Raw genomic sequence first — 271920 nt, forward strand, 5'->3', positions numbered from 1 at the left:
GCTTGTGTTGCCTCCGCACCAAAGATTTTGCCCTTCATTTAAGAATTTCGATATTGAATCGAAAGGCGTGTCATAGACACAGTTTGTTTAAAAATATATATATGTCGAGGGAGTTGTCATAAGAACGTCTAACGAATATTTTAGGACTTTACAGGGCCACAGAAAAACGAAAATCGTGAACATTCCGTTTAGATTTTTCGTGAACGTTTCCGTTTCATTTTGTTACCTCCATTCATAATTTTTTCAAATCAAACTCGTTTTTCTGATTTCACAAATACGTTAATACTTAATGTATTAAATGTCATAAATCCAAAATTACTTTTGAATCTAGGATTATTTTTATAGCTCTTTAATACGAAAATTTAAAATCTTTTTATATCTAAATCTTCCAGGAATGTTTTGCTTAATATTAGTGACAATTTGCTTTACTTCAATTGTTTCACTTTAAGTAAGTTTTGTTTTCATTTGACTGAAGTCATTCATTTTCTCCATCCTGTAACAGTTACGCTTTGAAAAATTTAATGCTAAACTAATTTTAATAGCTTTACCGTTAATTTTTCTGACATATGTACTTAACTGAAATTGGTTATTGTTACATTTTAATCTGGCGATTAATTGACGATTTTATTTATTGCAAATAAAAAAATATATAAAAAAATAATAACATCTTAAATATCTAAGGTTTTGGATCAATAATTTGTCAAATAAACTGATTTCTTATTCAAACAACATACATGCAATGGAAATGTGTTAAAAACACGCCTATTATTGTTGAGAATTTTGATACTGCTGTCATCCAAATATGAGAGTGATGAGAGAATAGCCACCGTTAGTTTAAGGGATGGAAAATTAACATACATTACGAGTGGACGGACATTCGTGCACACTCGTGGCTTTCCAATGTATGCACTTGGCATTATGCCTACTAACCCTATTTTCCAGTAGCGAGTCCTATTTTTATGTGATGTTGTTATTGTTGTTGCTGTTTTGCTTTTTACTCAAACAAAAAAGAAAATAAAATAAAGCAAAAACGAAAAACAACGCATAAAGTACTGGGACATGGGGGCACACACACACATATGTAATATGTACACAAGCCCACAGTGCTTTTGGGGGAACTAATCTAAGTTGGCTTGGCTCTGTTTGCAACATATCACTCCTTAGGGCTGTAATGAGGACAAATTGAGAGGAAGAGCGAGAGACAGAGAAGAGAGAGAGAGTGAGAGCGTAGGAAGAAGTCCGCATTCAGGGGAAAGTGAAAACACCATGAATACAAGGGGGTGAGTGCATGGCCATAAAATTACAATCCTTCTATTGGGAGGTGGATGGCCCACAACATCACCGGCCAGCCTGTGATGCATTGCCATTGACACAATGTGAGTGTTGGGTACGCAGAAATCCTGGAACTACGGAAAACTGGAAGAGCGCTTGTCGAGTCCATTGCTGCGAGTGCACAGCAAACATGCAGCATTCCGTTGTTTGTTTCCTTGCCAAAGAGTTGTAGTAAGCGCTACCTGTACGACAAAAAAATCAAAACAAAAACATAAACTCATTGCCACCACTGGGCCAATTCGTCGTCCTAGTCCTATCACACAAAGCGAACAAATCTAAGGGTCATTAATTGAAAGTGATAGCAGGCGTATGGTGCTATGAGCGAACACCTCTGAAATGTCAAACATACGGATGCCAATCGATTCGCTATTATCATCGTGTATTCGTTACAAAAAATGTGGCAACACTTAAGGCGAAAAATATCGATTTTCCCGTTTCTTCGTTTCCTTCGAGTATCTGCAGCATAAGACCAACGAACGATTGGACGACGATTACAATACGTGCGCGGTTCGTGAGTACGGCGGTAAAAAAGACAAATTGTGCAAAGTGTAGCAGGAGACAGAGATGTGGCACAAATCATTTCCAATTACTTTGACACTATTTATCCAGCAGCCTCCTTCGCTCCCACCACCTTCGCTCAACAAAAGAGACCACAAATGATTCCCGTTTCTCCCTTTGCCCGCAAACGAAAAGAGTGCGCACACGCTGTGTCTCTGAATGTGGCTGCAACAATGCCACTTGCAGCAGGATACACATCTACATCCAAAAATACCAACCATCCATCCATCCAACCATCCAGTCTGTTTTAGTGTTTGTGCAATACAGAAAAGTGAAGATTGCATTTAAAAAAGTCACACCAAAAAATAGAACAGAAACTCCAATTAGAAAAAGTCTAACAAAACAAAATCAATCAGAAATCCAAAACAAAAAAAAAAAACGCACACACATCCATAACAAAAAAAAATTTAAAAAAAAACCTAAAATAATGAAAATCCATCATTTTGGTTTAATCATTATGTGAAATATAAATCCGAAACTTGGCTTGTGTTGGCTATACAGGAAAATTCTCGCCCGAAAAAAGTGTATCTCTATCTCGTAGAAGGCCTCCAAGCGCACACTAACGGACAAACACACTCTCACTTTCCATTGTTGGTGGAGGTCCTGCAAGTGAAACGAAAACGACGAAGAAGAAGGAGAATAACAACAACTTAAAGCAATTCCTCTAATTTAAAGCAATCTCCCAATTTCCCCGCATTCGGCAAACGAAAATCCTATGCATTTTCTTCCCCCTCCCCCCCTCCGCAAAACTTTCTGTCAAACTTAATTGTTGTAAACATTTTTGTTTTGTATAAGTGCACTTAAAAGGCTGATTTTTTAAATAAAAAACAACAAATAAAAAAAATTATGGTTAATTATTAAGTTTTACTAAAACGAAATCCCAAAATAAACCCAACAAAAACAACAATCAAAATTATATATTTCGTAAATAAATAAACAAAACCAAAATTGAATTTGAAGTGAAGTGAAATTATAGCGATTTTATGCGCAATTCGAATTTCGATAAAAACTAAAAATATATTTTTTTTAATGTTGTGACCCTGTGTGTATATTTTTTGTACGTAATCTTACGTTCGTATCTCCTGTTCGAATAACGGAACACATTCAGCAACATCGTGTGCCCTCTTGCAACACAATCATCAACAACAAACGCCATTGCAGATGCATGTATGCGAATGTAGTAAGTGTTTCTGTTCCAGTGCATCCCTCCTTGAGAGTGTGTGTGTGTGTACACGAGAGTCAGATTGCAGAAATTTGGGTTAAACCCAGCAAACGAAATAAGTGAGCAAACACATGTTAAGTGTTACTCGTTTGTTTCATGTCTTTGAGAACCCACATTCTAGAATTCAATATCAAATGCAATAGTAAAGTACCTCTCAAAAGAAGAAGAGGGCAAGAAAGAGATACTTATCTGGTATCAACTTTTCCAATTTCTGAACAAAAATAAAAAACTATTATATTTCATGTTAGCCTGATACCGAAACAGGTAGTTGACGTCCAAATGCATTATATCTAATTATACAATTATTTTTCGAGCTTTATGGACAGATATAGATTAAGGAACATGGTTAATAGAGCCATTGAAAAGAAAACGCCAGATACAAATCTATACACGCCTGGACTGTACATGTTTCGGTTCGGGCGAATGAACCTTTCCACAGCCTTTAGTATAGATCTGGCTGGGAGAGATAACTCAATTTTGGGCCCTTTATGCTAACTCCTTGTGGAGAAAATTGTATAATTAAAAAATAAAAAACTTTATGTTATACAGGAGACCGTTATATCGTCTTATGGTAGTGGTATACAAATTGATGTGAAAATATATTTTCTGGAAATATAGGATCAAAATCCCACAATGCTATATATGTATGTATATATGTATACTAGACCGAATTATCTCGAGAGTTGATATAAATAAGCATATGACTGTCCGTCCGTACGTCCATATCATAAGAAACGTATCACTAAGATTGCTCTCTTTCGAAAGGTGTCTGCTAGGGATCTATAAATAAAAAAATCGATCAATTATTAAACTAAAAATAATCGCAAAATCGATTTTAGATTTCGACTATCAAAAATCGATTTTAACATTTTCTTTTTGAAAATTCGAATTTTGATTGGCAAAAATAGTCGAATATCGATTATTGATTAAAAGTCGATAATCGAAAAATCGATTATTTGTTTCCTAATGTCCGCTTTTCAAAGCGCCCAATCTTTATTCCATTTTTTTGTTGAATTTAGTGTGGGATGAAATTTGGTACCAACCCCAGATAGGATTCCTTTTTATACGTATCCCAGATATTTAGAAATATGACAATATTTTTGAATCAATTTTTCATTTACCGCCTCCCAAAATATCAGTGATTTATATATACCTAGCTCCCATTTGTACCATATATCTTATACCCGTAAACAAGTGAATAGAGGTGACGTAAACATTTCATCACACTTTAGAAAAAAGCCGGTCTTAACTTTTGATAGTAGAATAAAATCAGTGGTTACTAAGAGCCGTTTCCGGACAGTTACTTGTTGAATGAAATGTCCTTTTTGTACCGAACATAGAAATTTTGTTCGGTAATTCATTTAATTTATAAAATTAAAAGCAGGTTTTCAAACAAAAACAATTATTATTTTTAAATCGAAAATTTCTAATTTATTTTTGTTTAATTTGAGGCTAGACAAGATCGTCTAAAAGTAGGAGCATATGGATAAGTTAGATATATTTAGGTGGAAGTCCGATATTTCAGGCTCAGTCCATTGTGATATCACAGTGGTGAACTTCTCTCTTATCAATGAGTGGCCGATTCCAAGTTAAGCCCAATGACAAGGGACTTCGTGTACATACACATACACCTACACCTACACACATCTACAGAAGTAAAGATATCCTCTACATTTCCCTAGGATACAAAAGACAAACCATAGTGAGTTACATCTTCTCCTGAATATTATATATTCCTTTTGCATATCGGATAAACGAAATTAAACAAACAGGCTGAAATCATCGAACACTGAGTATGCTTGCGTATGCATACAACAGCCAAACAATTAATATTAACGTAAATAGCAAGAATAGACTAAATACGAAAAAAATATAATATAAACACGAACCCGCTAGACTAATTAACAACTCCCCAAGGGACTTAAACGATAACTTAACGCACAAATTTTCAAAAGACTTGATGTTTTGAAACAACAAAGTGGAGTCGACCACGGAAAGTGAAATTTCATCGCCCTCATCATCATCACCATCACCGGTATCATCACCGTCAACATCGACGGTCACGGCAACAGCTTCGCCTTTGTCCTCGGATCATTCGAACGCTGTAGCTGTCATATTGGAGAGAGCTCTTCAGGACAAAACATCGGACTCTTCAGACATTGGGAATATTTTGGAGAACGAAGCGACGAAGCAACTCACCGTCACAGGGTTGCCCAACAGAAACACGACGGAGAAAACAAATCTGGTACTGATACAGCAGCCTTTAGGGCCGCTAAAATCGGTGACGGCAGCATCTGGTCATGGGGGAGGAGATGAGAGCAACGTAACTACGACCATAACGAGTGCCGCCAACAGCGAGCTACTATCAGCGGCAGCAGCAGCCAGTGGAGGCCTGATTAGTACCAAAGTTCCCACGATTTCCATATTTCCCTTGCCTGCCACCACAACGGTGCGCACCATTTCAACGGCTAATAAGGCCACTTCACCTCCACTGGCATTCATTACATCCACTGCTGGGACAAAGACAACCACCCTTGTGAGGACTGTTCCCAGTTTGGTGTTACAGTCACATAGGCCGCAACAACAGCACCAGTATCAGCAGACAGACAAATGCACAATACTGAAATTTGATGTTGTCCGTAAGCCAACGAATCTCTCCTCCACGGCGTCAACATCTTCCTCATCGGTGACATCGCATGCGGTTGCGGTGACTGCCTCCACATCGTCATCTTCCACGTCCTCGTTGGGCTCGGGTGAAGCAACACTTGTTTTACCAAGCTCTGCTGTCCACATCGCCAGTCAACAAGATCTCGATGAACTCGAAGACCTTTCTCAGCGTCAACAATTGCAACAACAACAAGCGCAACAACAACAACAATCACACATAATCTCCAATCAGCCTATTATAGTAAAAATCGAACCAACGCAGGCATTTCATATTGTCGATGAGAATGATACCAGGGTCCTAAGTCTGCCACTAACCGACAGCGATAAGGTCGGGGCAAGTTGGATTGATTTAAAGGACATTGCTGGACTACAGACATCGTCTGGTACGACACTTCTGGATGTTTGCTTTGAACCGGTACCAGCACTTACAGCTACCACCAACAACAACACGGCAACAACTGTCTCTCCAATGACCGTAGATATTCCAACGGAAATCGTAATCAAACGTCAAACTGTTTCCAAGGCCATACAGTCTTCAGTGTCGGCGAGTTCTTCGCCGGTGCCAGTCTCAACGCCAACATCATCGGTAGTGGGTTTGGTCACAAAATCCGTATCGACTGTAACATCAGTTGCCTCCACCTCCCGGGAATCCTACAACACAGGCCACAGCACGAGTGGAGCAATGACAGGTTAGTACGGAAATATGTTTTTCAAATTGAGAATAAATCATACACGCAAAAAGTTTTCGCCTTTCCTGTACTCAACAAAAGAAATTTTGGGTAATTTCAGAATTCCCTGTTATCGGGAATTTCGGAATTTCCTGTTATCAATGTTTTCCTTAATGGTAAATGGGGACAATCCAAGGACCAACTTTACTATTGTTTAAAATTTCTTATAAAATGATTGTGTGAATACTAAGTTGAGAATGAACTTTTCTGAGTTATAACGAACGTTTCAGGTAAGTCGAGGTTTCGAAAGGAGCTTGCCTATGTTTTAGTAAACAAATGGTCGATATGTTTAAAATGAATGTTAACTTTTGAATGTGGTACACCCAGCTTTAAAGCGTGGTATTTCCAGTTTCTCTGGAGAGTCTAGTAGAACCCTTACCGCACATGTAATAAATACTTCAATAAGAAGAATCAAGGATATTGGGAGGCCATTGGACATTGAGGAGGATGAAGATGCTCAGAGAAAGTTAATTGCTTCCTGCCATCCAAAATGGAGTAAACAGACAGAATCACTTCGGACTCGGGCTTAAAATTAGCATTAAAGTAACCGTCTTAGAGAACTTTGGTTAGGTTAGGTATTGTCCTGACAAATAATGAACCTCTCTCTTATCCTTGTGTGAGGGACCTCCTTTTTATAGTCGACTCCGAACTGCGTTTCACATTACGGTAAAACCACGTAGATTAGCTGTGAAACGACCAGAAAAGTCACCAGCTGTGCTGAGAGGGGATAATATGCCGCTGAACAACTTTTTGGTGTTTGCTCCATGCTGAGATTGAACCCACGATCCTTTGTATCCAAGGCGGACATGCTAACCATTACACCACGGTGACTTATTAAAGCATTAGAAGAGTCTCAAGCACTGCTTGAGACTCTTCTAATTCCATGGTGGACGCCATGTTCTACCCAGATACTGGAGAGGGGTTTGGATTAATTATGACCATACCTTCTGTACGGAAGCGAAATATGTATGTATATTGAAAAGTGTATGGTTCCACGTTCCTACACCAAAGTAGCTAAGAAACGGAATCGGGATGAACTGTATTAGGCAGTGATCCACCAAACTAGCGCATATGAACATTTGATCAATACCACACCCCTGATCTATTTTGGACTGGGAAGGCAAGCCAACAATTTAGACCATGGTTCACGAATTCAAATGGAACTTGTCATTGTGTGAAAGAAATACCCTCCCACAGCAGAGTAAGAAGGATATACCACAACTGGCGAAGACTAAAGTCAACTTAAAACGATGGAGCGCCAAGTTCGCGAAATTCGATCATTTTGGATTGACATAAAGGGTGATACGGTCAAAATTTGGTCAAGGTTAGGTTAGGTTAAAGTGGCAGCCCGATTAAGATTCAGGCTCACTTAGACTATTCAGTCCATTGTGATACCACATTAACTAAAAGTACCTATTACATATGGGCACTTCTAGTTTTAACCGCTGAACCTTCTTGATTATTTTTCTTTGTTGAACCAACCAGATTGTTCCAAAAACATTAGCAGACTGCTTAAGTTAACGTTTTCCAGATCCGCCAGTAATCTGAAGCTATATGCTCCTAAAAGTTGCTTGCGCTTTACACAAAATGCAGGACACTCACACAAGAGGTGTTTAATTGATTCTTTTTCCTCCGCATCATGACAGCTCATACAATAGTCATTATACTTCGCGCCAATAGTTTTTGCAAAATCTCCTATCAGGCAGCGACCCGTTATAGCAGATATCAGGAGTGATATCTGACGTCTCGAGAACATTAGCATATCTAGTGTGCGGTTTAAGTTGAAATGGGGCCATATTTGCTTGGTGTCGTTACAACCCTTGCAATTCTCCCATCGAACATTTGCCATCATAACAGCCTTCTCACGCAGCATGAGCTTGCAGGTAGCTAGGGGCATACCAACAAATTCTAGTTCCCCTGGAATATGTAAGGTAGTCCCTAGCCTTGCCAACTCATCGGCTTCGCAGTTCCCCGGTATGTTCCTATGGCCAGGCACCCATATTAGGTGAATATTGTACTGCTCAGCCATCTCATTGAGAGATTTGCGGCAATCGATGGCCGTTTTCGAGTTGAGGAACACAGAGTCCAAGGATTTTATTGCAGGTTGACTGTCTGAGTATATATTAATGCCAATATTTGTTGGAACATTACTTCTCAGCCAATTCGCCACCTCTCTTATTGCTAATATTTCAGCCTGAAAAACACTACAGTGATTAGGTAATATTTTCGCTATTTGAAGTTCCAAATCATTAGAATATACTCCGAAACCCACTTGTCCATCCAATTTGGAGCCATCAGTGTAGAAATCTATATATTCTTTATTCCCCGGGGTCTGTGTGCACCACGCCTCACTGTTGGGGATTAGAGTCGCAAACTTTTTGTCGAAAAGTGGACTCGCCAAAGTGTAATCCACTACGTTAGGCACATCTGACATTGTTTTGAGGACAGAACTGTGACCGTAACCTATTTCCGACCACAGCGATAGTTCGCGCAACCGCACAGCCGTTGTTGCAGCTGACTGTTTGGCCAAAATGTCTAAAGGCAATAGATGCAGCATGACATTAAGGGAATTTGTTCCTGTCTTGCTGAATGCGCCTGAAATACACAAACACGCCATACGCTGAACTTTATCTAAACCAGTCGGTTTCTGAAGTGCCGGCCACCAGACTACAACACCATATAGCATTATAGGTCTAACCACTGCCGTGTATAGCCAATGCACAATTTTTGATTTTAGTCCCCACTTTTTTCCTATTGCCTTTTTGCACGAGTACAAAGCTACAGTTGCCTTCCTCGCCCTTTCTTCAATATTAAGCTTAAAGTTCAGCTTCCTGTCCAAAATAACGCCAAGGTATTTTGCACAATCACCAAAGGGAATTTCAATACCCCTTAAGGAAATAGGCCTAACCGTGGGAGTTTTGCGATCTTTGCAGTACATGACTAATTCTGTCTTTGCGGGATTTACCCCAAGACCATTGTCTTTCGCCCATTTTTCAGTCATCCGGAGGGCCCTCTGAATAATATCTCTGATTGTGGATGGGAATTTTCCCCTGACTGCCAGAGCTACATCATCTGCGTATGCCACCACTTTTATCCTTTCTTTTTCTAGAGTAACCAGAAGGCTATTTATAGCAACATTCCAAAGAAGAGGTGATAGAACTCCTCCTTGGGGAGTGCCTCTGTTCACATACTTTTGTATGTTTGCTTGTCCTAGCGTTGGTCAAGGGAAAACGCGTGTAAATCGGTGAAATCGTTTATTTAAAAAATCAAATTAAATTTTTTTCAAGTTCATTTAGTATAAAATTCAGGAAAAATATTCAGTTAGGCTTTCGCTTTTCCAAATCCGAATTGCCGGGCCTCACGCTTGACACCTGCCATCAGATTTTGAACAGCCACCTTAGGTTAGGTTAGGTTATGTGGCAGCCCGATGTATCAGGCTCACTTAGACTATTCAGTCCATTGTGATACCACATTGGTGAACTTCTCTCTTATCACTGAGTGCTGCCCGATTCCATGTTAAGCTCAATGATAAGGGACCTCCTTTTTATAGCCGAGTCCGAACGGCGTTCCACATTGGAGTGAAACCACTTAGAGAAGCTTTGAAACCCTCAGAAATGTCACCAGCATTACTGAGGTGGGATAATCCACCGCTGAAAAACTTTTTGGTGTTCGGTCGTAGCAGGAATCGATCCCACGACCTTGTGTATGCAAGGCGGGCATGCTAACCATTGCACCACGGTGGCAGCCACCTTGTCCACCTTCTTCGCCGCAGAAAGCCAGTTTTCCTTGAACTGCTGCTCGTCCTTAGCAGTTTTTTTCGTCTTCTTTAGGTTCCGCTTGACAATAGCCCAGTATTTCTCAATTGGGCGGAGGTCTGGTGTGTTGGGAGGGTTCTTGTCCTTGGGAACCACCTGCACGTTGTTGGCGGCGTACCACTCCATGGCCTTTTTACCGTAATGGCAAGATCCCAAATCCGGCTTGCCAAACCAGATATTTCTTTGCGAACTTTGACAGTTTTATGTGCTTGGAAATATCTGCTACCTTTCCCCTTCCTTTTGCCGTATAAAACTCCTGTCCCGGAAGCTGCTTGTAGTCGGCTTTGACGTAGGTTTCGTCGTCCATTACCACGCAGTCAAACTTCGTCAGCATCGTCGTGTACAGCCTCCGGGATCGTGCTTTGGCCGTCGTATTTGGTTTATCATCGCGATTTGGAGTCACTACCTTCTTGTAAGTCGATAGTCCGGCTCGTTTTTCGGCTCGATGCACGGTTGTAGACGGTACACCCAGCTTATTTGCGGCATCTCGGAGAGAGAGGTTAGGATTTCGCTTGAAACTACCGGCAACTCTCTTTGTCGTCTCAGCGGCTTCCGGTTTTCGATTTCCCCCCGATCCAGAATTCCTGGCTGTCGACGAACGTTCCCCAAACACTTTAATTACATTTGTAACAGTTGATTTGGCAACTTTTAGCGATTTTGCCAGCTTTGCGTGCGAGTAGCTCGGATTTTCGCGATGCGCGAGCAAAATTTTGATACACTGCTCTTCTTGCTTGGACGGCATTTTGACAACTGAAGAGTGAATTCCAAAATCAAAATAGGAGCAACATTCTACACACACACACACACCTTCAAAATGAGGGGTGTTCAGGTTTTTTAAATGCAAAATTGAAAGAAATACGTCAAGTTTATATTGACCAAATTTTGACCGTATCACGCTTTAATAAACAATTGAAGGAGGATATGGGAATCCAAGGGGATAGGATAAGGTCCGGTGATACTGATTTCTCCCGCAATGTAACAGACCAGAAATAAGAGAAGATAGTTGCGTGAAAAATAATCCATTAGCTTGTCTACTTTTAACGACATAATTTCTACAAGTTATCGTTAACTATCCATAATGGGAAAATTCATGGGAAATTACGAAACAATCTGCTAAACTCCAATTGCAAAGTTTTTCTTGTACGAGCTACTGTTATGAGTTCTGTTTGGGCCAAACTCTTAAACAGCGATTTGTTTCTTTGGTAATTCTACATCAAAAGTTTCAGCACACCTCAATACGACAAAGTGATACAAAGAATTCTGTCAATCTTCTGGTGAGGATGTGTGATGTGCGTACTGATGGATGAGTGGTTAAATTTGTATAAACGGTAAATCTGTGTGTGTGTATGTGTGAATTTTGTTGGTCTCTCAACTATGTTGCTGTTGGTTGGGGGCTTTCGTCACTGGTTTTACTGTTTGTTATTGCTGCTGCTAGCTGATGTTGTTTGGATTCGTGAGGGTCTTGCACAACAATCTTGTTCTTGAAGTAAGTATGAGTGACTATCTTTCCTCCATCCACCCATCCATCCGTCTAAGAATCCACCTATCTACTTACTGGCAATTTAATTCTTTTTGTCTGTAGTTTCATAAGCCACTCGATTGACAGTCGGTTTGCCTCTTCGTCTGTCGGCATTTTATAACTGTATAATTTGTAGTTGACGTTTTTACCGCTAAGGTTCGTAATACGGTAAAAATCATATAAGCACACCGCTCAAATATGTATAGATGTATGTATGTAGCAATAAGTCCGTAATACGTATTACATACAAACATGTATGGTGTATGCGTGTGTGTGTCTAAAGTGGATACGTTGACAAGAATGGTAAGAACAAGAATACTTAAGAACAGCAAAACCAGCAACAGCTGCTACCGTTCATACTCTCTTTTACACACAAACATACTATACTATATATTTGTTATTTGTACAAATGTATGTGTGTAAATTTTACATGAGCGTTGTATGTAACATAAGTACACAAAAAATGCGCTAACAAAACCAACAAGTCTTTAAGTTTTTTTTATGATCTTTCTTGTGGAATGGAGGTATGACAAGCCTGGCTTACTCCCCACCCATTGGGCCTAACACACTTGATGATTTTTACATTTAAATTTGCATATGAATATCAAAGTACACCATTTATCGATTAATCGTTATTCGAATTTTCTTGAGTAACGATTCACCGAACCAGGTTCTAGTAGTTAGGTGGGTTAATCAAATAAAAAAATGCAATGGAATCGCATTAATATGAAGCTACTACCGCGATGATAAATTGGAAAGTTTTAATGATGCTAAATTAATTCGAAAATCTTGAAGGGGAAGCCAAAATCCAAGTAAACGTTTGTTTTTGATAATAATTACATTGAGAAAGAGGAAAAAAATTAAATTTATATCAAACAGGGAAGAAGTTGCCATTGATCAGAGTTGCATAATAATTTTTAAATGATGGGAATCCTGTTTCCAGTCGTTAAGTCCCGTTCATCACTTTTCAATAATCGCAAGTGCCGAATTTTCCAAATTTTCTTTTATAAATATTTCAAGTTAATAAAGTTTATAACATATTTGATTCAGTTCGCAATCTGATCAACAAAAAATTTTGGAGAACGTTCATTTTCTTACAGCGTCCTTTTCATTTTGGAGCATTGTTGTTAAAATTTGACTCTTTGGACTTTTTTATATTATTTGAATATAAAAAGTACCGTAGTACTCCTGCGACATATTTGATGCCTTTTTCAACCATCATTAAGTTCATAAATTAAAATATGAACGTCAGATTATTGGAACTTCTCTCAAATCAAACAAAAATTTTTATTTTTGGACGCCTAAAGCCTTTGAAATTGTCTATGCAGAGAATTTAAAATATAATGGTGATAAATATGCCTGAATTCGAATGTCCTAACCCATCAAAAACTGGGTAAGCACTAGTGATTCTTCCAGTAATACCGGTAATCAAAAACTTACTACTTGTAATATTACCTGGGATTTAAAAATAATAAAAAAAATACATATAATATTTCGAAATATTGTTTAATTTACGTTAAATAAAGGGTGATTCTTTTGAGGTTAGGATTTTCATGCATTAGTATTTGACAGATCACGTGGGATTTCAGACATGGTGTCAAAGAGAAAGATGCTCAGTATGCTTTGACATTTCATCATGAATAGACTTACTAACGAGCCACAACGTCGAATTTTCAGTGAATGGGCCCTAGAAAAGTTGGCAGAAAATCCGCTTTTTTATCGACAAATTTTGTTCAGCGATGAGGCTCATTTCTGGTTGAATGGCTACGTAAATAAGCAAAATTGCCGCATTTGGAGTGAAGAGCAACCAGAAGCCGTTCAAGAACTGTCCATGCATCCCGAAAAATGCACTGTTTGGTGTGGTTTGTACGCTGGTGGAATCATTGGACCGTATTTTTTCAAAGATGCTGTTGGACGCAACGTTACGGTGAATGGCGATCGCTATCGTTCGATGATAACAAACTTTTTGTTGCCAAAAATGGAAGAACTGAACTTGGTTGACATGTGGTTTCAACAAGATGGCGCTACATGCCACACAGCTCGCGATTCTATGGCCATTTTGAGGGAAAACTTCGGAGAACAATTCATCTCAAGAAATGGACCGGTAAGTTGGCCACCAAGATCATGCGATTTGACGCCTTTAGACTATTTTTTGTGGGGCTACGTCAAGTCTAAAGTCTACAGAAATAAGCCAGCAACTATTCCAGCTTTGGAAGACAACATTTCCGAAGAAATTCGGGCTATTCCGGCCGAAATGCTCGAAAAAGTTGCCCAAAATTGGACTTTCCGAATGGACCACCTAAGACGCAGCCGCGGTCAACATTTAAATGAAATTATCTTCAAAAAGTAAATGTCATGGACCAATCTAACGTTTCAAATAAAGAACCGATGAGATTTTGCAAATTTTATGCGTTTTTTTTAAAAAAAAGTTATCAAGCTCTTAACAAATCACCCTTTACAATGTGTTCTATTCTAATAAATATAATAATGATACAAAAAATAATTTATAGCGAAAATTACATTTCAGAAAAAATTGCAACATATTAATTGATAATGCCAATAAAATATACCCTTGTTTTCTTAAGTTGTATAGTACATAATTTATATTGCAAAATTGAATAAATTGAATAAATCCATGCATCCAGGAGTAGGGTATAGTGTGTTGGATTACAAAACAACAGGCCTGAGTTCGATTCCTCTTGGCGTCATAGAGATTTTCAAAGTACAAATTGTACCATAAATATATTGTTACGTTTTTATATTTAGGCGTTTTTAATTACCCGACAATTAAAACACAGTTCTTTTAAATAACGACAATCTACAATTTATTTACTATGACTTCACACTTTACAATTCGTTCACACTGAAGTTATTCGTTTGACGCTTTAATTAAGACTGCCTCGTTAGCAGCATGCGAGCGCTTTTATATATGACGGTGTGGCAATACGAGAACATTCTGGTAGCACTACAATATTCTGGCAACGCCAGAACATTCTTAGACAATGCTAGAAGGATCTACGATCATTAAGTTATTCGTCTGGTGGCTGCCAAACACATACACACTCACATAGATATATGCTCGCATTACTACAACAACAATGACAATAGACAATGAGATGAAATGAGAATGCAGAATAACAAAGCAAAGGGGTTGCTATTCTATGAGAGAGTAAGAACTAACATTTCGGTAAGCAAACAAAAGAACATAAAAGAAATTCAGGAAAATACTAGAAAATGAATAGATGATTCCAACAAGTGATAGCGAAATTTTATCGTTACAATTTGAAATTTTAAATTAACGGAAACTAATTTAAATAAACTTATATCTATAATTATCAAATTCGTAACACTGCCTCCCGCTTAAGCCTGTTCGTCCCGAACAGGCACAGAACCTGTTCCGTAAGGAGCCAATCGTTCCAGATGTACAACTTTCATCTTCGATCTAGGGCTGTCGTCCTTCTGAATCCGGTATACAACATCATTAATCTTCTTGATGACTTTGTATGGGCCTTCCCACTGTGTTTGCAGTTTAGGACACAATCCTTTCTTTCGTTGCGGGTTAAATAGCAGAACCAATTCTTCTTCTTGGAAGCCCTCAGTATTTACAGCACGATCGTATCTCGCCTTCATTCTGTTGCTGACCATTTTTATTTTGTTGCGCACTGATTCGTGAACTTCACCGAAAGTGTTTGGGATGTCGTTTCTGTTTTCTTCCATGGCGAGCTCATTAGGTTTAGCGCCGAATATCAGATCTCCAGGCAACTTCAACTCAGTTCCGAATAGAACATTGGCCGGTGTTCGAGAGGTGGAATCATGAATGGCAGATCTATACGACAGCAAAAACTTTGGTATATGCTCGTCCCAGTCCCTCTGGCCGTTGTCCACCACTTTTCGAAGATGTTCCTCCAGGGTGCGATTAAACCTTTCTACCATGCCGTCGGATTGTGGATGTAATGGCGTAGTCCTCGTTTTCTTGATACCAAGGGATTCACACATCTCTTTGAATATGGCCGATTCAAAATTTCTTCCCTGGTCTGAGTGAATCTCGGACGGCACACCGTAGCGACATATCCAGTTTTTGTTGACCACATCCACAATCGTTTTTGCCTCTTGGTTTGGAATTGCATACACCTCCGGCCATTTGCTGAAGTAATCCATGACCACAAGGACATAACGGTTTCCAGAATCACTTACTGGGAAAGGGCCTGCCACGTCCATTGCTATTCTTTCAAACGGGGCTCCTGGTCTATATTCTTGCATAGGACCTCGAATTTTCCTTGTTGGACCTTTCGCCTTCATGCACTTCTCGCAATTGGCTACCCATTCAGCAATTGATTTCTGGCATCCAACCCAGTAGAATCGTTGCTTCACTTTCTCGGCGGTTTTGGTTATTCCCAGATGACCTCCACTGGGACCATTATGGAACTCCGCCAAAACGTCTCTTATTTTGGAATCTGGAACGATGATCAAATTTCGGCTGCTCTTGCCATCTTCGCTTTCCCATTTACGTTGCAGGGATCCATTGACTAGAACTAAACTATCCCATTGAGCCCAGTATGATTTCATAAGTGGACTTTCGGCTGCTATGTCTTTCTTACTGGGCTTCTTGTTCTCTTCCTTTGCTGAAATAATTTTGTTCAAAATGGGATCTTTACGCTGTTCTGTTGGCCAGTCCACTCCAGATTCGATGTGTAACAGCCGAATATCAACAATCTCCTCCTTATGTTCAGCTTTCGAGCAGTGCTTGCATTCTATACTGCAAGGTCGACGTGACAAAGCGTCAGCGTTACCGTGTTTTCCACCTTTTCTATGCTCGATACTGAAATCATAGCTTTGGAGCCTCTCGATCCAACGTGCCAGTTGAGCTTCCGGATTCTTGAATTGGAGCAACCATCGTAGAGCTGAGTGATCAGTCCTGAGCAAGAAGTGTTGTCCATACAAATATTTATGATAATGTTTTACACCCTCTATGACGGCTAGCAGCTCTCGTCGCGTTACACAGTAGTTCTTTTCGGGCTTGGACAACGTTCGGCTGAAATATCCGATGACCTTCTCCTTGCCGTCTATCTGTTGGGATAGCACACCTCCAATACCATGCGCGCTAGCATCTGTATCCAAAACAAATTTTTCGCCCGGAATAGGATACGCTAGAACAGGAGCTGAACATAAAAGTTCTTTTAAATGTTGGAATGAATCCTCCTGTTCGTCGCTCCACTGGAACTTCTGACCTTTTTGCGTCAATGTATGGAGACTAGCGGCGATGCTGGCGAAGTTTGGGACGAATCGTCGGTAATATGTACATAACCCAAGGAAACTTCTTAATTCGTGGAGATTTCGGGGTCGTGGCCAATCTCTGACAGCTTGGATTTTGTCTTCATCGGTGGATATGCCCTCTGCAGTCACATGATGACCCAGGTATTTAACTTCCCGCTGGAAAAGGGAGCATTTCTTTGCGTTAAGGCGTAGACCAGCGGCTGACAATTGCTGGATAACGTCTTTCAAGTTCTTAAGGTGCTCGTCAAATGTTTTGCCCATCACTATGATGTCGTCCAAGTATATCAAGCACGATTTCCAGTGCAACCCCTTCAGTACCCGCTCCATCAATCTTTCGAAGGTAGCCGGAGCGTTGCAGAGCCCGAACGGCATTACATTGAATTGCCAGAGACCGCCATTAACGCCAAAAGCCGTCTTTTCCTTGTCTTTCTCGGCGATCTCTACTTGCCAATATCCACTCTGCAAATCAAGCGTAGAAAACCATGTTGTTCCGGCTAGTGTGTCCAACGTGTCATCAATGCGTGGAAGCGGATAACTGTCCTTTTCGGTTACATCATTCAGTTTTCTGTAGTCCACGCAGAATCGGGTACTTCCATCTTTCTTTTTGACCAGCACAACTGGGGAACACCAAGGACTTGATGATGGCTCGATCACTCCACTCTCCGCCATTTCCTTTATGAGCTTTTGAACCTCGCCTCTTTTTGCCAGGGGAACACTTCGTGGTGCCTGTTTTATGGGCCTTTCTTCTGCGGTTTTAATTTCATGTTTCACTACAGATGTTCTTCCTTGATTTCCCTTTTCAGAAGCAAAAGCAGAGGCGTTTTTCCACAACAATTGCTTGGCTTTATTTCTCTCTGATGGCGATAGATGACGTGTCCAAGCCTCGAAATACCCTTCTAGGTGTTTTCTCACTGCTCCATGTGTCTTTGATGAGTTGCCTTCCAAATTGACTATTGCCTCGGCTGGTGTACATTTTCCAATATCAGAAAATTTTACAATTTGCTCATGATTGTCAGACAAGTTCAAGACACGAACTGGTATTAGTCTCTCTTCGTTCGTTGTTACCAGGGCATTTGCTATCAAGATGTTGTTGCTTTTGTTTTCTGCTGGTTCAACAACCCACAATTGGCCGACTTCACAATCTCCATTCATAGAAACCCATATAATTGCTTCGGCATTCGGTGGTATAGACTCTGACTGGCTCGTTGTCAAACGTCTGACAGGTGTATTCTCGTCGTATCCCACGTTTACCGTTATTTCGGCATCGCACCATGTCATTACACGACGCTTCATATCCAGATTGAGGCCAAAAGCAATCATGAAATCCGCTCCAATTATAACTTCGTCTACTATATCGGCCACAATGAAATCATAAGTAACGGATTTGTTAGCAATAGTTAATTTTACGGCGACCTTTCCATATACGGTTGCGGGTTCCCCTGTAGCCGTGCGTAGCTTGACTCCAATCAGTGGTGTAACTTTTCCTTTTACTAAATCAGATCTAATGATAGACTTTGATGCACCAGTATCCAACGTCAAAGTACGCTTGTCGCCATTAATAACACCCGCAATAGTTAAATTGTTATTTTTCTGTTGAACTATTGCTATGGAGATGGTGGGGCCATCGTCTGTGGGAGCCAGCTCTTGCCCCGCTGAACTAGCTCGATTTAGTTTAAAGGTGACTCACTTGACTGTGGGGTCGCCTTCTTATGGCTATTGTTTAATGGAGATGGTGATGTGGACCTTGACCGTTTGCGTCGTGCTTTGCAATCTCGAGCTAGATGTCCCGGCTTATCACAGTTATAGCATTTGATCCGAGATTTATTTGCCTCTTGCTTCATTTCTTGCATTGCCTGCTTCATAGCCTCTTTCATCGACTCAATAACGGACTTTGGTTCGTCACACTCCGTCTCTACTTTACGTACCTTGTGAATTTGAGGCCGCGCTAGCAATCTCGCAGTCTCCTGTGCAAGTGCGAATGTTACTGTTTCAGCGAATGTAGCCTTTTGTGACGCATATGTTGCACATTTTATATCTGGGTCTCGAATTCCATTGACGAAGGTCTCAATCTTGATGCGGTCCACAAGAGGATGACTCTCACCTGGGTATGTCAAAAGCACTAGCCGCTCAACTTCTGTTGCGAAATCTTGTAGGGTTTCGTTCGATTTCTGGATTCTTCCTCTCAATTCCATTCTGAAGATGTCCTGCTTATGCTCTCCGCCATACTTGCGTTGGAGTGCCGCTATTACTTCATTATAGTTATTTCTAGAAGCAGCGGGAATGCTTTGTATCACATCAGCAGCATTGCCCTTTAATGCCAATAGAAGTTCAATTGCTTTATCATTGTCATTCCACAAATTTCTACAAGCAACCATTTCGAATTGGAATTTGAAGACATCAAATGACGTTGAGCCATCGAAAACAGGAGTTTTGATTTTTGAGCCCTCGATGACGCGCACTGGACCTCCTTTAATTTCCAGCTCTGACATTTTTTTCTCGATGTGCAGAAACTTCTCATCATGAACCATAATTTTCTCATCCACAGAAAGAACTTTCTTATCCAATTCCACAATTTGATTTTCTATATGGTCCACACGTTTTTCCATGCCTTCAGAAATTTGTTGTAGTTTTTCATTGAGAATTCTAGAATTTTCGTCCATCTTTTTTTGAATTTTCGTCGAATTTTTCTTCCAATTTTCTAGAATTCTCATCCATGATTTTTCTAGAATTTTCGTCGAATTTTTCTTCCATTTTTCTAGAATTTGCTTCCATCATTTTGCTCAAAACATTGAGCATTGATGTGTAATCCACAACACTCGAAGCCACAGATGGAGTTTCTACACTGCTTGTATTGACGAGTATTGATTCATCAATGTCTTCCTTATAATCAAACTCATGCGTCGCAATGTCCATATTACGCCGTTCAAACTCTTCCAGTAGACGCTTTTGAAGCTGGGCCTTATTGCCTGTTGTCGGCAGCTCCAGTTTGCTCAATTCCTTTTTTAAGTCTTCCACACGAAGCTCATTAAACTTCATTGTAGATTTTTTCCCGTTATTTCACTTCCGACACCAATTGTTACGTTTTTATATTTAGGCGTTTTTAATTACCCGACAATTAAAACACAGTTCTTTTAAATAACGACAATCTACAATTTATTTACTATGACTTCACACTTTACAATTCGTTCACACTGAAGTTATTCGTTTGACGCTTTAATTAAGACTGCCTCGTTAGCAGCATGCGAGCGCTTTTATATATGACGGTGTGGCAATACGAGAACATTCTGGTAGCACTACAATATTCTGGCAACGCCAGAACATTCTTAGACAATGCTAGAAGGATCTACGATCATTAAGTTATTCGTCTGGTGGCTGCCAAACACATACACACTCACATAGATATATGCTCGCATTACTACAACAACAATGACAATAGACAATGAGATGAAATGAGAATGCAGAATAACAAAGCAAAGGGGTTGCTATTCTATGAGAGAGTAAGAACTAACATTTCGGTAAGCAAACAAAAGAACATAAAAGAAATTCAGGAAAATACTAGAAAATGAATAGATGATTCCAACAAGTGATAGCGAAATTTTATCGTTACAATTTGAAATTTTAAATTAACGGAAACTAATTTAAATAAACTTATATCTATAATTATCAAATTCGTAACAATATACAGAGGGAGAGAAAAATACAGGAAATAAGAGAGAATAAAATCTATAAATAGATATGAGAGCAGCAAACTAACTCGCACTTTTTTATGGTAAAGCTATTATTTTTGAAGAGCTGGTATGCTTGCGATGAAGTACTTATTTTTCGACTGCTGGTATGCTTGCACCGAAGTACTTTCCTCCAATGTCATGCCAGTGTAAAAGTATTAATACTGATACTACTGATGTACGAAGAAGTTGTTACCAACAACTACATACTTGTACTTATACCTGGTAATAGGAGTTTTTGTTGGGTACCACAATAAAAGCCTTACAATCGGTATGGCAAGCTTTTTATCCTGGCGGATTTCTTTCATAAGCAAAAGAAAAAGGCCTTTACCAAAATTAAAACAAGTAAGGAAAGTCTAAAGTCGGGCGGGGTCGACTATATTAAACCCTGAACCACTTTGTAGATCTCAATTTTCGATATCACATCCGTGTTGGGGGCTATATATAAAGGTTTGTCCCAAATACATTCATTTAAATATCACTCGATCTGGACAGAATCTGATAGACTTCTACAAAATCTATAGACTCAAAATTTAAGTCGGCTAATGCACTAGGGTGGAACACAATGTTAGTAAAAAACAAGTAAGGAAAGTCTAAAGTCGGGCGGGGCCGACTATATTATACCCTGCACCACTTTGTAGATCTAAATTTTCGATACCATATCACATCCGTCAAATGTGTTGGGGCTATATATAAAGGTTTGTCCCAAATACATACATTTAAATATCACTCGATCTGGACAGAATTTGATAGACTTCTACAAAATCTATAGACTCAAAATTTAAGTCGGCTAATGCACTAGGGTGGAACACAATGTTAGTAAAAAATATGGGAAACATTTAAATCTGAAGCAGTTTTAAGGAAACCTTGCAAAAGTTTATTTATGATTTATCGCTCGATATATATGTATTAGAAGTTTAGGAAAATTAGAGTCATTTTTACAACTTTTCGACTAAGCAGTGGCGATTTTACAAGGAAAATATTGGTATTTTGACCATTTTTGTCGAAATCAAAAAAAAAAACATATATATGGGAGCTATATCTAAATCTGAACCGATTTCAACCAAATTTGGCACGCATAGCTACAATGCTAATTCTACTCATTGTGCAAAATTTCAACTAAATCGGTATTAAAAATTGGCCGCTGTGGTCATATGAGTGTAAATCGGGCGAAAGCTATATATGGGAGATATATCTAAATCTGAACCGATTTCAACCAAATTTGGCACGCATAGCTACAATCCTAACTCTACTCCCTGTGCAAAATTTCAACTAAATCGGAGCAAAAAATTGGCCTCTGTGGTCATATGCGTATAAATCGGGCGAAAGCTATATCTAAATCTGATCCGATTTCAATAAAATTTGGCACACTTCACTACACTACTAATTGTACTCCTAGTGCAAAATTTCAACCAAATTGGGGTAAAACTCTGGCTTTTGGGACCGTATTAGTCCATATCGGGCGCAAGATATATATGGGAGCTATATCTAAATCTGAACCGATTTCAATAAAATTTGGCACACTTGACTGCACTACTAATTGTACTCCTTGTGCAAAATTTCAACCAAATTGGGGTAAAACTCTGGCTTTTGGGGCCGTATTAGTCCATTTCGGGCGAAAGATATATATGGGAGCTATATCTAAATCTGAACCGAATTCAATAAAATTTGGCATACTTGACTATAGTAGTAATTGTTCTTCTTGTGCAAAATTTTAAGCTAATTAGGGCAAAACTCTGGCTTCTAGACAAAAATGTGTTCACGGACAGACGGACATGGCTATATCGACTCAGGAGCCCACCCTGAGCATTTTTTCCAAAAACACCATGTGTCTATCTCGTCTCCTTCTGGGTGTTGCAAAAATATGCACTAACTTATAATACTCTGTTCCACATTGTGGCGCAGGGTATAAAAAGTGCCTTTTAACTTAAAAAAGTGTATTTTAGAAACTGATTCAGTACAATTTCAAGAATGTTATTCCTGTTTTAGAGGCAATTGTTTCTATGTTTGCCATGTATTTAATTTGTTTTCCTCTAAAATTCCGTTGCGGAGATGAGATCAGCTGATGTTCTTTCCAATAGAAAATTAAGTTGGCCACTTTCACACAAATTCTCTCAATGCAACTAAGCAAACATCACAATAATAATAAAACATACCATAAGACCCTCTTTCATCAATTGTCTCAATACCTGTCAAATACCTGGAAAATAATATATAAGGCTCAAAACTAACAAATACACTCTCATCACACGTACGTACACACATCAAGTCTTAATGGCTCAGATGGTTCGCTTAAGAATCATGGCTTACATCGATTACACTCTCCGACAATGGGGTTCTCTTTGCTTTGCTGATGGATTCTTTGCACAGATGTAGACGAGAGAACACTGGCCACAAGACAAGCAACGATTACGAAATTCGAAACATAAGCCCATTCGGTTGCTTAGGCTGGTGTGTATCAGTGTTTCTCCAGTTAAGTTGAGAATCTCTTGGTTGCTTTATTCTACACCCCCGGTGTCCCTTCTCAAATGCCATGCCATTTACTTTATGTTCACAGTTGTCCATTGCTATTCTAGTTCTTAGCTGCTTGGTGAGATTTTAACTGGCAGAAAGTGGGACGCCTGAGAGTTGCCGCTACATCGCACATCATCTGCTAGAAAGGTGAATAGCCGGCAAATAGATGTAGCCAAAGCGGTTTATTGCGATTTTTTTGTTTGTATTCTTTCAAGTTTTCTACCGTTGGACTTTTTTCGTTTCTTCATAAAGTTGAGCACTACTAACACAGAACTGGAGACGAGGACGGTTATTATCAGAATTACCGCTATCTTGGCACACAACAACACTCACTATATTCTGTTGCTGTTGGGTTGGGGGAGGGGTGCTGTTGGCCAAGGCATTAGCGGTATAGTGGAGTATACGGTGTTGTCGTCACTTGTAAAGCTGCTTTATCTTCTTTACCTCAATTTGCAACTTCACTTGTGTGGAAGTGTGGATGATAGGTAAGCCAGAGCCAACATCGAACCATCCATTTAAGTTGCCATCCGCAGTTATGCGATAATGAAGGTGTCTATCATTAATTGAAATATTTTTTTCGGAGGCAGAGTACCGTTTGACTAATGACTCGAGACATTTCACCGATATTTTTCCCCCAACTAAGAAGGCGTACATCAGCGTCATTATTTCACTCAAAACTCGGCCAAATATGGAAACAGTTAGAGTTGGCTAAAAAATTAGAAACAGAATACGATTGTTCAATATTTGGAGATTTTGTTAACATACACACACACAGAAAAAATATTTTTTGTCTTCAAACACGAAATTAATTGTTCCAAATAACTTTTAATTGAAATATCGTCAATCACAGAGATGATAGTATCAATCACCAAAGTCAATTGAAAAAGTAATTACTCCAATTAAAAAATTAATTGATGTAATTAATTTTTGTGATTGATTTTTGTTTCAATTAAAAAATTTGTTCAATCAAATAAATTTTTAATTGGATATCTTTTAAAATTCAATTTAAAATTTTAATTGGAAAATTTTTGGTGATATTTTTTTTCTGTGCAGAGATAAAAATGTCTTTTAAATGAAATTATGTCTGACTGTATGTCGTCATATTAAGTAGTCATCAGAGATGGTCGGTATCAAACTTTTTTAGGTTTGCGACTGTCGCAAAGTTGTAAACGTCTTAAACGTCACATACGCGTCGTAAATGTATAAAAAATAACAAACGTCACAAACTCAAAATACTACAATCGCGTCAGGTGGACAGGAAATTAGATGATATCCAAAATGACGATATGTTCGAAGAATTTTTATTTCTCAGTAATGTTCATAAAACTATTAATGGATTTAGGAAAAATAGACTATAGAATAGATTTATTTTAATGGGAGACATCAAGCCAAAATTACTATATCCTACTCGATGATGTAGTAAGCGTTAAATTTGTACCCGCTCATAATTAACCTTCCACAAATTTCTGCAGAAACTGGCAGCGAAGAAGAACCACTACTTAATTCTTGTATAAGTGAACTGACGTTTAGAGAGAATATTATAAATTCACTTTTTGACATATTAGTGCCAATTTCCACACTAATTAAAAATTTCAAAACTCTAGCAATTCATTCGCTGATGCAGCAAAAGCTTGTTTGAACATTATGGACCACGCAAAACCCGAAAAAATTGAAGTTGCGAATGTGAGATGTAAAACTAGTTGAATTTTTCAATAAATACAATGTAACAGCATAGTTTTTGCATCCCTTTTATCGGGGAGCCAAACTTAATTACATTAAAAAATGTTAAATATTTCTTTGGCCAAAAGGTTTACGACTTTTGCGACATACGTATTATACCGTCGAAAATGTATGTCGCAAAAGTCACAGTTTGCGACAGGCCAACCCTGGTAGTCATCTAAGTAGTGAAACATTTTATTCTGTTGCCGAAAAAGTTAATTATCCCAATGAAATATTTTGTTATATTAATGAAGGTTGTTATGTGTTAAGATAGCTGAAGAGAGCAATCTTTCGAATCTGAACTGAATTGATCCAGCTCCATTCGACCCATGAAACAAATGTCATTCAAGTGTAATGTAATATTCTCAAGGGATATTTCATTAAATTTGACTCATCAAAATTGTTTAATAATAATAATGAAATTTTTTCTTTAAGGCAAAGAAAACATTCCTTAATGCTATGAAATGTTTCGTTATTGAGTAAACAATCATCAGAGTAAATAAGATTTTCGTTGTATTTATGTATTTATTTGTTGGCTCTATTTTAATGACAAATTTCGTAGATATTACGAAGATTTCTCTGTCATTGATCTCTAGTGGGTGTTCCAATATTTTAAAACTTAACTATAGCAAGAGTATAACAGCCCTATAAAACTTAAGATCCATTATCCTCTTCCCTTGCCTGCCATTGTTCTAGATGGGACAAACGGAATCCTTTCGATTTTCTCGTTTCTGTTGCATCCTGACGGCACGTCACACTGTATGACGCTCACATGGTGGTTTCACAATTCTATGTTAAGCTCAATGGCAAGGGACCCCCTTTTTTATATGTGCAGATTCCTTTCATCTTTAACTATTCCAAGATCTTGAGTAATCAGCTAATTTTTATGCAAGAGTTTCTGCAATTAAGGGCTAATTATTTGAAGTTGGTGGTCATTTTCATTTTGAGGATTTTGAAATGGGACAGTTGTAGCCATTAGCAATGGATCAGTGCGTGTGGATGTGTTTGTGACATGTATGTCAAAATTCGAATCGTAGATTCCATGGAAAAGGAAATTGAACTGTGAGCAATGACCAGGGGCCTCGTGTATATGCATCGTCTGGCCATATAAACATCCGCCAGACCATAGGATCGCACTAAAGTTGACTAAATGTGCCAACTAGTGAATGGCCAGACATGAATATGTGCTCATTTGTAATATTTTGTATTCACAAAATTAGTTTATTGCCACCGACATCAACACCACCGCTGCCACAGCCACAGCCACATCCCCCTCCCTAATGACCCATAGAAGTGAACACCACCGACAAAAAACAACAACAACAAGCAGTCATTACAACAATGGACCTTTGTAACGTGAAAAAAAAAAAAACGAAAGAAATCCCCCGAAATCTTTATCTAAAAACATTCAGCATTTCCACCAAGAGATTGAAATACTACTCCGTTTTGGAATGGAGTTGGATTGACTGGAGCTGAGTCAAGTCGAGTGGATGATTTGATGGTAGTTTTGGCCATTGGCAGTTTGCTGGATATTTGGCGTTTACTACTAAGTTTTGTTCAAAGAATTGTTGCTGTTGCATTTGTTGTCGTTGTTGTTGTTGTTGTTGTATTTATTGTATGCCGTAGAGATGTTGGTCTATTGGTCGGTCATTATTATTTCACTGCTTGGTATTTGCTCATATGGCCCTGAACGTGGTCGTTGGACTTGGCGAATTTTCGCTGTTGTTGTAGTTTCATTCACTCCGACGTCAACGTTGCTGCTGTATTTTTTCGCTTTTTTCTCGAAGGAAATAAAGAAAAAACACAACAACAACAACAATTCACAGCATTTCACAATTTTTGGATGGATGGATTATTACAGAAATATGTGTTGTTTGTTGTTTTTTGCTCTTGCTGGTGAGCTAGCTCAAATAAGCAAACAACAAAAATGTCAATGTTTTTGTTGTTGGTCTTTTTTTTGCACTATCACCTTTATTATGGTCATAACGAGTTGAGCATTGTTGCTGTTGCTGTTGTTTGTTGTTGTTGTAGTTTCGCTATTTTCGCTGAGATACACACATCTGAAAGTTTCCAATGAACTGTGTTAATGTGTTTCTTGTTGCCTTTGTTGTTGTTGTTAACCCCAACGGGAGAGATTTCGTAACATTAAAAATATGCAAAATTAATTCAGAAAAAAAACAAACGAAATAAAATTAAAATTTATGAAGAAGAAGAAAGGAAAGAAACACAACTTTGCAAACTCCAAACAAAACACCACACACATAATTCGATTTTAGCAAAAGTCCATCCATAGAGATAATTGCTCCTATGATTTCATAAAGACACCTCCCCCCGCCCCTTCATCCGGTGGTACATACGAACATGTGCACACATACACGCATGCGAAATTAGATAATATCCCATAGATTGGATTGATTGAATGGAAACCAAATGGCATGGCTTGGCATGGATGATGTTATAGACCAAGATGGAAGATGATGTTGCTGTTGCTGTTGCTGTAGTGCCATGGTCTATGCTGCTATCGCCCGTTTCTTTATGTTGTCCATTTGTCTTCTTGCAATGCAGCATATTTATGATGATGGTGGTGACTTGGTTGTCTGTCCCCCTAACAAGAGTTTAACGCCGTGTGAATATGGCCCCAACATGCCATTGATTGCCAAAATTAAAAACAAAATATCCGAATATTGGTCAATAGTGCAAAAAATTGTGTCTATAATTTTTTGCCTTCGTCGTTGTTGTTAGTGCCATTGACTTAATTTAGTCTGACCAACTGATATCCATAGAAATCGCAACAATATCGACGTGGAAATTATTTCGGCGCTTATTACTAATGATCTTTCACTTTAGTCATCGGTCAAGAAACTGCGATTTGTCAATCGACCTCTCCAAGGTCTCTGCGTCCAACTGCATGCATGATTAGAGCAATCACTTGTTGTGTTGAGAGTATGCAAAATTTATTGCCAAAATTTGGCCAATATTGAAGGCAGTCGTCAACAAAATCCCTAGCTATTCGTTGAAGGTAAATGGAGGGCAGCATCTCTTTCTTTCAATTAGAAAGTGAATCGATTAAGAGGTTAACAAGTGTATGTAGTGCTGGTTTTTGGTTGAATTAATAATTTTTATGGATCCAAAGCAATGTTCATATTGGATAAATTCGGTCTTCTGTATAATGAAATGCAAAATCTATAAACTTTTTTAATTCATTTTTTTTTCATATGAAAAATGTGTAATGGCGTTTTCGATTGGAATAAAAAGTGCAACATGCAACTCGAAATTGATTGCAAAATATTAGGAACAAAAAAGTCAGTTGTTAAATTGATGCTAAAATTAACTTATATATTGCCATAACATTTTTGTATCCTTCACCACTACTGTGGTACAGGGTATAATAAGTTTGTGCATTTGTACACTGAAAAAACAGTGAACCCACCAGGAAGAAAATTTTGATTAATTTTAGAAAATTTTGAATAGTTTTAGAAATTTTTAACTAAACAGTATTACAAGCGCTGTCATCACGCCGATATCACAAAAATAAGTAAATATTTTTCGACAAATTCAAGAAAATTTATTAGACATAAATAATTTTTTTCACTTTTTAAAGAAAATTTTGCAGTTTGAAGGAAAAAATTGGAGTTCAAAATTGCAAAAATGTCTTTAGTGACATACGAAGTTCATGATGGACGCGGTTGTAGTAAAATTTACAAATTTAAAGAAATAATGAACTATTTTGTGAGAAGTACGAATTTAGTAAAATTTTTTACTTCATTTGTGTATAATTTTTCCCCGTCTTTTAGTTCATTTAACTAACGTACGAAAAAAATTATTAGAGTAAATGAAACTTTCTCCAAATATAATAAATTCATGAACAAAAATATAGTTAAATTGGCTTTAGTGAAATAGTGAGTTCACTTTTTTTTGAGTGTATGTAACGCCAAGAAACGCCAAGTATGTAACGCTTAGAATTAAATTCTGAGTCGATTTAGCGATGTCCGTCGGTCTGTCTGTCTGTCCGTCCGTCCGTCCGTCTGTCTGTATATGTAATTTTGTGCACAAAGTACAGCTCGCAATTTAAGTCCGATCGTCCTCAAATTTGGCATAGGGCCGTTTCTTGGGACAGAGACAATCGCTATTGGTTTTGGAAAAAAATCGGTTCAGATTTAGATATAGCTGCCATCAGCGTTGCCAGAATTGTTTCACAAAAAACCGCTAGATTTGTCCAAAAAACTAGCCAAAAAAAGCTAAAAATTTTAAAAAATAGCTAGAAAAAAAAGCTAAAATTTTTTGTATCAAAAGTCACATTTTTGATTGAAATTTAACAAACTTAAAGGCTTTATTTCACTTATAATGCATATCATTTTAATTGTATTCATTTTAATTCAATTTCTGTGAGACTGTAAGAAAATCTAAGTCATATTAGCTCTGTTTGCGTATTCGATTACTATCACAAGTTTTTACTGGAAGTCCTTCGTTTATATTTCCTAGTAAAAACATTTTTCCCAGTAAACTTGCAATTGTCAGCTGGTTAATCATCAACAAGTCCAATGTGCGATATATTGCAGAATGTCACATAGAACTGCATTAGAAAATATCAATATATTTCGTTTTAACTGAATTAATGATAAGTTCGTGAACGTGTACACTTCTCCTAATATTACCCAAGAGAATAAAACCCATTCTTACTGTCTTGCAAGTTTATATTGAATAATTTTTATTCGTAAATGTAAATCCATTCCATTAATATATAGCAGATTTGTTTTGATCCTATCACTACCAATTTTTTATTGAGTTGTTTTGATGTTAAAAAAAATAATTCCACATTCAAAACTTTATTTCCTTAATTATTTCTATGTTCGGTTCCAAAGATTTTGTACACTAATGATTTTGGTATTGATTCCGAGTCAAATTTGAATTTATTCGTTTTTTCACTTTTTTCTTCATGAGCTATCACAGTGCTTTAAAAACGTGCTAACGACAACTTAAATTTCCAAATTCAGACTCGACTTTAAGTAGAAATTATTCTATGTATACGTTTTTAAAATAAAATGTTGAAAAACCTCCTCTATTTTTGAACGCTATTTTGGTTTGTGGTCATGATACAAAAACTCCACAAATTTAAAGACTATTTCATTAATTTTAAGAATTTTTAGAATTGACCCTAGCCTTCTTTCATGAAAAGATACCCATTTTTAAGTTGAATCACTTAACTATAAGGACAAAACGACTTTATCGGCTTTTGGACAAGGAAAACAGTTTATATAAGAGAAATTCACAAATGCTATTATAACCAAAATTCGCGTTCGTATTTTAAGGACATGAAATCTTTGGCCTCACCACAATATTTTGTCAGTGTACAAAGCAATTCACATTCCTAATAATTTACTGACAGTTTATATAAGGAATTTGGATGGTAATAGTAGATTTAAAGTTTACGATAACTTTTATGAATACGAGGAAAAAAACTTTACAACAAGGTGTATTTGGTTCAAAAATGCCCGGAATAATTATTAATGTTTCAATTGAGCTTTGAAATATGTGGAAAAGTTTATTCTGGCAGCAAGGCTTAGATAAAAACGAAGTTTTATCCATATTTCAATAGGAACATGTCGAAAATAAAAAAAGCCAAAAATAGCTAAAAGGGTCATGAAAAAAAGCCAGAAAAAAAGCTAAAAGCTAAATGCATTTTTTTCCCGCTAAACGTCTTCAAAAAAAGCCAAATCTAGCGGGAAAAAAGCTAAATTGGCAACGCTGGCTGCCATATATATTTATCCCCGATTTGGTCATAGTGAGGGTGTTTATCAACCGATTTTCTTGAAATACCGTACATCCAAATATTTTATGAATTTCGAAAATACTGCAAAATATCATCCAAATCGGTTCAGATTTAGATATAGCTCCCATATATATCTTTCGTCCGATTTAGACTCAAATGACCACAGAAGCCAAAGTTTACTACCGATCTTCGTGAAATTTTGCACAGAGGGTAGAATTGACATTCTACCAATGCTTGGTAAATTTGATTGAAATCGGTTCAAATTTAGATATAGCTCCCATATATATCTTTCGTCCGATTTGAACTTATATGGCCACAAAAGCCAGAGTTTTGCCGTGATTTGCTTCAAATTTTGCACAAGGGGTATATTTAACAGTATCGTTAAGTGTGTCAAATTTTGTTTAAATCGGTTGAGATTTAGATATAGCTCACATATATATCTTTCGCCCGATTTGGACTTATATGGTCTCAAAAGCCCGAGTTTTGCCCTGACTTAATTCAAATTTTGCACAAGCGGTACTTTTAACGATACTATTGTATGTGCCAAATATGGTCAAAATAGATTCAGATTTAGATATAACTCCCATATATATCTTTCGTCCGATTTGAACTTATATGGCCTCAAAATCCAGGGTTTTGCCGTGATTTGCTTCAAATTTCGCACAAGGAGTACGTTTAGTAATATCGGTAATTATGCCAAATTTGGTTGAAATCGGTTCAGATTTAGATTTGGCTCCCATATATATATGGCTCGCATAGATAGCAGAGTTATTATTCTAACTATACATGTCAAATTTAGTCAAAATCGGTTCAGATTATATATAGCTCCCATATATACGTACACCAGAGTTGGGGAAATATGGTAGACTGTTACACATTTTAGACCCATTTTCAATGGAAGTTTCCTCCAATTAACTGGATAGTGTCAGCCGATTTAAATTTTAATTGTAGAGATTGTGTAGAAGTAAAAAAATTGTCACCTTGATATAGCTTCCAGCAAATGTGAAGTAGTTGAGATGGTAACACAAATTTTGGCCTACATAGGGGTGAAGGGTATAATATAGTCGGCCCAGCCCGACTTTAGACTTTACTTACTTGTTTTGATTAAGGTTATTTCTAAAATTTTGTAAGAAATTTTCCCCATGTCAACAAATGTTTCGTCTCAAAAATTTTTTGAACTAAATGCCAGTAAAATTTCAATGACATACAAATAAGTTCAATGCTAACAAAAGCAGAAGAAGTTTTCGGTACACTTTTCAAAAGTAGTAAGAGTGAACTACTACCGAGTGGTTAAAATGGTAATGGTCTGCGCCTAAGATTTTTTCTTAATTTTTAGTTCGTGTTAGCTTTTCGGGAAGAATGCATTTCGTAAATGGTTCTTAAAAGTTCAAAAATGTCAGAAAATATTCATTAACTTAATTAATCTCAAAATTTGGAATACAATTTGGTTCAATTTACGCAGTTTTGGTTTCATTTTCCCCATAACATAGTTTATTTTTTTTGTAGGAAATGCCACTAATCATTGAAATTTGTTAATTGAAGTTTTGGCAGATATTTTCATACGACCAAATTCACTGTTCATTATTATACCCACCACCATAGAATGGTTATGGGGGTATAATATGTTTGTCATTCCGTTTGTAACCCATCGATATATCCGACTGCCTATTAAAATAACGCTACAATGTACAATAATGAAGCTATCTTGCTGAAATTTTGCATAAACTCATATTTTGTATGAAGGCAGGACATGTTCAAAGATGGGCTATATCGATATAGATATTGACATAGCCCCCATATAAAGCGACCCCCCGATCTGGGTTCTTGAGCATCTAGATATCCCAATTTTCATCCGATTTACCTGAAATTGCAAATCTAGAGGTACTTTTGGTCCATAAACAAGTGTGCCGAAAATGGTGTGAATCAGTCAATGTTTGGTATAGCCCCCATAGAGCCCGATCTCTTTATTTGACTTCTCGGGCTTCTGAAAACGGCAATTTTTATCCGATTTGCCTGAAATTGGAAATCTAGAGGTATTTTAAGTCCGAATATGGTGTGCATCGGTCCATGGTTTTGGTATTTCACCCATATAGACCTATCGCGTGATTTAACCTCTCAAGCGTCTAGATATCCCAACTTTTATCCAATTTGCCTGGTATTTGCAATTTTTATCCGATTTATCTGAAATTCATAATTTAAAGATATTTTAGGTCCGTAAATAGGTGTAGCAAACATGGTGAGGCATAGCCCCATGTGTTAAGTCCCCGATTTTCATGTCTTGGTATATATGTTTGATTGGCAGAGAGCTTAGCAAATCCTCCAGAAATTGTATATATTTTCAAGTAACCCGACGAAGAGTTTTCAAAGGAAACAATTATATTATTTGATTCATGGTGGTGCGTATAAAAACTGGTTTTTAAATAAATTAAAATTGGATCAAAAATAATTTTCTTAAGTTATGTTGATTTCTACACTGACGGGAAGTTTAGCCTTTTTGACACACTCATATGAAATTTCATTCGAAGTGAGCCAATGACATTTGAAGAATATTTCCAATGCAAATGTTCATTAATAGTATGAAATATTTCGTTACCAAGTTTTTTTTTTCTTTGTTACTCTTTATTAATTCGATCTATCTTATCGATATTTAACATTATTCTGAATATATATAAGTATTATATAAAATGGCAAAACCCAGTGGTGTTGCCATATTTACATAAGCTTATTTCTTTTTTTATATCAGACTTGTGAAGCTATGTGAGTAAAGTCTTGTGGAGCCTTTCTATTCAATCTTTTGAAGGTTTCATGATTTATCGGTAAGTTTGATGTCAGTGGATTAGGGTGATTCCTGATTCTACTCTTGTAAGATGTTATGTGGCATGTGATCGTTATTAAGTACAGAACTCATTGTAGCAACGCAAAATTGTTAAATGCTCGTTATCTCAGTAGTTCAAATTCGTATTACTTGTACCGTGATTAAAAACATAGTGTGCCACAATGAGCATTGGTGCAGATTCTGCGATAGGAAACAATGAAAAACATTTCAATGAAAAATGTGACTCCAAATATTTCAATTTCTTTTATATCTCCCTAATATTTACTCTTCCCAAACTAACAAAGTATTCGCGATTTTATTCAATGTCCTCCCTAATTTCTTCGTATTCGTTTACTCTACACACTGGTGTTTGGCCAACATTGATCCTTTCATCCCGCAACCATTCTTCTCATCCATTATTATTGAACATTCCGATTATATTTGGAGCTATCCCTTACTAGGCCAAGAGTGTGATTATTACAATGTTTGTAAATTGTATGTACGATGTAGGTGTGTGTGTGTGTGAGAATGTATGCCTTTGAATGCCCTGTTTACCGAAATTAAAATCAACCATAGTAGGAGAACAACAACATTGGCGAACATGCATGTGCTATTTTTGGGAATCAAACACAAACAAGTGCATTCAACGGCAACTGATGGCTGAAGGCAAACCGCGCATATAAGCATTGCATATATTTAAGAGATGTAAAATGATGCTAGAGCAGAGAGAGGGAGAGAGAGAGCGAGTGAGTGTTACATTGATATATATGCAATTGTTTCTCTTACTAGTAACAGAGAATGCAATCAAAAACAGCTGTTTTCCTGCAATGACATCGCACAATGCGGCAAAGAGCCAATACAGGAGGATGACGAGACAAAAGGGAAACAAAAACACACAATTCACAAAAACTGTGAACGAACTCCGTTGGCAGAGAGAAGACATACCCGAGCATATGACACAACAATTTATGGATACACACACACTCACTGACATGTAATAGTCCAGTGGCACAAAGAGGGTGTAAGAGGACAAGATATTACACTCAAAAAAGGGAGACCCTAATGAAATTCAATTTATGACAACACGTGTGAAAAAAATTTACATTAATTAGATGAATGTAAAAGTCTACGTAAGAAATACAATATAGTTGTACACGATATTGGTAACAAGTAAATGCAGATTATGTTTAAATATTTCTCATGATATTATCGGAATCGCAATAATGTATTTTTCTTATAACGAAAACATCTACTACTTAAATTTGAACTTAGCATTAAACTCTTAGGTTAGGTTAGGTTATGTGGCAGCCCGATGTATCAGGCTCACTAAGACTATTCAGTCCATTGTGATACCACAGTGGTGAACTTCTCTCTTATCACTGAGTGCTGCCCGATTCCATGTTAAGCTCAATGACAAGGGACCTCCTTTTTATAGCCGAGTCCGAACGGCGTTCCACACTCCAGTGAAACCACTTAGATAAGCTTTTAAACCCTCAGAAATGTCACCAGCATTACTGAGGTGGGATAATCCACCGCTGAAAAACTTTTTGGTGTTCGGTCGTAGCAGGAATCGAACCCACGACCTTGTGTATGCAAGGCGCGCATGCTAACCATTGCACCACGGTGGCTCCGGTGGCTAGCATTAAACTCTTGGGTGAAAAATAAATTTAATGTTACATATAATGTATGTATCTCAAAACGTTAATTAAGAATCCGAGAGGCGCAACTCAGGATGTGTGGAATTGCATAGAATTGTTTTAAATTTTTACCACAAGTCCTCAAAATGGGTCATTTTCTTTCATAAAAGTACAGTGCTTTCATGTAACAAAATAATTTGTTGATAACATAAATTTGTGAATAATAAAAGTGTGCGATACTCGTTGTCTAAAAATTTTTGTTTTTTTTTTTATATTCGATGTGGGAAACAACAATGAAAATTAAAACAGAAGTTTTATACAAACATAACGGAAGCTACACCCAAAAAGTATCTTGTTTTCAAAATCATAAATACTTTTATAAATAATCATTGTTCGCTTATCGAGCCTACTTTAAGAAGGTTTAACGGAGTTTTTCTCCACTGGGAGATTGAAAAGAAATAACGAAAAGACGCAACGATGAAACATCGGCACAGAGACACATATACCCAGTCAGCAGTTTTTTGAACCATTGAGTAAAGCACACACAAAAGGAAACAAAACAAATAGCAACAACATCGTAACAGCACATACGAACCCAGCCGTATATGAACGGCACACAGTTCAATGATAATCATAGAGTCTGTAGTACTTGCATGCATTTACTCAGTCTACTGGGGCTAGAGATACCATAGAAACATACACAAGCTGGTTACACACCTCCTCACAATCATAGTAGACTGCGCTGTAGCAGCGTTGGGGAATCTCTCTTATTCATGGCTATTCACAACTCGGTCAGAGATTCTGCCGAAACTAAAAAGAAGAGAATAATTCGTTTTACAAACATTTAAGAGAATATGCTGGGGCTAGTTTACATAGAGTAAGAGAGCCAAATAGAGCGGTGCTATGTCTTTGTCCCGTAAAGTATGTGGAAAAGGCTCGTCCATAACAACAATTTGGCACACATTTACCCAACCAAGATACGAACTCTATCGCTCTTCTTAACTCTCTTAGTGCTCCACGTACTCTCTAGAGATGGGGAAGAGTATGTAATGAGTTTCATGCGGGATCCCTCTGTAAGCAGAGAACGTCGCTGCCTACAATGATTCCATGTTTGTTTGTCTGTCTGTCATCCACCGAGCAGGCAGCAGCGACTCTCTGGCAGTCAGCAACGAAAGCTACGAGCCAACCAACAAAGCAACCCAAACTAATAGCCAACAATGTTGAGGATGGATGAATGGGCTGGCTGAGGCTCGCTGGCTAGATGGATGGAATACAACGAACTCGATAACATTTTGAGGCAGTCTTTGGCTACACTTCGTATTGAGCGTATCGCGGTTATGTTGTTTTGTGTTACACTAGACCGCGTTTCTTCTTCTTCTACTTGTCGGGCCACCACCGCCGCCAACAATCGCCGCCGCCGCCGCACCACCACCACACCAAAAAAGCCACTATCTTTGTCACCATCATTATCATCGTCATCACAAACATCATCGTTCGCAACATCACTACTCGAGCGGCACCATAACAACCATCACTAATTCTCTCCATGCAGTATGTGTCTATGGGATGCATGCCCGCTCGCAAAGCATCATAAAACGGAAAATCTAACGGTTTTAATTAATTCATCACTAATGTCGCCTTAAAACGGACTGTTTCTAATTTACAACAACACCAAAAGTGCACACGGTACAAACTTGATTTGCAACACAAAGTCATCAACGGTTCGTTGTTATTCGAATTGGTTTCTTCGGTATTTTTTTTTATATTTTTTTGTTTTTGGAAAATCTGAAATTTCCCAATGAAGTGTATGGAAAATATTTCTTATTTTGGTGTATCGTATTGGGGGAAAGGGTCTACCAAGAATTTGCCACAGCAACAAAAACAACAAACAACATAGTGGTGCATGACGGAAGTGACGTAATTCCTTCCCCCAATAGTGGACGGATGATTAGAAGAAGAGTGGAAAAAAGAAAGAAACATGTGAAAATAGAAAATGGAAGAAATTTTATCAGAAAATAAATCACAAGAAAAAAAAAACAACAAAAAAGAATTTCAACTTCCTTTTTGTGCTTTCATTGGGGAAAATTAGAAAACAAAACAAAATTCAAAGCGCACGGAAACGGAAATGAAAATTGCAGCAAATCTGCAATGATCAATAGAAACGTCAGCTTTGAAAACAACAATTTACCAAATGTGACAAAATACAAATAAAAGTGCAATAGATTTTGGATAAAGATAAAAATTCGATTTTTCCACCAAATAAAAATAAAAGAAATTAGTGAAAAAATACTTGGAAATTAATTTCAACTAACCAATCACCTAAATGGAATAAAGTGAAATATTTTGATAATTATCAAACTCCACAAATCGTATATTGGATATTTATGGAAAACTTAAAGTTGAAAGCTTAATTAAATAAAATAATGCGAAACTAGTACTAATTGTTACAAATTCCTATCAGAGACTATTAAATATTTTCTCTATTTGGTTTCTTGTGGATAAAATCCTTTGGATCATAATATTGTTTTCTTTTTTTTTTGTCCCAAAATCTCTTTAAAACTGCAGTTTGCCCCATGGATCATGTAAATTGGACTTACTGACTTCTCGCATACATGCATATGCACACATACATAGATAGCTATTTATACCTAAATAGAATTATAAATAAAGCTCTAAGTGCATTTTTAATGTTTGTTAAAGTTTATTCTAAACGATGGTGGTTGGCGATGTATTTTCAGGCATACACTTTGGAAATTTCGTTCATAGCCCCATACATCCACGCACACACACACACCTATTTTGATATGCATGTATGATTACATACAAGATATGGACATACATACATATCTGATAGCGGCTCTTTCTCTGTGTGCTTTAGCTTATATGAAAATTAGAAACAAAAATGAAATGAAACAAAACTATTAGAAAATAATACTCCCCACACTCCTTAGGCTCCCCAAAAACCCCAGAGCTCTCGTTGCCACCCCCTTACCCCACTTGGCTAGTGCTCTTCGTCACACGAGTGGCAAAAAAGCATGTGAGCACACACAATCATTTGAATGAGAAGAGTACCAGCCTTCCTGCCACATGCCACCGAACGACAAAGTGACCGACCGACCGACCGAAAGACCGACTAACGGACGAACAACACCGTCGTCGTAGAGTTGGAGACAAAAACAAATAGACAAACAGTGTTATTATTATTATGATTTGTGTTCTATGATGTATTCGCTTGGTATCTGTGCCTGTGTAAAAGTGAGTCTACGGGGATGTGTGTGTGCGAGTAGTTGTGTTCTACTGTTAGTAGAACAAGTACCTTAACTCAGCATAGGTCATTGGTCTTTTTCGGCGTCAACGAACGACTATCGGTTCTGACTACACAATCGTACACACACTCACTTACAAACAAATGGGTAGGCAAACCATCTCTCACTGTGCCAGCCAAACATACAGCTACTCGGCTAGTCTCAGTTAGTCGGTCGGTCCCCCTAGAAGATGGGGAGCTTAGTTCTGCTAGCGTAACGGTGTCGGAGACCAGCGATGTGCTATGTCTTCCCTGATTCTCTGCCAATGTAGACGTGGGCGCTCATTGCTAGTTGTTTTGAAAAACAAAAAATAACAGTTCTTTTTTTGCCGTTGTTGCTGATGTTCGTCTTCATGCTGTTGGTGATGGGGTTCTGTTCTACAACTACATTGCTGATGTTCATTACATGCAAACCTACTGCTCTTCTCAAAGCCAAAGCGCAAGCGCATTTCTCACCGTAATTTTTTTTCGTTGTTTTTTTCCTGATTTTCCATCTAACGGAAAATTATTACAGTTTCTTTTTAGTTCGTGCTTTGTGTGTTCTTTCCATGCTTAAGACACAAACATACACACAGTCAAAAGAAGACACTCTAACTTCTTGAATGGCTCACAAAGTTCACTGGAGCAAATTTTTTTTGTTGTCGTTAATGTTTATGTGCGGAATATTCACACGCAGGCCGCACACCATAGACATCAGATAATTTTTTTTTACCGTTTTGCGATGTGCAATGAGCCAAACTTCTTTGCCGCCGCACAATCAGCCAAGCATTACTGAAGTAAATGCTGTTATCCCCATGCCCCAAATAATTGGAAAACTCTAATGAACCTCACCTCACGCAAATTGGCTAATGCCTTGTGAATGAAAAATTCCTAGTCTTATTGCCATTATTTGATAGATGGTTTTTTTTTTTGTTTTGGATATTTACAAGGAATGGATTAGGAATCTTTTTGGAGGTTGAATGTCTCTCGAGGATTTACGAAATATTTTATTTGTAATAAACCTCAAATTGAGATCAAATATATAAATTTGGGAATAGAAGATTTTAGACTGAAATCCTTTTATACCAACTGAGAATTCTTGGAAGATTAATTTTCGTTATTGGATGTTTGGACAATAAACAACAACAATAATAAAATGAACAAAAAATTCTTTTTAAATATTATGGGGGCATAAATTCCCCCCATATAGATGTAGTCAGAATAAAGTGATCTTGCTGTGAATGAAAATATAGGCTTATTTTAGAAACATGTAACTAAAATATTTTGCTTATGGCAACAATGATACAATTAATTTATGTTAATACGTTTTGTCAAATTGAAGAGAATTTATTTAAAAATATTAAATTTATTCTGTTGTTGAGGAAAATTTCATATTTTGAAAGCAAAACTGGAATCAAAAATTCTAAAATTGTTCAATTCATCTGTATAGAACATTTTTATCATATTCAGTTGATGTTATTAAAGTAAGCAAAAACTAAATAATAATGTAATGCCAATTTTTTTACTTGACAAAATTTAAGCAAAATCAACTAATTTTCATGAACTAAGTTACATTGGCTACAGATAGTTTCGTTGACTTTTCTCTGAGAGAAGGCTGTAGCTCATAGGAAACCAACAGAGATTATAGATAAAATACCCCAATTTAGATTAAAATTCCTCACAAAACTCCCCAATAAACTTTTGACCAGTTTTCCTGGAAAAAAAAATAAGAAATACGCTCTTCAGTAGAAAATCAGTAATAATTTACAAATTTAAAATAATATACAAGTTTTATTACATCAGCTTGCGAGCTGCAATAAGATCAAGATTTCGAGTAGGAGTTTTGTCATCACCATGAAAGAAAACATTTACTTCTAAACACTCAAATAATAATATCTTCATCGTTTCTATATATGACGTATTATGTTCAAATCAGTGATGAGGGGGCAACAGTTAGATTCGAGTCCTAGCGAAATGATTTCACAATTTTTAAAAAATGCCTTAACCAAGTTGAGTAAAATTATAAATTAGCGCTTGGGTCCCAAAATAAAATCCTTTTCTATTGAAAATGCTCCATTTGATCCGTAAAAATAGAGGAGAAAAGTTTTCGTTTTCAAAGTTTGACGATTCGATGTGCTTCCTTTTTGGTAATGTAGAGAAAACATCCTGTAAACTTGACTTACCATGCTGAACCGAAAAGACTCCCAAATTTTTTAAATTCCGCACCAAGTCCCTAACTCCAAAATTGCGTCCCCAACCAATTTGGACGAAATATACCCAATACTCACAACACTGTTCCCCAGCAATATCGAATGCTTGGAAATAATGACTTATGTTACCATACATAAGATTTTCATGAGTACTGCCACTAAGCGAATACATTTGTTGTTTATTTCTCGCAAACTTTATTGATTGTTCATATCTCGTCCATGCGTTCATTTAACTCCTGGTAACTGCAGAGAAGTACTTTCCTTATAGGACATGCCCTAAACAAACCTGATTTCGATGTAATAGTAAATATTTCGTTTCGCAAAAATATGTTACCTTGGTATTTCACAACCTTTTTTTACCTCATTGTATTTTCGCCAAAATGTTAGCGTCATTCCAAAATTATTGTTAATTCATAATATTGTACAGGATACAGCACCGAAAAGCTATGACAGTGTCCTTGATAGTTTGCAATAAATTTCGAAAATGTTGCACCTTTTTCCCTACCATATCGCCATTAGTTACCTCCAAGATTATTTTTTTTATTTATTTTCTTGGGGAATCCAAGCCGCAAAGCCATATACGGATTCCAAAACTACACAAACATAGCAATAATTACAAATTATAAAAATTATGCGTTTAAAAACTAGAAATTAATAACAAAAATAGTATCAATAAGTGACTAAACAGAATTTGAAACAAACAAATACACATTAATTAAAACAATTAACAAAAAAATTATGAAAATTAGGAAAAAAACTATTAAAAAATATAAATTAAATTATCAATTTAATAAATTAAAAAATAAGAACAATAAAAAAAAAATAAAAAAGTAAGAAAAAACATGAATATATGAGTAAGACAGCAATACTACCATAAAAAGCTAGTAAAGAGACTCAATAAAATAAATAAAAAACATGATATAACATAATACAAACTAAATAAAAACTAAATAAAAAAATATATATATAAATAAATAAATAAAAATTAAACAAATTAATTAAAGAATTTACAGCTACTCAGTAACTAGTCAACATCTGCTAACACAACGTTAGGGATGAGACAATACATGCAGCAAAAAATTAAATTAACATTTAACATAACAAAAAAAAAAACATTACCTGGTAATGAGAGTTTTTGCTGGGAAAATGCTAACTGAACGAGTAATTTGAATTGAAAAATTATTGACTATATTATTTTATGAGTTAATACATTAATATTTGTGAAGAACATCCCATGAGAAATAAAGAGGAAAGTTTTCCTTACCAATGAGTGTAACCTTATTCCATTTTGCATCTCAAAAATAATGGACTGCCCTTTTATTGCCGATTTCATTCTTATACTCGAAATTATTGTCAGCATTTAATCGCCGTTGAGATTTTTAGCTCTTTAGCCATGCCCAGGGCCAAGTTGAATGTCTAATTATAAATCCATAAGAATAAAAATTTGTAACCAGTTTTGATAGAGATTCCAAATTCGACTTTTCTTGATCTTCGATATAGTCTGCTTGTGATTTTCAAATAGAATTTGTAAAATACAAAGTCCCATCAGCTTTCAGTGGCTATTGAAGTCATGAACAAGCGTATGACAGGTATATCTTCTTTCAAAATCGATTTATCTAGTATGAAAACACTTCTCTATATCGATAGGCAGGAATCCATTAAAATGCATCTATAAATTAAAAAGAAACATAAACAAATAAACATATCAAATAAACATAACAAAATCAAATCTAATATTATATGTACACTGAGAAAAGGGAGTATTGAGGCTTTCGAACTCGGCAGACTTTAAGAATTTGCATTAGTTTTTAAGCAATTGCATCTCCATTACTGTCTGTCTCCCTTACGAGGAGGAAATCTTTACGATAAAGCTTAGGCCCATTGTAGCCATTTATCTTTCTCTCTACTTCCTCATTTACTCTTACTTTGAGAAGATTTTCTCTGTAATTTTTCAGTTGCTTGAATTTTCGAATTACTCTTAGCTCAATGTAAGGACGAAATACGATGGGTGTCTCCTATTGAAAATGTTGTTTTTGCCACCACTGCATTAACACGAAGAGAGGGATGAACTAATAGACTAAACCAAAGAGGGAAAAAATCAATGATGACGTATGCAGGCTTTTGTAGCGGGGCGCATAACCAAAACTTGTGTATAACAGTTTTCCATGCCGACAACACTGCCACCAATTTTCAGCAACCCCCCCCCCCCCCCCACCACAACGCCCCATTACCGTTGTCATGCCGCACTAAACCATGCTGTAGTTATTTATATTTCATAATGTAAGTCAGTCGGTACATGGGAATGAATGAATGGCCGCGTAGCCGAGGTATGTATCCAATCCAACCAACCAACCATCCGTGTGTGTTTGGATGTAGGAATCGGTTATTGGATGGATACCGGTATGCAGCAGTGGCAGCTTCAATGTGGTATGCAAAACATCACAGTGTTTTGGGTGTTGTATGAAGGCATCGATACAGGAAGTTGTGTATATTATGACCACTTTTTCCTCACAAAAAAAAGAGAAAAATAAAAAAAAATAATGGAACATGTGTTGCTATTTCATCAAATTTCATCTGGAAAATTAAATCGATGAAATATACATATAAAAACATTTCTTTGAGATGGACAATGGCTTCTTTGACATGCACAGTGACTATAGGGAATGAAAATTGCATAGCAATCATTAACTGTTTTCATTGGGTTAGTGGAAAAAAGCCATATTGACATTTGGAATTGTAATGACAATCAAAAATGAGAATTTTCAAAATAATTTTTATCAAAATAGACTTTTGACAACGGCTTCTTTGACATACACAGCGGCAGTGGGCAAATTCCATAGCAATCATTAACTGTCTTCATTGGGTTAGTGAAAAAAGTGCATTATTATGAAAAGCAAAACGTTTTCAACGTTTGGAAAAAACAATTTTTATAAGAATCGACTTTTTCCACTATTATTGAAAAGCCGACATTTTCATCCGCGACTTTTGACTTTTTTATGTGTTGTTGGGACCAAAAGATCTAAATCACATTACTCTCCCAATATCGTCATTTCGATTTTCGATTTCAAAAGTCGATTAATCGATTTGCTCATTATAAAAAGTCGACTTGTTTCTTTTGACAAACGATCAAGTTCGATTAATCAATTTGACTTGGTTCCCAAAAAATAAAAAGTTGAATTTGTTGATTAGGGGAATCTTGACCAAAATTCGATTAAATAGACCTAGGGTTCTTTGCTACACATGGAGTCTTCATTAAGTACAAAGTTGAAAGTCTTCGTCTTTATTGAACTTGGTGTACACATCATTAAAAGTGGTGTCCTTCGTCAAAGACGAATTTTGTCGAAGCAAAGCCATTCGTTTTTAATGCAAGGAAAATATGATATTTATGGATTAAATAAAGAGTATGCAGAGGGTCGTCGTTTCTCACATTTATGTGAGAGATTTTTTCCAACAGTGGTCAGGTTCGGTCAGTTTCGAGAAGTTCGCACACACAGAGAAAGAGTATGATGAGCCCCTAAAGCAAAATTTTATTTTTGAATGGGAAAAATGGAACTTTTTTGCTAAAACAATGTTTTCTCGCCAAACGAAATGGTTGTCGAAATGCGATACATAATGCCCGAGCAAATAACATGGTTGCGACAAACTTATTTCGTGTTCACTTCCAAAAATAACATTTTGCTTTTGATAACCTCATATTCCTTCTCTGGGTGCAGAATGGGAAGATATAAGGATTTTTGTTGCGCCCATGTCTTCTTGCAATAGGGCTTAAACCCAATCGTCAAATCTAAATGTGATTATGCTAAAGAGGAATAATATTTTACGTTTGTTCATGGAATCCTTGCAAATGGGAGATGGGATGGTGGTAGGTAATTGGTTTCGATGTTGATCTATTTTTAATGTGTACATCTTCCGAAGTCTACTCTTTTTCCATAGTATTTTTACCACAAGAACGTTCATTGTTTGTCCATGAGTCATAGCACTGTGCAAAAGTTTTCCCATTTAGCAGGACCAGCAATAACGACAACAACCATAGAACAGAGGCCGAAGCAGCACAAGAAACATAAGTGTTGTTAAGCTCAATGGGTCATAGAACTTTTCCATTCTCCACCCTTGGTGAAAAGGAAAAAACAAATTAAACAAAAAGGAAATACGGGAAAGCACAGCAGGCTTTTTCTCTTGATTATCGACTATGGTCACGACGATGGCAGAAGGGAGTGGAGGGCATATGCATCCCCAGTGGGGGAGGGATAAAGCAACCACCCACCCCGGGTTGCGAAGTAATGACTACGATGCCTTTATTGATTTCACTGCATAGGGATCATCCCCATTGCAACCACTTGGAAAGCATGAAGAGATTTTCTTTACTGGTTTGAGAATTTAAATCTGGCAAATTTTAAAGAGATTTTGGGTTAAATAGAAAACTCGTTTCACAAATTTCTAATTTTATTGTTTTCGTCTCTCCTTTTTATGAATTTAGTGCTGAAACAAATCAATTCACATTTTTCTAAAAAAATATTTTGTGAATTAGTTTTCATTTCTTTTGTTGGAAAAGAAATTACTTGTGAATACAATGGGATCTTTTGTGAATGTTGCGAATCATAATGCGATGTCAAAGACTAAAAATCATGCAGCAAAATATTGGCACTTAAGGCCTTTGAATTGGGCCTAAGATTTTGGATGCAAACAAAAAACAATAACAACAACATCTGTCCATCATCACAAGTGAATAGAGGAGGGTGTGTGGGAATTTCGTTTGTCTTCTTTAAGCTACTGAACACATATGATGAAATGAAAAAGCCAGACGCTAATAAATGAGAAAGTGAAAGACATAAAACGAGAGAAAGAAAAATAAGAAGAAAAAAACACATACACACACACACAAAGAAATTTTTAGTTTATTACGTTACGAATTCCACCAAATGTCTTCCGGAATAAATTGTCGTGAAATTTTCGTGTTTTTGGATATTTTGATTTGGAATCAAACAAAGCGGAGAAATCGACAAAACAATAATGATAATAATAACAACAACAACAATAACAGCATTACAAATAACACCAACAACAGTAGCGGCAATACAAAAACAACTAGCAGCAACAGTATCGCGACCACTACAACAACCATCAACCTACAACCCAACAAACAAAATTTTTTGAATACCAGCAAGAGCGATGGTAGTAGTGGTACAACTGAGGCCGCAGTGAAAGTGATCAAGTGCAAAAATACGACAACACACAATCAAAACAATAAAACAACTATTACAACATACCATAGCAACAGCAAAAACAACAACACCAGCAGCAGCAACAACAACAATAGAATAACAAAAAATAACGATCAAAGCAATAACGAAAAAGTAAAACTCAATAATAGCCAACAACAAAAGCATTTCGATTTAATGAAAAATCAAATTGAAATCCTCCAAAAATTCAGCTGAAACTTTCTAAATCGCCGGATCTATAAAAACAACACAGAAAAAAAATCACGCTTACCAAATAACAACAAAATACAATTAAAAAAAATCTGAAAAATAGCGTCGTCATTCACTCGTCTCCTTCTAAAGATCTATATTTTAATTCCTCTCGGTTAAAGTTTGGTGAAGAAAAGTGATTATTGTGACAGTTATCTAATTTGTTTTTATTATTCTTTCTCATCTCATGTTTCTGTTGGATGAAAACAAAAGGCAAAAAATAAAGAAAAAGAAAAATTAAACCACAAAAGGCTTTAAAATTTAGAAAAATTATTAAAGGAATATCTATTAAGAAAATTAAAAAAAAAGTAATAATAAATTTATATATATAAATCAGAACAAGTGTCTTAATTACAAAAAATAATAATTATTATAATAGTTATTATAAAAAATTTATAATTAGCCCTAAAGGAAACAAAGAATATTAATTACAACAAAATTAGCATTTTTTAAATAACAAAAAAAAGTATACATACACCATAGTATATCTAAACAAAATTTAACCAAAATTGTACCTATAACTAAAGAATATATATATATATATATATATATATATATATATACGAAAATTAATTAAACCGGAAAAGTAGCTAAATTTTATATACAACAAATATAATAATAATAATAATAACAACAACAACAAAATAGTGGACTGTGATATTAAAAAATTCACATCAGTTATAAAACGAAACTCCTCCTTTCCCATTGAAAACAAAAACTCGATTTGATAAAATTACGCGCTAAATTGGCATCATTTGTTCATCGGTAACAATACACACATAACCTGAGCCTTCTGCCTCCCCCTTCCTCTCTTTCTCTTTCACTACTCTATCAATCATTCACTCTCCCCATCAATTGATCTTCATACAAAGCAACCAAGCAACACAAGTGCAATGTTTAAAGGGCCCCCAAAAAGGCTGCAAATAAAATAAAATTCAACTAAAACAACAACAAACCTAGAAAAAAATTAACCAACAAACATCAAATGTTTCATTTAAACCAACAACAACAATAATAATAGTAATAACAAAATTTAATTATAACAACAAGATTACGTAGAATTTAGCATTTATTTATAAAAAAAACATCAACAATTATAATAAATAATATTATATTACAATACAACAAATACAATTTGTTGTATTTTTTCTACAACATCGCCGTTAATCAAGAAGAAGTAAAACAAAAAACACAAACACTAAAAACATAAAATAAATTTATAGAAAAAACATGCCTTACATATATCCAACAACAACAAAACTTAAAAAGAAAAATTTAAATTAAGTAAAACAAAATAAAACTAATAACGCCGAGCGCATAAAACGCATTTATCAAAGAAAGAAAAACAATTTTCTTACGTTTTACACAACAAAAATTTAAAAAATATACAACAAATACAACAATAACAAAAAGTTAAAAACTCAACTCTTTTGTTTTTTTGGTTCGTTCAACACCCCCTCCACTTGAACACACACAAACAAACAAATAAAAAAAAACAAATATAATGTATACGCAACGTATGTTTGATATGTGGAACAGTGTCACATCCAAACTGGAAGCACACGCAAACACCTTGGGACAAAGTAATGTACAATCACCAGGACAAAACAACTCAAGTGGATCGATAAAAGGTAAACGACTGACTACTTAGACTCTTTCTCACTGCTTAAGGGTGGTGGGATGGTGGTGAGGGTATGGTAACATGGAAGTTTGAGTGCCTCCAAGCCCATCATTACCACCCATCAATCTATCCGTATATTTTTCAATGCGCCCATTTATATGTACACGTACACTTCAATATATGTACTGATGTGCATTTGTATGGGGCATTCATGGCTTCGAAATCTAAGAAAAATACATTTTCTAAATATCCTTCAGAAAAATTTTTAAATATCCTTCAGAATTTTTATTTGTTCATTAACAAATAGTTTTTACAAATGTCCCTGAATATACTGTTATTTTTTATCACAAAAAGTTATTTCCGTTTGTTCCTAGGGTTTGAGGGGAAAACAATATTTAGTTGGATAATTATTCTTTTGTTTAAGATTTTTGTCATTCTTTGCAAAAATAGATAAACATTTTTTAGCTAACCTTAAGTTGCATTAGAACAATATTTCCTTTAAAAGTTAATCAAACATTTATCCACCACTTTGTCCACTTTGTTACTTGATCGTATGATTATGACAAAGAGGAGAGGAGATTTTAACAAATTAGGCTTAGAATAAGTTACTGTATATAAAATTAATAAATTCGTTTAATATTAACTCCAACATTTTATTTTAATTAAACGAAATCAAATTTTTATCATGAAATGGAGCATTTGCTGCGTATCTTTATTCTTGGGTCTTTGGCCCAAGTATTTTCAAGTAATTTTCCTCTTCGTATAAAACAACAAACACAATTCCTCTTCTTAACAATACGTAGTGGCTGTTGGCAGCGGCTTTTCTGGTTTCGTTGTCAACATTACCGAATCAACGTTGAGATCGAACATCGCTAACACCACGCATCGATACCATGTACCGGTCATCAAAACAACACCAACGACATGTTAATTTTTTTTTTTATTTTGCCAAGTTGCCAAATCACAAAACTTACACTAAGCCCTCTTTCACTTGAGCCCGATTGCCCTCTTGCATCAGAGTAATTCATTCTCTCCTACATGTACACGCGACCAAGTACTACTTCATATAAACAAAGCCAAGAGTTGTTGAGTACGTGCGTGAGTCCACGAGCATATGTGTGAGTGTATGTCGTTTAGGGAGAAACGCTTAAAAGTTACCTCAGCAAAAAGTATTGTCAATACATATACGCACACATGGACGCTAACACACGTTACGAAGTAGTGAAAGTCATCATAATTTCCCTAAACAACAACAGTAAGCCCTCCAATAAGAGCTTTACTTGTTTTGGAAAGAGTTTTTTGTTTTGTGAATGTTGCCAATTTAGTGTTTTGCGATGGGGTATAGCGCTTCCTAATTGCCTAGATTGACTGGCTTTTGAAATGGAATTGCTATAAATAAGTTTGTGTGTTGAGTAAATCATCAATTAGAACAAATGCAATTGCACCTTTATGTTATTAAAAATAATATTCTAGAATCCTTTTTTGTTTATACCTTGCCGACATTAGTAAGAAGTTTCTTTATACACGCAGAGAAGGAATAGGAACATCAACATTTTTGCCGCAAAAATGTTGTTTTCTCGCCAACCATAAAATTCTTACCGAAACGATATACAAATTTTCGAGAAAATAACAAGGTTCCGACAAACATATTTCCCATACAAAATTAACACCTTGAAACTTGTTTGTGGTGATCCTATTCTTTCTCTGGATGTACACACTGAAAAAACTATGATTATCTAATGACAGTCTAACTTAATCCTTCCCAGCAAAAACTAGGTAACCACATCTCATTACAATTGACATTACCAGGAGTAAAGCTGTCATTACACGTTGCATTACATTGCGGCGAGTTATAATGACTAACTTGTAATGACAAAAATAAATACTTCTCGGTAATTTTCGAATTGTTATTCTCAAATTTTTAGGCAGTTGTAGTTAATATAATTATTCACATAATCGAGCACTTACATAAAAAATCAAAAAGAATATGTAATGTAACGGTAATTCTGAAGATTTTTCCGTTAGGAATTTTTTATCACAAATATTTCATAATAATTGTGTTTAATGACATTATCATATTATGCTTTAAATAAATGCTTTCTTATACCTCATTCACATTACACTTCCAAAATGCGTTTAAACTAAATTTCAAATGTCATTTGCCTTATAAAAAAGAGACTTAAAATCCACTTTTAGTAGATTTCGAACCTTATGTGAATTGGCTATTGGATATATTGTATCGTAATTCACGAATCCAACTACCTTAAACAACCTACATTTATTTCTATTTTAAGTGTGAAATTAATTTGAGTGTAATCTTATTTAGATTATTTATTAGAATTTTTGTTTATTTATACAATATTCGTTTCTATTCAAGTAGTTCTCCTATTACAGCACCACTCGCCATATTTTGATCCATTGTAATCGGCGATAGAAATCAATATTTTCGAGATTTGGTTGCCTGAGACAATAAGTGGCTATTTTGCAAGTTTTGGTGTATCTACGAATAAGTCATTACATATTAGGTGATTATATGCTTTAAATGCACTACTTATTTTATGGCCGATAGTATGCCTGGGAAGAAGTACTTCCCTCCTAGGACATGCGTATGTAAATGTAATCCGAAGCGATGCCAATTAATAAGTGGTTATTAATTTTTAAATAGGCTTACCTACAAGATTACCGGGTAATGAGAGTTTTTGCTGGGTTAATACACAGATTACAAATTTCATTTAATTAATTAATTTATTTATTTATTACTTATTTGTAGGCTATCGGCCTACTTCTAATTAAAAGGATATTGAATTACAATTAAATATGATATAACTAATACATTTAATTTAGAGATTATCGCCCATGTTCCGATATTCAGAATTGCAAATCGTAAAAATTTACTTTTCTTACATCGAAAAAATAGAGATACTCGTATGTACTTGCGGGCTTAAATCTAACTTTAATTTGATCTTTCCATTGAAGAGAACTCTATTGCCAAATTTTAAGTTTATAAGTTTTAGGATTAAGAAAATATCGCCAAACGAAAATTTTACGATTTGCTATTCCGAATATCGGAACATGGGGGTATATCTTTAAACCCTACATACGTTTCTTTATATTAAAGACAATCCAGCTTACTTCAAAGATATACAATATTATATAAAAATATTTATTAGTATGATTTGGGCCACGATTTTTTTGATTTGTATTAAATACACAGAAAAAATATCTCCAATATATTTTCAACAGAAGCTGAAAAGCTTTTCAATTAACATTAATACAATTACTTTTTAATCGAACTAGAGCATACTTAACATTTTAATCCCACTTGGAAGATAAAGTGAGTTTTAACAAATTATGGACATTTTTTTTTATTCAATTAAAAATTTATTTGAAACAATCAATTCTTTTATTAATCAATGTTTTAAAAGTCAGTTAAGAACACACAAAAAATAATTTTTGGATACAATCACGAAATTAATTGATCCAATTAATTTTTAATTGAAATGTCTTCAATCACAGAAGTGATAGTAGATATCAATCACTGAAGTCAATAAAAAAATTGATTGATCCAATTAGAAAACTAATTGATACCATTAATTTTTGTGATCGGTTTTTGTTCTAATTAAAAAATTAGATGAATCAATTAAATGTTTAATTGAATATATTTGAAAATTAAATTAAAATTTTAATTCTTAAATATTTTGGTGAAATTTTTTCTGTGAAAGTGTCTGAAAGTAGTTAGATTTTTAATTAAAAATGAATTGAGTTTTTCAACCAACATCAATTAAATTTTTAATTGAATCAATTAACAACATTAATTGATTTTTGCTAATGAACTAAGTTTTTAATCAAATATTTGTTTGGTGCCCAATTAAAGCTGTGATTGATACTTTTTTCAGTATATGAAATATACAGAGATTTTTGATTTGTTAAATCATTCATTTGGACATTCCTACAATATTAGAGAAGTTAGTGTGGGCGTAAAATCATGTTTTTGTTTTTTTTTTTTTTATAAATTTGAAAGTTTTCTTAATTCATGGCACGTAGATTTTGGCGATCTTCTCTCTTTCAAGTTAATTCATGATTTACAGTTATTGCCGCTTCACGCATTTCTTGTCATCCGGGCAAAGTTGACGAGGTCTATGTCTGAAGCTCAAAAGACAGCCAGAGTGGCAGCGATAGTAAAATGTGAATAAAAATTCAAGTGAAGTAATACTGAAATGAAAAGAAAGCAAGAAATGCGAGACAAAAGAAAGGCTGTCACTCGCGTCAGGCAAGAAACCAATAACCAACACACATCAGCAAAGCGAACAAGACAAAGAGGGAGAAAACAAGAACACAAAATGTAATGAAAAATTAAACAAAACAGCACACTCACCCACAAACGTAATTTAAAGGGGGAATGATGGATATCCGTGGGGGGAGTAATATTCCAAAAAAAAAAACTAAAACCGAAATAATTTGTGCGCTCCGTAGAAAATGTTGATTGTGAATCTGGGCAACAAATACACATACATACATACATGCGTTGTGCGTATGTACGAGCATACATACTTATGTATGGTTCCCGATTATGACAAAATGCCAACATTGTGTAGTGGGGAATAAATTCGTTTGTTTATTCGTACAATGGACACAGTTGGTTTCTCCTGAGTGGGGAATAGGTAGTGAAAGAGCATGGTGGGAGAGTTGTATTGAATGTGCGTAAGAAAAGTGAAAGAAATTTTATGTGTGTGTGTGTATTGTTTTTTCATTTGTATGGAACCTTTCGTTTAACAATCGTTGAATTTTTCGGAGCTTTTGTTTAGATACCGCTCATTGTCGTTCTTCTCCATATGGAGCTGGTAAGAGACAAGCATGAAGGTGGCTTCTCGGGCGGTTGATTTTTTGCTTGAGTTAAGCTAATAAGCAAAGTAGGAATACCGACTAACCAAAGTAACGACAATATATATCTCTCTGTCTATTATGTGTATGCGCCTGCATGTGTTTGAATGACGGATTGAGTTTGGCGATAAACAGCACTATTACATCAATCATATACCAATGAGCAGTCGTAGCAGCAGTAGCAACAGAAACAATGATCAAAATAATAACAAGCACATCATCATCAGCAACTACAACGACAACACAAAAAACACAACGACAATGCGATGATGACAACGACAACGTAGCGCAGCAACCACTATCCCACTATCATAAAGAACGCTATTATGTAGTTGGTTTGATTGTTTTAATCATACATACATATCATTCCCTTACACACAGTGGCGCACACACATCCAAGCAAACACTTGCACATAGATTATGCGTAGTGTCACACAAACGCATGCACACACTTACCCCCGTTCCCCGCAAACACACATACACACGCACTCATGCAGACCAATAATTAAATATGGATTTATGTTTGTAAAAACGATTGTGTATCTGAATGCGAATGTTTTGTGTGTTGCTGCCACAGTGCAAAGCATTTTCCAAAAAACAACGAACAGACGGACCGATGACAACCGTACAAACAAAGACTGAAAGCGGAAAACAAATAAAACCGTTGGTAAGGGGGGTGGCAAAGTGAAAAATACGGCAGGGTGAAAGCGCTAGCAAACAAACAATCTTTCATAGACGACAGCAGCAACAAAAGCCACAACTATGATTACGACAAGTAGGAACGGAACGAAATCAAACTAGGGGATAGCGATAAACACAAAAGACGATGAAGAAGAACAAAACACAAATTAACGCACTATGTTACTGTGTCTACATTTCTATGAGCACATAGAGTACACACATACTCACTCGTGTTTTTTTTTTTTGTTTTTTGATGCGTTGTTCTCAGTACTCTTCTCACCAGCCTAAAATCAACCGGGAGACCCAGAGTAAAAGTCTAAAATCAACAACAAAAATACTATTTTCGGCGGTCATTCAACCCAAAAAGCAGAAGAAAAAAAATCCCACACACATTCTCATTCATACACAAAGGCACTGGTTAAGAGTGTGCCGATACCACTCAAACAAATGCAGGCGCATCCCAATCCCGCTATTACGGGCGACAATAAATCGCTAAAGATACCCGTCTGTTTGTATGAAAAGAACCTCATCAATATTCATACATACGCATGTATGAATGGACTGCCGAAAGGGTATTTGTTGTTGGCAAAGAGGGGGAGAGAGACGTCAATGTTGGGGTGGTTGGTTGGACACCAAAAGATCGTAGCTGAAAAAATCAAACAAAATAGAATTGTGTGTTTCATTCAAGCTTGACTGTTCCTCCCTCACCATTCCTGAACAAAATGATCAGCGGTATACTAAAATATGGGAGAGGCATGCGATAGGATTGCCAGAAATAGTTTTAGATTAGAAGAGACCCATAAATAAGTTTTGTCTATAGTCATCTCTTCATAGATGGAGAGAATAAACGATATTGTTTCTCAATGATTCGCACACACACATAGTTTTCTACCAGTGGTGAGAATTGAGATTGATATTAAATACTCACTATTGCATAGTGAGAATCTGTTTGTAACACAATTAAATATATAAATACACTCGAATACATTTAGCGAAAATCCAATTCGTTAAGAACGTCCAAACTCTTCATATTCACTATTCCTAATAATGAATGGTTGAAAACATTTATTTTCTTTTTTGGATGACGTTTCTTTACCTAATAGAGCCTAGCGCATTGATGTAAATAAAACAATTTTTAATTACATGTCTCCCAACGTTTCGTCGATGTATGTCGACATTATCAAGGGATTTTTTATTGTAACGAAAAATATATTTTTACATTAAATTTATATTATTGTTATTATTACATATAAACTTTTCCGAAACACAACATATCCAACTATCACTTTTTTTGTTTATTTTATATAACAAACGCCAAACACATTTTCACAGATTTGAGTTGCAATTAAGCCGTGACGTTTCTGTAGAAACAAATTTCTTTAGAAAAAAATCTGTAATAAGAGGCGATTGTAAAGACGTTTTCAAATTTCAAAAATACTGAATTCCTAAATATTCAATTGAAACAACTAGAAAAACTTACCAAATAGAGGTAGAACGCAAATACCAAGGGCTGATACCAGAGAATGAGATAAAAAAAAACTCAGGGTACCGGCAATATTACAAAAGCATTGTTTCAGTTAGAGTTCTCCCAAAAAGGCCAAAAGAAAATTCCTTTTTTACTACACAGGAATTTTCTACGGCTATATATTTTAGCCCTTTCAAAAGTACATTTTGATGAATCAAATTTAACCCTTTTTTGCATGGCATTGCATATATGCAATGAAGAGACGTATTTCAGCCACACTAGGGCAAGCAAACATACAAAGGTATGTGAACAGAGACACTCCCCAAGGAGGAGTTCTATCATCTCTTCTTTGGAATGTTGCTATAAACAACCTTCTGGTTTCTCTAGAAAAAGAAAGGATAAAAGTGGTGGCATACGCAGATGATGTGGCGCTAGCAGTCAGGGGAAAATTCCCATCCACAATCAGAGATATTATACAGAGAGCTCTCCGGATGACTGAGAAATGGGCGAAAGATAATGGTCTTGGTATAAATCCAGCAAAGACAGAAATAGTCATGTACTGCAAAGATCGCAAAACTCCCACGGTTAGGCCCATTTCCTTAGGAGGTACTGAAATTCCCTTTGGTGAGTGTGCAAAATACCTTGGCGTTATTTTGGACAGGAAGCTGAATTTTAGGCTTAATATTGAAGAGAGGGCGAGAAAAGCCACGGTAGCTTTGTACTCGTGCAAAAAGGCAATAGGGAAAAAGTGGGGACTAAGACCAAAACTTATGCATTGGCTATACACGGCAGTGGTTAGACCTATAATGCTATATGGTGTTGTAGTCTGGTGGCCGGCACTTCAGAAACCGACTTGTTTAGATAAAGTTCAGCGTATGGCGAGCTTATGTATCTCAGGCGCATTTAGTAAGGCAGGAACAGACTCCCTTAATGTCATGCTACATCTATTGCCTTTAGACATTTTGGCCAAACAGTCAGCTGCAACAACGGCTGTGCGGTTGCGCGAGCTATCGCTGTGGTCGGAAAAAATGTACGGTCATAGTTCGGTCCTCAAAGTAATGCCAGATGTGCCTAACGTAGTGGATTACACCCTGGCAAAACCACTTTTCGACAAAAAGTTTGAAACTCTAATTCCCAACAGAGGGCGTGGTGTACACAGACCCCGGGGAATAAAAGATATATAGATTTCTATACTGATGGCTCCAAATTGAATGGACAAGTGGGGTTCGGAGTATATTCTAAAGATCTGGAAATTCGAATAGCGAAAAGATTACCTAATCACTGTAGTGTTTTTCAGGCTGAAATATTGGCAATAAGAGAGGTGGTGAATTGTCTGAGAAGTAATGTTCCAACAAATATTGGCATTAATATATACTCAGACAGTCAACCTGCAATAAAATCCTTGGACTCTGTGTTCCTTAACTCAAAAACGGCCATAGACTGCCGCAAATCTCTCAACGAGATGGCTGAGCAGTACAATATTCACCTAATATGGGTGCCTGGTCATAGGAACATACCGGGGAACTGTGAAGCAGATGTGTTAGCAAGGCTAGGAACTACCTTACATATTCCAGGGGAACTAGAATCTGTTGGTATGCCTCTGGCCACCTGCAAGCTCTTACTGCGTGAGAAGGCTGTTATGATGGCCAATATTCGATGGGAAAATTGCAAGGGTTGTAACGACACCAAGAAAATATGGCCCCATTTAAACTTAAACCGCACACTACATATGCTAGAGTTCTCAAGGCGTCAGATAGCACTCCTAATATCTGCTATAACGGGTCGCTGCCTGATAGGCGAATTTGCAAAAACTATAGGTGCGAAGTATAATGACTATTGTATAAGCTGTCATGACGTGGAGGAAAAGGAATCAATTAAACACCTCTTGTGTGAGTGTCCTGCTTTTTGTGTAAGGCGTAAGCGAATTTTAGGAGCATATAGCTTTAGATTACTGGCTGACCTGGAAAACGTTAACTTAAGCAGTTTGTTAATGTTTTTGGAGCAATCTGGTTGGTTCCACAAAAGTAAATAATAGAGAAGGTTCAGTGGTTAAGACTAGAAGTGCCCATATGTAATAGGTACTTTTAGTTAAATGTGGTATCACAATGGACTGAATAGTCTAAGTGAGCCTGAAATTTAATCGGGCTGCCACTTTAACCTAACCTAACCTATGCGAAGTTAGTTTTTTGTCCTTTAAATATTTGACCGTTCTTGACCCTTTTTCTTTCCCGCTCTTGTGAAGTTAGAAATTCTTTTTGATAAGCATCTTATGGGGTACTGACGTGTGGAACGAAATGGAAAAAGGAAGTGAGGAACAAGTTTTTCAAGATTTTAGAAGCTTTTCCGAATATGTATAACTGCTTCCAAAACCCCTTGCGAATTGTAATCAATAGAACTACTTGCTTTTTTAGCATAAAATAATTCGTTCTGCAAGTCTCACCCCTTAATAAAAAGAATCGATTGGAGAATCATAATGGGAAGCAGCGCTACAAAATTTAATTATTTCCTCATTACATTTCCATTTTGTGTGTGTGTTTTTTTTTAATTTTGCACCGATAGCCGAATCAATTTGATTTAAATTACATTACTCCAATTCTATTTTTAGTTGAAAGTATAAAAACCTGTTATTCCAAATGTATCAAAAAACATTTTAAATGGGAAATTAGGACAACTTCTACTCGCCGTAAAAAAAGGGATTCGAATGAATGCATAAAAATGTGAACCCACGAATATGAAAATACGCAGTTGATCTGCTGTAATATTTTCACGTCTGGGCGAAATGTGTGTTAAAGAGTGCGTGGTTTTCAAATGCACAACAGCTACAACAACGGCAACAAGAATTACGATTTGTGGCCCCGAACGAGTGAGTACGTACGAGTGCGAATATATGCATTATGTTTTTGCTAAGTTTTCTTCGGAACGTCTGTGATAGAGTGAGTGACTGACTAAGTGAGTTAGATTGTATTGTTGTGTGTGTGTGTGTGGATAAGTTCGTGTTGATTGCAATGCATGCCAACAGAATGAATTGCATGTGTATGTGGGGTTGACTGTGTGCATGGCGTTGTTGTAAATTTTGTTAGAGCCAACTAATGCAAAAGTAGGACAAAGTTGAACAGACGAGCCAAGGACGGATATTAGATAGAAAACAGCAAAAATATGTGCTGATGTACATACACACACATACTTACAAATTCATATACGTTCGACATGCATCCAAGTGGGTATACCTATGTGCATTAGCGAGTTTCTGTATGGCGAGTGTGTGTGTGTGGGTTGGTGTGCATTTACAATGGAAAATATTGTACTTTGTTGCTGGTAATGTTGTTGTTGTTGCTGTAGCTGCTGTTGATATGTTGTTGTTTTGTGGCGGCTATTTGTGGATGTTACTATTTTTTGCAGTTTTTCTATTTATTTTTGTTTTTGTTTTTCTTGTTTGTGTATTTAATAGAGGTTGTCTATCCGTCCGTCTGTCCGTTTATTTTTCGAGTTTTCGTGTGGATTTTCTAAAACCGAATTAAAATCTGGTTTTCGTTACAAATTTTGTATTCAGGGGTTCTATTGCCGTTGAAGTTTAGAAACGAGCCAGTGTATGTGTATAAATAAATGCAGAATTGAACTTCGTTTTCTTAGAATTTCCAAAGTTTATTCAAGTGGTGTATATTGCAGTTTTTACTGCAATTGATGTTTTTGTTTTTTTTTTTTTCTGCTATCCAGTGTCTGTGGCAAAGACATACATACAACCCTGAAAGATTTTGGTGTGTTGTTTTTCAGCGTTTTTGTTATTTTTTTTTTTTTGATGGAGCAAAAAAATGAACTCCAAACAAATTTAAAACAAGTTTCAAGCGGAGTGATTTGTGTGTGTGTGGGGTTTTAAGTGATTTCCATTAATGTTGGTTTAGTTCTGTTTCAGATATACTTGGTTGCAACATCAAGCATAGGTTAGGTTGTATGTTGGCGCCTTTGTTGATGCAGATCCCAGATTCATTAATCACATCATACCTCGAACTTGCTTATTTTTTGCTTTTTTTTGCACATACTCCTTTTTGGGGGGTTTTGGTATAAACGATGAATGCTTCTATTTTGTTAGAGATCGATGCCTAAGCTGATAAGATATTTATGGTTTATACAGACTCACACAGAGACATACGTACACATGCCAGTATGTACAATTAATTGCATGCATTCCTATATACTTCTATGGTTGAATAAGCTTTGGAGTCGTTGTCTTTGAACCATTTGTCATTGACGGCCATAGCTTGATTGTTGGTAGTCTGTCTGTCTTTCTAAGTAACTGACTGACTGACTGACCGTCTTTGCGAAATGTTCATATTTGCGTGTTTATTTAAGCACAAATACATTAAACATTCACACATACATTTTTCTATCATTCTCCATATTATTGTGTGAAACGGCATATCTGAGTACATATTAAAATTTTCATTATTACGAAATTTTGGTATTCTTGCGAAATCTCTTAACCAACAAACCTTGTATTAGTTGGCGGAATGTAATTCTCACGTACTTCTACACACACACACACACACACACACCTCAACTTGCAATCTGCTCTTAGACATACGTTAAACTTACTTGTCCTATCAATGATAAACTTCAAACAAATCATTTAGGTGGCTCCACTCATTGGGCAAATGCATTGTTGCATGCAATCGTTTACTCAGGCTGTGTATCGAATGCCTTTTTGTTTGAACTTGGGTCAAGGATCCGCGAAAGCCCAAATGACAAAATATTGCTACAAGTCATAGAACATAAACTTCCGTTAAATGAAATTTAGATACATGTATGTCCATTTTAGATCGATGTTATTTTCACAGAGAGAGAGAAAGAGAGAAATAAGGTTAATTTTTGGAGTAATTATTCACGAATTCGTGAACAATTTTCGTAAACGATTACTGTGAACCTAAGGCCATAGTCTATCCTCTTTAATTCGATTCACGATAACCTTTTCTTATGTTTACTTTGTTCAAGAAATATACGCAAAACTAAATATTTATTCATATATAAGTAATTTATGCATTCACTTAATTATTTTAGTATTGAATCCGTGCTAAGGATTCGGCTGTGTTGAAATACATTTATGTTCTATAAAATTGAAATTAGAATACAGGTCTCATTTTGACTATTCAGTTCATTGTGAAGCCACAGGTGTTGAAGTTTTCTTTTATCAATGAATGCACTCAAAAAAAAAAAGTGAACTCTCTATTTCACTAAAGCCAATTTAACTTTATTTTAGTTCATGGAATTATTATGTTTAGAGAAAGTTTCCTTTACTCTAATAATTTTTTGTTTACCATAGTTAAATTAACTAAAATGGAGGAAAAAAATAAACTGAAATGAAGCATAATGATTAACTAAATTCGTACCTTCCACAAAATAGTTCAGAATTTCTTTAAATTTGTAAATTTTACCAAAAATGCGTCCATCATGAACTTCGTATATCACTAAAGACATTCTTGCAATTTTTAACTTAAAGTTTTTCTTTCAAACTACAAAATTTTCTTTAACAAGTGAAAAAACTTAGTTATGTCTAATAAATTTTCTTGAATTTGTCGAAAAATCTTTACTTATTTTTATGACATTGGCGTGATGCCAGCGTTTGTAATACTGTTTAGTTAAAATTTTCTACAAATATTCAAAATTTTCTAAAATTAACCGAAACTTTTCTTCCTGGTGGGTTCACTGTTTTTTCAGTGTGATGTCCGATTTTAAGTTTAGCTCAATTTTACAATTCAAAGTGAACGATGTTTTATTAATTGGATACTTTTAAGACGCAATTTCCCCTTTAACATTTTAGGGTTGCGCTCTTGATACTAAGAAACAAATTTATCACCTTTTTCATTATATGGTATCCAAGTCCTTCAGTGAAGTTCTAACCATAACTTAACCATTAAAAACTCGGGGTGACAAAATGCTTACCAATGGAATTATTGTCATACCCTCAGCAATACCATATGATTGTGAATAATGACTTACCATTAGCGGTCTCTTATGATTACCATATGTCATATTTTCATGAGTATTACCATGTATCTAATTTCATTTGTTGTTTTATTTTAAAAATTTTCATTCTCTTCAATTTAGCTGCTATTGGTAACGCTGAACCCTTGCGAATGTAAACAACATTTCCGTTTAATTGAAAAGGTTACAAATTTTGACCTAAGTTACTTCCAAGATTATTTGGTAATGAGAGGTTTTGCTGATAAATTTCAAAATTTCATTTCGACTTCGAAGAATTTTTTTCATTAAATTTAGGACACAAATTTTGTAAATTTGCGTCCCTCCGTGTCAATGTCTTTGGACTAAAACAAATTTTCCTTAAAGTAAAGAAACACATTTTTGATTTAAAGAAATCGTCCTTAAATTAACCGAAATATTGAACCTTTAGATTTAAGGTAAAAACGATTTAAATATAGGCTAAGACTTATTTTGAGGATTTAGCATTTTTGCTTTATTTTTTTTTTTTTTGGGAATTAAGAAAACGTTTTGTACTTTGAAGTATCCGTTATAAATTGGATTTTTATACCCTGCGCCACACTGTGGAACAGGGTATTATAAGTTAGTGCATATGTTTGCAACACGAGGTAGACACATGGTGTCTTTGGCAAAAATGCTCAGGGTGGGCTCCTGAGTCGATATAGCCATGTCCGTCTGTCCGTGAACACATTTTTATAATCAAAGTCTAGGTCGCAGTTTTAGTCCAATCGACTTCCAATTTGGCACAAGTATGTGTTTTGGCTCAGAATAGAACCCTATTTATTTTGGAAGAAATCGGTTCAGATTTAGATATAGCTCCCATATATATAATTCGCCCGATATGAACGTATATGGCCCCAGAAGCCAGAGTTTTATCCTAATTTGCACAAGAAGAACAATTAGTACTATTGTCAAGTGTGCCAAATTTGATTGAAATCGGTTCAGATTTAGATATAGCTCCCATATATATCTTTCGCCCGATATGGACTAATACGGTCCCAGAAGCCAGAGTTGTATCCCCATTTGGTTGAAATTTTGCACTAGGAGTACAATTAGTAGTGTAGTCAAGTGTGCCAAAATTTTATTGAAATCGTTTCAGATTTAGATATAGCTCCCATATATATCGTTCGCCCGATTTACACTCATAGGACCACAGTGGCCAATCTTTTACTTCGCTTTAATTGAAATTTTGCACAGGGAGTAGAATTAGCATTGTAGCTATGCGTGCCAAATTTGGTTGAAATCGGTTCAAATTTAGATATAGCTCCCATATATAGCTTTCGCCCGATTTACACTCATATGATCACAGAGGCCAATTTTTAACTCCGATTTAGTTGAACTTTTGCACAGGGAGTAGAATGAAATCGGTTCAGATTTAGATATAGCTCCCATATATATGTTTTTCTGATTTCGACAAAAAAGATCAAAATACCAACAACGTCGAAAAGTTGTAAAAATGACTCCAAACTTCTAATACATATATATCGAGCGATAAATCACAAATAAACTTTTGCGAAGTTTCCTTAAAATTGCTTCAGATTTAAATGTTTCCCATATTTTTTTTACCAACATTGTGTTCCACCCTAGTGCATTAGCCGACTTAAATTTTGAGTCCATAGATTTTGTAGAAGTCTATCAAATTCTGTCCAGATCGAGTGATATTTAATGTATTTGGGACAAACCTTTATATATAGCCCCCAACACATTTGACGGATGTGATATGGTATCAAAAATTTAGATCTACAAAGTGATGTATAATATAGTCGGCCCCTCCCGACTTTAGACTTTCCTTGCTTGTTAAACTAGTATTTGTTTGTACGTGAATAGCTTTATTAATATACCGCGAAAAGAAAATGGAAATTAGATAAATGAGACCTCTTATTCTTATTTTAATTTGATTGATCCTAGATTTAAGGCCACATAGGTCGTTAAAAAATGTCCTTATTGTAAAGAAGCCGCATCTTTGGCTCGGAATTAATATCAAAATCATTAAGGAAAGTTCAAAATCTTTGGATCTAAGTAAACTTTTTTTAAATGTAAAGCCAATATACAATAATCCATCGAATTTTTGGACGATTTCAATAAAATAGTAAATTTGTTAAAGAATCTTATATAGATACCAAATTTAAAGTCAAGTTACCTGAGATTAAGGTCAAAACGCCTTCAATGAAAGGTTTATTGTCTTTTGCAAAAAAAAAAAAATCCACAGTAATGCTACGCAAAAATCAATTTTCGTCATAGTATAAAGTCGTCCTAGTATAAACATCAATTTTAAAGTGAATTGCGTCTTAAATATAAGTACATCGTTAGTGCAATTCTAAGCTTCTTTGGCTCGGATTTTTTTTTTTCAATGCGGCATCTGTAATGGGCGACATAATTCTGTTATTAAAAGTAAGCTATTGAATTTTTTGGGCTATAGAGAAGAATGTACGGAGTCCAGACGCATATGTCTGTCTGCTTTGATAATTCGATAACTCGCAAACAATCATCTATCCCCTTGGTTCATATTCTCTAGTTGACAGCTCAATTACGATTCGAACAGCATTGATTGACGGTGCCGAAGAAGAATTTCTATCTACCATTCTATGTCCCGCTAAGAATAACTGGCATAACCTGTTTGTTGGTTTGTTTGCAGAACTAAACCGTTAATTGAGTGGCACAAACAGTTAATCTGACCGATGATAACACAACATTGCCAACTGACTGGTGTGTGGTTTAACACAGTTTGCAACAAGGCATCGTTAAACGTGACGACATGTCGACCAACAACAGCAACCATTTGTCTGGAAGACGGGGAGTGGGAGGCTTGGCTGTGTAGATGGAATGCAAATTTGCTCTTTTGCAAAGAGCACCAGTATACACCAATTGTTTTATTCTCTCTCCCTTTCTCTCCCAATACAATTAAGAGATTCGATATGAAGGAAAAAAAATAATTAACTTAAGAGTGCTACTAGATAAGAGAGAACCAATTCCTCATGAGAATCGAGCAACAGTAAATTGAAGAGTTTAGGCAATGCAAAAAAACTGCAGAACAACAATCAGAGATGCAACAATGATGTTGCTGGGGGGAGGCGGGTGATAGGCTGTGTTGCATTTCTGTTGGCTGCCAGCAGTCATTGTAGAGCTTCAATGATGTTGCTGCTGCGGCTTGGTGTCTGTAATGCTGCCAGTATTTTGTTGCTCATTTGTTCGGTGAGTTGTGTTTTGCCGTTTTGTTTTCTTCTTTTGCCAAGTGCTATACACACTGTGTGGGGATAGCGATGGGGCTGTGTGTTCGTTCTATGGCTGCGACTCCGCTGTTGGCTGACTGGTTGGTTGGTGCAATGACCCTACTTCGCGTTGACCCACTTACGATGTTGATTTTGCGAGTATTACCGAAGTGGGTATGTGTGGCGGAATCGAGCTCACAGCAAGAATCGTTGGTTTGCTTGGTTGTGTTGTTAATTTTTCTGCTGCCCAGTTGCTGGCTTGTGCAATCATCGTCAGAGTCAACTGAGTGATGTTGATAGTGGTGGCTCTGGTGGAGGATAATATCGGTGGTGGTGACGTGGAGTGTTGTAAAATGGTGATGAAGATGGTTGCTTGGTTGTTTTTTTTTCTTTTTGTTGCTCTTGCCATAATCGTTGTTTTTCGTGGCAATAGGCCCACAAATGATGGTATTCGTATCCATGAATGCGGTGTATTCATGTTAGTTGGAGATACACAGCCAGAGTAGATGAATATGTTTGGATAGTTGGATGTATTGCAAGTACAAAATGTGTTGCAATGCACCATTTATTAGACGTGTTTTTTGCTGTCTCACAATGATGAACTTAAATATATTTTTATCATAGATATGCCGATATAAGGCAATAGCTACGGAATTTAATTGACCAAAGTGAACTTCTCAAAATGTATTTCTTATGTATCTCTGAAGTTGGCCTTCAGCTAACTTCTTGATGTCTAAGACGTTCAAACCACGGAACCAATTAGGTGTTAATTTTCATAGACGAAAATTGTTTTTTTTTATTAAAATGTCGTTATTTCAAAACCCCAAATATGTATATAGGTTACAATACAATCCTTATCAACCCGCTATTATTACACTACAAAAAAGTGAACCCTCTAAAGCCAATTCAACTTTATTTTAGTCCATGGAATAAATATGTTTGGAGAAAGTTTCCTTTTCTCTAATAATTTTTTGCGGACGTCTTTTAAATGAACTAAAAAACGGGGGAAAAATTATACACAAATGAAGCATAAAGATTTACTAAATTCGTACTTCTCACAAAATAGTTCTTTAAATATTTCTTTAAATTTGTAAATTTTACTACAAATACGCCCATCTTGAACTTCGTATGGCACTAACGACATTCTTGCAATTTTAAACTCTATTTTTTTCCTTCAAACTACAAAATTTTCTTTATCAAGTAAAAAAAAAAAATAATTATGTCCAATAAATTTTCTTGAGTTTATCGAAAAACATATACTCCCATGTCCTGGTTTACGAATTCGCAAAATTGTTAACTATCAATAAATTCTGAACGATTTCACATTTTGCTAAGGTATTTCTTCCATATAATTTCCTTATCCATAAGAACAATATGTAAACATTTTGTATTATATATCATTGTGGTTCGTAAACTAGCGACTGAGGAAAATTTTGCGTTTTGCGAATTCGTAAACCAGAACAAGGGGGTTTCTTATTTTTGTGATATCGGCGTGATTTCAGCGTTAGTAATACTGTTAATTAGAAATTTCTAAAAATAATTTTAATGTTCTAAATTTTACCAAAATTTTTCTTCCTGGTGGGTTCACTGTTTTTTCAGTGTATGGAGTTCCGTTGGACTAACCAAGTGCTAAAAATCTGCTGTTTAAAATTAAATCGCAATGAAAATGCCTTTGACTGTCTTAGCAGTTCTACACACCTGTATAAAAAGAAAATTTTTCGAAAAAAATTGTGTAAAAATTATGCTCAGTGTTTCTGTTCTGTCGATGGTTTCTTGATATTAGAGTCAATTTTAATGAAGGAATTTTTCGAAATATTTTAAGGTCATTGCCGACAAAAAATAATTGTTTGTCATGGTTGGAACCATCAGTGGATCGATCGGGTTGTTTTTAAATCGGGGTATTTATCAAGTTCTTCCAATGTGTAATTGGAGTTGTACTTTACTCACCCACGAATTATTACTAGCCAACAGCTTTTGGTACTAACGAAGAGTCTTCCCAAAAAAAAATAGTTGTGAAAACATGGCTATTATTTTTTTATGTTTATTCGATTCTGTCGTTTGTCATCTATTGTTGATGTTGGTTAAATTGTCCGTCTGGCCGTTGGCGCGCTTTGCAATTTTCACCCGAATGCGTTTTGAAAATTGTTGTTGTTGCACTGCTTCTTTTATTCATTTTGTTTTTATTTCATATTCGTTGCCGATATAACGAGAGTCGTGTTTGAATAACAAGCCCCATAGAAATACAAACACGCACACATACACATACAGATATGCACACCGATGCAAAAACCAGCCCCAGTCAGTTGTGCCCGGTGCCAGAGTCAGTTTAGTTGATTTGAGTTGGATTGGATTGGAATGCATTGTGCACCAACATCCTCATCGTTATGCACAGTCGAACAGTGGCAGTTATGGTCGGTCGGTGGCAAAGTCTCTGGCATAGAAAGAAGATGCAACGGTACATGGATACCAAAGAGAAAGAGAGACCTGTATGCATTGGCATAAAAAATGTACACAAATACACACTCTTACAAATGATATCACAGGCTTTGGACATGTATGTGTTAGAGTTGGTATGTTTATGCATGGGAGTGATGTGCGTGGTTGGTCGGTTAGCTTGAATGGATAAATGAATGCATTAGACTTGCTGTGGCTTCATTCCCAACACCAGAAAAAAAAACAACAACAAAACAGAGTAAAGTTCTTAGACAATTTGACCCATATTTTAGCACAGGCCATTGTTGCTGTTGATCCGTTGTTGTTGTCTTCCTAGTCGTCACCGTTGTACTATGGCTAACCGACAACATCGATTTTACATGGTCCCCTCTTATCAATGTTTGTGTGCGCAACTGCATCCATGTCGACTATTGCATGTGTGGGCTATATGTAAGGCAAATAGGCTTTGTAAATGCATTTTTGGTATTGCTTTTTTCTTCCATTTTTTTCTTATTTCCAAAATGGGAACATTTGATGGCTTATTTGACATTAGGTTGTAAAACGAAATTGCACCGATTTCACTTTATGCAAGTAAGTTGCATATTCCCCTGCACACGCTCACATACGCACACGTGTAGGAATTCCCTTCGGAAATGGAATTTCAATTTTGTTTTTGTGTATGGAATTTTATTTATTTTTTTTTTTTTTTCAAAAAATTGTTGCAGATTTTTATTGCAACATTTTTCCATGCATACTCCCTCTGCTTATTTTATAAATTTTGTCCACATTTGGGAGGTGTCCAGTTATGAGAGGTTTATTTTAATGAGTTAATATAGCAAACGTCTCCAATCAACTGTCCACATTTGAAGGTGTCCGGTTTTCAGAGCGTCAAGTTTGAGAGGTTTCACTGTATTTTGAAAAATAATTAGAATGAAATTTAATTACGTTTTTCCACGTACGAGTGTTGTCCGAAAAGAACGCTTGTAAAAAATGCTCGTCAACGGCTACTGCCGACATTAAGTGTCCAATGATTCTTGAAAAATGGATTCCTTTGTTTTTGGAAAAGTAAATCGCTCAGAGTTGCACGATGTATGCACTCAAAAAATAGTGAACACTAGGAAGGAAAATATTGGTGAATTTCAGAAAATTTAGGTTAGTTTTAGAAAATTTAGAAACCATAATCTGCAACACACAAAGAAAAATTTCATTAAAATTGAGCCAACGAAAAATTTTCGTTGATATAACGAAACATTTTCATTAATACAATCGTTAATGGTACCAAATGTTACGTTGATTAATAGAAAATTCGTCATAACGAAAAATTTCGTTGCATTAACGAATTTGTTTCATTGGCTTACTTTTAATGACACATCGCATTAATTTAATGAAACCTTTTCTGTTAGTGTACGAACGCAAATGTCACGCCGATTTCACAAAAATAAGTAAATATTTTTCGACAAATGCACGAAAAATTTATTAGGCGTAATTAATTTTTTTACTTGTTAAAGAAAGTTTCGTAGTTTGAAGTAAAAAATTGCAAAAATGTCTTTAGTGCCATGCGAAGTTCAAGATGGGCGCATTATTGGTAAAATGCACAAATTTTAAGAAATTCTGAACTATTTGATGGAAGACATGTATTTAGTAAATCTGAATGCTTCCTCATTTTTAGTTAATTTAAATAACGGGCGCAAAAAATTATAAAAGTCATGAAAACCGTCTTCAAACATAATAATTGCATTAACTAAAATATAATATAATTAAATTGACTTTAGTGCGATATAGGGTTCTCTTGTGTGGTTAATACTGCATCATGAAATATGAATCCACAGGTTCACACCAAAGACCAAGACATATTCGAAACGGCGTCTTCCGAAATTCACAAGGTGTTATTCCCATCGACTACCAAAGGGCTGCACTATGCCGAGTTATTGCATTTGCAAATCGAGTTCGAAAATATACTCGATCGTGTTGTTTGGCGACATCTAATGTCATCACTAAAATCATTTAAAATTGAAGCGGAAGATATAAAAATGAGATCATATAATGAAAATTCTCATTACAACTTTTTCTCAACATTATTTCAAACTTAATTTCAACATTACTTTAAGCCAATAGGGCTCATCTTTGTCGTATTGTCATGCTTGATTGCGAAAAGCAAAGTTTGTGGCCCAAATCAAATCGGTAACAAATATACTGTGTAAATGAACACGAATTCTTTTTAATCTAAGCTCTACGAGTTCTTATTGCCCATGGAATTTCTAATAATTGTCTTCTAATACATTTAAAAATTTTAAGTAACGCCAAGTCATTACAAAGCCGAACTCACAATAGTATAAAATCAAAATATTAATTCGACAAGGGAGTAAATATCAAAGATTTGTCAAATGATTGAGTTAATGAGGTATTTTAAAAATTCATAATGAAGGCATCGTCTCCATTGGACATTTCTACGTTTTCCGCTTACGGTGCATTAAAACAATACAGTGAACAACAACAACAAGTCCGATAATCATGAAGAAAGACAAGGAAAATCGTCTATCAGAAACAACAGAAAACACATGAATCTACAACGTAATCAGTCAATCATATAAACATGAGCAACTTCCATCTATCCATCCATCCAAGCGCACTAACATCATTCTATCCATTCAAATGTTCATTCTACCCAAAAGTTGTTATGCGATAATAATTTCATTTGTTGTTGTAACCGGCTATATTATGGCTGGGGGTGGGGGGCTGCAACAATAACCGGCAATCTCATGTGTACTAAGAATTCTCACACATTTCTCTGACTCACCCTCTATTTGTCTCTTTTTTCTTTGGGTCAACATAAATTCTACATAGCCAATGTAAGAGTAAATAGTGTTTTGGGGTCAATAACTAAGAGAACATGATATTTTTTGGCGGAAGAGTATCTTTCATTTTCAAAAGAGAAATTTCTCCATTCGCTGAAAAAAGAACCGTTGATTTCGTGTTATGAAATATCATGTAATAGTGTAAATTCTTGTTGTTGTTTTTTTTTTCTTTTCTGCTGTGTGAAATTGTTGTTGCTGTTGATTTGTTCAGGTTTTTCCTCATCGTTGTTGCCGACGTCGCTGTCAGCGTCGTCAACAACAAGAATAAAATTTATATGGGGGCTTGTTGTAGTTGTTGCTGGTGTCGTTGTTGTTTGTTCATTTAGCGATGATATGGATATTATTCCGAGTAAAAGTTCATCGACACTTGGACACACATATTCATGTGTACGACGTGCACACACAGAGGGTGCACACATTCGTTCACACTCATCATCTGTCACGTTTACACCAACGAAACGGAATTTCTTCTTTTACAAAATGCTGTTTTTATTTTTGGTTTTTTTTTTCTTATTCTTCAGGATTTTTTGCTGAGATTGTAAATATATGTGTGTATGTAGGTATGTACTTTCAAGTATTTCATTCTTTCTCTTCAATATGAGAAACACACATTGTCTTACTCTGCAGGTGTGAGCGTACAAGAATGTTTGTTTGTGTTTTTGCTTTTTTACAGATTTCCCATTTCATCTTGCAAATATTTATGAAATTTTGTAAATAATGAAATTATCCCTATCATAATCGGGATTCGAGCTAAAGGGAATCAGGAATCAAAGGCATCAGTCGACGATCTTAAAAGCAGAGTTGATGTCAAGATAGATTGCACAAAGGGATGGTGTTAAACATCAAAACGTTAATTTTTTTCTAAACGTGGGTATCGCCAATTTCTAAAGATTGAGCTGTCGATATTTTGTTTTTATATTTTCGAAAATTTGTCTTTTGACTTTAACAAATATTGAGTTTTCAAATGTTATATAAAACAGTATTTCAGATGTCGATATTGATTTGATCACATTTTGGAATAATGGGCTTTTGAAATTTCCGGAGAATCAAATTACGACTTTTTCAAAAGTCCACTGTATGAACGCAAAAGCAGAATATTACTTTTTCACGGGGGACATGTAACATATTTGCCGCAACCATATTATTTTCTCTGAAATTAAAGTTTAAGCTATCCGTCGTTTCGGCTAACTACACACAAACAACATATTCTGATTCAATCACGAAAGTAATTGATCCAATTAATTTTTTAATTGAAATGTTTTCAATCACGAAAGTGATAGTATAAATCACAGTTTTAATTGATGTTGATTGCAAAACTCAATTATTTTTTATTATAAACTTAACTATTTTGAATTACTTTTTCAACTGTGTTTTTATTTTGTTCAAAAAATTATTGTTTGAAATAAATTAAGCAAAAAATTTTCCATCTTTTTGTAATTGACTTAGTCTTCCAAGTTTGATTAAAAAGTTAATTGTATCTATCCATTTGTTTTAATTAAAAATTTAAAAATGTTCAGTCATTGGTGGTATTTTTTCTGTGTATTAATTGCTTACACACAGAAAAATCTGTATCCTAATTTTAATTTTATAGTGTCTAGATTTAAAGCTAGATAGCTCACTAACAAATATCCGTTTTTTAAAGAAGCCGCATTTTTGCCTCGAAATCAATACCAAAATCTTTAAGGGAATATCAAAATCTTTGTATCCAAGTAAAAAATAAAATTAGAAAGAGTTTTTCAAAGCAGGCGGGTTTGTTATTGAACAAAAAAAATATTTTATTACAACTTGGATCAGTGATGCCATGCGTAGGGAAAAATCCTTTTTTGTAGGGATTTTTTTCCTAAAACTACATCTGTAGGGAAAAAAGGACAGATTTTTCATTTTTTCTACAAATGTAGGGAATTTTTCCAATTTCCAGAGTTTTCTACATTTTGCAACAAGAAGAGTACTTTTCCTTAATATTCCAGGTATTTGAAGATCCAACATATATGGTAGTCCTTTGACTTCAACTAATGGAATACGCAATTCACCGCTAACGATGTTATTGATTTTATTTAGAAAAGTTCAGCGGTACCGTTAAAAGATGTTTTTGCATTGGTATTTAATTACAAATGCGTAAATAGATTTCATTTGCAGGAATTAACGCTTCCATTAAGGTTCATAAAAAGGTGATGGCTTCCTCAACTTGGTGCCTCTCAATATTTTCTAATACAAAGGTCACTTGCAGTGCATACGCGGATTCGTGTTCATAAATTTAAATATTATTACAATAATTATTCGAGCATATTGGGCAAGAAGATCAAGGGAATTAGTACTATTACTGAAAAGAACTTGTCCAATAAGCTCGAATAAGTATTGTAATAATATGTAGTTTAAATGACTTGGACATTAAACCGGCCTGCATTGGTGTCAGGCTAACATAAAAATAGTAAATGTAGGATTTTTATTCCGGAATATCTTCAAAAACTGTTTTACAACTCTTACATTCACAACAGTTTTTAATGTTTTAGAAAAATGTCGTCTAATGAAGAAAATAAAACCATTCCAACAAAATTTAGAAAATAGCCTTTTTGACCAAATTGGCTCATTGTTGAATTAAAGCGTTGCCTAGAGGCGGTCGAAAATTACGATTTTAAATACCAATACATTGCTTGTGGAAAGTTGTAGAAATCTGACCTGAAGAAACACGCGGCCATTAAAGTCCACAAGAAAAATGTTGGTAGTGTTAAAAATGAGCAATGATGTTGCAATGTTCGAAATCCGAATAAAAATGGCAATATTCATATTATTGAACATTTGGTCCCTTTATGAAAAGAAATTGAATCCAATATATAATATACTAGCGTAACCCGGCCCGCTTCGCTGCGCCTTCCGAAGCGTATTTGGAGGAACATTTTGCGTTAACTTAGTCAACTATATCCTTCGTGCTGAAAACAAATTCGAAAAGATTTGAATTCTTTTAAACAAATCGGACTACTTGATTTTTCGTTTATAGGTACAAACACGGCGGGAGAGGGTGTACCTTCTTCTATATTTCTTGTGAATTTTAAGTGTGGTTGGTCAAGGAAAGGTATCCTTCTCCTCAACATATCTGAAAATTAAGCGTTATATTATAATAACATACAAAGAATTACTGTTTCCCATCCAATAAATCGGAAAAAGCAAAAATATTAAAAAATTTTACCACATTAACATTTGCTAAAATGTTGGAAAATAATGCACCCTCTACGTTGGCTGCCAATTTCATGTAAATTTAAGTTCTTTACTAAAAAGAAGTCTGGCAGAAGCCTGTGTAAAAATCATAAAATTATGTACCGAGTTCCCATTTACGGACAACCCTCTACTTTCAACTTAAGAAAAAAAAAACGGACAAAAGGGAACCCTCTCTTTACTAATAAGAAGTCTGGAAGAAAGAAGCCTGTGCAAAAATCATAAAATTATATACCGAGTTCCCATTTACGGACAACCCTCCACTTTCAATTTAAGAGAAAAAACCGACAAAAGGGAACTCTCTCCCCACCTTCGCTCCACTCTGACCTGATATCGGACTATCACGTACCCTATATTAATTTCGCAACTACTCAATGGTCCCTATAAATTCTATAGAAGTAAATCGACAAAGTTTATTTCAATTTTCCCCTTCCCCAACCAGATATCGAAAAATCATATATTAATTTAAAAATCATGTATAAATTTCATCACCTCCTCCCACGTTCCCTGTAAATTTCAAGTAGATCGGAGATGTTTAATTTTTGCTCTATTGTTTTAAAGGGACGTCACTTTCCCCGATACAATATCGACAAACACCGTAGTGAATAGCACCCCTAACCTTCCCTGAAAATTCTTGAAACTTTCCTTCAAGTGTGGGGCAATGAAGGTTGCCTCTTCATTTATAACCTTTTCCCCCGCTTCTTTTGTAAATTTCAAGAAAACTTAAATTTTTTTATATTTCATGTTAGCCTGATACCGAAACAGGCAATTGACGTCCAAATGCATTATATTTAATTATACAATTATTTTTCGAGCTTTATGGACAGATATAGATTAAGGAACATGGTTAATAGAGCCTTTTTTGCAGTTTTAGAGGAGGACCTCCTCCCCGACCAAATGTCGAAAAGTGTATCTTTTGTAAACGTCCCAGAAAATGTCAAGCAAATTATAAGCGTAAAGGGGCGGCCTCTCTTCCGTCCAAAAATCACAAAATCGGGTATCAACTATTACGGTTGACAGAGGTTACGATCTCTCCCCAGTCCTCTGTAAATTTCAAGTAACTCGGTAAAGTTTAATTGTTTCTCTGTATGTACTTAAGAGAAGCGGATGTCTCCCTATGCCCTTTTATTTTTATTAAAAAATCAGGAACCTGATATAAATTTCATAACCTCACCCATTTTTCCGTAAAATTTCAGTCGGGGGAGTTTAGTTTTGTTTTCACTGTACTTTAAAAAAAGTCGGGCAAAGGGGTGGCCCCCCTCCCCGACCAAATATCGAAAAATAATGTAGCGGATTTTTGTCTAGATGCCAACCCCAACATTCAATGACAATTTCATGCAAATCGCATAATTTTGTTCCAAGTTTTAAAAAGTAAGGCAAGGGGGAGGTCCCCCTCCCCGTCCGCATATGAAATCATCAGGTACCCCATATTAATTCCATAACCTCACCGCATGTTCTCTTTAAATCTCAGATAATTTAGAGAATTTTAGTTTTTTCACTGTACTTTAAAAAAAGTCGAACAAAGGGGAGGTCCCCCTCCGCCACCAAATATCGAAATATAAAGTAGCGGATCTTTGTCTAGTTGCCAACCCCAACCTTCAATGAAAATTTCAAGCAAATCGGTCAACTTTGGTCCAATTTTCAAAAAGTCCGACAAAGGGGAGGTCCCCCTCCGCGACCAGGTGTCAAAAAATGAGGTACCCTATTTTCAACACATGAACGTCCCCTATGATCTCTGAAAGTTTCAAGTAAATCGGTTCAGCCATTTCGGACCCAACTCGGTTCATACAAACAAACAAACAAACAAATAAACAAACATAGATTGCATTTTATATATATAGATTCTTTCCAAATTTGTTTGAATATAGTACCGTAGGGAAAAATGTAGGGAAAGAAATTTTGGGCGTAGGGAAAAAAGGGAATTTTTAGGAGCCGCGTAGGGAATTTTCAAAAAACTTAATGGCATCACTGACTTGGATTCAAATCAGGATCCTTTGTATGATGCAGCTCCGCATATCCTGAATGAGGATACAAAAGTCAAATATCGATTAATCAACAAATCGATTGTAATCTCCAAATTCGATTAATCGAATATTTGAGGTTTGATGTTGGCCAAATTGGCTAATAGAAATTAAAAAGTCTGTGACTAAATTTAAATCGAATTTTCAATTATTCTACTTTTTAAAGTTTCGACAAAAAAGACGATTTTCGACCTTGTGATGAAATCGGAGCGGCAAAGTCGATTAGACAATGTTGAAGCTGACTTCGACTTCGATTAATCGAAAAGTCGATTATTTGATGTTTGTATTCCAAATTAATAAATTTTCGTTTATATCCAAATTTAAAAAAAGAGCATATATGCAACGACTGAATATCAATTAAAATCGACAATTTGCGTATGTATTCTAAAACAGAGTCTAATCAATCGCCTTTGCGTTTCTGTTTTCTAATTTCAGCTCAAATTGAAATAATCCCCTGCAAAGTGTGTGGAGACAAGTCATCGGGTGTTCATTACGGAGTTATAACATGTGAGGGCTGCAAAGGTTTCTTTCGACGATCGCAAAGTTCTGTTGTGAATTATCAGTGTCCCCGTAACAAGCAATGCGTTGTCGATCGTGTTAACCGCAATCGGTGTCAATATTGTAGACTGCAAAAGTGCCTCAAATTGGGAATGAGCAGAGATGGTAAGTCCTCGAAGATATTTGAGATTGGAGTCCATTTGTAATCATGCGATGTCTTTGCAGCTGTAAAATTCGGTAGAATGTCTAAGAAACAAAGAGAAAAGGTCGAAGATGAGGTGAGATTTCATCGGGCACAGATGAGAGCACAGAGTGATGCTGCGCCCGATAGTTCGGTATTTGATACACAAACACCATCGAGTAGCGATCAATTACATCACAGTTACAATGGGTAAGTTAGTCACCACTACTATCTGAATTGCATGTGAGGAGTGATTACAATCGCGATCTCTTTCTCTCTTTTTCAGATATGGCTATTCGAGTAATGAAGTTAGTTATGGTAGTCCGTATGGTTATTCAGCGTCTGTGACGCCTCAACAGACAATGGCCTATGATATTTCAGCCGACTATGTGGACAGTACCACATATGAGCCTCGAAGTACAATGATGGATCCCGAATTTATCAGTCATGGTAGTATAAAACCTAAAACAATATCAGTGCATTTCATTCTCATACATGTAAAGAGGAGTTCTCTCTGAGATCTCGATTCCATCACAGCCCCCATTCATCTCATTGGAATTCGATTAATTTTACACACTAAAAGAAATTTGTCTGTGAAAGTCCTTAGAGTTGTGGCAGCGACCTTTGTGACCCAACACACATTCATATACCCCCCCACGCACACACAGTTAATCTAATGAAATATTTGCTCTCTCCTTTTTCCCCTTTCTCTCTCTCTATATATATTTTTGCGATTCCCCTCCTCTACACTCTCGCTCTCTCATGTTTTTGTTGCTTCCACAGCAGATGGTGACATTAATGACGTTCTCATAAAGACCTTGGCGGAAGCCCATGCAAATACCAACACCAAACTGGAGGTGGTGCATGAAATGTTTAGAAAACCCCAGGTAAGTTGAAGACATGATCCCCTTATTTCTTAAGGGAATTTTTATAATATTAGCGATAGAAATAGTTCAATATAATTCAAAAAAAGAAATGAGGGAGAAATTGGAAGATGTTTGTGGTACTGAAATAGGGTTCCTGTATAGACCATGTCCTATATTAAAATCATTTTTGGTTAGTGTATTGTCTGTCTTTCAAAAATTTGAAATATTAGGTATTTAGATCTCCAAAACTATGACTTAAAGATTAGCTGTATCAATACGATTTCAGCAAATGGTGTATCAGCTCAGCAATACACCCTTAATACCATAATCCATCCATTATTGTTAGGTTATGATCACCAGCGTTGCCAATTTAGCTTTTTTCCCGCTAGATTTGGTTTTTTTTGAAGACGTTTAGCGGGAAAAAATGCATTTAGCTTTTAGCCTTTTTTCTGGCTTTTTTTCATGACCCTTTTAGCTATTTTTGGCTTTTTTATTTTCGACATGTTCCTATTGAAATATGGAAAAAACTTCGTTTTTACCTAAGTCTTGCTGCCAGATTAAGGTTTTCCGCATATTTCAAACCTCAATTGAAGCCTTAATAATTATTCCAGCCATTATGCGGGCATTTTTGCAGCAAATACACCTTGTTGTAAAGTTTTTTCCTCGTATTCATAAAAGTTATCGTAAACTTTAAATCTACTATTACCCTACAAATTCCTTATATAAACTGTCAGTAAATTATTAGGAATAATAGCATTTGACTCGTTTATCCGTTTTATGTTATTTTAATACGTATTCTAAAGTTATTATGATATTACTAAATTAAAATAGTAGATGTGAATTGCTTTGTACACTGAAAAAATATTGTCATGAGGCCAAAGATTTCATGTCTTTAAGATACGAACGCGAATTTTGGTTATAATAGCATTTGTGAATTTCTCTTATATGTTATAAACTCTTTTCCTTGTCCAAAAGCCGATAAAATCGTTTTGTCCTTATAGTTAAGTGATTCAACTTAAAAATGGGTATCTTTTCATGAAAGAAGGCTAGGGTCAATTCTAAAAAATTCTTAAAATTAATTAAATAGTCTTTAAATTTGTGGAGTTTTTCTATCTTGACCACAAACCAAAATAGCGTTCAAAAATAGAAGAGGTTTTTCAACATTTTATTTTAAAAACATATACACAGAATAGTTTCTACTTACAGTCGAGTCTGAATTTGGAAATTTAAGTTGTCGTTAGCACGTTTTTAAAGCACTGTGATAGCTCATGAAGAAAAAGCTGAAAAAAACGAATAAATTCAAATTTGACTCTGAATCAATACCAATACCAATCTGAATGGAACCGAACATAGAAATAATTAAGGAAATAAAGTTTTGAATGTGGTATTATTTCTTTTTAACATCAAAAAAAATGCAATAAAAAATTCGTAGTGATAGGATCAAAACAAATCTGCTATTTATTAATGGAATGGATTTACATTTACGAAAATTGGATAATAGGTTTGTATGGGAAATTTTCGAATAAAAGTTATTCAGTATAAACTTGCAAGACAGTTAGAATGGGTTTTATTCTCTTGGGTAATATTAGGAGAAGTGTACACGTTCACAAATTTATAATTTATTCAGTTATATTGATATTTTCTAATGCAGTTCTATGTGACATTGGACTTGTTGATGATTAACCAGTTGATAATTGCAATTTACCGGGAAAAAAGTTTTTACTAGGAAATATAAATGAAGGACTTCCAGTAAAAATTTGTGATAGTAATTAAAATGTATCGAGTACGCAAACTGAGTTAATATGACATAGATTTTCTTACAGTCTCACCGAAATGGAAATAAAATGAATACAATTAAAATAATATGCATTTTAAGTGAAATAAAGCCTTTAAGTTTGTTAAATTTCAATCAAAAATGTGACTTTTGATACAAAAAAATTTAGCTTTTTTTCTAGCTATTTTTAATTTTTTTAGCTTTTTTGGCTAGTTTTTTTGGACAAATCTAGCGGTTTTTGGTGAAACAATTCTGGCAACGCTGATGATCACACAAAGCAAATATTTGACCAAAATGAGTGCCAAGCTTTTTTAGAAGACAATATTCTGCATATCAATTTTTGGAAAATGCTCCAATCGTTATGTCATATATTCAATATGAGCTAAAACTATTTGGTGGATTTACTGTGGCGACTTCCTGTTTGATTTCTGTCAAATATTTGCGTAGTGTGACCATACCCTTAGATATTTTGACAAATTAATTAATCTTACAGTGAACAGAGACAACTTGGAGAAAACTTCCTAACTGAAATACCTAAATGCTGATTCAATTCTTGCTTTTGGATGGCAAAGCAAAAGAAGACAGCGTGAAGATATACAGTGACCGTCCTCTTCCGAGGGATATCATAAAAAATTGATTTTAACGATCTTCAACGAAGTTTTATAATTTCCATAATAAAAATTTACCTATGTGACCCCATCCGCCGTTAGATTTCTGTTTGTTTCCAAATTTAACTGGTTAAATGTTGAAGCAATACCGGTTCAAGAGGATCAAGTAAAAAGAAGACTATCCTGAAAGAAGAGATTTCTTTTCTCATGAACGAAATTTTAGACAAACAAAGTTTTTTTTCTTCATAAACAATTTTCTTTAAAAGTAAAGTAAACAGATTAGAAGCAAAATCGTTAAATAATTTGTCACAACGTTTATTTGCTGTAAAAGAAATCACTTTTGAATAAAGGAAAATTTCGCTTGTCTAAAATTTCGTTCCGGAAGAAAATATTTTTTCTTTGTGCGTGTGTTCAAAATTTATCTCCACCTTCCCAGCATGTATTTTTAGACCAAGTTCTTCTTGGACCATTCATGTAAGTGTAAGAACGATATCACGGTATTATTCCTATAGGATATACATATGGATTTTTTTTATCCTATTTGATGTGGCTGGGATATTCGCCGGTACTTCTAAATTTTCTAGAATATGCAAATAAACGTAGTATTACAGTTACGTAAAATGTAAACGTAACTTCAACGTATAATTTCATTCCGACAAAAAACTATAGTATTTGAATATAGCCTCATATTCGTAATATTTATCATATTAATATTTATTTAATAATTATTCTCGCTATTGTATTATGCTTTAAACATTTATACAATTTTGTGTGTGTTCTCTTCACTTTAGGACATCTCAAGAATACTTTACTATAAGAATCTGGGCCAACAGGAACTGTGGCTGGACTGTGCGGAAAAGCTAACTCAAATGATACAAAATATCATCGAATTTGCCAAATTGATACCAGGCTTCATGCGTCTAAGTCAAGATGATCAGGTGAAAATTGAAACACTCTCAAACCCTTTGCAATTTTTAAATACTTTTTTTCCCCGCAACTTTTGTTTTTGTTTCATTAGATCCTTTTGCTGAAGACGGGATCATTTGAGTTGGCGATTGTGCGGATGTCACGCCTATTGGATCTCTCGCAGAATGCGGTCCTTTATGGAGATGTTATGCTGCCGCAGGAAGCCTTTTACACATCCGACTCGGAAGAAATGCGTCTGGTGTCACGCATTTTCCAAACGGCTAAGTCCATAGCCGAATTAAAATTGACTGAAACTGAATTGGCTCTGTATCAAAGTTTGGTCCTGCTGTGGCCAGGTAAGAGTTGCCAGCAATAAAAGCTCAAGAATCTCTTTTCCTAGTGACATTTTTGAAAGAAAAAGATACCTCTTAAATGGTATCATTTCCCATTGCACAGAAAGAAGGTTTTTCTTTTTTGACGAACGAAATGCTAAACAAACGTCCTTTGGCTCTAAATTATTTTCTTTCAAAGCAAACAATAATGGTTGAATCACTTGTCATTAATTCGAAATTATTTGCACTTAAAGAAAATACATAGGAGTATTTCCTTTGTCTAAAATTTCGTTCCGAAGTAAAGAAAATTTTCTTTGTGTGCGTGACCATGAAAAAGCCGGCTGCCACTATTAACTAACTTATCGTGGTTATATTTTTTTTGGTTATTTTGGTTTTCCAAAATTTCATATCGGAGAAGAGACAAATTTTATTTCATATGTGCGAACTAAGTCCTTTGAGAGAGGTGGATAGAGAGAGAGAGAGAGAAGACATTTCTAACGAATTATTTTTTTTGTAGAGCGTAATGGTGTGCGTGGCAATACCGAAATCCAGAGGCTTTTCAACTTAAGTATGAATGCAATAAGGCAGGAACTTGAGGCCAACCATGCACCTCTCAAGGGCGATGTGACGGTACTCGATACATTACTCAATAATATTCCCAATTTCCGGTAGGAAGGCTGATTTTAACTAAACTAAAAAAAAGGGATATTTAAATTTTCCATTGTTCTATTTCAGTGACATCTCCATACTCCATATGGAAGCCCTGAGTAAATTCAAGCAACAACATCCGAGTGTTGTGTTCCCTGCCCTATACAAGGAACTCTTTTCCATAGACTCACCCCAGGATCTCACATAACAGCAACCGGTGTATGAGCATACTACCACAGCAGCAACAACAACAACATCAGCAAGCAACAGCAGCAGCCTAGCAGGAGGAACAGCTTCAACAGCTCTGATAGATGTCCCACAGACATCATTGACGGATCACCATGCTTCATCAGCCGCAATAGCGCCAACAACAACCACAACACAACAACAACAGCAACAATCTTAACATCATCATAGGTCTTAGAAAGCATTCGATGAGAAGCAGCAGCAACATCGACGTCAACAACAATTCCGTACAGAATAACTGCTCACATTAAGAATGGTAGCCCGTCTCCAAGGATATACTTACAAACAGACAAGCACACATACGTACAGCAACAAACACCGTCACACACACACACACACACACAGACACTCATACGCACTACACTTAAACATTCTTTTAGACCACGTCCACATTCACTGCTTCAAGAAGGCATGTAGGATGCATGTTTTCTAGGATCAGTACTCTCAGCCACTTCACCCCTCAAGTCAACCTCCTATGACCTCTGACTAGATTGTCTCGAATAATTAACTCTCTTTTATTGTAAAGGTTAGAGGTCATTTCGTTAAAACTTTCGAACCCAAAATTATTTTAATACCCACTTAACTATTGGATGAGTGGCCCAGTTCTAGCCTTGCCTTTTCCTAAATTCCACACAGACTGATGAGATACATTCCTTCCGATACATTTGGAAGCCTAGAAGGGACGGCTTGCGCTTCGTATACTCTGAAGTTCCTCAATCGTAAAAATTCGACCTGGCGCAAACTCCACCAAATTCCCAATAGTTGAGATCATTCCGTTGATAAATTGAAATGCCCTAGAAAAGATATGCGCGACATAGTGGACCATTAGAATTAAAATAAACACACAAAAAAAAAATCAAAGAAATGTACTTAAATTTTTATTTCATTTGCTAGAGAAGTTTTCTTAACAAAAGCTAGATAATAACAAAAAAAGGAAAAAGGGGGGTCAGCTCTACATTGTCTCCTTTGGGAGGCAATGTTAAAATGCCACCTTAGATGTTTTTGTCGTAGCATATTTCTTCTTGAGCTAAGGCTGAATGTATAGGATTCCCCGTAATGCTGATGTGGACAGCTTCGAGTTGATATTTTGGAGTTTTTGTTTTTTTTTTTTTAATTTTCTTCATAGGCATTTAATGCATCCACTAAGATACTATAAACACCCACACACACACACACAAGCAACCGTACATATACAAATACCCATACCCATACGCAACCATACACATACACATACATTTATTTACCAATATAAGCAAAAAAACAACAACAATTGTGAAAGGGATACAACATCAAGATAAAATATTATTAAAGTTTAGAATTTTAGAAGTAAAAACGAAAAATGTTTTTGTTTTTTTTAATAATCAATTTTGTATTTCAAAGAGACTTTTTGTGTTCTAGTTTTCTTTCTTTATTTCGATTTATTTTTTCTTTTTCATTTATTAATTACATTTTTGGCCTTAAAAACATCAACAACAACAAAAACAGATTAGTTTAAATCAAATTTATTAATAGAAAAATAAATTTAAAAAAAAAATAAAAATAAAAATAAAAAACAAATGGAATAAAATATATACATATTTAAATTAACATTATATATACATACATTACATCTATATATACATACACTTATATATATATTTACATTTACAATGTATATGTAACAAATCAATAACAACCACAACAAAAGCAACAGGCAAGCAACCTAAAAACACAACAACATTTGCATCATAATGTTATCGTTTAATGATATTAATCAACGATTGAACGATGATTGTTTGTTTGATGATAGACAAAAAAAAAACAAACAAACAAACAATCACAGCATTAATAACACATACACACATCCACACAGACAAATACAGAATCACAAAAACATCCTGAAATCAAATCATATCCACTATCAACACAGATCGATCATTCTCAGATATGATCCGACAAAAGCAGTGGGAGTCTAGTATACTTCGAGGCCCTTGGATTTCTTTTTTGTTCCATGCATAGAAAACTGGTTTGTCCAAATAGAGTCAAGAGTATCAGACTTCGATTGGGCCCCTCCAAAACGGAATTTCGTGTAGGTCCAATTAAAATCTTAATTGAGTTTAAAAAACATTCAATAAAATTTAATTGATTGAACAAAATTTTTAAGTGAACAAAAATCAATCAAAAAACGTATGTATCAATTAATTTTTAATCGCCTTTCAATTATTTTTTAAATTGAAGATTGAAGACATTTCAATTAAAAATTAATTGGATCAATTGAAGGCAAAAAATATTTTTTTTTGTGTGTAGACGATACATTCCAGTAAAACTGCTTAATTAGAAATCATTCGAAACGATAGGAAATAGTGGTGTTATTTTAACTTCTAACAGTTAAGAGAGCAATGTTAAAATGATGCTCTCTTTTACTTTTTTAATCGAGTTTTCTTGTCATTATTTTCAAGGAAAAGTAGTAATCCTCTGTTCTTGTATATCGAACGAAAACGAATCCTAAATAATACTTGTCACTCGAATTCGAATGAATTTCGGGTTTTCTTTTTTTGAAAGTTCGTTTCGTTTGTATGAGAATACATTGATTATCAAAAGTGAGTATTTTCAAATGTTTGGCATGAAAACTCATTTCAAACTTAGCAAAATTTAACGCATGGCATACATGTTTTCTTTGATTTGATATTTACTTCATCCAAACTTTTTTTTTAAACCCTTTAATTTACAATATTTCGCATATCGCATTTCCCGTACTTTTTACCAAAATGTTATACTCTGAGAGATTTCTCGACATTCTCTCTCTCACTCTCACCACTTTTATTAGAAGTGCATATATGTAATAGGTGTTTTTTTGTTAATGTTGTATCACAATGGACCATATAGTCTAAATGAGTCTGAAATAAAGAGGGCTGCCACTTAAACCTAACCTATTACTTTTACTACGAACGCTGCTAATATTTAAAATTTTCAGTATACAATAACGAGTTCTATTGTGGAGCTTAATGTTATCTAACAGAAATATTAGAATACTTAAAATATGATTGGTATGATACAAGTGCGATATACTGAAACAAATGTGTGCTAAACACAGGATATTTCTTGTTCTTCAATCATGGATTCCCTTTTTTGATGTTATTTGGAAATAATCATTTCTTTGGAGACATTTTGTGCAAATATGTATTGGCTTTATAATAGACATATTTTCACATTAGAATATTCTATTGAATTAGACTTCAATAATATTGCAAAACAAAAAATTATTGTTCCAAAACTCATGTATAGAATATTTTGAGACTTGATTTCGAAGGTTGAAAGTTATCGAATGTAGAACATGTATTTGAATTTTGAAATAGAAATGGAAATTTCTATCGTTTTTAAATGTTAAACGATTTTAAATAAAAAATAATTTTTGGACTCAGTTAAAATTTTGATTTTTTGTTTTTACATAAATTCTCATTGCAATTATTTATATTTTATTGTGATTGATTATTATTATTATTCTAAATAGTTTAGATTACGAAAGAAGATACAAATTTAACATTTTTGAAGACCTCCATAAATTGTTGAAATTCCCTGCTTGCGATTGAAATAAGATGCGAATAATTTTTCTTTAGAGAAATGTCAATAATAATAATAATAATATTAAAAAAAAATGTCACTGTAATAATAATATTTCATTCAAATTATTTCAAAGAGACAGATTCAATTGAAACGTTTTTAACACAATTAAATTCCGAAACAAACCAAAATCAATTAAGGCCTTAAACCTTTTTAATTATTAATTGGATCAATTAACTTTATAATTGATTTGGGATATTAAAGTTTTGTAATTGAAATAGTTTAGTGAAAAGTTATTGGGATCTATGAATTTTTTAATACAAAAATTAATAAAATAAATTTTAATATCTTTTTTATGTTAGTCTAACATCAATACAGGCTTGATTTACGTCTAAATAAGGGAAATAATATATTTTTACAATTTATATAATTGACCTTTTGTACAAGAAGATGAAGGAATTGGTATTATTAATTAATGTCTGATACCAATCTATACCAGCCTAGCTTTCGAGCAAATTAAAAATATTTTAATGCTTGTGGTTAGTTGGAAAATTTTAAGCCCCCAAGGTGTACCATCAACAATAGCCCAGATTATATCAGGAACTAGGGAAAATATTCAACTATAAATGCAAATGTCGTTTAAATGTAGAAAATTACAATCTGAATATATGGGAAACATTAAAATATTTTTTTTTGTTGATTACTTTCCAAAAGAAAAGAAAATATTAACTGCTTACTAATTTCAATTCAATGAAAAACGGTTGTTGTTCTAACGAAGTTGTTCGTTGCTTCTGATGGAGAAACCATGCTCGAATACTGTGGCTACCCACTGCATTCTCCAGTACATATACATACATACATCCAATACACAAACGCATATACCTACATTCACACACACACACATATACACGTACACACATATGTTATTATTAAAGAGAATGGAAGATGAAAAGTAAATGAAGAATTATTACGATTTATATATATAAATATATTTATATATACATAATCATATATATGTATATATACATATATTATTGTTAAACAAATCTATATTTAAGTTTTTAGTAAAAATTAATGCGAGAGAAAAAATAAAACAAAAATGGTTAATACTTTTTTAATTAGCATTATTATTATTATTATTAATATAATTATTATTATCACTATTATTATCATCTTTATTATTATTATATTATTATTATTATTATTATTATTAAAAGTAAAACGATTATACATACAAACAAAACAAAAAACCAAGCAAGAAACCAGAAATGAGAGATGAGTAAATTTATTAAAAGTATAAATGAAAAACAAAAAAAAAACACAAAAGCAGAAAATGGAATATTATGTTACATATGTAAGAAACAAACGGTAGTAGCAGTAGGATTGTAGAGGAGTTGAAGGTATAATGCACGCTGAAATATATTCAGAACCCCATTTAAGAAAACAATGAAACATTTTTCAATAATAATTAAAAAGAATGAAAAAAAAAACATAAAAAATAAAAGAAAACAATATTTTGCCTTTTATTATTAATGATGACAAATGAGAAAGAGAAAAACAAAAAAGAAATCCCATTATATATATATAAAAAGAAAAACGAAAAAAAAAAAACAACAAACACACACACAAACTCACATCCAGCAATAATATAAAATCGCCCAAAATCAAAGAAACGTAATAGTAAAACAATTTTTCAGATGTCATTCATACAGAAAATCCCAAAACAGATTCCAGGAAACTCGTTAACAACAAAAGCGCGAAAAACAAAAATCCTCAGAACACCCATTTATGCATGAACTCATTATCACTAAATTGCAGACATTGACAAGTAGACTGATTGACAGACATCCGGACAAAAGGACCATTATAGGACTGGTAGCTTGGACATAGACAATGAGAAGAGCACTATGTTGTTACACATTGAGTATTTATAGTCACAATCCAATCTAAAAAAACTGAATATTTTTAAATAATTGAATTCCTTCCAGAATCCACTGTAATTAGTTAGTAAATAACTCCCAGCAGGGTGTACCAATGTCAATAAAATCTAAGGAACAGATTCGTATACAACAGAAACGGACAAGAATTTCAAATTCAGTAGCTTACAAAATTATTGGGGCAAGTTGCTGTTTGCAGCATGCGAAACTCTTGTACAAGTGAAGATTAGATGATAGGTATTTTTATTTTAGTACATCATTCGGATGGAAACTCTTTCTATGGTAAAAAAATCTTTAACGAGGGGAAATTATAAAAGAAATTTGAAAAGAGTAACTCAAACTAGAGGTGTGCGCGTGACACGAAATTGTCGTGACACGCGTGAATCACGTGAGTCGTGAATAAAATCTGAAACAACTCTCGTGAATGTGCGTGAATGGGACTAAAATAAATATGTCGTGCGTGAGTAATAAAATCGGTTCGTGAATAAAATTTCTGCAAAATCACGCTCACGAAAAAAATCAAGATTTAATTCTTACTCGTATGTTAACTGAAATTGATTTAGCTGTCGAACTATATTTTATTTATGAATTTTGTTACCTTTGCTCATTCCCGGTTGGAAAATGTCGTGAGTCTCGTGAATTTATCGTGAGTCATGTGAATTGTCGTAAATCGTGAGTGAACGTTAGTCTTTAAAAGTAGTTCGTGCGTGAGTACTGGTTTTCATTTCGTGAATGTGCGTGAGTGGGATTGACTACCACAGGTATCGTGCTTGAATAAATATTTGACTTCGTGAATGTGCGTGAGTGTGAGTGAAGTTTCACTCACGCGCACACCTCTAACTCAAACGTTCAGATAGATTCTATATAAAAGCCTACAAGTAACACTTAGATACACTTATACACTGAAAAATAAATCCGTAGTTAAACTAACGCTTTTAATTATTTAATTAAAATTTAATTAAAAAGTTAACTTATTTTTATTGCATACAAATATTAGTTTGTAGTTAAATGCTATTAATATTATTTTTTTTTCTAATTTTCAAGAACCCAATGAAATTTTCCTTTTGTTAAGTATGTCCCAAATATTTTATGAGCTAATCGTGGGTATAAAGTTCAATGACCATATACACGCAAAAAAATAATTCTTTCCTCCCAAACGAAATTTTAGACAAACAAAGTTCGTTTCTCATTTGCTTTTCGCTGTAAGGAAGTGTTTTTGGAACAAAAGTATATACTTTTTGCGATAAACGTTTATTCTTTTCCAGGATGTAAAAACAATTTCATAAAGACAAACTCAAAAAAAAAAAAAAAAAAAAAACATTGTTTTCTTGCTAATTGCATTTTCTCTCACAAATCTCTCACATCCCCGAGATTTTTTAGTTCTTAACACCTTTTCCTGTAATACCAACAATGTAGAAGAAATTATACGATTTTATAAATTTTTAAATTTTTTTTACCTTTCGCCTGGACGGAGAATCGAACCACGGACTATGCACTTTGTAAGCCAACACACTAACCACTGAGTTATGTACCTGTTATGGTCATCAATAGATAAATATCCATATAAGTTTTATTTATGTAGCATAGCTTGCGGCGCCCACGAACCGAATAAACAAAGTTTATTTAACAGAAACAAACATTTAGTTTGGCACCGTGGAGCAGTGGTTGCTACGTCCGACTTGCATGCCAAAGGTCGTGGGTTCGATTCCTGCTTTGACCAAAGTTTTTTTTAGTTTTTTTTTACATATATTCCAGATATGTTCGGAAGATTCCGAAAAAATGTTCAACATTACATTGTAGTGTATTAAATTTTGAACTGTAAAATGTGTCTTATTAAAGACCTAAAGTCAGAAAAGAACAGCGTTTGATATAAACGAATTGGACTGTGTTGTTGTTTCAAAAATAACTTTTTTTATTGAAAAAAATAAAAATTTGTAACAAACGAATTTTTTTGGTGATAAAAGTTTAAAATTTTCGAAGCAATTCAAAAAACTCTAAACAAAAGAAAAACGTTTTCGGTACACGTTTTCCAAACGTTTTTTTTTCTTTGCGTGTACACATAAGTTCAATATGAACTAACGCAAAAGAAAATTTTCGTACGATTCCCAAGAATAGTAAGAATGAACTACAGTATGTTTAAAATGGTGATGATTTGGCCTCAATGATCTTATACTTTACTTTTACTTCATTTTTTTCTCTGTGAGGGTGTAATTTCATGAGTTGTAGTTAAAAAGTACACAAGGACATTAATAACGCTGGAGAAAGTAGGATTCCATATTTTGAGATGGTGTCCAAATTTAAGAGGTTTCTCTGTATATGTAAAAATGAATAATCCTAAAAATATGTAGGATTATTCATTCATTGCACGTAAAAATCAAACTGCATTGATATCCGGCAATAATGGGATTGAAATTATTTTCCTCAAACTTCTTTGAATTAAGCTATTGTCCTGAAGGGTGACTGGCACTCTCGCTTTACTTATGGTCGTGGCTTCGGGTGATCATAATAAAAATGGTGTAGCGAAATATATAAAACATTTTTGAAAGGATATCTTAGTCAGTATAAAAAATAGAAGTATCGACTTTTTGAAAAATCACACTAAGAAAAAATACTTTGTAGAAAAACGAAATTCTCAATTGTTATAAAGTATTTTCTCCAAGAGCAAATAAACCCGAATTTATGATAATCTATGCAACGATAAATTCGAATCTTTTTTATTTGCTTTTAAAGAATTTTAGTCAAAGGAAAAGTTTATTTGTTTAAAATTTCTTTCCTCAGAAATGCAAACTCCTCCTTCAGTGTACAAAATATTGAAAAATCGACAAAACAAAAAGTGTTTATTGGAATTATTGGGACAACGGCTATTGATGTATTCGATTCTTCGATGTTTCGACTATTAAGCTCCTCAGGTTTGGAGTATGCCATCCTTATAAAACTTCCCTAGAGTGTTTTCTGGGGAATATATAAGAACTGAAAGTAGAGACAACATTCAGGAAAAAGGATTGTAGTAACGATCAACAAGTAAAATATTCAGTTTCTTTTTTGAACAGTTCGATATTGATTTTCAAACCTAAATATCCCATTTTAGCAATATTTCAAAATTGGAAAAAACTGTATTTTATAAAATATTGAAAAATGGGTAGGGATTATGTTTTGATAAGTTATGTGAACATGATTTTTAGGGTTTATGCTGAAATAAGAGATGTCATAAGGCTGCCCGCATTTATCTTTCAGAAATCCATCCTTGCCTCTCTCTCTCTCTGGACATACGCGGTAGTTATATGTTATTGTTCACTTAGGATTTGTGATTGATTGGTTCAACTTAAAGGAATGCGATTTCTGATGTTTATGATATTATGAATTCCTGTTTTATGCTATGACCAGCATATGCAATTTGAAAATCCTCTATTGGATAAATATCTCCTATAGTCATAATTAAGAAAATCCCAATACAACATAGTGAGACTCTCGAAATACAATTCCTTCTTCGTCGGTTCCAATGGGTGTTCTGTGCCACTACATACATACATACATACAAACTTACTTACCTATATAGTAGAAATCAAGAAATTTAGTTTTCTAAATCTCATATAGGATCTTATTGTTTGATATTGACATAATCACTACTATTTGTTATTATCATCATAATTACATATTATTATTATTATTATTATCATTATTACTATTATTATTGTCGTCGTATTAAAGATAGATTTATGATTGACCATCTCATCATTAATTTGATTATCTTTTTTACTACTCTATGAAATGCGAATATCATCGTAGATAAAACAAAAAACAGAAACAGAGAAGGAGAAGACATTGTTTTTTAGGTAAATCAATTCTATTTGCATTAAAACTTCATCTAATAGACAACCATAAAACGAGAAAAGAAATAAACAATAAAATCAACAAACAACAACAACAACAACAAATGCATATTTAACATAACAAAAATAATAAATTCAATTTATTCTTAAAAAACCAAAACCAACAACAACAACAAAAAATAATAATAACAAAAAAATGTATCTGAAATAATAAAAGAAGAACAAAAATATTAATTTACTGAAGAGTTGTTTTATTTTCTTTAACTTTCGTGAGCTTTCTTAATAATCTAGATAATTAGAGGAGAGTGGCACAAGTACAGTATTTTTAAGCGGGGAAGTAAACAAGTGTAGTGTAAGCCTATTCACCGAAGAGTCACTTCACTTATAATAGGTTGGCTGATAAGTCCCCGGTGTGACACATAGATGGCGTCGCTAGTATTAAATGCATATTAGTTTTATATAGTACCAACCATCAAATGATACGTGTCAAAATTTGACATCTGTAAGTTAATTAGTTTGTGAGATAGAGCGTCTTTTGTGAAGCAACTTTTGTTATTGTGAAAAAAAAAATATAAGAAAAGGAATTTCTTGTTTTGATAAAATACTGTTTTCTGAAGGGAAGAAATACGGTGGAAGCAAACACTTGGCTTGATAATGAGTTTCCGGACTCTGTCCCAGGGAAATCAACAATAATTGATTGGTATGCAAAATTCAAGCCTGGTGAAATGAGGACGGTGAACGCAGTGAACGCCCGAAAGAGGTGGTTACCGACGAAAACATCAAAAAAATCCACAAAATAATTTTGAATGACCGTAAAATGAAGTTGATCGAGATAGCAGAGGCCTTAAAGATATCAAAGGAACGTGTTGGTCTATCATTCATCCATATTTGGATATGCGGAAGCTCTGTGCAAAATGGGTGCCGCGCGAGCTCACATTTGATCAAAAACAACAACGGGTTGATGATTCTGAGCGGTGTTTGCAGCTGTTAACTCGTAATACACCCGAGTTTTTCCGTCGATATGTGACAATGGATGAAACATGGCTCCATCACTACACTCCTGAGTCCAACCGACAGTCGGCTGAGTGGACAGCGACCGGTGAACCGTATCCGAAGCGTGGAAAGACTCAAAAGTCCGCTGGCAAAGTAATGGCCTCTGTTTTTTGGGATGCGCATGGAATAATTTTTATCGATTATCTTGAGAAGGGAAAAACCATCAACAGTGACTATTATATAGCGTTTTTGGAGCGTTTGAAGGTCGAAATCGAGGCAAAACGGCCCCATATTAAGAATAAAAAAGTGTTGTTCCACCACACTGAAAGGAAAAAGTACGTCATGAGGATGAATTTTTACATCACGGTGACGAATTTTTCGTCAAAAATGAGCTAACGTAACATTTCATCCCATTGACAATTTTTTCGTCATAGCGATGAATTGAATTCATCCCTGTGATGAACTTATTTACATCCCATATACAACTATGTTACGCCCAGATGATGAATGTATTTCATCTATGTGATGATATTTTTCGTATCTGCGATTATTCACTTTCATCCATGCGATGATGCATTTCTTCAAAAGTACGATTCTCGTTCGTCATCGATACAAACGCCATCGTCATAGCGATGAACTCTTTCCCTAAATTTGACGTAATCCATTCATCAATATGATGTAATAGATTCATCAATTTAATTTAATCGATTCATCAATACTATGTAAACATCAAATTGATAAATTAATTATTAGAAATATTTTCAACGACACTTTTAATAAAGAACCATATTGTTTTTTATCTTAATTAAATTTAAATTTTATTTTTTTGAAATATGTACAACTAACGAAGTAAAAACGTATACAAAATTGTTCATACACATCTACCAAAGCTGTTGATTTTGATAAATTGACCATCTAGACACACAAACATTCTGTTACCTTAATTAGTGTTTAGATCACTAAGGATGAAAAGTTTTATGGGTTCATCCTGTGGAGTAAAAAAATTATAAAGAAGAATTTAAAAATATATTTGATTTTTTTAGAACAAAATTTAACTCACCCTTTTTGTGCCCAACTGTTCCTTTTCGTTTTGAATTGTTTGCTCATCCAATTCATCTTTATTCTTTAATTTCTTTATCCGTATTCGGTTTTCACAGAACGAAAATGTTGCGCCATTTATCTGTAAATTTAGAAATACTTCCATAAACATTATGTTATATATAAATGTTAAAAAAAATAAATTGACAAAAAAATAAAAAAATCGTCATTTTGGTTAATTTTTTTTCCATACATAACACTTCATGTTTTTTTTTTTATTTTTACTCACATTTTTGTTTTTCTTTTCACTTTCACATCTTTAAGCATTAGCCCTTTATTTTCGGCACGCGCGACCACCTTTACACTTTGGACTAAACTCAACAACTGAGAGGGACCATTTGAAATGTTCTTACCGCACAGAAAAAAAAAAAACAATATTTCTACCACACAACTACGTATGGATGTGTTATTGCATTAGTATTTGAATACATGTCAACGGAGTAGATGAAACTTTTCGTCTATTTGATTACTATTTTCGTCAATTTGACGACTTTTATTGTTCTCATATGTCTTGGAAGACAATTTAAAAACAAACATGTGAACAAATGTTTGCTCAAATACTCGTTTGAGTTAAGTTAAATGTGGAGAGAGCATGAAATACCCAACAAACATAACTTAGCTCTCATTAATAAAAGCTGTGTACAGTTATTTTAAAAACAAAACGTAGCAAGCGCATTTGGTTGTGTGTTGTTTTTAGGTAGAGAAATAAACACACATCTACAGAACGTATGAATTTTATCATCACATTGAACATTGTTTCGTCACATTGACTATTGATTCGACTTTTAGGTGTTTCAGATTAGTACTAATGGAAAAATTTAAATTACAAACATCTATTGAGATTTTTTGATACACATTTCAGAGAAAAGTGTGTTTCATCAATTTGAAGATTCTTTCATCGCATTGACGAAAACCAGCATCCTTGATACATCATGAAAATAAAACACTTAAAACTTTTGTCCAACTTCTATTAATATGTGTAATTCATATATTGGGACTTCATATAAACGAAATTAATTTAAATCAAATGTTAATTTTGGTTAACTTTCGCTGAATCGGGAAAAAATAATTTCGTCTCATAGACGAAACTAGATCATCAATGTGACGAACTATGAAAAAAACAAAAATTGTCTTTGATGATTGATTTCGTCTCGTGGACTACCGAAATACTCCCATGGACGAAACTTTTCATCGCATAGACGAAAACGCATTGATGAAACTCAATCGTCAATGTGACGAACGCTTTTTCTTTCGGTGCCAAGACAACGCACCGTGCCACAACCATTGAGAACGATGGGAAATGGGATGGGATGAATTGGGCTTCGAATTGCTTCCCCACCCACCGTATTCTCCCGATCTGGCCCCCAGCGACTTTTTCTTGTTCTCAGACCTCAAAAGGATGCTCGCAGGGAAAAAATTTGATCGCCGAAACTGAGGCCTATTTTGAGGCAAAACCGAAGGAGTACTACCAAAATGGTATCAAAAAATTGGAAGGTCGTTATAATCGTTGTATCGCTCTTGAAGTGAACTATGTTGAATAATAAAAACGAATTTTGACAAAAAAAATGTGTTTTTCTTTGTTAGATCGGGGACTTATCAGCCAACCTGTTAACTTAGTGTTATTCGAATATTAATGCAATATGAGTATAAATTAATTACCTTGATGGGAAATCGATTTAAATACCCTTTACATTCTACACTTCATCTGGGTATTTTAAACATATAGTTGCACTTTATTTAAAATTTTAAAATTTTTTTCTTTTGTCGATAACGTGATGACAACAATTTTCTAGAATTCATAGGGTGTGACGATATCTAATACGTGGAGAAGGGTAAAACAATACGAATGCTATGCGATGAGTAATTATTGGGCCAATTCTAAGCTGAATTGAAGAAAATGGGGTAGGTAGCTGCTGGCAGAGAAAGATTGTGATCTAGCAGGTGATCAAAATGATATTTTTGGATGAGAAGAAAACAACATTGTTGCCCCAAAGATGTTGTCGAAACTAGTCCGAGAAAATAACATGATTGCGATAAACATGTAAAATGTTCACAGTCCAAAAACAACATGTTGCTGTAGGGGGTGATAATATTTAAACAAATTTTAAATTGATCTATTATTGTATTCCTCCTTTCTGAAATTTTTTGATCTTGTCATTCTGTATATGGGCGCCTAAAAGTATGCAAATATTTCAATTCTAAATTTTTAGAAGTATTATAACTGGTATCCTCTGAAAGCGAAAGAAGTTAATTGTTAGATAATTTCATATTTCATTCTCAACAAAACTCAGATTAGGCCAGAACCCTTAGTTAAGTAAAATATAATTCGTTCTTCTACTTTTTGAACGATTATGTTCATCCGTTTTTCGAAATGACAACATTTTTGATGTTTTTTTATTCAGTGTTAATATTAGCCTAAGATACCATAAAGTACACTGACAAAAAGTAAATACTTTTATATTAAAAATTAATGACTTTGTACAAAATACAGAGTACCACTGATTGTATACCATTTTGCAGATTTCCATGGAGAATATTCTTTGATCATATCTTCTATTAAACTACCAATTATGAAATTTGTCGTTATCATAAAAAAAAATAACAAAAAACAAAGAAAATAATCATTGAAGCCCACTTACGGCCATATTACCAAATCTCTAGTAAATTTTGTATTATTCCTCGAATTTTAATTTATACAATTTTATGATTATGAAAATTTAGAAAAAAATTTTAATCGAACTGAAGAAAATTTGGAGAAAAAATTAACTCATAATAAAAGGCTGCTGACCTCTTTTTTAAGATAAGTATGACTATGTTTTGAAAATTATTTGTTCGTTGATTGCGTAACATTGCGACCCATAAACCACTGTGCAATATTTCTGTGGCACCATAAATGGGAAATAAAATGTTTCGGCAGCTAATCAGGTAGTTTATTCCAATTAAATGCACTCACCATGAAGTAGGCCCATTAAAGCTGCCACGGTAACACCAATATCATTCCAAAACAAAACCACTGACGCTATTGCCACAATGCACTACTGCCGCCATGCCACCGAGGCGATGTGTTGGTGGTGGTGTCACAATCTGTTGGATGAAATCCTCATAAAACCAGTTACACAAAGTCGTAAATCTGTTTAAGGACAAATCTTTCACCCATATTTTAGCCACATAAAACTACCCAATTGAAATGGCAATATGTTACCACATTTAAAAATAAAAAATAATTCACGAACCATTCGAACCAAGATCAACCATAAGAAAAAAATCTCTTCACTGACTTATGCCTGAAGCATTTTGGTGTTTGCAACTTGCGCCAAAATCTGGTTATGGTATTTCCCAAGAAGCGATGCGATAAAGCACTCCAACAGAGGCACAAAAAAGGCCTGCGCCAAACAAATGGAAATGAAAATGAAAATATCCATAAAATGTAGTGTCGTCCATTACAAGATACTACGTCGAATGAATGTTACGATCAATGTTACCACCGATCTCAGTCTTACATAATTCCACATAATACACTCGAAGAAAAAACAACAAAAAAACTGAATGAATGCAGGCACTTCCTCAAAGCTGGTCTGCAGAGCTGACGGCGAGTACATGCAAATAGTAAACTAGCAGGATATTCCAAACGCACATACACTATTATCGACTTTTATTCTATGGTATCCTAGTAGTGGCGTCCATGACCTTAAATATCACCTACACACAGATACATTTGCATCTGTGTGGTAGTGGTGGTGATTTCGTGGGGCTGGTTAGTTGGCTTTAGTCTTTCGTTGCCTCGGTTGGCTGCTTATAATTGCCACTATTTGTGGTCGTTTATGCATCCAAAAGTAGCATTGGCGGCAGCCAAGTAAATCTTAACGTTGCGCAACAATCAATCGTTGGCTACCGTAGACGGATCGAATTGCTGTCCATGGCATTGTTCGACATTTCAAATTGGTGCATGAAAGACAACCTGTAATTAAATGATAGTCGCATTTACTGAATAAATGGATTCTTCAGACGGTCTGTTGTTACAAACCGGATGTGAAGGAAGGCGTGTTAAGTTAATGAAAGAATTGCAACGAACTTTGACCAAAAAAAGGAAAGTTGCAGATGCATGCCACTCTGTGGTACGTAGGGTGTTTAGAACTGGTATTGTTTGTTAGCTTTGGGGCAACTTACTGGCAATTGCAGTTGATCCAGTGCCATGAAGCGGAAGCAATGCTCAATGGTTTTTCGTAACTTGTGACAGTTTTCTTTATGGCTACCTACACCAGCCCCATGAAGAAACAAGGAAGTCACTGGGGTTGTTTAATCGGGAGGCTGGCTGGAGGTTTTTCATCCCTCACTCCTCCCAACAAGCAAAACAAAAAAAGAAAAACTAACCAAAATCATGCAATGCAATGCACCGCGCTGTATAATGGGTCCATAACAATGAATGAGACAATAGTCAAATTGACGATTATGGTTAATGGAGAATTAAGCCAAGTCGCTCCCTCCAATTCCCCCTTATGGGGTTTTATAGACAAATGGAGCGGCATAGTTGAAAATTCGAAGTAGTCTCGAGGTGCATGTCATTTGAAAGGAGAATGACATAAACTCAACAAGAGTGATAAAAATGATTGGAGTCAAGACAATTGCTTTTGCCCCACCCCCCCCCACCCTAATGTAAATTCCTCTCTTCGATCAAAATGGCATATTGTGGCAGTTGCTATAGGTATTTTAATGTTTTGTGCTTTAAATTTCGGTGAACCGTTTCATGCTGAGATGTAGCCACTTGATATTTGGTATGATTATCTTCCAGCGGATGAATTTGTAACCCAGCGAAAAGAAAATAAACAAGTATATACGACAGTAATTTCGGCCAGCCCGAAGCTTATGTACCCTCCACCATGGATTGCGTAGAAACTTCTACGCATTTTCGGCTCGAGTGGCAACCATGATTATGAACCGATATGGACCAATTTTTGTGTGATTGGGGATCGGCTATATATAACTATAGACCGATATGGACCAATTTTTGCATGGTTATTAGCGGCCATATACTAACACCACGTTCCAAATTTCAACCGGATCGGATGAATTTTGCTTCTCCAACACGCTGAAAAAAATATTGTCGTGAGGTCAAAGATTTCATGTCTTTAAAATACGAATGCAAATTTTGCTTAGCATAGAAGACGCATTTCTCTAGTATAAAGTTTTTTTCCTTGACCAAAGGTCGATAAATTTTTCAATGAAGTCGTATTGCCCTTATAATTAAGTGATTTGATTTAAAAATGGATATCATAACATGAAAGAAAAATTGTTTGGGCTAAGGTCAACTTGACTTTAATAATTTAGAAAAAATCTTTAAATTTAATGAAATTGTATTTAAATTTGTTGTCTTTTGGCATCTTGACTACAAAGCAAAAAATCGTTCAAATATAGGACATGTTTTTCAACACTTTATTTTAAAGACGTTTTGTACTTGAAACACAGCATAATTTCTACTAGAAGTCGAGTCTTAATTTGGAAAATAAAGTCGTCGTTAACTTGTTTTAAAGGACTTTGATAGCATATGAAGAAAAAAAGCTGAAAAAGCGAAAAATTAAAATTTGCTTCCTAGAAGCAAGTACACAAAACCCGATTTTAAAAAAGAATTGTGTCTTAAAAGTATCCTTACTTGTATTCTCCGCTTCTTTGGCTCGGAATCAATACCAATTTTTTTAAAGTAAAGACAAAATCTTTGGAACCGGTTATGCTTTATTTTCAGTGCAGGCTCCGGAGATCAAATCTGGGGAATAGTTTATATGGGAGCTATATATAATTATGGACGGATTTGGACCAATTTTTTCGTGTTTGTTAGAGACCACATACTAACACCACGTTCCAAATCTCAACCGGATCGGATGAATTTTGCTCCTACAAGAGGCTCCGGAGGACAAATCTGGAGATCGGTTTATATGGGGGCTATATATAATTATGGACCGATATGGACCAATTCTTTCATGGTTGTTAGCGACCATATACTAACACCACGTACCAAATTTCAACCGAATCGGATGAATTTTGTTCCTGCAAGAGGCTCCGGAGGTCAAATCTGGGTATAGGTTTATATGGGGGCTATATATAATTATGGACCGATATGGACCAATTTTTGCATGGTTGTTAGAGACCATATACTAACACCACGTACCAAATTTCAACCGGATCGGACGAATTTAGCTCCTCTAAGAGGCTCCGGAGGTCAAATCTGGGGATCGGTTTATATGGGGGCTATATATAATTATGGAACGATATGGACCAATTTTTGCATGGTTGTTAGAGACCATATACCAAAACCATGTACCAAATTTTCGCCGGATCGGATGAAATTTGCTTCTCTTAGAGGATCCGCAAACCACATCTGGGATCGCTTTATATGGCGGCTATATATAATTTGCATGGTTGCTAGAGACCATATACTTACACCATGTACCAAATTTCAGCCAGATCGGATGAAATATGTAACTCTTAGAGGCTCCGCAAGCCAAATCTGGGGGTCCGTTTATATGGGGGCTATACGTAAAAGTGGACCGATATGGCCCATTTGCAATACCATCCGACCTACATCAATAAGAACTACTTGTGCCAAGTTTGAAGTCGATAGCTTGTTTCGTTCGGAAGTTGGCGTGATTTCAACAGATGGACGGACGGACGGACGGACATGCTTAGATCGACTCAGAATTTCACCACAACCCAGAATATATATGTATTTTATGGGGTCTTAGAGCAATATTTCGATGTGTGACAAATGGAATGACAACGTTTTGGTGGAGGGTATAAAAAGTATCAATCAGTCTGGTAAAGTCATTTCATTATGATCGCCTCAAGAAGGGTTTTCTTTATTTTTTCACATCTTCAATAAAATTTAGTTGTGCATAGTTTTTAGAATTTAATTTAACTTTCGTTATATAGTTTTTCTTTTAAAAATACTAAATTTAGCAAATATTTAGGAATGTATAAGATATAAAAATGTTTTGGCCGAAACTTTTCAAAACTAACGCATTGGTTATGATAGTAGCAGCCCAACAAAAAACCAGCTGAGCTTTCAGCAGCTGTGTAATGGAAGTCAAAGTCAATCAACTCTTAACTTTGCGAGAAATTCAAATGATGATTTTATAAGGAAATGTCCCACTTGAATGCGCTTCCTCTTTGTATGAATTTCAGCACTTTCAGAAGCAGTATATTTACATGATTCTTAAGAATGCACATAATAATTTCGAATATTGGAACCATAATAGCGCCACATAGCGGTCAAATACTGCCTTTAAAATTTTTGAAATGAATTTATACTAGCTGTGCTCGGTCTGTATAGCTGGCCCTAAGGGTTATTCTTTGCTTGAATATACAAAATATACAAAAACAGAGAATACAAAATGAGTTGAATCGTCAGCAAAATACGTCTTAATCCTTCAAACACAAGAATTGGACTAATTTATTTTTACTTATATATCTTCGCACAAAATCATTCGTTCTTAATTCATGATAAAAATAAAGACAAATAGCTCTTGCTTACAGAAGTGCAACTTGGTAAGCAAAGGAAGAAGCACCTGCTTACTCTAGTGTTACGAAATTGCGCTAATTTCAATACTTCCATTTTTAAACTAATTTTTGTCTGGCGTTCAATAAAAAACTATTAAGTGCGCTCCCGCTATAAACGAAGAACTTAATTACACGTTTAGCGCTGTGCCTACGGTATGGACACTATAATTTAGGTACTTCCAATTTTATAATTATTTTTTTTTTATTTTTTTATTTATTTATTCATTCAGAGCATGTAATTTGAGACCTGATGAAGGCTTTGAAATCCAAACTTTATTACTATTATTTTGATTTCAAGACATTGCGGAAGCCACCGTGGTGCAATAGTTAGTATGACCGCCTTGCTCGACTCGACTTCCAGTAGAAATTATGCTATGTTTGAAGTAAAAAACTTCTTTAAAATAATGTTTTGAAAAACATGTCCTATATTTGATCGATTTTTTGCTTTGTAGTCAAGATGCAAAAAGACAACAAATTTAAAGACAATTTCATTTAATTTAAATAATTTTTCTGAATTATTAAAGTCAAGTTGACCTTAGCCCAAACATTTTTTCTTTCATGTTATGATACCCATTTTTAAGTCAAATCACTTAATTATAAGGACAATACGACTTCATTGAAAAGTTTATCGACTTTGGGACAAGGAAACTAAACTTATTTTAGAGAAATTCTATGCTAAGCAAAATTTGTATTCGTATTTTAAAGACATGAAATCTTTGACCTCACGACAATATTTTTTTCAGTGCACTTTTAGGGAAAACTACTGTGCCTAATTTCAAATTTGTTCTTCTCTCAGTAATGTTGGTGATATTTCTGAGTGTCTCAAGGCTTATCCAATTGGTTTCACCTCTATATGAAACGACGTTCGGATTCGGCTGCCTGAAAATATGTTCCGATTTTTTATTCATGTGAATTTACTGTTTTTAATCCCATCCAAATGAAGATTTAAACATCATTGTTGTAGACCAAATACACAATGTGCCATAAACATCTGAAATCTATTGGGCTTCAAATGTAATCGGCTCACAGTAAAGTTCGTTGGGTTATTCACATTGCCATATCAGCCCCATACACCATGGTAAAGAAAACTCACAAAGAAAACTTTTTCGGACTGTCTTTTGTTTTGGAAAATCTATTAAATTATGTTCGTTTCCCCTGGCCCATTACTTGCCTCCACTATTTCCATCCATTCGTCGGGGAACGCGTTTGTTTGTTGTTGCAAACAAACATCTCGCAGCAGTTAAAAGCAAGAGGGGTTGGAGTAGCTACATCAGCTGTGAGTAGACAAGAAACTTGCCTCAAACTCGTTTCAAACGATTTGGGGCTGCTTTGATTCATATTTAAACGCAAGTGATTTCAAAATTTTGCTGGTAATAGTAACGGGTCTCTGTCGCGGAAAGGTTGTATTTGCCACGGCCACGGTCGTTGAATTACAGAAATTAAAAAAAAAAAAAAAAACTATTTAACCAAGTAGCGTATTATCTGTTTTGACATTTTAAATAAAAACTGCCTGGATATGTATTCACCCAAAGGAGTAAGTGCATTTGCGTTTATATGTGTGTTTGTGTTAGTGAATTAATTCATGTTCATTGTTGAAAAATGCACAAAACTATTCAAATAGAAAAGATGAAAAGCAAAGAAAATTTAAAATAATATTTATTTGCAAATACTGACTGATCTTCGAATGATATTGGATCTTGGCGGAAAATTTTATTGAAGAGTGCAAATGTGAAAAACACAAAACAAGAGTTAATTTTGAGGAGTACGGAAATAATCGAAACCGGAAAACTTTTGACTGGCATTATGTGTGGTAGACTGGTTTCATACTTCTTTCACATTGGTATTGACCATGAAGTTAGTGATTTTCTGGAAAGTTCGTAAATCGAATGTGCCAAGCTTACAAACTGGTGGTTCATACAGACAAAAACAAAACAAAATCTCTCCCCCAGTGCAAAGTTTAGACTAACGATGTTTTGTTTTATTATTAAATTTAACTCCTTAAAGAACATAAATTTTTATTTATGATACCCGTTGCCAAACAACGACCCTTATTTGCCAAGAAAGAATACATCGTTGGTCTAAAATTTCATTTCCCATAAAAGAAATTAATTTTTTGCGTGTAGAACAATGGAGAAATTTAAATGATTAAATTGCACGTTAAAATTATAAATTTTTGTGTTATTGTGTCCAAATAAAAGACAAAAAGTTTTCAAGGACATAATAGCGAATTCCAAAGGCCAATACTTGGCCCAAAAAAATATTTTTTTTGAACCAGTGGTGTTGCATTATATTCAAAAAATAATTCTCTATAAGAAGTAATAGTTATCTGCTAACACACTAGAAAATTTTAGGCTCGAAATCTGCTAAAAGTGGATTTGAAATCCTCTTTTTTTTATAAAACAAATGACAGTTGAAATCTATTTAATGAGGATTTTGGAAGTTTAATGTAAATGGGGTATTAATTTCTAAGTTAATAACAAAAAATCTAAAAAATTTTGAATTATGTAGGACGTAAGAAAAAATGTGTTTGAAAGACATGCCTTTCTTCGATACAATCTTCGAAAATTTGATCAAAAATGATGAGTTTTGGAAGATTTTCCTAGTATTTTTTTTGGTAGATTATTATTATCTGATGTGGCAACCTTGGCGTCAATTCGTAAGCAATATTCCCGCAGTCAACATCAACCGATCGAAATTACATTATTCTCTAAAGTAGTCAGCTAGAGAAAATCGAATTTGGTAGTTCCAAATTTTAAGCCATTGAAAATTGGTTAATATATTTTGGATAAAAAGTGCTCTTCTCTGATCATTAAAAATAGGAAGGCAGCACTAGTGTTTTTTTTTTATTTTCACTGTATTAAAGGCGTACAAATTAATCTCACATAAAATCCATAGTGGCGTATGATTTCCAATTGATTTTGTGATATTGCGTATACGTCATGTAGTAATAAATGCTCTTCTCTTTTACCTTTCAGGTATTCATGTTATTATTTGTCACTATTGTGATGATGATGATGATCGCATTCACTTCTGCTCATCCCTCGAAAGACAATCTCAAGTAAGTTTTACGATATATTGCCTTGAAATTCCTAGTACTATAAGATATTGGAAAAATATCGAAAATAATTAAAATATTTTCCAATTTTCAGAATACGAATACATGTTCCGGTAAAACATCACACACATATCCATACGAAAACAGTGGTAAAGAAAGTCCCATTGCCCATACCAGTACCGGTTAAAGAACATAAGGAGCACAAAGAACACAAAAAACATCATATCGAAGAGATTGAAGATGATTTTGAAGGATACGATTATCCCAAGATAAAACGACGAACCCGACATCCCTTCGTATAAATTTTTAGAATATTTCAACAACACAAGCATCGGTGCAATCCCATGTGCAATATTTTTTTTATTTTAACTCAAATCAAAGATGAAAAATAGAATATAGCTTCGGTCCATATTAATGGCAAATAGAATTGTAAGAATTTAAACATGCACACAAATAAAAATAATGCATAAAATATCAAGGGATATTCGTTTAATTAATTAATTTGTCATTTTTGTTCGCCAAACGACATAATTGTGCGTAATACTATTTTTTGTTTGTTTTTTCCTTATAACACACCATTCTGAGTCCAATTAAAACTGTTGCTTCTTGAGTGCTCTCTTCATTAAGTGAGTATTCCATTATCCGCCACTTGAGTGTTGTTATTGTTTACTTCTCTTTCTCTTACGCTCAACCACTCGGCTCACATTAAAATTGCTAATTCGCACACGCTCTCTAGTATGACGAAAACAAAAACAAGCACCACCTACCAGTGATGGTAAAACTGAAGGGCTACTAAATAAAGTTCTGAAAAGTACTTATTCGACCTAAATTGTACCTATGGGATAGCAATACATTAGAAAGTAAGAAAAATTATTCTAAATGCTAAACATCAATGAAGGGGCAAATATATTTCTTTGGTGCACAAGGAGAATAATCATATTTATATTTCATAACTTTTGAACTGTGAAATTGTCAATATAACCCAGACATTTTCAATAGAATCAATTCCGTTTCGGGAATACAACAATCTTTGCTTGTATATTGAAAAGGAAACATTTCTTCGGGGCTTCTGTACTACTTTTGCGAGAGTAGTTTTCACGAATGAGACATTTATATTTTGAGCTAATTGTAAGAGAAGGGTCGTACGTTTGGTTAAATCAACTAAAAAACAGGAAAAAAGTAGATTAAAAAAATAAAGATTTACTAAATTCGTATATCTCATAAAATAGTTCATTTTTTTTTATTAAATTTATAAATTTTACTACAAATGCGTCCATCATGACCTTCGTATATCACTATAGATATTCTTGCAATTTTGAGCATCAATTTTTTCCTTCAAACTACAAAATTTTCTTTAACAAGTGAAAAAATTATTTTTGTCTAATAAATTTTCTTGAATTTGTCGAAAAATATTTACATGTTTGTTTGATATCGGTGTGATGCCAGCGTTTGTAATATTGTTTAGTTACAAGTTTCGACAAATATTCAAAATTTTCTAAAATTAACCAAAAGTTTTCTTCCTGGTGGGATCACTGTTTTTTTAAGTGTTACGAAAAAAGGATTTTTACGACAAATTTGGCCAACAACAAAGTAAGTTTCCCTTATTAATTTATATTAATTATTACTTTGACTGTTTTGAAATGGCGTGCATTCCTATGCTACACTCGCAAACAGAGGTGCCGAATTTTTCAAAATAGTGCTGAGGTACTTTTTTAAATCAATCGAAAGTATAAAATATATCATCACAGACATCTAACATATATGACTTGAATTTATAGCATATTACCCAGTAGGAAATTTCTTCGAATATTTTTAAAGAAATTCGATTTTTCACTCTTGATTTAAAAAATAACACGTGGCCTAAATAGTTATCTAAATAGTTCAAGTTCTTCGTGTAAATATTTTATTAGTAAATCAAGCAATATAACTCAATTAAGGTACTTGACATTTCAATACAAAGAGACATACCAGTAAAGCTGTTTTATGGATAGAAGATTTGAAACAATCTTTTGTGATAAATTGGGGTTTGAACCAAACACCAACATGTTTTTCAACGGTGGGTCTTACCCTCTCTGTGCGCTCATTGATAAAAAAAGATGTTTACCTCTTGTGGTATCGTATAGTCTGAGTCTAAAATAAAGGGATGCCATTATACCTAACATAAAAATTAAATTGATCATATGGCAACGAATTTGGAGTGAAAATATTTTAGATATACACTCTTGAAAATTTATCGAATATCAAGTAACAATCGTTAGTTATATATTCGGCCAAGTGGGCAACTTTTCATTAATTGTCAGCTAACATTTCAAGTGTGCTCGACCAAGGAATGAGTTGCCAGAGTTGTATGGGGTACCATTGAGTGGCATTTTAGTTGCCTCAGTAACTTAGTATATATGTTGGCGTGCACTGAACTGCAAAATCTGGGTATACATGTGGTCGTAGTGGAATACAAAACAATGATGTTCCTTCATATGCCATATTACACAATCAGGTGAATTCTCTTGTGAATGCCCACAAAACAGTTAACCGTTGCCTCAGTAACTCATGTGCTTCTTCTACATAACTCTCGTTTCGCTCTCTTACTCTCACTTACTTTACTATATTCACCATAGGCATAGACAAATTTGCATTTTACCTCATAATCTAGTCGTGCACGTTCCCATGTTTGTTTACACAGACGTATGTGTAATTGCGTGCAAATAACCCCAAGTATGAGAGCTATGGGCTGGTAGGACACGAAACGGATTGTATCGACTACGATTTGTTTACATTTCTGAAGGCGTTATTACTTCTCTGTTTGTGTTGTCAGTGGGTTTTGTGTTTGTAATACAATTATCTCAGTAAGCCGATGCTGTTGGAATTTCAATGATGTCGTCGGATGCGGGAATTATGCATGCAGTCAGCCAACCAGCCCCCTAAATAAATGAGTCGCCACATTTTTATTGGGACAAAATTATGGCCATTTGCATGAAATTCATGGTAGTGCCTGCAACATTTATTCATTCACTCATGCACACTCTCTTTCTTTCCATCCAATTCATGCTGGCTTTAATACTCCACGCACCAGGTGTGTACGGGCGTGTTAGAATTCCCTCGAACATTACTGTAATTATCCAGCCATAAGCTGAATGACATCCATGGGCATAAACAAGGAGTGCCTAGACTAAGAGATTTACCACATCCTATTTACTGGGGAGCAAGCACCATTCTTGTATTTATTGCCAAAGAGGAACATTTCCGGGCAATGAGCATTAAATTTATTTCAGAGAATTTTTATTTGCGGAAGGAAAGTTTTATGATAGACAACAAGGATAACAACATTTTGTTTTTGTATTTTAAATTGTTAGTCTTAGATAGATCATTTATAAATATTAATTGACAATTAACTTTTAATTAAATTGGTTTATTCATGAAAATGATATTATCAAATCTTGTCACGTATTTAAAGATTAATTCATTTAATTCAATGCTTCGTAATTTAGTAAAGTGAATTAATTAACATATTAATTTATTATTTATTGATGCAATAGTATCTATAGTATAAGAAGACAATATCTTATTAATTATAGTACTAGAGTAGAGATCGTTAATCATTGTGGTACTTCAGGTGATGAACTTCTCTCTTATCATTGCGTGCCACCCGTTGCTATGTTTAGCTCGATGACAAGGACCTTCATTTTATAGCCGCGTAGAGAAGCTTTGAAAAACTTAAAAAAAGTCACCAGCACTGCCGAAACGGTAGCTGTCTTTTCTTGCCTTCCTAATATCATTGGTAATTTCTCGAATGTTTAAACCAAAATCGTTTAGTTCCATTTTTTTGAAATACGTCATTAAAATTGTAACACAAACATTCATAAACACCAATCTTGTTTACTTGCAACTATCTAAACACACACGAACATATCGACAAACGAGTGTATGTATGTATGTATCAGGGTATTAGGGTATTAAGCTCTACACTCACATATATGCCTTTGGTTGATTGGGTCTCGTAAAATGCATGTAGATATTATACCAAAACTACATCGTGAATGGTCGAGGGTACATGTGGGGTATGTTGGGCCAGGTATGGATATGGTTGGGAGTGGATATCCACAATGACTTTGGTTTTCCATAATTAAAATATCATTTCACACAAACATCGATGAAAACGGATACTGTGGTGAGCAGAGCACAGTACATCCGCACGAGACTCAACAATGCTCGGTACCCACACAACTCATGGGAGATATCCCACCCAACAGCATTTGCTGCCATTCAGTAAATAAAGTGACGAAAGCTATACTATGTTGTACTGGAATAATGCCAACATTTACTCTCACCCACCCGAAATTAAGGATTGTCACAACCATGGATACTCTTCTGGCGAAGAGCATGGGGGGAATGTTTATTTCGTTTAAATGATCTGTTTTGGCAATACCATCGAAATGATTTGATGACCTGAAAGCCGGATGGTAAAACCTTTTATCATTGACTGACTGACTGAATGACTTATCGACTGACTGACGGACTGCTTGGGGCTTTTGTGGGCAATGTATGGACATAAAATAAAACCACCAAATTCATCTCCGTTTGTGTTCAATGTCAGGGGGACAACATTTCTCATTTGCATAGCTTTTTATATTTGCTCTATGGTCAATTTCTTTATAAGTTTATGTGTAAGACACATGTGGATACCGTAAATCGATAATGAAGTTGAGGAGAATTAGGGATTTTGTTTGACTTAATCAAAAGAGTTTAGAATACTCAAAGATATTTTAAATTTGGATTTGTTTCCTAAAAAAATGTGTAGCTTCTTTAGTGTAATGCTGGTCTTATGCATGTGTTCGATTCTAGGATTTCAATCTATCTATCCACTAAAAGTTTTTAATGGACATCTGTGTTAATTTAAAGATACAACTTCAAGACCTACGAATGGGTTATTTTACGAAATTTGTCCAATATGCGGTAATCTAACTGATAATACCATTATCCTAGTAAAGAGAGGTAGGATATTTTCGGAAGATGGACGGATATCCGATTAACTGGGAATGAAACTTCAGACTAATATTTGAGAAATATATAGTGATATTCCTACACACATTCATTTCACCTTCAATTTGATATATTCTGTTTACGATGCACAATCGATCTCTCTGATATGAGATTCCATTTTGATTGTGGATGGAATGAATAAATGTAACTGACTTATACTCATCGATTGCTGCATCACAGAACACAAATGAATACTCGAAGAAATGCTCAATGTACCATGGAGGTATTAGAGGTGGCATAGTGGCAATCGCAATGCAAACATAGAACCCTCCACCATCGCCCCCCTCTAAATGGGAAAATAAAACAAACAAAATGTTGTTTATTTAAAATTTTACAAAAAGACGCCGCCACTGTAGCCGATCTTGGGGATGAACGGCAAACCACTGCTCCATCATCAACAACAATAGCGAAAAAACACAACACCATCAACTGGGAGGAACACATGTTTCTGTTTGTTTGCAATGTTTTTCATTTTTATTTATTTTTCTGTTTTTGGCATTGCGATGTAAAAACAAAATTGGATACAATTCTAATCAAACAATGCACTTAACGGACATCTTGATTTGATTTAACCCTAATAGGACCGAATGATGTTTCAAATTAGCCATCAATTCAATTAAAATAAATGCTACGGAATATGGGAACTAAGAGATGGAAATATAATTGGAAATTAATTCCATGCTAGAATCAAAAAGGGGCTGGTGTTTGAAGTGCTTAGTAACAGAATGTGCGTTACAGGCCAACTATCGGGACCCAGGTACTCGATACTCAGTACTAATGAGCTTGAAGAACTCAAGAAATACTGAGAGGATATCCTGCAATGGTAATACTTCTCCTATCAGAGGTACATCGAGAAAAAAATAAAACATTCCATAAACATGAAGATATTTTCATAAAAATGTCATAACATATGCCTAAACCATGCTTTTAGTGGGCTCCAACGTATCCTTTATCCTTTTATTTACCACATTTTCACATACTATATGTTTGATGAAATCGAATACGTGCTACGACTTTTACTCCTACCACCGTGGTGCGAAGGATCATAGGTTCAATTCCAGTTTTGCATAAACACCAAAGTGGTTTCACCAATCGGATAGCACTCAGTGATAAGAGAAAAAAATCACCACTGTGTTATCAGAATAGTCTAAGTGGGCTTGAAATAAAGAGCTACAACTTTACCTAACTCTACAATTCTCGCGGGAATAAGATACACCCATATGATGCACATCATAGTGTGTTCTAATATTTATTGTATTTTAGTTTGCATTCTTAACTGCTATCATCGAATTTTGTATATATTATATGGAATTATGTATATATATTATATGAAATTCTGTATATATATATTATATGTTATTTTATAATGATTTTCCGCGGTATATATGACCAGGTAAAATATATGATTTCGTTTCCCATAAAAATTAATTAAATCACTATTTGATCTCTGTGAACCAGTGTCATCTATGGCCATGGAATCTATTCTCCTGGGATCTAATTCGTTCGGGTAACTCCTTTCACATGTACTACATTCAAGATAAAGAGTGTTTATCGATGGTTTATCAACATGGCTTAAGAAGGCCGATAACCCACATTTATGTACACTTACAGGCGAACAACACAAGCACACACACACACTCACATCCATGCTTACACACGCACACAAATATCCCATGAAGGCTCTCTTTTATGCTTCAATTAAGGTCCTAATGTGGTCCAAATGCCTGTAAAAGAATAATTTACGTTTAGAGAGCAGAGCATGGTATCCAGTGGCTGGATGTACTCCATGTACATTTCGTGTTGTTGATTTGTTTATATTGGATACATGGGAGCAGAGAGTGTTGCCACACTTATCTCAATTGGTGGTGTTATTTTGCAAATGCCCAAATTCTCTCTTCGCATTTGAAATATTCACAAATATGTTAATGAGAGAAACTTAAACTGAAAAATTATTAAAATTTGGTCAATGCAACTCTAGGAAATAAATATAATATTAATTAAACATAAAAAATAAAAAAATAAAAAATTTTAAATGCTCGAAATAAAATTGCTTAAATGGGATTTACGAACTTTATGCAAATACTACATTTTTTATTTTGTTTATTACTGTGTACCATGATGTCCTATTTTAGATCATGTCTCTGAAAAATTATGACCGACAGTAATATGATATTGAACAGTATCTGTTTTTAAAGAAAATGTTTCAAATAAAACTGCTAGATTTTTTTTTATTTTAATATAATTATAATTTATTTTTATCGGATAGGAAAAAAATCAATCACTGGAAATCTAAATAAAACTTATGAAATTTGAATTAAAATAATCAATCAATATTTAACTGTCCATTTACACAAAGTAAAATGCGTTTAATTTTTATTGGATTTTTTGTATTGAGGTTCTTAACACGAATTATAACATCAATACAGAAAGAAATATTACGAAAATTTTTCCAATTAAAACTTTAGTTGAGTTTTCAAAAATATTCAACTAAAAATTTAATCGATTCAAATTTTTTAATTGAAACAAACATCAATCACAAAAAATTAGGATCAATTAATATGTTAATTGACTTTGATACTTTGATAATTGAAGACATTTCAATCAAAAATTAATTGAATCAATTAATTTCATGATTGAAGACAAACAATGAATGTACAAAATTTAACGATGAGTGTCGTCCATGAATAAAGAAATCAAAGTTTAGCTACATAATTTTGACCAGAGGAATACGCGGTGAGGTTATAATAAAATTAATCTAGTCACCTGATACGAGATTACTATTTTTATAATGATTATTTTTCGAAGGCTAATAAAGTCTAAAACTATATTCAACCTAATCGTCTTATTATGGTATAATCCTATACGTCATTCTATATCTACTATATGAATGTTACATCTTTTATTTTCACACAAAATATTTTTTTCGCCCTTGTCTATAAACACAAATTCCCTAATTGCTGAAGACCCATCTGGCATTGACAATAGCGAGTATTTGTGCAGATATTTACTGCTGTCGCTTGCAGAGACGTTTCAGTGGCGAGCCAACCGGTGTTGTGGCGAGACGAGTGTTTTCATATGAAGAGAGTGTTTCAGTCGGTGTTCGCATTTCGGCCGCTATACAAACGATTTTCGTATGCAAACACAATAGACGCGCCGCCGAACGGAAGGAATATTTTCCTCTTGTACGCTTTTCATTTTAGATTTTCATTCATTGGGAACAGTTTACGCTGCCAAGTGGTGAATTTCAGCTCAAGCTAGCAAAAGAGCCATCGCAAAACAATAGTACAAAGGTGCAAAGGAGGGAAACACAACAACTGCACAACAGAAGAGAGTTAGAGGACCAATTTAATGTAGACGAGCAAGAACAGTAAGTAAGGGAAAAAGACTTGTGCAAATGCACAAATGAAAGTTTGAGCACAACAACAGCAGGAGCAGTAATACAGAAGAAATATTTGTGCACACACGCACGCACAGGAACTCTGGGAATGGGAAAATGCCAAAGCATTAACGGAAAAACCATAACAAAAGGGGGAAAATCAGCAAAACATTCTCAACGACAGCAACAACCACCGTGCAAACCACGAGAAGGCAGAGCGTCCAACAGGCGGACAAGCAACTAGCTTCAGTATACCCCCAAAACTAAATACTTACAGAGCACAATAGAGCTCTGAGAGTAAGAACACAAGAACAAACGTTAACGTTCCTCGACACTGAAAAGTAACCACGGCACATTCCATATCGGAATACACCACACCAAACCTTACCACAGACATCAAAAGGCGGCAGTGGCAGAGCTAGTGACAGCGAACGACGAAATCTATCCATCCGTCCATTGCCATTGCCATCATCAACCACAACAGCTACGTCTTCAGCGCAGTCATCATCGGTACGCGAAACGAAGAAGGAACAGTAAAAGAAGAGTGTCGCTCATCACCTTAGTTGTAGTGGGATAGACTGACTTGACTGACTATTTCATGTAGGACGCGCAACGACGCTCCATCACACGGGAAAACGGAAACCTCATTAACAAACGGAACGGGCCACAAACGGAAAACGGCAGTGGTCGTCAGTGTATATTGGTTTGGGATACATATCGGGCCGCGTTTAGTGCTTGCTCTCCTGAGCTGGCACTTAGTAGGTTACACTCTTCACCCGTATTAGCCCTCGCCTGTGACCAAACAAAAAAAAACAAAACCAAAACAACAACAAAAAATTCAATTTGAAATTTTCGTCGCGTTGCCTTCATTAAAGAAAAAGCAACAACAAGCAATTTGCAATAAACGCGTTTTTTATTATCCGCCATCATCCACCCCCACCCGTCCCGTATCGCTAGAGTATGTTCGTTATTTGACGGGTGTGTGTGTGTAAGTGTGTGTTCGTTGTTTTTATTTTGGCCTATTATTTGAAATTGCAAGGATCGAATCCTATTGAATTGTTTAGTCGTCATTGGTTTGTTTGTGTGATTAGTGTCATCAGAATCCAATCAACTTAAAAACATCCTGGAAACAAACTCGCTCCTCATAATAAAATAATAAAAAAAAAACAAAAGTTCATCATAGACCATTGAGTTCAGAGGATAGAGGAGCTTGGTTAAAACGCACACACGCAAGCACGCATTACAGAGACTAGGCCACAAAGTGTGTAATTTAATGAATACGTGTGTTCGTGTGTTTGTGTGTCAGTGAGCCAAGTTAGTAGTGGATGGGCAATACTCATAAAAACCACTTGCAAAAGCATCTCAAACGGTCAACTCGTACCGCACGGACAACGGTCATTGTGACATTAAAGTGAACAACTGTCGACGGAGGGAGGACGAATTTCTTCCAACACGTCCTACAGACACGCAAGCGGAAATAGGTGCTTAACGGTGCTGTGACGGCGGAAATGCTGGCGCCAACCGTTGTCACTGTAGCAGTTGCGGGAGGCGTCAGGTCTAATATGCACACATATCTGATACAAATTAGAAGAGTAACATCAGCAGCAGCACTAGCAGTAGCAACAACAACAAAAACCCCATTACTTACAGCCATATCAAAAGCAACAACTCCAACAAAATCATTAGCACCACCAGCATCAACAACAAATACAACTGTAACAGCACCATTAACATTAACATCAACACAACCATCACCACCACCATCATCGTCATCAACAAGACGACAACTTAAAGCGATATTTGTTGTAGCAGCAACAAAAGAGGCAATATCAGCAAATTCCCCAGTACCACTAGCAAAAACGACATCAACCTTCTCATACCTAGCATCCCTCCTAGCACAAGGAGTAAAAGTTGAGATAGCAGCGGCAACAGAAGTCGACGCACTAACGTCATTGGTAGTGCCATCAAGAGTTCCCTTAACTACAACGAATCAATTGTGATAAATTTCATTTATTTGTAATTTCCTATTTTTAACTCTAAGGGTAAGTGTACACTGCAATACCAATTAGAAAACTCACTATCATCGACAACAACAACAACACCATGAGTCCATATTTATTATAGGCAACAACATAAAATAAAAGCCTTTACATACCAATCGCATAAACAAACAAACAAACATAGAGTGATACGCATTCAACGCTCAGCAATGCCAGCGATGTAATTTGGCGAGGCCCTCTCGAAGATGTCTAAGATGTCTTCATTGCACACTGTTCTGCATCGATTTTATAGGCCAAGTTTAGGATAAGAATACAAATAAGGTTTGTCTTTGCCGAATGACTCCAAGCATAAATTCAATTGGTTTTCGTACTAGAAAATTGTATGGTTTTCAACTGCGCAACGATAGTTCATTGAAATATGTTCACTGAGGCAATGCAAACGTTCGTCAATAGTACGAAATGATTCGAATGAAATAAAACAAGGAATTATGACAAATGGGTTGTAATACATTTTTTTGCATGTGAAATTTATTTACTGTACATTTTTAATAAAAGAAAGATAAGAACTTTTTTATGTACATATACCCACTTTCGAATCTCCTAACAGTGAGAAGGTTAAAGTAGCAGCCCGATTAAGATTCAGGCTCACTTAGACTATTCAGTCCATTGTGATAAATTCCCAGTGAGAATAAAGAGCCTTCTTTGTAGGCAAAACTCGCATTCGTATTTTAAGGGCACAAATTCAGTGTAAAGTTTTATTGTCGTCTTATTGGCGTTTGGGCTTTTTTCATTTGTTTTGTTTTATTTCTGGCACTTCATGTTCAATATAAAAAAATCTAGATTTTATGATATTTGAAATGTGAAGACACTTGTGAACGAATTGAGTATTTGCTGAACTGTTTTCTTAACAAAAAATATATGTTGCATATTTTACACCTTACCCCCATAAATCGAAAATTTTTGTTCGATTGGAAAATGTGCACGTTCGATTGACCGGGTGTTACGCATCGCAAGACCAAAATTAGATTATTACACTCTCAAACAGCTATTGAAGACGCTTCTAATCTTCGACCTAAATAACAGCGTTATTGAAAATACAAAAGACATACATGATGCGAGTATTGTGGTTGCTTTTCAAATTCTTCACCACAGCTGATTAATTTACCAAGAGGAAGCATTTCAATTGTTTAGTGCCGCGATAATAAAGTCGATATTAAATATTTATAAAATAAAATCAAAATGCAAAAAGCAAATGTTTTATATTTTTCGTGAATTTCCTTTTGTTTACAAGGCACTTGTTTTTTAGTTTTATTTTGTATCAGTGTAGCACAACATAAGTGCAAAATATCGAAGAATAAAGAAACTAATACATACAAAAAACGATGTCAAGCTTGAATAATTATTTTCTATTTAATAAAAAAGAAAAACCGAATAAAATCAAAATTTCTAAGTTGCACATTTACGTTCGTTTTCAATCGCAAACGGTGTAGTTTTTACAGGGGGGTTTCGGCAACATTGTGCAATACTTTTTTCCCAAACGAAATCACCAATAGAAAAATCTCCAAATAATTACTTCTGAAGCTATGAAAAGAATGCGACAATTTCGACTCGAGCGTCTTCTGTTATTTTTATAGAATTTTTTTCTTAGCTGAGGCAACCTTGTACGAGTTTGTAGTTCATACCACACATATACGCCAACACAGAATAAAATATCACCACAATATTTCACAATAATTACAAAGATAATTAAATTTAAATTTAATACTTAATCAATTAACTGATACAATTAACTTTTTAATCAAATTAAAATATAAAGCCAGTTAAGAAAATGATTGATTGAAAATGATCTTTTTACGTTTTGAATTAAAATATGAATTGTCACAATTATTATTTTAAATAAATTTACAAATAATTCTAAATAAAAAAAAACTTAGTTAATAGGATAATTAAACGTTGGCTCAAATCCAACGAAAACTCCAACTATAATTATAAACTGGAAATTCACAAACAAAAACAAAAAATATCTATAAATAAATAAATCAACAACAAATAATTGATAGCCTGCAATTTGCAATTAAAAAATTAATTGATTTTTAATTTTCAATTCAATTTGTGAATGAAGTAATTTCAATTAGAAAAGTAATTGTGTCAAATAAATTCGTGATTGAATCTGAAAAAATTCATTTCTGTGAATGCAAACTGGCACATAGTCTCTAGATTTTATCACCACTTTAATCGATCTCCATTATTGATTGGTTTGTCTGTTGGTTCTTACATAACTCCCTCCTCCTTCAGAGGACAAGACGAGGAAAATGCACGTGATGCAAAATTGCCATGTCCCTTAATCATGCATGAGTCACGTTAAAAATAATTTTGGGAATAATGTGTATAACTTCGAGTATGTGCTTAAAAGTTAACAACTATTACAACTAAAGAAGGCCTTCTGTAAGGCATATTTTCTATTTCCTTCGTCAGCTGTTCTATGTACACACGCACACATTTACATAAATCTGTTAATATGTTTACACAGATATATTGGCAACCTCTATCAATTTGCTTACATTTAAACTATTTAAGAGAAGGAGAAGTTTCTAAGATTAGGTCTATGCTGATGCCTACGGCATTTAGGTAAACTATCACCATCTACCTCACCTCACTCCTGTGGCAGCACTCAATTTTGAAGTATAAAATTCAATTTGGGTCCTCATTACTTTGTATCGCACCCTCACTAACTTGATCAAGTTTTAAATGTAGGACATCTTATTCCCCACAAAATCCCACACCCCCTTCCATTCTCATGGTGGGGGCCTCACAATATTGTTGCGGTTTAAATGCGTATAATATTTTTAATGGAAACCCATAAAAATAACATCCATAAAATTGCCATACCCGCACATATCCTCAAATGTTTCGTAGTAAATATTTGCGAATGGAACTGCCATCGGGGGTATATCGATGTCCCGCAACGTCAACACATTAACCCACAACCGATGATGATGACAACAACAACAACAACAATAACGGCATTAAAAACAATCACCAGAGCCAGGGAAATGTAATTAATTGAAAATTTCACATTTGTCACATTTCATATGTCACAGCGTCCAATGGTCCACAAATCAGCAAAACAAGGTCAGCGTTTTTGACCTATGCTAAAAGGTCATAAAACTCTATGGAGTTTATGTGTCGTTGTACAAAGTGAATGTCATCATGCTCAGTCAGGCCATGCCGATGGAAAACTGACTGAGTGTATCCCAATCACACGATGATGAACGAATTTAAATAAAACTGAAATCAGAGTCTAGCAAATGCTGCAGGCATTCGAAATGGATGACCCTCAGCATATTCCCTCGGAACAACAAGGACTTAAATGGATTCATTTTGTCGTCGAATGTTTTGTGCTTCGCTATGAACCACCACGGCAATGCACTCTTTTAACTTAAAATTAACATAGTTCAAGTGGTACTTCCCAAAAAGAGGGGTCAAATGGAAGAGTATCTGCTTTTATTTTTGTTAATCATTTTTGGGTCACAACGATGGCTAAGAGCTTGCACTTTGAGGAAGTTCTCTGATGGCATTTTGTTGTGAAACTGTCAGAATACTGCTTGTGTCGTAAATGGGACTAAATGACTTAAAATACAAAGCTTTTTTGGGTTGTTTATGAAAACATGGATTCCAGATATATACAAAGAATCCATTTTTTGTGGAGTTGTGTCCATTTCCAATTAAGAAAAAAATGTTTTTTTTTATCTAAAAATTTTATGCACTTTGTTTTAAAGAAACTTTCCTTTAAACTTAACATATTTGTGGTGGTCTTTCATCTTCTTAGCTCATTTATCTTCTTAACATTCATCTTCTTAACTCAGAAATATAGAAGGAATGTTTAGGAAAAGTGCAGATTTTTCACCTGATCCTCATAGTCGAACGTGCTCTTTCGTTCGTTCTTTACATACAGAAATTTGCCATTTTTCCCACATTAGTGTCGATGGCCTTGTTATTCGGCAGATATTTGTTCTCAGTGAGACCCTTCTTTAAATTGGCAAAGGTGGCCCTCTGGAGAAAACGATAGAAGGAGCTGTAGTTCGTAACATTCGCAATTTGACAAATCCTCTTAATATTTCGGCTTAATACCTGTGATTGTTTACCCTTCTGTAGGTAGTCAACGTGGATCATATCAATCCCAGATTTTTCCTACACTTTTTTGGCTATTTTGACAGAACGTTTGCCGAGTAGGATCCACAGTTGTAACGGTGCAGTGAATCTATATTTCTACTAGTGAATCTCTATTTCGTCGAAAGTCAAGAAACGATGAAGATATTCCTTCAGGTTGGTCTTAAACAATGACCAACACTACTCTGACTTGGACCATGGTAGTCTGGACATGGGGCACCTGAATGTGGCTCACCAAATCCGGTGTTCGGTAATGTTAAAATTCGATAGTCGCTACGGTATGCGAATGCTTTTTATTTAACCCTTTCACTACCGATGTCCACTAAGAAGGACATTCGAAAAAGACACCAAATTCTATTTTCCCACCTAGTTTCGATTTATTTCTCGATGTTATTTTAAAGTAGAGGCTTTAATCTAATGATACATTTTTAAAAAATTCTTTAACAATGAACTAAAAATACGAAAATTTGAGACAACTTTTGTACTGTATGTTTCTAGTAAATGGACATTTATACAAAAACTATAGCTGATATTTTTACGGGTTCTTTTTTGTATGTTTTCTTACACTTTGCAAGATATTATAGGCCAAATAGCGCTTATTTTCGTAAGGCCATTCGGTCACAATTCAAGAATCAAGTTTTAAGAACAAGCTCATATAGCTCTTGAAGAAATTGAGGTAGGTTTTCAAAATGACAGTTTTTTTCTACATGCTGTTAGTACAAATAAAAACAGAAAATAAAAGTTTTTATCATTAGGTTTATTTCGGTAGTGAAAGGGTTAAACATAGAATCGAATGTGCTGAATCGGCACATTGTAAAAAGCACTTCTCGAACCACCTCAAAATGCATGGCAGCATTCTAACCAAAGTTGTTTTTTTGCCAATCTGAATCTGGGCATCAAAAGAAGGTCCCTTCCCATTAAGCTAAACCTGGAATCGGTTCACCACTGCGCTCTGGGGCCAACGACCGGATTCAGAGGCAAACGTCACAAGAATGGACTTGTACGTTAAAAATTTGAAACACATTCTGTATATAACGTTCGAACAGCTCATAGAAGTTTTTAGATCGACCCGCCCACTGTAACCGTGAATATTTATACCCTGCACCAGTCTGCTTTAGAACATATTTTTGCACAAGTATGTGTATTGGGTCAGAATAGAAGCATTTTGATTTTGGAAGAAATCAGTTCAGATTTAGATATAGCTCCAATATATATCTTTCGCCCGATATACACTTATAAGGCTCCAGAAGTCCGAGTTTCACACTTATTTGATTCAAATTGTGCACGAAGAGTACAATTGATAGTATTTCAAGCGTGCTAAATCTGGTTGAAATCGGTTCAGATTTAGATATAGCTGCCATACGAGTATATATCCTTTGTCCGATTTACACAAATGTGACCACAGAGGCCAAAGTTTTACTACGAGAAATTTTACACGGTGAGCATAATTAACATTCCAGCTATACGTGCCAAATTTGGTGGATATCACATTTAGATATAGCTCTCATGTATTTTTCTCCCGATATGCACTTAATTGATCCCAAACGTCAAAATTTCACCTTGATTTACTTCAAGTTTGGCACAAAGATGTACTGTATTGAAAACATCCATTATATATTGTGCATCCTCGAGTCCTTCTTTGTATTATCAAGTCGGTCTTTATTATAATATTTTTTTTATTTCCAATGGGTACACATAACACATCTGATATTTGTGTTTCTTCCAGTTTTGTTTGGGTTGGTCGCAAATATTACAACTATTCTTAATTATTGATGCCATACAAGCTTACTTTATATTCTTCGACCTATGTATTTGTTTACGATAATCAAATTCTTATTTAGGATCAATAAATGGATTTTGTTTTTCAGAACATTAAAATGCAGTTTCCATTTATTACTCGCAATGTGCAATAAATTAATGATTTTGTCACGCCACATCCTCCTCTTGTATATATGACAATGACTTCTTTTTCCCAGCAAAAACTCGTATTACCAGGTATGAGTACAAGTATGCCTGCGGCAAATTGGTAACAGCTTCCTCGTACATATATCAGCAGTAATACTTTTACACGTGCATGTCATTGGAGGAAAGTACTTCGGTGCAAGCATACCAGCAGTCAAAAAATAAGTACTTCTTCGCAAGCATATTATGTAATATATAACTTTAGGAAACTAGGACATATTTTATTGGCATTATCAATTAATAATATTTTCTGAAATGTAATTTAGCATTACTTTTCGCTACTATTAACGGTGCCAACTGTAGAGCCGAACACGGACCTCAAGATATTATTATTTTTAAATCCGAGTTAATACTGCAAGTAGTAACTTTTTGATTACCGGTATTACTGAAAGAATCGCTAGTGCTTACCCAGTTTTTGCTGGTTTATTTTTGGTCTTTTGTACTACACGCTCACAAAAAATCGCTTCTGTAACATATACTCCCAAACATATTTTGCTTCAAGCATATACATTTTTGGGTATTGCCCAAACATTTATATGTTTGATATCTTCCAATATATAATATGTTTGAAAGCATATTGGTCTAAATAATATATGTTTGGGTACACGCAGAGAAGAAACATGATTACCACAATCATATTCGAAGAGCAAAATAATATGATAGCAGCTATTTTTGCGGCGACCATGTAACATTTTAACCTGCAACCATGTTGGCTCAGTGAACATGGTTCTAAGAAAAATACAATTGTCCTCATCTAAAATGTTATTATATTGATAAAAAGAATTTTGTTTCCATTAAAAGACAATGGTCACGATCTAAAATGTTATGTTATTCGTCAAAAATGTTTTTCTTCTAGTTAAAAGAACATGGTCACAACCTAAAATGTTTTGATTTTTATGAAAAAACTTTTTTCGTCGTCGAAAAAAGGACGCCACTTGAGAAAAGAAAACACAAAATCAACTTTATTTATTTGTTTTTATTTATTTATAAACTAATTCATTGTTTATTTGTATTTATAATGTCGTGCAAGCAAACTTCACATATTTTTACACACTCTAGTTTGGTTCAATTTCAACAATAAGTAATCATTCCATATTTACTTCGTGACCATCAAATGTACAAACGCAGACATCATGTAACTGCAAATAAAAATAAATTATACCATATATCAAAATGCAGAACAAAAACCAGGTATATTTTTTTCAATTACACTTTCCTTTTTTGTATTCACATAAAACCACGTGCCATTTCTGAATAAATAAATTAACACAAAACACAATAATTCCGTATTCTCCGTCCATTCCAAGAAACAATCAACACACGACTGACGCGCAAAATGAAAATCGTGTGTACCTGCTCAATGTTTTTATAAAATTCTTGTCGCTGCAAAAAAATTAAAAAATTAAATGGTCACGAAAACAATGTACATGGTCTTTATGGCCATGTAATGCTTGTAGACATGTCTATACGTAAACTATAAAAATATTTTTTTCTCTGCAAAAAAGTAAAAAAATTGAATGGTCAGATACATGATTTTCCTGACCATATAATGGTCTCAAATTCTATCATTTAAATAATAGAACATGTTTGCGGCATTTGAGAACCATTTAAATGCTTATTGCCAACATATATTTTTCTCCGCTCGAAAATTATTTTTACAAAGACAAAATACATGGTTTTCGCGACAATTACATACTCTAAATAAGCATTAAATGGATGCGGCAACCATGTCCAAACATGTTTTTTCTGTGCGTGTAGTCTAAGTTCCAAACATTTTGTATTTTTGCATCCAAATTCAATAATGTTGTCTTCCAAAAAACAATATGTTATTATGTGACCATATAATATGTTTGGAAGCATTTTGCACCCAAAAATATTATATGCTTAAAAAAATTCTCCAAAACAATATTGTGCTCAAAATTTTATTTATTTATTTATATATTTACAATCATAATGAATTATGAAAATAAACAGGTAATATAGGTACTAACAACATAGGTTTTCGACCTGAATGCTCAAAATTTTGTTTCTTCCTAACTGTATATTCCCCCACATCTTTCTCACTTCCACGAGATTTTTTAGTTCTTAGCACCTTTTTCTGTAATACAAACATTGTAGAAGAAATTATTCAATTTTATGATTTTTTTTATTTAAATTTTAGCTTTTGCCGGACGGGGATTCGAACAGCGGACCACACAGTTTGTAAGGATCAAAGAAGTAGGAAAAATAAAATGTTAATTTTGTAATAACAAGCAACAACCACCAACTTAATTCAATATCGCTCCCTGTTAAATAGCGCTCCAAGCTACTAAACACATATATGTTTATAGGCTATTTCTAAATTAATATATGTTTGCATCCAAGCATATTATATTTACAAACATTTTATGTCCCAAACATAATATGTTCTAACATATTAACATATATGTCCCAAACATGTTATGCTGGTTTATGAACATTATATGCTTGCACTCAAAAATATTGTGTTTAAAAATTTGTGTTCCACACATATAATGTTTATAGCCAAACATATGAAAAACAGTCTTTTTCATCCGTGTATGTAACTCTTTACTGGTATTTGTAATATTTTCTTTCGGCACTTATTGTTAGGTAAATATCCTAAATACAAAGATTCCCATAGACGATGATCTCTTTTTAATGAAGGGATTTCATGTTACATTGCAGTTTTGTGGGGTGTAATCAAATGATTCGGTGAGAGTGTCCCTACGCAAATGTCAAATTTGAAGAGAAGGAAGTGCAATGGCCAAGTTAATGGTTATTTGTCAAAATTCCATGACTGACACGTTTACCTAATATCCTGATATACAGCCAAGACTTCAGACATTTCGCATCTTTATGATTGGATTGGTGGAGCTAATGACTTTGTTTTATCAATAATAAAATGTATTCTATGCGGTCTCTTACAAAGCGTTTTTTTGGCATTTACATTGACATATGTTTCAGTGGAGAACCTTTTAGCTGTCACCATTGCCGACAAACACATTAACACATATTTTAACTGCCCCCCTTCCCCCCTCTCTTAAATAAAGATAACAGCTAAACAGTTTCGCCCATCTATGGGGTAAATTGACTGGTTCAAACTGCTTCATAAATTTTTTACTACCTTTGCTGTTTATATGATTTTTTTATACAGAATAAATTCCCTCAGTGGTTTCACTGTTCCAGTGTGCTTTTTTCATTATAGAAGTGGATTAGAATTTAATTAATTTGAAGCCTTGTTTATACGCAACTCTTAATTATGGAAAAATAAGAGACGTCTTGTATGTCACGTTTCAGCCAAATTAACAAATTTGTACATATTTTTTTGGAAACAAACAAGATAAAACTCAATCACAATAAATTAGTCTAAATTTGTCTGTTTGCCAAAGAGGGAGTAAAAAATAACAAGTGGAGCACTATAATAGAATTAATTCATTTAAAAAAAATATCATACAGGTAAAAATTTTGAGCTTATGTATTTTAGTAACGATCCAAAAAAATATAATAAGTACAAAATTAAAAAAAAAAAAATTTGGAAACATTTTTGAGGACATTAAAATACTTTTTTCAGAAATAAAATTGTAGACAAATAAAATTTTCATTTTATCTTTTAATATTTTGGTGCTATGGTTAGCATACCCGCCAAGGGGTCATGGCTTCAATTCCAGTTTTGACCAATCACCAAAAATTGTTTTCATCGGTGGATTTTCCATCTCAATAATGCTGGTTATATTTCTGAGCTTTTCAAAGCTTCTCTAAGTGGTTTCACCGCAATGTCAAACGCCGTTGAGCTAAACAAAAAATCGGGCAGTACCCATTGATAAGAAAGAGAACTAGAGACTATCAATGCTGTACCTACCATTAATTTGGAAAATGGAAACTTAATTTGGGAAAAAGAATTATGGCTAATAGTGAAATTGATGGGAACATTTTTCGGAATTTCTGAAATGTTTTTTTTTTTTGTAAAAAAATCGAAACAAATTCGTAAATAATAAATTAAATTAATTTATCGTTATATTAGAGAATTTTCTGTTAAACGACGATAATATCCATACTATTAACAAAAAAATGTCTTTGTCCTAATGAGAACGTTTCATTTTTCAATGAAAAAATTATAAATTTCAATGAAATTTTCTTCCCAGAATCATTTCTTGAGTCGTTTCAGTCTTGAGTGCTCGTCCATTCCACGAACAAGCTCTGAAGTAAAGTAAAAATGCTTCTATGCATGTCTTTCAAAATTTGAAAGAATTAAAGCAATCAGAAGTGTTTAGTACACCCTTGCGTCTTTGAATACAATACAGTGGACTCGGCGATTCTTACAATAAGTGAAAATATTACCAAAAATGTTCCAGAATCCAGTCATAGACCTTACTGTTATAATTGTTATGTGGAAGGAATCAGTGAAAATCATATCGTCATATGATTCCAAAATGTCAAAAGTTTCTTGAGTAATTGATTGATTCGTTCGATTGAAAAAAACCAAATTGGGAATGAAAACCCCTCAATATAATATTTTTCCAATATTTAGAGCTATTCGACCTTTAATAACAGGATTGAAGACTTCAGTCTTATCACAAACATTTTATTTATTTATTCATTTTTTTTTTGCAATCAAAATAGTTTACGGAAGATTTGAGAGACGTACGACATTAAATAGGGGTACAAATTTCAGAGTTGAGTATCCCAGATTAATGAGACAAACTTCTAAAACAAAGATTGGAAACTTTCTTAAAAGTTCGTTATTTAAAAGAAATTTGTCCTTTATCGTAAACGGACGGTAACAAAATAAAACGGAAACGTTCACGAAAAATAACAGCGGAATGTGTACGTTTTCGTCCACGGGCGTTCATGATTTCATGAACGACCATGAAAAGTCTTAAAATATTCGTTAGACGCCGTCGACGGAGCAATGTGCTAAGGCGACTGTTATCGCGTATGGAGTAGGCGATCCAGGTTCATGTCACGGTAGAAGATTTTTTTTTATGAATTCGTAACCATTACATTTGACAACGTCTGTTCTCCGTTTGACACTACATGTGCGTTGATTTACATTCATGTATGGATCGTTTTGAAACGTTGATGTCGTTCATGATTTTTTCTATGGATTACAATATTAGTTGCATTATCTTTTATATTTGGCTTAAATTTCTTACAGTATAGTGAATAATAATAGCAAAACATTGTTAAAGAAAAAATAAGTTTTTTTTTTTTAACTCTGAATCTCCAGTGACATTACATTACACAGCAATATGCCATGGGGACAAATACATAAATGAGATAAATTCCCACAAAAAAAATCATAAGAAATAAACTAATTACACGCATTCCATTTCAAAGTGTTCCACGAACGAATACTCTTATCACAGTTCACCTGAATGCCATTTGGATATTTTTACTACACGAGTCTGCACTTCAAATACAAATTGGACATATTTCAATATTATCTTGAACGAAGTACTTGGTCCTGTCAATTTTTTTTAAATGTCAATGGATCAATATTGTCGCAGGAAAGGACGGACATACCCCTTCAATTACTTGGACATGATTTATTTAATAAATTCTTTAAAATTTCAGATATGCCATAAATATTTCAATAAAGTTAAAAAATATGAAATATTGAACAAACAAAAATTATTATGGCTAAAAACAATACAAAAGACCATACGTCTTTCTGACCACTTGTGTGGAGTATGTGTTGAGTTCATGATGAATTAATTATTAATTAATCTATAATTGAAATTAATGATATTACTCTATTAATTGAGGGATTTAAAAACTAATCGTTTCATTAGGGTCAAAGTCGACTGATCAACTTTTCGATAGTTTGAACATTTTTTGATGTTCATCAAAATCAACTTTGGGTTAATAGATTTATAACAAAAAAAAATCGAAAAGTTGGATTTGAATTTAAAAATAAATTTGGTATAGCTATTGTGTGCTGAAATTTTATCAAAAACTCAAAAGTTGCGATATCAAAAGTAGAATGTTCAGTAATTACATAAATTGAAATTCACCTTTTTCCAAGTTTCTAAAAAGTTGAAAAATCAACTTTTCCAAATATGGAAATTGTCGACTCTTTAATTCTCATTACAATACCCATTTCTTATGCGATTAAAAAAACGGATTGAATCAATTGGTAAATATTTAACATTTTAATTAACAAACTGTGTATTATATATTTTTCGGTGTCTCATTCAACCCTCGAATTAATAGCTAGAAAACGAAACTCCTTGTGAGTCCCGCAAAAGGAATTGGAAAAATCATCAGTACGTTGTTAAGTGTACATTTGAGATGTTGAATGGCTTTGGACAATTCAATGATACAATTGGGTTTTTCGGAATATTCCTTCCTCCTTCTTTTTCTCTCGTTATTCCAATGAAACTGAGTAAACTTTTATTGTGCAATAAATGGATTTTTTCCCATCTTAAGCTATTTAATTAAATGTAGTCGTTAAGAATCAAGATGATTTACGAACCAAAGAAGAAAACAAATTGCCATTTAATTGAATTTTAATATTTCATGATAAGACGAAAAGAATAACGTTGAAGTACCCAGCAAAAAAAAAAAAATTGGAAGTTGTTCCACAAACATTTCTTATAAAGCAAATCCCAGAATCCCCCATCGAGTTTTTCCAACTTCCGATGCAGTACTTTTGGACAAGTCCACAAACATTTTTCTAAAGAGCATCGTGGGATCCCCCAATGATTTTTTTCCACTTCCGATGCAGTCCTTTTGGACAAGTACACAAACATTTCTTCTAAAGCGCATCTTGGTATCCCCCAATGATTTCTTTCTACTTTCGATGCAGTCCTTGTGGACAAGTATTAGAAAGAACGCAATCAGGCTATTTTAAGTGCAAATTTGTGACACTTAAATTTTACAAAATAATAGAAAACTAATAAAAAAATAGAAAATAAAAGCAATAGAAAATTAATAAAAAAATAATAATAAAAAAAATTCATCCCGCTGGGATTTGAACCTGTGCCGTTTGACTTTTTTGCTTCCATGGAAGTTCTTTTGAGAAGGTTTTGCAAATTACGAGAATTTTAAATTTTTTTTGTTGATTTTTAATGGAAAAAATATATTTATACGAAAATATGTGCCGAAAATAAAAAATAACCAGTAAGGAAAGTCTAAAGTCGGGCGGGGCCGACTATATTATACCCTGCACCACTTTGTAGATCTAAATTTTCGATACCATATCACATCCGTCAAATGTGTTGGGAGCTATATATAAAGGTTTGTCCCAAATACATACATTTAAATATCACTCGATCTGGAAGAATTTGATAGACTTCTACAAAATCTATAGACTCAAAATTTAAGTCGGCTAATGCACTAGGGTGGAACACAATGTTAGTAAAAAAATATGGGAAACGTTTAAATCTGAAGCAATTTTAAGGAAACTTCGAAAAAGTTTATTTATGATTTATCGCTCGATATATATGTATTAGAAGTTTAGGAAAATTAGAGTCATTTTTACAACTTTTCGACTAAGCAGTGGCGATTTTACAAGGAAAATGTTGGTATTATGACCATTTTTGTCGAAATCAGAAAAACATATATATGGGAGCTATATCTAAATCTGAACCGATTTCAACCAAATTTGGCACGCTACAATGCTAATTCTACTCCCTGTGCAAAATTTCAACTAAATCGGAGTTAAAAATTGGCCTCTGTGGTCATATGAGTGTAAATCGGGCGAAAGCTATATATGGGAGATATATCTAAATCTGAACCGATTTCAACCAATGCTAATTCTACTCCCTGTGCAAAATTTCAACTAAATCGGAGTTAAAAATTGGCCTCTGTGGTCATATGAGTGTAAATCGGGCGAAAGCTATATATGGGAGCTATATCTAAATCTGAACCGATTTTGCTGATATTTTGCAAGTTTTTCGAGACTTATAAAATATTCGGATGTACGGAATTTGAGGAAGATCGGTTGATATACACGCCAATTATGACCAGATCGGTGAAAAATATATATGGGAGCTATATCTAAATCTGAACCGATTTTTTCCAAAATCAATAGGGATCGTCTTTGAGCCGAAACAGGACCCTATACCAAATTTTAGGACAATCGGACTAAAACTGCGAGCTGTACTTTGCACACAAAAATACATCAACAGACAGACAGACGGACAGACAGACGGACGGACAGACGGACATCGCTAAATCGACTCAGAATTTAATTCTAAGCCGATCCGTATACTAAAAGGTTGGTCTATGATTACTCCTTCTTGGCGTTACATACAAATGCACAAACTTATTATACCCTGTACCACAGTAGTGGTGAAGGGTATAAAAACGATGCGTAACATAAATAAAATATTTTTTTAGAAAAATATTTGATAAAAAATTGCCGCTGGTGAGATTTGAACCTGCGTTTCTTATTTTTTCGTTCATACTAATAAAGAAAATCTCGAAAAGCAATTAGAATGTTATTCCTTATGGTGCCAGCAAACCCAGGTTCAATCCCTGGTTGGAGCGCAAAAGTTTTTAAAATTGTAAAAATTAGATAATAGGAAAATAATATTAGGGTTGTTTTCTTTTAGCACTGGATACCCTAAGCCGTGAAGGACTAAAAGAAAACAGAGTACTCGCTTATCCAGAACATCTCTAAAAATATGCAACACTGTCATCAGCTGTTTAAAAACAATCACAGAAAAGAAGTTAAATCTTGCATTTTTAATATATGAAATGCTCCAATTTGTAATAAATATTTACTGCTGCGATTATTTATGACACTGTACCACTTTGAATTTCATGTTTTTTGATAAATTAGTCACAATAAGTTGCTATTGTGAATCACTTTATCAAAATACAATCCGGCAACATCGGCGCGACTTGCACTGATGAGTTGTTCTGGATAGAACACCAGTACAACGATGTTCTGGATAGCCCATACAAATGTTGCATCCAGTGCTAAAGGAAAACAGCCCTATTGTAATAAAACATATGGATGAAAAAAGTGAAATTGGTTGAAAAAAACAAATTTTTTTCGCTTTTTAAATTTCTTCATTCAAATTAACTTCCAGGGCACAACTTCTAAAGCAATGCAAACGATCCAAAAGGGAGTAATTCCGTCCTATGACAAGCCCATGAAAATTCATTGACAAGCCCATGTAAAATTCACAGATTGGGGATCCAAACTACTTTTTTGAAAGCTCTTTTTTTCCTGGGTACCTCAATCATTACATTCGAAAATGTATGCCACATATTTTGCATGAATATAAAATATCGCAAATTGGATGATATTTAAAATCTAACGAAAATGATGTGGAAATTATACAAGAAGATCGTTCGGAAATAGAGAATAAACAATGGAGTGCGGGTTACTGAAAAGGTTATTCAAAACTGTTCAATAATTTCGAAAAATGATCTTTACATGTTTGCTTTTTTCCCCACTTTCAGCTTCTCTCTTCGAAAAACAAGCCAACCCTATAGAAGTTGATTTAAAAATAATTCCTTCCAATTTTACCATTTTGGATTGGAAACGGGTATCCAGTGATTTCTTTTGATCCGCTGAATATTTCTCTGAGCTAATGATAATATTTTTAAGGCATTTTTTAACAACTTCAAGAAATTCATCATCAAAAGCAATTAGACTTGGCACACATTCTGTCATTGATAACAATAATATACGCGTGTATTAAATAAACTTTGGATTTTCATCCATAAACTTGCATTACATGCGACTTGGTGTCTTGGCATTTATGACTGGCTGTTTGTCTGTCTGTCTATCTGGCATATGTGGAACATTAACATCATCACTCCCCTAACATCTACAGGTGGCATTAGCTCCTTCGACTATGTCTATGTCTAAACGTTTGTTGCTGCATAAGAAAAAATTACCCAAGACCAAGCTTCGTCATCCACTAATTAGCCAAGAGAGTGATGGTAATCCACAGCAGGTTAATTTCACTGCTGTGTGTCATGGAAAAGTTTAGCTTAACTGCCTGCCGTTTTTTTTTTTTGGAATACATGTGAATGAAAAATTATTTTATTGCCATTATGAATCATCGTGCAATTCTGGATTTACCAAAGACTCGAAGGTATTATGAAGTCGTTTCCTCATTTCCGTGCTAAATCATGTCACGGTCACAATTAAGAAACTTTCTATGTGTTTTCGAGGCACTTTTAGAGGCGTTACCTAAACGGAATTCCCTCAACATAATGATGGCTTTAAGAATCTAATCTCAGATTTGCATCTTGGAATATTGCGTGATATTTTATATTAGTCTATTTGTTGAATATTTTTAGGATATTCTGTTGTACTTTATGTCTTGATATAGACCAAAGATACTTTAGTTGGAGATAGCCTTTGCTGAGCGAAGAAATGTTAAAAAGTAGAGGGCTATGAGAAAAAATTGCTATGTCAAGGAATAAACCTAGTAAGTAAAGGGAAATCCATGCATGTCAGTCCCAGACAACTTTCATCAAATAATTCCAATTTTTATTTCCATCATAAGCTATCAAAATTCCCATAGAGCTAGAAAATCATGTTGCCATATCAGGCGATCACCCAAAAATTAATGAATATTTGTTTGAGATATTCCCATTGCCGTATCTAGACATTTTTAACCTGGGGGGCAATAGCCCGCCTATCTATACTACAGTAACAATATATAATGGAAAATCATATATAGGTTTTCACATTCTAGGGGGCTAATTTTTTTCTGGAGGGGGCTAAGCCTTCCCCCCAGAGGTCTTACTGCGCTTATGAATATTCCTTCAGTCAATGTCATTTAATCTGATCTTAGGGGTGTCCATTACTCCGCAAAAAATAGCCTCAAGACATTGGGAGTTGTTGCCTTTTCTATACATATCCATGTTATTCGCTTTATCACCTGAATATAAAAAATACATTTTATACATGTCCATTTACCTTTACATTTATTTGTAAATAGTTAAAAACATCTCCAATAATTTCAATTGGTTTCCATAAATATTTTCGTAGATTAAAACTAAAAACAAATAAATGAAATGCGTTTTGGATTCCAAATATCCTTGTAAACGAAATTAAACGTCTATACTTGGTAACCCTACATGACCCTTTAAGCTAAAATTGATTAGAGTGGTTGGGCGATTGGGCGGCGGTGGTTGTATTCATTCCACCTTGAATCCCAAATGTCACACAGTTGCAACTGAAGTGATTTGAATAATTTGTGAATATATCCCATATCAGCGTGCTCAATCGTGCGCCATGCAGAGAATATTGAGCAAGGGGATTTTGAAGCATTGCGTCAACATGGTCTTGCCCTACACCATAGGAGAATGTGAATTCTCAGGGGGGAAGATACGATTTACACGCGTTTCGAATACAATGCACTATAGCATTTTTTTTTTTTGTTTCTTTGAAAATGCATTTCATTATTGGGAAAACTGAGAGATGTAGACAGTGAAATATCACAAACAAAGTTCATTAAATGAGTTTAATGTTTAACTTTTTGATGAGCTGTGTTTTTTTTTTTGGGCACTCAAAAGACTTTTATTTGCTTTTTGTTTATAAGCAAAATAGGTGAATGAGTTAAGCTTCCAATTAAAGAAAGTGGAGAAAAACAGTTCCAGTACAAATGTTTTCCATTACAGAACTTTTTCCAGCAAGTAATTCAAACTGAGATCACAAAGATATTAACTTTTGTTGGCATACTCGGAGATTTTCAAAAAAAAAAAAACTCAAAGGGATATACAATTATTGCCAATGACATTTTCTTAAAATAGTCCCAGCTCGATTATTTATTTCTAGGATTTCAACACTAAATAGCATACAGTTGGTGGGAAAAATACACTTTCTTATATTGTCGAGTATATTTCAGGCATTTCTCAAGCGAAAGCCAAAGTGGAGCTGAAATGAAATGAGACCATGGTTTGGTTAGGTTAGGTGGCAGCCCGATGTATCAGGTTCACTCAGACTATTCAGTCCGTTGTGATACCACATTGGTGAACTTCTCTCTTATCACAGAGTGCTGCCCGATTCTATGTTAAGCTCAGTGACAAGGGACCTCCTTTTTATAGCCGAGTCGGAACGGGGTTCCACATTGCAGTGAAACCATTTAGAGAAGCTTTGAAACCCTCAGAAATGTCACCAGCATTACTGAGGTGGGATAATCCACCGCTGAAAAACTTTTTGGTGTTCGGTCGATGTAGGAATCGAACCCACGACCTTGTGTATGCAAGGCGGACATGCTAACCATTGCACCACGGTGGCTCCGGTGAGACCATGTGGACATATTTTGAAAACTCGGGCTGAATATTTTAATGAGAAGTAGACTGAATATGTACCTGTGAAAATCACTTACCCCAGCCGAAAGTACTCGATGAGAGGAGAAAAGTAATTTCGTGATTTTGTCAAGAAAATGGCCACTTTTGTGACCGATTTTTTCGATTTTCGACTAAAACACGATCGGCGATTACAAATAAAAAATGTTTACAATTTATTTGAATGTTATCTTACACTGCAAATATTTATTTATAAATAGAACATAAAAGTCAACAAGCAATCACGAACATTTACGTTTTACATATTCCTCAATGTTGGACTTTTAGCCTTACTGTGTTGTATTCATGACTTTTGTTATCTCTCTCTCTCATTCGCCATCTTTAGTTTTTCTTTATACTATCTCGGCGCACTTAAAAATAATCTGCTAAAAATTTGAGTTCCAAACATATAATTTTTACACAGAAACATATGAAGAGAAGTCTGCTTTTGTCCGTGTAGGTTTATTTTTTATTTTTTCCAAATATTGAAAAGTTGAATAGCGAGGATTTTTGTCTCTGCTTACAATCTCTAACTAATCGAAACAGCGACGTTTTGCAAAATGAAAACAAGCAAAACTCCTAAAATCGGCTTAAGCCATCGTTTATGACCGTGTTCTTTTATTAATCCCACTTTATTAAGATTAAAATCATGCCCATTAGTAAATTGCTAAAATGCCCACCCACAATCTAGAATGCAAAGATAACAAGACTTCCTGAGTATTGTGGAAATGCTAAAGTGGCACAAATATAGACAAAAATTATCCAACTTTTTTATTTGCCATTATTTCATTTATTATGTTATGAAGAGTACTTCTTTTAGAAATTCATAAGATGTGAATTTCTAACTACCTGCTCTTCGTTTGAGTTGCAGATATCCGGCTACATTTTTCAATGTAAATGGAAAGATAAATGCATGGAATAATTGTTTCAATTTTCCCCGCATGCCTTTTACGTTTCCCCCGTCACCATAGTTTGATTGCAATCAGACTACAGTTGCCATCCACCTTGGGTGTTGTTTAATTATGCATTGCCAAGAAAGTTTGTTGCCGCAACATTGGCCTCTGATGCATTGTCCACTTGGCCATTCACCAAAAAAAAAAAACGAAAAAAAGAAAAACAAAACAATTTTCTATTCTTAACGCTTAATGCTTTCCACTCACTACCCCAAGAGTTTTGTTTCTATTTGAGATTAAAAATTTAAATTTTGTGTGGCGAGATTGTTGGCGATAGGATGTGTGCCACAATTTGAAGTGCGGCTTGCTTGGTATCGTGACCCTCGTCGCCTGGTGGGGAAACGGAACATACATATAAGCCGATTTGCTTACTACGGAAATATTGCCAGCAGGAAGCAGGATATAAGCAAATACCTTTAAGTGTGGCTAAGAAGAATGGCCCTTGTTTGTTTTTAAGGGTCGTTTCTATTCAATTTGAGTAGAATTGAAATGCACTTCCAGGCTTGGTTATCAGTGGCCAATATTGCAGTGACTTGCAGTGTTCTCCATGGAATTGTAGTTACGGAAAGGAAGCAAACCAAAATTCAGTAGTCTATAAAATTGCCAAGGAAATGGCGATGGGTTCCTGTACCCTACCACACACCATTCGAATTTCCAAACACTTTTCCGCTTGATTTGTTTAGTCTCCCTGACCATAGTGGAAAGTTTGCGTTCACCTCTTCGCCTAGGTGGGTTAGACTGACTCTGTGAAAACAGTGTGAAATGTTCTTGCCGATCTTGATTTCTTATGCATGAAAATTGTTGGCCATAGCACTCACTGCAGCAAAACGCCTTGACCATCACATCGCATGGACACAATGTTGATGTTAACATGTGTATGCATTCCAAATAACAAGGCACCACGAATACCATCACCCATACATTGACACCAAAGCAAAGGAAGCAAGAAGACACGGAATAAGGAAACACATGTACTACGTATGTTCTGTCCATGTGTGTTTGCCTATCATGCAACAGTCCAATGGCATTACCATCACCACCACCACCACCACCATCGCCACCAGTACCAGTACCTCCTCCAACAAACACCAAAGGAAATGTTCTATTTCACGTTTTATTTACCACGTAATAAGTTTCTCGGCAACAATGATGACAATGGCAGCAATTCACTCCCCGTTTCCCTGGGCGGACTGGTGGACTATGGACTCAGTCAGAAGTGAGTGCTTGCAAGAGAATTCCTCACAATAGAAAGGAAAAGTCACAATAGTTTGTTTGTTTAGCACTGCCATTGCTGCCAACCATAGCCCCCCAACCCCCAACCAAAGGGATTTTCCCATTCTGAGAATGGCCTGAATCTTGTGACATACCACTTAGTTTGCCCCACAAACCCATCCTCTTTAGTGGCCAAGTGAAAAGCAACAGTCAAAGCAAATCACAGTGAACATCTTTCTCCAATACGATTAGGATGGACATGTGGACTGGTCAGCTGTCCATTCATCCGTCCGTCCGTCTATCCGTTCACACGGAAGGAAGGACGGACGGACGGACGGACATAAAAACAGGGCTGGCTACTTGGCTAGCTGGTGGCACTGGTTCTGGTGCGTTATGTGAATATTTTCACAAATTTGTATGCGAACGATATTAGCATGCTTTGGCTATTTTGTTGTTAATTTTCTTATGTCTTAATATCTTCACAGATACTAACGCCTAGACGGACGGACAGATTTAGAGATAGACAGACAGACAGATAGAAGGCAGATAGCAATGAATGCGGGGGAGCTAGAGATGGGGACATTCATATGGCCATGTGTACGCAAATATATTTGGATTTTCACGTCGAGTCTAGACAAGAAGAAAACAGAACCACCGCCAGCAACATCAACAGCGGGAACAGCAGCGGCGGCAGCAGCAATAGCAACAGCTATCGCGCGAAAATATGCTGCGTAAGCAATTGAGGGTTAGTGGGCAGCCGGTTTTATGTCCCATACCCCCCATAAATTCGGCAGCATGGACAACGTATACGCTGTTTCACATTGAAATCGAAATGTTTTTTCTTTGGCGTTTTAGTTTTAGTTTTTTTTTTGTATTTTTGATGGGCAGTCGGAAAATGCTGAGAGTGTCTGTTTATTTAGTTTTTGTTTCGTTTGTTGTTGGCTTTGGCGTTTTTTTTTCCTCCAATGTTTTCGTTAACAGCAGCAAGTGTTGCAAAAAAACTACGTAAATAAAACACAAATCGATAATATCGATTCGTTTACCTTTTTCTGCCTCGCCACATTTATTTAAATGGGCTATTCTAGCTAAGCGGACTTCATTACACTGCATCCAAATGGATGGGACCATACCCACTTAGCTCTTGGGTAGCCTCTAATGTGTCATTCACAAATTCACTCATATGGATCACTAATGAATGATTTTTTCCCAATAATTATGTAGAAAAAAGACAGCGATATTTACTCGCAGCTTATAAATGACCGGGGATTTTTGTCACTTTATGTTCTGGGTATTGAATTTCGCCAAAGCACATTTTAACAATAGCCTTAGAAGGAGAAGAGTCATCGTATGATAGATCCAGAGCTCTTCGATTTCGATGCGCAATGTATCTTGAAAATAGAATAAACCATTTACCTAGAGATCTTACTCTTTTTCCTAGCATACATGACCACTACCACATCCACATAGGGTACACTGAAAAAAAAAGCATGCCCGGTTCCAAAGATTTTGTCTTTACTTTAAAAATATTGGTATTGATTCCGAGCCAAGTAAGGATTTATTCGCTTTTAAGTTTGGGATTTGTGTTCTTGCACATTTTAATTTTTCGTTTTTTCAGCTTTTTTTTCATATGCTATCAAAGTCCGAGTTAACGACAACTTTATTTTCCAAATTCAGACTCGACTTCCAGTAGAAATTATGCTATGTTTCAAGTAAAAAACGTCTTTAAAATAAAGTGTTGAAAAACATGTCTTATATTTGAACGATTTTTTGCTTTGTAGTCAAGATGCAAAAAGAAACAAATTTAAAGACAATTTCATTAATTTTAAAGAATTTTTCTGAATTATTAAAGTCAAGTTGACCTTAGCCCAAAAATTTTGTCTTTCATGTTATGATACTCATTTTTAAGTCAAAACACTTAATTATAAGGGCAATACGACTTCATTGAAAAGTTTATCGACTTTTGGACAAGGCAAAAAAACTTTATATTAGAGAAATGCGTCTTCTATGCTAAGCAAAATTTGCATTCGTATATTAAAGACATGAAATCTTTGACCTCACAACAATATTTTTTGTGTATAATTCACTAGGCAAATATTTGCCAAAAATGAGTGTCAAAAATTTTTCTAGGAGCAATTTCGAAATGTCTGGATCCCGTATTTGTAGAACACTCTTACCGTATCAATATGAGTTTAAAAGTTTTGCTGATTTCCCTGTGGCGACAAATTCTCTTTTAATTTCTGTCAAATACACCCAGAAAAAAGTGACCCCTTCTTTAAGTTAAAATGAACTCATTGTGAAGAACGTTGAACTTTGTATAGCGCCAAAGACATTTTTATTTGTTTGAATGATGTGATTTTCGTAGAAATTATGTAGAATGCATTCCGTATATTAGTTAACATTTTCCTATATTTATGTACCACTATACTACAGAATGAAAAAATTTAACTGAATTGAATTCATATATGGAATGATTTTATTGAACTTTTTGTCATTCATTTGGACAAATCTTACATATTTGTGGTAAACCTTTTACTTCAAATTTAGATCTGCTTACCTTACCTTAAATACAATTTTATGTATTTATATAAGCACTTTTTTCTTCAATAAAAGACATGTTTTATTAATATATTAAATATATTTATTTAGAATCAACAGCATCTACTGGCCTTGAAATATTAAAACACATTTTTTTCTTCTTGTAGTACCTTTCACTTTGAATAATTTGCTGCCAAGCAATTTTGTCCACCTTTTACAATTTCAATACCTACAAATATAAACAAAAAAATCCAAAACCAATTTTTTCACAAAATGGTAGCGTCACTGAATATTACCTGATAATTGAAGATTCCAAAATGAAGTCGAATGAAGGGGTTGTTATTCTGCTGGTGGTTTCTTTTTTATAAACCAATTTTCAAAAACGAACATTTTTCTCACTAATTTAAAATAACAAATATTTTATATATTTTATTTGTTTTTTATAATATTATTTTACTATATTATTTTTTAACAATCTCTCCGTATACCATAACAACGCGATTCGAACTAAAAAAACAACCCACGCGCAAACATATCGATTACATCAAAGACAGGTATCGATTACAGGTAGATAAAAGAAATGAAGGAAATGTTCTTATATTCTAACAAGTGTGTTTCCTTAAGTTTTGAAAGGATTGAACACTTATTAGTACGAATGAACTAAAAGATTTTTCTATGCCAAGTGTTATTTGTATGTATGATAAGCTTTCTATAATAAAGGAAGTCAGAATTATCATTTTATAAGAAATCTTACTAAATTTGAGGAAACTTGGTTTTAGTTCGGTTTTTGTTTATTTTTACGAATGCTTTGTTATCAGTGAATAAAATTTTCTTGTTCAGTAGTAAATTCTTATACCCAGCGAAGAAAACAGTATTAGTAAAATTCCATGCCCTATTCTAGTTTATGAACTATTCCTAACTGCTTTCAGTTTAGGATTTTTTTTACGGAAACAAGTAAATTTTATTATTTCACACAAAATATTAACTGAGTGGAAATAAAATGGCTAAACTAAATTGATGAACATTTTTTCCTTTAGTTTCGAAGACACTTTTTTCTGGGTGTATTTGCCCAGTGTGACCGCATCGTAAGAAATATATGATTCCGTTCTGACTGGAATATCGATAGTAGCTCTTACTCTAGGAGTTACCTAATGGGCGACAAATCCAAATTCAGGATTTAGACTAAATACAGATCTTCTCTACGTTGCGAATTGATTAAGTTCGATTTTCATTCAGCTACATTGGAGCTGGGATAGCTAATAAACTTTTTCAATTAACCTCAAAAAAGATGTAGCCTAACGGGGCAGCATGAAAATCATGAATGGAAAAGTCCTTGAAATTGCGCAAAAAAGGTATGCGTGAGCAGGACATGAGTAGTTAACCACATAATATGAAATTCAAATAGCATTTATTCAACCAACATACAACACTAAACTGTCCAAGTAAATCTCCAAAGGGAAACAAACACATCTCCCCATAAAATTACCAAACCCTTATACCAATCGCAGATGAAGACATGTGACCATTATTTTTACTTTAAGCCTCCTTAAGCCTTACAGGAAATGTCAACACATTGACCAATTGTTTGAATTTCCGATTCTAATCGTTCGGTATGGGTTTGCGATAATCACAATTCCCTTGGCCACCACTGTATCAGTCAAAAGATGGGAATGGCAAATGGAAAATGTACCACTAATAATTCGCTGTGCTTTGAAAAGAGTCTTTTTTAATAATACCCAACGGCCATTGTTGGCCCATAACTGCCATAATAACTGCCATAACTATGGGAAGGCAAAGAAAGAATTGTTGTGGCGAAAGGCTTTGCTTCTTCTCTTCAGGTTTTGCAGTAAAAGAGCCCTTTTGCAAGCGTGCGGTACCTCGCCTTTTCACAAACGGACGTAAATTCGATTTATTGCGTGTTTTTCACAACTTAAATATCAAACAAAAAAGTATCCTAGAATATAGGCAGCACGCCAGTACCACCTCGTCTATTACTTTAACATTCCAGAGTCTATACAAACAAACAAACAAACAAACACTCGCACACACATACACGTCTAAATATTTGTCCATATCAATGGATATATAATTTATTTGCATGTACCAGCTAATATATGTGCTTTGTCTATGTGTATGTGTGAGTGTGTGTGTGTGGGTATAAGACATAAATAATTACCAAGAAACCAAGGAGTCAAGAACAGAGCCTCTGCAGACGGCACACCAAGGAAACTTACAGCTCATACACCAGCTAATAGGAAATATCAGCATTTGTGGCATTTACCAGCAACTGACGTATCTTTCTCCATTGGAGCAAGCAAAAAAGGAAAGAAACAAAACCACAAACAAACGAGTACAACACCCTGGGTGTAGGAGCAGGAGTAGTTGTCAGTGGGCTGGCCCACAACGGTATTGTTAGCCATAGAGGGAAACACCCAAGTACCAACACGGAAACCAAAAGGAAGGAAATTGGTGCAATTGAAACCTCCAATAGTTTTTGCGCACCACCAGCTCCCCACCACCCATCGTCATCATCATTGCCGAACAGACAGACAGAAATACAGCCTGGGGTCCAGGGAGGTGCTCCAAATAGGCGGTGAGTGAGTATTTACTTGTATGTCGCTGAGTTTACTCACTATGTAGGTTGTCCACCACCAGGAATAGATGGCAGAGTAGCCTTAGGCCATACTTGCCGCACTCTCCTCATGGAAGGTTCAAAGAACAAGAAAAACCTTTTTGCTCGCCAGTCCATTTTTCTAATCATTTTTTTTTCGTTTTTGTCTTCATGTGACTGACAAACGGGAATAAAATCGCAAATACTTTCACTGACGAGATAGCAAGCGAGGACTAATTAAAAACTACAACCATTCCAGGGCACACAGCTGCTTCATCGGCTGTGACATTCAAGTCCCTCAAACTAATTCGTTAAAGGATTGTTTGCCGTCCATTAAGGACATAGTTGTCCAGCAGTGACCAGTGATTGTAATCACAAGAGGTAGGAAGATAGCGTTTGCTGTTGATAATTGGGAAGGAGGTAACTCACTCATTTGTGATGACGCTGTTGTCACTGGCTTTTTTTGCTGGGTGGCGGTGGGGATGACGACATAGCAGGCAGTGAGCCAGTGAATGACACCAATGTCACTTGTAATATTTGTGTCATATTCGCGTATGGTCCCGTGCCCGTTTGTCAAACATTTGAATTAATTAATGACTCTCTGACACTATGCAGTCCGTTGGGTAATTCTAACTAACCACCATATAAATACGACATTTATCTCCTTGGACATTAATGAACTACCTCCTGTCAACCATTGTACCCAAGGATCTCCATGTTAAACATTTGTTTATATTGCGAGGAATGGTCCATGCGAAGAACTCTTTAAGAACAGATTGACACAAACCACCCCTCCAAAAATATTGCCAAGAAGAATACAGTTAAAAATGATTTATTTTATTACACATGAATGTGATCTTGTTTCGTTAAATTTGTTTTAATTGAAAAATGAATTAATTTATATTTATACAGAATAATTTACGAGGATTATAGAGAATTGCAAAACAAATCCTTTTAGAAATCAATGACACGTTAAACGGTGAGTGATAAACGACACCAATCATAGTGGAATCGGATAAATTTAACTTATATGTGTGCGCCTCAAAGTAGGCAATACAAATGCATATGGTAAACTAAGCAATATTAAGGTCCTGTTTCTCAATGTCTTGTTGTGGTATTTTTTTCTTCGGTTATTTACTAATAATTTTTGCAAATAATCATGAATATAATCATTTAAAAAATTATTTGTTTACTTTGGGGGATATAGAGAGCGAAACCAATTAGACAACTAAATAAAAAGATAAGCAAAATTGGAATCCTAAATTTATGCTACACTTTATTAAATAACAAACCGGGTATTTGGGCAAGGGAAAGTGGATTATATAGTCTAAACTTTAGGACACAAGAATTACAATAAAGCAAATTAATCGTTAAATGTAATAAATTTGTAAAAGCAATGTATTACAACAACCTCTTTGACATTAAGTGATTGCATTCAAAAATGTCAATAATGAGAACAATTATTTTAGTCAAAAATATTTATCATTCATTTAAACTTTCTTTAACTCAAGAGAGTATTCTTTATTATGTGGTGTATATTTATTAGAGGTGTGCACGTGACATGAAATTGTCGTGACTCACGCGTCGTTACCATCAGCGTGTCGTGAGTCACGCTGATGGTAACGGCGTGAGTGTGCGTGAGACACGAAAATAGTATCTTCGTGAGTGTGCAGTAACGAATTTCGGAAGACACGCTCACGAAAATAATCCCGCTTACGAACATAAAATGCTTACGAGTTCAATTCATATATAATTTTAGTGACATCCTAAGTGTTAATCGATTTTAATCATACTCATATTTTCAGTCAGGTTCTATAGGTAAATTACTCATAAAATTATTCGTGAGTCACGACATTTTTCGTTAGACAGATATTTTTCGTGAGTCACGACATTTAAAAGATTTTCGTGCGTGAGTACAAACTTTCTTTTCGTGACCGTGCGTGAGCGTGAGTCCTACCAAAAAATATCGTGCGTGAGTGTGCGTGAATGAGATTTCTCTGTCGTGAGTGTGCGTGAGCGTAAGTAAAATATTACTCACGTGCACACCTCTAATATTTCGCTTTGAATTTTTAATCTGACATCTATCTCTTCGCGAAATAATTTGTTAATATAATTAAACACCTAAAAATAAACTGGAAATTTTGATTAATAATATGTAGCCTACACTGAAAAAACAGTGAACCCACCAGGAAGAATACTTTTGGTTAATATTAGAACATTTTGAAAATTTTAACTAAACAGTACTACAAACGCTGACATCACGCCGATATCACAAAAATAAGTAAATATTTTTCGACAGATTCAAGAAAATTTATAAGACATAATTAATTTTTTTCACTTGTTAAAGAAAATTTTGTAGCTTGAAGGAAAAAATTGGATTTCAAAATTGCAAGAATGTCTTTAGTGACATATGAAGTTCATGATGGACGCATTTGTAGTAAAATTTACAAATTTAAAGAAATAATGAACTATTTTGTGAGAAATACGAATTTAGTAAATCTTTATGCTTAATTCCTGTATAATTTTTTTCCTGTTTTTTAGTTCATTTAACTGACGTACGCAAAAAATTATTGGAGTAAAGGAAAGTTTCTCCAAACATAATAATTCCATGGACTAAAATAACGTTAAATTGGCTTTAGTGAAATAGGTAGTTCACTTTTTTTGAGTGCAATTTTAAGCATATAAAACGTTAGCTCACTTAAAATATATTTTCTTTAAGGAAATCAAAATTCTTAGATGTATATCAAAGTGCTGTTTTCAAGTCGATTAATTTCATTACATCACAAAAAAAATGATTTTAACAGGTGTAGGTGGTATTGCAAAAAACAAGTCCGCCTAAAAGTGTTAATTTAGGAAATTTTAAAATCGTATGCCGAAGGTTGTATCCTTAGCGCAGAAAATGCAGTCTCAAATAAAGCTTTGATCGACATCGATTGGAGAATGTGGTCCAACTTTTACAAATTAATAATCGTCAATCACATTTGGGCTTCATCTCGATGATATGAAATCTTATTATTTAGGCCTCTTAAAGTAAGATGTTTTTTTTAGAGAAATTTTACAAACAGGATACACATAGAAATGGTATTTCTTCCAGGTTCATCAGTTATCGAAAACTGTTTGGCCGTAACTCACCACTACCACTACCTACAAGTGGCAAGACCCTATTTCAGGCTCACTTCGACAATTCAGTCCATTGTGATACGACAGTGGTTAACTTCTTTCGTATCACTAAGTGCTGCACGATTCTATCATTGAAAAGGGCATCCTTTTTAAAGCCGTGTCGACCGGCGTTCCAAATTTCGGGGAAACCACATAGAGAAGCTTTGAAGCACTCAGAAATGTCACCAGCATTACTCGATCGTTGAAAACGTTTTTGGTGTTTGGTCGAAACTGAGTTTTCACCCCCGACCCTGTGTGTGTAAGGTGGCTCCTTGTTAGAACAAATATTAAGAGCGATAACTGACGTCTTGACATTAGCACTCCTAGAGTCTGCCATGATTAACATATATAGGGGCTGTAAACAAAAAATTTCATTTTCCAATGTCTACTTTTAGGAGATATTGTCGCACAAATAAAAAATATTAGCAATATTTTTTATACCAAAATTTTAATTAAATTTCAAAAATGTAAGTAACAAAGTAACAATTTTATTGTTTCAACTAAGTTTTTAATTAAATCAAGTATCAATCACAAAAAATAATTATATCGTTTCATTATACCCACCACCATAGAATGGTGATGGGGGTATAATAAGTTTGTCATTCCGTTTGTAACACATCGAAATATCGATTTCCGACTATATAAAGTATATATATCCTTGATCAGGGAGGAATTCTTAGACGATATAAGCCTATCCGTCTGTCTATTGTAATCACGCTACAGTCTTCAATAAAGGAGCTATCGTCCTGAAATTTGGCACAGAATCGTCTTTTGTCTGCACGCAGGCCAAGTGCGAAGATGGGCTATATCGGTCTAGGTTTTAATATAACTCGCATATAAACCGATCCCCCGATTTGGAGCTAAGGAGCTATCGTCCTGAAATTTGGCACAGAATCGTCTTTTGTCTGCACACAGGCCAAGTTCGAAGATGGGCTATATCGGTCTAGGTTTTGATATAACTCGCTTATAAACCGATCCCCCGATTTGGGTTTTTGGGCTTATAGAATCCGTAGTTTTTACCCAAGTTGCCTTAAATTGAAAATCTGGAGGTATTCTAGGACCATAAAGAGGTGTGCCGAATACATTGTGTATCGGTACAGGTTTTGAAACCCCCTTATAAACCGGCACTAGCCTAGATTCTAGACCTACAATTAGATGTGCTGAATATTGTGTGTGGCCGATTTCAGATCTTGAGGGTACAGAAGTTGCACTGATCATGAAAACAGCTTGAAACTGAATATAAAATTTCCAGATTTTACTTCTGGTAATCATTTAAATAATTGGGGTAAAAATCTACAGATTTAAGGGTTATTTCATCATTTTCTTGCAAACTTACAAGAGATGTTTATGATTCCTCTAAAACTAAAACAAAAAATTTTCTTCTTATAAATCCAGAATCTGATCTAGTTTTCATAGGTAAAATATTTACATTTATCTTCGGGAGCGTACTGGTTGAACTAATCTGCTTGGGAAAATATCTGTCATCTTACCCCCTTAAATTTTCAAAGTAAACTATTAACATATATTTGTTTCATGGTGGTGGGTATTTAGGATTCGGCCCGGCCGAACTTTCTGCTCTATATACTTGTTTTTGTGTCATTGGTTGGTTTGTTTTACTATTAATTCTGTGACTAAGATTTGATTTAATAACTGGATCAAGTAGTTGCCTGATTAAAGACAAAAATATATATTTTTTTTCTGTGCATTTACTAAAGTTTCATGTTTAAGTATTATTCCTCACAAGTTAATGTACATTCGTATTGAGTAGACAACACATCTTGAATTTTGAATTTTATAATCGTCTCCTAAAGGTATGCAATATTCTAAGGCCATTTAGAAAAAGAAAAACTCATACAAGTATTCTAAAATATTTAATTCAGTATACACTTAATATTGTTTCACATATGCTTCTACAAGTATAACTTTTGTATATGGATACATAGGGATTCGAATCTAATTCATCTAACAAAGTGTATGTGTATGTGTGTGTCATGAGTCTATGCCTAAAGTAACGTTTGCCATAGTTCCAAACAATGAGCTAACTTTTTTTTATGGAATTTTCAAAATGTTCCTTCAACTGGCGAGACATTTTTCCATATCACCTGTCTCAAGCTTTTTGCACTTGTCCAAGTTTTGGTAACAATGGGACCCCCTTTCCCTGTCTGTCTCATATACCCACAGGTTCTCTAACCTTTTGACATATGAATTCAGATCAATTCATTACTCCATGTCCCAACGAGCAGTGGAAGTTTATGGCACTGCATTGCCAAGCGAATGATTCATGCAAACTGTCGGTGTTTTGGTATTAACGCCTCAACCCCAGTCGGAAACGATAGTAGGGTGTCAATTGGAACTAAAATCTTATCGAGATATTGCAAATAAACGCTTGCTCCACCAAAACTGTCTCCAACTCACACTCACTCTGTAGTTCTCTTTGCCGGGTATGGTCGTGAACATGGAGAAAGTGGCGACAACAACTATAATTTAATAAATTATAACATTTAACTAACAATTCACCAGCACGCAAATATACACAGCATTGCTGTGACATTGATTCGCACTGACATGACTGACATATGGGCCTAAGTGGCCGTTAATGGCCCACCCGGGGGAACTGCCTACACTCAATAGTTGTACGATTTTTATTCTTGCTGTAATATGGTTATCAATTTACGGACGGACTGATGGCGATAAGAGAATGCCAAGCTGTTTACTACCAAAGGCTACCAATAATGTCAAGTGAATTCCACAGTGCAAATGAAAATCTTGCTATGATCTGAGGGTCACCTTACCAAACCAAAAGGAAAGTTCTTTTTATAGAGAGGTACACAAATTAGTCAGCGTTCCAAGTATGAGGAGTGTACTGAAATTACTTCACATTTGCACTCAAATCTATAATTTTATAACGACTTAACCGCAAATGGTTAATGAATGCTATGATGACACAGTGACACGAAAGTATGTAGCGATATGCGTGGATTGCTTATAGAGTTTTCAATCGAAATATATTTTTTTGTTTTTTTTTTTTTTTTTTTTTTTGGGAAAAAAATCGGCGAATTTACTGTAAATTCCCATATGCAAAGAAATTACCGTCAAGATTTTGTGGTAATAAGTCTTGTTCCTGGGATACAACATCATCGGAGGTTTGGTATTGGCATTATATGGAACTAGCGCAAAAAAAAATAATGGAAAACTTACAAAATGATAATATAACAAGTTAGTTTATGAATGAGTTTCTATGCATAATAAAAATTTTTAGTTTTTTTTCTTGTCAGGAATGTTGCCAAAGTATTTTGTGTGTATTTTTAACTCGGCCAGAAAAACATTTAATGACCATCATATTTTTATACAGATAAGCTAATTATAAAACAAGTTTATTAACATGTTCCATTCTAATTCTGAAACAGATTCCAAATGCAAATAATCTGTAGCAAAGCAATAAATATCTAGAGCATACAAATTGGGAAGGGGTGCGCACGCTTCCATGAGTATTTTAAGTAAATGCCGATTAGCGATTGTTTTGTTCAAGGGGTCTGTGTTAAAATTTCGATTAATTAAAAAAGTTTGATAACAAATGACAGAAACTATTGAATTATTATTTAATTTTTGCTGAATTATAGCGTTTCACTACGAATGAGCAAAATTATTTTACTCTACAGCGGACTGGGAATTTGTTCGTAAGACTTCTTGTATGAAAAATACAACGGTTTACACTCAATATCGTCATCTGGGATTGGTTTTATGATATCTTCGTATTTCCACAACTATTCCACACATATCATCATAGTTTCTTCTCCGAGCCTACAGGAGTGCTTATTTCAAATCCGCCGATTTCATGCTTATTTTTACGTTATAACTTTTAGACTTCATTCTGGCTGCTTGTATATTGGGATCAGCTCACACCCGCCTTGCATACCAAAAGTGTCATGGGTTCAATCCTGGGATTATCCCCTCTCAGTACCGCAGGTGACAATTCTGAGCTGCTTGTATATTGGGATCAGCTCACACCCGCCTTGCATACCAAAAGTGTCATGGGTTCAATCCTGGGATTATCCCCTCTCAGTACCGCAGGTGACAATTATGAGTGTTTAAAGATTCTCCAAGTGGTTTCACCGCAATATAAAATACCGTTTGGCTTCGGTTATAAAGAAGAGGACCCACAGCATTGAACATAGAATCGGGCAGTATTCACCATATGCCTTAGGGCGATTTCGTTTCGCAACAAATATGTTGCCTTGGTGTTACATTACTTTTTTCCTCATTGCATTTTCGCCCAAATTGCAGTGACATTCCACACCCTAAATCTATGACAATGTCCTTTAAATTTGGCAATCAATTTGATGAATGTTGCACCTTTTATTCCAATCGAAATCGCCATTAGTGAGTCTACAGTAACTGAACGTCACTATGCGTAATTCAATGGTGGATTTTCTAAAGTAACATTTTCCAAAATTCTAAAAAAGTGATCCCTATTGCCATCGCTAATTCCATTAGAGCCCTGTTGACCACTGTGCTTCACCCAAGAGGGATAACAAATCACAATTTTTATTAATCTTTTTCAGTGGTGGGGGCGGGGGCGGTATTGGCAAAACGTGAAAAGCACAATAAGCGATCAGAGAACATTCTCAAAATGCATAAGCGAAAGCGATCGTTAACCCTAACAACTGGAAAATAAATCAAACATCTTCGATAAAATGATTGTACAACGAGAAATGATCGAACAGTTGTAAGTGGTTCAAACGCGTGGTAACTCCATCTCGATCGGAGTCATTTCTCGAATTGAAAAAAATCCAAATATTTCACAAAAAAAAAAAACACAGTACAATAACAACACTCCAAATAAATAAAACAAAAAAAAAAGCTCACGTAGGTATATCTGTATCTTATGTACGCTTGGAATGCACCAAAGTTCTTGCGTGCATAAATCACAGAAAAGTCAGATGGTCAATGCATTTGAATTTTAATCACAAATCACAAATTCAGTCGATCAACGAGTTGGAGAATTAATCCTTTGGATGGGCGACAAACACAAGCTCCCAGGCAAAGAATGAAGCCGCCGAGTCTTTATATGATCCAGAGAAATGAATATGATCACTCCAAATGCTTCAATGGAACAATGTTATTTTTGAATGGGGAACATGTAACCTGTTTATAGCAACCATGTTATTTTCTCGGACAGTATGTATGCGATTTCGACAACTATTTCATGTTTTGCGAGAAAACAAAAGTTGTGCAGAAAAAATGTTCCATGTTCCCCTTTCAAATGTAATATTTTGCTCTAGGAGGTGATTATATTCTCCTCTGCGTGTGGACACCTCCCAATGTGGACGAAATTTTGGGCGACCGTGGGTGCCTTCTTCTGAGAGGTTTCATCGTATAACTGTTGGTATCGCAGAATGTGTCAAAATTATTTGAAAAGTGTCACAAATCTGAAAAAAATAATTTCTATTGTCATGTTTAGAAAACGGAAATTTTCGTTTGTTCTGATTGCTTTGTTGTTGAGTGTTGAATACCTTCTTTGAGTGCTGAATACCGAAGCCCAGAGGGACTAAAAGAAAACACACTAACAGTTTATCCAGAGCTTTCAATCTGGCAACACTGGAGAGATTTGCACTAATGTTATATCCTTGATAGCGTATACAAATGTTGAATTCAGTACTAAAATAAAACTGACGTAATAATCGTTGCACAGTGGTGCAATGGTTAACATGTCCGCCTTGCATACATAGGGTCGTGGAATCAACCCCAGTTTTTACCAAACACCAAAAAGTTTTTCAGCGGTGGAATATCCCCTCTCAGTAATGCTGGTGACATTCCTAGTGGTAGGTCCTTTGTCATTGAACTAAACATAGAATAGGGCAGCACTCAGTGATAAGAGAGAAGTTCATCACTGTGGTATGACAATGGACTAACAAGTCTAATGGTGGTTTCGATTGGTAAAAAATATGTTGCATATTTTACACGTTACCCCCATAATTCGAAAAATTTTGTTCGATTGGAAAATTCAGTGCAACATACCCAAAATGTGCACGTTCGATTGACGGGGTGTTACCCATCGCAAGAGCAAAAGTGTAACCCATTTTACACCGTAGCTGGTCTACGGTGCAGATGGTTACACTTTCAATCAGATGTTGAAGACGCTTTTATTCTTCGACCTAAATAATAGCGTTGTTGAAAATACAAAAGAAAGTGCGTGACGCGTGTATTGTGGTAGCTTTCCAATTTCTTCAACACAGCTGATTAATTTACCAATAAGAAGCATATCAATTGTTTAGTGCCGCGACAACAAAACTCGATATTAAATATTTTTAATATAATAGCAAAATGCAAAACGCAAATGCGTTTTTTTTTTGCCAACACCATTGTAGATGCGCTATTGGAGAGTAGTTCTTCTGACGACGATGAAGAAGTTACAACATCATTGGACGAAATGACCAACGGCGAGTTAAAAACTTTGTTGAGGATGTAATTAATTTGTACTCTGAAGTAGAAGTAAGATAATTAAAAATATATAAAATCAAAAGTTTTAACAATTTCCCTTAGTTCAAGAAAAATGTGCGTGTTAGTCAAGATACCAATAATAGTTGTTAATAATAACCAAAATATTTCCGCCCAATATTTTTTTTCTTTTTATATCAGTGTTGCACTTTTTTTGTTCGTTTTCACACGCAAACGGTGTTGGCATTGCAAGGGGTTCGGTAACACCATAAAATGTTGTACCATTTCTATGCAACACTTTCTTTTCCAAACGAAATCACCATAAGTCAGCCAGAAATATCGGGCTGCCACTACACGCAAAGAAAAAAAACGTTTGGAAAACGTGTACCGAAAACGTTTTTCTTTTGTTAGAGTTTTTTGAATTGCTTCGAAAATTTTAAACTTTTATCACCAAAAAAATTCGTTTGTTACAAAAATTTTATTTTTTCAATAAAAAAAGTTATTTTTGAAATAACAACACAGTCCATTTCGTTTATATCAAACACTGTTCTTTTCTGAATTTAGGTCTTTAATAAGACACATTTTACAGTTCAAAATTTAATATAGTACAATGTAATGTTGAACATTTTTTCGGAACCTTCCGAATATATCTGGAATATATGTAAAAAAAAAAAGCAAAAAAAAACTTTGGCCGGAGCAGGGATCGAACCCACGACCCTTGGCATGAGAGTCGGACGTAGCTACCACTGCTCCACGGTGCCAAACTAAATGTTTGTTTCTGTTAAATAAACTTTGTTTATTCGGTTCGTGGGCGCCGCAAGCTATGCTATATAAATATAACTTATATTGATATTTATCTATTGATGACCATAACAGGTACATAGCTCAGTGGTTAGTGTGTTGGCTTACAATGTGCATGGTCCGCGGTTCGATTCTCCGTCCAGGCGAAAGGTAAAAAAAAATTTTAAAAATTATAAAATCGTATAATTTCTTCTACATTGTTGATATTACAGGAAAAGGTGTTAAGAACTAAAAATCCTCGTGGATGTGAGAAAGATGTGAGGGACAATGCAATTAGCAAGAAAATAATGTTTTTTTTTTTGAGCTAGTCTTTATGAAATTGTTTTTACATCCTGGAAAAGAATAAACGTTTATCACAAAAAGTATATACTTTTCTTCCAAATACACTTCCTTACAGCGAAAAGCAAATGAGAAACGAACTTTGTTTGTCTAAAATTTCGTTTGGGAGGAAAGAATTATTTTTTTGCGTGTATACCTAACCTAACCTAATCGCTACACAACGAAATTCTCATTTGAAAATATTTTTTTTCTGTATACTACCTCTTAAAGTAGATTAAAAATTGAACCATTTTTCGAAATTAGTTTACTCAAATGCAAGTTTATGCAAATCTGTTAGCATTGTCATTTTTTGATTGTCTTAATGCCCCATTATATTTGAAATTTGTTTATATCCTAGCTTGTGATCTTCACGAAATTTGTGTTGTTGTCCGTCTGTCCACCACAAAGAGTTCCGTAGACATTATATTCACAATTTAATTAGCCATAAATATCGTGTCCAGAGATGAGTTGTAGTTTCTTGGATTTGTTTTTTTGTCTAGCCTCAAGCAAATCAGACGACTCATTGGCTGGGTGGCTGACCCAGTGAGTTTTTGTTCTAAACAAAACTAGGTAAACACCTAGCCTTTGTTTACTTAATAACCTGCAATTGCTTGCTAGAATCTGAGGAAACAAACAAAAACGACCATAAAGTCATCTCCTAGCGACAGATTTGTGGCTACAACGATTTATTCCAAATGGTCATCAAATGTGAAACAATCGTCATAGTCAAACCGTCTTCAATGGAATGGTGAAAGGGGGGTATTTATCCCCTCTCTCTCTGTTTTGGGGGTCTTTGTGTAGTAAATATTTATTTGCATCTTAGCAAATAAATCATTTCTTTACTATTCTCTGTAAAAATGAAATAATTTCCAGGCATTGTAATATAGACAAAAATAAATTCACATCCATAAAAATGTTAAGTTTCCAGGTATCACACAAAAACGTCAAGGGGTGGGGGTCTCCTGTCTTTGGATTTAAATCGCATTTCCTCTATTCGATGAGGATGAACATTGAATTATGATTCCTCCAATCATGCCTTTGACTTTGTCCATTGTGTTATCAGGGCAACGTGCCCAAGTCCAGTAGAGGACTTCATAACTGACGTCAATATTAATTACAGCGATTAATTTGGAATTACATGGCTATATGTGAACAAAGGTATGTGTGTTTGTGAGGGTCTGCACATTTGTTGTTTGGCTTATTGTGTATTAATATCGGTGATGCGTAAATTCAGCGATAACCGAAGATTACTTAGACAGCTGTTGCATGGACTTATTTGTGTCGGTGCGGTGCAAACGTTGAATTGCAAAGAATGTCGATTGATGGTCTGGCATGGATGGGCTAATACTGCAAACATTTCCTGCCACCCCAAACCAGAAATATCCCGCCAGGCCCACATAGAACATTCCATCGCAGAGTCTTGTGCAAAGATAACACCAAAAAGTGATGTAAAAGCAATATCTTATTAACGATTGAACATTTGCCAAAAAGTATATCCCAGCAAACAGAACGATTGATAACATTGTACAATCAAATATTGCATTTTGCATATATTATAAAAATGTTGAGAACTGTTTTAATATTTCCATCACTATTTTTTCTTCCAAACTAACATTTTTTAGACCAAAATTGCGTTTCTTAGAAAAGGCCTTTTCTTTATATTCGTAATGGTAATTTGATTCATAAAACACTCTAAGGGAAATTGGTGCAAAATGCCACTAATGTGCCAATCGCAGAACTGGTAAGAGTGCTCCAGTTTGTCACATATCTTAAATTTTCATATAATTTATTGATTTCTATATATTTAAAATATCCAAATATTCACACTTCTTTATACAAATGGAATACTAAATAATAACAATAACAAATTGCGTCTATTCTTGTTAGCTGTAATTTATTTTTATTATATTTTTTTCAATGAATGTAATCACAAAACAATTGCTGTTAATTAGACACACAGAAATAATTTACACTTAATAACAAAATCAAACATTAATTTGAAATGAGCGGGGAGACACTTTGTAATTATAATTTGTGCATTACATATTCACACATACATAAGCACATACTAACAACGCAATAAAGCAAACAAGACCAATTTTTATTTTTTTTTTATTTAATTTTATTAATGAATAATATAATATCTATTTTCCTATATTACTCCTAAGCAATCACTATCTATCCGCTAACAGAGCATTTTTACTATATGTGGTGTAAGATTTTTTATTGTCCATTCGTCCACGTATCAACTCATATCATTCCTTATATACTAGTTCCTCATCTGACTTTGTCAATATAACTACCTGCCATACCTTTATATTTCCCCAATATTATTCTTCCTATCTTTCTAGTATGGCATCACTACAGAGTTACCAATTTATCTTCCCTACTTTATTTTTTGAATCCTACCATTAGCGTCTTTAAATTTTCCGGAAATTGCCAATTTTCAAATTTTCTGTACACCGAAAGAATTTTCTTCGTAAAAAGAACGAAAAATTTCGTTAAAAGTACGAAATTTGTCATTGTTTTACAACCAAAGAAACTTTACATTAAAAGTACGAAATATTTCGTACTTTTTACGAAGAAAAGTTCTTCCAAAATTTTCGTAGTTTGTAAGAAAAATTCATGAAATATGAAGAAAGTTTCGTTAAAAGTACGAACTTTTTACGAAGAAAAGTTAATGTAGAATGTTTCGTATATTCGTAAAATGTTCTTCATAAAATTTACGAAAATGAATGAAAATTTCGTTATTTTAATGAAGAATTCAGGAAGAATGGTTAATGAAGAATTCTTCGTAAAATTAACGAAGAGAATTATTTCGGTGTGGCTAAAGTTCATGCTATTTATGAAAGTGCTGATGGCATTAATAACAATTTTCATTTTATTTAGGAAACCAAAAGTATACACTTAAAATGTGTAATTGGGACCAAAGGTTTGGTAATCAATACCAAATCCTCAAGGATTTAGAATTACGATTTATAATTATGATCTAGATCTTATTTATCGAATTTTCATTCTTTTTTGTGATATTTCATTCTTTTTTGTGATAACAAAGCTATTCATGTACAAACAAATATCAGTTTAAATATAATATCAGTCAGTGTTTTCATAACTTCAAAGAATCAAAATTTACTTAGTAGTCCATTATAATTTATATCAATTGGCCGCTTTGTGGATCCAAATTACATAATGAAAATAAAATTAAAACTTAAAAATACGTATTAGCCTATATTTGAAATTCTTTTTCATCTTCAACTTAAATATTCAATATCTCAATCTGTAAAGAATATATCGTTAGATCGAAACGTTTTTGTTTACTTTAAAAACAAATTTCAAAGATTATGAACTCTATTCCATTAAAATTCCTTTGTCCTTAATATTGTGAAAATTTTGCATCTTAAAATTTAGGTTGCATAATCTTTTATATTGGGTTAATATTTTTGTTTCAGTGTAAAACCCATTCATCAAAATTGGAGAGCTCATAATAACACCCGTATAACTTCAAGAGAACCACAAACGCTAAATCAACACAGGTGGCCAAATGCCAAGAAAAAATTTCCTTTCCAAAACGAAATGTTTGACAAAACAAAAAAAGCCACTTTCTCATATTTTCTTATCCTTAAAGAATAAAATCCATTGAAGGCAAACTTTTACGACATAAAAAAAAACTTTCCTTGTTGTAAATCTAATTTCTGAGTAGAGCATGGATTATCCTATGGATTAGTATGAGCAAAATTTACCTTTTACCTAGATTTCGAAAAGTAAACTTTATTACTCTTAAACAAACAGAAATTTATCAAAAAAAAAATACACTTCACAACATGTGCTGGACATATGCTTCCTTCATGGAAGAGCTCAATATCATTTCGTTTATTTATGTATAAAATTAATTATCGCAATCAAATCATCAAATCTATCAATGGTTCACACTGCATCATATCCGAATCGGAAACGTTTTATTTTACCAATTGGAGATATTGGGAATTCAACACAATCAATTCTATGTGTTTATGGAAACACAGAATAGGCCTTTAAATTAAAAAAAAAACAGTACGAAATTAGTTACCATGTCAAATATTTCATAAATTGAAATTTTTGTTAGTTTAGCCGACCATATCAGCTTTCCTTTATTTACTATCGAAATTGGCCTCATTTAAAAGCAAACGAAATTGAATGTTTTCAAAAACTACATCCCCAATGTATGCAGTCTGTATTGGTATGTAAATGAGGTAATGCACATGTGTGTGCGTGTGTGTTTGTGTTTGAGTACCTATACGTGTGTGTTGATATAGCAATCACGTCTAATTCCCGAGAGAGAACAGATCATGTCTAAACACAAGCCAACAGCACACGTAAGAGAGTCAATCACATTGATTAATACCATGCCAAACATTTGATTGATTCTTTGATTTCCTTCCGCCTCCATGTATGTCCATGTCCATGTCCATTTTCATGCCCATGCCATTTTAATTTCTACTACAGTGTCAGAGAGAGAGAGAGGGACAAAATAAAACAATGAAACATTTTCACCATACAAACAAAGGCGAGCGCAGCACCACAGCACCATTTCATGTTCAAAGCAACTCAGAATAATTCCATTTAAGCCAATAAGTAGACATAATAAGAGCCAGACCATGGAATTAGGGAAAAAACCAACGTCAAGTTAAAGAAACGGGACGCAACGTATAACCGCCAATAACACTGGGCAACAGATAAGGAACCATCGAACAAATTTCCTTTGTCGAATGGACACAATCAGAGTGATAAAATCCTGTGACAATTTTATTGAAAATACAATACCGGGTTTTCAAGGTCTCAAACAAGAGGGGTTTAGGTTTTTGTAATTTCAATGTGACATTTGCCAATTTGCCTATTCGGACAGATTAATAATCAATGAATTAAATAATAATGAGTAAAAAAAATCGTAATAATTTATTTGATTTTTAGTCACAACAAAACCGAGGAAACCCGACTTTTAAGAACCCGGTGGTTTGTTCATTGTAGTAAACAATTTTGAATAGTGATAAAAAGATAACGAAGTGTCACAGGTTCAATCCCAGTTTCGATCCAACACCAAACCGTTTTACAGGGGTGAAAAAAGAAATGTAATGAAAAAAAGTCTCAGTAATACCTCAGTGACATTTCTGTGTATTTCTTCTCTACGTGGTTTCACTCAATAAAAAAAGTAAGTTTCTTGTCATTGTGCGAAACAAAGAATAGGGCAACACTCATTGATAAGAGAGAAATTATGAATGAGTGCTGCCGTTTTTCCCATATAGAAAGAAACAATTTCTGAGTATTTTAGAACATCTACCATACCTCGCGGAATTCTTTGTAGCATAGTTTCATTTATGGCCAAGGGAGATTTCTACTGAATCCAAATGGAAGATGTCACACAACTGAATGGCCGACCACTACTAACCAATCAATTTGAATGAATTGACACTTTAAACGTTTTTCTCATCCATTTCTAATGACGGTGAACGGCACAGGCGGCCGGGTGTGATGGCCACAAATGGCACACACACAAAAAAAAACTATGAACTTGACTTATTGCCCAACAGCATGGCCATAGAACAACGAATGAACCTCTTGACCAAAGAACAATGTTTCCTTTTCCATGTCAAGTTGCTGGCGATTGCTATACTTAGTATTCAATCTGACAATGGCTACATGATGAAGGGGCTACACGATATTCCCGATAGGAGACATGTTCTCACCACCACTGGGCCAAGTGACAACAGATGTGTTAAATGTCCAAATAAGTGTAGTCGATATTTCTAATAAATTCAAGAGAGCGTGTGTTCGCTGGTGGATGTAGACTTGGCAAAATGTCTTGGGGCAAAATGTTCGCCTTTTATTGGATATTATTTGAGGGGTTTGGGGGTTGCCAGGCGACCAACGACCCAATTCCAGTGTTATTTTAGCAATACTCTGGTCCCACCATAGCTGCTACATGGCTAGAATGGAGTTCATGATGCCATGCAATTAGCCAAGTTTCATGGGGAAGCAATTAAAGAACAATGTTATATGCCCATAAAGAAGTGTCCATGAATGGCCAAATATAGAATGAATGTTACCAGTGAAAGCTATAAGGAACATAAGCTGCAACCACTGCTACTTGATAGGTATTAACTGGGCTTTAATTTGAATCGTTGGTCAACTCACTCAAAGCTAGACAGATAAGGGTACCCAAAAGTCAGCCTAATTTTTATGATTGCGGTAAGGAAACTTTACTCTCAAGGAAACATCGATACTTTGCAGAAAGTTTCCTTAAGGCTACACAAAGAAAAAATGGTTATTCGAAAATCTATGTGTTAGTACCGGATACTCGTTTATCCAGATCATGTACAATATTAGGGAGTCACCCTGCTGCAATGGTTACCATGTCCGCCTTGTCTACAAAGGGTCGTGGGTTCAATTCCTGCTTCGACCGAAAACCAAAAAGTAATGCTGGTGACATATCTGAATGCTTGCACTGGATGGAATACTAATGCAATGATGTTCTGTAAAGATATACATCCAGTTCTAAAAGAAAACAGTCCTATTTTTAGTGCCAGGCCCAAACAGAGGAATTTTAAATCAATGCAGACCTTTTAGAAATTTGATCTACTAAATGGTGGTTTCCGGCAGAGGTTGCTTTACTCTCAGTAATGTTGGTGACGTTTCTAAGTGTTTAAAAGATTATTGATTATTCTAACCTAATAGTGCAATTTAGTCAAAAACGAAAGATCGAATACCCTGCAGTTGTTGAAGAATAAAAATGTATACACGTCTTTCTTTGCCTCTAATCTTTTACTTAAATTTTGTGTCCTAATTATTTTCGCCGTAATGAGGAGTCTAATAACTATAACCTAAATGTCAAATAATTCTAAAGGAGCTTTAAAAAGTTTTCATAAATATTTACTTACTACAAATGGACAATAAAGTTGTCGTTAAAGATATTTAGGTGAATTAGTTCGCATCAGAACTTCAGATTTTATGCTACTTCACTATTTCGGATTTAATTTTAAAAACTAAAAAAATACACTCGGAGAAGGAATATGATCACCACAAACATGTTTCATGTTATGTTTGGAGCCACCGTGGTGCAATGGTTAGCATGTCCGCCTTGCATACACAAGGTAGTGGGTTCGATTCTCGCTTCGACCGAACATCAAGTTTTTCAGCGGTGGATTATCCCACCTCAGTAATGCTGGTAAAATGTCTGAGGGTTTCAAAGCTTCTCTAAGTGGTTTCACTGCAATGAGGAACGCCGTTCGGACTCGTCTATAAAAAGGAGATCCCTTGTCATTGAGCTTAACATAGAATCGGGCAACACTCAGTGATAAGAGAGAAGTTCACCTCTGTTGCATCACAATGGTCTGAATAGTGAGGCTAAAATATCGGGCTGCCACCTAACCTAACCTAGGTTTGGATTTTTTTTTATTGCAAAAATGTTGTTTTCTCGGCAAACATATACATGGTTGCCGAAATCAAATACATAATTTTCCATGTTCACCGTCCAAAAATAACATTTTGCTTTTGAAACATGTTTGTGGTGATCATATTTCTTCTCTTTCAAATTTAATCGCACACAAAGACGTGGTGAATTAGGCTGGCACATAAATCATCCGTAATTCCCAGTGTTCCCAGAAATGTATCAGCTTACAAATTTGTTGAAATTATCAGTTATATACTCAGTAAATTTTAAATTTATTGCTTAAAAAGCATAAAGTGAAAGCATTTGAAGTTCAAAATATGAGCCTCTCTGGAAGAGCATTCTTATATAATAGAACAAGTTGTTTTGCATATTCCAAGTTACTTCAATTCATATATTCAATTACTCTCTTAATTTTCTTTTCCCCCCACTCAAGTGCAATAAACGCAAATGGAAGACACTTGAATATGAACAATATTACATGAGTCTTTAGATGAAAGAATGAAATTACTCGAGCTTCCCAAAGATGCCTCCTCACTAAAAATGCTTATGAAAGTTGCTCACTTCTCATAAACATCCGTATATTATTCGTAGTGATTCCTTTGAGGACCATTATAGGTGGTAACCCTTCTGTCAAGGCATGACAAGCCATAAAGAGAGAAATTCTTACAAAAACAAATGACGCAGATGGTGCAAAATCCATTGTAAGGTGAAGGCTGCCTTATGATATCGTGATAGCGAGTTAATACCCCCACCACTTGGCCAATTTACTTGCCGCCAACAACGACTGACGATTACAAAGGCAAACAGCTTTTCGCCACACTTGAACTACTTCATCGTCTTTGTCTCTTCCAACCGCAACTCTTCCACGTTTCTCCATTATAAACTAGGGTCCCGCGAAAAGTTCGCTGCCACAATAAACCCCCTCATTCCATTGGGAGGAGGTAGTCATGGTGATGGTACTTGCGGTGGCTATGTCGGTGTCAGATTGAAAGAATCTCACAATTTAAGCACAATACAGAAATCTCGCTGAAATTCTAACACCGCAACCAATTAAAATTTGGCCACGTTCACAAATTGGCATTTCTGACAACGGCAATGACGAGGTGCTGAACAAAAAGCAGTGTCCTTTTACGCAACCATTATACCCCAAACAAAAAACAGTAAATCTACTGTCTGGGTGTCTAATGGAACCAGCCACATGTCTCGATGTCTACCATCTAGGCCAGAGGACCACTAGGGCATATAAACAACTCACTCAGCCATAAAAATCATATTCGAGTGTTAGTCATTGTTTATGCGTGGAATTTCATGGGTAAATTGACATTATGATCTCTCCGTGATTAATTAACTTCCGGCATATGTTGAGGCCCCAGGATGGAGCAATCATGCATATCAACATTGGATATCCTAGCATCACGTAGGTATTCATAGTTTCGCAATGAAGAAGTCATCGCTGGGCGGTAGTTTGTATTGTATTCAAGAATGATTTTTTTTATCTATAATTTAAAAAATAAATCAATTTAATGTTTCTTTAATAAAGAAAGAAAACTCAGTCAGGTTTTATCCACCTTATTTGGTGTGTGGGCTGAGAAATTTCCTCATGCAATGCATGTTGTTTTACATAGGAATTATGTTTGACTTGATATATTCTGGAATTCCACACCATTCTCTATGGCCCAGCATTAATTCCGTAGCCGTTGTTAAGCAGAACACAGTCTGAGGTAATGACCTTGTCGTATGCCCTGCATGTCCCGTCGGCTGCTCACTCATTTAACTCGGTAGTAGCCTACACTTCTCTTTGCAGGAATCTACCCAAGAGTTTTTGTCGTCTATTATTAGTCCTCAATTTTATGGACCCCAAAAATCGGATCGGAGCTTTTAACCTATCTAGTTAGAGTAGGTCTAGTCATCATCATACTGATGATGTGTATTAGGAGGTAGCTCCCCGATTAATCGACGTAACATCGAATATAATGGGTAGATTGTGGGTCAGTCTGTCCCACGGTAAGAGTTTCTCCCATCGTTACCGCTTCTGATTAACTTCTGATAAAGTTCCACTGTTCCAGATCTTGTTGATGTGGGCGTTCAAAATCCACTTACGTCGAGAAAAAATGTGCTTTGCTCACAGAAAAGAAAAGTGATTGTCGGGATCATATTTGAAGAGCGATACATTTTCAAGGTAAACATGATACAGTTACACCCCTAATGAACACAATGCCCAAAAAATCATCAAACATTTTATGATCTTAAAGAAAAGTTTTTTTTTTTTTTTTTTTTTTTTTTTGAGAAAAAGATTTTTATCCACATTACAAGAAGAGGGACACCGACTACAATTTTATTTAGGTCATTGAAAAATTAATGTTTTAAATTATATCGCGAGGTTACGTGGCAATCACAAAGATTTTATTATTCTTATAAGCATGACATAAACTTTTATCTGAATAAAGTCAATTAATTTAGATTTAATTTTATTTGCTACTTTTGCACTGAAATATCCGTCCTCGTATGTCCGTTTTTAGACAAATACGTGTGTGCTCTAAAGCATTCTCGTGTTTCACCATTATCTTACCCGCCAATCAGTATTGCAATCAAAAATAGACGGCCTCTACCAAAAAAGGGGTTCGCATTTAAATATCATATCGCTCACACATGAAAAGTGAAAGCTGAGTGATAAGTCGAACAGAATTTATGGTCGCAATTGCTATGGCCATTACTACGATAATGGACAGGCTTAGGATGGGAGAGGGGGGAGGGGTGGAATGGAAGTTGTAAAAACAGGCTCCTTGTGATTGACATAAGGTCTTTTTATGTCGGCCTAAAGTAGCTCAGGCTTTCTTTAACTCCCATCTTAACCAAGGGTCATAGGTGGTGTGGTGGAGGTTGTCGTTAGGATAACCTTCGACATTTAGGGTTATGCAAGAACTTAATAAACTTGACCAACAACAGAACTCAGTGCGACCAAGGGGCTTATGCTTTGAGTTAAGAAGGTTGTTGATTCTCCTCAAGACCCAAAACAAATGTGAATACCCACAAATCCATCCCCATATCACCTAAGATATGTGCAAGAGTGTGTGGGTATCTGCGGACATACGCCTATAGTCATATAAAAACATTTGTATATGAATGAAGACATCTAATATAATGGACATTGTAATCATTACCTTTCCAATTATCATACCTTATACATCCCACTCCCCCCCCCCCCCTCACACTCTTCCAATCTCTCACGTACAATATGTGGCATCCGTATAGAAAAAAAGACGATAGAATGCCATTGGAGGAGTAGAGGGTAGGCTATAGAAGCAGCATTACAAAGTGGCCGTTGGCTATGCTTTAGCACACACACACACACGCCCTCATACAGTTGTTCATCCAACTGCCACCCAACAAACTCAGCAACCCCCCACATCATTGTGTGGGCCATCGCGCAAAAAATAATCTTCAAAGCAACAACAACAACAATGGCAAAAGAACAGTTGTAAACACGAAAGAGCTCAGGGTGAGCACAAACAGAAATAAGTCGGTCAATGTACACAAATGAAATGTTTCTCAAACGAGCCGACCAGACCTGAAAATGGCACAAAAAGGGTTAGTGGGGATGATTGATGGTTTGGCGAGTGGGGATGCCGTGCGGTACGGTGACAACAGTGAATGGTTAGTTTGTAATGAACTGAATTGCCATAGTCCACTTAATAAAGCATAAACATGTCAAAATCGCATATAAACATTTGCAACAACACACTAAGCAAGAGAGTGAAAGAGGGCAACAGAAGTAAATCATATCCACCCGAGACTATTTTCAATCAGCTGTTGCTCGTGAAAAAAGCTTTGAAAAGCTTTTCCATTTTATTTGGCCCCCCATGACATCTCCAGAGAGAAAGGTCGTCAGAGTACGCACTTGAAAGAGAGTGAGCTAGAAAGAAAGAGAGAGAGAGGGAGAGTGAATACTCAATGAAGCATGTGTTAATAAACGTGTTTTGCAAACATCCCCGAATTGCACAATTACTTCGTTGTCGTGCAAATGCTCATATCCCCACCAAACCTCACCACTTCCCTAACAAAACAAAAAAAAAAAAGAAAAAACAAAACCAACAGCAGCAATGCATTGCATATCATTGTGAAGTGGTTTTGTCGATTATTTTGCCTGATTCTGTGCGCAGATGACATGGTGGAGAAGCAGTTGTGGGGATATTGGTTTCTTTGTTTTGTTTCAATTTGTGTATTAGACTCACTTCTTTGTGTATCTCTCCATAAACCAGTTATGAAAGGCACACTTCCACAAACACGCACACATACAATAACCCTACGATACGAGACAGTATGAACTTTTAATATGTAACGCTCGTAGTTTACGATGTGTCATCACAACAGGCCTTAACTGGTCGGGTGGGCCTTTAGAGATTCTTTAATATGAAGTTCTATATATGTTGGAGATTACTTATTCTTTCCAAGCTTTTTATATTAACGATAAATTACCTTTAGCTGGAAGTTGGCATGTACTTATATCTCTATCCACCTCAACTATTTACTCCAAACTGCTGCCCACCCACATTGATTTTTACATATTAATGTAAAACCCATGAACATTCTATTAGGAACAAGAAGATTTTTCAATATATTTGTCAATGCATTTAGGGGTACCCGAGGTCTTACAAAGAAGTTTTGCGAGGTTGAAATATCAACATTTGCTGAGGCTCGTAAATGTCGTTTTGGGTTTTTATGGTTCTTCATAGCCCGTGATTGAAAAACTTTATTTACATAGTAGAATATTAAATTGTATTGGAACTAACGCTTATTGCCTCGAGACTTATCATACAGTCATTTTTAATTATATTTTATTATTCCAAAAAGATATTTTTTTTAACACTTCAAAATTCTGAATTTCACCCTTTTATTACCTCAAATGAACACAAGGTTCCTTTTGATAGTAAAATGCTTTATTTCATCGGACCTGTATTGATATTGAATGGCCAGACAAGTGACGTTCTATTCTCGCTCTTGTTCATTTGTACAAAAAGCAGATCTGTGAGACAGATATCTGTTCTTTCTAAAGGTCACAGCCAACGAACTCATGTAACACTAACCTCATTGAAAGACGAAATGATTTTTGGTGCGCTGCCTAATGGCAACACTACCAATTTACGCCACTGAAAGTGTAAAGACACTCAACTATTTTTGGCATCAAGGTCGCTGTCAAAAGATTCTGTAGTGCCACCAAACATTCTACTACACACGGCATCATAGATCTACACACCACAGGCATTTCTTTGGCCGAGCAAAAATCGCTCTGAAGGCTGATCGTCTACAGATGAGTTTACAAAAGGCACCATATTTCAATGGGGGCCTCATTGCTAGACGGTGGCATATCATGGCATGCACTTAAATGAATCATCTAAAGGCCATTTATGCATATGGTGTCATTCCATCGAAAATGTCTCTAAGGTGTCGTGATGATCGATGTTGATTATCCCAGCAGATGCATGAAAATGATTTGCCCACAATAGTGTAGAGAAAATGGTAGTGATGAATGTTAACCCTAGGATAGGCGATAAGCTTTCGATCACTAAGCGCTCAAAGTCAAATTTGGTCTGGCCAGACCAAGTAGTCTATCCTAGGGTTAAACGGGCAAACTTTTAATTAATACCTTTTAAAAATTATTCGGGCCATAACAATTCTAGGAACTTTTTTGTATTGCTATTTTTTTTCATAAAGTTGTAGTACCATTTAGTTATATCTTCCGCATGTGCAAATTTCTTAAGCGTGAAACTTCACTCCGTACACACGTTTTTTATTCCATTTTGTAAGAGTATATGAAATAATTTTAAATATCTAAGTTTCACTTTTAAGACATGTGTACCACAAAAAATATCTAGATATTGGTACTCTTCTGACAATAGCTTTAAAGTATAAAGGCTAATGTGCCCTGAAGTCATCTCGTAAATACAGTGCATTTGTTCGTTATTTTTATATAGAGGACCGGTGATAATCTTGCCTTTCTATAGTTGATGTACGCTTTAAGTCTTTAAAACTATAGACTATGCATTCAATAAATGGCGGCTTTCTATTATAAAATCTTTTGCAAAAATTTTAAACCTTTTACAGAGATTTCACAAACTAGCAATTTTCTTTAATCATACACCATAGTATGAATGCTTTATAGAGGAGATTAATCATTCGCCAACATGTTCGAGAACGCAACATCAGTCATACGCTCTTGGGCCATTGTTGCTAATGGACCCACTTACCACTTGTATGTATTATAGCCTTATCGTCTATTCACACCAAATGCATTTGGTCATCATGATGTTTTCACATATTGATAGTCAATACTTATATTTGATTAGATTTAAGAGAAGAATTATGATACCCTTGTAGTGCAAAGTGTTATTTTTGGATAGGGAGAAAACAACATTTTTACCGCAAACATGTTGTTTGCTCGCCAAACATATAATTGATACACAATGTCTACAAAACATGGTTGCGACAAACATGTTTTATGTGTATCGTTCAAAAATATCGTCCAATTAAAAAGTTGATTGAAGTTAGACATTTTTCAATTAAAAAATTAATTGGGTCACTTTTTAATCAAAATTTTTAATTTTTAAATCAAAAAACTAGTTAATACAATTAACTTTTTAATCAAACTCGGAAGATAAAATCAGTTTAAAAAAGTAATGGACATTTTTTTTAAATTTTTAAATAAAAAATTCTTTCAAAGGAGCAATTTTTTAATCAAACTAAAAACACAAAGTCAGATAAGAAAGTAATTGAAAATAGTTACGTTTTTATACCCTGCGCCACACTGTGGAACAGGGTATTATAAGTTAGTGCATATGTTTGCAACACCCAGAAGGAGACGAGATAGACACATGGTGTCTTTGGCAAAAATGCTCAGGGTGGGCTCTTGAGTCGATATAGCGATGTCCGTCTGTCCGTGAACACATTTTTGTAATCAAAGTCTATGTCGCAGTTTTAGTCCAATCGACTTCAAATTTGGCATAAGTATGTGTTTTGGTTCAGAATAGATCCCTATTGATTTTGGAAGAAATCGGTTCAGATTTAGATATATATACAGTTTGTCAAGAAAGTGTTTTGACAATGGGATAAAAATTATGTTTTGTTCCAAAATTAAATATAATGAAATTTTAAAAAAATATTTTATTATGTATTTTGCAAAGTATACATACGTACACAGAATTAAAAATTTAATAAAATATTTAATATTTCAATTATTTCTAGAATTTGAAATATTTGGCAATGTCAAAAGACTTTCTTGACATACTGTATTTCGCCCGATATGGACTTATATGGCCCCAGAAGCCAGAGTTTTACCCTAATTTGCTTAAAATTTTGCACAAGAAGAACAATTAGTACTATAGTCAAGTGTGCCAAATTTTATTGAAATCGGTTCAGATTTAGATATAGCTCCCATATATATCTTTCGCCCGATATGGACTAATACGGTCCCAGAAGCCAGAGTTTTACCCCAATTTGGTTGAAATTTTGCACAGGGAGTAGAATTAGCATTGTAGCTATGCGTGCCAAATTTAGTTGAAATCGGTTCCGATTTAGATATAGCTCCCATATATATCTTTTTCTGATTTCGACAAAAATGGTCAAAATACCAACATTTTCCTTGTAAAATCGCCACTGCTTAGTCGAAAAGTTGTAAAAATGACTCAAATTTTCCTAAACTTATAATGCATAATCTAATGCCAAATTTGGTTGAAATCGGTTCAGATTTAGATATAGCTCCCATATATAGCTTTCGTCCGATTTACACTCATACGACCACAGAGGCCAATTTTTTGCTCCGATTTAGATGAAATTTTGCACAGGGAGTAGAATTACCATTGTAGCTATGCGTGCCAAATTTGGTTGAAATCGGTTCAGATTTAGATATAGCTCCCATATATATGTTTTTCTGATTTCGACAAAAATGGTCAAAATACCAACATTTTCCTTGTAAAATCGCCACTGCTTAGTCGAAAAGTTGTAAAAATGACTCAAATTTTCCTAAACTTCTAATACATATATTTCGAGCGATAAATCATAAATAAACTTTTGCGAAGTTTCCTTAAAATTGCTTCAGATTTAAATGTTTCCCATATTTTTTACTAACATTGTGTTCCACCCTAGTGCATTAGCCGACTTAAATTTTGAGTCTATAGATTTTGTAGAAGTCTATCAAATTCTGTCCAGATCGAGTGATATTTAAATGTATGTATTTGGGACAAACCTTTATATGTAGCCCCAAACACATTTGACAGAAGTGATATGGTATCGATAATTTAGATCTACAAAGTGGTGCAGGGTACAATATAGTCGGCCCCGCCCGACTTTAGACTTTCCTTACTTGTTTAATTCAAAAATTGATTTTTACAATCAACATCAATTAAATGTTTAATTGTATCAATTAAACAACTAATGGAAATTTGCTAACGAAATCAATAAATTTTTTAATCAAGTACTTTTATGCCCGATTAAAACTGCGATTGTTACTATCATTGTCGTGATTGAAGACATTTCAATTAAAAAATTAATTTGATCAATTAATTTCGTGATTGAAAAAAATTTTTGTGTGTATGCATATGACGATAAAAATATGTTGTCAATAAAAAAACAACAAAAAGTAAAGCTATCGAATTTGCATAAAAAAATATAAAAAACGCTTACACGAACTAATCGTGGGTATAAACTTCAATGACCGTATACATAAATTCAATATGAACTAACGCAAAAGAAAATCTTCGAACGATTCCCCATATTAATAATAAGAATAAACTACAGCATGGTTACAATGGTAATGATTTGGCGCCAATGATTTTTTTCTTTTTCAGTCTTATTAGTTTGCTCCATTGTTTCTTTCAATAGAGAAAAAAGAAACTAAAAAGTCAAACTCAAAGCAAAAAAAAAATAAATTTAAAAATATAAGTTGAAAATAGTGTTAATGAATTTACACATTGTTACTCAGCCACCAATATCATTAAAGTGTTATGTGCAAAGCAAATTGTATAAAGGCCCCACTTATTCTACACCCAAACCTTTATAACATACCCCTCTGGCGAACTAGTCAATCGACACGACCTACACAAAATAGTCAACATACACCACAGTTCGCTGTTGTTTTGGTGCTCATTTCTACACCATGTGGGTTCTCACCAAAAGTTTTTGATTCACTACGTCTGAGCACTGAGCGCGCAAATGCCAGCACAAAAACAAAAAGCAACAAATTCAAATTCATCCAGCTGATACACAACAAGAAGAGCAGAGCAAGAACCATGTCCGCAGCAATTCCGAGAGCAGGCCCAAGTTGAACAAAGCGTACCACAAACGCTCACCGCCACCACTAAGCATACAGCACTCTAGAGTGGAGCAAATCAGTCAGACCATAATCAAACTAACAACGAAATACACGTAGCAAACGTTTAATTCCTAACTTACGGACGTAGGAGCAATCATTGTTTTTTTTCGGAGGCAGACCACCACACAAAACACTTTCCCGTCAAAGTTTCTTTGTTTGAAAAAGTTTCCAATAGTCAAGCACAGCAAACCAGCGTCGTCCGCCATACAGCGAATAAAAATTTTAATTCCGAGACGAGAACTCGCGAAAACAAAAAAAGGCAGCAAAAAAAAATTATTTAGTGCGCAATTAAAAGTAAACGCCAAAGCCAAACAAAAAAGTATCTCATCAACCTCCCAAATAGGTCCGTGAAACCATTTCGATATTGCGAATTATAATTGGGGGTCTTCAAATTGTGGCCAGCCATACCAAATACCAAGAAAGAAACAAAAAACAAAAGTGCAATTACATCACCCCATTGAAAAACCGTGGTCGCCGTCCCTCTGCACCATCATAATTCGAAAGCTATTGTTCATGGGATAATAAGGTTGAGGTTGTGGACACCCAAGGTGCTTCGTCAGGTCACATCGAGTGACCCATCGGAAAGGAGAATGCAAGGCAGTTGATATGTGAATTAAATTTTCGAGCAATAGACTCGTAAACCATTACAGGCAGCATAGGTCACAGTGGCCTCAATCCGACCCTACTACTATTTAGGTGCAAGGAGCAAGGAAGACTTTTCCAGAAACGGCTAGTGGGATTTTCCTTTATTCCAAACAATCGTTGGAAACGAAAACAATTTTATTGGCATCAATGCAATTTATTATTATTGTCCTGCTTTCATCTACCCAATGATTATCTGTCATCTAGATAACCGAAACGAAATCTCTTCAAAGTGACCCGATGCAACGACCATTGTTCCATTAGCATTGCAACAACAACCACTTAAAAGTGATATCAGGTATCCGTTAGTTCGCCGTAACCCCCCACGGGAAAGGAACAGGGAAAAGTAAGGAAATTTCAATTTGTCAACACAACGCAAAAAACGTCAGTCAACAATTGACAAGGGGTGACAGAGAGGCAGAGAGAGAGCGAGTGTCGTTAGAGCTGTAAGTCCAACATTTCATCAGTGAATTGGACGACTCATATGTTTTCATTGGCTTTTCAGCAAGCGACGAAGACGACAACGACTTACCACGATAGACGACAACAAAAAGAGAGACGTAAACAAAGCACCAAAACACAACAAAGAACCGAAAGAGAAAGCCAAACTTTCTGAGAGCAAGAGTACTACGTAGAATAGAGCAAGGTGAGAGCGAAGAAGACTTTTATGCAGTAAGAGGGGAAAGAGAGAACGTGTTGAAATAAAGGCAAACAATTGCATCCATCGATTTTCCAAAACCTCTTCGGAAGAAACAAACACCAACGGTTAGCCACGATAGACGACAACAAAAAGAGAGACGTAAACAAAGCACCAAAACACAACAAAGAACCGAAAGAGAAAGCCAAACTTTCTGAGAGCAAGAGTACTACGTAGAATAGAGCAAGGTGAGAGCGAAGAAGACTTTTATGCAGTAAGAGGGGAAAGAGAGAACGTGTTGAAATAAAGGCAAACAATTGCATCCATCGATTTTCCAAAACCTCTTCGGAAGAAACAAACACCAACGGTTAGTCGACTTGGCTTTGAATTGTCTTTGACTTCAATGCAAACATTGCAGCATTTCCATTTAGAGGCAACCACCATTACTACAACCTCCACCAACATCATCAGGCAGTTCCAACCATCAGAACAACACCAACAAAACCAAGTTGCACTCGGAATTACAACAAAGATTAAAGACAACGACTTTAGTTATCCAAGATGCCTTCACTTCTGGAAGCAATAGAACGCAAATATTTCTCCGATTGCGATGACAGCCAAGACATTACCATACAGGGAGACAAAGGCAAAGATGTGGACGGCGATGCCACTGCGGCTGGTGGAGGAGGTGGCACTGGCGAGCGATTGATTTCCATTTTTATACCAAGGCTAACGCCTCTGCAGTGCGTGCCTGAACTATTGGTGCTCAACGACTGTGACATTGATTGTGCCGGCGATTTCGAGAGTATCAAAGACAAATGTCGCCGCGTACGCGAACTTGACTTGGCCCAGAACAAGCTGCAGGATTGGCAAGAAGTCTTCCAGATTGTGGAGCATATGCCTCGCATTGAATTCCTGAACCTGAGCAAGAACAATCTTAGCAACCCCTTGTCCAAACTCACCGTGCCACCCATAACAAATCTACGAGGCATTGTCCTCAACGGCACCTACCTGAATTGGGAAAGCATCGATGTTCTGCTCGAGAACCTGCCAGTTTTGGAGGAGTTGCATTTAAGTTTGAACGACTACAAAGAAGTACTCATCGATACTGCCGACCTTGCCTCCGATCTAGAGAATAGTGATAACTGTAATTGCTGTGATGCCAAGGAGTCTTCCGAAGCAGGAAAATACAAAAAGATTCCACCCCACAAAGCCTTGAGAACACTACACTTTACTGGCAATCCCGTCGAGAAGTGGCCCGAAATATGTCGCCTTGGAAGAATATTTCCCTGCATGGAGAACTTGGTCCTAGCCGATTGTCCCATCAAGGCCATTGAATTCCCAGAACGCGATGAAAAGTCTAGCATCTGTGATGTGTCCGAGGATGAGTTGCCCCAGAAGCATTTTCCCAATTTGTTATTCCTGAACCTCAGCTATGCCTCAATCAACACATGGGAAGACATTGATCGTCTGGCCACATTTCCTAAACTGAAGAATCTGCGTGTCAAAAACTGGCCCTTGTGGGAACGTTTAGAATGCACCGAGCACGAGAGACGTCAACTCCTAATTGCCCGCCTGCCAAATGTTGCCATTTTAAATGGAGGCGGTGTAATAACTCCCGACGAACGAGAAGATGCCGAACGAGCCTTTATCCGCCACTACATGGACAAACCGGAAAGTGAACGACCTCAGAGGTATTTCGAACTCCAAGCCAAACACGGCAAGCTGGACCCTCTGGTGAATATCAACTTGAAGCCAGACAAGCGAGTGAAAATCATCCTAACCTATGGTGATAAATCGGAGACTCGCCTCGTGGACATCTATCGAACAGTGGCCGATCTGAAAGTGAAGCTGGAGAAAATCATCCCCCTGACCGCCAATAAAATGCGCCTTTACTATGTGGACCAAGACTACAAGGAATTCGGACCAGAGGAAATGCGTTATCCCAATAAGCTTTTGTACAGCTACAACATTCAAGCGGGTGACGAAATCATTGTCGATGAAAAGAAATAAGAGGTGGCACCTAAAAGCAGCTCAGACGAAGAGAAGAAGAGAAGCAGCTGTATCTTTTTAAGATATCTTAAGTATTGTATAACCCCCACCCCCCCATCCCCCTATACCCTTATCCATTTATATACAAATATAATTTTTTGTTAAATGTATTAATAATATACCACACAATACACATATACATTCACACACACACACACACACACTGATACATATACAATTTTATTCACTTTTGTAAATAGCTATCGTATTTATCGAAGTCCAAGCAAAACTACTAAAAATTTAAACCATCATGATGTGTAAATAAAATAAAATTGAAAATAATGATTATTAATAACACCATCGCCAGCATTACTATGAAACAATTGAGACAGTGGGATTGCTGTGACAGAGGTTAATGAATTTAACTCAGTATTAGCAAATTGCATAGAAGGGGAAGGAGATGGGCGAATGGGAGAGAAATAATGGGTGTTTGAATTTGGTGTAGGGAAATGCATTTTTGTGAAAACTTTTAGTAGTTTCTTTTATTTTTTTTCTTTCGATTTTTTATCTGTACGATATAATTCCTGAGATTCAAATTGGAATCCAATATTTGACATTTTCATAATTTACTGTAATTTTCACAAAGAATGAATTTTAGTTTTACTTTACTTTTTTAACTTAAAAATTAGACCATTAAATTTTCCAAAAAAAATTAATTTACAATGTTAATAAAAATGTTCATACAATTTTAATAAAATATGCGAATCATGCAAATTTATAAAATAATAAAGAATTTTAAAAAAATCGTATACATTTAAAATTGTCTATAAACATTTGAACTCTTTAAGAAGATTTCGCATTTAGATTTTTATTCTTTGTTTTCATTTTTATTAAAACATAATTTTTGTATGAAATAAGAAATTATACACAATTAAATTTTTTTCGCGATTGAAAACATTTGTTAGAAGGGTTTGCAGATTCACCTCTTTATGTTTATCGAAATGTTAATTTGTTCGCACTTACAGCAAAAAAAAAATGGAAGTTCTTCCTAAGTTATTACTTTCAATGTATATCCAAAAATGCTCTTCTATACTCAAAAAAGTGAGTGGCATTAAAGCCAATTTTTTGAAAAAGTTTTCTTGACTTTAACAATTCTTTTTAAAGTTAGTTAACTTAAAACTAAAAAAAAGGAGAAAATAAATGAAGTATAACGATTTACTAAGTTCGCGTCTCCCAAAAAATAGTTCAGAATCTCTTAAAATTTGTAAATTTTACCAATAATGAGTCCACCATGCATTTCTTATGGTACTAAAGACATTTTTGCAATTTTGAACTCCAAGTTTTTCCTTCAAACTTCGAAATTTTGTGAAAAGAAAAATAATTATATCAAATAATTTTTTTTGGAATTTGTCGAAATATATTTACTTATTTATGTGAAAACGGTGTGACATTACAGTTAAAATTTTCTACAATTAACCAAAACTTTCCTTAATTAACCAACATTTTACTTTCTAGCGGGGTCACTACGTTTTAATGGAGAGATGGACTTATTTTAACTTCACAATAAATTTTCCCCATTTTACCGGGTATAAAACACATCAAGGACAAATAAAATAATGGAAATTTAAACAAATATTTGAATACCATTTCTCGGCAATATTTTTTAGTATTATTCATTAGTTTTTTTTTTTAGAAAATTTAAGTTTTTTTATTTTAATGGAATTTTATTTCTCATATAAAATTGATTTTTTTTCACAGAAATCATTGAAGTTGTTATAGAAATTGTTATAAGAAAAATTATATTACAATGACAATTATGCGTTATTTTTTTTTTTTTAATAAACTGTTAGTCATAAACCAGTTATCTTAAAGTGGATATTTAAACAAGTTGAAGTGTAATCAGACGCAAGTATTCCAATTGTAGATAAGTTTTCCAGAAGGAAACAAATAAAGAGGGAACGATACACATTGTGCATAAAAATTATTGATTAAATTGTACATCTACAACAACAAAAGGTTGAGTGTTTTAAGATCGATCACTCTTCAACTTGTATTCGACTTTTTTTAATCGTATAATAGAAATATTCTATATGCAGGAGTACGCTATGTTTTGTCATTTTTTTAATTGAAATTTATAAAAGCAATGAAATGTTATCATTCAAAAAATATTTATTTAAGCATGTCAGAGAAGAACATAGTTGGGAATTCCCTCACATTCGCATTTCCATGATATTCTATTCAACTGAATGTACAATTTGCAAATTCGTGTGAAATTATTGCGAGGTTTTTGCATACGCCACCCCATGGATCCAATAGAGATATCTTTTTAATACCCGCAAGCACCCCGAATTCGGCCCTCAAGAGGCATGGCCCACTTGTCCCACTTAGATTTGTATGTGCGACCATATTTGTTTTTTGTTTAGTTTACAGCAAATTTATGAATTCACTTTCCTCTTTTTCTTATATACTACATGTAGAGGCATGTTTGTTTATTTATTATTATTACACTGAAAAAAATGCCTCTTATTCAAGATAATATATTAAGCAAACATTTGTCATAAGATATTTCATTATTTTTGTAAAGACTCCGACCGGTCCTGTTTGCCTTTGAAGAAATCTCCCATTTGCCTTTTAAGAAATTTCTTCGATGACCAGAGAAAACTTCGTTTACATAAATTTTAATTTTAGAAAAAAATCGCAATTTCTTTGCGTGTATATTATTAGATGAGATACTAATTGTTGATTATTAACACATTCAAATAAACATCATGCAAATAAAGGAGTTTATGGGCAAATATGAGCCATCAATAATTGCCTTATTGGTCGAAACTGATTGAGAAAACATGAAGCATCAAAATTCAAAGTTAATGACTAATAGACAGCTTTAACAAAACAAACAAATTATCATAAGAGTAAAAATTTTAATGCCATGGAATTGTGAACAAATAAATAAATCCATTGTATCTCTACTGCCTTACTGCCCCGACAATTAGAGATTTAATAAATAAATTTATCTCCCATATTAATTTGAAATGTTAAGCATGAATAAAACATTTGAAATCAATACAAGAGCAGCACGATCAATTAACCATAAAAAGACAATCGTTGCCATCTGGTTTAGTTATTTTAGTACGGAATTTTCTATATCGACAACCTTATTCCGGAGATTTCTTTTTGTACGTAGCGTATAAAGAGACGGTTGATATTAAAATTTTACTAAGGTTTGTGTGGTATGTGTGACATATTAGATGAAGTTGAAAATACAAAATAGATTTGAGAAATACGTAGATTTTGAAAATTAGAACATTATATATGGAATATGTTATTATCATTCACTATTTTATTTCATTTAGATTTTTTCAAAATAATAATACAAAGAATTAATTTCATTCATATTACGCTCGAAATCTACAAAAAGTGGATTTGAAATCTCTTCTTTATAAGGCAAATGACAGGTGAAATCTAGTTAAAATGGTTTTTGGAAGTGTAAATATCTCAATGAATGAGTAGGCTTATGGTTTATTAAATTGCATACTAACATTACAATATATTCATTCCCTTCGATATAATGTGGGACATGAGGCCCATATCAACTACAATTAATTTGAATGTAGAACTAACTTTGCAAAGATTTGCCATTAACTTAAATCCATTACAATCCAACCATCGTAACTGACAACAACCAAACAAATGAAGGTGGTAAAGACAAAAGTGATAACTGTAGTTAGTCATCAGGCCACAGTGAAAATTCATGAATAATAGGTTGGATCGGCAACAAAAATATAGTAACCAAGAAAAAAAAAATACATTATGAACATGGTCCAGTATTGTAACATAGGTTAGGTTGGTTGTGGCTATGCAGCAATCCCTCGATTTACGTCGCCTCGGTTTACGTTGTTTCGATTTACGTCGTTAAATTTTTTTGTTCCATCTTACTTCGACTTACGTCGTCTATTTTTTTTTTTTTGTTCCATCCAACTTCGTTTTGCGACACCATTCGATTTACGCCGCCTCAGTTGTTTACAATTTACAAGTAAAAGCAGGGGAATACCAGTTTTCAACTCTGTACACTTTTAGCATTTGATTTATTTTTATACGTGTGTAGCTTTTCAATCATGAATGCATTATTGTTTTGATTCTCGAACACAGCGGACTTAGGAGTAAGTATGAACAATTTTTAGTTCGGTTTACGTTGTTTCGATTAACGTCGTCAAATTCTAGAACCAACCACGACGTAAATCGAGGTATTACTGTCTAGTGTTTTGGTACAGATACAGATAACTTGAAATGAAAAGTACATTGCAGGGATGGAAAATACAATTTCTAAGAAAGTACAAAAAAGGTATTTTTTGAGCGAAAAAGTACTTCCCACTAATTTCAACAAAATTCCATTGGAAGATTATTCTATAGAAATAAAATGTTGACAAAATTTTCTATAGAAATAATATTTTCGCAAAATTTTTTATAGAAATAAAATTTTGACAAAAATTTTTATAGAAATAAACTTTGTGACAAAATTTTCCATACAAAAAATTTTGACAAAATTTTCTATAAAAATAAAATTTTGACAAAATTTTCTATAGAAAAAAATTGACAAAATTTTCTATAGAAACAAAGACTTTCTCAAAATATTAAAATATTTTGTCAAAACCATTGTACCATAAATCTGATATCAGCGCAAAAATGTCTACACAATGGTACTAAATCATTCGCGGGGGTACTACGGTACTGAACTGGGTGAAAAAGTTTTGAAAAAAGTGCTATAGTACTGAATTTTCCATCCCTGGTACATTGTGTTAGGAAGGGTGGCGAAATACTCTCTTATTACTGGATGCTGCTCGATTGTACATTAAACTAATGATAAGGGATCTCATTTTTTTGACACAGTATGTGTGGAACCTCCTAGTTAATCATTTGGAACATAAAAAAATGTCAACAAATTAGTTCAGATTACGACAAAGCCCCCACACCCAGAGAAGAAGTATGATCACCTCGTAAAGCAAAATGTTATGAATGAACACGTTTGTCCGCAAACATACTATTTTCTCGGACATTATGATCTGATTTCGATAACCATTTTATTTTTGGTGAGAAAACAAGATATTTGGGGCCATATATTTCATGTTCCCTTTCCAGGTATAACATTTTGCTCTAAGAGGTGATCGTATTCCTGCTCTGCGTGTATAATATAGTCGAAAAACTAGAAGATTATTTTCCAGATCGGTCTATGTGGAGACTATATAAAAATTCGTTACCGAAAATGGTACCGAAAGAATATTAAATTGCCAAATTCAGGAAAATGAGATGAACTGTGACACGAATAAAAATTGCTCTCATGTCAAATATTTTACTCATTTCGTTCCACTGTGCCCGAATATGATTGAAATCAATACAAAACTTAATTTAACACGGATTTCTTTTTACGTTGAAGATAAAGATATTATTTTACGCATTTAGCCAATGCAACAATTAATGAGAAATAGTCCCATGTTCTGGTTTACTAATTCGCAAAACGCAAAATTTTAATTTTTCAATAACTTCTGAACCATTCCACTTGTTACCAAGAAATTTCTTGTGATTAAATTCCTTATCGATAAGAACAGTGTGTAACAATTTCGTGTTATAAATAATTGTAGTTGCAAAAATAAAGTAAGTGAAAAAAATTGCGTTTTGCGAATTCGTAAACCGGGGTTTACGAAATGAAATGTTTTATTTCAATTTTAACTATAAAAATTTTTTAAAATATTATGAATACACACATTTATAGGTCACCCTGTATGTGAACTGATTACAATTAAATTGGCCCATGTACTTGACACAGTAGACGACGATGGTAACTTAGTTAGTGTTGTTGCCAACACAACATGGCCATTCATTCATGCAATAGCCGAACTCTCATTCATTTGAGCCATGTCTCCGGCAATGTCATTATTAGCGAAACGAACGGCCGATATCGGCGATGGCAATCGTGACAAAATTGCCAAATGAATGATTACTCTTGTCTTCATTTGTTTGCTCTTATTTATGTTGGAAAAACGATGGTTTCTCACCACTTATCCTTATCTTTAGTACATACAAATCGGGGTATGTGTGTGAGTGTGTAAGCAAAGTGTGCAATGGAAGTTTGCAAGGGAGGTATGTGTGTTTGTGTATGTGCTTGTGAATGAGCGTTTAAATCGAATTTAGCTATCATGATCACTAGAACGAAACAACAACAAAACATTCGTAACGGTGGTCATGTATCTGCATATAATTCACCGATAATGCCCAATCATTTGTACCTTAGACGAGCTAGTATGCCTCAAAATGTTGGAGAGTAAATTCAGAAGAAACCAAAACAATGACACTGTTTGTCTCGGAGGAGTTTTCGTTGGTTCTCGAAGCACCCGTCGATCGTCACAAACTTCGCTAAACTAAAGGGGTTTGCTAAAGAAACAACACGAAACGCACCAATAGTCTCACCGATAGTCTTGTGGTGGCACTTATAAAGGTTTACCAAAAGAGTGAAACGGGAACGGGTAAGGGGATTTTTTTTTTGTAGGAATCCACATCTAAATTTTAACAACCATTGTGACGAATGTGACACTTGTGATTTGTGATTCAAATGTGTAAGACGTCATTGACAAGACCTACGGAGCTTTGATTATAGACAAGGCAATTGTTTTTACAAATAGGTCGACCCTTTAGTGGGTAGGATTATTTGGAAAATGGATCCCGACAATGATCCCATTATGTTTTATCAAAAAACATTTGAGCTAAGGCAAGAAGGACATTGTTAACAGCCAAAAATAAAATACTAAACTACTCCTTAATATGAACTTGTTGTTGTTGTTGATACCTCTTGAAGCCGAAGAGTTTTTTTTAATATTTAAGTTTTTGTATCCGATTTACAGGTCATGTAAGCTCATTTCACCTCTCTCGGAACGTTTAGCTCAACCGCGAATGTCGCTACTGGGGAAACCTATCAACTACAATCGCGGCAGCCGCCGTGATGCGCGGTACAGAAGACTGCAGAGTCGTGTCTACAATTTCCTGGAACGACCCAGGGGATTACCGGCTGTTCTGTACCACGTGATGGTGTAAGTATCAGCCCACATTCATTTGAGATCCTTATGGTAATTTTTGTCTTTGTTTTCAGTTTTCTCATGGTCTTCACCTGCCTTGTTTTGAGCGTATTCTCAACGATCAAAGAGTACGAGGACGACGCTTTGAAAATATTATTTAGGATGGAATTATTAGTTGTTATTTGGTTCACAATGGAATTTTTCTTACGGTAAGTATCGTCATCGATCGCATAACCAATTATTCATTCAAGTGACATAGTTTGCTCTTAAGAGTGTCAATGTCTAACAGTTTACCAGTGAATAATTATGAAATATTCGATCAATCTTCAAAAACAAAAAAAAAATCCTCTAATCTCAATTAAAAATCACAGCGAAATTTAAATTCTTTAGATAAACTTTGTTACCTCTATTGAAAAATGATTTTATGGAAGTGTGAAATATTTAGCCATAATGCGTCAATTGGCAAATAGATCAATAAAAGTTTGTTGAAATTTGGCACCACTCCCCCATTGTATTAAGGAGGCAACAGTGTGAAGCAAAATCAAGTGTACCGTAGATTATTCGTATTTGAATTGTATATTGAAATTTGTATAATTTATTTGGAGTTTAATAAACTTTAATTGCATGGAAATATACCAATGCTAGCTGTTCGTAATTCGTTCTATCCTTTATTTCTATCCAACCTATATGCCAAATTTTAAAAACGAATTTTTATACTTAAGGATCGAATTCGAAATGGCAGAGAACCGGCAGGATATGCTTCATATAGGTACCATACCGGTGTACTAGAAAGGGAGTAAAGCGGAAACAAAGTATTTAAAGTGTATAACAAGCTGAATTCTACCTTGAGGACCTAGATAGTCAAGGAAACCATTTACATTGGGGCATTTACAGGGGGACTATACCATGTTTCAGAACGAGAAGAAAAGATCCCATCTTCTTATGACGGAATGGAAACATTATCTCAAATATTATTCACACTAGAAGAGAAACTCTTGCCATACTATTTTCTCTGCTAGACACTAGGCAGTATACTGTCAATTACTTTTAACACAATTTATGTGATATTTTTAAATAATATTTTACATGCAACTTTTATACATTCGCTACCGTAAAACGTTTGCTAAATTACAAATTCTTTCACGTATTTCATTATTTGGACATTTCATATTTCTCGGTCAATAGTTTTGTTAGCAGAGGTTTGAGAAGCAAGCTTGTGTCGCAGTCACCTCAATTGTAATTTTAATTATTGCTATTGACAATTTTATATCTGACAAGCGAATAAAATAGTTAAAAATCCATAGAAAAGTAACTACGTTCGTTCTTCAATATCAGAGGGTTCACTGTGCATATGCCACATTATCTCAAATTGTTATGGGTAGAATAATCAGTTGTAAAAAAAATCATTTGCCCTTTTGTTTTCCAGCAAAATATCTTTACTAATGGTAATGAAGAAAAAAAAATAAATTTTTTTGTTGAATCGAAAAACCTGGATTGTATACCAAAACAAAGATCATTTCAATGGAGAATATATCTATTTTCGGGGAAAAATTATGGGCGTATTAAAATGAGTTTAAACAGCGTTTATTTTAGTAAGATTATTGCCCCAATTCAACAGTCAAATTTTCAGATACATCGTTTTAGTCAATTGAGGTCCTCTAAATTAAAAAGTCTTTGACATTGGGCTTTATCAGGTTGTGAATGGGATAACAGATATCTTCAAAATAAAATTCACAATCATTCATATTTTTAGTTTTCTATCATCCATGAGATTACTGATAGTCACAAATAGTTTTCAACAGTTATTGAGGTTTATTTACATTTAAAACTATTGTGGCTTTTCAGTCCATATATGGCCGGACTTGTCCAATGTTTACGCATTGAAATTTGTCCGAAACACCAATTAAACCGATTGAATTGAAGCAGACAATTTGTCATTAAATAAACTTTTTATTAAAAATTTTAAAATTTAAAACTATTTTTACTGTAGAGATACCCATTGAGTGGACAGTCTTTTTGTATCACAATGGAAATACAGTGAAACCTCTGAGAAAATTTGTCCACTTATGAAAGGTGTATTTTAATATGGTAACATAGCAAACGTCTCACAAAAGTTGTCCACTTTCGAAAGATGGCCGCTTTTCAGAGTGTCCAAGATTGAAAGGTTTCACTGAATATAATAAAATAATATATGTAATTTCTCCCCTTTCTCCTTTTCAGGCTGTGGTCATCCGGTTGTCGGTCACGATACCAAGGATGTGTTGGTCGTCTAAAATTTGTAAAACGACCATTTTGTATTATAGGTAAATAAATGATGCCGGATATCGAATCGCCTGGATTGACATCAATATCATCACTTTGTTACTTTTGCAGATATTATTACTATAGTTGCTTCCGTAGTTGTATTAGGAATGGGGACTTCGGGCCAAGTATTTGCCACAAGTGCCCTAAGAGGATTACGCTTTTTCCAAATCTTAAGAATGGTACGCATGGATCGCCGTGGTGGTACATGGAAACTACTGGGCAGTGTAGTATACGCACACAGACAAGTGAGTATGGGAACCCTACAGTCCATTGCTTATGTCCACTGGATTTAATATGGTTCTTCTCTGGTTGTTGATTTTAGGAACTTATTACCACTATGTACATTGGATTCCTAGGCCTTATATTTGCATCGTTTCTGGTGTATCTGATGGAAAAAGATGTCAATGATAAATTCAGTAATTTTGCACAAGCCCTTTGGTGGGGAGTGGTAAGTCATGACTACGCATTATTCGGCAGGCTCAGGCGATTGTTTATTATTCTCCACTTTAGATTACCCTGTGTACAGTAGGCTATGGAGACATGGTTCCGGAGACTTGGCAAGGTAAACTTATAGCATCATTTTGTGCATTATTGGGCATATCATTCTTCGCCTTGCCAGCGGTAAGTTAATGAAGCAAATAGATTTCGCTCTAAAAAGATGCCACTTCCTCCAATTTATGTCTCATTAGGGTATTCTTGGCAGTGGATTTGCTTTGAAGGTGCAACAGCAACAGAGGCAAAAACACATGATACGAAGACGTCAGCCTGCTGCCTCACTTATACAGGCTCTATGGCGCTGCTATGCAGCCGATGAGCATTCAATATCGGTAGCCACATGGAAGATACACCAAGTCGCTTTACCTAGTCCACCAGCCTCGTAAGTATCAAACCCAACGCCCAGTTACATTGCAAACATACATACTGTGTACGCGACATTATAACAAAACCAACAACAAAAAAGTGAATAATCGATTTAGAAAACGATCGATCGATCAATCAATCGATCATTCAATCATGATACCAACAAGCAAGCCATGGCCCAAGTGATCACTCAATCATATGCAGTTGGTGGTTTGTGTCGCCTATGTGTCTAGCATCAGGTATGTTAGGGGTTTCTTCTTTTCAAAATATTTTTCTCTCACGCTAAAGCTTTTGGCCAATTTTTTTTCTGAACTCTGAATTCTCAACACTTTGTCTTTATTATGCGCTCTCTCTGAATCTGGGCTCTCTCTCAAATATTTCAGAACACTATAGAGAGAGCATTAGATACTCTAGCTGGAGTGTTTTGTGGTGAGGGAGCATAAGCATTGAATGTGACTATCACATCTCTCTCTCCCTTTACCCTATAGGAACTCCATGCATAATACTCTCGCCAGAGTATGTAATTTTGAATAAATGAAATTAATCTTAAACATTGATTTCCAGCCCTGTACTCAAGCGAAAAATACTTCGAAAAGATTTCACTGGCCAGAGGTTCTCTCTCCCGGGGACGAAGAAATGTATATCAAGCATTCTCTCTCTCTCTTTCTTATCCACTCTTGGCCGGACATTGTGAATGTCTCTATGTGCGTGTATGTGTGTGTGCGTGTCTGAGTGTATACATCATCGCAAGGGTTTTGTGTCATTGTTTAACCAAAAATGCGACAATTCTCTCATTTATTTATCTTTCTGTCTCTTAGAAAGCGACAACCAATAACTTTTTGTTTTATTTTTATCTTTTGGTTTCTCGATTTTTTCAGTTCTGAGTATTGGGATAGACTGTTTAAGAGTTTAATTGAATCTAGGTAAACCACAACGATTGCATTTCCAACTCACACACGTTCTCGCCAGTACTATTTTTTTCCTAAGAAAATACTCTCGCCTTCACCCTTTTGTATCTCTATTGTTGTTGTTTTCTTTTATTACCTGCTTTTGTCGAATCCATGCGATAATCCGCTAAAAACTTTATACGGCCAAGGATTCTTCAGCTCCATTCAAACGCTAAGCAAACAGTACAATTTTGTATCCACCAGCCAATCAATCGATCAAAACAATGTTCCAATATCATATCAAAATCTCACCCATTTCTCTTTCGGCTTTTTGTATGGTCAAGCGAAAAGCAATCGACACTATTGCACCAAAGGCCCTTTTCTTTATTATACAAAAAAAAAAAAACAAAACTCTACAATATTAATAAAAAAAACCAACACCACCACCATAAACCAGAGTGCACCTCTTCAATATTTCAATACAGATATTAATCATCTACGACCATCGCCAATAGACCCATAAATTGATCAAAATGACGAGCCTTTTCTATATTACGACCTTAAGAGAACATCAGCTACTTCGTAAGACCATAAATGGCGAATCTTATGATCTTGCATTAAGGAAACTATCCATTCCAACGACACACGTTTTCCTCCTACGTTGAATGTCGCCTCTCTTAGAAATAAAACAATTCGTCAGTAGTATAAAAGAAATAGGGAAAAATTATACTAACTGATTTCTTCGCATAAAAGAAAACTTAAAAATTTGGATTTTTTTAGATGCTGACTCAGGTTCTCATTAAGAGACTGTTAGAAATTATAAAGTGATGTCTTCAGATCTCAAGTGTCCTCGGTAGGTCAGACTGTATGTGGGAGCCATATGAGCATATGTTAGAAATTTAGTGATTAAAATACAAGATTCCCGATTGCTAATAAAAATTTTGGCTTCTAAATAGATTAAAACAATCGCTAGGAATAATGGTATATACGAACGTCTAACCTTTCTTCGGAACATCTGTTTTTGGTGCTCAAGAGACAATATCCGGAAATTGCTTTATAGGGGTTCACACAGCAAAAACTAAATTAATATTCAAAACACATTCAAACAATTACAATTCCGTGTCTTCCAAAACCCAATTATAAAGATGAAAATTTGCGTGCTTTAATGTAAAATGCGTGGATTTGCCAATATGGCCAATAGCAAAAATCAAATAAAACACACACTCAAAAAATATTTTTTTTGTCTTCAATCACGAAATTAATTAATCCAATTAATTTTTAATTGAAATGTCTTCAATCACAGAAATGAAAGCATCAATCACCAAAGTCAATTAAAAAATAAATTGATCTAATTAAAAATTAATTGATACAAACAAAAATTAATTGAATCCATAAAATTTTTTAATTGAATATTTTTTAAAACTCAATCAATATTTTAATGGGAAAAATGTTCGTGATATTTATTTTCTGTGCATGATTCCAGATTTCTAAAAAATTACAATGATCAAAATATATTAAATTGGGGAAATAGTCAGAATATCAATTTAAATGGGCTCAATCTACGTACTGATGAGACAATATCCGGAGATTACTCTATATAGCAGTTTTGTGTATTTCCAGACCCAATTATATTTGTGAAAGACCACTACATAATAATATCGCTTGCAGAACGAAGGCCCGAAATTTCCCATTGGTTATGGTACATCTAGTCAATCTCTAATAATCGAAAAATGTAGAATTTATTAATGATATTGTAGTTAAAATTTCCCCATAGTTCATTCGTAAAAAAGATAGATGATATGGTAAAAACAACATCGGACGATAAGAAATTACTCATAATGCTTTAGACATGCTAGATTTAAAACCAACATACCTACCATACATACATTTTGAACAAGAACAATCATTATCGAAAAGTTGATTTGTATTCTCCTCTGTCCGATTAGAACATCCCAGATAGGATGAATTGTAATCAACTTTACGAGAATTGCTTATACAATAGCCTACTCCCATTTGCCTGAATACATACATTCCCATACTAATCTTAAAACATTTTCTAACCCGGTTTCTATTGGTCATTTATGGCAACACATCACCATCGCAGGAGAGCTTCATCTAGTTTTAAGCACAACGCCTCATTTGTGGCCCGCCTTCCTACCATAAGACGCCACAAGCCACCACCCTCGACACAATCGCCCGGTGGTGATAGTCTCAGTGTGAAAACTGCAGTGGCCACCAATCGTGTCTCCCGCTATACCCGCAATCTGCGTGATATGAATCAATCTGTGGAAAATCTTGGTGAGTATTCCATCCCCTAATCTAGACAATTTGCGATCTTAGCGTACGTGCATGTTATTTTTCTATCTCGCTTACTTTCTTCTTTTATTTTACGCTTAAATTTTATCAAAAAAAAGAAAATGAAATTTATAATAAGATTAACTATTTACCACAGCTATTGGAGGCCTTCTACATGCGAGCCATGTGGTCCAAGCCAGGGATCGATCACGAAGGTCTATGGCTTTAACATTTTTGTAAAAGTATCAATTTAAATGTATATATATGACCAAGGGTCACATGGGTTATGGGGGGCCTCCAAAATATAATACCAATGAACAAATAAAAAACGATAATCGTATCAATATTTTTCCATCTTTCTACAAAAACACCGACCGCACTCATTTCCAAAGGTTTGTCTCGATGAAAATTTCCCTCGAAGGAAACAAACAACAAAATTGATGAGCCTACACTGACAAAAATATTTACGTGATATTAAAGATTACGCAACTTCAATTTCAGGATGCGCAATTTACACACTATTAAGGACAAATTTCTTTAAAAGAAATTTGTTTTGTTTTTTAAATTTAGGACACACAGTTTGAAAATTTGCGTCCCTTCGTTAAAGTTGCATGTCTTTAAACTAAGACAAATTTTCCTTAAAGTAAAGAAACACAGTTTTGATATAAACAAATCGTCCTTAAATTAACTGAAATATTGAATCTTTAGATTTGAGATAAAAACGCTTCAAATGTAGTCTAAGACTTATTTTGAGAATTTAGCATAGTTGGTTTAAAGTTTTTTTGGAATTAAGAACATGTTTTTTACTTCGAAGTATCCGTCATAATTTGGATTTTTAAACTGGCATTTTGTTGTATGTGAATAGCTTTATTAATATACCGGAAAAATACAATGAAATGACCTTCGTTAAAGGAAGGTCAAAATCTTTGGATCCAAGTACATTTTCTTTTGAATGTATTCTATGGCAAAAGGAAAACTTAAAGCGATATAAGGCGTGCCTTAACGGGGATAACTATCGGTAGAACTTTATCGGTTTATCACATTCTATCTAGGGCCCATATTGGCAAATATTCAATGAGAACCAACAACTGTTGGGTCCAAAGTATTTATGTGAACATGGAAAATTATTTCTTCTCCGTCTACCCTTTTCTGTTCATCCTAAATAATTCATGTGTACCCATTCACGTATGATAAATACAATGAGGACATTGCTCATACGCACCATGTGCAGGGGCTCATACTAAAGTTCTGCACAAGCATATTTGAACTGCTATAACTGAAAATGCTGTGGAACATGAATCGTTATGTTATATTTTGACAAAACAAAGCGTTGACGTTCTAAATGTCCTAAAATACACTCAAAAAAAAGTGAACTCTCTATTTCACTAAAGCCAATTTAACTTTATTTTAGTTCATAGAATTATAATGTTTGGAGAAAGTTTTCTTTACTTTAATAATTTTTTGTGTACGTTAGTTAAATTTCTTTAAATTTGTAAATTTTACCAAAAATGCGTCCATCATGAACTTCCTATGTCACTAAAGATATTCTTGCAATTTTGAACTCCAAGTTTTTCCTTCAAACTACAAAATTTTCTTTAACAAGTGAAAAAACTTAGTTATGTCTAATAAATTTTCTTGAATTTGTCGAAAAATATTTACTAATTTTTATGACATCGGCGTGATGCCAACGTTTGTAATACTGTTTAGTTAAAATTTTCTACAAATATTCAAAATTTTCTAAAATGAACCGAAAGTTTTCTTCCTGGTGGGTTCACTGTTTTTTCAGTGTAGTTGAAGCCAATTGAAAATGGTTTCAAGGCAAAGATAATAGTGTGAAGAATATGTTCAATTGGCAGCTGATATTTTTTTTTTAACATTGACTGTACTAGGTCCCGATTTGTTGTTTACGCATTGGGTTCGACTTATATTAAAATAAAATTACGAGCAGGAAACAACTTAGAACAAGCAAAAATATCTTTTTATTTACTAGTTAACATTGTTTTTTATGTAAAAAATTGAGTTTTTCATAAAAAAGATTGTTAGTAAAAAAATCCGAAGTATGGAGGAATAGTGAAACGACCGGTTTGGGACCAGTCCCATGCACTGAAGGGAATGTATTATTTTTTTTGTTCACTCCTCCTCTTTCTTCGATATATGAAATTTCTTTAGAAAAAAGAAAGAAAAAACAAGTTCTCATACAAAAGCGAAATTGAGTACTCAAATTTATTTCAAATTTCCTAGGTCATTCATTACAATTAAACTGAAATCTATAGCAGCAACTTAATTTTCTTGTGAATTTTCATCAAGACAAGCCCTAGGAATTAGAGAAGAAAAAGAAACAAAATGAAAACATACTTGTAAATATAATACAAAAATTTATACAAATTATATTCAGTTAGCTCAGTTACATTAAGTTCGGGATGCCAACCGGGTAGATGTGTGTGTGTATGTGTGTGGAATTATGGACGGAGTCGTAAGGCCCGCCATATATCCAGGAAAAACCCTATAGGACATTTGCATGAATCTGATGAGGCAGAGGAAGCAAGTGTTAAGACAATTATGAAAAATCAAATCCAGACATGAAATGATCTCCTACTCCAGGTCAAGTTAAATACAAAACATAAAATTGATTTAAAATTAAACACTAAAGCTCCCCCACACACAAAATAGAGCTGCGTCTCTGAAGGAAGGCGGACGTTGTTGGTTCGACGTTCGAATGTAAGTTGTTTAGCCTTCTTATACGTCACTTAATTTTCAGTTGAATTTTTGCGTTTGTTCTTTTTTTTTTTTTTGTTGGTTGTCATAAAAATAAAATACAAAGACAGAAAATATTTCGTATAAGCAGAATCCTTTTATCGATATTGTATGGCATTTTTTTGTATTACTCTCTTTCTGTTTCTGTTTCTCTTTATCTTTGTCTCTTTCTCACCGATTTTCACCAAGTAAATGTTGATGTGAATATTTCTTCATTTCGTAATAAATGAAATTTCTAAATAAAACTTCAAACTTTACTCTGGACAACATATCAAAATATGAAACTTAAATGACCACATACAAGCAATAAAATGAAAATACATTTAGCACAAGTCCCCCAAAAATAGAAAGTGTGCTCATTCAATTAGTTTTATTTAACAAACATCTAATCGAGTATTGTCTTCTTTCGATAATATCCAGTATTTGAATTAGGACACTTCTTTGGCGGGGGTTGAAGAACATGAGCCTGCATTATCGACCCCCAAAAAAACAAAATAGATCTTAAACTTGAATCTTTTACAATATCCACAAAAGTCTGCTTGACTCAGTTATCTTAGTACACACTCAAGTATTCTTCCTCACTTACCAAACTACTTACTTAATTGCATACCTATGTGTTGAATGTTCACGTATAGAAGACGAAAAGTAAAGCATGTGCATTTTAGATTCATTTCTTTACAAATTTCTTTCAATTTCTTTCAGTGGGGGGATCTCGTTATTAAGCAAACACTCACTCCATTTTTTGTGGTATTGATTTGCTCTGTTCTTATTATTCCATGGCCGAGTAATAAAAGGCATTTGCTAAAAATTTGTATAACCTACATACAGACATAGTGCACCCATGGAAAATCCATAGCCAACCTAAGCATATAAGCAAAAAATGCAAATGAGACTAACAAAACTTTTGAATATTCCCAAGGATAAGACATAAAAAAGTGCATCACTACGAACATACAGAGAAGGATTATCATCATTTCAAACATAATTCAAGAGTAAAATGACATTTTTGATGGGGAACATGAAATATTTTATTTTCTCGCCAAACATAAAATGCTTGCCGAAATCAGATACAAACACAATTTCCGAGAAAATGTGTTATGTTACCCTGTAGGAAATTGAGGTGACTTTAAGTTAATAAATTGTTAGTCATAACTGAGTCACAGGTGACTCAAATCCTAACTCATTTCCCATGTAAAATCCTATTCAGTTTTAACACGTGTTGTCATTGGAACGAGTCAGTCCTCACTCAAACCTGCATAAGCTTCAGCTAACCAAAAGTTAGCTCAAAGTGAGTTAGCTTTAGGCTGATAATATATGAGCATACTATGAGTTAGCTCTTAACTGATTAGTTTATGGTGAGCTCTTTGTGGATAATAAAATATTTTGTTTTCGTTTTATTATTTTTGATTCATTTTATTTTGAATTAATTAAAAAATAATAACAATTCCGATTTTTTAAAATTATTTTACAATAAATAAAATATAACGTAAGTAAAAATTCGGATAATATTAGTTGAGTTCATCTTGTCTTGAGTTTGAGTGTTGTGTTAATTTTCTCGTTTAACTCAGAGGGAGTTGTACCTACTTTTGTAATGACGCACACTGAATTGAAGTGGCATTCGTCAGGGAAGTCCAAAAGGCTTAAGTGTATTTCCCAATATATTCGTCCTCAAACAGCCATTTAACACTTTTATTCGAAGTTTCCATTTATTCCTTCACTGATAATGATGGGTTCTAGTGGAAATAAGGAAAGTTTAATTATTAAATTGCGTTTGAATTATGCATTTCTATGCTACTTACCGCTAACCGTGACAAAAATTTACAAAAGTTCTGAAAAAGTTCTGAAAATAGAAGCTAAATTGAAACAAATATAAAAAGCCAAATCCAAATTGACAGTTATAGAAGCCAATACATATTTTTTGTTTGCTTATTTGAATTGTTTCCATGACTTTACTTCACTTAAATATGCATCAGCTTAGAGTGAGTAAAAAGGTAACTCATTGCTGATCGAGAAAAAGTGAGTTTGGGAAAAATTCAACTGACTCAAGACTGCATAAATAATGAGTTAGCTTAAAGTCGCCTCAAATTAGTTAGTAAAAAGTTAGTTTGATTTTGAGTGAGTTCGAGACATTCCTACAGGGTATTTTCTCGGATATGATGTATGTATCTGATTTCGTTAAGCATTTTATATAAAATTATATCAAAATATATATAATTATATCTAAGGCATTAGATTTAGGACATCGTGGTAGCATGCCCGCCTTGCATACACAAGGTCGTGGGTTCGATTCCTACTTCGACCGAACACCAAAAAGTTTTTCAGCTGTGGATTTTCCCACCTCAGTAATGCTGGGGACATTTCTGAGTGTTTCAAAGCTTCTCTAAGTGGTTTCACTGCAATGTGGAACGCCGTTCGGACTAGGCTATAAAAAGGGCAGCACTCAATGATAAGAAAGAAGTTCACCACTGTGGTATCACCTACTCTCAATTTTTACTCGGGTACTAAAATGTTAAAACTACTTCGAAAATTACGTTTTATTATTTTTTTTACCATTTAAATTGGGCAAGTTTCGTATCACATAAATCCAGGTCTAATTTTTCAAGGCTACGGTGCTTTATAACGGATGTTATTCGTTAAAAAAAAAACGATAGTAAAAGGAGGCCATAGTAAAAATTAAAAATAAAATAATCACACATTTTATTCTTTGTAAAAAGGGTTATTTAACACTCACCAGATGTAATTATATTTGGTTTTGTTTTGCTTTTATTTTCCTTTTTTACATAACAAACATTCTTACCTAATTTTTATGAAATAAAAACTGAGACAGAGAACCTCAACACTTTTGTTTTTTTTTTCGTTATTATTTTTAACAAATTTATTTCTATTTGAGGGATATTTTTTGGTTTAGGGATTCGATTTACACCATATTATATTGTATAACTCTATGTACACTGAAAAAAATATTGTCGTGAGGCCAAAGATTTCATGTCTTTAAAATATGCGAATGCAAATTTAGCTTAGCATAGAAGACGCATTTCTCTAATATAAAGTTTTTCCTTGTCCAAAAGTCGATAAACTTTTCAATGAAGTCATATTGTCCTTATAATTAAGTGATTTGACTTAAAAATGGGTATCATAAGATGAAAGAAAAATTTTTTGAGGTAAGGCCAACTTGACTTTAATAATTAAGAAAAATTCTTTAAAATTAATGAAATTGTCTTTAAATTTGTTGTCTTTTTGCATCTTGACTACAAAGCAAAAAATCGTTCAAAAATAGGACATGTTTTTCAACACTTTATTTTAAAGACGTTCTTTACTTGAAACATAGCATAATTTCTACTGGAAGTCGAGTTTGAATTTGGAAAGTAAAGTTGTCGTTACCTCGTTCTTAATGGACTTTGATAGCATATGAAGAAAAAAGCTGAAAAAAAACGAAAAATTAAAATTTTCTTCCTAGAAGCAAGTACACAAAACCTAAGTTTAAAAGAAAATTGTGTCTTAACAGTATCCTTACTTGTATTCTCCGCTTCTTTGGCTCAGAACCAATACCACAAATGTTAAAGTAAAGACAAAATCTTTGGAACCGGGCATGCTTTTTTTCAGTGTAGGTCTAATGAAGATGGAAAGTTATAGAAACTTACAAACCTAATTTTATAGGAATGCATTACATCTCAGGACATTGAATTGAAGAAGAGATTGTTTTAATGGGAGTATTTGTATGGTAAATGACAAGGGATAATTTTTTTGTCTCATCTTAACCTTCTTGACGTTATGCATCCTGGATTTAAAGGCATTTTAATAAGCAACCCATTTTGGTTTATTTCCTATTATGAAATCCGGCCTATTTTGTGTTACACCCTAGTCTTGCCTGCTCTATTCTAACTAGTTCCTTTGACTGTACATGTATACCTATCACACACATAGTGTCCAGGCTAACATAACTATTGTATTCCACATAATAGAAAGTCAACAATAAGGTCAATTAATACTTCCCAATACCCACCTACTACTATCACCACATTGTTTTTTTCTCTCCTTTTCGATGTTGAAACAAGGCCAAGAAAACCTAAAAACTATGAACAAAATAACCCACAAATTAATCAAAGAAAATGAATTAAATTTTTTTGTTAAACGATAAGTTTTCCTTTGGTTCTCTTCTCACGAACAAATGTGGTCGCAACCATTCAGAAGTGGTACAAAATGGACGATCGTTAAATGCGAGTTTTAGCGAAGACTCTGTGGCCGATACCACTTTTTTGAAAAAGAATTCGGACGGTAAGTTTTGCACGTCTCTGTTTGAACCGATGTTTGTCATTGGATGTTGTTATATATGTAAGTGTTGTATTCCGAGAATGTGTAACGTGTAACTTCGTCTCGTCGTTCGTTGTTCGATACGAAGAACTACCATCGATTTAATGCCATAGAACACCACCAATCGAGTACGAATGACGCAACTCTACTCTAGGCTTGATGGTAGGTGTGAGTGCGAGGCGTTTACCACTTAGAATAGAATAGCAATGCGTCCATACTTTAATCCTTCTTCTGATGTAGGTTGAGAGAATGCTCATTTTGTCGGGTAGGGCGTTTTTCATTGGCATTCCAGCGAACGCACAATCTAAAGATGTTTTTAATTGGTTACACTTTCCAAAATTATACTAAAAATATCAATCCATTGCCTTCTATGTATATTGCCAGGATTGAACCCTCAATTATTGGAACCCAATACCCGAAGACATAGTTGGGGTTCATTGAGTAACATATCTAGCAAAAGTCCCAACGAAAGCATTCAACTAAGCCAGTTCAATGGATCGGCGAATGAAGCCGAAGGATCTGAGGGAGCTGCGGCAACCAGCAATGCTAATTGTGAGAGGGGGGAAGCGAACCAGCAGACTGCATGCAATATTAAAAACAAAATGGTGCTAAGCAATGTAACATCCATACCCATTGTACTCTGTGGTATCCTGCAGGACGAATTGTTCGGATCGAATTTCTCCGTGGGACACCAAAGTCCCGGATGCAATGCGAATAGCAGGGAGCAAGCAGAACGCATGCTATTTGAAGAACACAAAGCCTACATCCAATCGCAAATGATAAAGGAGCAAACCAATCAAAACGCTACTACTGCGACGCGATTCATGTCTGAAGGAAGTGCGTAAAATCCCCTCCTAGAGCTTACGTGTAGAACACCTTATGAATGACCAAAGTCAAGTGCAACCGCTAAAATCAAAGACACCTTCACTTTCCTTCAATTCGAGAGAACCCTTTGAGCGATGATAGCAAAACATTCAATTTGTTTCTTTCAAAGTTAGTCACAGATATAAAAAAGACCAAAGTAACTATTTTTCATTTAGATAACTGAACTACCCTATTGTACAGAAACATAACAACCTTAACTAACTAAAATTAGTACAGTGTAGTAGTACCCATAGATCAAGAAATGTATAGACGTCTCAAGTCAATTCACAGCGCAATTATTTGTCTACATACCGTGGATGAAGGCTATTATGCTGCAAAATAATGATTTTTAATTTGTCTTGAAATTATTTTGTTTCGTTTCTTCTTGGGGAAAAACCAAAAAGTTCTATAAAAGAATATAAAATTCTTCACATACACACCCTTTTTTAATGGAATTAATTGTCTGATTTATACGGCAATTCCCTGAATTAATTGTGTGTGCAATTGAAATGAGTGTCCGTTGCAAACAACCAACATCATTGTGACTTGTCTATACATTTCTTCGTCTCTCCATATTTTAGTTTCCATTTAACATGGACGCAGCAAAAATAATAATAGACATGTTTTCCTTTAGTACTTGAAACAACATTTGCCTGAGCTATCCAGGACACCTTAACTCAGAAAACCTCGCCGGCATTGTCAGGTGAAATTTTGATAGACGAGCCTCCCTATAGTAGCTTATTGTGAATAATTAGTAGAGTAAATGCTGTGTCCAGTGGTGACGCTGACGAAGAGGATATATTTCCTTCTCCCTACTTGGAATTGTTGCAGAAGAAACTTTCAATATGACTTATATGGAGAAGTATTCTTTTTCTTCTATCTAAATTTTAATATAGATCTGTATTACTAATGTTAGAGAATTGATTTTTTTTTATTTTCAAAAATTGAAACATTTCCATTTTTATTGATATTACTTGGAATCCATAAGTGGTGGATCTTTGTATTAATATCTTGGCTCAAAGGGTTGGATCGTAATCTCAAATTCCATGTAAAATTTACAATGTAGCAGTGTTATCATGTTTATAATAAAGCCATCGTCTCTTTTTCAGTGTATTTTGTTTTTCTTTATTATGGTTATCTAAGTTTGTGTGTATTCCCCAAAACCAGTATATCCCCGATGTCCAAGTCCTATCTCACAATTGAAGTTTTACAATACCTAGTTGAGAAAAATGTGTCCGCTTGGATGTGACTTAACATCTGCCGATTAAGTATTGTCTTCGATGCTCTAATATGACCCTGGGACTAATTCTCTCACTCACAGACATTTATCACACACTTCATCTCGCACTCTCTGCTCAATTTCTTTCAACCACCGCCGCTCCTTCTCTCTCTCTCTCTGTCTCTGCGTGCACATAATGATACAGCACGATAGAAACGCAAGCCACTATTTTAGATGGCAATGCGTTTTTTTCTCTCACTCTCTCTACCCCCCCTCCCACACCATGTGAAGGCTATACACTTATACATTCACACATTCTCTCTATCGCATGCACCTTATTAGTTAGTTAGTATGTAGATGAAGAGTATCCGATGTAGCACCTAATAGCACGCCTGTTTATCTGCTGTAGATCCCATTGGGAGTTAATTTCGAATTAAGAGAATGATGACGATTGTGTTTGACTCTCAACTCTTGTCATCATGGTAGACTCTAGCTGTATTAGTAGAAGAGCTTTTGTGTTATTTTGAAATGCCACCGTAGTCTGATGATGATGTTGGTGATTAACCCATGAAATGAAATAATCACTATCCTAGCTAATAAATGTTCTCTGTGTTTTTGTGTTTTTGCCTTTGACCATTTCACCATTGTAACAGACGAAGATGATGAGCCACGCTGCACTCAATTGACAAATCAGCATAAGACTGCCATACGTTTTATTAGAAAGGTAAGGAGAGCGAGAGATTATCGAGAGTCATGCATCGTCATTAAATTCTGCTCGATTTTTAGCTAAAATATTTTGTGGCTCGTCGTAAATTCAAAGAAGCCCTAAAGCCATACGACGTTAAAGATGTCATGGAACAGTATGCCGCTGGACATGTTGACTTGTTGGGTCGAGTGAAAAATGTACATGCCAGGTAAATTAACCATTTCCAGTAATCCTCCCCCAATAATTCAATATTCTCTATATCTTCTTTTCAAGGCTTGATCAAATACTAGGAAAACAAGGTTCCAAATCAAAAGACGCTTATGCTTCGAAAATAAGCTTAGCTTCAAGAGTGGTCAAAGTCGAAAGACAAGTGAGTCCCCCATCTTTCATTGCCGATTTGTCGTTTTAATGCAATCCTATCATTCATAGGTGGCCGATATTGAAGAAAAATTAGATATTTTAATTAAAGCCTACATGGAGGACCGTCAGCGGTTTCAATCTCTTCCCCCCCTTAATCCTCAGGTCTCAAAACATTCCAACAACAACAATCACCTCCCTAACATCATCGAAAACAGTCAATGTGGTATTGTGAATACGAACAAGAGAAGCAATGAATGGCTAAATCGCTCAGCGAAAATGACCGACGCAACAACATCAACAGCAGCAGCAATTGCAGCAATGACTGTGTTGGACCAACAACCATCCTCATCGTCATCGTCACAGGCACAACAGGGGACCACAGAATCTGATTACACAAAGGTATATCATATATGATTTGAAGTGCATCGATTGATGTCATATTACCCCTACTGTAAATAGATCAATAATTGTTGTGATTCCTTCTTTTTATGGCTCCCATACCCATCCCCGTCCACACCCCTCAAACCACCACAAACAAACAATAGTCTTCCCAAACCAGTTCATATCCTCTGTCGACCGACATCAGGCCGACTAGCGTTTACAAACAACGTGGCAGTGATGGTTTTATAGCCGAAATAGAAAATAGAACAAAAAAGAGAGTTACATTAAGGTAAGAGCAAAAACACACATACATGCATACATCACACAATCACCTAGTGAGATTCCATTAAGCACCATAGACATTAAAACTTTTTGCGTGAATAACGGTCTCCCTGGTCCAATGCGAAGTGGGAAAATATACCTATGTATTCTTCCCAACCGGTTTTTTTATTTATTTTTTTTTAATTCAAATGTACAAAAAATATTAATATTAGGGAAAATAAATTCAGAATGCCCAAAAAATCGAATAAAACTAATATAACTGAGATTATCGGTCACTTTAAAAACACAGTCAATGGCATTGATGAGACTATAAACGAGTGGAATAGTCTACACTTATAAGGTGGAACAATTCTCAACAAAATTTGAAAAAATTCTGACATGAAGTTGGAGAAAACAGATGCGGCAGGTCCACCCAAGTTCTTAAATATAAGCAAGTTGACATCAGCATTACTTTCTCTACCCTCTTCTAATGCTTCTAAATACAATGCAAAGATTGATCCATAATTAAATACCTCCCCTATATAAGCCGATCTATAACTAAAATGGTTAATTTAGGCTATTATACTTCGATTTTCATATTTAACATATGCTCCATACGAACTAATTTCCAACTCAGAAATCTGTCATAAGGAGTTGCCCTTTTTATTTGAACTTTATACGCAATTTCTTGTGGAGGGTTCAAAAGATTCGTTCTGGCCGCTTGTGATACAATGAAACGTCTCAGAAGTGGCACCCACTGTCACCTAAATTTTCTCGACATATGGAAGGTAAATTTGAATGAGTTAATATCACGACTATTTATTGTCCACTTTTTATAGGTGGAGGACTTTTTATGTGCAATATTATCACATTAACATTGTCAATACACCTCGCCAAAGTGGACCCCTCCCAAATATGGATATAATATAGTCGACAGTATATGTATACTTTGTAACATTGATTAGGATATATATTTTTTAAGTTACAAATTTTTGCTTTTTAAATAAATGTTAATAAAAATATAGGTTTATCAAACCATCTTGTCAATTATTAATTTTTATAAATGATCCCCTTTGAATGTGTGTCTGTATGTGCATCTCTTGTATATCAAATTTCACTTTCTAAACGCATAAAAAACTATGAAATTCTCTTGAAAATAAAACAAAAACAAACATAATGTCTACTTTTCCATCATACAGATCAATATCACAACCCTATGAGCAAGTATGCCATGTGGACGAAGTATCGATATCAATACCAACAACAGAGTCACAATCGCTTGGTTCCAGTCCAAGTCAACAAAGGCCAGAAAGTTCAAGTACCATCATAGTGAGAAAGCTTTCCATCAATTGTATTTATTAACACGACCCTGTCTTTTCAGTCATCCTTATAGACGAGTATGAAGATGCCGAAGAAGAGGATCTCAACTGTGAAGAAGAATTTGACCAATATCACCCGTCATGGGAAATCGACAGTGATGCCATTGTCGATGCTGATGCCGATGTTGATGAAACAACCGAAGACACGGCCTTATTGCACCGACCAACACGTACTGCTATTGTTATCACACCTATTAGTCCCGTAAGTAGTCCCTATCCCTTTCACTTTGCACATACCTGAAATACTACTGGCATACTGTCATTCTTTCAGGTAAACTCCGCACATAATCTCCAGAGTATGGATGACCAAAATAATGCTCCTACAATCAATAAATCAAATTTACTGTCACCGGATTCCGGATAGCAAGATAGCAAATGTAATATATTTTTTTATTATCGCTTACAATTTATACTCCTGTGTTCATAAGAGAAACTAAAGTTAATATATTTCAATAAAACAAAAAAGAAACATAAACAAATGTAGAGACGTAAATATCGTAATAATAATTATAAAATAAAAATAATGACAAATAAAGAGAACAAACCAACAATTAATAATCTGACTTTATATACCCTTGAGTGAGTGATGGTGATTGATCGATAGTTAAACGCACACCAGGTCTGGGAGCCCCGTGCTACAATAGTTACATACTAAAGGCCAGTTTCGACCAAACACAAAGTGATTTTATTCTGTGGATTAACCCTCTCCGCAATGCTAATATTTCTGCGTGTTTCAAAGCTTCTTCAAGTGGTTTCACCGCAATGTGTAACGACGTTCGGACTTGTTCGCTTGCCATTGGGCTAAGCATAGAATCGGACAGCACTCAGTGATAAGGGAGAAGTTCACCAATTGTGGTATCATAGTTTAAGTGAGCCTGGAAATGAAGCAGACTGCCCCAGTACATAACCCAACCCCATAACCCCGGTATTACAATGAACCACATTTCGCACATTTCTAATGAAATTTGTGTTTGGCAATCAAATCGCGTCTATATAATACAAAAGGTACAATTAGAAAAAGTAAAAAACAATACAAACCTATATGATTAGATATAATCCTTCTAAAACTATGTTTATGCAGCTACCTTAAGTAAACAAGGATGAACACCCAATAAACACAAATATGAGAATTTTTCATATACCCATTTAAATTCCATATTAAATAGAAACTCAATTGGTCTTACAAATCGCTTGTGCCCTCAACATAAAAAGCTTTGTAACAATAATAATGTAGTTGACGATCTGTTTTTTTTCTTCTTTTTTTCACATTTTCAACTGTCGTCAAGATTTTTGGTCATTTACACCATTTATCCGCTTGTAATAGACAACAAGCACTTTTTCCTTGTTTTTAATTGTATCGAAATTTCAAATTTCAATAGAAATACCATATTTTGACATTTGGTTGGCCTATTATTAAAATGTAAACCTTTTTCCAACGCTTGTCTACACTACTGTTTAAAATGTCGCTTGAATTCAAGACGAATTCAAACTCTTCTTGCGCCGTTATTCACCCATGTGTATATATCGGATTTTAGTCTTTGTCACCCTGTTAAAACTTATCGTTATCGATTACAGACCAGTTTTCTGTTATCGCTTTTTAGTTGACAGTCGAAGTTCCAGCTATTGTCATCACTAATCGCAGGAAAAGTTAGAGAAATTTTATTGCGAATGAAAAATAATCTGTGGCGTAGAGACGCTCAAGGATAATTACGAATTACATTTGTCTGGAATATAGTCCCATTGCCATTGCATAGAAGGTGAACCTTGAACAAGAAAAACGTTGAGTCCTGCAAAAGAAAACATCAATCACTCTACGACTGAATGTCGTAGAGTAGCAGCTTGGAAAAAAGTAGACGCCTGTGTTCACAGAAGAAGAAGAAGAAGCAGAATTTAATTTCTATTTTTCAACGGATTTCAAATCCAACTATTGGCAATTAGGAAGACTGTTTTATTATGGATCACAAGAAGTCGCCGGTGAGAAGAAAGCGACAATCAAAAGCCATCGAAGAAAATTTCTGGGATTGTTCGGTTTGCACGTACAGGAACTCGGCCGAGGCATTTAAATGTCGTATGTGTGACGTACGAAAAGGTTAGTGACCTCTTCTTTATTTAAAACATTATTGTCTTTGTGTTTTCTGAAATCAACAAACAGAATAGAGTCCATATAGGGATCCATTTGGTAAATATAGCTCCACACAGAACAAAATTCGCAATGCACACACAGAGAAATGAACTCTCTACAATGGGATTTACATGGGTCGATTTGTTCGACAGTTCAATACATTTACGAAAACTCACAAAATTGCGTTTTCAGTGCCGAAATTAAATCTTCCGTAAGATCATCATGATGTTGAGAAATGATTTACAGTGAAACCACTCGGCCAAATTTTATCCACATTTGGGAGGTGCCATGTTATGAGAGGTTACCGACAACTGTCCTCTTTTGAGAGGTGTCCGGTTTTCAAAGTGGCCAAATTTGAGAGGTTTCACTCTCGATTTGCAACGTAGGCCTTTACTATTATTGTAAAATATTTTAACAACTCTTTGTCATGTATAACCCTAACATTTCCTTTACTAAATCACAAAATGTAAAATGGAATAACATAGAAGAGAAACATAAAAATTGTCGCAAAATTAGTATCCTTTATGTTTGACCATTCATGAGCAATGGCCTATAATCTCGGAATAAGCTCGGCCATTTTCAGCTATTTTCAAATTCATTATGTGAGATGCTTTATATTTCCTTTGCCTTTGTATCATGGAAACCCATGCAATAAGTCGTTAGTCCCATAAGTTTTGCGTTATTTGTCATTCAAACATAACGCAGCGCTTCATCGCTATTGTAGAGAAACTGAAATCCAGTCTTTGCTCATTTCTATGAGAGATACCACAAGAACTCACAAATGTTGATTTCTTTAGCATTCCTCAATATGAAAAAATTATATTCAGTGTGAAGACATATTTATTATGATTCCCTAATCGATTACTCGAAACATTAGTTCAAATATCTATTCCAGAAAACACAAAGACATTTTGTTCAGTTTTATTTTGGAATTTTTTGTTGATTAAGCATCGAATAAATAATGCTAAAAATAGTGGCATTGGACCGTTTTCCAGGTACATCGACACGCAAACCTCGCCTTAACTCTGCACTCGTTGCCCAACAAGCTGCCACATTACCTGGTGCATCTGGAACCATGCCGAATGGCAATAAGTCAGCCTCAGGATCCCGTCACAGTAGTTCCGGTCATGATAAACACAAACATAAAAAGTATCCGGCCCGTTTGAAAAATGTTGATCGCTCCACTGCTCAAACGAGAGAGGTGACGGTAAATTCTGTCACTGTGTTCATAACGGAGTACAAACCGAAACCCATGGGCAGTAGACGAGAGTCAAGTGAGCAAAGTTTCAGCGAAAGCAATGATTCAAGAAGTTAAGTCAACATAATAGTGTACAGAGAATCTATATACTCCCAAGGCACACAGATCCATTTATACTAAACACCATCACCACAGTCACCCTGGCTAGTTGCACACAAATATTCACAGACTCCAATAACACAGACACATTTACTCACACACTCACATTTACCTGTATCACCATCACTCACTGCAAAGGCCGAAGGTAAGGTACTCAGCAGGCAATGAGAACATGTCAATAGTTTTATTTTGTTTTATATTTTATTTAGGCAAGTTTTTATTGTAAGCATAAAACAAAAAATATGAAAAATATTTAAATCGACCTACATACTACGTTCATTGAAATGTACATAAATCTAAGTACAATACCATTATGTTGAATGAACAAATGTGGATCGTTTACGATCTAAGCATGGCACTCGTTATAAACACTGCCTGTATAAGACATACAAAAAATGTAATAATTATTCAAAAAAAAAACAAAATAACGTACAACAAAATAAGCACCTGTAGTCCACACAGATGAAATAGTCTCAAAAAATTATAGGACCAAATTTTAAGAAATACGAAAGAAAGGCACATACAGGTATTACAAATAGGGAAAATGATCAATGATTTATCTGCAAATTTGAAAACTCAATATTTCTGAGTCTTTCGTCCTTGTAAAACGTTTCTATATGTGGGGTATCCTAACACATTCTATTTCAACTCGGCTGTAAGTTGGGGGCTAGCTGCACTCATGGATAGATATTAAAAATTTGAAAAGTAAAAAGAAACTTCCATTATGAAGATCTTTTTCTATGCCCTTTTCACATAGTGACGAAATTTCCATTACGTATAAGTATCGCGCACCATGAATGTTGGTGTGAATTAGATAGGAGAAAACATTAATTTCATATAGCAACTGTCGACTTTTAATGGTAATCAATATCGTATTCAAAATCAATGCAATTTCAATAAAATCGGTAATATCGATTAATGTACTTGAAGCAAACATCAAATTTTTGCGATCATTCAAATCGTTAAAGTCAACTTATTCATTTTGACTACAGTCTCTACTTCAAATAGCCATGCAATGGGGCTTTTTTAGGGTTAATAATGCCACCCATTCTGTAGGTATGATTCATTGGGGTTCCCCCCAACTATTGCTACGTGTATGTATGTGTGGACGGTGATGATGGTTAAGCATCAAATTCAATTTTTAGTTCTGTTATTAAGCCTAGGCAGTTTTGTTATTTTTTAAAACAAAAACAAAAATATCATGTACATTTCTTTTAAATTAATGTAAATAACCATAAATTTAGTGTAAATTTTACGAATAATTTATTTAATCGAATTAGAAAAGAAGGAAACAAAATTTGAAGAACAAAAAAGATAACTAACCAGCCAAGAGTGTCAAACATTAACAACAATTATTTGTTCAGTTTCATCGATTTTACGAAGTAAATATGTGCCGTGTATACTTGCTGCTTCTTCCAAATCCAAATTGCACTTCTCCAATAGAACAAAAACAAATTAAAATATTCCATCAAGAATAATTGTTTTATAACAAAAATAAATATAAAAAAAAAAACACCACAAAGACTGATTAATTCGCAAAAGATCATTTACAGCAAGGAAAAAAATAGAAATATCCACAAATAAAAAAACAAAATAAACAAGATAACAACAACAATAACATAGTTAAAATATGAGCTCGATACCTCGAGTACGTTCTAAGCTCACAAGGCGTCATCATTCTATTATGTTCCTTTCCTTCAAACCAATTTTATTTTAAGACATATCTACAAAGCCTTTGAGTTTTTCCAGAGATTTGGAATATGTGGTTTAGAAAGAGTCTTACGAAAGTATTATCGTTTAATTAAATAAAAAACAAAAAATCAAACGGCCCAAAATGGAATATTTAGTAATCTTTCAGCATAGTTTTATTTTTTGTTGTTAAGACAATTGTTTTAGATTAAGTTGTGTACATTATTATTATTATTATTATCTACTATAATTACGACTAGTTCTACTTACTACCAATTACAATTACTCTATATGCATACCTATTAAAAATTATATTGTATTTTTTGTGTTCTCCATTTAGTTTATGTTTATATTGTGGCTTAGATCGTCTTTAGTATATACGAAGAAAAGTTTTTGTTTAGTTGCACAAATAGATTTAAGGCTTTGTTTTTTTTTTTAACCAGAAAACAAAGCCAAAAAAAATAAAAAAAAAACAACGAATCATTTAACACCAACCCACAACTCCATTTGACACAACATTACAATAAAGTATGTATTTAAGTTTCCTAAAAAGTGAAATAAAATGTTTTCTTTTATTAGAATGCTGGGCTTAGAGATAGATTTTATATATTTTTAATTCTATTTTTATACAAGGTATTTAAATATTTGAGAGCTCCCTGCCAGTTTCAAAAGAAAAGAAACTAAAAAGTTGCCTGTATTTACTTTTAAGACTGAAATTTGAGAGCAATGACTTGCAATGCTACATAGTCCAAAATTGGTATAGTTCCGTTTCCGTTTTAGTGAGACAAGTGAGAGTGTCTAAATTCATTTCACAGTGTCCATAAAAAATCAAATTAATGGATGTTCATATTTGAGCATCAACATTCGGTCATAAGAAAACGAAATAATATTTTTTGGTAATTGACACTTGACCATATAACAAAAATTTAAATTTGGCGAGGATATTTTAGAATATATATCAATGTAAAATTTTCCTATTCTGCGATGTTATAGGATTCGGCCATTCTGACTTGTCTCAAATTTAATTAATCGTTTGAGTCCATTGTCATTTTCTACGAATACTTTTAGGATTTTGAGAGAAAAAGTTTTGAGGGCAGCTGCTGTTGGCAGATAGAAAATTATTTCTATCTTAGTATGGTCCAACAATACATTAAAGTTGGCACATCGAAATAATACAAAAATATCCAAGACAATTGATTAATAAAGATTAAATGTCAAATAAATATTGCAATAACAAGAAACAGGAAAAGGTTAAAAAATATCTAGATCACTTCTAAATTTTCGATATCTATCTTAGTATGGTCCAACAATACATTAAAGTCGGCACATCGAAATAATACAAAAATATCCAAGACGATTAATAAAGATTAAATGTCAAATAAATATTGCAATAAAAAGAAACAGGAAAAGGTTAAAAAATATCTAGATCACTTCTAAATTTTCGATATTTGTATGACTTTCAGAATACTTTGTCAAATTTTAGTTGATGAAGGTGAGCTCCAATTTTGAAATGTATGTTTTGTTTTTCAAATGTTGAAGTTGACAACCATTTGATTTTAAGTTTAATTTTTTAAGTTTTCGTTTTTTACTTCTTATTGAAAATGTAAGTATGCTTTTAATAGATCAACCTGGTATTGTATTAATATCATCTGCTTTAAATTTTTTGCAGCATTATTATGATAGTTTTGTTCGAACACTGTGGACAGTAATGAAACCCCAAAGCAAATACCTACACATAAACATTGTATAAAAATTAAGGTTAATTGTCGCCAATTGAAAATACAAAAATATAGTCCTATAATATGTGTTAAATATGTAAAAATGATAAGATAACATTATGAACACCTAAGTTAAAAAACTAATAAACTTAATTCACATTCATATTTGAAATCAAATCGTCTATTGTTTTATTGTAAATTAAACTTATTGCAACGTAAAAGGGCAAGAAAACTGAAAAATGCATACGAACTTGGACTAGGTTAGGGCTGTGACACACAGAAAAGTTCTTACAAATAAACTGCGAACTATACAGTTTCACTAGAGCGGTTAATAATCATTGTAAAATGTTTTTGTCGCATCCGGCGTTGAAGCTGTAATCCTCTGTGTGCAACATTGATATGCTACCCATTGCAGAACAGGATGTTATTGGAAGCAGTTTCCGTAGAAAGTATTCATTAGCCTCTCTACCCCTTTACAAGGGAGCTACCGTGATGCAATGGCTAGCATGCCCGCCTTGCCCACACAAGGTCGTGGGTTCGATTCCCGCTTCGACCGAACACCAAAAAGTTGTTTAACGGTGGGTTATCCCACCTCAGTAAGGGTGGTGACATTTCTGAGGGTTTCAAAGCTTATCTAAGCGGTTTCACTGCAATGTGGAACGCCGTTCGGACCCGTCTATAAAAAGGAGGTCCCTTGTCATTGAGCTTAACTTGGAAGCGGGCAGCACTCAGTGATAAGAGAGAATTTCCGAATATCTGGATAAAGTTTTTGGAAAATAATCCTACCATGATGTTATATATCCAATATGAGCTAAAAATGTTAGCTAGTTTGGTTGTGGCGACGGATTCTTTTTTGATTTCTGTCAAATATTTGCACAGTGTGACTATAGCATAAGCGAGCCTGATATATCGGGCTGCCACCTAACCTACCACCTTTACAATTAATAAACAATTTATTTCTATTATAAAAACAAGTATTTCAACCAACTTTTGCTAACGTTGTGCCACTTTTTTTCTAGCGGTGATAATTTTGTGAAACTTTTCACATATTTGTGCCACCTTTTCACCATACTGTGCCACATTTTAGTTATATTTATTTATACTGTACATTTTATTCATTTGATTCCAAATACCGTTAATTTTATAACGATATGATCGGTGTTTTAATAAATAATCGAGCTTTTAAGTCAAATAAAAAATGTGGGAACAATTTCCCCGTGGGGTCAATTTCCCGAAATGTTCTTAACGGATGATTGTTCCGCCTAAAAGTATGCAGAAAAGCTGAGTTAATCTTCTTCTACATTCAATTTCAATGAATGGTCTTAAATAAAATGGAGATAAAATGGTTACTAGGTTTGTCAGGATATAAAGTAAAAAGTTACTTCAAAATTCTATGTAAACTGGTATAAATGGTATAACACTGGTATAAATGCTTTAATTGTATAAAAAAAAAGTGTGCCACTTCTTTTAAATGAGTGTGACATCTTTTATTGTGAAATTCACAACGGTAATGCTGAGTGAACTACGTCTCGAAACTAATCGAAATCTTGAGAGTGTATAGCTCTCGAATCTGATGGAAACGTGAGCATGATTAATATCATGAACAAGATTACCACTGTGAATGTGACTAAAATTGTAAGCGAAATTAATATCGTAATTTTTCTTACGATTATTTTCGTGACGACATTTGTTTCTTTTATTCAAACATGACTCACGCTTGAGTTCTAACATGTGAACACCTCTAATTTACATTAAAGCTTTAAGTTCAAATTCGTCCATTGAAGCACCTTAGTGGCATACTATTTTACATCACAATCACAACCACCGCAATAGATTCCCTTATAAATGTTGTTTGCGAAGATATTAGTGTTCGTGTGGCCGTTATTCCTAAATGGTGTGCCGTTTCGAATCATTTTAGCAATTTGGCGATTATTCTGTACTACTTTTTAAACGTTCGCTTTCAATTACAGTGTTCGTTCACTCATCCTTTGTATTGAGAACGAACACTTTCTGCTCCTGTAATGTGGAAGTCAGTAACGTTTTTGTTATATCCTCATGGTATTTTTATTTTTTTATTTTTCATGACGCTCCTAGAGTTTGTCCTTAAAGTCAAAAGGATATGCTATGTTGCTTTAGCCAGTCAGTCAGCAACCCTTGAATTTGTTCTCTAAAATGTTAAAAATTTAACATTCATTGTTGATGTTGGGCGCCAGCAGCCTTTCCTTTAACCCACCCCGTCTCCAGTCCACTGAATTGGTAGTGTGGCAAATGAGCCAACATGAAATACATCCGAAAATGTGGAAATGTTGCAGGAGTGAAATGTTCTTTCACTTGGCGTTCGGTTAAGTTCAGTCGTTTCGTTTGTCTATTTTGGCCAATGGTAGAGGGTATCCTTCTTATCGCCATTAGGCTTATCTTTATTTGAGCACACACATATAAACGCACATACACACACACTCGTAAGCAAAGTTATTGCAAGTAAACACACTCATACAGCACCATGCAAATTGTGAATGGATAACAAAAGTGGAGAGGCGACGTTAAATTTTTTAAGTCGTTCAGATGCTATGTTCCTTTTGATTAGCATAGAAAAGGGTTAAAGATGTTGAAATGCTACAAATATATCCTAATTTAAAAAAATATTGCTGTGCAAATTTTGAAAAAAAAATTGTGAGTCTTGGTGTTTTCGCACAAAGTCTGACAGATTCGTCCCTATCATTGTAGAACTGTATTCTAGAATCGGACAGTGTTATTGTAAAGAAAGATGTTGATGGTGTTATCGCAATCGGATAAAGGTCTATATGGGTGCCACATCCAGTAATCCCCTTGTTTGCTGTTGTACTTTAATTTAAAACAGTAAAGTAGACATACATTTGAGAAAAAGATAATGACATGGCTTTTTCACCGATCTCGTGCAAGTGCCCGCTTGAAAAACCTATCTTTTTGGGATGTTCGCTCATGAACTCAGCCATAACACATTTTCCTTTCCCATTAATTCCAGTTATATATGGCCAAATATTCACAATATCCTCATTAAAGATAAATCAATCGCCCATGTTCCGATACTAGTAAATTGCAAAATTTATATTTTGTATACCTAGGGAACTGATTTATTTCCGATTAGAGAAAACGGTCCGTGTACAATCAGGGCATGCTCGAAGATATGCTTTATAGGTTTGTTATCCCGTGTAAAAATTGGGGGATCTGATTTGATATGGTTAGATCTGAGCCAAGATATGGTCAGATCTGTGCAGATCCGAAAAATGGTTATATCTGGTCAGATCTAAATACTATGAAATTGGATCTGATCAGATCTCAAAAATGAGACACATCTAATCAGATCTAATTTGATATAATTGTATATTATTTGATACAATTGTATCTTTCGAGATCTTTAAAAAACATAAAAGCCCATAATTTGTATATAAAATGAGATCAATTGTTTTATTTAATAATACAGACAAAAAGTATGTGCATAATAAACATGTTTAATTTAAATTGATCCATCAAAGCTATTTAAGAGTATTGACAGTTGAGTTAGAGTGTTGTCCAAGTGTTTTTTCGTTTGTTTCTTCTGCTTTGGACTTAGACACGCGACTAAAGCATTACAGCGTTAAGGCAATCTGCAATGAAATTAAGTAAAAAAAAAAAACAATTATTAAACAAATATAGGAATAAACAAATATGGGAATATATTGAACTATGTAAGCAAGTATTAGTATTGTTTTGGATCATTCTTCTTTAAGTTGCAATAAAAATTGCCATATAATTTTATGTTGCTTTTAATGCTCACATTTAAAGTGTATTCGGGATTAGGTTAGGTATAGCGATAGGCTGTTATTTTAGGCTCATACTTACTATTCAGACCATCATGACATCACTGTGATCAACATCTCACTTATCACTGACTGCTGCTCGATTCAATAATTAGCTCAATAACATGGGACCTCCTTGTTATAATCGAGTCCTATCGGCATTTCACGTTGCGCTGAAACAACTTAGAGAATCTTTGAAGCAGAAATGTCACCAACATTACTGCGAGGAGATAATCCACCGCCGAAATAATTTTTGGTGTTGGTCGGAACTGGGATTAAACCCGTGACGTTTTGAATGCAAGGCGGGCATGTTAACCAGTACACCACTGAGGTTTCCTTTTTTCCAAATCTAGAAAATAATAAAACAATATGAAAATGACTACTAAGGAAATAACAAATACAATCTACTTACCTACATAATCTCCGCAATAAAGGAAACGATATACACTTTATCAAAGGAACACATTTAAAACAATTATATTAAATTTCTTAATTTTCTCAGCTAGACTTGCGTTAAATTTGTTTAGAAGTGATGCCCCTGACGGCGTTGACATTTGACATAATGACATTGAGGTTTAGACGTGTATTTCAAAAATCTTTTTAACTTGTTCATGATTTTTTTTATTACATTTTGGACCGTATTTAACCCCATATATAGTCAGATATGATGTTATATCTACCATATCTTATTAGATATAGTGCTATATATGGTCCTATCCAAGCATATATTATTACAAATGCCAGATATAATTAGATATTATACTATATATGATGAGATCTGCAATTATATCTAACCAGATCTAGCACCATATATAGCATATCTGCACCCTCACAAAAAATCGCTTCTGTAACATATACTCCCAAACATATTTTGCTTCAAGCATATACATTTTTGGGTATTGCCCAAACATTTATATGTTTGATCTCTACCAATATATAATATGTTTGAAAGCATATTGGTGTAAACAATATATGTTTGGGTAGTCTAAGTTCCAAACATTTTGTATTTTTGCATCCAAATTCAATAATGTTGTCTTCCAAAAAACAATATGTTATTATGTGACCATATAATATGTTTGGAAGCATTTTGCACCCAAAAATATTATATGCTTAAAAAAAATTCTCCCAAACAATATTGTGCTCAAAATTTTATTTATTTATTTATATATTTACAATCATAATGAATTATGAAAATAAACAGGTAAATAGGTGCTAACAACATAGGTTTTCTACCTGAATGCTCAAAATTTTGTTTGTGCCCAATTGTATATTCCCCGACATCTTTCTCACTTCCACGAGATTTTTTAGTTCTTAGCACCTTTTTCTGTAATACAAACATTGTAGAAGAAATTATTCAATTTTATGATTTTTTTATTTTAATTTTACCTTTTGCCGGACGGGGATTCGAACAGCGGACCACACAGTTTGTAAGGATCAAAGAAGTAGCTGATCAAATGCCCAAGGAAAAATAAAATGTTAATTTTGTAATAACAAGCAACAACCACCAACTTAATTCAATATCGCTCCCTTTTAAATAGCGCTCCAAGCTACTAAACACATATATGTTTATAGGATATTTCTAAATTAATAAATGTTTGCATTCAAGCATATTATATTTACAAACATTTTATGTCCCAAACATAATATGTTCTAACATATTAACATATGTGTCCCAAACATGTTATGCTAGTTTATGAACATTATATACTTGCACTCAAAAATATTGTGTTTAAAAATTTGTGTTCCAAACATATAATGTTTATAGCCAAACATATGAAAAACAGTCTTTTTCAACCATGTGTGCATATCTAATTATGTCTGAACCAATATCTGAGCAGATCCAATTAGATCCAATTTGATATTATTAGATAGGATTGGATCCTCCAATTTTTACACGGGATCTGCAATTTTATCTAACCAGATCTAGCACCATATATAGCATATCTGTGCATATCTAATTATGTCTGAACCAATATCTGAACAGATCCAATTTGATATTATTAGATAGGATTGGATCCTCCAATTTTTACACGGGATATACTATGTTACATACTAGAGCTCGACCGAAGCATCGGCTTCGGCATTCGGCCAAAAATCGATAATCGGGCACGAATCGGCCTTCGGCGTCATGAGGCCGATTAACCGAAGCCGAAGCTTTTTGATTAATTTATTTGATATTTATTTGTCCAAGCTTTAAATTTGTCTCAGTCACAACACCCAGTACAAATAAAACGTAAAAAACTTATAAAAAAAACATTTTTTGTCATTATAATATCAAACTACTGGACTGAATTACCTTTTATTGTTGTATTTATGCATTTGTTGAAAAAATATTCTAATATTGAACTAAAACACACCAAATTTCTTTAATTACAAATTTGAGGAAAATAATCGGCTTCGACCGATTATTGCTTTTTTTTGCCAAACATCGGCTTCTGCTTCGGCCAAAAAAAAAAACAGCTTCGGTCGAGCTCTACTACATATATAATACTTCTATTCTACGATGTTACTACCATAGATCAAGAAATGTTTAGACGTGTCCATTTCAGCGCTATAGTTGAAATTCGACTGATTTGAACGACAATTCTCGTTCTGCAAAATGAAATTGACTGCGGAATTAAGTCCGATAACTGCGCACTTGGTCTCCCTATCAAAGTCTGGGTCGTAGTTTTACTCTTGTCGACTTCATATTTGGGACAAGTCTGGGTTTTAGGTTAGAATGGATGCACCAATACGACCACAGAGGCCAAAGTTTAACTTTGATTCCATACATTTGTATGTCCGATCTGGCCAAATATAGTAGATAATCCCATATTTTACGGCAAGATTTCACTCCAATTTACCTGAAATTTTACAAAGGGAAAAGGTTTAGCATTCTATCTACACTGAAAGAAGAGTTTTCTTTTCTGAAGAACGAAATTTTAGGAAGGAAGGTATTTTTTTTAAGGAAGAAAGGTATTTTTTCTCTGCGTGTATATGTGCCGAATTTCGTCCACACCACTTCCGATTTAGATATAGTCCCTATATACATATATGTTTGGCCAAATATGGCCACAAGACCCCTTTTTTACAATCCCAGCGATGATTTTTCAATATGGTAATCATATCTTACATACTGTAATAATATCCTTGAATCGTCTAAGATTTAAATTAGTTTCCGATTTGTTTAAATACTTCCCGGTTGTCCTACTTGATTTTAAAAATATCATCGTTCTGAACATTCTAGGGAAATTCAGATTGTGGTGTACCCATGTCCATGCAAAATTGACGCAGCATATTTAAAGGAATTAATTATTTTTAAATTTTAAGATATTTTATTCGTTGTTTGCTTTTTCTTCCTACCCTCTTCTTATCGAATCTGGGTTTTTGGTGAACTCCTTTTCTTTAATGCCTCGAGAAGTAGAAATCACTCCCACTCATTTTGAAAAACAGGAATCAATGGCGGCATACTGTAGCAGCATACATTTATATAAGTACCTATACACATACACACACACACACACATACACATAAGTGTACGTACCCATCCATACAGCAGCAATTCGTAGTTAGAAAACTTTGCTCATAAAAATAGACGACTGTTTCGACACACGACATGAGCGAACAAAAAATTGTGCTAAAAATTTAAAACAAAAGAAATAAATGGAAAAGAGATAACGGAAGATATGCAAGACTTTGCTTTGGAGCTTTGGAGTGGGTTAAGGTGGATCAGGAGAGGGGATTCGCTTGTTTTGTATCAAAAGAATTTCCCTTAAAACTTTTGTTGTTCATGGTGTCCGTGTGTTTTTTATTTTCAAAATTTTAATTACAATTCGGCATCTCCAGATGTCGCTATGTATGGTAGGTGTGCTTTAACTTGCAAATACATATTTGAGTCTGGCATAAGTTTAAATCATAGATGAAGTTCACTGTAGTCTAATGTTGCTAAATTTATTAAGGATTTATTAAGAATTCCTCGTCAAGAATTGGCTCGGGCATTGGGCTTGGGGAACCAATCGGGCATATCGATGTACGGTACGCCCATTGTGAGATGTTACTAAATAAATTTTCGGTATTGCTGCTTGGATGTGTTACAACATTTGGTCGAAATAAATGATGTTAAAGAATTTATCCATTGCTTTCGTTGTGATGGCAGCCGGACTGTCATCCATAGAAAATCAGTAGGAACCCACCATTTCAACTCACCGCAAAGTTCTCTTACTCTTAACAACACGAAGTACATTCACGTTGGGGACGACAGCTCACGCTGTGAATACGTGGCGTGTGATGGAACGTATACGTGTGTATTTGGATGCTATACGAGGGGCAACATGTTGCCTGCTGTGAATAGCATCAAGATAAGACACTGCTTCACAAAAGTCTTCAAGCATTTAGGAGTGTGCGTGTGTGGGATTAAATGGGAGTATTTAATAAAGTGAATTTCTACAGGAACTTGAAAAAATTTTGTTTAATTTTTACTTTGATTTAATTATAATTTAGGTCGCAATTATTTCTTGAGGCAATGCTTTGTATACTTTGTGCTAAGAGATAATTCTCAATTTAATCTATTTTTAAACATCTTCCTCCCACCAGAGAGGAAAATCTAGGTTCAAAATTACAAAAATGTCTTTAGTGCAGAGCTTCCCAACCCAATTTACTTCGCGCCCCCCAAAAAATGTAACAATTTCGTTGCGTCAATTTTTAATATTTGGTACTATTACTGAAAAAGTACGCCTTAAATCAGTTTCAACATGAAGGCAAGACAGATATTTTGACTTTATGTGGTTTCAAAATTTTTAAAATGTGTGAATACAAAATTGGGTACTGGTTCTGATATTTTAGCAAGAAATTTAGTCGTTGCAAATAAAGTGAACGACTAATAATGGAAAACCTACAAAAAATTATAGAATTGCATGTAACTTCTCTTCTTTTCTCTCTGTGGTTATAAATGAACATTTCGAAATGTACGAATGGTATGCTCTTTTATGGTATATTATTGATGTTTTGTTGAACTTAACAATTAGTGTTGTTTTTACAAATTTAATGATACAAAACCTGCTCAACCAAAAATGACGCTGCGCCCTCCCTGGAACCTCGTGGTGCCCCCCATTTGGGAAGCTCTGCTTTAGTGCCATACGACGTTTAACGTGGGTGCATTTGTAGTAAAATTTACAAATTTTAAGAATTTCTGAACGATCTTGTTGGAAATAGGTAATTAGTAAATCTTTATGCTTCATTTGTTTATATTTTCCTCCTTTCTACTTCATTTAACTAGCGTACGCAAAAAATTATTATAGTCAATATAACTTTCTCAAAACATAAGAATTCCATGAACTAAACTAGAGTTAGATTGGCTTAAGTGCCCTAGAGGTTTCACGTTTTTTTGACTGTATAACTGCGGGCCTGGGGATATATAAGTCATCAAATTTCCAGAAGGAGACGAGATATGTGTGGGCACTGAGACGGTACAGCCATGTCCGTCCGTCCGCCTTTCTGTGAACAATTTTTGTGATCAAAGTCTAGGTCGCAATCTATGTGTTTTGGGTCAGAATAAATTTTGGAAGAAATCGGTTCAGATTTAGATAAAGATCCCATATAAATCTTTCGCCCGATATGCACTTATATGACACCAGAAGCCAGAGTTTTACATTGATTTACGTGAAATTTTGCACAGGCAGTAGAATTAACATTCTTAATATACGTGCCAAATTTGGTAAAGATTGGTTTAGAGTTTGATATAACTCGCATATATATCTTTCGCCCGATATGCACAGAGTCCAAAGTTTTACTCCGATTTACATGAAATTAGAGGATTAGAACTAACGTTCTTATATATGTGCCAAATTTGGTTGCAATCGGTTTAGATTATGATATAGCTCGTATGACCACTGGAAGTCAAAATTTCACTCCGATTGACTTAATTGCATAGAGCGTACAGTTTGAGCAATGTTTACGAAATTTGGTCAAAGTCATTTCAGATTTAGGAAAAGTCCCGCAAAGCCAATAAAATTGCCACTGCAAAAAAGAAAGCTTGTAAAAATGACTAAAAGTCTCCTTTACCACTGATACATAGATGTCGACACTTTTGCGAAATTTCATAAAAATGGCTTTAGATTCAACATTTTCCATATTTGTTTACTAACATTGTGCTCCGCCCAGGGCAATAGCCGATTTAAATTTTCCGATTTAACTCCCAACAACGCTCCCAACGCTCAATGACAAGGGACCTCCATTTTATAGCCAAGTCCGAACGGCGTTTCACATTGTAGTGAAACCTATTTGAGAAGCTTTGAAACACTCAGAAATGTCACCAGCATTACTGAGGTGGGATAATCCACCGCTGAAAAACTTTTTGGTGTTCGGTCGAAGCAGGAATCGAATCCACGACCTTGTGTATGCAAGGCGGGCATGCTTACCATTATACCACGGTGGTATAATATAGTCGGCCCCGCCCAACTTTAGACTTTCCTTACTTGCCACCGTGGTGCAATGGTTAGCATGCCCGCCTTGCATACACAAGGTCGTGGGTTCGATTCCTGCTTCGACCGAACACCAAAACGTTTTTCAGCGGTGGATTATGCCACCTCAGTAATGCTGGGTTTCAAAGCTTCTCTAAGTGGTTTCACTGCAATGTGGAACGCCGTTCGGACTCGGCTATAAAAAGGAGATCCCTTCACTAATAGAAAAAATTACGTTCCATAGTCGTGAACGGACGGTGACAAAATGAAACGGAAACGTTCACAAAAAATCAAAACGGAATGTTCACAATTTCGTCCACGGGCGTTCACGATTTCATGAACGGCATTCGTTTTGCTTTGGCTATGAAAAGCCTTAAAATAATCGTTAGACTATGTTATGGCAACTCCATCGGTGGGGCAATGTGCTAAGGCGACAGTTAACGCGTATGGTGCAGAAAACACAGGTTCGAGTCACGCTAGCGGAAATATTTTTTTTTAATTTTGTTTATAAAGTCGTAACCATAACGTTTTCACATCATGAACGCTGGTTGTTGTTTTGACACCTCATGGTGTCATTTTATCGTTGTCAGATTGACACCGCCTGTTCACAGTTTGACACCACATGTGTGTTGATTCACTTTCATGAACGAATCGTTTTGAAATGAGCACGCCGTGCATGATTTTTCTATGAGTGTTGTCATTGAGCTTAACATGGAATCGGGCAGCACTTAGTGATAAGAGAGAAATTCACCAATGTGGTATCACAATGGACTGAATAGTCTAAGTGAGCCTGATACATCGGGCTGCCACCTAACCTAACCTAACTAACCTACTTATTTTATTTTATTTTATTTTATTTTATTTTATTTTTTATATACATGGATAAAGTGATTCAAGAACAGATAAATTTCGACTTAAAATTATTTTTTAAAATATGAACGCTTTGCGTAAAGGCTAATTAGTCCTATTTCACAGACAAAACTTTAATGGAAGAAACAAATTTCAAAATTTAATGAAAAACTAAAATCAAAATAAATAATAAATGAATTTTGTAACATCTACATTAAAAATTAATCTTTAAAACAAAGTTCACAGGGACTATATACATGATATAGCAATTTATATTTTTCCAAAATAAGTCAATATTTTTTGCAGTGTTCTAAATGAACTATAAATATGAAAATTTATTTTTAATATTAAAACACAATAGATGTGTTTTTGTTTCTTCGAAACTTTTAGTCCATACTGTAGACAGGGTACAAAGCTGTAGCAAAAATGAGGTGAACAAGAGCACAGCACCATTCCTATCCACAGCTTTTAATGTCGTTTCCCTTTGTTCTTAGTTTTCAATGTTGATGGGTAGCCGGCTCCCATTTCACATCCCCATTGTCAGAATCATTGCATTTGTTGCTCCTTGATGGGGAGTTGTGTGCCAATGTGTAGCATCTATGCTTATGGCTGATGGTGATGGCAATGGCAATGCCTGATGATAACGACAACGATGCCACCCAAGTTGGTAAGTTGGTGTCTGCGAAATGTTCCTTTATCAGTGCCTGGCAAACACACCCCTTTCTCGTACAACAGCATCGAAAGGATGGATTAGAAATATTTCAAAGTTTCCAAATTACAGTGAGTTGTACCATTGAAAATTTGGAATTTGCTATACATATTAAAATGCCAAATATACATATTTTTTGGATGGGGATATCATTGGAAGTGACCAGAATGATGTAAAGGGTGATACGGTAAAAATTTGGTCAAGGGAAAACGCGTGTAAATCGGTGAAATCGTTTATTTAAAAAATCAAATTAAATTTCTTTTTCCAAGTTCAATTAGTATAAAATTCAGGAAAAATATTCAGTTAGGCTTTCGATTTTCCAAATCCGAATTGCCGGGCCTCACGCTTGACACTTGCCATCAGATTTTGTACAGCCACCTTGTCCACCTTCTTCGCCGCAGAAAGCCAGTTTGCCTTGAACTGCTGCTCGTCCTTAGCAGTTTTTTTGGTCTTCTTTAGGTTCCGCTTGACAATAGCCCAGTATTTCTCAATTGGGCGGAGCTCTGGCGTGTTGGGAGGGTTCTTGTCCTTGGGAACCACCTGCACGTTGTTGGCGGCGTACCACTCCATGGCCTTTTTACCGCAATGGCAAGATGCCAAATCCGGCCAAAACAGTACGGAACAACCGTGTTTCTTCAGGAAAGGCAGCAGACGTTTATTCAAACACTCTTTCACGTAAATTTCTTGGTTGACAGTCCCGGAAGCTATGAAAATGCTGCTTTTCAAGCCACAGGTACAGATGGCTTGCCAAACCAGATATTTCTTTGCGAACTTTGACAGTTTTATGTGCTTGAAAATATCTGCTACCCTTCCCCTTCCTTTTGCCGTATAAAACTCCTGTCCCGGAAGCTGCTAGTCGGCTTTGACGTAGGTTTCGTCATCCATTACCACGCAGTCAAACTTCGTCAGCATCGTCGTGTACAGCCTCCGGGATCGCGCTTTGGCCGTCGTATTTTGTTTATCATCGCGATTTGGAGTCACTACCTTCTTTTAAGTCGATAGGCCGGCTCGTTTTTTGGCTCGATGCACGGTTGTAGACGATACACCCAGCTTATTTGCGGCATCTCGGAGAGAGAGGTTAGGGTTTCGCTTGAAACTACCGGCAACTCTCTTTGTCGTCTCAGCGGCTTCCGATTTTCGATTTCCCCCCGATCCAGACTTCCTGGCGGTCGACAGACGTTCCCCAAACACTTTAATTACATTTGTAACGGTTGATTTGGCAACTTTTAGCGATTTTTGCCAGCTTTGCGTGCGAGTAGCTCGGATTTTCACGATGCGCGAGCAAAATTTTGATACGCTGCTCTTCTTGCTTGGACGGCATTTTGACAAATAGGAGCAACATTCTACACACACACAAAATGAGGTGTGTTCAGGTTTTTTAAATACAAAATTGAAAGAAATACGTCAAGTTTATATTGACCAAATTTTGACCGTATCACCCTTTACACATTTTGGTTGAATGGGAATCTTATTTCGTAACATCTCTTTCAAACACACTACATTCGCTTCTTTTTTCATATAATTAAAGTTAAGAAAGAAATGCCATTTTACTTATTCCATCGTGGAATGGCTATTCGTCATATCGTGTCAGACCGGCTGGCTCGGGACTTTGAGTCGACAATGGGTCTAAGACCATTTAATGATGTAGGGCATAAGAAGGATATATTCTTGCATATATCAATTTTACTTATAATTGGTACGATTGGATTGGAGGAAAAATTTATTAAAATTTTCCGAAAATCACTAATACTAATCGCTACCATGTAACAATGAAGCTTTTTCTTCATTGTATCCTTACGGAGTAACTATGAAAAATCCGCCCCCGTATGGAATGTCACGTGCATACTGGATGCCTATGTTCTGTGATAAAATAAAAACCAGTTTCGAAATGGGTTATGGTTACTGCTTAAACCGCTGTGTATTCCAAAACTTTCTTCCAATCAACCCCCTTTCCCCGTAACTTAGTTTCAAATACTTACGTTTCTAAAGATTTACATTAAAGGGGAGGGAGGTTAGAAAACTTACAACAGCCTACCGTAAATTAAAATGAAAATATTTAATTAATTTAACGTGCATAGATATTACATTCACAAAAGTCACCGTATAAATGGCAAAATAATTACGTCATTTCGCATTATACGTAAATGGGTGTAGGTCTCGTGAAAATATTTTGACTTTTGGACCAAAGATAAAAATAGCTTGGGAACTTTGGTCCTGAAAATTATGATAAAAAGATTTTATATTTACCAGGTTACCTCACTTAAAGGAAAATTGGGAGCAAAATCAAATGGCTCGGAATTGTTAAGAGGTATGACTAACATTAACAATTTCTAAATGGGATTTTATTATCTTACTCAGCAAAATTTGAAATTTTGAAGTTCTTCTAAAGGCCCTACTTTAAAAGCACTTCCAAAAATGCCCTCCCAAAGATTATCTTTATTTTAACTACGCAGGAAGTTTTTTAATTCAAATTTTAATAAGTCGCGTTTTCATATTTTTATTGGTAAATTTTACCTTTTTTGTTTCAAATAGGTTAAAAACAGAGTGAGAATTAATGAAATCGTACAAATTATTTGAATTCATAAAAAAATTATAAATGCCCATGTTCTAAAATCCACTTCCAGGTGAAGGTGAATCAATTCCACGATTTTCGTGTCCTACAATCCACTTTCACCGGAATTTTCGTGAAATCAATTCACTTGCAAAAGTCTTGGTGAAAGTTGAATTATGTCCAAGATGGGTGTATTTCCGGTTAAAAAAGTACTCGCGTAAAAAATTTGAAATGTTTTATATTTAATACATGAGTTTTATTAAAATATTAACAAATTATAATAAGTCTATTGATGCCACTTATTTTGATTTCCGCCTTAGTGAATTTTTGGGTGATTTGTGCAACCCAACTGATTACAGAAAAATTAAAAAAAGAACGTGGAATTAAGAACACCAAATTTTCACGTTCGTGGATTTGACGCAAATAGTGGAAGTGGAATTGAAGTGGATATCGGAACATGGGTGAAAGATTATTTATTTGGCAAAATATCACAAAATGTCTTTATTCACCTCCAAAGCATTGAATTCGGATCACTCCTTAAGAAGTGGTGCAAATTCAGTGCAACGTCTGTTGGAATGGAGGACTTCCTATGTCCTATGACAAGCACATGCTAAATTCATCGCTTCTGCGCCAATATTGCATCACTTCCGGACATTTTCACTAGTACTACATTTTTCGCTTTTTTACTGGGTAGTATTTCTTTCTGCTGGAAAAGGAAGATCCTTATAAATGAGCTTTATATGAAACAGGACGATACATTTTTATGTTTCAGTCCGTTGTGATATCACTTTTCTTCTTTCAATGAGATCTGTCCATTCTATGTTAAAAGACCTCGGTTTTAGAGCCGAGTGAAACAACTTATAGAACCTACGGAATGTCACCAACAATTCTGTGAAGAAACTTATCGTACTCGGCCGAAAATGGGATTGAACCCATAATCCATCGTATGTATGAGGTACACAGAAAAAAAATCACCAAAATAATTCCATTTAAGAAGGTGATTGAAGTTAAAAAAAATTTAAATTAATATATTAATTGATACAATGAACTTTTTAATCAAGATAGAAACATTAGGTTAATTAAGTCAATGATTGAAAATTTTATAATTTTTAATTAAAAAAGTAATTGATACAATTAACTTTTTCATCAATCTCTGAAGACTAAGAAGATTAAAAAAGTAATGGCATTTTTTTTTTAATTTTTAACTAACAATTTATTTCAAACAATCAATGTTTTAATCAAACTAAAAACACTAAGTCAGTTAAGAAAGTAATTGAAGATAATTACGTTTTTAATGAAAAAATTAATTGAGTTTTGCAATCAACGTCAATTAAATTTTTAATTCAATTAATTAAAAAATAAATTGAAATCTGCTAATGAAATCAGTTAATTTTTTAATCAAGGTTTTTTATATCAACTTAAAACTGTGGTTGATACTATCATTTTCGTGATTGAAGATATTTCAATTAAAAACATTAATTGGATCAATTAATTTCGTGAACAATCGACACGATCCCTAATGGGATATAGTGGCAGTCCATTATATCAGACTTAGACTATTCAGTCCATTGTGATATCACTATACCGAACAACTGCTGTCTTATCACTGAGTGCTGCCCGATTCCATGTTTAACTCAATGAAAAGGGACCTCATTCGAGTCCGAATGGCGTTTCAAAGTTCGGCGAAACCACTTAGAGAAGCTTTGAAACTCTCTGATTGGTCACCAGCATTCATGAAAGGGATAAAACACCGCTGAAAAACTTTGGGATTGAACCCTACACCTTTTGTATGCAAGATAGGCATACTAACCATTACAGCACTGTGACAGGGAAACCATTCGTAATCAAAAAAGTAACATTTTGCTCTAGGAAGTGCTCATATTCCTTCTCTGGGTGTAATCTGCTTGGTTCAATTACTCTCCTTTGGGTGTAAAGTTTGGAATATTTGTGTGCACATTCGGGAATACTACAGCGTTTAATAGAGAAAAGATCGGCCTATTTGATCGCATTTCGCTCCTAGAACATATATCTTTAATAAATTTGGTTTCATTTCATAGAAACACTTCCTATTCCCCTTCCAACAACACTCACTGTGTCCTTGTGCATTATCATGGATACACATAGATATATGGGTGTATATATTTATGTGCGTGTGTGTGTGTGTCCGTCAGATAACATTGTATTCTTGCAATGGAGAAAAGTAACATTTTTTCCTTTGGCCCGAATGAAAAATGGCTCATTCGGGAATTTGATTTTAACATGATAAGGAGTCAAAGTCATTGCGACTAAGGCTGAAAGACTGCTGGTGTTGGTGCTGTTGAGGACAACGAGAATATCTGTGTGGTGTGTGGGACGAGATAGATGAAAACACATAAGGGATGCAACCAACCAACCAACCAACCAACGATTGCTAGAGAAGTTTAATTGTGGGAATACACGGTGTACACTTTGTCATTTTGCACAAAACTATCACACGAACACAAAGAAAAAGGCTCTACAAATCGGGAGAAACTTCAAGACAGGATTGATATCCTGAATAGTAACAACATGTAATGCTATTGATATAATTTAACTGATTGTCGAATAGGGGTCGTTGAAAGTATAAAATATGTGACATGAGTTAAAGTAAAATTATTTTTAAAAATTCAATGACTTTTCAGGCTAAAAAATTCCGCATTCAAACGTAGCGAAAAAATTGAAGACCACATGTTGATTTGAAATTTCAAGGATACCACATAGAAACACAACAATCCAAACTTGCAATTTAAGCTATTTGTAGTTGGAATTATGATCATATTATCCCTAAACCAAAAGTGATAATTGGGCCAACGAATTTAATTTGCCTAGAATGTTAAATTTTCTTAATTTATTCCTTGCACAAAATGTGATGAAGAAGATATCGAAAAGGAATAACCAATCCACCGTGTATTTGGTAATAAATGTAATAATGGGAGAAACACTAGCACTCGGCTAGAGAATTTCGTTTGCATGGGGGAGTTTAGATATCAGACAGTATAATAACAACGAAGAAATATTCAAAAATAACAACTGGAAGTTGGGAAGAAAATCCAATGACACATTGTGTGAAATTTCGAAAAGAAAAAACAGGTTCAAGCATAACAGGATTGCTGTTGACGCAAGTGCTAGTGGTAGTGGCATAAATATCGTGCAGGGCTCGTACATGTGGACTACGACACAGAAATGGCTCCACATTTCATCGAGATTCTTTTTTATCTTTGTCGAGGGAGTTGAGCTGCATGATTCACCCCCCTGAGAGCATTGCGTGTTGCAATGGCATAACAAACGAGACTTTGTCCTCCATAGAAGGTAAAGGTAATATTCTCTAGCCTCTAGCAACGATAATTACAACCACCCCCGCAAACTTGTCTAATTTTTATACTCACAAGTGCACATTGCCTTGTACCTTGTATAGAAAAAAATTCCTTTCTATTGTCGACCAGATGGCATTTGCAAAAAAGAAAAAAAACTTTTGTTACTGAGGAGACCTCCACCTAACGGCCAATGTAAGGCATTACCTTAATGATATGCAGAACAAATGGAAATAAACTGTTAAGGCGTATCAAAAGGTTTAGAGCTAATCCTTTTTTATTTGGTATTTATTATTATTTTGATTTATATTGACTCGTTTTATATTATATGAATTTTCGTTTTCATTAAGGAAAATCTCGATATACGCCATACCACTATGTGGTCAAAAGAGATATTTGTCTTGGGTCCAACCAGAAAGTAGTGGCTTAACAGCTGATATGACATAGATTTGTCTACTTTCCGGCAGAAAATTAAAAAATAATTGAATAAAGTTGTCCAGTCGTTTTTAAGATTAGTGGTACAACCTATCGTAAACCTGATTTATTTTTAATTATCCAATTTCCTATAGTTCTGGTAGGCTTTGACTGTCAGTTAGCAGAACATTCTCTCCGGTTATCATTTACTACATATGTTTTCGTGAATATAACGATTTTTTTCATTAACATAACGAACTGTACCTGGTATACCGGTATGACATGAGCGTTTTTTCATGTGGCACCCATTTTCCACACTTTTAGATCTTTCCTATAGCTTTTAAACTGTCAGAAATTGTTTGTTGTGCAACATTTAACATTGCTGCCATTGACTCTCCATCCAATATCGTTTGCAATTCGGTGTCTTCAAACTGTTTTGGTGGTCTTCCACGTTCTTCATTTCTCACATCAAAAACATTATTTCTGAACCTTTGCAACCATATTTTGCATGTTGCTTCTGCTAGAGCACCATACGTCTCGACAAGCATTCGATGGACTCTGCAGCACTGTTCTTCAAATGAAAACAAATAATTAATGACTTCCGCAATTCACCACTTTCTGGTACAAAATTCGACATTTTTATCACGATGACAAAATTTGATGTTGTCTGTTCAATGACTTGATGTATACTAAATATTTTTCACAGATGTCATAGTAAACAAAAACAAAAAAAATAAGTGCTCGTTCACAACAAATGTTCCCTATCCAGACATTTGTATCTTGACGCTCACTTCATACCGGTATACCTGGTATGGTATTAAACGGCAAAACATTTTGTATTACTAACGAAACTTGCCATTGTCATAATGAAAAATTTCTTTGTATCAATGAAGAAAATGTTTTGTAGGTTTTGTAGATAACTGTCTACGTCCCAAATAAAATACTTTTTTTTCAGACGAAGGTAACATTCTATGATATACCTTAAACTAGGACAATATCTGCCTTATCCGTTCAGTTTTAGACCATACGTAGGTATCCTCCGATTTTCACAAATAAGTATGTCACCCCAATTTTTATTTTTAGAATACTTCTAAAGTGTAAAGCATTAGCCATTTTAATGCTTTCATAAATAAATATATCGATACCCTACACAAAAAAAAAACATGCCCGGTTCCACAGACATTGCCTTTACACTAATGATTTTGGTATTGATTCCGAGCAATATGTAAGGATTCTTTTAAGACACAATTCTCTTTTAAATTTGTGTACTTGATTCAAGGAAACAAATTTTAACTCATTCTTTTTTTAGCTTTTTTCTTCTTGTAAAACCGTGTTAACGACAACTTAAAATTCCAAATTCAGATTCGACTTCAAGTAGAAATTATGCTATGTTTCAAGTAAATGACGTCTTTGAAAGAACGTGTTGAAAACCATCTATTTTTAAACGCTTTTTTGCTTTGTGGTCCAAACACAAAATATCAACAAATTTAAAGACAATTTCATTAATTTTGAAAATATTTTCTGTATTATTAAAGACAAGTTAAAAATAAAATATTCTTTCATATGAAGACATCCAGTTTTAAAACTTGATTAACAAATTCATCGAGTTTTGGACAAGGAAAAAACCTTATATCAGAAAACTGTGCTAAGCAAAATTGGCATTCATATTTTAAAGACGTGATATCTTTGACCTCACGACAATACTTTTTTGCAGTGTAGTCATTCTCTATTTTAATTAAATTCAATTTTCATTTAATATATTACACACACAAACTGGACTACCCTAATGTTGATAAGTGCGTATCTGTTCACAATTCTCAATACGGGGTTCTAAACTCTTCATTCACTCATTCTCATTCATATTCAGCCATTCGAGCTCAGTCTGTCGCCAATGCATTCTTTATTTCCTAGAAAGCAATTAGAAAGCAATTTATTTTTCAATTGACTTTTACGAAGAGCCTACAAACGTTTGTCACACACCATCACCACCTATCGATACTGGCTGACTGGTTAGGTTGGTTGGTAGGCGCATTGTCATGGGAATGTGTTCGTCCGTAAGTGTTTACATATGGGTGTAAATAAGTGACGAAGTGTATATTCGCAAATTCATTCACACATGTGATTGATATGTTCATCGAAAGGACATTTGTTGGAAAATTTGTCACTTAGGCATAAATGTCAATCGTATTCTCTATTCTTCATCTCACCATTACTATCACAACTTTAACGTAGGCAAAAAAAATATCTGTCACTTGCCTGTGATTGTCATGAATGAATTTTTTGTTTTGTTTTGTTTCGTGTTCGTGTTCAAAGTTATAAAGGGTGATACGGTCAAAATTTGGTCAATATTAACTTGACGTATTTCTTTCAATTTTGCATTTAAAAAACACCCCTCATTTTGAAGGTGTGTGTGTGTAGAATGTTGCTCCTATTTTGATTTTGGAATTCACTCTTCAGTTGTCAAAATGCCGTCCAAGCAAGAAGAGCAGCGTATCAAAATTTTGCTCGCGCATCGCGAAAATCCGAGCTACTCGCACGCAAAGCTGGCAAAATCGCTAAAAGTTGACAAATCAACCGTTACAAATGTAATTAAAGTGTTTGGGGAACGTTTGTCGACAGCCAGGAAGTCTGGATCGGGGGGGAATCGAAAACCGGAAGCCGCTGAGACGACAAAGAGAGTTGCCGGTAGTTTCAAGCGAAACCCTAACCTCTCTCTCCGAGATGCCGAAAATAAGCTGGGTGTATCGTCTACAACCGTGCATCGAGCCAAAAAACGAGCCGGACTATCGACTTACAAGAAGGTAGTGACTCCAAATCGCGATGATAAACAAAATACGACAGCCAAAGCGCGATCCCGGAGGCTGTACACGACGATGCTGACGAAGTTTGACTGCGTGGTAATGGAGGACGAAACCTACTTCAAATCCGACTACAAGCAGCTTCCGGGACAGGAGTTTTATACGGCAAAAGGAAGGGTAGCAGATATTTTCAAGCACATAAAACTGTCAAAGTTGGCAAAGAAATATCTGGTTGGCAAGCCATCTGTACCTGTGGCTTGAAAAGCAGCTTTTTCATAGCTTCCGGGACTGTCAACCAAGAAATTTACCTGAAGAAGCACGATTGTTCCGTACTGTTTTGGCCGGATTTGGCATCTTGCCATTACGGTAAAAAGGCAATGGAGTGGTACGCCGCCAACAACGTGCAGGTGGTTCCCAAGGACAAGAACCCTCCCAACACGCCAGAGCTCCGCCCAATTGAGAAATACTGGGCTATTGTCAAGCGGAACCTAAAGAAGACCAAAAAACTGCTAAGGACGAGCAGCAGTTCAAGGCAAACTGGCTTTCTGCGGCGAAGAAGGTCCGGCAATTCGGATTTGGAAAAGCGAAAGCCTAACTGAATATTTTTCCTGAATTTTATACTAATTGAACTTGGAAAAAGAAATTTAATTTGTTTTTTTAAATAAACGATTTCACAGATTTACATGCGTGTTCCCTTGACCAAATTTTGACCGTATCACCCTTTATCTGTTCTTATCAGCTTATAATCTGATAGATCCTCCATCGGAGGACAACATATGTGACAGACAACTCAATGTTATTGTCAGAAATCAACATTTATTTTATATAGAATACAATTGTGAAGCCAATGTGAAGTATGTTACTTATGTACTTATTGTAAATATTAAAGCAAAGAAAATAAAATAAATAAAAAAATAATAATAAATAGCCCTGTATGTAGATAGTTCTGATGTTAGATCTTGTCATATATGGAATTACATCTAATTATATCTCATCATATATGGTTAGATCAAAAGTGGCAAAATTTGAGGTCTGCTCATATCTAATTAGATCCAAAAAATTTTTACACAGTCATTGGTATTGTAAATAGATTCAAAAAGTAAAACAGAACTAAAGTCTGACAATCGACTTTTCCGCTAATCGAAGTCGACTTTTTGTAATCTTCAAATTCGACTAATCGGCTTTTGATATTCTTGAAAATCTACTCAAATGGATTAATCGGCTTTTTATGTTGACCAAAAACGACTATTAAAAGTCGAAAAGCCGGCATTGGATTAAAAGGAGAATACGATAGTCACACTAGGAGAATATTTCACCAAAATAAGTGTCACACTTTTGTCAAAGCCATTTTATTTTTTTTTTCGTAATATGGAATATGTACGAGGTAACCCATATAGCAGATACCGAATTTAAAGACGATATGTTCCACGTCTGAGGAGGACTACCCGTGAATAATAATGTGTCCTTCTTTATGTGTCCTTCTCTGGGTGCACGTAGCTACTAGCATTAATTCTGGTCATATCCGGGTTCTAATTTGAAGAGCTTACATATGAAAATTCCATATTTCCATCTATTGGATTGTGAAACTTTATGACGAAACCGACCGTATAGAAACGATCAGTTTGATCCTTTCTCAGCACCATTCTTGTTCAAGTCCTTATAATTTCTGTACCATTTAATATATTCCAAATGTGTAGCCTTTACAGTGGAATATCAATGTCCATACGTGTCCAGTCCAGTCTCAAAATATTTTCAATTTTCCGTTTTTCTAGGAAGAAGGAAATCCATTTTTGAAAAGTAGAACGAGTGTCTAATGTTAAGCAGCATACATCTACGTTATTTGTGTTTAGAGGCAGTGTCAGATATCCTAAACAAAGAATAGATCACATCAATCACCAACTTTACACACACCAGCAAACATAATAGATATGTACATGCGTGTGTGTGTATGTGGGAATGTACATTATGCCTTCGCATAAGATGAGAAAAGAATCCCTATTCGAACATTCACATGTGCGTACTCGATGCAAAATGAGGTTCCTAGAACGACGACTGGCATTTGCTGCCAGTGATTTGTTTTCTATTTCAGCTATTGGTGTCGTTGGTTTTGTTTTTGTTTTCGCAGAATTTTAGTTTAAAATCATCAGCATCCCTGTGAATGGAAGAAGCTGTAATAGTGCTAGAATACAGCCTCCGCTGAAGGCAAAAAGGAAGTGTCGGAACTGAGATACCGGAGCAGTATCACAACAACACTTCATATTTACTATATTGGAACATTAGAGCAACAACAACAACTCCAACAAAAAATGCCAATTCTGTACACACATATCCATTACTATCAGACTCTGAATGTGAGTGTGTGTGTGTGTGTGTGTGCTGCTGGAGCATTGTTAAATTCCATAATGATCATTAAGGGTTGCGTCCTCAGGTTCCTGAACGTAATCTCAGAATTTCACTTGTTCCATTGCTTCACCACGAAAGAATCTTTAAATTCCTTAAATCGTTAGTCATTCTTAAAGTCACCAAAGAACTTTAAAGGCAGGCTGCATTGGATGTTTTCTCTTTAAGAATTTCAAACATTTAACACACACACACACCACACCAAGGACCATAGTCACAGATGAGGAGGGTAGATCCAGCAACTAGAATGGCAAAAACGAAAAGCGACCAAAAAAGTGCTGAACTAAGCAACATAGGGAGAAACATAGCCAAGAATGGGAAGAAGCTGTTTTTTGCTCTTTGGGGCTTCAAACAAACTCAGACACACACACACACACACATAAACATAAAAGCGAACACACATTCATACTCATGATTTCGTGCTCATATTTCGACAGGACAACGGCAACAAAAGAAGCAAATCATGCACACACAACTTCTTGCACAACAACTCTGCACACACAGAGGTGTTACATTAAGGGCTCTACAAACTTGAAATGGAGTTGAATTCAGACTTTCAACAATGGTGACCAGTGGCCAGACCAGAGATATTCGTAATGAGTGCAATGAAAATGATCGAATTTTGCCAGAGGCATTTTCCAAATATTTAAAGGCAGAAACTTCAATTATATGAAAACTCAATTGCGTGTTTCATGTATTTGTACTGAATAATACACCAGTGTTGAAACATGTATAGCTATGCGTGCGCATATATGTGCCTTACATTTTCGAAATTAATCAATTCTTCATCGTCTTTGTTTAAGAAATATTAAATATGTAGAATCAATCGCGAATTATATCCTTTACCATTGTTGTGATAAAACTCCACCTTGCGTGGAGCTGGAACGTTCAAATTTGTTTGCAAAAACAGATAGCACCGTAGGGATGGCACCATGCTCAGGACCACGACAGGGTCTTCAGTCAGTTGTATTAATTACAATAATCAATTACTTAAGTTTTTTACAAAATCTAAACTTCCAGAAAAGGGATGTTTATCTCAATCCTAGATATTAGATCCAAACAGGGAATGTCCCCACAATTAAGCCAAAACATACGTCGGTTCAGAACTTCCATAACTTTTTGCTATCGGTTACCGTATTTCACTCGCAATCACGATTATTTTTTATTTGAAGAGGCCTCATAACAGGCCCGAATTTATTACTTGTGTCACTTCTTAAATGGGTTCAAGCATCAGGTCCAGCAAACTAGGGTTACCAAGTGGTCGAAGTAAATCCTAAATACAACGGTATGATCACACTGGAAAAACATTTGAAAGAAATCAAAAAAGAAGTCGTCACTACAGTCAAACAAGCAAATATGTTTGGCTCTATATAGGATTATTTTCCGAAAACCTCATTCACATCTTTCGAAAATGGTCCAGGAAAGAAATTTGACACTATAAGCGACTCATGAAATATTTTTTTTTTGTTTTTTTTTTCTCAATTTTTTTACAATTACTTTTCTCTAATAATGCATTATAAAGAATATGAACTTTATCAATAGTTGCTTTGGGGTATTCCCCCATCAAGTTTTAAGATTTATTTTCGATTTTGGCGGCTGATTTATTTTCGATTTTGGCGGCTAAACTCGAACTTAGTGCCCATCTTAAGCAATGAAATTTTAGACAAGCGAAATTTTCTTTTTGACGGAAAGAGATTTTCTTTAATAGCAAATAAAAAAGATTAGAGGCAATCGGGACATCGCTTGTCATAAATTCAGGTTTATGTGCTCTTACAGAAAGTACTTTTTGAGAAAGGGGAAATTCGTTTCTTCTTTCTTTCCGGTGTTTTTCTGTGGTGTAAGTGGTTTCACCATAATATGAAACGCTGTGTGGCCTCATCTATTAAAATCAGACCCTTCTCATTGAGCTAAATATAGAATCGGGCAGCATTCATTAATAAGATAATGAATTACAATGAGCTGGATAAATATTCTAATTGAAGCTGCTACTATACCTAATCTAGTCTATGATACATACTAATCGAAAATACCATAGTCTTGCTATAGTGTTAAACTCTTGCATTTTCTCTTAATCGTTTACAAAAGTCATGTTAAAAAATTTATTTAAATGATTTTACAAAACATTTTGTAGGCAACCCTTTTGTGTTTTTATCAGTAGTAGTGCTCGTACTTACAAAAATGCACATAGTACCGAGAATATATGTGAGAATTGGTGTGCTTTGTACGTGCAAGGGTGTGCAAATCTTTCATTGTGGGTGTAGCTTCGTAGGTGTGTGTGTGTGTATATGTGTATTCTATATATTCGAATGTTTGTCTTCTCTCATTCAGTTCCTTGTGTTTTGTTGTCAGTCCGCCCCTCTAACTTACGAGCCACATTATATTCCTTTGGCCTGCATCAACATTCGTAAGAATGAATGTTAGTAGAGAGATACGTGGTTATTTTTATTAGGTTGACTTGAAATCAAAGTGGAACATGGAATACATCAATATGATGTTAAATATTGTGGCCATTTGTACATTAGTATTATTTTCTATATATATGAGTGACGCTATTTTGGTCAGACTTAGGAAAAAATTTTAAATCTGTAAATCTGGCACAATTTCCACGATTTATTTTTTAATCCAATTTTTATTATTAGTACAGAGCTCCGGTTCTGCCTAATTGAGTGCCGTTCTCACCTATTGTACTTTTAGTTTTATCATGAGATGTATGCCGAACCACCCTAACGTATGAACAAAATGAAGTGCCTGCAAACGGTTGTGCGTTCTCATGTTTCCTATTCTTGGTTGAATGTCAGTAAATGTTGGCTGTCCGCCGTCATATCGAGGACTACCTTCAATACGTTGGAAGAAAAGCGCGGTCACTTTTTTTATTTTATAGAATTGCATAGTATATTTGTCTGATGGCGCAACACTGTGTCCATTACTACTTCTCACTTCTCTATGTACGATCGAATTTTTCTTACTGCAGGCAACTTGATTCGCCAGCAATACCGACTTTGCACTGAGTTATCTATTCATTATTCCATTCTTCCAGAGGAGTTGCACCCTAGTAATGTTAGGGCCGAAATATCGAAGAGGGTTCCGTTGAATTTCAAAAACGAAAGAGGAAAGTGCACACTCAGCCAGAAGCCAGTTTATCACAGGCACCATGCCAATATTCTACGAGAAGATGGTGGACGAGGACGACAGCAGGGTAAACATAGAAATGAAACATTGAACAGGCGGGAACACACAGCGAGACGAACACAAACATCTGAATACGAACATAGAGACTTACAATGTAACATTCTGACGACGACAACAGCAGTAACAATGGGGAAGACTTTAAGACATACAGCTATGATGCGAATAGCCAACCGAATTTGTTGTATGTTCGGTCTTACAACGTTTCAAAGTTTGAAATGTTGGCTAATATTTTACAAAAATAAAAGGGGGAAATTAACCATGTAGGTCCATACAAACAGTCCATAGTAACACATTCCTACGGACATAATAAGTAAGCCATGCAGACAACTAGCTATAAAAGCCCTATTCTTTTGAATTGATACCCTCTCATACTATCGTTCGAAGAAAAACAAAAAGAATGAACAGTCGGACGTACTCCATTCTACTGAGAAACTTATCAGAGGTCTATTCATTGATCTTTTTCCATCGTTTGATCATATGAAATTAAATTGGCTTTTAGCCTTCGGCGTATCTCTTATGATCAGAGTTTTATCGTGCATCTTAGTGGGAACAGAGGAACAAGCAAGAGATATTAAAATCTGACTGCATAAATACCAAAGCTATATTTGAAGGACATTTTTCAGATAAAAAAAAAACACGCCCAAAACCTATCCTCGCAAGAACTAAATAATAATAATAAGAAGCCTTAACAAAACATGAGACCACTTCCGAAAACGTATTCAGCTAAATACATGCAACATTCCTTTCAAAGCAAAGAGTATTTGTATATGCCGAAATCAAAGACGGCCTAATATACTCGAAATTCGGGTGAACACCGGCAACACCACAGACAACAGCAACAGCTCATTCTCCTCCCTCTCATGCCGACCATGCAAAGTTGTATCGATACGACAACATTGAGGCAAACATTCATACTCACCCATAGACGAGGAATACTGCTTCCAGCTTTAAAACTTGCAAAGGCAGTCACTCAGCTGTGGTGGCAGAGCAAAACAGCCCAACTGCCTTGTGTTGTTTGTGCCTTTCCACTGAAACTTTTTTTGTTCGGTTACATTCAAGCGAACTAACGTACACGTACATACATACTCTCCGATAGAGCGAGAGAGATACCCGACATACATACGCACAAAATATTCGAGGAATATTTTACAACCGTTCCAAACGGAGATGATATCAAATACCGGGTGGCCGGAAGAGGTATTCCTTACACTTTTGATGAAGGTGGACTCTCGGGAGAATCTATATGGGTTTATAGGTAAAGCACTTGGATATCAATAGGTGATTTACATGGGAATTTAAAAATATCGGTAATTTAAGGTTGCATTGTCCTCTTGAGTATCTGTCGAAAGTGAATCGGCTTCGTCTTGGAGGAGTATTAAAACCACTCCATAATACAATAACACATGATTTCAATTTGGAAACTCGTAGTCTCAACTTAGTTTTGAAGGCCGCCGTGGTGCAATGTTAGCATGCTTACCTTACAGAGGGTCATGAGTTCACTCCCAGTTTAGACCAAAACAAGAAAAAAATTTTTGCGGTGGATTATGACCTCTCAGTAATGCTGGTGTCATAGCTGAGTGTTTCATTTCATTTTAGTTGATGGCTCCAGTGGGTTCTCTAAGTGGTTTTACCGTGACGTGAAACACCATTCGGACTCGGCTATAAAGAGTAGGCCCCCTATTTTTTCTGGTCGGAGTCATTGATAAGAGAGAAGTTCACTACAGTCACAATGGACTGAATAGTCTAAGTGAGCCTGAAATAATGGGCTGCCTCTATACCTAACCTAACTTAGTTCTGTAAACTCGAAATGACAATAAGTCGATTTTAAAAAAATGCCCCAAAAGTCGAATTTGAAGTTAACTTGGCCCATTTGACTATTTTTGAACAATAAGTTTACTGATATTCGTAAAATTTTTTGGGGACTTTATATAAATCACGGGGAAAGACAATCTTAACGTGCATCGGTAGATCACAATACGCGACAGCGGCGTGTTAAAATTCATGGGCAGAAAATAGGATCGCTTACTGTCCGTCAAGTTTATTATATTTGTACGTCGCGGTAAAAGGTTTTGCTTACCGCCTATCGTTATGGTTATGTTCACACACTTTCTTATGGGAGATGACATTCGTTAGCGAACTGAGGGCTGGAAAGGCTGACGACGAAAACAAATATATTAGAATTCATTTCAACGGATTGGCGAATCGAAAAAGGAACAGGAGATTACGTTCAATCTTTCGTTATCGTAGCCATAAGGAAAAACATCTGTGATATTCTAATTTAGTTTTGTAATTATTTTTGAATTTATTTTAAATATTTGTTTTTTTTTTTTTAATTTAAAAATAATCACAAATATGAAAAAAGACTAAATATTTCAATAAAAATTCGTCCCAGAAGTCACCAACGAAACGTCAGATGTAAATATGAAATAAAGTATTTTATTTGCATATTGAGATACCTTTAAAGCCCGTTTTAGAACAGATCAAAAAAAATTAGATGGTCGTACAAAATTTAAAGAATTGTCGATTTTGTTTTTTGAATACAACCTCCTTTCTGAAACAATTTTACTTACACAATATTTTTTACTTGGAAATTATATTTTTTATCAATAACATTAAGTCAATAGGCGGTTGGCCTGTGATATGTTCATAAACTTAAGTTTCAGTACAAATATGAGAGGAAATCTCATAAGTTTTTACCAAATATATTACTGATAAAATCTGCTCTAGATAAAAGTTTTCTTTTCTGGAGAACAAAATTTTAGACAAGTGATGTTTTCTTCTGACTCTATAAATGTTCTATAAACACAAATAAAAATTGAAAATTAAATAAAAATTAACAGAAACAATCGTTGCAACGCTAATCATAAATTCGACTACGCAGAAAAAAATTTCCGTAGTTAAACTAACTCTAAATTTAACTTGTTTTTATTGGAAAAAAATGATTTGCTAGTAGTTAAATTTTATTATTTTTATCGAAGTTTTCCACAGCATAATGAAATCTTACTTTTTTTTAAGTAGGTCTCAAAAATTTTATGAACTCAACGTGGGTATAAAGTTCAATGACCGTACACATAAGTTCAATATGAACTACAGTAAAAGAAGATTTTCGTACGATTCCCAAAAATAGTAAGAATGAACTACTGTATGGTTAAAATGGTCATGATTTGGCGCCAATGATTTTCTTCTTTACTTTTAGTTATTTTTTTCTTCTATGAGGGGATGTAATTTCGTGAACTGCAGTTAAAAAGTAGAACATGGCATTAAATTTTCCTGGTTTTAACAACGCTTTGTGGAAATCTCAAAATGTGGACAAAATTTAGTTCAATTTTCGTGCGAGGTAGTTCATTGTTCCTATAAAACAGTTCATTTTTTCGGTGTATACTTGCTCTTAAATAAAATATTTTAAAACTGATTATTCTGGAGGAAAATATTTTTTTTGAGGTGTATAATTTAGTTCTTTGGCTATACCGGAAATCTCTCACGCTATGTTCAAATTATTCACAGGAAATCAGAGCTGAGATGACATAACGATGTCTAAAGCCAGTAATAAAATATCCAAGTTCCATGCATAGGATAATTTGGTCAAAAACAAAGATCCCTCAGTGAATACCGTGTAATTGTGGAAAATTTAAAACTAGTTCGTGCATGTTAACACCCCAGTCTATTTGATCTTCGAAGGATATGAAGTTGCAAAACACCATAGCCTCTTAAACTTCATTCCGGATCAATTAATGTTTTATTAACCCAACTTGTACATTTAGTTTTGGTATAACCAATACAAAAACGAAATTCGTTTATCGTATATTTCGATCCTTTTTGATTCCAAGAAAGGATTTGAAATATTTGAAGAATTCAAAAATCGTAACTTCACACAAAAGGTCCTCAAAATAGCCCTGTATGCCAAGAACAAAGACGATGTCTACGAAGAATGACTATGACGAAGAATGTGCATCCAACAGTCTTCCATCCATCCATGGACATGGAGACATCCTCACTCATACATTCGTACACATAGAGGATACATATTTCCCTGTGCGTTTGCCTGAATGTACTTGCATTTCACTTGGAACACACACGCACACAATGGAATACATTGCCATAGAGCGTACACACACCTACTCACATACATTCTTCTATCCAACCATCCATACAAACTGACGGTCGGACATACACTCAAACACCATTACCATCCATATCGGCTACGACTGCCACTACCACTACTACTTGCTATACCACGTCGAGCTTCGAGTTTTTCTGGCACTGCCATGCCGAGCCGTGCCCCACAGTATATGTAAGTATGTCCGTCCCTCAGTCTACATGTCCGTCCATTCATCCATCCATTCGTTCTCCCGTATGTCCGTCCGTCCGCCTGTCGTCTGTATGTAGCCAGCCCGGTAAGATTGTACCAGTGTGACATATACGAGCGCACATTGGCGTATAGCCGTGCCGATGATTCGATACCATAGCCCTTTGGATTCCTTCCAATAGTTCTCTGGTAAAACACTGCCATCGCCGTACAGCTCAAGCACCAAAAAGTATCGAATTTTTCATGCCTGGCCTTTGTGTTGCAAGGAATCTCATACTTTATGTACCGCACTCTATCCCCGTTCGGACGACCCATCAAGTTTCCAATTCGTTGCTGCACAGCGTTAGATTTGACATTTTTCCATACTTTATGGTGCGCCGCACCATGAAGTTTCCTATTTTTCGACACAGACAATTCGCTGTATGTTGAATTGCATACTTCTTGGGACGTATGCCACCATAAAGTAGCGAGTATTTGATGAAAACCCCCAACGTGTTTAGGAATACGATAGCTGATGGTGCGGTCCGCACCATCAAGTAGGGCATTTTTCCACAATGCCACGACGAAGCTAAGAAATGCCATACTTGATGTCATGGATATTGTTTCAGGAGAGGTGAGTGGTGAGCAGTGTCAGAGGGTATGTGAATGTGTGTGTGAGAGACATGTTGATGTTGCTGTTTCCTCGGTATGACCAAATGTTCACGGGCGATGTTGCCACTTGGCTACCAAATGCTTCGAATTGCTTTAGTTTGTGTATTAATTTAAACGTTTATTTCGCTTAGATCCTGTCAAATCTCCAAGTTCAAGCAGAGAAAATATTCGCATAGAATTAGTTCCATTGTTTAGAAAAGTTGTAGAGCTACAAGCATATCTTATTGCGCAAATGAATTGAGGATAGTTCATGAAGCGATATGGAACATTGTCCATTTAATTGAAATAGGCTTTTTGGCAGTTCTAAGATCTCGAAAGATTGCTCACTGGGAAATTTTTGTGGAATAACGAGGTGATCACTAGAACTGGCTTAACTTTGCGCCCAATATGGGACCAACGATGTAGGAATATTATAACATGGTGAGGATTTCACCAATGGTTCACAGGAATTCCTTAACCAGAAAATCCAAAATATTTTGGGAATAGTAATGCCATAATGTCAACACCCTAGGTGTTGCGTCTTGTTGGTCAATGAAGAGCAACCGTCGACTCAACTTGATATACATGAGTTGTACTAAGGATTGAAATATATCCCATTCGGTCGCATCGATCGTTTTCATATCTGATGATAACTAACTAACAATGACGACTCACACATTCTTTTGGATGAATTTTGGAATTTTTTGACAATCCTTCATATTTTCAAATAAGTGGCATCTCGTGCAGGTGGGAAGAGCGTGTGACCAATAGTGTGAGTGAGCGAGTATATGTACACGGGTAGGAGATTTATATTTATTTCTACTCATCTCAATGCTCTCCGTGGCTGGTAGTGTGAGTGAGAATACAGTGTATGTGAGTATCTTGCTTTGGCGTATGTATGTGTGGTGGCGAGAGCATTTCCGTACAACATTCCTTTGATGTTTTGAATTGATTTCTGAATAATTTCAATTCATGGTTGGTGGACTTGTGCTGAATTCGTTCACTCGCTCTCTCACTCATAGTTTATGCTTGCAGCAGCCATCCAAAAAACTAGTTTCCCCCCATATAAAATTTGGAAAAAATGTTGATAGAATTATAAAAATTCCTCAACTCTTGCGATAGTTTCAATTCAGCAAAATAAGAGAATAGGCAAACAAACATAAAGAGAGTGAAATTGGCAACGATTAAGAGAGAATAGAATATTTACAAATTTCGGAGGAATTTCAACGGCGGTGTTGTCAATGTAGTTCGTGGCGCCTGTGTGCATTTCCTTAATGTTTCACAAATTGCATTTGATCAAATGCTAAATGCATTTTGCAGAACGAAACCACTAGCATATTAAGGTCGGTAATGATGTTTGGTTTTCGCATTGAAAATCGGTTTATTTTCATGCTTACTTTTTAAAAAAGGTACACTGAAAATAAAGCATGCCTGCTTCCAAAGATTTTGTCTTTACTCTAATAATTTTGGTATTGAATTCGAGCAAAAGAAGCGGAGAATTGAAGTAAGGATAATTTTAAGACATAATTCTGTTTTATATTAGAGTTTTGCGTACTTGATTCTAAGAAACAAATATTAATTTATTTGCTTTTTTTTCAGCCTTTTTCTTCATATGCTCTCAAAGCCACTTAAAAACGTATTAACGAGAACTTCAATTTCCAAATTCATGGTCGACTTCAATTAGAAATTAGGCTACGTTTAAAGTAAAAAACGGCTTTAAAATAAGGTGTTGAAAAGCATCTCCTACTTTTGAACGCCTGTTTGCTATGTAGTCAAGATACAAAAAGTCAACAAAATTAATGACAATTTCATTAATTTTAAAGAATTTTTCTGATTAATTAAAGCAATGTTGATTTTAGTCCAACAAAATGTTCTTTTATGTTATGATATCCATTTTTAGCCGAATCACTTAACTATAAGGATAAAACGATTTCATTGAAAAGTTTATCGTCTTTTGGGCAAGGAAAAAACTTTGTAGCAAAGAAATAAATAAAAATATAAAAAAACGTCGAAAAAGTCAAATCTTTAGATTTGATTTCAAAATATTTTTTAATACCCTTAAGTATGAAAAAGCCATTCTGAAGAATTTTTTATAACAATAACATTTTGAACATTTTAGTCTACAGTAATTTGCAACATTTTCCAAAGAAATATGCAAAGTGTTAAAACTGTAAAAATTGTTTTGTTAATTTCTGGCCGATATTAGCATTTTCTTATACCTTCCTAAGGAAAAGAAATTCGTAAATACAACAATTATAAACAAGTGTATACGGCCGTAAGTTCGGTCAGGCCGATTGCGTAGAAACTTCTACGAAAGACTGTCATCCACAATCAAATTACTTGGGTTGTGGTTATACTTAAAAATTCTTAACATCGTAAGAATGAGTTGTAGACGGCTCAATTTTCTTTAATTTGAGTAGCACTAGGATCAAATAGGTCAAATAATACGAAAGATATGCTCAAAACTGTAAGTGTACCTCCAAAAATTAAAAAAAAAGTTCAAAAATTTGTATCTCGAAAACCAATCGACAGAACATTTTTTAAAACTCATTTTCGTGTTTAGTAGGTCAAAATCAACGAGAAAAATTATGCTAGAACCAATTCACAAAACGACTGTTGGCTAGTGTATGGGGGCTATATACAATTATGAACTTGATATGGACAATTTTTGTGTGATTGGGGATCGATTTATCTGAGGGCTATATATAACTATAGACATATGGACCTAGTTAGGCATGGTTGTTAACGGCCATATACTAGCACAATGTACCAAATTTCAACTGACTCGGATGAAATTTGCTCCTCTAAGTGGCTCATATCATATACTAACATCACGTACCAAATTTCTACCGACACGGATGAATTTTGCTCTTCCAAGGGGCTCTGGAGGTTAAATCTGGGGATCGGTTTATATGGGGGCTATATATAATTATGGACCGATTTGGACCAATTTTTGCATGGTTGTAGAGATCATATGCTGATACCATGTACCTAATTTCAACCAGATAGGATGAAATTTGCTTCTCTTCGAGGCTCCGCAAGCCAAATCTGGGGATCGGTTTATATGGGGGCTATATATAATTATGGACCGATGTGGACCAATTTTTGGATGGTTGTTAGAGACCATATACTAACACCACGTACAAAATTTCAGCCGGATCGGATGAAATTTGCTTCTCTTAGAGGCTCGGCAAGCCAAATCGGGGGATCGGTTTATATGGGGGCTATATGTAAAATAAGGGTATAAAAAGTATGAAATAAATGGTTCTAAAACACATATATAACAAAAATTCTTATATTGTAAAAAAACTAAGTATTTTAAGAAGGTTTCAGACTTTTTTGACGTATGCTAAAAATCGTTGTAAGTGGATGTCAAATACCTCCAATGAAATTTGCTTCCCTTAGAGGATCGGCAAGCGAAATTTGGGGGTCCGTTTATATGGGGGCTATACGTAAAAGTGGACCGATATGGCCCATTTGCAATACCATCCGACCTACATCAATAGCAACTACTTGTGCCAAGTTTCAAGTCGATAGCTTATTTCGTTCGGAAGTTAGCGTGATTTCAACAGACGGACGGACGGACATGCTCAGATCGACTCAGAATTTCACCACGACCCAGAATATATATATATATATATATATATATATATATATATATATATATATATATATATATATATATATATATATATATATATATATATATATATATATATATATATATATATATATATATATATACTTTATGGGGTTTTAGAGCAATATTTCGATGTGTTACAAACGGAATGACAAAGTTAATATACCCCCATCCTATGGTGGAGGGTATAAAAAGTATGAAATAAATGGTTCTAAAACACATATATAACAAAAATTCTTAAAAAAAATTGTAAAAACTAAGTATTTTAAGAAGGTTTCAGACTTTTTTGACGTATGCTAAAAATCGTTGTAAATGGATGTCAAATACCTCCGGTCTTCACTTCTTTATTCTTCCAAAACTTTATTTGGAAGTCGATGTTCAATTTGGAATTTTAAGTGCAATTTTGATATTACATTCTGAAACCCCCAAAAACAAAAACGAATAAATTAAAATTCATTTCTCAATATCAAGTATTCAAAACCTAAATTGAAGCGCAAATCGCTAAATGATCCTTAATGTAATTCTTCGATTCTTTGACTCTGAATTAGTACCAAAATCGTTCAAATAAAGACAAAAGCTTTCGAACAGGGCAAACTAGTTTTCAGCGATGATAATATGACGTTTGTAGAATATAGTTCATTTTGATGAAACGGTATTACTTGACAATTTTATATTTTTGAAGACCTTCTTATACCTCCAACCAGATATAAGAAATGGTTTGCTGTTCGGTTTGTAATAAATCAAACTATTTGTCTTCAACTAAAACAAATAGTTATACTTACATATATTCTCAATGGTAGTTTTTTTTTTTCTTCTGGGATATTCTATGTATTTGTCTGTGGTAATCCCGCTAACGAATAAATTGAAATTTGCTAATTTAAAAGAGAATTGCTTCTTAATTGCTTCGGCTCTATGAAACATAAATTTTGAGATTCTTTGACACAAGGTCATGGAGCTATGGAAAGCTGGCTTTGGTTTTCGTTGTTTAAAGGCAAAGTCATCATTCATAAAGAAGTTGTGTATGAGGCCGATCTATGTACTTACATTGCCAGTGACACCGAAAAGCTTAGCACGCACAAACCTGCTTGCCATAGGAATTTTATGACTCAAGAACTTTTCCAAAAACCCAAAGCCAATTGATTCTATCTCCCCACCTTTTGATTGACCCTTTCATTTCGTTGGTTTCTACAGGCTGCAATGCCTTTAGGGCTTCTTCTTCTTCCACACCATGAAAAACGTCGAGACCAAGTCAAGGTGATTTTTAATGAAATCTGCGAGAAAACCACACAATTTCATGTCAGAATATTTTGTTGGAGACCAATTCTCTTGTTTCAACAATGATTTGAAGTCACGCAACCGTATGCATTGGAAATTGCTTGATTTCTTCTCCAAGTCGCTGTTTGAATAGATTTCAGTGAATAGAATGGCTTTTGTTTGTTTTTTTTTTTTTTTCTTATGTTGGATTGTGAATGTGTTGGATACATTAACCGTTGACTGACTTACAGTCGGTCAAGACCGACCAAATGGGAAATTGCGTTGGGCATGACCAGCATTGTTTCTGGGTCTTTGTACAACTGCGCCAAGGGAGTAATTGGATTAGTAGGCATAGTCTATGTCGGCTTCTTTTTTTCGGATTATGTATGATGGCTATCATGTATTCCGAAACAGCGAGCATATACTGAAGAAGAGGACTTTATATATATGTATCATTAGTTGCCATAGGCAAATTTGTTAGCTTCAAGCATACGGACTTCAAATTGGGTATCTTAGCATGTTGTCTGACTAAGGTCAACCAACTTGGCTTTAGTATTTCAGAAAAATTCTTTAAAATTAATGAAATTTTCTTTAAATTTGCTTACTTTTTGTATCTTGATTACAAAGCAAAAACCGTTCAAAACTAGAAAATCTTTTCAGCACATTAAGAATATAAGTTGACGTTAACACGTTTTTAAACGTCTTTCAGAGCACATGAAGAAAAAAGCTGAAAAAAAAACAAATTAATTTTTTTTATTAGATTCAAGTACGCAAGTACTTTGGGAGCCACCGTGGTGCAATAGTTAGCATGCCCGCCTTGCATACACAAGGTCGTGGGTTCGATTCCTGCTACGACCGAACACCAAAAAGTTTTTCAGTGGTGGATTATCCCACCTCAGTAATGCTGGTGACATTTCTGAGGGTTTCAAAGCTTCTCTAAGTGGTTTCACTGGAATGTGGAACGCCGTTCGGACTCGGCTATAAAAAGGAGGTCCCTTGTCATTGAGCTTAACATGGAATCGGGCAGCACTCGGTGATAAGAGAGAAGTTCACCACTGTGGTATCACAATGGACTGAATAGTCTAAGTGAGCCTGATACATCGGGCTGCCACATAACCTAACCTAACCTACACACAAAAAAAAATTTTTCTGATTCAATCACCAAATTAATTGATCCAATTAATTTTTTAATTGAAATGTCTTCAATCACGAAAATGATAGTATCAATCACAGTTTTAATTGGGCATAGAAAAAATTCTTGATTAAAAAATTAATTGATTTTTTAGTAATTTTCAATTAATTTTTTAATTGATTCAATTAAAAATTTAATTGATGTTGATTGCAAAACTCAATTAATTTATTTTAAAAAAGGTAACTATTTTTAATTACTTTCTGAATTGGCTTAGAGTTTTTATTTGGATTAACAAATGATTGTTTGAAATACATTTTTAATTAAAAAAAAAATCAGCACTTTTTTAACTGAATTAGTCTTCCGAATTTGATTAAAAAGTTAATTGTATCAATTAATTTTTTAATTAAAATTTTTAAAATTTTCAATCATTGACTTAATTAACTTAATGTTTCTATCATGATTAAAAAGTTAATTGTATCAATTAATTTATTAATTAAAAAAAATTTCAACTTCAATTAACTTTTTAATTGGAAATATTTTGGTGATATTTTTTTCTGTGTAGGTACGCAAAAGTCAAATTTAAAGGAGAATTCTGGCTTAAAGTTACTTACCTACATCCGCTTCTTTGGACCGGAACCAAAATCATCATTAAGTGTAAAGACAAAATCATTGGAAATGGGCAATCTTTAGTTTTCAGTGTAATTGTATATCAATAAGTATATTTCTAATAAAGAATGTAGAATTTAAAAATTTTATGAAAATTATAGAAATACGATAAACTGGAGCATCGCTCCTATGAAACGGCTGTCAGTAACAATTTGCACCAAATTCCCATAGGCATGCACAATGGATTTCTATCTACCATCTTCATTGTTCATACTTTGTGAGACTAAAAGAACAAAAAGGCATATCACACAAAATTTTCGGATTCTGAATATCAACCTTAATCGGGATAGTGATATATCGATCAAATTTTCACCAAACTTTCCGATAAAAAATTGCGCTTCTAAATCCCCAACAAGGAGGACCGATCATTAGAAATTTAGGATTCCACCATTCTTCCATTTCAACAGGAAATGTCCCTACACACTTTAAGTTTTTTGAGAGCTGACAAAAGGATAATCATACATGTAAAAGTAAAGGAAGACTGACGTTTCCTTCTCATTACTTTAGTGTTCCAAATTTACATTTACTATTTCGTAGAAGCCCAACTCTTTGCATCGATATATTTTAAGCCTAAATGAAATTAAAGTTGGAACAAGTTTTTTTCGTCGTATGGAAAATAGACTATCCTAAAATGAGGAAATTATTTAAGAAATGCTTTACGAGAGTCTTCTTAGAATTCTCATTAAAACAACAGTGACAGCAGCGGCAGCAATGGCACACAAATGAAGGGTTGGTTATTTTAGTCTAACTTTGGGAGGGGGTGAAGGGTGGTAAAAGTGGCGGAGTACTTGTTGTCGTTTTGCGCCACCAATTGCCTCCCCCATAGAGAATGGCTTTAAGGCTTCCCTGCTAGCGAAATCGTGTCCGTGCGTATCCATCTGGGTTTAATATTTCTCGTATCTGCTAGCTCGGCACTCACTGTTCATCCCGACTACTGTTCTATGGCAATGGGGACTCACTTGGTGTGGCCGTGCAGCAAGTGCCACACATCGATTTGTGAATTCGTTTCATATAAGTTACGCTTTTTAATGTGTACTTTGTTCCATCTATGGGCGAGCAGCAGCAGCAGCTGACTGCCTAGCTGGCTGGCTTGCTGTCTGTCTGTTTGGTTGCCTTCTGGTCTGGTTGCTTGGCCATGGTTATCGTCAATTCGGCCCGTTTCGTATCGACGTCGTTGTCGTTGTCGGCATTGATAAATTAAAGTAATGTGCAAAGCGAAGGAAATGTGGAAAATGAGGAAAAGCACCCCTAATGCTGGGTATATACACCGGAATCTTAGGACTTTCCTCATAATAAAATGGGCTCATATGCACACATTAAAATTACACAGATGAGCAAAATTATATTTTCCAAAGGCAGCTCCAAGCAAACCATAAGGGGGTTGACAAGACTTCTTAGATATCGATGACAAAAACTCTTATGTGCTACTCTTAGAGTCCGCATTTAACCGCTTCAGAGAAAAAATTTGCTATATTTGTAAGCATTACTGTGTCATATACCAAAGACAAAGTAGACATTGGTGTCTGGGCCAAATGTTATCATAGCTAAATGAAATTTTAGTTTAGTTTTGAGTCTTCCATCATAAATCAGTATTATAAAAGTGACACCCTTTTTTGTTGACAAACAAACAGAGAGGATACCCGAAGGATTCATATCCTTGGGAGCTTGCTTGTCACTGATATGTGTGTGCGTCTCGTAGATATTCAAAAGTATTATGGATTAAAACGAAAGCTGCTTTCCAAAATACCTCATTTACTTTACAAATGAATTGTTAGTCGTCTTTTCGATCGACTTGAAGCAAATACAATAATCTCCAAGCTATGCAATATAAAATGTCTGTTTCTTTTTTTCTCTCACAACACCCGAAAATCTAATTTTGTAATTTTTTTTTCGATCGACTTAATGTCCTTAGAACTTACTTATTTTACTATTCAAGAGTTTTGCATCAAACCCTCAAGAAGGGAGCTACCGTGGTGAAATAGTTAGCACGCCTGCCTTGCATACACAGGATCATGGCTTCGAACGCAGTTTCGACCAAACACCGAAAAGTTTTTCAGCAGTGGATAATCCCCTCTCAGTAATACAGGTGGCATTTCTGAGGGTTTCAAAGCTTCTCTAAAGGAGGTCCCTTGTCATTGAGCTTAACAGAGAATCGGGAAGCACTCAGCGATAGCATAGAAGTGGTATCACAATGGACTAAATAGTCTAAGTGAGCCTAAAATATCGGGCTGCCACTAAACCTAACCTATACCCTCAAGTAGTTAATGTGTAGTTAAGCGCAACTTAAAATTCTTCAATTATTCTAGATAAAATATTGAACTACTTTTTCTGTTTTTTTTTTTTATATATGTATTTTATCTTTATAACGAAGTGGAGCAATGTTTAGCATGCAGGGCTTGAGTATAAAGGGTTATGGGTTCAATCCCAGTGTCGATCAAACACCAAAAGGTTTTTCAGCGATAGAGTATCCCCTCTCAGTAACTTTGGTGATATTTCTGAGTTTTACAAAGCGTCTCTATGTTATTTAACCGTAATGTAAAAAATGATATCCCAACATTCATTGCACGGACGAAAAAAAGATCGTTTTTCATATGTTTCGGTATAAAAATTATATGTTTGGAACTCAAATTCAACTTTAACCAACCAGCCAACTTTATAGGCCATTAACCCTTTCACTATCGAAATAAACCTAATGTTAAAAACTTTAATGTTTCTTCTTTTGTTACTTGTACTAAAAGCATGTAGAAAAAAAGTGTAATTTTGAGGATCTACCTCAATTAGAAGCTATATGAGTTTGTTCTGAAAATTTGATTCATGAATCGTGACCAAATGGTCTTACGAAAATACACACTTTTTGGCCTATAATATCTATCAAAGTGTGAGAAAAATCCAAGAAAAAAATAGCAGCTTTAATTATTGAATGAACGTCCATTTACTAGAGATATGCACTAGAAAAATGGTCTCAAAATTTCGTTTTTTTTTTCGTTTACTGTTAAAGAAGTTTATAAAAATGCATTATAGTGGAAAATATTTATAGCTTATTTAGATGAAAGCCTCTACTTTGAAATAACATCGATAAATAAATCGAAACTAAGTGGGGAAAGAAAGTTTGGTGTTGTTTTCGAATGTCCCCCTAAGTGGACATCGGTAGTCAAAGGGTTAATTATTGGAGTTCTCTAACACCTAATACCTATATGGTATGAGCACAGTATTGGAGAACCACTGTCTGAACTTTGAAGGGTAATACAGCAAACTTCACACAAAAAATGTCCTTGTTTGAGAGGTTTTCTTTTTTCCGAGTGTCCAAAATTGAGACAAATGTACTTGATACAAAGATATTTTATTTTAAATCATTTTGTATCTCTGTAAAGAACAGCATTTTTGTTTTAGTGGTAACCGAATCTCTATACTAAAGATTAAAAAGTTCCTTGTGGAATATGGTCATTCTAAGCAAATTCTTAAATATCATTCACTAGATGTTAGTCGAGGATGATTTAAGTGTGTTACATCCATGTCGCTTATCGACCCGAACCTTGTCTTTCATTGCATTCCAGCTACTACAAAGATAGCTGTGTGTATTCCTAAAGATAGTTCACTCACTCTCCATGCATATGACATCATTACAGAAATAATTCGTATGACGAATTTTAAGATATCCGCACCATAACAGCAGAGGTTTGTGATCGACGTAGCTTAGCCCGGTGAGCGTTCGAGCGGATAGCGTCATATTAAAATGTGCATAATTTCGTTTTACGGACTTCTAAACAACAACAAAAGAAGTGCCCCCCCCCTGAAAAAAATTCAAACGCAACAAAAGCAGAAGCAAACATAACAAAAAGTGACCTTGTACCGTCCGAGTGTTCCAAAAAGTAAAAACAAAACTAAAAACTCTCACATAACATTGACGAAATGTCCGTAAAAAAAGCGAAATACAACAACAATAACAATAACCACACAGTCAACAGCAACAACAAAACTAACATTTCATGCAGAGTTCATGCCGTTGCTACGTTGAAACGTATGTATGTAGGCAGGCATGTCTATTTGCTGAACTTGGGGGGGCTCACAGTGCATCGAAAAAGTCACATTCGCGGTAACTATTTCAGCATATGAACATTTACCGATTCATTTCAATTTTTTCGCAAATTTGCAAAATTGTTTACATTGTGCAAACATATTATGTTTCACCTTAAGCATTTCTTTTTTAATGCCCAATTAGTTCTAGTTTCTAAACATTTGCTTGCTTGCAGCAAAATGACTTAAATATAATTGTAGACAGATAAAAATAAGTTTGAGAACCAATAAACCAACGACAACATTTGTTAATTTGTAATTTTAGTAAACATTATGACAAATAAGTTGTTAGCAATCCTTGCCATCAGAAGGCAACAAATAGTTTGTGTTCTCAACAACTTAATTTGTAAGTAATTTGTTGACCACCAAACAATACAAAATATTTGTTTGTTGTATTAACTAGAGCATTGCATGAGAACATTCATTCATAGCGCACACAACTTCACTCATGAAACGGTTCGAGAAGACTGAATAATCTTCGTTGATCGAATGAATAAAATGAGAACACTGGCTTGATCGAATCGGTTCGAATGAATGTAAATGTATGAATGAGACATGGTTTGAATCACACCCAATAATTCAGTATTGAGTGAATGTTGTTGTGACGTCACATCATTGAAGTTGTGCATTTGTTTCCATTCTCGGTCGCAAGCAAACATTCGATTGCATTTGGTGAAACGGGATAATCGAGAATACTCGAACATTTAGCGGGAGTTTCGGGAATTTGCAAAGTTCTCGAGTATGTTATGACAAAAAATGGAATCATGCTTAATGAGAAAAGAAGTCATACAGTTTGTGTTTCTTTAGATATAAGTGTGTAATTAATAGTTAAGCTTATTGACGATAAAATGAGTAATTCTAACAAGGTAAATGTTTAAATTTGTTATGTTTTTATATGTAAATAGCAAAAGTAAATTCATTTTTGTATTTTTTGTCTGTTTTTTATACCATCCACCATAGGAAGGGGGTATATTAACTTTGTCATTCCATTTGTAATACATCGAAATATTGCTCTAAGACCCCATAAAGTATATATATTCTGGGTCGTGGTGAAATTCTGAGTCGATCTAAGCATGTCCGTCCGTCCGTCTGTTGAAATCACGCTAACTTCCGAACGAAACAAGCTATCGATTTGAAACTTGGCATAAGTAGTTGTCATTGATGTAGGTTGGATGGTATTGCAAGTGGGCCACATTTTATCAAAATTTTATTTATTTTATCAAAATTTTATTTCTATAGAAAACTTTGTGAAAATTTTATTTCTATAAAAATTTTTATCAAATTTTTATTTCTATATAAAATTTTATCAAAATTTTATTTCTATAAAAAATGTTGTCATAATTTTATTTCTATAGAAAATTTTGTCTAAATTTTATTTCTATAGAAAATGTTGTTAACATCTATAAAAAATTTTATCAAAATTCTACTTCTATAGACAATTCTATCAAAATTGTATTTCTATAGAAAATTTTGTCAAAATTTTATTTCTATAGAAAATTTTGTCAAAATTTTATTTTTATAGAAAATTTTATCAACATTATATTTGTTTAATTCGGCTTGAGGTCATATGAATAAAAACAGATGTTGTTGTTTTTTGGAGTTGTATTTTTATTTAATATTATCCAATATTTCGAAACATCTCCGATGTTCGTTTTCAGGGAAATTTTTTTAGAAGTAAAGAACAATGAACTTATTCGCAAACGAGTAAATCTATAAAAAATTTTGTAAAAATTTTATTTCTATAGAAAATTGTTAACTTTTTATTTCTATAGAAAATTTTGTCAAAATTTTATTTCTATTGAAAATTTTGTCAACATCGTATTTCTATAAAAAATTTAATCAAAATTTTATTTCTATAGAAAATTTTATCAAAAATTTTATTTCTATAGAAAATTTGGTCAAAATTTTTTTTCTCTGGAAAATTTTATCAACATTTTATTTCTATAAAAAATTTTGTCAAAATTTTATTTCAATAGAAAATGTTGTCGACATTTTATTTCTATGGAAAATTTTGTCAAAATTTTATTTCTATAGAAAAAGACAAAATGTTTTATTTACTTTAAATACGAATGCCCCTTATTTTTTATACGAAAAAGTGAATTGCATTTTTAACGATTACTATAATGCCCAAAAAGATCATCATAAATGTTTCTCCTAAAAACTAGAGCAATATTTTGTTTTGCTGTTAATTCCTTTTTACATAGAAATGCAGAAGGTTATTTTTTTTACTTCATACACAAGCGCCTTTCCATCAACTTACAACTAAACAAACGTACAATACATATAAAAGTTGTTGTTATTGTTACTACGTTAGGGCAAAAAAAGATTCGAAATCCTCGATTCCTTCACTTTGTTTTCGAAAACAATTTGACTCGTTGTGTTTGATCCCGAAGACTGAAGTTGTTTGATTGACCGTTTCATACAACACAAACGAGAACGAGTTATGGTTGTATTCGAACTTACAAACATCGGTCCAAACGGGAACGACTACAAATCTCTACCTTACTTGTTGGGCTTCGAGATGTTCTCGAACACAAAAATATATGACCGATGCAATGCTCTAGTATTAACCCTCAACAAATATTTTGGAATTTGAACGAAAATGTTATTATAGGGTTTGTTTATAAAAGGGACAACCCCTTCCCTGATCAAATATCGATAAAAAAAAATTTGGCGTTTGTCGTTCAGAGTTAACCTTAAACTTCAAGAAAATCAAAGGAATTTTCTCCATTATTCAAAATGTTGTATAAGAGGAGGTCCCGGAGTTTATTAAAAAAATTATTTATTAAAAAAAGTTGGGCAGGGGGAGGTTCCCTCCCCGACCAAATATTGGGTACCCTTTTTTCACCATATGATCACTCTCCACGTTCTCTACCAATTTCAAATAAATGCTTTTCTGTATTTTCTCATGAGTGATCTCTTTACTTGCTATAAAACACGTGCTCATACTCATTTTTTTAACGGTATTAATCGCATACTTTTTTAGCTTTCGTACACATTATTTTTGTTTTCATATCTGTAGCTGTGAACTATTTTCTGAACAAACCAATTTGTTGAAAATTCAGGATGTTTTTACAGTTTTCTCTGTCAAGCATCTTCAAACACATATCAACAACAAATTCCTCATATTCAATAGACAAATTTATTGTGATCATCAGCAGTGTTCACCCAGAAAAAAGTGACCCCTTCTTTAAGTTAAAATGAACTCATTGTGAAGAAAGTTGAACTTCGTATAGCGCCAAAGACATTTTTATTTGTTTGAACGATGTGATTTTCGTTGAAATTAGGTAGAATGCATTCCATATATTAGTTAATATTTTCCTATATTTATGTACCACTATACTACAGAATGAAAAAATTTAACTGATTTGAATTCATATATGGAATGATTTTATTGATATTTTTCATTCATTTGGACAAATCTTACATATTTGTGGTAAAACTTTTACTTCATAATTAGAACTGCTTACCTTCGTTTTTAAATACAATTTTAATTTTTAAATAAGCAATTTTATCTTCAATAAAAGACATATTTTATTAATTATTGAATATATTTATTAAGAATCAACAGCATCGACTGTCCTTGAAATATTAGTTTATTATTCCACTATTTCCAATTTCCATGTGATATTATCAACTTAAAACGCACGTTTTCTTCTTCTTGTACTTTTCACTTTTAATAAGTTGCTGCCTCATGATTTTGTCCTCCTTTTACAATTTCAATACCTAAAAATATAAAAAATCATAAACCATTTTTGTTACAAAATGTTAGCGTCACTGAATATTACCTAATAATTGAAGATTCCAAAATGACAAATGAAAGGGTTGTTATTTTGTTGGTATTTTCTTTCTTTATACAGCATCACGAACATTCATAGATTTATTTTCAAAAAACGAACATTTTTCTCACTAATTTAAATTAACAAATATTTTATATATTTTATTTGTTATTTATTATATTATTTTACCATATTATTTTTTAACAATCTCTCCGTATACCACAACAACGCGATTTCAACTAAAAAAACATTCCACGCGCAAACATATCGATTACACCCACGCGCAAACACATCGATTACGATGACAGGTATCGATTACAGGTAGATAATAGAAATATAGGAAAATTTCCTATATTCTAACTAGTGTGTTTTCTTAAGTTTTGAAAGGATTCCATACTTCTTAGTACGTATGAACTAAAATTTTTTTCTATGCCAAGTGTTGTGCGTATGTATGAAAAACTTTCTATTATAAAGGAAGTCGCAATTATCATTTTATAAGAAATTTTACTAATTTTGAGGAAACTTAGTTTTAGTTTGTATTTTGTTTATTTTTACGAATGCTTTGTTATCGGTGAATAAAATTTTCTTGTTCAGTAGTAAATTCTTATACCCTGCGAAGAAAACAGTATGAGTAAAATTCCATGCCTTATTCTAGTTAATGAACTATTCCTAACTGCTTACAGTTTAGGATTTTTTTACTGAAACGAGTAAATTTTATTATTTTTCACAAAAATTTACCTTAATGGAAATAAAATGGATAAACTATATTGATGAAAAATTCTTCCTTTAGTTTCGAAGGCACTTTTTTCTGGGTGTTTATATACAAATAAAGTTGTTAATATTTATTTGCGTTTTTTTTTGTGTATGAGTGTTGATCTCTCGAAAACAACGTAATAAAACAATCACTCAAATTGGTTACCTCATATCTGAACAGTTTGGTATTCTCTTCTTTGGTACTCTCTCAGTTTGTTGAAAATTCAGTATGTTTTTACAGTTTTCTCTGTCAAGCATCTACAAACACATATCAACAACAAATTCCTCATATTTAATAGACAAATTTGTTGAGCATCAGCAGTTTTTACATACAAATAAAGTTGTTAATATTTATTTGCGTTTTTTTGTGTGTAAGTCCATAAACAATTATGAACGTTTACTCAGCAACCCATACTTTTATTTTTTGTAATTAAACTTGCAGTTTTACATATTTTTGGTTATCTATCTCAATCGCCAACTTTATTTTTCCTCTATTTTCTCTCGCTCTGCCCGATCTTTATAAACATATACATGTTTATACGACCTTTCTAAATGAATATATGTTTGCATTCATAGACATATAATTAAGGAAAAATAATGTCCCAAACATAATATGTTCTAACATATTTAATACTATTTTATGAACATTATAGTTCGCACTTAATAATAATAATAATTTTTGCCCCGAAACAGTCTTTTTCGTCCATATGCGATTTATAAAGAATCGAGACATGTTTGTTTTCTTTCAGTATAGGATTTGATTTGAGCATATCCAAATGCTTAGAACTTTCCTCAATTTGTTGATTTCTAAAGTCACTACACTGTGCGTGTCATATATCCCCAACACACAATCACATTTAAGTTTCAAATCCAAATCATCATCGTCGTCATCATCACAGTCCTCATTGCGGTGGTAGTCAGTCAAGCTCGTAACTCGAAACATCCGTACAATTGTTAAAAAAGCGACTTCATAGATGTGTACTTTACACACACACATACACATCCAAATGAACGCACACTTACAATGGAAATAACCCAACATACATTATTAACTATGCATCTTTTAAATAAGAACTTTTTCTACAATTCGATACCATATCAACGGAAGATCCCCTGAATTTGAAAAAAGTCTGCTTTTCCGGGAATGGAAAAAGTCCGAGAAAATCCCCAATTCTCAGAAAAGAATTGCAAGCACATCGGTCAGAAGGAAGTTGTCTCCACACTGGAAAAAACTTACCCTCTTCGAAAGATTTTGCATTGATTTCGAGCGAAAGAAACGAAGAATTACACTAACGAAGGAAGTTGTCTCCACCCTGTTCGAAATATTTTGTCTCTAAATATGCTCGTATTTATTCCGAGCCAAAAAGTAAAGTATTGAAGATTTGTTTCAGATTTTTTAAGGACAAATTGAGTTCAGTTCAAACTAGGGCTGTCATTTGGGATCGATTTTTATAAATCTCGGGATTCGCGATTTCAAAATATAGAATCCCGGGATTCCGGAATTTTTTCGGGATCCTGAAATTTTCCGCATTCTTTAAATATTTTAAGTAATAACAATCTACAGCGCCAAAAATTGTTGTACATTAAACCACTTTAGATTAATTCAATTTTAAGAAAACAACAAAAGAACATAGGAGTAAATTAAAAAGCAATTTCAACGTGTTATCATACAGTATGAAGAAAAGAAAAACAAACCTTATGACAAAAATAAATTAAAAAGCAATTTCATATCACCACCTTACTCAGCAAGCCATTTTAAGGATTTTGAATAGATTAGGTATAATTTTGTACACTTGCAATTATTTTATTTTATGTGGCACGAATTCCATTTCGCATGAACTCATTTTTCAAAGGAGGACCATATCATTTATTTCGATTTTTGATACACAAAGAGAAACATGGCTGTGACAAACATGTTACATGGTCACCATCCAAAAATAAAATTTTGCTCTTAAAACATGTGTGTGGTGATCATATTCCTTCTCTGGGTGTAAAATTCTATTTTTATAGTATAGCAATATGATCACCTCAAACATGTTTCAAGGCAAAATGTTATTTTTGGATGGTGACCATGTAACATGTTTGTCGCCAAAATGTTATTTTATCGCCAAACATAACATGCTTGCCGAAATCAGGAACACAATTTCCGAGAAAATAACATGGCTGTGACAAACATGTTACATGGTCACCATGCAAAAATAAAATTTTGCTCTTAAAACATGTTTGAGGTGATCATATTCCTTCTCTGGGTGTAAAATTCTATTTTTATAGTATATAAATGTTATTTTTGGATGGTGACCATGTAACATGTTTGTCGCCAAAATGTTATTTTATCGCCAAACATAACACGCTTGCCGAAATCAGGAACATAACTTCCGAGAAAATAACATGGCTGTGACAAATAGGGATCTATAGTGTAAAGCAATAATCGATTTTTCGACTTTTCGATTATTGACGTTTAATGAAAAATCGATTTTCGACTATTTTTGCCAATCAAAATTCGAATATTCGATTTTTCATAATCGAATTTCAAAGAAAAAATGATTACAAAATATACTCGATTTTGTGAACAACAGTTGATAACAAATGACAAAAAATGGATGTTTCAGTCAGATATTTACACTTATTCAAGTGTTTTAATTGGTTTAACATATATTTAATATGTTAAATATATATTTTTAATGTGCACAGAAATATAATAATTCTGTATATTAAATAATTCAATTCCCCAAGTAATGAAAGACCCGTAGAAATTGAAAACACAAACGTGCAGTTCCACCAATTTGACTTTTTATTTAATTAAATCAGAATTGCTGTTCTTATTTCTAGAGAAATTATATTAATAAAAATTAAGAAATATTGTATATTTCATATAAGAATAGAAATTCTGATTTTAATCAAATCAGAATTTCTATTCTTCTTGCTAGAGGAATTATATTAATAAAAATTGAGAAATATTGTATATTTCTTATAGGAACATTAATTACATTTCAGTCTTTTCATTGCAATGAGATCGTATACAGTCTACGTAAGTTAATAGATAAAAATTTACAAGTTTTAATAGAAGTATTTAGAACCACATTTTTTCTTCTAAAGATCGCAAAAACACCAATTGATTTAGATGTTGTGGTGATATGCGATTTCGCAATTGGTTTGCTATGATTCCTGCATGTGAAAATAGCCTTTCAGATGGAACTGAAGTTGCAACAATTGGCAACATTTTTTTAGCTATTTTCCAAACATATGGATACTCGTTTTGAATTACTTCCCAAGCTATAAATGGGTTATGGTTTGCCTTACGATTGACAGTCGGTGTATTTAAAAATTGGCGTAACTGAAGTGGAAGTGCATTGTCATGTTCCTCGAATAATTGTTTTTCTTTCGATACAGTGCTGTCAATGTAATGCCAGATGTCATCTGGATCTGCTGGAACAACTTCGACTTCATGTTCTTCATAAATAGTTGGTAAATTACAGCGTGTTTTTTCAATTTCGGCTTGTATTAGTTCGCCTAAAATAAATGTTAAATATTGATATACTTATTGCATGGAAGAAATATTGACACTTTACTTACCCAGATACATAATAACCCGTGGCACATCCTGAATTTTGCTAAATGCAATTTTTTTAAAGCGTGGATCAAGCAATGTTGCTGCGGCATATGTTTTAACTGATTCGATGGAATGATATTTATTGTCAACCTCCTTACTTAATTTGTCCTGAAGTTGTTTCCCAATCTTTGTGGAAGGGTTAAAATCCATTATTTTCTGAAACCAAGTTGTTGTAAACTAAATGAATGCAATTTTTTCATGAACATTCTTACCATTTTCAGGGCTACAACCAATGGAATACATTTGCTGAGAGTAACTGTTTTTTCAGAACTAATTTCTTTGGTTATATTCCAAAGTGGTTTTAAAATATCACGAACTTCTGTTAATGCGTCTAATTCGTCACCATTTAGCATTATTGGGGCTTTGGATCGGGAAACTCTGTCCATGTGCATTTGCAATAATAATCTTCCAACATGATCGGCAAGAAGAAGAAAACGTTCAACCATTTCGTAACACGAATTCCAGCGTGTACGTACTTCTTGGATAAGTTTTAAACAATTTTTATTTCCACTTTGTAATTGTTGTTGCTTCAGTTCTTTGGTGGCCACTTCACTACTTCTAAAGAATCTAACTATAGATTTTACTTTGCGAAGTAGCTGCCGCAATGGAGAAATTTCAACGTTGTCTGCTAATTCAGAAACAAAATCCAATTCTTCTTCATCGCCGGAAGAGTCTGGAACATCCAAAGGAGCTTGTGTATTTGTTTGAATGTTTATATCTATGACGCGTTGACCAATGTTATTGATTGAATGAGCAAAACACGATATGTGTTTAAAGTTTCCAAATTCTTGCCTGATTGCACCTTTTACATTTGCACCACCATCCGATAAAATGGCAGAAATTTTTTCATCATGAAGCCCCCATGAATCACAAATTTCCCGCAGCCTAACTCTTAAATTCTCTATGGTTTTGCGCTCATCCATAGGGTACGCCCCTAGTTCAACACTTTTTATATTTGTTCCTATGACAAAAGTATATTTTCAATTAATTTTATTTCAACCATTAAATAGTAAAACGGGAAATTATTTTTACCTTGCAAATAATGTGCGGTTAATCCCAGATATCCCTGCATGGTATGTTTATGCGTCCACAAATCTGTTGTCAAGCACACTGAGTCCACTGTTTCTAATTCTTTCTTAACTTTTCCAGACAGTTCCTCATATTTTTTGTTCAAATTTTGAACAAAAGTTATAACACTTGGTGGTTTGTATAGTGGCTGTAGTTTCTTGCAAAATAGTTGAAAACCTTCCTTCTGTGGTGTCTGTAAAGGCAAGTTGTCTTTAACTACCATGAACATTAGGGCATCCATCATAATGTTGAATTTGTAGCCGCCAGCTGTAATATTAAAATATATATCAATTTTGAGAATAACTACAAATATCCTAACTTACCTGAAAATGTAGTGACAGTTTTAAAACTTTTATCTAATGGGCCAACGAAAGCTACTTCCACCTCTGATGTTGCAGGATTTTGAGACACTTTAGGAGAAGGTTTTTTCAATTCAATTTTATGAATAATCATAAAGTGGCTGGAGAGACTTGTTGTGCTTCCGTGAAATTTTAGCACCTTATTGCAAATTTTGCACTGAGCATTAGTGCCATAATTAATTTTTTCGAAATATTGCCAAGCTGGACTAGGAGCCATAGTAATGAACTTGCCTGTTGACAATTAACAATTATAACTTGGGTAGAAAATTATGTGTATGATACTTACTTCGCACATGTAATGTGTATTTTAACCATATATTATGAAACATATACTATATATGTTTATTTGACACAAAAAATATTTGTTTTTCACGTTAAAATATAAAAACTGCTGCTTTTTGCTTGGTGTACTTTAATAGAATATAATTTAATAGAATTGACGCTTTGTGCTTTGAACAATTGAAAGTCACGAATGGAAATGAAAGCATAAAGCGTTGAAATCGATTCTGTATAGTCAATGACAAGAAAAAAAACGAAAGAAGAAAATCGATTATTTATAGGTTAATAATCGATTTCGACTTTTCTGGATTTTCATCCAAAAAATCGAATAATCGATTATTCGATTTTCGATTTATAGATCCCTAGTGACAAACATGTTACATGGTCACCATCCAAAAATAACATTTTGCTCTTAAAACATGTTTGAGGTGATTATATTCCTTCTCTGGGTGTAAAATTCTATTTTTATAGTATAGCTCATGTTTAATAAATTCATACTCTAGCTGTACCATAAATATTTACACAATTTGTCGGGTATGAAATTTAAGGGCCGTTTGCACTAAATGAAGAATTCAATTTGGTCAACTAAAAAAAACTTTGCGTTAGAGGAATGCGTCTTCTACGCTAAGCAAACGTCGCTTTCGTATTTTAATGACAAGAAATCTTTGAGCTCACTCAATGATCTATTTCAAAATGGTTTGTTGGGAGACAACAATGCTATTGGGGGATGTCTATTCATACCATTAAGCATGTAAGACCTACATGTGTGGGGTATACGAGCTATAGGTGAATGCTGCTGCTACTGCACATTCGTTTGTGTGCCTCAGGTTGGGTCATGATGACGTCCAAAAGAACAAAACGGCTTTGTCTTTAGGGTTTTTTCTGTCGCTGTTGTTGTTGTAATCGTTGTCTTAAGTGAACAATTTCACGAATCGTGCACTTTGAAACGAACGAATACACACACACACCCAAGCACACAAAACAAAGCTTAGACGAAAAAAACTCAAGTCATGCCGCATATCTAACCAACAACATAATAGCAATGAGCCCCCCGCAACAACAAACACAACACTAACATCAGAGTCTAACAACAACGATAGACAAAAAAAAAAGAAAATTATTTCAAGGTCTTGTCTAACCATTTGAACACATTCATTATCCAACCAACCAATCGACTAACAAACGAACAATTCGACAGTAAGTCATACAGTCAGACTGGCAGTCAGCAGTTGAACTTCAATGCGGTAACTAACTGAATACCAACAAGAACAACAACGAAGCCCATAAGCACAGCAAAATCTTAAGGTTGCAAAGAGTCACGGTTACTACTTTAGATTCGCTGAGATACTTGAGCGGTCATAGATTCAATATCAGCGAATACCTCCACAATTCATTGATATTCTCTCTCTCTGTCTCTTGTTTGTTTGATATTTTTCTTGATCTATCCATCCCATTTTCATTGTGTCATTGGATTGCTCTCATTTTGTTATGTTTTTGGCATTTGCTGCCTTTCTTGCACATTTAACGAAGATCGATCTGATTGTGAACTATCTATAAATTTTATTGTAACAGTCTCTAGATAAAATTGCGTGGAGTATGAATTGATCTCGCACATGGCCCTTCATCGATAAATATGAAATAGTCTCAAAAGCTTTAGTTCGAATAAAAGCCATGGAATGAAATCAAACATTTGTGAGGAAAGCATTTCTTCCATGGAAACCAACAACATACATTGAATATTTTATTTGGTCTTGGACAAATTCGTAGAAATTTAATCATTTCAGCCTCTCGATGCCAACCGTTGATGCTGTTACACTAGACTGGTCCTGGCTAAGTACACCGAGATATGTTACTAAACGAATTAGTATTTACCAGTTGTTATTCGTCCAATTTTGCTGTTAAATTTACCAAAATATTATTGATTGTAGATATATGTATGTAGATCCGTCATATATACACGCAAAAAATAAAGCAATCAATGCACACATTCAAGCAGTTATATTTATAGAAAACGTTGTTGGGTACACACAAGCCGATGTAAAGCAACTTGTTTTAAGGAAATCAAACCATTGCAGTAGATCTATTACAACTAAGAACAGTACTTGATATACACGAAATGGATTGTGGTTTTGGAATATAAATGATCTTTTATTGCAAAAATAAATATTTTGTAACAAAAAAAGTTTTTTTTTTTTGTTTGGTGATAAAGGTTTGAACTTTTCGAAGCAATTTCGAAAAACTGCAATAAAAGAACAATGTTTGCGATACTTGCAAATTTTGTTCGAATCCCAAAAAATAGAAGCTAAAATAATATCTAGTTCTAGCATATTGCCCAATAAAATCGATACGCCAAAAAAATTCCACATTTTATGTAGATTCAAACATGAAGGGGGCCAGTCTGACATACACACATGCACATGTCTGAATGGAGGTAATTTTTTTATTGGGAAAACACAAAAAAACTTATTGTTAAAGGCGATGAATCATCCCCATCCAGACTTGCAGCAGCACATGGATGGTTTCGAATGACAAGTAGACAACTGGTTTTACAAAGACACCAAAGTCATCATCGTCATCATTCTCACTATCGGCAGTCAATAAAATACTTGTTGATAACTTTCAACTGAAACTAACTTCAGAGAGTGTTCGATGGAACATAGGGCGATATATTCAAATGGTTTATTATATGATGATAGGGACTAACGCGTATTTGGAGCTAAGTGAAATGTGAAAAATATTAAGCTTGTTTCGCAATATTGGCCCAAGTATTTTTTCAAAGCTTAAAATCCAAATATCTTCAAAATAAAGTAAAATAATTTAGTTAACATTACCACAAATCCGTTTATTAACACACAATTGCAATGCGATAAGCATCAGGAGTTCGAAGTCCATAACAGACGATGTCATCTCATCTCAAACTCATGTGTTATTGCTCGGCATTGCTTTACAAATCGGATATTTAATAGAATATAAGAAACCTTTCTCAGAAAAAAAATAAATTATGCTGTCGAAGATATTCATTCGATTAACAAATCGAAGGGGTAGATGGGGTACTGGGTTCGAACCATGCTTTATCGATGGATTATTGCCTAATAATCTAATAAGGGTATTTGAAAAATGTTATTAACATTGTTAATCAAAGGGTCTTTCTGGCATTGTTTAAAATGGCATTGTAAAATATAGTACTGAAAAATAATAATTTTTTTTGTAAACGATGTAAAATAAAATACAAAATAGTTTTATCCAGTGCAATTAAATCTAACACCTCCCACTGTGCAACGCAACAGGTTTATAATGTTCTATGCATTCTAACGCTTGTCTGAAACGTTTGACCTCAACTATTTTCAAAACTTCGCAATTTTTCTACAAAATTGTAATAAGTTGTTCCATTTTCTTAATTCTTACACTCAAAAAAATGACCCCACAAGGAAGGAAAGTTTTGGTTAATTTTAGAAAAAATAGGTTAATTTTAGAAAATTTTAACTAAACTGTATAACAAACGCAGATGTCACAAAAAAATAGTTAATATTTTTCGACAAATTCAAGAAAATTTATTACACATAATTATTTTCTTTCCACTTGTAAAAGAAAATTTCGTAGTATGAAGGAAAAAATGGAGTTCAAAATTGATCTTTATCTTATATCTTTAGTGCCATACGAAGTTCAAGATGGCGCATTATTTGTAAAATTTACAATTTTTAAGAAATTCTGAACTATTTTGTGGGAGATACGAATTTAGTAAATCTTTATGCTTCGTTTGTAATTAACTTTTTCCCCTTTTTAAGTTAATTAAACTAACGTATGCAAAAAAAGTACTAAAGTCAAAAAAAAAAACATTCTCAAAACATAATAATTTCATAATCTAACCCAGCAAAAAAAGCGTCGCCAAAAAAGTAATGAAAATGTTCTTTTTGGATCCGGAAGTGGTGCAAAATTGACGCAGAAGCGATGAATTTAACATGTGCTTGTCATAGGAGGAAAGTCCTCCATTTCAACATCCGTTGCAATGAATTTGCATCACTTCTTTAGGTGTGATCCGAATTCAATATTTTGGATGTAAATTAAAAAATTCTGTGATATTTTGTCAAATAAATATTTTTTATGAATTTTTATAATTTTTAATGGATTCTAACGCTTGTCGGAAACGTTTGACTTCGAATATTTTCAAAACTTGGCAATTTTTTCAGATTGGATTTAACATTGTTTTCGACAAAATTTAAATGATTTGTACCATTTTATGAATTCTTACTCTGCTTTTAACCTATTTGAGACAAAAAAAGTTAAAATTATCCATTAAAAGTATGAAAAAACCAAGTTATAAAAAATTGAATTAAAAGAGCTTCCTGGGTAGTTAAAATAAAGAACATCATTGGGAGTGCATCTTCTGGAAGTTCTTTTAAAGTTGTGCCTTTGGAAGAACTTCCAATTTTTTTGCTGGGAAAATAAAGTTAAATTGGCTTTAGTCAAATATTGGGTTTACTTTTTTTTAGTGTACCCGGGTTTTTACCTATTTGAAGCAAAGAAGGTTAAAATTGCCCATTAAAAATATGAAAAAAGCGAGTTATGAAAAATTGAATTAAAAGAACTTCCAGCGTAGTTAAAATAAAGAAAATCTTTGGGAGGACATTTCCGGAAGTGCTTTTAGAGTTGTGCCTTTAGAGCAATTTTTTTTGTGGGTAGTTGTGATGGGAAATGCCTACAGAGAGCGTTACATCAACGCTTATTCAAATTTCCTCAAATAAGAAAGTATTTAACAATATCACCACTAAGTTACCTTAACGATTATTTTCTACCTCTAATAATAGGTACGTTCCTTTTCCTGCGATAAATTACTAAATTGAATTATTTTAAAATTATTAGAATACAGTGCACTCGCGTTAACGTGAACTAATTAAAACCAAGGGAGTTCACGTTAGCGAACTTTAGCGAATTTCAGAACAAAATATAGCCATATTCGGGAGGTTTACACGTTCGAGCGTGATAGCCTTTTATTTTTATTATTAGTAATATTAAAACCTCAATTAAATTTCATGGAAAAATTAAAAAAAAATCAGGTCGGAAAAATATCAGTGGATATGGAATTATAAAGCAATTTAAATTAATAATTAAAATTTACATAAAAAAGGCAAATTAGATCACTAAAATATACCGTGTGTGTATTTGAAATTGTACTTGGCATTGTGAATCTGCCTTTAATGTCAAATTTCATTTTTTTCAGCTTTACGGAGTAGTTAGTGTATGAAAAATCGTGTTCACGTTACCGCGGGTGCCCAGTATTCTTCTTTAAGTTGTCTGACTGAAGGATCATACTTCAATAACTGCATAGAAAAATCTCATTCAACTGCCCATCACAGCATTACGTACCGATTTAGACTTTGCAAATTTCTGTATTTTCTATAAAAGTTGCACGATATGGCCAATTCCATATGTTCGAACTATAACGTCATCTTGCTTGAGCATCACACAAAGGCTTCAGTTATCCCAAGATTAGCCATATGGACTTTTTGGTTCAGCCAACAAGCGTATAGGTCATACATTGACTGGTGGTCTGTTGTCATTGGGATATGCGTGTGAACATCAAACTTGACACTGAATACGGGCCAAACACCATGTGGCTTGGTCGAATTGCTCGTCACCAAAAGAAAAAAACAAAAAGAAAATACCCTTCACTAGAGAGACTATCTCAAATGAAGAAATTTGCATTTGTGAACTTTAAATGAAGCGATTGAAGAACCAGTACCGTACGTTTAGCATTTTTTTTTTTTTGGTTAAGCTTTCAAAAAGTCTCCTCTCCTATGGATTCGGTCTAGCTGGATGGGGCAATGCAAATATGATTGATTTGAACAAACAGCGAAGCGAGAATAGTATGTGTGTGTGTGTGCATGCATTGTTTTGGGATATGAGAGTAATAGGGTGTTTCAACAAAAACAATTAACTGCATATGCTCTCCTCCTTGTGTGTCGCCTAAGAACAGAGCGGAAAGTGAAAAAGTGGCTGTAACAGCTGCTTGAAACGACTCTAAAAGCCATGCCCAAATGATGAGACGACGCAACTGTCTGATCTCAACTTTGGCAGTTGTGCGCTGTCTGGGCCATTGAAATTTGAAGTTTTTCTCAACGTATTTCGTAAAGTTTTCTCCACAATGGCGATGAGTGGTCTCTGCCAGCATGGAACGGGCAACTGACTTGCCTTTGGCTAGTCTGCCATGAAAGCTGCAACACCTGCATTTGTTGTGCCAAAGACACAAAACAAATAGGTTTTGTATTGGCTTTTTTTTGGTCTTGGAGTTGAATTTGCTGCTTGCGGGCTCTATATCATCAATGTGTGTCACAGTCACAGATGGATAGGCTGGGTATGAGATGTACATGTTAAACATATCCAATGCACACACACATACACACACACTCATATTTATAAGTACTTATTTATGTTAATGCATTGCGGAGTGGATTCTAAGCAAATGCTGTAACTTGTTTCTAACATCGCGGCTCCATCAATTCTTCCAAAGGTGGTCAATGTTGAATAATTTTATTTCTCATTTCTCTGCATTCTTTGGCGTCCACTATATTAGTAGCTGATATTTTGAAAATTCAGTAATTTTTTTTTAACTTCACAGAGGGTAGGATAACCTAGCCACACTGAAAGAAAAGCTTTCTCTCTGAGGAGTTTTTTAATTTTAGACGCTAGAACAGTTTCTTTAAAGACAAATAAAAAATATTAAAGACAATTGTTGCAACGCCTGTCATAAATTCAGATTTATTTGCTCTTAAAGAAAATAGTTTATAATTTGTCTAAATTTTTTCTGACATGATGCATAGAGTTCTATGCATATAAGATCTCTTTTAAAATGTTTCTTTGATATCTAAATGTGTTTTTATAACATTTAACAAAATATTTTTCAAAAATATTAACACTAAATTGAGCCTTTAACTACCAATTTCGTCTGTACACGAAAAAAAACGTTTAGAATACTTGTACCAAAAAATCTTTTTCTTTTGTTAGATTTTTTTTTAATTTCTTTGAAAATTTCAAAGTTTTATTATTTCTGCAATAAAGACTTAAAATCTTAATAATCCACATTTATCAGTTTCATAGTAAAAATTAAATATAGTAGTAGTAATTTCGAACATGTTTTTGAAATCTTTTATTATTTATTTATATATTTACAATCATAATGAATTATGAAAATAAACAGGTAATATAGGTGCTAACAACATAGGTTTTCGACCTAAGTTTTTGAAATCTTCTTTTTGGAATATATGTTATGTAAAAATTTTTATAAATTTTTTTTTGATGTTTGGTCGAAGCAGGGATTGGTGATAACCATTGCTCCACGGTGGCCAACTAAATGTATGTTTCTGTCAAATAAAGTTTCTTTACATCGGCTCGTGGGAGCCGAAAACTATTTTTTTAATATAACTGCGTTGCTTGTGCGTTGATGGCAATAGCGATAATAGTATGTTGATGACAATAACAGCTACGTAGCCCGTAGAATAGTGTGTTGGCTTACAAACTGTTTGGTCGCCGGTTCGATTCTCCGTCCACGCGAAAAGTAAATTAAAAAAAATATAAAATCAAATAATTTCTTCCACATTGTTTGTATTACAGAAAAAGGTGCTAAGAACTCAAAAACCTCGTGGAAGTGTGAAAGATGTGAAGGAAAATGTAATTAGCCAGAAAAGATTTTTTTAGTTAGTCTTTATGAAATTGTTTTTGTAAAAGAATCAACGTTTATCACAAAAAGTATATACTTTTCTTAAAAAAATCCTTACAGCGAAAAGCAATTGGGAAACGTTTCATTTGAGAGAAGGAATTATTTTTTTATTTATTTATTTCACAATTGTTCCACTACCCACAAAAAATCTATCATCTACTACCCACGAAATTTTAGACCAACGAAGTTTCCTTTTATTGATAAAGTTGTCTCCTATCTAAAGGCAAATAATACTCAGATTATTGTACCCGTTGACACAAACTTTGTTTAACTTTAAAGAAAACACATTAATTCGTTTTGTTTGTTATTGTTGGCTTCTCTTCAATCGTTATTGTTGTTTTTGATCTCAGCTTAAAGCCATGCATTGACTAAACTACAAGTGTAGCTTAACCAACAGAGGAAAAGTATGCTTGTCAAATTTATTTGGGCAAAGCCCTATAGACTGCAAGATGGTTGGATGTACAGCTGTTCCGGAATTACCACATTCCTCATCATCATCCTCTACTTGCAGCAAAACTATAAACCAATTATCAGAATAAATTCGGGTAATTCACTCAACCCAACGTGAAATACACTTGAACCGTCCGAAAAAAAAACGAATGAAGATAGAGGAAGCACGCCCAAAAACAAACCCAGCCAACTAAATACAAATCGATGATTTGAGTTTGGCAAAGGAAAAGAGATATGCTTGCAAATTTGTTTAGGCAGTAGCCGACTATTAAACCCTTTTTCGGACGGTTCAAGTGTATTTCACGTTGGGTTGAGTGAATTACCCGAATTTATTCTGATAATTGGTTGATAGTTTTGCTGCAAGTAGAGGATGCTGATGAGGAATGTGGTAATTCCGGAACAGCTGTACATCCAACCATCTTGCAGTCTATAGGGCTTTGCCCAAATAAATTTGACAAGCATACTTTTCCTCTGTTGGTTAAGCTACACTTGTAGTTTAGTCAATGCATGGCTTTAAGCTGAGATCAAAAACAACAATAACGAAAACACATTAACAACAAAAGAAAATTTCATTTCCAAGAAAATATTAGTTTTTCACAATCGAAAACTTCAATATGATGTTCATGAAAATTTTCTAGAGTTCTTTAGCATAATCTGTGATCTGTGAAAAATATCAATCCAAATCAATGGTGGTATTCCCTGGCAGAGATGACAATACAAAGAAAAAGTACTTTCCTCTCGAAAAAAAAAATTTAGACGAACAAAATTCCTCTTTTTTTATTAAGAAATTTATTTAAGAGTATATAAATTCGAATTTATTACAAGCGTTAATCTATTTTATTTGTTATTAAGGAAATGATTCTCTCCTCTGTGTTAAATGCCGTCCCGGGAAAACCGAAAACTCTTCGCGCAGTGTAGTGTTCATTATATCCTGCCCCAAGAGGACAACCTTGGTGTGAAGAGATCAAATCGTTGAAAAAAAAATTCCAAATTTGATACAACCGATACTTGAAGTAGTGTCGATTGCAGAAATTCTGCATCGCTTATCGATTTGATTGAGATGACTGCATTGTCGTTATCCAACTAGGGTTTCATTTAAATTCTCCACTCACACACACACATACATTGAGAGTTATGTAAAGATACATAGGTCATTGCGTGTATTTGTGTGTGTGTATGTGTCGATAGATAATCATATGTACATACCGTTATATACATCTGTATGCATGTATGTACGTATGTGTGTATATAGCCCATTTCCTTTGTGTCCTTTGGTGTACTTTATTGTACGATCACATTATTCATTTCGTAACATTGGTTCAGTGTGAGTCGGATTGTATGTGGACACCCTGTCCTTGTGTAACAAGAATTGACCATTACAGCTTCTCCGGATGGCGAGTTGGTTGATAAATATGTGCATGGTGGCCACATAGGCATGCCTGGACTTATGGAGTAATCATTTAGTGGCCATATTCCCCTTTTGCCCTTACAAATATACAAACAAGCGCACATACTTGCATGAATATAATCAAACACACACAAACACATTTACAATATATCTGAATAAAAGTAAATATGTATTTATATACATATGTATGTATGCATAACGCCACCACATAAACCTAAATGTATATAAACATTGTTATACAAACACAAATAAGCTACACACATCCCTATTCACATAGATATGCATGCGTGCATTTTGTATTTGTGTATATTTGTATTTCATAGCCAAACATACACACAAATACACACTACAGTAAACTCTCGAGATGGTTTGCCAAAAATATTGACCATATTCCTTCCATTCAATTGTGCATATAATAATCTTGGTAAACATTGATTACCGCTAAAATTGAATAAAGTTGCTCAAACCAAAGGATAATATCGTAAATGTCATTTTAAGACAAAATTCAAAATTTTCAATTTCAAAAGATCAATCTTGCACCCTTTTAAATATGTTATTGAAAAAAGCGATCCTTCCACATATTTTGAACATATTGGACACATTTGCACAGAAAAAAAATGTTTTATGGGAAGAATGAACTACTTCATGCGAAAACTGAACTAAATTGTACTCCACTTTTTGAGATTTTCACAAGAAAAATTTAAATGTACGTTCAAATAAATAAATAAAAAAAAATCCCCTAGTGTATGTTTTATGTACCAGTCACGATATTATCATAAAACAAAAAATAAACTAAAAGTACAAGTAATAATCATTGGTACCACACTGAAAGAAGAGATTTTTGTTCATATGTACAAAACTTCAGGCAAACAAAGTTTTATTTTTCTCCATAAAAAATATTCTTTAAAAGTAAATAAAATAGATTAGAGACCCGAAGTTGGCTCTTTACCGCTATATTTGGCTTTTTTAAACCTTTTAGCAGAGGAAAAATTCATGTCATGACCTCTTTAACGATTGTTAGCCTTGAACAAGACTTACTGAACAGCTTACTGTTAGAGTAAGGGTTTGGACATATTTCAAAGCTATATCCAAACATTAACAATAATTTCCACCGTTACTTTCGCTACAGAAAATATTTTGCGTTTTTCTGCTTTTTTTTAAATATCTAGCGGGTTTTGGTGAAACAAGAATTCTGGCAACACTGCTCAAGGAAGCCTACCAGATCTTAACAGAGTCAGATCTATAGATTTGTGATCTTAAAGAATTCGTAAAAATGGTTGTCCACTGTATATACATATTTATAGGCACACATATATAGAATGCTTGCTCTGTAAACATACTCACACTCAGACAAACACCTACAGGCTCTTGGACATTGTGATTTGTGTTTGTTTAAGGCTTTAAAACGCCACAAAGTATGCTTCCTCCAGTGTTTTTAATTTTCATCTGCATTTTGAGCAAGTGTGCAAGTTGCGTGCGTGTGTGTGTGTGTATGTGTATTTGTTTGTTTGCATGTATGAAGATGTGAGTGTAGATGCACTGATGTATGTGTGTGTGTGTGTGGATGCTTGCTGCTTATTTACCACTCTGTTTATTTATGATGGCGCAGCTAAAATAATATTCCAGTTAAATTTTAATGCAATTCGCATTTTAAATGCGACAGTGGAAAAATTTGTGGACTAAACTGAAAAGTAGGTGCATTTTAAATTTATTCACAAATCCACACTTCATGTCACCACATATTGGTGCGCAGATTGAAAATGTCTGTTCACACCGCAATGGAATCGCAAATCGGAAAGTATATAATCTTAAGGACAAAGATTTGTGAATACAGCATCGGTCCATCTACACTGAAAGAAGGGCTTTCTTATTTCGGGAACGCAATTTGCGACAAAGTTTTCGGTTGTCCATAAAAAATATACATTTCTAACCAACAATTAGTGACAATCGTTAAATCATTCGCCATTAAGTCGGGTAATTTTGATTAACTTCAGAGGAAAGGGAATTTCGTTTGTCTAAAATTTCTTTCCGGAAGAAAGTAGTTTTTCTTTTTGTGTACTACTCAGGGAGGTTAGGTTAGGTATAGTGGCAGCCCGATATTTCAGGCTTCTTAGACTATTCAGTCCATTGTGATACCGCTGTGGTGAACTTCTCTCTTATCGCAGAGTGCTGCCCGATTCTATGTTAAGCTTAATGACAAGGGACCTCCTTTTTATAGCCGAGTCCGAATGGCGTTCCACATTGCAGTGAAACCACTTAGAGAAGCTTTGAAACCCTTAGAAATGTCACCAGCAATACTGAGGTGGAATAATCCACCGCTGAAAAACTTTTTGGTGTTTGTTTGAACCCACGACCCTGTGTATGCAAGGCGGGCATGCTAACCATTGCACCATGGTGGCTCCCTCAGGGAGGTAGTTATGATTTCTTGTTACTTTCAAATGCATGAATACACACAAAAATTTTTTCACTTTCGTTTGAAACGAAATTCTCTTCAATGGTTCGAAATAATGTCAAATTTTCTTTATACAGACGAAGATCTTCGGTCATTATGTTGTTGAACTCTTCCCACGCCTCCAATAATTGCCAATATATTCACCTTTCTAACGACCATAATATAAATCACTTTGTCACGTCGAGGGTAAATGTTTTATACCTGCGAAAACTTAAAACTTGACATTTTACCACGTACGACCACGAAAAATAAAAATTTGTAAATATCTCGTTACGTTTTTTTTGTGGTAGTGCTTTGACAATTGAAGTAATATAGCTTCGGTTAAACCTTCCCAATTTATTGTAATAAAAATCGCCGGGGTCAATGGATGACACACTTTGGTTTATGTGGTATAAATTTTATTCATTTCTCATAGAATTTAATTTAGTTATGATAAATTCAGTTATACACATTTCAATGTTAAATTTAATCTACATATATTGATTTAATAAAATATACTTAGTTTGATAACTTTTCTAAGTTCGTATTAACTCATTAACGCCCAAAATGAAACTGCCGGACAAAAATTTAATTTATGGGTTTTTACTAACGACTAAATTAAAAAATCTAAATAAAAAATCTGACACTTTTTAGAAAAAAGGGTGCCCCCATGTGTGGGCATTGGGCAGATTAAGTATGAAATTCTCCAAAAATCTCCATTGCTTGGCTGTACAATTTTAAATATTTTTATACCCTCCACCATAGGATGGGGGTATATTAACTCTGTCATTCCGTTTGTAACACATCGAAATATTGCTCTAAGACCCCATAAAGTATATATATTCTGGGTCGTGGTGAAATTCTGAGTCGATCTGAGCATGTCCGTCCGTCCGTCCGTCTGTTGAAATCATGCTAACTTCCGAACGAAACAAAATATCGACTTGAAACTTGACACAAGTAGTTTTTATTGATGTAGGTCTGATGGTATTGCAAATGGGCCATATCGGTCCACTTTTAGCTATAGACCCCATATAAACGGACCCCCAAATTTGGCTTGCGATTCCTCTAAGAGAAGAAAATTTCATCCGATCCGCCTGAAATTTGGTACATGGTGTTAGTATATGGTCTTTAACATAATTTAACATAATCCATAATTACATATAGCCCCCATATAAACCGATCCCCCGATTTGGCTTGCGGAGCCTCTAAGTGAAGCAAATTTCATCTGATCCGGCTGAAATTTGGTACATGATGTTAGTATATGGTCTCTAATGACCATGCAAAAATTGGTCCACATCGGTCCATAATTATGTGTAGCCCCCATATAAACCGATCACTAGATTTGACCTCCGGATCCTCTTGGAAGACCAAAATTCATCTGATTCAGTTGAAATTTGGTACGTGATGTTAATATATGGCCTCAAACACCCATGCAGGAATTGGTTCATATCAGTCCATAATTATATATAGCCCCCATATAAACCGATCCCCAGATTTGACCTCCGGAGCCCCTTGGAAGAGCAAAATTCATCCAATTCGGTGGAAATTTGGTACGTGATGTTAGTATATCGTATCCAACAACCATGCAGGAATTGGTTCATATCGGCCCATAATTATATATAGCCCCCATATAAACCGATCCCCAGATTTGACCTCCGGTGCCTTTTCGAGAAGCAAAATTCATCCGATCTGGTTGAAATTTGGTACGTGGTAGTAGTATATGATACATAACAACCATTCCAAAAGTGGTCCATATCAGTCCATAATCATATATAGTCCCCATACAAACCGATCCCGAAATTTGGTTTTGGAGCCTCTTAGAGGAGCAAATTTCATCCGAGTCAGTTGAAATTTGGTACATTGTGCTAGTATATGGCCGTTAACAACCATGCCTAACTAGGTCCATATCGGTCTATAGTTATATATATCCCTCAGATAAATCGATTTCCAATCACACAAAAATTGGTCCACATCAAGTACATAATTGTATATAGCCCTCATATAAGCGACCCCCATATTTCAATTCTGGCTCTCTACGTACCGTGCAAAAAGTCCATATCGATTCGTAATTATTTGTAGACTTAACTATACATAACTTTTTTGTCTAATATATACCACGTATGGACTAACTCATAATTTAGAAAACGATGTTAAGAAGTTTTAAGATACCACAACCCAAGTATTTCGATTGTGGATGACAGTCTTTCGTAGAAGTTTCTACGCAATCCATGGTGGAGGGTACATAAGATTCGGCCTGGCCGAACTTACGGCCGTATATACTTGTTATTACAATAACTTAACAGTTTTATCTACACACAATCGAGATGTTATAAGGAAAAACTTAAAAATTTTAGACCACTTGGTACGCATAAAAATATTGAAAGTATTTTACGAAAATAATACGAATAATAACAAGAATATAATGCTCGGTTTATCAATAGATGTTTATAGATAGATGCAGTAAAAAGCTGTCGTAAAATAACGTGTAGCTCATAGTTCTGTCCTCATATGGGCACAGAGGGCGGTAATGGGTTAATTTCGGAACTATTTAAACAAATACATCGCGATCTGTATTTTGTGAACACCAAAAAGACAGATATACGAGGGGTATTCCTAGCCAAGATCACCTGGAGCCTAGTATACGATATTTATTAAATGAGCGAAATTAATGGAAGCCAGTTCTTCTTCAGGGACGGTACTATAAGCCCTAGATAGCAATTGAAATCTACAGCCTGAAGGCATGTACACAAACTTCACCTTAAGATTTTGGATTTCTCTGTAACATTTTTGGATTGACCAAAGATGCTGGAAATATTGAAGTGCACTAATTTTTCCATTAAATTTAAAAATATATTTAAAATTGGAATTGGCAGTTTTCTATGTGGTATCCGCATCCTTAGCTTGAATAGCTAGGCGTTAACAAATGTATTCATGCGTGCGTGTGCGTATGTTGATATTATGCATGCAAAGACCAACACACGACCAATTGATGATAACTCTACTCGGCATACACAAACATGGCTATAGCTGAATGCTGACTATTATTATGCATATTTTATGGGAAAAGTTTCATTTTTTCTGAAATAAATTTTAAATTTTAATTTAATTCTTTATTATATAAAATCTTTCATGTCGTGTGGGTGGATGAGTGAATGCATGCATGTGTGCGTATGTGTATAAGTTCGCGCCTTCTCTCTATCTACCTCTCTCTCTCTCTCTCGCATAGCATATGAGCATATATCGCATTATACCCCAAAAATATCCCCTTGCCCTTTTGCATGTTGGCTCATATACACACGTCAGCACATATCAACATAGTCATCCTGTAGTTACACACACATCGACATACGCATGAATGTAGGTGGGAATGTATGTACGCGCTCAGTAGTCTGTTGTAGATTGTCAATATCAAAGTTGCTTTTGTTGTTGGCATTGCAATGGCTACACACATTCCCACAAATGCACACACATAGGCAGTAGCATGCTTATTATTATTATTGTTGTTGTTGTTGTTGGTATTCTTTTTGCTGTGTTGTTTGAAAAATGAGTTGCATTATCGCACGCATAATGTTGTTGATGGTGATTTTGCCCATTGCTGTTGTTGTTTGCTATTGTTGGCTTTGTTGTTGGTGCAGCTGATGCTGTTGCTGTCGTTTCTGGCTCCATGACGCAGGACCTTCGCACATCCTGTCTGATATCAGATTCACACTGTAAAACACAATAACCCAGCATAACATACCGGATGTGGCCACTACACTAAGCGTGAATATAAATATGATTTTTTTGTAATGTCCGTATCCATATCCGCTTATGTTGAAACTGCAATATAGCTGTGAAATCGAACAAAAAAACACTGACTGATATTTAACATATAAAGATCGTTTGGCCTGAAAAAAAAGGTGAATTATTTTCTTTAACTTTCTTCGTAGCCTTGGTCTCCTTTTTCCGTAACTGTCAATAGGATTATATTCAAATGTTATTTTTTTGCAATGGCGTGTGTGGGTTGTTTGAAAACCACGTTTTCGGTTTATGCAAAAATCAATTTTTAACCCTTTTTTGCGGGTTTTCATTTTGCCCAAAACCGGTTAACCTCTTAAAGCCGAAAAAAATAAAACCAGTGGAAATAAGTTTTGAACACTTTTTTATTGTAAAAAAATAAATGCATTATTCATTGTAATATATGTAATTAATATTTTAAAATAAATTCAGGAATAATTCATGCGAGCATACGAGGTGCTCACTTTATAAAAGAACTGTTTGTTTTTTTTTTTTTTTTGTTTTCATTTACTGAAGGTGGTTGTTGGACTCTATAATGCACATAATTTATCTGTCTACATTTCAGTCTTATCGAAGAATGCAAAATCATCGCATTAAAGGTAGACATTTTTGTGCCTAATTAGAGAAAACGCGTTGTTTCACTTCTTCAGTTCGTCTCTACACAAATTTCGACTCTCGGAGGAAACATATGACAAATTACATACAAATTACATTGAAATACAGAAAACCGGTTAATCAATGTTCAAAAACCGTGTTTCGCCATTAACCGAAAACATCAATCTTTTTCTCTATCCGCTTTCTGTGACAGTTTTCCCCCAGCCTGCCCTTCGACTTATTTGTAGAAAATTTCAACTTCACGGATTGATTATATATGAATTTCATTCAGATCTGTATCTCTTATAAGCTTCCTCAGCAAAATGTGAAATGCAGATACACGATCTATGGTACACACAAAAAATAACTGCAAATAAATATTAACAACTTCATTTGTATGTAAAATCTGCTGACGCTCAACAAATTTGTCTATTGAATATGAGGCATTTGTTGTTGAAATGTGTTTGCAGATGCTTGGCAGAGGAAATAATAGAAATATTCTGAATTTTCAACAAATTGTTTTGTTGCGCAAACAGTTGACTGCTATCGATATGAAAACAAAAACAAAAATACAAGACCAGTTACGCGCACATCGCTGAGAACATGTACGAAAGCTAAAAGAAGTATGCGAAGAATACCGTTAGAACAAAATGAGTATGAGCACATGCACGTGTATGATAGCAAGCAAAGAGCTCACTCATCAGAGAATACAGAAAAGCATTTATAAATGTCTGTGAAAAATTTATATTTTTCAATTTGGTAGTTTCTTAAATGTGTTTGTTGTATGCAATTATTAATAAAACCATATTAATATCGGGATTAGAATTATTACAATTCTAATTAACTAGAATATATATCACTGGGCAAAAAGTTTTCAAAATGCTTGCTAGACCCTGGACTACTCAAATTTAAAATCGTCATACATTTACAAAACTGAGTATAGGATTTTCGACACAAAAATGTTACATGTTCCCCGTCCAAAAATAACATTTTGATCATATTCCCTCTCTGTGTGTACTTAACAAAATATCTCCAAAATTGTTCCGGCAATTTTGGTGCAATAATTCTGTCAATTTCAATTTATTTTTTTTTTGTCAATACACTAATAAATTTGTTACAGTCATGAATAGACCCAAACCACATGCAAATTTTTTCGTTCAAATTCAAAAATATTTGTTAAGGATTAAACGTAACGTTCAACAACAAATATTTTGTACTGTTGGATGCTCAACAAATTATTTGTTGCCTTCTGATGGTAACGATTGCTAACAACTTTTTTGTAGTAATGATTATTAAAAGTACAAATTAGTTTGTTGCAGGAAAATTAACAAATTTTGTTACTGGTTTTCCAACAAAAGTTATTGGTTCTCAAACTTATTTTTATCTGTGTATAGGT

General features: G+C 34.6%; 7 protein-coding genes and 1 long non-coding RNA gene across 21 annotated transcripts; 6 read left to right on the plus strand and 2 right to left on the minus strand.

Moving 5' to 3' along the window:
• The first annotated feature begins 36892 nt into the window (after positions 1–36892).
• LOC142241982 (uncharacterized) lies at positions 36893–47756 on the plus strand. Of its 2 annotated transcripts, none has more exons than XM_075313880.1 (2): positions 36893–37016; positions 45266–47756. In XM_075313880.1, the coding sequence occupies exon 2, from the start codon at positions 45708–45710 to the stop codon at positions 46221–46223; it is 516 nt and encodes a 171-aa protein (XP_075169995.1). In that variant the 5' UTR covers positions 36893–37016; positions 45266–45707; the 3' UTR covers positions 46224–47756. The 2 variants fall into 2 exon arrangements, with proteins under 2 accessions (XP_075169995.1, XP_075169996.1); XM_075313881.1 differs by having other exon boundaries at positions 36898–36981.
• Hr3 (nuclear hormone receptor 3 ROR-beta) lies at positions 47393–90223 on the plus strand. Its single transcript, XM_075313879.1, has 9 exons — positions 47393–47887; positions 75059–75286; positions 75347–75512; positions 75589–75752; positions 76086–76189; positions 79342–79488; positions 79569–79812; positions 80306–80456; positions 80524–90223. The coding sequence occupies exons 1-9, from the start codon at positions 47761–47763 to the stop codon at positions 80642–80644; spliced, it is 1452 nt and encodes a 483-aa protein (XP_075169994.1). The 5' UTR covers positions 47393–47760; the 3' UTR covers positions 80645–90223.
• Positions 90224–100991: 10768 nt separating this feature from the next.
• Positions 100992–103161, plus strand: LOC142239014 (uncharacterized). Its single transcript, XM_075310779.1, has 3 exons — positions 100992–101162; positions 102604–102686; positions 102778–103161. The coding sequence occupies exons 1-3, from the start codon at positions 101145–101147 to the stop codon at positions 102983–102985; spliced, it is 309 nt and encodes a 102-aa protein (XP_075166894.1). The 5' UTR covers positions 100992–101144; the 3' UTR covers positions 102986–103161.
• Positions 103162–113000: 9839 nt separating this feature from the next.
• On the plus strand, positions 113001–195781 carry KCNQ (KCNQ potassium channel). 11 transcript variants are annotated; one of them, XM_075313319.1, is made up of 19 exons: positions 113001–113138; positions 176471–176656; positions 176716–176850; positions 178862–178944; positions 179015–179190; positions 179268–179393; positions 179456–179566; positions 179635–179822; positions 180685–180729; positions 182798–182991; positions 190438–190890; positions 192790–192860; positions 192923–193050; positions 193116–193212; positions 193272–193601; positions 193748–193872; positions 195044–195162; positions 195226–195425; positions 195495–195781. In XM_075313319.1, the coding sequence occupies exons 2-19, from the start codon at positions 176520–176522 to the stop codon at positions 195585–195587; spliced, it is 2811 nt and encodes a 936-aa protein (XP_075169434.1). In that variant the 5' UTR covers positions 113001–113138; positions 176471–176519; the 3' UTR covers positions 195588–195781. The 11 variants fall into 11 exon arrangements, 10 of the variants coding, with proteins under 10 accessions (XP_075169434.1, XP_075169437.1, XP_075169435.1 ...); XM_075313322.1 differs by lacking the exon at positions 113001–113138 and adding an exon at positions 138556–138785; XM_075313320.1 differs by lacking the exon at positions 113001–113138 and adding an exon at positions 175946–176095.
• On the plus strand, positions 166274–169932 carry mlt (tubulin folding cofactor E like protein mlt). Its single transcript, XM_075313421.1, has 2 exons — positions 166274–167394; positions 167454–169932. Exon 2 carries the CDS (start codon positions 168147–168149, stop codon positions 169596–169598), a length of 1452 nt encoding a protein of 483 aa, XP_075169536.1. The 5' UTR covers positions 166274–167394; positions 167454–168146; the 3' UTR covers positions 169599–169932.
• Positions 195782–196836: 1055 nt separating the features above from the next.
• On the plus strand, positions 196837–200954 carry RYBP (ring and YY1 binding protein). 3 transcript variants are annotated; one of them, XR_012722682.1, is made up of 3 exons: positions 196837–197312; positions 198320–198847; positions 198912–200954. XR_012722682.1 is itself a non-coding variant. In XM_075309810.1 (2 exons), the coding sequence occupies exons 1-2, from the start codon at positions 197177–197179 to the stop codon at positions 198658–198660; spliced, it is 477 nt and encodes a 158-aa protein (XP_075165925.1). In that variant the 5' UTR covers positions 196837–197176; the 3' UTR covers positions 198661–200954. The 3 variants fall into 3 exon arrangements, 2 of the variants coding, with proteins under 2 accessions (XP_075165925.1, XP_075165926.1); XM_075309810.1 differs by having other exon boundaries at positions 198320–200954; XM_075309811.1 differs by having other exon boundaries at positions 196840–197312; positions 198341–200954.
• A 46880-nt stretch (positions 200955–247834) lies between these two features.
• On the minus strand, positions 247835–248391 carry LOC142241440 (uncharacterized). The gene is made up of 2 exons (XR_012723639.1): positions 248091–248391; positions 247835–248028 (listed from the first exon to the last, which is right to left on the minus strand). It is a non-coding gene; the product is annotated as an uncharacterized LOC142241440 (long non-coding RNA).
• Positions 248392–251602: 3211 nt separating this feature from the next.
• LOC142238641 (E3 SUMO-protein ligase ZBED1-like) lies at positions 251603–254325 on the minus strand. The gene is made up of 6 exons (XM_075310334.1): positions 254158–254325; positions 253836–254102; positions 253477–253779; positions 252657–253405; positions 252408–252600; positions 251603–252344 (listed from the first exon to the last, which is right to left on the minus strand). The coding sequence occupies exons 1-6, from the start codon at positions 254198–254200 to the stop codon at positions 251905–251907; spliced, it is 1995 nt and encodes a 664-aa protein (XP_075166449.1). The 5' UTR covers positions 254201–254325; the 3' UTR covers positions 251603–251904.
• Between the last annotated feature and the right edge of the window lie 17595 nt (positions 254326–271920).

Source organism: Haematobia irritans, chromosome 5, assembly GCF_050003625.1.
Source record: "Haematobia irritans isolate KBUSLIRL chromosome 5, ASM5000362v1, whole genome shotgun sequence".
Lineage (NCBI taxonomy): Eukaryota > Metazoa > Arthropoda > Insecta > Diptera > Muscidae > Haematobia > Haematobia irritans.

Coding starts and splice junctions, on each gene's coding strand:
- KCNQ (XM_075313316.1), top strand. CDS start 176,285: ATGGATCCCGACAATGATCCCATTATGTTTTATCAAAAAACATTTGAG. Junction 179,823..180,684: donor TTACCTAGTCCACCAGCCTC/GTAAGTATCAAA, acceptor CGATTTTTTCAG/TTCTGAGTATTGGGATAGAC. Junction 182,992..190,437: donor TCAATCTGTGGAAAATCTTG/GTGAGTATTCCA, acceptor GTATATTGCCAG/GATTGAACCCTCAATTATTG.
- Hr3 (XM_075313879.1), top strand. CDS start 47,761: ATGTATACGCAACGTATGTTTGATATGTGGAACAGTGTCACATCCAAA. Junction 79,489..79,568: donor GTCTAAGTCAAGATGATCAG/GTGAAAATTGAA, acceptor TTGTTTCATTAG/ATCCTTTTGCTGAAGACGGG. Junction 79,813..80,305: donor TTTGGTCCTGCTGTGGCCAG/GTAAGAGTTGCC, acceptor TTTTTTTTGTAG/AGCGTAATGGTGTGCGTGGC.
- LOC142238641 (XM_075310334.1), bottom strand. CDS start 254,200: ATGTTTCATAATATATGGTTAAAATACACATTACATGTGCGAA. Junction 252,601..252,656: donor TGGTTGTAGCCCTGAAAATG/GTAAGAATGTTC, acceptor ACTTGGTTTCAG/AAAATAATGGATTTTAACCC. Junction 252,345..252,407: donor ACGGGTTATTATGTATCTGG/GTAAGTAAAGTG, acceptor CATTTATTTTAG/GCGAACTAATACAAGCCGAA.
- LOC142239014 (XM_075310779.1), top strand. Junction 102,687..102,777: donor CCCTCGAAAGACAATCTCAA/GTAAGTTTTACG, acceptor TCCAATTTTCAG/AATACGAATACATGTTCCGG.
- LOC142241982 (XM_075313880.1), top strand. CDS start 45,708: ATGTCTTCCGGAATAAATTGTCGTGAAATTTTCGTGTTTTTGGATATT.
- RYBP (XM_075309810.1), top strand. CDS start 197,177: ATGGATCACAAGAAGTCGCCGGTGAGAAGAAAGCGACAATCAAAAGCC. Junction 197,313..198,319: donor TATGTGTGACGTACGAAAAG/GTTAGTGACCTC, acceptor TGCTAAAAATAG/TGGCATTGGACCGTTTTCCA.
- mlt (XM_075313421.1), top strand. CDS start 168,147: ATGCCTTCACTTCTGGAAGCAATAGAACGCAAATATTTCTCCGATTGC.